This window comes from Ptychodera flava, chromosome 11 (assembly GCF_041260155.1).
Source record: "Ptychodera flava strain L36383 chromosome 11, AS_Pfla_20210202, whole genome shotgun sequence".
In the NCBI taxonomy this organism is placed as follows: Eukaryota; Metazoa; Hemichordata; class Enteropneusta; family Ptychoderidae; genus Ptychodera; species Ptychodera flava.
In genome coordinates, this window is record NC_091938.1 from 30916082 (window position 1) to 31204439 (window position 288358).

At 37.2% G+C, this 288358-nt stretch overlaps 11 protein-coding genes and 3 long non-coding RNA genes across 19 annotated transcripts; 9 read left to right on the forward strand and 5 right to left on the reverse strand.

Annotated features, from left to right (window-relative positions):
- The first annotated feature begins 38149 nt into the window (after nucleotides 1-38149).
- On the forward strand, nucleotides 38150-42150 carry LOC139143112 (perlucin-like protein). The gene is made up of 6 exons (XM_070713268.1): nucleotides 38150-38227; nucleotides 39110-39190; nucleotides 39789-39941; nucleotides 40195-40280; nucleotides 40762-40924; nucleotides 41990-42150. Exons 2-5 carry the CDS (start codon nucleotides 39133-39135, stop codon nucleotides 40921-40923), a joined length of 459 nt encoding a protein of 152 aa, XP_070569369.1. The 5' UTR covers nucleotides 38150-38227; nucleotides 39110-39132; the 3' UTR covers nucleotide 40924; nucleotides 41990-42150.
- A 5901-nt stretch (nucleotides 42151-48051) lies between these two features.
- Nucleotides 48052-53252, forward strand: LOC139144086 (uncharacterized). Of its 3 annotated transcripts, none has more exons than XM_070714756.1 (2): nucleotides 48052-48199; nucleotides 50446-53252. In XM_070714756.1, the coding sequence occupies exons 1-2, from the start codon at nucleotides 48149-48151 to the stop codon at nucleotides 51520-51522; spliced, it is 1128 nt and encodes a 375-aa protein (XP_070570857.1). In that variant the 5' UTR covers nucleotides 48052-48148; the 3' UTR covers nucleotides 51523-53252. The 3 variants fall into 3 exon arrangements, with proteins under 3 accessions (XP_070570857.1, XP_070570858.1, XP_070570859.1); XM_070714757.1 differs by having other exon boundaries at nucleotides 48185-48548; XM_070714758.1 differs by lacking the exon at nucleotides 48052-48199 and adding an exon at nucleotides 48254-48552.
- Nucleotides 53253-56595: 3343 nt separating this feature from the next.
- On the forward strand, nucleotides 56596-62249 carry LOC139144090 (arylsulfatase B-like). The gene is made up of 7 exons (XM_070714761.1): nucleotides 56596-56903; nucleotides 57671-57857; nucleotides 58572-58774; nucleotides 59032-59242; nucleotides 60127-60376; nucleotides 60607-60773; nucleotides 61429-62249. The coding sequence occupies exons 1-7, from the start codon at nucleotides 56646-56648 to the stop codon at nucleotides 61695-61697; spliced, it is 1545 nt and encodes a 514-aa protein (XP_070570862.1). The 5' UTR covers nucleotides 56596-56645; the 3' UTR covers nucleotides 61698-62249.
- Nucleotides 62250-62442: 193 nt separating this feature from the next.
- On the forward strand, nucleotides 62443-78815 carry LOC139144091 (WD repeat-containing protein 87-like). Its single transcript, XM_070714762.1, has 14 exons — nucleotides 62443-62974; nucleotides 63587-63769; nucleotides 65098-65258; nucleotides 66265-66316; nucleotides 66835-66938; nucleotides 68000-68081; nucleotides 68569-68762; nucleotides 69535-69659; nucleotides 69997-70085; nucleotides 70790-70897; nucleotides 71135-71230; nucleotides 71876-71950; nucleotides 72803-73017; nucleotides 78685-78815. The coding sequence occupies exons 2-13, from the start codon at nucleotides 63641-63643 to the stop codon at nucleotides 73001-73003; spliced, it is 1416 nt and encodes a 471-aa protein (XP_070570863.1). The 5' UTR covers nucleotides 62443-62974; nucleotides 63587-63640; the 3' UTR covers nucleotides 73004-73017; nucleotides 78685-78815.
- A 3531-nt stretch (nucleotides 78816-82346) lies between these two features.
- On the forward strand, nucleotides 82347-112848 carry LOC139144087 (uncharacterized). Its single transcript, XM_070714759.1, has 21 exons — nucleotides 82347-82462; nucleotides 84314-84430; nucleotides 85216-85392; nucleotides 85889-86095; nucleotides 86814-86912; nucleotides 87466-87554; nucleotides 88073-88120; nucleotides 88488-88665; nucleotides 90371-90417; nucleotides 94556-94633; nucleotides 95647-95740; nucleotides 98939-99008; nucleotides 99853-100024; nucleotides 100543-100662; nucleotides 101366-101569; nucleotides 102552-103277; nucleotides 107191-107353; nucleotides 109122-109392; nucleotides 110091-110291; nucleotides 110945-111104; nucleotides 111728-112848. Exons 3-21 carry the CDS (start codon nucleotides 85332-85334, stop codon nucleotides 111875-111877), a joined length of 3138 nt encoding a protein of 1045 aa, XP_070570860.1. The 5' UTR covers nucleotides 82347-82462; nucleotides 84314-84430; nucleotides 85216-85331; the 3' UTR covers nucleotides 111878-112848.
- LOC139144092 (dnaJ homolog subfamily C member 22-like) lies at nucleotides 111927-117448 on the reverse strand. The gene is made up of 4 exons (XM_070714763.1): nucleotides 116731-117448; nucleotides 115675-115916; nucleotides 114903-115132; nucleotides 111927-114371 (listed from the first exon to the last, which is right to left on the reverse strand). The coding sequence occupies exons 1-3, from the start codon at nucleotides 117326-117328 to the stop codon at nucleotides 114905-114907; spliced, it is 1068 nt and encodes a 355-aa protein (XP_070570864.1). The 5' UTR covers nucleotides 117329-117448; the 3' UTR covers nucleotides 111927-114371; nucleotides 114903-114904.
- A 252-nt stretch (nucleotides 117449-117700) lies between these two features.
- On the forward strand, nucleotides 117701-132209 carry LOC139144093 (dnaJ homolog subfamily C member 27-like). 2 transcript variants are annotated; one of them, XM_070714765.1, is made up of 7 exons: nucleotides 117701-118046; nucleotides 118923-118995; nucleotides 119904-120100; nucleotides 121128-121198; nucleotides 121634-121731; nucleotides 127232-127339; nucleotides 128106-129239. In XM_070714765.1, exons 1-6 carry the CDS (start codon nucleotides 117912-117914, stop codon nucleotides 127294-127296), a joined length of 639 nt encoding a protein of 212 aa, XP_070570866.1. In that variant the 5' UTR covers nucleotides 117701-117911; the 3' UTR covers nucleotides 127297-127339; nucleotides 128106-129239. The 2 variants fall into 2 exon arrangements, with proteins under 2 accessions (XP_070570866.1, XP_070570867.1); XM_070714766.1 differs by lacking the exon at nucleotides 127232-127339 and adding an exon at nucleotides 130812-132209 and having other exon boundaries at nucleotides 117702-118046; nucleotides 128106-129171.
- Nucleotides 123251-140864, reverse strand: LOC139144094 (protein FAM133-like). The gene is made up of 7 exons (XM_070714767.1): nucleotides 139833-140864; nucleotides 139196-139293; nucleotides 138139-138223; nucleotides 131469-131564; nucleotides 128148-128219; nucleotides 126934-127026; nucleotides 123251-126352 (listed from the first exon to the last, which is right to left on the reverse strand). The coding sequence occupies exons 1-7, from the start codon at nucleotides 139854-139856 to the stop codon at nucleotides 126251-126253; spliced, it is 570 nt and encodes a 189-aa protein (XP_070570868.1). The 5' UTR covers nucleotides 139857-140864; the 3' UTR covers nucleotides 123251-126250.
- LOC139144088 (zinc finger protein 93-like) lies at nucleotides 140619-149534 on the forward strand. The gene is made up of 2 exons (XM_070714760.1): nucleotides 140619-140741; nucleotides 145631-149534. The coding sequence occupies exon 2, from the start codon at nucleotides 146332-146334 to the stop codon at nucleotides 148504-148506; it is 2175 nt and encodes a 724-aa protein (XP_070570861.1). The 5' UTR covers nucleotides 140619-140741; nucleotides 145631-146331; the 3' UTR covers nucleotides 148507-149534.
- Nucleotides 149535-153725: 4191 nt separating this feature from the next.
- Nucleotides 153726-155695, reverse strand: LOC139144095 (uncharacterized). The gene is made up of 3 exons (XR_011554733.1): nucleotides 155408-155695; nucleotides 154434-154574; nucleotides 153726-154030 (listed from the first exon to the last, which is right to left on the reverse strand). It is a non-coding gene; the product is annotated as an uncharacterized lncRNA (long non-coding RNA).
- Nucleotides 155696-160278: 4583 nt separating this feature from the next.
- On the forward strand, nucleotides 160279-187563 carry LOC139144096 (zinc finger protein 493-like). 3 transcript variants are annotated; one of them, XM_070714770.1, is made up of 3 exons: nucleotides 174104-174168; nucleotides 174913-175230; nucleotides 182189-187563. In XM_070714770.1, exon 3 carries the CDS (start codon nucleotides 182259-182261, stop codon nucleotides 185934-185936), a length of 3678 nt encoding a protein of 1225 aa, XP_070570871.1. In that variant the 5' UTR covers nucleotides 174104-174168; nucleotides 174913-175230; nucleotides 182189-182258; the 3' UTR covers nucleotides 185937-187563. The 3 variants fall into 3 exon arrangements, with proteins under 3 accessions (XP_070570870.1, XP_070570869.1, XP_070570871.1); XM_070714769.1 differs by lacking the exons at nucleotides 174104-174168; nucleotides 174913-175230 and adding an exon at nucleotides 160279-160501; XM_070714768.1 differs by lacking the exon at nucleotides 174913-175230 and having other exon boundaries at nucleotides 174085-174168.
- A 14810-nt stretch (nucleotides 187564-202373) lies between these two features.
- On the reverse strand, nucleotides 202374-204196 carry LOC139144477 (uncharacterized). The gene is made up of 4 exons (XM_070715175.1): nucleotides 204045-204196; nucleotides 203639-203731; nucleotides 202809-202875; nucleotides 202374-202463 (listed from the first exon to the last, which is right to left on the reverse strand). Exons 1-4 carry the CDS (start codon nucleotides 204194-204196, stop codon nucleotides 202374-202376), a joined length of 402 nt encoding a protein of 133 aa, XP_070571276.1.
- A 10384-nt stretch (nucleotides 204197-214580) lies between these two features.
- Nucleotides 214581-218127, reverse strand: LOC139143113 (uncharacterized). Its single transcript, XR_011554531.1, has 3 exons — nucleotides 218082-218127; nucleotides 215436-215546; nucleotides 214581-214669 (listed from the first exon to the last, which is right to left on the reverse strand). It is a non-coding gene; the product is annotated as an uncharacterized lncRNA (long non-coding RNA).
- Nucleotides 218128-227354: 9227 nt separating this feature from the next.
- Nucleotides 227355-231672, forward strand: LOC139144097 (uncharacterized). The gene is made up of 4 exons (XR_011554734.1): nucleotides 227355-227908; nucleotides 228524-228733; nucleotides 229286-229396; nucleotides 229829-231672. It is a non-coding gene; the product is annotated as an uncharacterized lncRNA (long non-coding RNA).
- Nucleotides 231673-288358: the final 56686 nt, after the last annotated feature.

Sequence of the window (288358 nt, forward strand, 5' to 3'; positions counted from 1 at the left end):
CAAACAGTCATAAGTTGGAAGATAAAGAAGTGTAAATTTATGCAAATGCATGCAAAGCATCAAATTTCCTGGCTTCCCTTTTTCTTCAAATTTCATTATTTCTAAAGAATTTAACTCCACTCTGGCTGCGTCAAATTTTCTGAAGTTTTCAAATTATGTTCTTTAAATGCTATATAACAAAACGGCCATTTTGTTCGACAATAAAGTTCTTACATTTTGAATGTGAGGCATTTTAATTTTGCTTGTCATGATTTCAATCACTTTTTTAGTGTCAGTCTTTCAACCCCGGCCATTTTAGAATGATGATGGATAATGCAAAATAAAATTTTCGTTTTTCTGCTTGTACGTTTGCTTTAAGTGAAATATTAAATGTCAGAAAATGGTATTAAGTTATTGTCTTAAATTATTTTTTATCATTAATACCAAAATTGAGGTTTTCTAGCCAATTTATATACCTCCTTCATTCTTCGAGTAAACTATTGCTATAATAATAAACATTAGGTTCTATGCTTTTTCAAAATATATAGTATGAGGGGTTTCCTTGTCATTTTTGATGAGAAATATTGCTATGAAAAAAGCTGTGTTGGTGACATGTAGCTCCAACTAATTCACCTAAATTATATTTATCCCGATGAGTTAGAGATTAAAATAACAACAAAAATTATGAACTCAGCTTTATATCTGGATTTTTTGCTCCGTATTGGCGGCACACTAAGCTGTGTGGCAAAAGGGATATTTTTTATTTTGAGAACGTAAATCATCCCTACTCGTTTAATAATATTTTCTCAGCACCAGCGTCATATGATACTGTAGAGCTTGTGATTCATATGAGGATAAGATATCCTTGAAGATGTTTCATGGTAGATCATGTGGAGATATTGTGGACAGGAGAAATATGAATTTTTAAGCACACAAATAATGTTAATAATTGATAAATCGGGCAACACTGCCGGATATTTTGCCGTGAAATCCTCACAAACAGAAAATACATCGATTTTTACATCTTCATGCTTTGTTCTCTCTGACATACGATGAAGACTGAACTCTTCCATATACTGTATATGTAATAGCACTCGCCACAAGGATCAAGTAGAAAGGCTGTCATTCGACAGAAGCAATATGTTGGTTGGAGAACGGTTCGACTTAAACTGTGAATTATTCAGATGCGGAAGGTAACAAAATTGCGAACGTAGACCTAAGTTATATATCAGTTGAAAAAATTCTATGTACAGTGATGATATTTCGGTTATATATGACATACGTATATCAAATATCCACATTAATACAAAAAAGCTATAAAGTTGGGTAGGAACGCACAATTAAAAATACATGCCACAATTAAAGTTTCACACGAAAGAAGCAAACATAGGTAGCTAACATAGCAACGTGAATAAACGAATATACAAAAAATATCGGTACTTGTTAAGATAAGTGGTAGGGTTGTGCGGCCGCTCGTTAAAAACCCATGGCACATTTTAGCCGTAAGATCTCGTTTTTAGGACCCCATTGTAGACCTTTACTACCTTAAAAAAATTGACCCATTTCAAGAGTCATGGTTTCGCGATTTGCAAAATGCGTATGGGATGAAAACAAAATATTTGCATGATCGGGTTACCGGCAAACCCTACCATATTTATATTGTTGCTGACGGAGCCATGATTTGCCAAAACATTTTTGGAAATACTAAACATTCGGATGAAATAACATCTTTCACTCCAATAAAATTTGGTCTAGCTTCTGAAATTTATCAGTTATCTCAGTTATCGTCTGAATGGTGTTCTTTTGTTATTACGAACCACGAGAAGCCTAACGTTCGTCCGTAAAGCACTAGCTAATGGGGCCGTGGCCGGCCAAGCTATCATAAGTACTTGGAGTAGTAGAGCCACTCTGTTTGGATATTTTCTATTGGCCAAATATCTTCCAAATGTGGACGTATAACCAATCAGTGACGGTGTTTTAAAACCAAGTCGACACTTACTTTAGCTAAAGCTAGGGGGTCTCGTTCATAGTTTTCCTATCACACAGTGACAAAAAAGATATCGATGCATCTCAAGAGCGAGTCGTGATGCTAGCAAGACGGGGACAGACAGTTGAAATACGTTTTTGTATTTTACAAATTTGCGCGGAAAAAATCAACCCCATTTTGAACCCTGGTTGACGGCGAACTTGATACCCCCATTTATGACCAATATGCTGAAAAATCCACTCATCGGGCGGCACGTATACATATTGGCAAGTAATGGAAGTGCTCCCCCGGGGAGACGAGGACAGAGATGTTCTCTTTGCATGTGATCAAATGGATGACCCTGTCAACTTGATTATTGCTTCACATTATGTGCTATTACAATTCAAAAAAAGTTGTGATAGAAACGTCTACGCCTGAAAGGAAAGTCCAGTGCCATAAATCAGTTGCACACGAATCGCGATAAACAAAATATCTGTAACGTAGCAACGTGAGTAAACAAACAAAACTAACTCACATCGATTGGATTCAATTTCTTAACTTAAGTTCTAACCAATCACAAAATTTTCACAGTGGAAATGGTGATTTACTCCCTTCGTTATATTGTCCAATCGTTGTTCAACACTTGGTGTTTATGCCTGATTGACAGTGCAAACTATATTCACCAGACGAAGTCTGTCCGTCTGGCCCAGACGACGCTGGAGCCGCAATGTGCGATACGTCCAGATCTTGTTTGAATATATATTGACTACAACATGAAGTAAGTCTCACTTTTTGTTTTGGTTTTGGGTATATAGCATTTTTAAGTTTTAGATACGCAGCCAACAACAATATCTGCAGGTTTTTAATCAATTGAACATTTGCATTTTTACAGGATTTTGAGCAATTTTATCGAAGATGTACACGCAATCGACACAGAGCCGACGCGTTACCAGAGAATGGTTATTTTTTTTATTTCAGTTATGTATTGTTTCCTCGTTTATTGTCAAAAGTATATCATTCATTTCTTGTCGGACTATATGACTCATTATCAGTGTTTTCTCTCGACTGTTCAATAGCGCAAATCGCGCATTTTGAGCCATTGTCTACCCTGAAAAGGTTACTGACAGCGAGGAAAGACAGCAATTGCTTTTGTATCTTACTTTTGTCCTTGGGCATGACTAAGCCCTAGCTTTTGGATGACTGTCCATCGGCCGTTGCGAGTCCGTGTAACCGTTACATGTCTTTCAAACTCTCTCCTTGTAACCCTAAACAATATTTTGATAGATATACACAAGATCATTCTAATGTGGCTAGTATCTGCAATGGCGAAAACACTGAATCCACTGCCCTGACACTGACTATTTAAATTCTTCTGAATGTAGGATATAAAAGTGCCCCTTATACTGCCCCCTTATCATGTGGAGATTCCAAACATGTCTCTTTGACATTGTCATATTATTATTTTTTCTCCGATGAAAGATACTCTAAAAAGGAGAAAATTATTTTGAACATTATTACTTGTAGTTGAATCCTTCAGACATCGAAAGACCACCATTTGTGATGTTACGGTGTGTAAATGTGAAAATTTCCTGTAAGATTGAGATTAATAATTTCAGTGCCTCTAAGGGAACTTTTAGTTATCATGAGTGTGTGGGCTGGAAGACTCGGGGAGGGTAATTTCTGTGCAAGCTTGCCCTACAGGGAGGGTCTTATTTTGCCACCGAAAATTTGGGAAGGGTCCTGTTTATTTTTGCAAATTTTATAATGACTACAAATTTTCAAAGTGTTGTTTATAGAAAGAAAAACTTTAAGAATAATGCTCTTAGAATTGGCTGACATTACTTTGATTACATCACTTACATAAATGTGTTCACTACGAATCGCGCATACGACAACACTGGCAGTGTATGATTACCTACCTACCTAACTACAATCCATGAAAATTCGCGGCTAAACGGTGTATGTTGTGAAAATAGGTACGCCCTAAGTATTTTATCCAGTATATACTGATATGTCGATATACCCGACGCATAGTATCCACGGTGTCACTTTGGCAACAAAAATAAATGACCCTGACGTTATGACTAATCAAATTAAATAATGCGATTGAGACAATTTACACCACGATTTTCAAGGTCGTCGCATATTTCGCTTTTCACGCTCAGTTTTACGTGGTCGACACTTGAAAATGGCTTCCAGTAACACGAACGCAGAAAAGCCAAAACTTTCTTCTTCGTCGATATTTTCACTGCTACCTAAATCAGTCTGCCAGGAGTACTAGTATTTAGCTTGTTTATCTTTAATATTTGTGATACTGTTTTATTGGGATACCTGTCAGCTCAAATGATACAATGCGGGTGGTCGTTGTTCCGTGTAAACCGGTAGATGCCTCACTACATTAGTTTGTGTGTCATCCGAACCGTTCTTCTATCCTGTTTCCTTGACAAGCATTACAATTATTTACGATCTCCCAAATATTTTAACACCAACCTTATTACCAATTACCAACCTGATTTATTTTTTGAAATTAGACAAAATACACTATATACTAAGCTGTATGACACAAGAGACGATTTCAATTTTGAAATAATAAACTTTCCCTTTTTGTCAAGCAATATACCATCATCTCCAGCTTATGGTGTGTATATTTCACAACTCCTTAGATACAGTAGAGCATGCAATTCATATGAAGACTTTCGAGTTAGACACAGCCTATTAGCTCAAAAGTTAGTGAGGCAAGGATTCTCAGAAAGTAGATTAGTGAAATCATTTAAGAAGTTCTACGGTAGATACGGAGATGTTGTATCAAAATATGACCTGTCTGTTTCTCGAATGATGAGTGACAGCATACCCATTTTGACTCACAAAAGTAATTTGGTGAATTCACCAAATAACAATGGATTTGTCGGTTTGGGTCAATCTTGACGAGTGCAGCTAGCTGGCAGGGTACGCTTACCCATTCCGGACACCTGGTACCACCACTATTTCGTGGTTCAAGATGACCCCATTGCCTTTGTCATTTTTGATATATTCCTTGGACCTGGTAAATTTCATAGTTACCTTGAATGATAATGATTATTGGACCTGATTTGATGTCTATTACACTCAAACCCAAAACTTTTGATTCCGTCTAAAAGTAACGCGTCAACTTGCCAGTTTTCGCTTCAAATGTTTCTTTTTATCACGACTGTGACTATAAAATAAATATTCAAACAAATAAACGCCCGAACAACACGACACTTTAGTTAAAATTTCGCGATCAGACGAAGGTTTTTATTGAAGGATTCTTCAAATTTATCTCCGAGGTTCAGTCATCCTACAGAAAACAAAAATTGATTGGTGAATATCTATCTTGTATCTTAACAGAATCTCCTTTATTTTCCTTGTGGTACTGACTGTGTCTGCTGTCATCAAAGGTAATACAACTAACAACAAAATATGTCTGCAAATTAGAGATTTCTTTAAATGCATATCATTGGACATTTTATGAACGCTGGTAGGCCTCACATCCATTGAACATTTTGTTTATTCCCACTGTCAGCTAATTATTTTGTGCTACAGAAATACGTTGGGTTTCAGACTACACTGCAGGTGGCACCCACTGAAGCTAAAATTGCAGCAGACGACTATAAATGTTAGTGAGGGCTACGAATAACATCAAATGCATTTACTTCAATTATGAGAGTTGATCTCATTTTAACATTAGAATCTGAATATTTGCTTCACTTGACTTGCTTGTTTCACGTACCCGGCGGTATTCATGCAAAGTGTCCCGGACAAGACGATATTGATTTAACCGCCAAAAATGGTTAAAAACAAACCATAAGCACCTTTGAAAAAATGTTGCCGGCCAGCCCTGAAAAATGTGGTGTTTTTTATATGCTCGCATTCGCACGGAGTTATATAAAACATCAAATTCTCACTTCAAAATTTGCAGGTACCTGTTTGTAATCTAACATTTGTTTTGAAGATGCGATAGTTCATCTTCTTTTTTAGATTTCAACATGCAACTTGTTTAACATTCTTCCTCTGAGTGAAGATATAAAAAACAAGGGCTGTAAGATCGAGCGCAAGTGCGCAAACAGACGGAAAAATCGTTTAACTGTTGCTACAACTTGTTTTAATATAGTAATCAGAAACTACTTCAATTAAAAACGGAGCTCTGCAAATTTCTCCCCATCTCTCCTCATGTTAATTATCTAAAGAAAGTCTGTTTTGAGTTCGAATTCGATCGAGAATTACCGAATTTCAAACTCGCTACGACACCCGTACCAATCGTATTCACAGTTATGTTTTCTTATCTGTGTCTATGATCATTGATTACGAAAACAAATCTCTTAAAAATATTCTGGACCATGATTTTTTCCTATTTTGATGTATTTGAAAGGTTTTCAAAAAGGCTTATTGACAATACAGTCATAAATCCAGTGATTTCAATTTTAGGTTACGTAAATATTGCTGGTGGTAAAACCACATCGACGAGTTCAACAAAAGCTCTGTCAGATGAAGCTGTCGATGGCGACATTAACACTTGCTTTCTCAATGACGATTTTGAATATCTTAAATGGTGGAGAATTGACTTGGGCAGTAACCCTGTATACGGCATTCATGAAGTGAAGCTGATAAATACCAAACAAACAGGTAAGTTACTGTTGCTGTCTTAGTTCTCATCCGTTTTAAATGTTTTTGTACAGATGACACATTGGCTTAATATTTTATAAATTCGATGCGACAATACAATAAATTAACGTATATAATTGCAAGCAATGGCGTGTTGTAGAGAATACTAAGCTTATATATTATAGCCAGAACATTGGACTATGTGACCATTTGCCCGACGTAAGGAGGCTAATGGTCTCCTGCGCAGAGGGTGCATAGTGACTTGTCTAGGCGATAATTTGTTATTACATGCCTCTCGTACACAGTTTTCACTCAAAATATTAAGGTTTCTAGGCAAATAATAATCAAATGCTTTATTTCCATCTTAGACGAAAATCCGTTAAAAATTGAACGATTTTCATCATTGAATGGGCATTGATATATTTAAACAACTGTTACGCGGTTTATAAATTTTTCATGCAAATTTTCCCTAAAATCGGATTTCCAATGCAAAACATAAATTTTCAACATTTTTTACATCCAAAAGTTGTCAAGTTGAAAAAAGTTTCGGTTCACTTTCAGTCCAGTGATGACTATGCAGCCCGTGACGTCATCAATGAGTTACCGTTGAATCCTATGGAGCGCGCAACGTTCGATATACGAGGCATATAATAAAATACCTCTCCGAGGAAAATAAGCATGTTGTGAAGGCAAAAATTATTGAGTAAAGCAAATTGTAACGTCCAATGGTTAGAAATCGTGGGTGACGTTGTGCATTCGTCACTCGAACAAAACTCATCTATGGTCGGAAAAACACTGCTGCTTGCTTCACTATAAGATAGATACCGTGAAAATATGGTCTTGGTATTATGAAATTTACTGAAGAATGTCTCTGCACAGTATATGTAGGAAAAGGAGACATGGGTAGCAGATTTTAACAACTGCATAATCTGAAGTAAAGTTCTGTTATTCCTGAGCAAGAAACACAAGTGTCAGTTGTGCCTAATAGACACTCATATATGTTACTGTTTTCATCCCACTTGTCAATGATTGCAGTATTTCATTTCTTTTGCAATATTTCAGAACAAGCGAAAATGAATTCTAGACCTGTCATTTACAGTATTGCATTACGATGTGTTTCGGGGCAAATCGTAACTTTTTCACTTTATACACTTGAACTGTTACCAAAATTGCCCTGTAAGCTTATAAAAGATTTTTCTCCTCATGTCTATCGGCGTTTGAAAATCTGCAGTAGTACTTTCACACTTTAGCAGTACAAGTATGAAAGGATGAGGTTCAATCTCGAAGTCGACATTCAAAACTACTAACTTAAACAAGGCTTTGGGATTTTGCAGCGTATAGTGTCAGGCGATACGCTGCGTTAATATCCTCGTCCACCCTTTACGGTATTTTCGTAATAACTTCATAATATCACTAAAATATCACAAAGAATGCACTCGGACATTTGCTCCACGCATCGCTCTCTGCGAACCTCATATTATGATACACCTCAGAAAGATTTTAAAAATTGGGCGTATTAATGCAAAAGAGTATTCAGCATGAGCGTTGCATTCGGTAGCTACGGCTTGGTCGACCCTCGCACTGGTCTGCTCTTGCTTCAGATAAGTACTCGCGTAATTACTGTGTGTTTCGAATATACGGGCGTTAAACTGTTGGATTCGTTGTTTTGATTTTTTATCGTCACAGTCTATAAAATCTTGATGGCAAGGAATGGAAAGCAACTTCTAGCAACGTTCATATCTTAGTTGTTTGCTTTCAGTGATAGTGTGTGTTTTGTAAGTTTATTTTATAGAACTGCTCAGTCTGGTCTTGATCGAACTGCAATATGCGTGTCAATGCACAGTCCCAACGCCAGGGTGGAAAGACTGTATGACGCTACGATCCAATAATTTTATGTTTCGAATATATGCCAAATTGTCATTATCGGTTGCCTAAAATTCGTCTTCAGTCTATCAGTTGTGTGGAATAATTGATCAATTATTTGTATTACCATGCTTCCTTTTTATGTAATTATTAGTGGTAAAATTGTTGTACCAATCGGTTACAAATTGCGGCCGACCTATTTATCGCAATGAGATTTCAATAACGGTATTTGAAAATCGATTTTTTGTTGATATTTCTTTTGTGCTAAACTTAATTGGATATTGAAATATACTTATTGCTATTTTCAAAATCAATGTATGATTATGAAATAAGCATGACGGCACTTCTTGATAGCAGATTACGGCTAAACGCGTCGTCTAATTTATTCATCAGCCTGACGTAAATTGAAATGGGAAATACAGCCTTTTTTCTATTTTCAATTTAGTGCATACATGCGCAGTGACTTGCTGCGCTACCAACGCAGACATCTAAGGCGGTGTACGCACAGTAATTGTTACATTTTAAGTTACATTCATCAAATCGTCAGTCTGCAAATGGACTCGAATTGTTTGGTGCAAGACAAAGGGGTTATCAAACTGCCATATGAGTCGATAAGCACCGCTATGCTTATTTTGTAATGATAATTAAAATTGTTGAGAAACCTTATGCAGAGATAACTACTTCTGAATTCCTTGACAATGAAGACAGATTGCCATCTTGTCAGTTCCTTTCTAATATCCTGTGTGTACACATAATTTTAATTCTTTCTGATGTGATTCATCTCTAACCAATCGAATTCAAACGCACTTCTGTTGCTTCCCGCCAAATCCGGCTATATCACAGCCTGAATTAATCTGAGTCTTTACTTTAGTGTATGTGTATGAGTATATGTATGTATGCAACACGGCGAATGCTTATACTCAGACCACATCGCTCACCATTGGAACCGGTCGTCACTTATCCACCCACTTATAAACTATGTTATTGAAGCAGTAGTTCAACATAGATGTAGTAATAAAGTTTGAAGAAATAGAGCCGCCGTCTCTGTCTCCATTACATTAACTCAAAAGTACATACATCACAAACAATTCCACGTAAAATTTCATTTAAAATATAGAAATCGGCCAATATTTCAATATACAATAGACTTTAGCTTCCAAGAAATATCGACAAAAATATTGTCAAAGTCCTTTATTGAAATATGATTTTAGTAAACGGGTTTGTATTGCTTTCTTAATCGAACAGTTTGATTTGTATCCCACCATTCTCAATGCCATGTCGTCGGCATGAGGAGTATTCTATTCTGCATTTTAGAAGGGGAAATTGACATGAATCTGAGATTGCTCTTTGTATCGATGTTCATTTTGATCTTTTCTTGTGCATTGCGACATGCTTGATGGTATGGTATATTCATTTTGTTCTCCGTTTCTGTGCCATCTTGTTTGCCTCCGATATCAATTTACTGATTTTATATTTTGAATTGTAGATTTTTTAATTTTTTGTTGAGGCTTTAGCACAGTGTTAATAGGTCACTGTCCCGTTTTGATTATGTTTTAGCCTTAAGACGGCCGTTTGGTTTTGATGCCCTTGTTAGGCCTCATGACATCCAGTTATGTAGGTCGTTGAGAACGTTTGCTGTTGCTGGAGTGTTGCACCTTTTTCTTGGCCGTTTTGTTAAATCGACTTGGAAGTTGTCGTCTTTCTGCTTTTCTCTCACCTATGTTTAGGACGCCTTCCACCTCTATTATAGATTTCTTACTGTTCGTCATCCTACAGACTTGCGTTCTGTTCGACATTGGAGGGAGTCGGTTATAGTCAATATCGCTTATTATAAAGATACTATAAAGATAAGATGAAATTGAAAAAGCACAGCTGTAATCTCTCTACGCCAGAGTGGAGGGACTGTAGTTTTACACCTTTGATTTAAGATATTTGGCAATTATTGCGTCCTTCACGTAGAGAGTACGTGATATACCTCACCCGGGACGAACGTACGCCTACGTATATCAAATGCAAGGTAAATTTTAACTTTCATGAGCGTGTTATAATGTCAGTTTAGCAGTGTATACAAGAAAAAAATCAGAGACAAGGGGAGCTAGGACTAGACTTAAACGAGACTTTCTCCAACATTCTGTACATTCCGTTATATCGAAGTACCGACCTAGAGTCACTATTCATTTTGTAATAAAGATCTAAAGTGGTGAGTACCATTGACAGCTTGGTGCCTGCTCAAGATACCAAAAGTATTACGAATCCTGTCCTACCTTTAGACCCCGAAACCAAAGTGTGACAGTATAGCACTACACTCCTTTATTTCTATGATTCGAACAGTTGCTAGACTTTCATCATCAGTCGCCTAAAATTCGGTTTCAGAGAATGAATTGAGTGGAATTATTGTATGCTTTACCATGCAGTTCCACTTGAAGTTTGTTCTTTTTGTCGACAAGCAAGTATGTCATTATTGTTCTACTTCGTTCATGGCAGTGTTTATATAGTGTTCACAAGATTGAAACGTATGATATATAACGGTCGTTGACATATTTTGCATCGTACTTTTCTGTTATAAGGTGTACTTTTACTTTGTTGTTTGTTCTTAGTCGTCTCAGTCGTTGTACCGCTTGTTGAAGAGTTATTTTAACGATTCCTTGTTATGTAATCATTAATTTTAGAATTGCTGTACCACTTTCCTCATCTGACGGTTTTATTTGTAACTTACTCTTTTTCGAGTGTTCTCAATGCCATGCCTTCGATATGAGATACATTCTATTTTACGTTTCGGAAGGGACAATGCACATGAATCCGAGATTGTTCTTTGTATCGATGTTCTATACACAAACTAGCGAAACACAAAATACGAACCACATAATCGACGACTTAACTCAAACGCAAGAATTCAAGGTTTTCGCTTAGTGAATATATTTTTTCAGGCTGTAATAATTATATCGGATTTTCTTAAGACGTTGTTCGTTTACAAGATCATCGAAGATCCAAGCCAAAGAAATGTCCAACCCCCCTAAATTGATGACATAGGCGCAGGTTGTCGTGACGTTGAACGACCAGAGAATAAATACGGCATTTATGTCAAAACGTGACGAACTTAGCGTGAATATGTGAGAATGGTAATTATTCTCTTTCATCCAGAATTTTCCTGTGTCCTCTAAAACGTAACTAACTGTAACTGTAAAAACTGTTAATTTTCGTTATTTTTACTCTCTGCACAGGTTGCATCATACGTCGAGGTATTGATTGTCTCGGATCCCCTCAAACTAGGCCTGCTGCCAACACACGTCAGCTATGCTGTGAAGAATGCAAGAGAACATCAGATTGTGTATACTGGGAACGCCATGTTTCTTGTGTGATATACCGGTCTATATCACTGAATGCAGTAGCAGTGAGAGCTCTCGGTTACAATGAAGGTAAGTATTGATGACCGTCGGATGTGTTGATCTCATTTTTCATTAAAGCGATATGTATGTATGTATGTATGTATGTATGTATGTATGTATGTATGTATGTATGTATGTATGTATGTATGTATGTATGTATGTATGTATGTATGTATGTATGTATGTATGTATGTATGTATGTATGTATGTATGTATGTATGTATGTATGTATGTATGTATGTATGTATGTATGTATGTATGTATGTATGTATGTATGTATGTATGTATGTATGTATGTATGTATGTATGTATGTATGTATGTATGTATGTATGTATGTATGTATGTGTGTGTGTGTGTGTGTGTGTGTGTGTGTGTGTGTGTGTGCACTGTTTATATAGCCTGGAAAAAATGCAAACTGTACACAGTACTAGTGCAATTAACTGAGGCGCCGAGCCTGATATGCGACCCCTTTCAATACGTATCACTCCTAATGTTCTGGCACAGTCTCTATTGACTCCCAACTATCGTATCAGTCCGGTGGATGAACAGATTTACAACTATAGTATTTCAGGCGTTATAACATCGTGCAGTTTATCAAGTAGTAGAGTTTAGGGAGCTATTAAATATGAAAGGCAGTTGAGGTTGAGGCTCATTCATAGAATATCCTGGGTGGGTCGGCTCCATGTCCAGGCATACTATTCCTGTACAGTACACAGTGGTTGACTCGGCGTGGGGTCGGCTGCTGGCATACACAACTCTGCCATGCTCTCATGGAAATATTTCTATATTCCAAATTGATGGCACATATGTAGACTAAAACCATCCAGGTTTGTGTTTTTGCAGTCCAAAACCGCGCATCTATTCATCAGAGCGAACTATCTGAGATCTTCTCGAAGTTGGTACCAATGTGTTGACTATTGCTCTCAGGGGATTGCTCTCACATGTTAGCCACATCTGACGTCACGCCACGTGACCAATACGTCACGGAAATGAACTCGAACGTTTCCAGACAGGGTGGATTTTCCACCACTTTGACAGTGAAATACACTATTTTAGACAAAGTTACCACGAGAACGTTATGGATTTTTCGAAATAACGAATATTGTTTTATTCGATTCGATTAAGATCAAACAAACAAAAAATAGGTGAGATATACACTTTAAAATTAAAGTTTAAAATGACCAAAGTGAGCCAGACTTGGCAGTCCCTATACTACTGTTATACTTGTGTCAGTTGACTTGTGTTGGAATTCAGATAGGACCTGTATTATCGTTTTCACTTGCATCGGGTTCTTGTGATCTAAAGCTTATTTAATTGCAATCATGATAAGGTAATAGGGAAAAGGAACACCATCATGGCACTCAATGTTATCTCCACGCAGACAAACCATCACTGATGACGTATGAAGCAATCGTCCGTGCAGGAAATTCGCCAGAGTATGGCGTAAACTCAGCCTGTGGAAATCCAGTGTCACAAGAGGATACATCACAAGGGGATCTCATATTTCCATGTAACATGACATTTGCCCGATACATCAGCATTGAACAGAACCACCTAGTATATCCACTGAGGCTTTGTGAAGTTGAAGTTTATGTTGGTATGTGTATTAATAGTTATATATTTTTGCTAAATAGCTAAAGATGGCATTCCGCAGTTGCTTTTCTTGTGCTCGTCGCATATATACAATTAGATATTATTCCCTAATATTTTTCTTCGTTCAGCGAAGGAAAATACGAGTGACGTAATGACCGTGTCACCACGAGTCGAAGACGAGTGGTGACACGGTATTTTTTGTTCGGAGACGACAAACTTGGCTTGTGCATGTGATAATAGATAATATAACGCAAAACTCATGAAGTTTCTTAGTGAGAGTGTTTCACATGAGAAAGCATGTGATGCCGCCGATCAAAAGAAATTTACACAAATAAACAAAATCAACCAGCCAGCCAGCCATGGACAGACAGATAGGCAGACGGACGAACAGTGAGACAGACAGTTAGACAGACTGCCTCACTGTGAAAAGTGGTATAAAATCCTTGTTGCTTTTTAAGTGATTCATGGCATGCATAATCAGCAGAGAAAGAGTACATGACAACTAGTTTTGTAAAGGCAGAATATTTTCATAGCGGTCAACTGAACATGAATTTGGTAGAAACATTGACCATGGAATATGTGCCGCGCCAAAATGATATGTCAATAGGAGTTTAGGACATTGTTATTTGGTGTGACAAATATGTTCAAGAAAAAATAGAATGCTCTTTAGTGTTTGCACTTTCTTGCTTGCATACTGAGCACGCAAAAAATAATTACTGATTTTTCGATGTGATTGTTGATACACCCCAAAAATGTTATTGACATTCGCAGATAACATCTTTCGGAAAAACCTCCAACTTAATTCCTTTGTTAAATCATCAACAAAGCATTATTAAGTCGGCGTTACTAAAACGTGATTTAAACATACTGGAAATAAAAGAAGGAACATATTATTTTTATGCAAGAAAATGACAAAAATACTATTAAACAGTTATAGCTATCTTCCTGGTTTAACGTGGAATCAGCGGAGAGATAATTGTATCCTTAAAATATGTTATGGCTCTTCAATTCATGTATCAAAATGCATGGCATATATTATTACGCTTCTCGAAAGACTTGAACTTTGCTCTAACGTGTGCCATTAAATTTTCCACAATTTTTTTTAAATGGTGAATAATAAATTAGGAGACACTGTGCAAAAGTAGGTGCTGGACAATCAAAACGGCATCAACTCTTTGGGGAAAAGTGAACTTTCTGTTTTCGAAAAACTGAGATGGTTAAACTTGTTAGCTTTAAAATGAGCACCGCTATGTGTTAGGTTAGAAGAGAAGTGTAAAATTCTAGGAGTTCGAATATCAGACTCGAAGGCGCATTTTACCTTAAAAGCAAACTTTACATTTCAATATAATCATCGTAAAATCCTTAACCAATACCCATTAAATAGTCAACATTGCTATTATAAATAATTTCTCTTTTGCGATCGGAATCGCTGGCACTTGAAACATCAGAAAGCAGTCGATATATTTATGTAATATTTATAGATTGATCTGTTTGTTGACAGTTTTTTTATCTATATATTTATATTATTTTAACGGTTTCTTTTTCAGACCCAAATGTGACACGCAGTAAGTCTTTCACTTTGACACATTCATCATGTCATTGCTGTATTGACATTAGCATTGATATTATTTATTTATATTTATGTATTTACTTGGACAATCAACAGCAGTAAAATCAAACAACAAAATAACAGGATCCATGGAAAACATAACGTATTTATAATTACATAGAAAAAGATACCAATTACAAAAATTGGAAATATGCTATAAATGTACCGTGAGCAAAGATCATTTAATATACCCTGTCCCTTTTAATTAATCTTTATCTATCGAAATTATCAATACGTGAAGTTTCTATTGTCAAATCCAAATAGCATAACATATCAATTTAATTAATATTGGTGGTATTATAAATCGTTTGGCAAACATTTGTCAACATCATGATCGGATGGAAAAACGACTGAATTGTATGACCCTATCAAAAGTAAAATTGCCTGTCGATAATGAAAACCAATGATCATAACCTCTTCAAACATCGTGTATGAATGTGATATCGTCTAAATTTGACTTGTGAACGATTGTTGAACATTTCTGAGATCTCAATGGCTTGCGTATAGAAAATCAGGCCCACAGCTAACATTTTGATGTTGCTTTTTCAGTCGTCAGTGTGACACAAGGTAAGTTTAACATTACACACACTTACTTTGTCTTCAACTTACGTTAAGAATCTGACCATTGCCGCCAATCTTACCTAGATTAAGAAAAACAAATGTTGCCTCATCAACATAGGTACTAATATTGTACATATTATGGAATAAACATGATCAAAGATGCACTAAGATATGCAGTCTTTCAAAATTTTCTTTTGCTAACATTCCTTGTAGTCATCTGATTGTTTCTTGTTATGCCAGAATAAATCTTTTATCGAAAGTTTGTATAAAGATGAGGAATAACATCCTCCACTTTAGAAGAAATATATTCTAAACCTTCTTGGACTCCCTATGTCAGCTACACATTTTGTCTTATGCTGTGCTACCGCGTGTCTTATGCATGTAGGTCCAACGTACAGTGCCATCTGCTGCTCGATATCCACTGTACGTAGGCATTAGTGTTTCTGTCGTACTGAAGTAAGTCCCTGTTGAATGATCTTGGAATTCGATGCTTGAGATCTTCCTAAGTGTTGCATTGTATGACACCAAAATCAGTAGAAAATGTACATGACAAGAAGTTTCGTAAATACAGAATATTTTATAACAGTTTGCCTGAACATGAACTTGGTAGAAATATTGACTATGAAATAAGTGCAAACTTCCCTGTCAGTCCCATGTCTGTAATCTGCGCACCGGTGATCAAAGAAAAGTTGTTATATTGATATTGAAATGAGAGTTTAGCATATTGTCATAATGTGTGACAAATATATTAAATAGCAAATATAATAGTCTTTAGTGTTTTCCTTTGCCGCTTGCATACTGAGCATGCACAACACATAATTATTGATTTAGACGTGATTGATAATGTACCCAACAAAATGTTGCATTGATAGAGAACATCTTGTAGATCAGGTCTTGGTGTGTCAGGATTTGAAAAATAATTAAAAGAAAATAAACCACTAATTCAAAGATGCCCTTCATTTATGCAATTTCCTATGACATATCTTGCATATTGTTAGGGGCCTTAATTCCCTTGCCAAAATCATAAACAATGAATTAGGTTGGCGTTACTAAAATGTTTATTAAATCACACAGGAAATAAGAACAAGCACATTAGTTTTATGGAAGGAAATGAAAAGAATTACGTGGAATCAAACGACCAGTAATCGTTATTCTGAAAAGGAAATACGAAACTTAAATTCATTTATCGAAATTCACAGAATTCACTATTACGCTCCTCGAAATTGAAAGAATTGAATTTTGCGCAAAGGTTTCCCATACATCTTTCTACCATTATTTTACAAAATCGCAGAATAATAAATTATGGGACTTTGTGCAAAATTAGGTACTAGAGAAACAAATTACCTTTTAACATTTATCACTACTTCAAAACGGCCGCAACTCTTTGGGGGAAAGTGAACTTTCTGTTTTCGAAAAACTAAGATGGTGAAACTTGTTCATTTAAAAATAGCTCTTTGAGGAAAAATGAAGTTTCTGTTTTCTAAAAACTAACATCGGGAAACTTGTTCCTTCAAAAATAACTTTAAAATGAGCACAGCCATTGTTAGGTAAGAGGACAAATGTGAAAATGTCGGAATTCGAATATCCGTTCTGAAGGCGCATTCTACTTTCACAGCAAACTTTATATTTCGCTATAGTAATCCATCCTAAAATTGTTAAACATCACCCATTAAGGTAGAACGCGCCTAAGGGACAGATATTCGGACTCTCAAATTTCTACAATTCTTTTCTGATCTACCACATGCTGGGGCTCATTTTAAAGCTCTTGGAGAAAGAAAAACACTTTCAGCGGCTTAGATTTTTGAAAAATCAAAAATTATGTTTTTCGCGCATAGAGTTAACACAGGGATGTGGGCCATTTTGAATTTGTAATATCGCAAAATGTAGAGTAATTTGATTCACAAGATCTAAACTTTGCACGGTAACTCCTGATTTTCATTGTTGATTTCGTAAGAAAATAGTTAAAAGTCTAATTGAGGAAAGTTTGAGCGAAGGATCAAATATTTCTCTTTCTAAGCGCACACTACCTTAAATAGCCAACATTGCATTATAAATAATGGCTCGAAATAAGCTTGAAATGGGAATCGCTGGCACTGGTAATATAAGGAAACAGTCGATATATTTATGTCATATTTACAGATTTATCTAAACGTAGTCAAGTTTTATCTATATATTTATATTATTTTAATGTTTTCTTTTTCAGAACCTGATGTGACACGCGGTAAGTCTTTCACTTTGATACGCTAATCATGTCATTACTGTATTATCATTAACATCGATATTGTTTATTCATATTTATTTATTCATTGGGATATCAACAGGAGTAAGATCAAATAACAGGGTCCATGGAAAACATAACTCATGTACAATTTCAAAGAAAAAGACGCCATTCACAAAAATAGGAATGAGCCCCTGACTTTAGATTTTGATGTTGCTCTTTCAGACGTCAAAGTGACACGAGTTTTACATTTTTAAACGTTAACTTTGTCTTCAACTAATGTTAAGAATCTGATCACTGTTGTAGCTAATCTTAATGAGACTAAGAAAAACTGCTGTTGTTTTATTGACAAAGGTACCGGTAGTGTACATATTATAGAATAAACATGATCAAAGATGCAGTTAGGTTTGCAGTTTTTCAAATTTTCCTAGGTGCTAGAGAAACAAATTACCTAACATTTGTCACTATTTTAAAACGGCCGCATCTCTTTGGGAAAAAGTGCACTTTCTGTTCTCGAAAAATTAAGATGGTGAAACTTGTTCCTTTACAAATAGCTCTTTGGGTAAAAGTGAATTTTCTGTTTTCTAAAAACTAAGATCGAGAAGCTTGTTCCTTCAAAAATAGCTTTAAAATGAGAACAGCCATATGTTAGATAAGAAGACAAATGTAAAAATGTCGGAGTTCGAATATCCGTTCATTCTACCTTCAGAGCAAAATTTATATTTCACTATAATAATCCATCGTAAAATTGTTAAACATCACCCATTAGGGTAGAACGCTCCTCGGGGACAAATATTCGGACTCTCAAATTTCTACAATTCTTTTCTGATCTACCACGTGATGGGACTCATTTTATAGCGCTTGGAGAAGGAAAAACTTTCAGTGGCTTAGATTTTCGAAAATCAAATTACTTTTTTCGCGCATAGAGTTAACACAGAGATGGCGGCCATTCACAACTTCCACACTATGCACGGTAACTCCTGATTTTTATTGTTGATTTCGTAATAGAATTGTTAAGTCTCATCGAGGAAAGTATGATCAAAATATTAAATCTTTCTCTTTCTAAGCGCACACTACCTTAAATAGCCAACATTGCATTATAAATAATGGCTCGAAATAAATTGAAATGGGAATCGCTGGCATTGGAAATATAAAGAAACAGTCGATATATCTATGTTATATTTATAGATTTATTTTCAGTTTAAATCTGCATAGTTATATTATTTTAACGGTTTCTTTTTCAGAACCTGATGAGACACGCGGTAAGTCTTTCACCTTGACACGCTAATCATATCATTGCTGTATTATCATTAGCATTGATATTGTTTATTCATATTTATTTATTCATTGGGATATCAACAGGAGTAAGATCCAATAACAGGGTCCATGGAAAACATAACTCATGTACAATTTCAAAGAAAAAGATGCCATGAACAAAAATAGGAATGAGCCCCTGACTTTAGATTTTGATGTTGCTCTTTCAGACGTCGATGTGACACGAGGTAAGTTTTACATTTTTACGCGTTAACTTTTACTTCAACTTATGTTAAGAATCTGATCACTGTTGTAAGCCAATCTTATTGAGACTAAGGAAGACTGCTGTTGCCTCATTGACAAGTGTACCGGTAGTGTACATATTATAGAATGAACATGAGAAAACATGCACTTAGGTCTGCAGTTTTTCAAATTTTCCTTGGGTAACATTCCTTGTAGTCATCTGTTTGTTTTTGTTATCGTAAAGTAAATCATTTATCCGAAGTTTGTATAAAAGACAAGGAATAACATTTTCCACTTTAGAAGAAATATATTCTTCACCGTCTTGGACTACATATGTCAGCTACGGGTTGTTTCTTATGCTGTGATGCAGCGTGTCTTATGAATGTGCGTCCATTGTACAGTACCTTCTGTTGCTCAATATCTCGTTGGCAAAAATGTTTCTGTCATACTGAAGTAAGTCCCCGTTAAATGATCTTGATATTCGCCGCTAGAGACCTTTCTTAGTGTTGCATTGCATTGCATGAAAATCAAAGGAAACAAGTACATTCAATGACAAGAAGTTTCGTACAGACAGACTATTTTCATAACAGTTTGCCTGAACATGAACTTGGTAGAAGTACTGACTATGGAATAAGTGCAATATTCCCTGTCAGTCCCATGTCTCTGATATGCCTAACGGTGATCAAAGAAAAGTTGTTATATTGATATTGAAATGAGAGTTGAGCATATTGTCATGATGTGTGACAAATATATTAAATAGCAAATATAATACTCTTTAGTGTTTTCCTTTGCCGCTTGCCATGAAATGTTACAATGTCAGAGAACATCTTTTAGATAATGTCTTCGTGTGCCAGGATTTGCAAAGTAAATAAAAGAAAAGAAACCAATACTTCAAATTTTATATATGCAGTGTCCAATGAGATATCGGGCACATTTGTCAGGGGCATTAATTCCTTTGCCATAAACATGACCAATGCATTAGGTTGGCGTTACTAAAATGTTTATTTCAACATGCCGGAAATAGAAGAAGACGTATATAAGTTTTATGGAAGAAAATGAGAAGAATACTTCAAAACAATTACACTTGCCTTCCTGGTTAAACAAGAAATCAGAGGACCGATAATCATTATTCTGAAAAGAAACTACGAGACTTATGGAGACATTTTGCAAAATTAGGTGCTCGAGAAATAAATAACCTAAGATTAATCATTATCTCAAAATGGCCGCAACTCTTTGGGGAAAGTGAATTTTCTGTTTTAGAAAAACCAAGGTAGTGAAACTTGTTCCTACACCAATACCTTGAAAATAAGCACCACCATGTGTTAGATCAGAATAAAAGTGTACAATTCTCGAAGTTCGAATATCCGTTCTCAGGCGCATTCTACCTTCAGAGCAAACTTTATATTTCCCTTTAATAATCCATCGTAAAATTGTTAAACATCACCCATTAAGGTAGAACGCGCCTTGGAACAGATATTCAGATTCTCAAATTTCTGCAATTCTTTCAATGATCTACCACGTGCTGGGGCTCATTTTACAGCTCTTGGTGAAAGAAAAACTTGCAGTGGCTAAGATTTTCGAAAATCAAAAATTATTTTTTTTCCCGCATAGAGTTTACACACGGATGACGGCCATTTTGAATTTTTAATATCGCAAAATGTAGAGTAATTTGTTTCACAAGTTCTAAATTTTGCACGGTATCTCCTGATCTTTATTGTTGATTTCGTAAGAGAATAGTCGAGAGTCTCATCGAGGAAAGTTTGACCAAAAATTTAAATCTTTCGAGGCGCAAACTACCTTGAATAGCCAACATTGCTATTATAAAAAATAGCTCGGAAAAAAGCTTGAAATCGGAATCACTGGCCCTAGAAATCTAAGGAAGCAGTCGATATCTTTATGTTATGTTTATAGATTTATCTGTACATCGTCAGTTTTTATCTACATATTTATATTATTTCAACTGTTCCTTTTCAGACCCTGATGTGTCACGCGGTAAGTCTTTCATTTTGACACGCTTATCATGTCATTGGTGTATTGACATTAGCATTGACATTATTTATTCATATTTATTTATTCATTCATTCGGATAATTAACAGTAGTAAGATCAAATGGCAGGGTCCATGGAAAACATAACGAATATACAATTACATAGAAAATATGGCATTGACAAAAATAGTAATATGCCCCTGACTTGAAATTTTGATGTTCCCTTTTCAGACTTCAGTGTGACACGAGGTAAGTTTTACATTTTTACACGCTACTTTGTCTTCGTGTAACGTTAGGAATCTGGCCATTGTAGCCAATCTTAATGAGACTAAGAAAAACAACTGTTGCCTCATTGACATAGGTATCGGGATTGTACTTACAATGGAAGAAACATGATCAAAGATGCACTTAGGTCTGCAGTTTTTCATATTTCCTTTGGTAACATTCCTTGTAGTCATCTGTTTTATTTTTTTATGCTAGAGTAAATCTTGTACAAAGATGCCTGTCAGTCCTGTATGTTATGTCTGCACCGGTGATCAAAGAAAAGCTGTCATATTGATATTTAAATGGGAATTTAGGACATTGTCATGATGTGTGACAAATTTGTTAAAAAGCAAATATAATACCCTTTAGCGTTTTTGTTCTGTTGCCTGGACTACAGACAAATAGAAAAACAAAATAGCAACAGGGCACGCTGTTTGATGTCATGGTCTACTCTACACACTATGGCCTTTTCATATCAAAATGAGCTTCACAGGTGTTAGACTTTTTGGAGACTTCGTTCGTGCACGGGACCGTTGTTCTGGTTGATAATTGCACGAAATTATGCGAAAAGTAGGAGAGATGGCATCGTGCTTCCTGTCGCGTAACAATCATGCTTACTTTTGTGCTCTCAGGGCAGAAACACTGCTTCACGCCAATCAAAACATAACACGGCAGCAGTTTCATAAACACGTCCTTCCATGATGAACTTGTAAACCATTGAGTAAAATCTGACAGTATCGATAAAAGACTTTCATATGTGGTACAAACACACTTATTATATAGTCATTAAAATGGGAGAAATTTTTAAAATGGTAAAACACACCTACCGAAGCTCAAACCTCTTCCCGTTTTCACCAGTACGCCAATTCCGCTCAGCACTACACGACAACAACAACACGAACTTTGCCGAACATACTTTCGCTTAAAAATTGGCGAAAATCCGGAAACTACCTAAGAGTGCATGTTCGGCACTCTTCAGAAAGCAGAGTCGAGAGCTTCATGAGGCGAGGCTTACATGGAGGGAATTATGCAACTGCTTCACACCTTGACCGATGCCCGTTTCTGGTCTGTCTTTCTATTTCTCTCTGCCAGCACACTGAACATGCAAAAACAATTATTGAGTTTCGACGTGATTGATGAAACATCCCACTAAATGTTGTCGACATTGTCAGACAGCATCTTTTATATAAGGTCTGGGTGTGCCAAGATTTGCAAAGTAAATAAAAGAAAATAAACCACTATTTCAAAGACTCCTTTTATATAAGCAATTTCGAATGTGATATCTTGCATATTGTTAGGGGCCTTAATTCCTTTGCCAAAAATCATAAACGATGCATTAGGTTGACGTTGCTTAAATGTTTATTTCAACATGCCGGAAACAGAAGAAGAAGCACATTAGTTTTATTGAAGAAAAGAAGAATATTATAAAACAGTTACCGCTATCTTCCTGGTCTAACGTGGAATCAGACGACCAATAATCGTTAATCCTGAAAAGAAACTACGACACTCAATTCATTTATCGAAATGCAAGGAATTTACTATTACGTTCCTCGAAAGTGAAAGACTTGAACTTTGCTCAAAGGTTTACCATAAAACTTTCCACCATTTTTTTTCAAAAATGAAGAGTAACAATCCCGAGTCATTGTGAAAAATTAGGTGCTAGAGAAATAAGTTACCTAACATTAATCATTATTTCAAAACGGCCGCTGTTGCTGTGTTAACTCTTAGGGAAAAAGCGAACTTTCTGTTTTCTAAAAAATAAGATGGTGAAACTTGTTCCTACACCAATAGCTTTAAAATAAGCACCACCATATGGAAGATTAGAAGAAAAGTGTACAATTCCCGTAGTTCGAATTTCCAACCCGAAGGCGCATTCCACCGTCAAACTAAACTTTTCATTTCAATAAAATAATCCATCGTAAAATCGATAAAGATCACCCATTAAGGTAAAACGCGCCTCGGGGACAGATATTGGGACTCTCAAATTTCTACAATTCATTTCTGATCTGTGCTGGAACTCATTTTAAAGCTCTTGAAAAAAGACTTACTTTCAAGGGCTTAGTTTTTCGAAAATATAAAATTTCATTTTGCCGCATAGAGTTAACACAGGGATGGCGGCCATTTTGAATTTGAAATATCGCAAAACGTTGAGTAATTTGTTTCGCTAGTACCAAATTTTGCACGGTGACTCCTGATTTTTATTGTTGATTTCGTAAGAGAATAGTTTAAAGTCTCATTGAGGATATTTTAGAGAAAGTTTAAATCTTTCTCTTTCGAGGCGTACACTACCTTAAATAGCCAACATTACTATAATAAATAATGGCTCAAAAAAGATTGAAATCGAAATCGCTGGCACTGGAAATATAAGGAAGTAGTCGATATCTTTATGTTATGTTTATAGATTTATCTGTCGACAGTTTTATATCTATATATTTATATTATTTTAACAATTTCTTTTTCAGAACCTGATATGACACGCGGTAAGTCTTTCATTTTGACACGCTAACCATGTCATTGCTGTATTTACATTAGCATTGATATCATTTTCATATTTATTTATTCATTCGGATAATCAACAAGGGTAAGATCGAGTAACAGGGTCAATAGAAATTATATTAATATTATTTTAACGATTTCTTTTTCAGACCCTGATGTGACACGCGGTAAGTCTTTCACCTTGACACGCTAGTCATGTAATTGCTGTATTGACATTAGCATTGATATTATTTATTCATATTTATTCATTCATTCCGATAATCAATAGGAGTAAGATCAATTAACAGTGTCGATGGAAACCATAACGAATATACAATTACATAGAAATGGCATGAGTCCCTGACTTTAAATTTTGATTTCCTTTTTTCAGACGTAAATGTGACAAGAGGTAAGTTTTACATTTTTACACGCTAACTTTGTCTTCAACTCATAATAACAATCTGACTATTGTAGCCATCTCATTGAGATTATGAAAAACGACTGTTGCCTCATTTATGTACTTATTATGGAATAAACATGATCAAAGATGCACTGAGGTCAGCAGTTTTTTTAACTTTTCCTCATTAATATTCCTTGTAGTGATCGGTTTGACTTTTGTGTCATCTTGCATCTTGAATAACATCTTCCGAGAATAACATCTTCCACCTAAGAAAAATGTAATTTAATCTTAATTATTTTTAATTCTTCGTTGTTTTGACTCCGTATGTCAGCTCCACATTTTGCCCTATGCTGTGATACTGCCTGTCTTATGCAAGTAGGTCCATTGTGCAGTACCTTCTGTCGCTCAATATCCGCTGTACGTAGGCATAATCGTAACTGTTATACTGAAGTAGGTTCCTGCTAAATGATCCAGTTAAATAAATAACAACAACAACACATTGTGAAATCGGAATCGCTGGCATCCTGAAATAAAAGGAAGCAGTTGACATCTTTGTGTAACATTTATAGATTTATCTATATGTTGATATTTTTAAATGTACGTATTTATACTGATTTAACTGTTTCTTTTTCAAACCTTGATTTAACATGCGGTACGTCTTTCATTTCGAGACGCCAATAATTTCATTGCTGTATTTTAATTAACAATTATATAGTATATTCGTATTAATTTATTCATTTAGATAACCAACAGGAGTAAGAACAAATTACAGGGTCTATGGGAACTATAATTTGTAAACAATTACACAGGATAACGTACTATTTAAAAAATAGGTTGTAGGTTAGATAACTGAAGATAATTGCCATAAATTTGGTTTCCCACAAAGTCTCCAACTGGTAGGATTTAGTCAGTAATTACGTGAAAGTTAATCTCTAATTGAAGTAGTTAAATTGAAATGTTAGGATTTTGTCAAAATTCGCGTCTCACGGATGACAATTTGTGTAAACTGATTTTCGACCTCCCTAGCAAGAAGACAAAAATACAAGTACTCGATATTTAGGACAAGAACAACGAAAATTTTATCATACGATATACTTATCTCTTTTTTGAGTCCATAATTGGAATCTTGAAATGATATATTAGAGCTAATAGGACATTTCCTGTTCATCCGATTGTTTATTTATAAGATAGAAAACCTAAGAAAATGTCTGTCAATAATCTAACTCAACGCTGGGAACCTCTCCCAATATCTTTAGTGATATAGCTAAATTTTAAGTTGCGAATGACTATTAAAGAAATTTGAGATATGAATCGCTTCCGGTTAGAAATTAAATCGTCTCCTAGGAAAAAGTACATTTCTTTTTCATTACCCAGAAAGACAAGTGGTAAGCCTGGCAATTTGACACGTTATGCTTCTCTTAAATAAATAATGAAACAGTGAATCATAAATAGATAACGAAGCATTATGATGGCACGGTAAGAGTTGTTCATCGTCGATGAATTAAAAAAATATGCGGATATTACGAAATACTGTAATTTTGTTCACATTACCTGGATACACCTGGCAAAGTAGTTTTTTAAAGTGGCAGGAAATAGATTCCCTGTAAGGTTTGATTAGGTGAGATTCAAATTAAAAGCCGGTTCACTGAGTGATGTCACTGCGCATGTAATTAACATTTATGACATAGGTAAAACAGTTCAAGACAATAGTTCTTTGTCTTACTCGCTAACGTCGGTGGTATACAACAACAGTCCCACTTCCAATCCGCAAACCATGCAGGCCTGTGTTGGTACCAGAGTGTCTCATCAGAAAATTCACCCACTAGATTACAATTTCAATGGAAAACAAAAAACTTAATACCTCCATAATCATCTTACATACTAGAACAAAGGCGATTCAGGGGGACTTCTAGCGTGAAACAAATTTTGAGATGTGAAATATCGGTGCGGATGGAAATTAAATCAGTTCCACTGTAGAAATTCATGGTTTTTTGCCATGAAAGAGATACGTTGTAAGTCTGACTTTTTGGCACGTAAAACTTTTCTTAAATGTTACGATTGGTGTTGTTTCTTATTGGCAAAGTTTTTTCAACTGCAAAGTGCACAACTTGGCGACAGTCTTACGACTTTTTTAAAAACTAGAAAGCATTTGCAAGCAAAAGCGAAGTTCCAGAGACCAGAGCCGCGGAAGAAACAAGAGAATGTGTGACAAAGATAGGTGCAGAATGAAAGAGTGCTTTAGATTTTAATATTCAAGCACGTACCTGTAGTTAGGGCTGATAGCAGTAAACACCATAATACAACTAAAAGCAAGGCAGTCCGGGGAATTACAGTACACAGATTACAAATGCCTACATGTACGGTAAAAACGCAACAGATACATACGGGGGCGACAACGCACGGAAATGTATATCAGACGACATTCTCGCGAGCCAGAGCAATAATTTTCGCTCGCTGACCTACGCAAAAATCAATCGCTTGACGGGTAGCGCTGAGTTGTTGCCGTAAAGAGGCGCGTGGTTTACGACGATGATCAGACGAGAGGAAACATCGGACCTCGGCTGTTGAAATTGAAAACCGAGGCAAATGCATTTTAAACAATTTCATTGCTATGTCGCTGTTTTCACAAGATACTGACCGTTTGATCTTGGAAAGTTGAGTTGCTTTTACGTGCAGCCAACGCATGCCGGTGCGGTGACAGACAGTTCACTGTGAACAGATGAATGCCTAGCATGGCAGGTTGTGTTACCGGCGTTAAACGGCATCCAACCACAGCCCGCAGACTGATATAGGAAAAACGCTGGTGGCTCCTCAGAAATACGGCGGGCAGTTTCTCCGCCAAACAGCGATTTTGAATCCAAATTTTGCATTGATCTTCGTTTTCGAGCACATCCACTTCGCCTAGGTACACGATGTGCCCAGCCGCGCTTGTAAACTTACGGAAAGCCTACTTTTCTCTCTCTATGCGAGCGAAGCGATCGTACCGCCGCCATTGTTATCTCATTAGCATTCTGGCGAAACAGTATAGCGCCACGTACGGCGAGTATTTAGAGAAAAATAAAATCAAAAAGCAACAAAAAACAAAGCGTAAGAAAGCTAGAATTATTAATAGCTGAACGCAATATGATAGTTGAGCAATGCAAAATAAAAATAAATAAATAAACACACAAGAAATGCCCGTAAAACCCGTCCGAGCTGAGCGATGACGTCATAAGCGTGTCGCAATGCATTCTGGGTAATTAAGGTAAAATTTGTGTATAGCATGTTCTATGATAGTAATACCGGAAATAGAGAAAGAAAGAAAGAAAGAAAGAAAGAAAGAAAGAAAGAAAGAAAGAAAGAAAGAAAGAAGAAAGAAAGAAAGAAAGAAAGAAAGAAAGAAAGAAAGAAAGAAGGAAAGTGAGCAAAAACTAACAGTTCCAGAGCTGGTCTCTGGAACTAATTAACAAAAAAGTCATAAAATTGTATATTAAAGAAGTAATTAGGCTGATATGTCAAGAAGTCGTTCATCAAATTTCATGAAATTTGGTACAGATGTTTACCTCACATTTCTTTAACGGTAAATAAAGACGTTTATCAGTATCATATTAATAAATGTTTAATTTGCATACTTAATAAACTTTCCAAATAAGAGTGACATGTCCACAAATACTGCATCAAATCCGGCGAAACGTTATACATATGTTTATCTCACAGTGGTGTAATACAATTCAATGACACTTAGCGGTATTGTTTAAATTAATTGCTAATTTGCAAAGATAATGAATTTTTGTTGAATATCCAGAAGCACTGCATCACATTTTATGAAATGTGGTACAGGTAATAATCTGCATGTGTTATAATCGGATGATAAAATGTTTTGCAACATCCTGTCGATTAATTACTAATTGACTTATTCAATGACCTTTTGTAATTAGGGTGGCAGCCCAGATTGGTTTTACCTTTTCACCACCATGAAAGTCATTCTCGGCCATCAAACCCCATCTGTATGGCAGTAGTTTTAATCACAGACTCAATTAGTGAACAGGAGTCTATCCTCTCCGAAGACTTGTAATCAAAATACCCATTAACCAGTTGGGGCTGTGCCCTCTACGACGACTTTTTTACCATATGCTTTTCCGTTATTTTTCTGGGTTTTTTTCATTTTTAGCAGCAACCACTGCCGCACCTGGTGGAGACTGTGCAGGTAGAGTAATGTATATCATGTCAGCTAACCTCTTACTCAAAAGCAAGAAAAGGCAGGGTAAAATGTAATAAAAATAAAGAATAATAATACTTATGTAACCAAGAGTATTTTTCTTCGTTTGAAACTAAAAACGTACTACCTTGATTTGACTCTTATAAGAGGCTCATGTGGAAATATTGCAAATATTCTATTGTGCAATGTGGTGAAGTGGGGCAAAAGCTAAGGGATCTCCACCTTTCGGTACACTTTATAATAATATGCATTGCTTCATACACACGTAATTACTTCTAAATTTAAAAATGTAAAGTCTCAGTGATATTCTCCATATTGTATGTTTTACAGAATGTATCTCTGCAAGATCCATGACTAGCTTGATGCTATTTGCATTTGCATTGATTGCGATGACACAGAGAATGGCACAATAGTGGTAAGCTCGATGTTATAACCTTAGTTAGATATGACCATCTGTGAGGCAAAAACGTGACACTAGCTGTTTTTGTTATATAATACACATTCACTAGAACGTTTCAAACTAGGTTTTGTGTTTTCTTAAATTCAGAGTACAGGAAATGACTTGTAGCCTAATCTAACGGCATGGTTTAAAGTTCAACCCTCAACGTCGCACTCAAATGATTAAAAGCTACACTTGGGAATGTGGTTATCAACTATTATATAATATTCTTTCATCGTAAACTAAAATAAATCGCGAGTAAGAAGATATAAAAATAAGATTATTATCTTTATGATCTCGTTATTAACGCATTTCTCTCTTGCATTTCAGTATCCTTCGATTGATGTCAAGACAGTTACTAAAGTGAATATAATGACGACAAACCCTTGGCACAGATCTTTCTGTGACGTTGTGTAATTTTCAGAAATGTAGAATCTTCACTTTGTTTTCGATAAATGTTAAGAATATAGTTGCATAGGTGGAATATGAATATATTGCTAAAAGTGACCTATTTGTCTCTCTAACATTTCCTTGCTTTCAGTGTTATAATGAATTCTCGATCATTGAGTCCTGACAGGCCTGAGAGGGCAGTCGACAACAAAACTGCTGCAAAATTGCAAGTAAATACACAATTGGAACTTGAACACTGTATGGAATTTTAAAGAAATGTAAAAAAGTAGAAAAAAGAATGTACACTCCCTTCTGACCAACTCCCTTTCAGAATAGAGCATTTAGTCCCGAAATATACAGACTTCGTTTGAACGTTAACATAACAGAATGTTCTAGTTAGAGCAAATTAGAAGGTAAAGAGAGTGGCCTTTGTAGAAGTACGAAACTTCCTGTCTAGTTGCAAGAAGTTAGTAAATTGAAATAGTACCTGATGTTGTGTTCGGGTTCATAATGAAAATAGAAACCATTTATTTTCGATATTGGTTCACAAATGTTCACTTAAAAATCAAATTATTTCAGACGGAAGTCGTCATATCTTTACAGTGACCAGTTTGTGCAATGAGGACCTGAATCAAAAAATGGTTTTAATTCATGTAACTTTTTCAGACTCTGAAATGTAACTTCTAGATAAAAAAGCTGCGTTAAATGCTTAGCGTCTATAGTGGCGAAATATAGACAAGACTGCATCATAAGACTTCAGCTCTTCTCATTTGTAGGGACGTGGTCAGTTTTTGTGCATTAAGGTATCAACGCATGGGCGATGCTGATATCAGCGTCACTAATTTATGTCTAATGATTGCGTGTTTCAGTCTCGTTCATTCAAAGTGGGTGTCGTACACGTCATGTGTACCATGTGCCTGAGTGTGTTGGGGGAAATTTTCTTATAAGCTGTAGCATTTAAGTATGACATGTTAATTCGTGATTACGAATTCAATATTTTGTCTCGTGTTTGTTTCACCGGCGTATTGCTTACATGTTGATGATATTTACAATAAGCAATAACACATGTATTACGTTTGGTTTTATGGTGCCTCTATGGTTCGTTTCTATTGTTAGTACTTTGGTTGTGCCGAGGTTCGTTCGGCGGTCCAAGAAATCAAATTCCCCTTGAATCTACAATAATATGAATATCGTGATCAGTCATCTTATCATTTACATTAACACTGTGTGTTTTGAATGTCACAATTAAATGATATAACACAACTGCCCATATCACAGTTCTAGTCTGCTACACGTACGTGAAAACCACTTTACATCATGTTGTGTCCCACAATACAAGAATACTACAGAAGGTAGTGCGCCCTCATATTGGCAGCCTTCAGATTTTGCTACCCTATTTTATTCGATTCTTGCATTGATCCTATTGTTTCACCTCAATGAAACCTACATCTTGCAAGTATACTGTTATCACGATATTTTTACAATTTTTCTGCAAAATTGGACACGGTCTATGCACAATCTATTGTTCTAGCTGTAGTGGTTGTGAATTGTTATGCTAATTTTTACTGATCTACGACGCAGTACAGTATAATTTTTCTGCCCTTCATGAACACTTCATACAACTTAAAACTGTCAAATTCTGTATGGAAAAACATCAAATTATTGAGACTAAACCCAGAGCCCGCTACACACAGGACTTGTTCAAAGAAGAGAAGGTACATCAACACTGACACATCTAGAAAGTTTGATATAACTACTCACAGATATCTAGTAGTACTTCGTCGTAGATCAGTGATTATAAGCATAACAATGCACAACCACTGCAGCTATGCAAGTGGCTGTGCATAGGCCGTATCTAATGATTGCGTGTTTCATGTAACTTCTAGAACTTAGTTCGAATTCCAACACGTCTTGACATCAACACTTCTTATGCAATTCACAGAAAATGTAAATTACTGCTAACTCCATTAAATGTTAGATCCATCAGCAAAAAGTGTCCGATGTGGAGACCATTATCGACTAGGACAATTGCAAGTGTGATAAAGGCGAGCAATACGTCAAGATCCCGTTTTAGTGTGATTAGTCTGATTGTGGTATTTTTCGGCTGTTGCAAGTAATTCAGAACGTTAAACATGACGACTTGATGTATAAATTGTCTCTGATCCAATCTGCACTACCGATGATATCGAAGTAATGAAATGTAGGACTGAAAATAACGAATAAGAAAATAAAATCTATAAACTTACAGAATTAGATGAAGGCATGGAAAGAATGTCAAGCTTGATGGTGAGAGGGAAGGACTCTCTGGTTAAGTGTTAAGGTACAATATGAATGATTGAGAGTGTTAGGGGCATTAAGGAGCGTAAATAATATACAAAAGGGTCGCTAGGCATAGGAAGCAAGTTCACTGGATTGGGAAATATCACATACACGTTGAAACTCCTCAGTCATAACATTCTGACAGATGGTCGGCATACTGTTGGTACCTATGCTAATTTATTTTCATACTCATATGAAGCTGACTTCCTTCGAGTTGTGTACAAGTGTCAGGGTCCATAATCTTTGCTACCCTGGGTTGATAGTTGTTCTGGTTGACGGAAGTGTTCCGGTGGACAACTGAACACCATTGCTTTTATTAAGATTTTGTGCGATGTATGATAGAGAGTGTATATGTGAGAGCGCTCGGTGGACTCTGCAGCATGTGGAGGGATCGAGGTGTGAAAAATTGTAACAACTTAGCTATGTTGTTGAAACCCTTTTAAAGGGTGGGATTAGCCGAGTGGTTTTGACTGTGATGTCTTCGCTAGACGACCAGCTGACGGTAAGTCTTGAGTTCGAATACGCTCGAGAAAGTGCAACCACGAATACATTTATGATCTGTTAAACTTTGATAATCTATAAATATACCTCAATTATATTTATCCCGATGCGTTAGAGATAAACACAGTGATACAAAATACGAATTCAACTGTATGTCTCGACTTGTTGATAGGTATGGCGTGCACACTAAGCTGTGTGGCAAGAGGGGTGGTTTTTTATCGTGAAATCATAAACCATTCTTAGTTGTTGAATAATATGTTTCAGCACGAGCTTATGGTGTGCATTCCTCTCAGCTTCAAGAGATACTGTGGGGCTTAGGCACAGTGCATTAGCACCTAAACCTGAGAGATACGAATATTTGGAAAGCAGACTGCTGAGATATCCTTGAAGACGATCCATGGTTGATACGGGGATATTGTGGACAGCAGAAATATAAAACTCCTGGTACACAAATAATGAACTACAGCATATCTAACTATGACTTGAATGTAAAGCGAAAACAGTAAATTATAAAACTTACAAATTCAGGGCAATTTTGATGGATGTGAATAATCATTCATAAATGCATGTTTCATAAGTACTCGTCTTCCCCAATGTGTTCAAAAATTTTTAGAAGGCAATTGCGTATTGTGTATATAAACCAATAATATTTTGGTTTTACGGTCTTATCGTGAGTTTCTGTTTTGGTTTGTGTGGTTGGTTGGTTGGTTGGTTGTTTGTTTGGCATGTAATTTTGATTGAAATATTGTGTCGTCGTTTATCTCATATACACGAGTTTCGTAAAATAAACACATTAATTTCGCGATCAGTTATCAACTGTAAAAGCAACATTGTGCATAGAGTGCTAGTGTCTCACCCCTAGAAAGAAACAAAACTGGCTATGTCACAGGTCTCCGCGAAAACGTACATCATGCTTCAAAAATAAAAATCAGGCAATTCAGCAAGTCATTTCAAGAGTTTGATTGTCTTGGTTATATCACTTGACCTTTCTTTATAACATAGTTTACGAAAGAAGTAAATAATATTGTTAAATAATAAGTCTTGCTTTTGTCAGTGATTACACTTGATACAATACACATGATAGCGAAATGTCAAATATATCTTGATCGTAAATATCAATGTACAGGAATATTGTATACCTTTGTGTGTGCTCATGTTACTGGAGATGACAGGAAGGATTCGTTCCAAAACATTATGTATACCTGCCTGCAGAGGGATATCATTATATCACAATATGTGTTTCTTGCGTTTTAAATATGTTTTCGTAGTTGTTTTATTAATACATTTAAAGGCGAGAAAACAGACATTAAAATTCAACTTCCATGCGAACGGAATTTGTGCGCTGCAGAGCTAGTACTGCAAACGCATAAGATTGTGACAGTCACACAAATATAGCAGAGGAGAAATTCGATAAAATCATACGTTATTGGTTTGGTACATCTATACTGTGTATACTGTTTTGCAAGACTACCCCTACACTTGCACAGTTTTAATTACTAGTTGTAACCTTGGGTTCGAAAATTTCCTATTTTAAAACGGAAAACATGGTAAGTTATTCTGTTTGCTGGTATGGGTGTACTACGTTCCCTTAAAGCCTGACTCTGCACTGAATTCTAACATTTCATAAATGCAGAATATTTTGCTTCTACCGTATTGCATTGAACGAAAACAGCAAGCAATTTACTAATGTTAGTTAAGGGTCAATGTTAGAGTGTCTATGTAATAACAGAAAACAAGTTAATATTTCCAGCAGTGTTTCGTTTTGAAAGTGTTATTGCAATAAAATGAACATATATTTATTTGGATGCTAAATATAGGGAAAGGCCTTTCTTGTGCTTCTGTTTCTTCATCGACTGCACTAAATAAATGCCCCCGACCAGGTGTTTTAGCAATGCACGCCAAGTGCAGATTTAAATCTAATTTGCTTTTAATTGATTTAAAGCTCGTACTAAAGGCAATTCACATCATTTCGCCGGTGAATACAGCTCGTAAACATTGCCGAGTGAAAAATATTTTGAAGAAGAAACAATCAAGCCCAAGTTAAATATATTATGCGTTGTATGACTAACACTCAAGTATTGTGAGAAAATTTTCATATTGGCCCTACACAACACGATTTCGATTCGGTTCCAAGAATTACATAATATAATACTTCAATCACATGATGATAAACAATTGTAGAATTCGTAGAAACTCACGGCCTTACCTTATCGAGAAACAATATCGATGTGGATGCCAGCGTGTCAAACTGAAATAATCATGAATTTTCTCAGATGTTAGTGCCACGAGATGTTAGTACCAGGAGGGAAAGAAATAGATATTATCACACATTATTATACTCTCCATTAAACCCAAATATGGCAGTACTATCTTGCATCCTTTGTAACTTTGAAGGGATGAGAATTTTATTAAGTGGTTCTTGTGTGACTGACGGTTGAGGTAAGGTGGTCTCGCGTTTGTGTAACGCTTACGCTGACCACTGGACTGTTGCGAAAGTGTAACTTTGATCAGAGTAACAAAAACGTACAAAAGATGTTATTAACTCTACGAGAATATGAAATCTATTATTTTCTCAACGTTACAAAACAAGGACGATTTGTAAAATGAATAAAAGTTCTTGAAGATACTTTAAATAATTATATATTTAATGATTATTTATTCAAAGAACACGACCAGAGTTTCCAGCCTTGTACATTTTGTGGTAAACCCTACATGAAGGGAAGTATTAAATCATCCAAAAATACATTTACCCTCACAATTAATCTCACGGCAATTTTTAGACTAAAAGATAGATAATTTATTCATGACTTTCTATATCTATATGAAGAGAAGTATTAAATGAGTAAGAAATATTGACCCTCACAATTACTCTCACGGCAATTTTTAGACTGAAAAATAACTAATTTATTCATTACTTTCTGTACATACCCTTGAAATCGAAGTGTCATAGTAAATTGATTGTGCATACCAAGATGGCAAAGACAGGTGTATATTTGGTGTTTGTATTACACATATTTATTGCAAGAAAACGCAAACATTTGCTGGCCATTTTGATTTCCTTTTGGCTAAATAATTTTGGGAAAAAACTTTTGTTTGAAAGGCTGCTGTTCTATGTTTACATCGAATATATATATATATATATATATATATATATATATATATATATATATATATATATATATATATATATATATATATATATTATATATATATATATATATATATATATATATATATATATGAGCTAACATATATATGTATATATATAAATATATATAGTTTCAGCAATGCACGCACAATTATTATTTTAATCTTAATTTCCCATTAATTTGATTTTAATCTCGTAATGGCCTGCTACATGATTCTGATGCATTAAGCTCGTAAACAGTGTCCAAATGCCAATTGTTTGATAGGCGAGATATGAAAACAAGCCTCGGTTTTAAATATCATGCTAGCGCAGGGTAAATTAAGGACCCCTTTATGTTAGGTCTACATGAAAACAAATTCGTTTCGGTTCCAAGACACGACAATTAACAGTGGATTTAGTAACAACTTCATCACTTTAAAAGATAAGTTGTAAGTTGATTCATTTAGTGACACAGGTATTAACATTGAAGATGACTTTACTACCTGTAAAACCTGAAAAATCAATATTGATCTGCGTCATTTATACCTTTTTCTGCGATGAGACTTTTAAGCTGTTGTGATAGTCCTTAAAATAGCTTGAGGGAAGGTTTGCGTATGATAACAAAATACACACATGTCTTTTCAAGTCGACATAATGTCGATTCCCGTCTCCAAGTTTCTGATCGCGCTCGACAAGACAAAACAAGAAGGTCCTTTACAATGAGTAGCTGTCTTGGAAGATAATATTGTCGGATAGCGTAACAGAAGATAATATTGTCGGGTAGCGTAGAATTAGCTGGGGTCCCAGATGATAACTTATCTTGAGAACAAAATATATTCTACAGTTTCCAAATAATAAGTTTTAAACGAACTCTTTCTCGTCTATCAAACTTTTGTGTTCGCATATGTGACGGTTTACCTGATACGATCAAAGTAGTATTTAGTAAGTCAAATATTACTGACCCTCACAATTACTATTTCGCCAATTTTTAGACTAACGATATCAAATTTATTCATGACTTTTCAGTGACTCGTTTAGTCGAGGTGCCCTGGCAATAACGGATTAGGAGACAATGACTGAGGTACATGTATTGGTCGTAGTACTTGAGAAGAGATCACAGATGTTTGATATCTGGGTTTCTGGTACACTAACATTTTAGAAACAAGTTGCATTTGTGCTTTCACATACCTAAAACTGGTATCAACAAGAGTAAGTTTTGAGTAATGCACGCAAAAATCATGTTATATCAGTTAGATTTTGTTATCTGCCTTGATATTAAAAATCGAAATGGCTTATCTGCGTCATGCAGATGAGATTATACAGTGCGAAAATGCCTGAATGCAACTATTCAAAAATTATTATTTGTCCTCTTTATTTTTGGTTAATGAATGGATTTCGAGAGACCCTTATTGTAGGGAAGAGAATGTTCGCATTCATTTAATATTCAAACCAAAGATCTAACACAACAATTGAACATTTTAATGGGGAGAAAGGGGGAGTATTTTGACATTTGCCGAAATGAATGCTTTTTATATGTTGAATGTTCATAACGTTCTCCCTACATCCAATTTACATAAGGTAAGATAATACCAGAAACACAACACAGCATAACATGAACCATTTTTAAAGCGTGTGGGATTACTGTCAACAGGAGTACTTCAACGCAGAGTGCATAGTATATACGCACAGTCGTTCACTAGGTCTTAGTAGTATTGTATTTACAAACTATGGATACTAGTAGACATATATCCTTGTCATTAATGTGCGTTCTAAATTTAAAAGTTCGAACATTTACGGGGTAGTCTGAATACAGTGCAAGTATTTAAACGTGATGACATCAAACTGGGGCACCAAATTTTTTTTAAAACTTGGTAAAGTGTGACTTGGCCCTTTTGAAGATAGCAACATTACTTTGAAATTATTGTAAATACTGAATCGTTTTGTGTTAATAACAGAGCAACAACAAAACAAACATTACATCATAGGCATTATTGTTAACAAAGTCATAGGTATTTCCGAGCACAATAAATTGTAACCGATTTTTGTACGTATAAAAATAAATAAATGTTCGCGTTTATTCTTTTTATTTATGCGATAATTCTCGTTTGCTGATAAACGGATTGGAAATATACCTTAAAGGTCATCCAAGATTCTCGTTCACAGTATGATGAGTATTTAAACCCCAGCATACACATCGTAACATTTCGCATGAACACTCCATACCATCTGGAACCGAGAAGACGGATATATATCTGTGAGTGGTCAGTGGAAGTCGAAGTCTGAATATACTGGTAGTATTTTCTTATCAAGGTAAGTTGTAAGGAAAACTTCGCAATAATGTCAATATTGTTGATATTTATGAAGTTACAACCGCAAATAGTAAAGTATTTTAACATATGTAACGGTTATTCTCATCATTAGTTGTCGATTGTAGGCATTTGAATCAAGATTTATAACGATACACTGTAATCGCATTTACAAAGTGTTTTTGAAATAATTTGAAAGCATCTTGGTGATCATTCACTCGAAAATGACTTGTGTTCAAAGATGTGAACTATTCCGTCAGCAATCGGATGGAACGTTATTACACGGTGACAGCAAACATTTCTCGTAAACCAATCAGAAATGTGACAGATCATTTGCATACTCTTTGTCCGTTTGCAAAACTTATGTACCGTCATTTCCGAATGGCATTGAAATGCCATTCTTCTTTGAAAATTATTCAAATGTATAATTATAGTAGCAACGAAATTCAATAAAAGGAAAATTTACCGACCTAGGAAAAGCAAGTTGCGTTGAGCATTCATTATTGATCAACCTTTCTCATAAACCAGGTAAGACATGACGATAATGATATTGTATATGTTTTGAACAGTATGTTTATTTTGCATTCAAGTTATAACATCATATGTATGTTTTTAAAAAATGGTCATAAGTAATTCACAATGAATTCGAAGAAATTAGCGTCAGGAATTTAAGTCATTTTACAATTGAAAATACTATGGCATTTGTTTATACACTCCAATATTTATGAACTATTGATTACAAATATACATATGGCTTGACTGTTTGTTTTCGTAATACCAATAATATGTGATTGTTTATTTGTTTAATTACGAGTAAATTTGAATCACGTCGACCAATCTCCTCGTTTTCACTTAAATGGTCTCTCGGAATATCCCATATTATTTTCAAAATAAAAATTGTAACCATACACGTTATAATACTTAATATATTCCTTGTACGACAGAGTTTATGGAAAGACCAATGGAAAGTCTCAGGGGCAGGCTTAAGTTACAGGGTTCTTTGCACATGTATAACTGCATGTGTGTGTGTATATATATATATGTATATATATATATATATATATATATATATATATATATATATATATATATATATATATATATATATATATATATATAGATAGATAGATAGATAGATAGATAGATAATTTGATAGATAATTTGATATATATTTTATAAATGGAATCACAAAGACACAAAGATGGATATTGAATGGTATAAAATCGTCTTCATAGTCTCCACTTTTCGGCATTTTTCAGTTAAAGGGATGTTTTTCCTTTCATTTACGTCTTTACCCCGTTTATTTGGTTTCTTCTTGCCAAAAGTATCAGAATTCATTTGTACATGTCAATTTAATATATCTTATATACCACTCACCATCTTGTATGCGCACCTTTTTCTATTCATTAGGGAAGATTCCTAGCGTTTACAAAATGTTGAAGATAGTCGCTCTCATTTCCTGTATGATGTTCACAGGTACCTTTGCTGGAAGTAAGTAGATAAATATTAGCTATTTTTTCCGTCTATTGATCGGTCACACAGCCTAGTGTACTGCATCATACCTATACTCCTAGAACGCCTAAAACAGTCACCACTGTACTACACCATCATTTATAATTCCTTATACTCTCTGCAGCAATGTTTAATACAATAAAGCAACCTAATGACGATGTATTATTCAAATTATTTCAGTAATTAAGGCCTACGGGAAAAAAGATACACACAGTGTAACAAAAATAATCAATAGAGATCGCTAATCAAATTTAATCATTACACCGAGAAAAAGAACATATGCAAATAAATGTTAGCAGAATAAATACGTAGACAAAATAGCGATAGATATAGATATCAATTTATTTATTGAGTTATTCATTTATTTATTCATTCATTCATTCGTTTTTTGAATTTATTAAAATGTAAGCAGTGTGTACATTTATGCCTATCAATTACTTTTTAATGTTTCCTTTCAATATTTATTTCTCAGCAACCTGTTTTTTCACGTTCTTGTCTCTTGTGATGCAGTTCAAGCTTTAATAATGACGTCGTCCTCCCTCCTCCTTCTACTTTTTATTGTTTGTTTAATCTTAAGCATGCCAATCGGGATGGATAAAGTTCAAAACTAGCTGTTACTTCGGGTATCCGTATGCCATGTATACCTATGCCGAAGCCCAAACTACCTGTGAAGGTATGCGAGCCAACTTGGCAGTTGTTAACGACGCCGAGGAGAACCTGTTTCTGAAACGTAAGTCTTACTTGAACCCTGGAAAGGAATTTTTACGAATGCTTAGATTTTCCAGCATGTTGATTGGTATGTTTAACCAGCGTACATGGGCGAAAGAGCATTCCAATGATTGATATATAATAAATGAATTCATATGCAGGAAGCAAATGCAATTTTCGTGAAGGGTGGAAGTGGGAAAACAATTGTCAAGAAATATTCAAACGATTTGCTAACAATTTATTTTTTTATTGCCTTTTTGTCTTTATTTCACCAGAATACACTCAGAACATATATCACATCTGGATTGGATATAATGACCTGGATGTAGAAGGAAGCTGGGAGTGGGAAGATGGATCAAAGGTAAGCAAGGATATTACACACGTTGATACCGGGCACGTATAATGTGGCAATTTGTTTGTTTTTAAAGGTATACCTGGAGGAGCTTAGTACCTGACTTATTGTGGCGGTTATGCGTGTACTATTCGTTTCTCAAATATGAACGTACATTACTAGTAATCGTTGGTAATAACAATTATTTGACTTAGTATCTTTATTTTAAGGTGTTCTGTATACAGTCAGGAACCGCTGTAGCATAATTAACTTATGATACGGGCGAGGCAGAATCATTCACTTAGGATTTTTTGTTACCTCCAAACATCAATGTAAAAAGGAAACTAATTATAATAGACTGTGATATCTTCTTACTGATAATGAACACATGAGTATTCTTTCAACAGACTACGAATTCATTTGTTGCATGCAGATTTGCTCGTTGATATTACGTCTGGCTTTACAAAAAAGAATAAATGATATTCAGTTACTGAATAATATTATCGCACAGGCGTCTTACACTAACTGGAATGTTGGAGAGCCAAACAATGCTGGTGCAATCGAGGATTGTGCACACTTTTGGTCTACCCTTGATGGAAAGTGGAATGACTATCCATGTACAACTCGCATGGGATTCGTATGTGAGAGGAAAACACGAGACAGTGATGTCTAAAGTAAGTCGTATATTATAAATATTAACCAATGTGTTAACCATCGAATCATGGTTACGGCCAGTCCTTTGCTTATCTTTCTCTTTTCCTCACATAGTGGTGCACCCATGCAGTAAAATAGCGGCAATGATACTTTGCTTCTATTTGGCCACAATTATGTTAAAAGTTTGATTTTTAAATGATTTTGACCAGCATTTTATCTGATAGGTATATCTTATACACGAAAACTTCTAACGCAAAAAACCGTGTTCACCTTGGAAAGCAATCTTGCATAAAAGCGGACACTTTTTCAGAAGGGGATTTTTTGAACAAAAAGTGACCATCCTAGCAATATGACAGTATTCCAGGACCATAGGATGGGGATTCAGATTAAATACCTACTTAGAGCTCGAGTAAGATGTTTAAGAAAGAATTCAAAAAATGACAAAATGTTTCCAAAAGAAGATAAATGTAACTTCCAATGCAAATTGCAACGGGAATCTACAATATTTTGATATAAGATGTCTTCAAACCAAATGTCAAAGCATCCTGATCTTTTTATTTTAAACAATTTTCAAGTTTTTTACGTTCGCCAATTTTGGACTTGTATGCTTTATATTGAAGATAATGATATCTTAAACCCATGGTGCTTAATTGCATGTGTTAGAATACAAAAACGTTCATATACAGCACATATTGGACTAGCCCCAAGTCCGGGGGCATATAAATATGAACACAGGGTAAATTCAGTAGATTGTCCTGTTAGGTGATCCCAAAATTGAAGCAAAAATATACTCCGGCACGCTGTTACGTAAGTAAATTGAACGCGATAGAAGCAGAGAGCCAGGGGCCTTTCTGAGGACAGATCACCTCGTAAACGATGGTGTGCCATATGTAATTGTGAAATTCTTGTATCGATTTTCCAAATTCAAAAAGGCTTGAATAATTCAATCCCTATCCATGCTCTCATCTTTTATAGAAGATGAAGGGTCACATTTAGACCCTTTCCATTCTACATCAATGACTTCAGACTTTAATGCAAACATTATTCTATGTCTAACAGTTGCGATTTCTTACTTTTCTTTGCAGATTAAAGCTGCAGCACTCCTTTGCTGAGACGGCCGCTGATATGAAGATTAAGCCATAGCTATAATGGTTTGATTCCTACAGTGGCATTGTATTTATGCTTTTATTCACCATGACTGGTCACTATTTAATTATTCTTCCCAATAAATTCATTGTGACTCATGCCCATTCACATTTTTCGTTTCATTCTTGGCTTGCTATGGTTCGATATGAAGAGTCTCCTTCAATCACTCCGGTTCTCATCGCATCTCTGACTGCTCGCGAGATTGTATTGGTGTCACCTATGCCTCGATGCCAAAGTATGAGCAGCGAGGCTTGCAGCATGGTCGATCAACTGCAGTTTCTAAAGCGTTTTAAGAGGAACACTTATGGAACTATGGAACTACGGTGCAACGAGATTGGCCAAAATATGTTTATCACAAGAAAATACCTTTTTCGAATAAGATGTTAAAATGTTTCGTTTAAATATGAGCTCTTACGAAATGTAAAAACTGAGATCAAATGTGAATTTAAAGCCAGCATCTTTGAAAACAATATTAAAAAACAATTAAAGTACACGTAATTTTATTATCGAACTTTGTAAATTTACAACCATTTTCACCATTGCTCCATTATTTCTTCTTCTGATGAAAACGCAACAGGATAATCTGTGAAAACGATACATCAATTTTAACTGAAATATCGGAATGTGAAGTAGAGTTGAACAAAAACAGCTTGACGAGGCACTTTGTGTTCTCTTTGCTTCTCTCTTACCATGGAACAGTGGGTACCTATGCCTGTGCAATTTGCACGACCCCTAAGAAAGCCAAACATTTCGGATTCTATGTGAAATTACTAAAGTGAAAGTGAGCCCAAGTGGCTAATCAATACAGAATTTAATTGAACCTTTTGGATATAACTATAAAAAGGGAGGAAGGGAGAAAAGAAACAACGTGATATACTCACGGAGTAGAGAGAAGCAGGCAGAGGGGAAAATTTTAAATCAGCTTGAAACTGTACGATTCCATGACAATAACCAATCAAAGCGGGAAATATTGCCCTTCAACCTAATACTACAATATCCCTTGGTACCGTAATCAATTAGACTGGCAGCAGCTCAAGTAATGATGAACACCATGAACCTTAGGAAACAAAGAATCTGTGTATACTTTAATTTGAAAAAAATATCTTGGAGCAGAGTCTTCAAAAGAAGCTTTCATTCCAAAATGTATATATGGACTGGCAGTTGCCTTTGTTATTGTTTAAACTAGGATTAAGTATATACAATAGACCATGATACCCGGCAAAGTACTCCCCGTTTAAAGGTTCGGTCCTTCCTTAGGCCACAATTTCAAAGATAAGAGTATGCTTAAGCCTGGACAAGTCCCACGGAACACCAATAACTGGGTACAATCGGGCGCCACCTTGCGGTGATGTAGCAAAAACTCTCGCATTAAATAGCACGAAAAACTGATGTAACACCGAGCAATGAACGATATTGTTACAACTGTTCAAGGCAGTTCAAAGTGATAAAGTCAGCAGGATTATTATGACTGCGATCTCTACAGTCGAAATCATTTCAACCATGTACACAGAAAAATACCGGAGAGTACGACTAACTTTGGCTCCGATTATCCATGTACCATTGAGTTATCCATACAATCAGGCTTATTTTGTCTTGCAGTGACTTGTAAGCTCGTTGGGCTGGTTGACCTCTCACACTAATATATGACTTATAATTAGTTTACTTTGTATTAGTGATGTCATATGTCACTGTAAATAAAACTACTACTACTGCTACATGAGGGACCTAAATTTGTAGTGGTTTTCTAGAATCTTTATCAAAAATGACGTCATATTCAAGGCGTTTTCGAGGCGGACTTTCCAATTCAAGTTATGATTGACATGCATCTCCATAAGAACTCTAAGGGAGAATTCCAAAAATGCAGAAAATGGCTTCAAGAGAAATGTTATGAATATTTGCAGTGTTGAGATACGAAGGGTTTTTCTAATTCTTATCACTGTTGATGTGCTTTCATTGTTAACCTACCATTACGATCATGAAATATGCATGGTGGAGTATAGCAGAACAAAACCTGTAACAGTAAACATAACTATAGGCCTTATGGGGATGTATTTGTACTCAATAGCCGATAAAAATTTATCAGAGCTATCTGATTTGGAAGTAACTTCCATCTGTTGTTATTTAGTGTTTAGTAAATGATATGTGACTGGAAAAGGATCCAACAGAACTGGTTCTTTTCGATCACGACGAGAAAATAAAACGAGGTACGTGTCCTGCAATCGCATTTATGTATCCATTAAACTCACAAAGTTGATTATAACTTTCGAAATAAATACGGATTCTGAAAATAGTTCGGACGGTAAATACAAATAAAGAGAAAAGTGTAGATGCTATTATTCAAAACTGATGATGTTTTGCGACTACGGAATAAAATTAAACTTTCTCACCGTGTAAGCCGTAAATCCCCGTATTTCAGTGACTGCGGTAATGCTGTTGTAATTTACCGCTATATGCGGAAACAGTATAACAGCGCCCCAAACCTCAACGCAGTAGAGTAACATAATATTCGAGAAAATTAAATTCTCGATGGGATTTGAGTTACGTACGGCATCCAGTCACCTAGGTCAAAATCGCTCAGCTAAATTACTGCCTTTTTAAAAAGAGTGGTTCTATAACCGAGTTATAGTTGTTACAATTTTCTGACTGCAACGTCTCTACAGACAGCCTCTACACAGTATAGTGATCGTGAATCACCAGCACGAACACACTCTCTAACACACATCGCTCATAAGGTTTTTTCTTATCAAAGCAATGAACACATCGCTTAACTGGGCAAAACACAACATCGGGGACAATTTCTCAATGGGATTCGAAACTCACATCGTAAGGCACGGTAAAATAACCTACCGAAGGTGAACACATAGTATATAGGAAAATGCATTTACCTGAGGCTGTCGGACTCTTTTCAGATTGCTTACCTCTGAATAAAAAAAGACTCTAAGGTATTTTCATTCCGTGACCGGTTCCTCGCAGTTTTACTCTGTGTGTCGATTTCAATCAATTTTCAATTTCAATCAAGTTCAATAAAACATGCTTCCCCTGGTAATAAGCCTACTCCGCTCCGGTCGGCTAGGCAACTGAAACAAGTGTGGCATGTAATTTTCGGAATATGAAAAGTTTCAACTCTACAAATTGGAATTAGGAGCAAAACTAAAAGGAAACGCAATTATAGATTCTTGGCCGTGCATGACTTATCAACTATGACCCATTGAATATGAATTAACGTGGTATCTGCTGCAGTGCGGACGCCGCAGAGAGTTCAGCATGTTGATGTCGAAATTAATATTTTGAAGTAATTAAGTTTGTAACACATTTGTTTAAAGATAACATTAACATAAAAATCATCCTGTCGTTAAAATATTCGAAATTTACTTATTACGAACATACGCGATAATATATTGAGTGTATTGTGTTTTGCCATCATATACGTAGACAGCAAATTTTAAAGACGTAAATGTTTTATAATTGAATTAGATTCATAATTAAATTAGAAATCTTAGGCGATGGAAGCTTTATTGGTTTCAACCATACAACTGTAAATAAAATTTATCCATAATGTACTGTAATCTGAAATATGTATTCAGTATAAAATCGAAGCTTCGCACTCGTATCGTATCGGTGAACAATTGTAAAATCCAACAAATGTCTGGACACATTTGAAGGACATTACAAACTCAGGAAAACCCTTTGGTCATCATTCTCTGTCGCCTTGATGCATACTTCACATTGTGAAATATCGTAGTTTAATTAAATTCCAGTCTTCGTAAGTCTTTGGTTTGGTTGGCTCAAATATTCTGATGGCTGCATTTCAGAATGTCAGAAATGGAGTCTATGTCTGCTGTACACAGTGGGTTTACTCTGTAAAACATAACATGGTTATAACTGTCTCCATCTGTGCAGTTGGTGACAGTTGATCAAATAAAAACAAATCACTAACTGTACGCATACGACTGTACTCGTGTATTAGTTGCTAATGTAATTTGTGGTTTCATGGCAACGGGTACATTGATTCACTACAGTCTCCAACATATCGAGGCTTTGGCTCTGTGCACAACCTGCATCACGTCGGGACACGAAATCAAAGATTGAAGACTTCAGCTGTAGGTCGTTAAATTTCATCGCAGGTGAGGTTGCCTTTCAACTACAATATTCCTGAAAATTTCTAACTAATACGGTCGTCAGGTTTGTGCCAGGTACATGGCAATAATAGCGATGGTAAAATCTCACATCAAACCTGATAGAATCACTATTGAATTGCTTCTCAGTTTTTGATAAGTAAAGCTCTCTTCTCTCAACAGTCATGCATGTATATGATCGAAAGCAGACATGCCATTACCAGATACTGGTGCTTGCGTATTTTGGAGACTATGTGTGAATATGTGTGCTTATCTATCGGTACATATACAAAGAAATGATGTGCACACACATATACGTACATACACGCATATTTACATGTCCCGTCGTTGTGAATCGATAAATGTGATTGATTAATGCCGCAAGCGATCTCCAAACGACTTCATTAGCATTTGCTAATTCAGCGATAAATCAATAATTTTCTTTAGATCGAGATAGTTAACCTACTTGACTGAAAAAACAAACAACGTACAAACGGAAATGATTATTATTCTATAGAGACCGTGCAGCACAGAATATGATAATCTACAACCACTGTATTATGCTCCAAACTGTGTTAATATTTGCAGAGTAAATGGACAATTTTCCCATTTTCATTGTATGAAATTCTGACAGCTGAACATTGTATATTTCACATGTCATTCAAACCACACGCACGCAGAAGACGAAGACAGACAGACAGACAGACAGACAGACAGACAGATAGACGAGACGACAGACAGACAGACAGACAGACAGACTGACAGACAGACAGACAGACAGACAGACAGACAGGCAGGCAGGCAGGCAGGCATGATGCAGACCAGCCTGAAAGGTAGACAGAGCCTGACTGACTGACTCTCGAAAGGAGGCAGACATAGAAGCCATAAAGCGGATACAGCAAAAAACAGGATGGTTGGACAGTATCATATACATTACGTTTACTTTTTTTGTAAGTGGCACACAAGTTTTGTAGATAACATTGTAGATAAGAAGAACCGACTCATTTGAGTGTCTGGATAGAACACACATGGGAATTGCTAAATTACTAAGCTACTGCAGTGAACTGCAATAAAACTGCTCACACTAATTAGTTTCAGCTGTAGCCAGCTGGCAAAGTAGACAACATTGTATGTCCCAAGCAGACAGTTTGTCTGGGGAAGTTGAAATAAACAAGATTTGTACATGGACCAGTGCATGGTAATGTTACATTGTACACAGGGTGCCAATCGTAACTTATTTAAGCTTACAACCCAGACAGAGCTAGTTTTGCCTTTGGACAAGCAGAATTTTTTGTCTGTATCAAGTAACCTCGGTCAACTCTAAAGTGGCCACGGGTGAAACAGAAACTGCCCAGTTATAACACACTACACGCTAATCTGCCAGCTGGCTACAGCTGAAACTAATTAGTGTAAGCAGTTTTATTGCAATTCACTGCAGTAGCTTAGTAATTTAGCAATTCCCATGTGTGTTCTATCCAGACACTCAAATGAGTCGGTTCTTTTTATCTACAATGTTATCTACAAAATTTGTGTGCCACGTACAAAAAGTAAACGTAATGTATATGAGACTGTCCAACCATCCTGTTTTTTGCTGTAGATAGACAGTCAGACAGGTAAACGCACAGATACAGGTATGCACAGTTTGTTCAAGTCAAATTCGTAAACACGTCGTGATTTCGATATACTTTACATTCTAAAATTAACAATTACAGGTTTGTCATCCATGAGGCTATTAGAAATGTAACATCTCGTTAATTTGTTATCATTAAAAGATACGATCAATTATATGTAAACAGGAGGGGTTTGATTGCTTTACATACAGTTTTATCGACTTTGCAATAACCGAATTCGATTATGTAAGATAGGGAGTATTTGCTAGTCCTTGTGAGGCTGTGCTGCAAGGGTTACCAGAGTTCCTCCCAGGCTTCAAGTCTTCTTTACAGAACTGAGTCGCTGTACCGTGACAGGTGCTATTGTCAGACGATGTCAGTATCAACTCATTATTCGCCCATATACAGGGTCACGAGATCAGCGGTAAGTCCATTGACTTGCAAATATCACGCCCCGCGGGCATCGGACCTTTGTAGCAAAAGTACGGTTTAATTATTGATGATCTTAACAACACATAAACATTCCAAAGCTGCGACCAACAAGGTGGACAACTTACTAAGTTTGAGTTTCTTGGCCAGACTTGCGGCTGTAAGTTTCCCCGCAGGAAAGTATCTAGCTCACGGAATGCGCACAGCGTTCGCCGATTGAAATTATAAGGCCAAAGACCAGTTTTATTTGGGATCCGTGCGGGGCTGCTGAGCAACGCCACGGTTCATGTTCTGACCGCACGCACCCATTATCTGATCGATTGCAACATGCCCGGCGAGCTACTGTAAGTAAGTCGTTTTCGGTTCACAATTTCTTAACATAGTCCTAGTTTTATCCTGCTTTATCGAGTTTTAAAATGCCACCGATTGTTGAGAATTATTCTACGGCAGAGTTGAACAGGTGTCTGCTTTAACTATGTGTGGTTTGGCTACTTGACGCGTACAGCGAGACCACTGTATATACAGTGGTCTTTTAATGGACATACAGAAGTTCTGCCATAGGTCTATGGTTCTAGAACATGGTGACCGTGTACAGATAGTAGAAACTGTCATGCGGGTCTACGAGATCACAACCATGCCTCGTCAGCACTCGCTTAATTAGAATTATTCTTTAAAAACACAGGAGCTCTACAATTCCAAATGACCTTCGTCTGGTCTTTAATGAAGAAAATTGTTGCCCATTTCAGAGGGAATAAGCAGTTCTCATTGAACAAGTGCGTGGTAATGGAAGTGTCTCTCCTGTCACAATAGAGCTCTGCGTACAGTCTTTTGTGACTGTTTAGTAGGCGGCATTATAGAGTCAACAATTACCCTTTACTGAAATGAACCATTATGTTTGATGTTTTGCCAGAGCAAATGGGATATTTAGTCATGCCATTAGTCTGCCAAGATCATTACGACATACTGCCAAGGAATCGCAGTGATCAGGAACGAGTAACGTCTTAACAACCCACATTCGTACAATGATGATGGACCCCAGTAAATCTCTTTGATTTCACGGTCTTCATTGGGACGGGCAGGGGCCCTTGGTTGTCAGCAAGTACAGGAACAGTCACCTGTGTTTCTGTGTGACTTGAGAATTAGTCCCTCGGATTAGTGTTTTTGGTATGCGCTGCTGCAAAAGTCGTTCATCAAGAGTGAACAACGAAAGTAAAATGAACTGCCCCACAGGACAGCTGAGGCTCACTACCTGATCAAAATTACATTCAATATGTTGAATTGCTCATCGTACAATACTTTCGTTAAACATGGCGCAGTTTTAAAATGTGCTAACTTTTCGTTCTAAACGATTCAGACTCGGTGAGGAAATCAATATATCTGTAGGCTGTGCCTGACATTTATTATTTAGTCGACTACTTGCAAAGTCAATATTTATTCATATATATTTCACCGTTGTTTTTAAAAGAGTAGGACATTGCCATGCATGGTCCGTCACCCACGTGCAGATCCGATACAGAAAAGAACTAGTATTTTCGAATAATTTCGATCTATCTAAATACACTCTGTTTGTATTAACAAGGCACACATTTACAGCTGGCCCAGTGATAGGAGTACACACGGTCCCTCCACAAAACCGTTGAGTACATTAATAGCGGAATGGAACAGACCCGTTCATAATTTTAGAGACGACGGTGACGAAACTATTATGGTTACATTGAATGCATAGCAGTCGAATCTGAAATGGGAAAGGGTAAAACGACCTTTGTGTATTTTTGTACGTTGGTATTGATTCTTGTGAAGCTCGTGTACACTGTGTTGACAAAAACCACCTGCTAATGGGTAAATAGTTAGAGTGCTCCCGTTTGTTCATACTAGGACTTACTAGATATCAAAGTTATATACGTTTTATAGTACATACACACAAACACTGATATTAACTCTCCTAGCGCAGTAGTCTATTATTACCTACTCACACTAAGGGTGGCAATCTTGAAATCAACCTACCTGTGTCAATTTCGTTGAAATTTATTGAGTAAGTGATTTAACGTACATTCCGCTATCGATGGGATTGTGTTTGCTGTTTGTCTGAAGTTACCAAGCAGCCAACAAATGTCTTGCTCGATAAACTTGTCAACAAATAACGCGTAGTTTGTATATTGATAAAGGATCTGCCTGCGAACCACCCATGTCACATTTCACGCTCTAATATTCCGGTTTATTTTTATGGTCTGTCCATTTCAGGGTTCGCCTGTGCGTAGGACCCGATATGTGACGTTTTCTGCCGATATTGTGTACTGCAAAATGACGGATTTCGAGCTCAGTTTGCGGGGACGTTCACTGGAGGTGCTGCCTTTGGAAGTGTGTGATAAAACCGCACTCAGGAAACTTGACTGCAAGTACAACAGCTTGAAAAACCTACCTAAGAAATTCAAACAGTTGGGATACTTGCAGAATCTGAATCTCGGCTGTAATAAATTCCTGGAAATTCCAAACGTTGTATGGAAACTTTCCAACCTTGTGGTGTTGGATATCAGCTACAATGACCTGAAATGTTTGCCGCTTTCAATTTACGATTTGAAATTATTGGAAACGCTCGATGCTAGTTACAACAAGATGAAGACACTTCCGCCACAGTTTGGAATGAAAATGGAAAATCTGGAGACGGTTTATTTGTACGGAAATCCGCTTGAAGACCCTCCGATAGATGTTTGCGGGTCAGGTATCGATGCCATACGGGACTATCAACTTCACAAGACAGGGGCGGACGGGGCACTGACGTACATAGTTGGAGATTCTACAGTCAAAGACATAAATAGGGGAACTTTGCTTGGCAATGTGAAAATCACAGCCTTGAACGATGCTAGGATGAAGAAAGTCCACCATTTCTTGAACAGACAAGCTGACTTGGCTGGAGTACGGACGTTGATCATTCACATCGGCACGCATGACGTCTCCATCGGGAAATTTGACGCCATACGATACGCTGTCGTCGAGTTGCGAGACATGATTAAAGATGTCTACTTGATTCACCGCAACGTTCACATCGTCATCTCGGGGATTCTGCCGAGGAACGACTGTTACTATAACGACGCCCGACTCATGAACGACTACCTCCGAGCAGTGGCGAAGGAAGACGACTGCCTGTTCATCGACCACGAGGGAATCTTCAACAAACGCAACGGTGAAGTGGATGGCTCACTATTCAAGGATGACGGCCTCCACCTGAACAGCCGTGGCTCTATCAAAGCTGCTCTGAGCATCCACAAAATTATTCCCATCTTGAAAAATCACCCCGGTATTAACCCATTTTTAACTTGAAAGAGAAAATTGGATTTATAGGTTTAAGTTGAGGTGATCTTTCATCCATACGACCTGTAAAATTTTAAAAGATAAGCATGCAGATTGACTTTCCAGATTCACATTGCGTATATTACGCAGACAAACGGCATTTTCACCGTATGTGACTGTACATTCGCAAACAGGTCGCCGAAACCATGTTTCGGTGTCTTTCCCCCATACATGTTAAGATAGTTCGCGCCTCGAAAATGCAAACCTTAAACTTCTGCTCATATTTTCCTCGTGTAAACTATCAACCATTCTCTTCTAAAATCAAGAATAAAAATCCGCGTGCCACTGTGCAAAATTTTGATACCAGTGAAACAAATTACCCAAAATTCAACGATATTTGAAATTCAAAATAGTCGCAATTCCTGTGTTATCTCTATGGGTAAAATAAGATTACCGATTTTAACAAAACTAGGCCGATGAAAATATTATTTACCCCATAAACTTCAAAATGAGCTCTACCTGTTGTAGGCCAAAAGAGTATCGTAAAAGTTTGAGAGTCTGAATATCGGGCCCTTTTCACATTGAAATTATTCTTTCTGTTGCTAATGTTAACTTTATCGTATTTTCAAGAAGGCGACAATCGTGCAATGGAGTTGTTCTACAAGAAGTACAAGTAAACGGCAATACAGTGTCTCATGACCTTTAGTGTCTCCGTCTTTGCGTTGTAAACATTGCCAGCTTTATAGGTGACTGACACGGTCTACAGGCATATTAACATCAAGCCTACACAGACGTCATTGTGTTTTCAAGGCTTTCAACTCTGCTTTACTACAGCAACGAGCTTTATTGACAGCCTAGCTTACAGGTCAACAAAGCCCTTTCACGAATGGATGTAGTAAGTCACACAAGACTTAAAGTTTAATGCAGAGTAGCCCTCTCTTTATCGAAGAACAAACTATTGTGGACATGCATAGGGATTATCTGTCCGCGTGTTCTGTACATGGCTACGCAGAACCTATCTTAGGCGTTCTAAATAAAATTCTTTGTTTGCCGTCTGCGTGCTGGTAGGTTTTCAGAGAAAATTAAGAAAACAAACACAATGTTAACAATAATACAAATAGAAACATTTTTTCCAAAAGAAACCAAATAAAAGTGAGCTTATGTTAATACACTTGTGTTATTTTTGTTTGTGTTTGTTTTTTCCGTGGCTGGCTGATAGGTTTTTCAAAAATCAAAGGACGGCAAACAAAGATTTATAGCCTTAGGATCATTGTTTTGAATCCATGACACACTAGAATGCATCAAAAATAAGTTTTTATTTCACGTGGTCATTTTAAAGTCACTAGATACCATAATACTCTCATACTATGCCCACAACTTTTTTAAACTCAGAGATCAGCCGAGGAATTAAGAAGATGAGAAGACGTCGCATTTCACCCGAATAATGACGTAGGATATTTTGTCATTGATGATATATTTCAGCAATCACCCAGGCCTGCGAAATAGTGCAAGCTTTGATGTTAGGCATGTTTAATGAGACAAGGATTGCTTGTGACAAGATTTCGATCTTTGCATTTAATTTCAAGTTGGCAAGCAGGTTCGTGACGTAAAATTAAACATCACGTTGTTATGTACAATTTTCTGCACTGCTGTAATTTGAACTTCGTATCCCCAAATGTTTATAGATGAACAACATTCCTTGTTTTCTTTATTTTATGCAGGAAAAAGGATAATCATTAAAATTATTATTACTATGTACAGATGCTGAGATTTGTAGTTTTGTTTACTTTGATATACCGTCAGATGTTTAAGGTAGTACTTGCCTCGAAATTCAAAGACTTGAAAACTTTTTTTTTTGATATTTCAGAATAGAAACTTTAAATCGTTTCCTTCCGAAATCGAAAATAAAAGTCGGAGGTCATCGGACAAATCTGGCCCTCAGCAGACAGAACAAATTACGCATAGTTTATTTCCTACACTTGAAATTCATCCCTATGTTGACTCTGTGGTGGAAATGAAATTTTCGATATTCACAAAAATAAGCCGGTGAACTCCATAAGCTTAAGGTATTATGCGCCTAGAAAGTGAAAGACTTAAACTTTTGCTCTAACTTTCCTCAATGAAACTTTTGACAATTCTCTTACCAAAGCAAGAATCAGGCGTCACCGTGCAAAATTTGGTAGTAGAGAGACACATTACTGAAGATTTCCCGATATTTGAAATTAAAATTTGGACGCTATCCCTGTGTTAACTCTATGGGAAAAAAATGCAATTTTCGATTTGCGAAAAACCAAGCCGATGACAAACTTTTCTTTCACCAAGAGCTTTGAAATAAACCTCCACAAGTAGTGGATGAGAAGAGAATTTGATAAAATTTGAAAGTCTAAATTTCTATCCCCGAGGCGCGTTCTACCTCAAGAATGAACCCTCGAAGTGGCACGCCAAACAGTCCGAATATCATGTTTCTCGAGTCCGAGGCGCATTATACCTAAATTAGGCTTTTTTTATCCTTATGTTTAGTGTATTTCGCTTCATAAATAAATAATTCGGGTTTCGTGACTTTATGCATGGATAGTTTTAAGAATAGGCAGGTAAGTAACGGAAAGAGACAATAGGCCCGTGCAAATGTTACACAGTGTACGTGTCCTATCACTAATCATTCATTCATGTGCTGGCCGCGCATGTATTAATCTTTAATTTGTATGTAAACCCGATCTCCACGGATGTGTGTTAAAATATTCTCCCGAAATCGATCTCCTGAAAAATGTAAACATCCAGGGAGTGATGTAGGCTGGGAACAACTTGCAATGTCAGCAAATAAAGAGCGCAGAGAAAATGGTTCACAAAAGTCAGGAAGCTGCGCATGCGCTGTAAGGTCGGAGAGAACGCTAAGATGTACATATCAACATACTCGACAAGGTGTGGTTGACATCATAAGACAGAACTACCCAATGAAACAAGCTGTCAACCCATGTCACTATTTCCATCATTGCATTTCTAGCTACTTTTAAACACGGACAACTGGGGAGAAACAGACTCATGGAAAAGGATAAAAAACATTTATTGCCTTGTATATAGTGTGTTGTTTACTGTAGGTATGTACACTTTAAAATTACATGGTTATCACAGTACATCATGTCAACGTAAATATTTGAGTATTTCTACCATTGTACCCATATTAGTTTGCGTGTAGTTTACCTTAAATTGTGACTGACATTCATTTTATTGAAGTTATACTGATTTTCAAGCTATCTATCTTGACAAGAATACACAGAGCAACTTCAGACTTGTTTAGAAAGAAAATCTCGGAAACAGAGAAGGGACCTGGAACTTTATGCAGAATTGGATGCATTATTACGTCAAATCCCACAAAGTCAAGGAAACAGACAAAAGTACAATGGCTATTTAGCATTTATTTATTTAATTCTATTTTATTTAATTATTTTACGGAAACCTACTTTCTCCTGTCATTTTGTTAGAACTAATTACTTTGTGCAATAGGAATGAAACTTCGACAATTTATGTTTACCGAAGTAGAAAGTATATTATCTGTTCATTTGGTCTCATTCACCTCTAAAGACGCTGTTTACATCAAATACTGAGCTGGTAAGTGTCGTCGTTCACAAACCACGTGCACTTCACTGAGAATATGTCTCAGAAATAGTGGAACAAATTAAGTACCCTCGAATTTAGTACCATGTTGACATTAAAGACTTTACACCTGACGGAATGGTTGCAGCCTTTCGTCAAGAAATAAGTTAAAATGTAGAAGACTCAGGTGATCTTTATTTGTATACAGTTTACGTTTTCTCCAATTGATGTGTATCTTTGAATCCGCATGTACTGTCATGACAGTGTTGTAATGATGAGCTTTGCCCCTCTCTCTCTCTCTCTCTCTCTCTCTCTCTCTCTCTCTCTCTCTCTCTCTCTCTCCCCACAAAGACATTATTGCATCGAACACTCCCTGCATGTTCACGCTCACATATTGAAGTTTGCTCTTGAAAGCAACATTTCAGCTTTATGCCACTACAGATACAACACCAGCGTTCCTTTTCTTCATCGTGGATATTTCAAAAGATTTAATATCTCCTACACGCAATAAGTCTAGTTTATGTTTGCATGAAAATGCAATGAAATAGTTGCATTATGAAATAGGATAGTGTAAATCGAATGTTCTTGCTGTACTCCTAATTTGTTTACATTTCGCATCATTAAGACTACTTGGTTTTCACATCACTCAATTCTGTCCTTTGTAAGACTCCGTTCGTTATTAAAGAGTAAATTACAAATTTGCACAAGTGTTACAGCCAACTGCATTTAAAATTAGACCTTTCAGAAATAAAAAAGATGAATCTATCGCAAGTCCACCGGATGACGGTTTCGGATCTCTATTTATTCTTCGACTGACCCTATTGTGACTGTGTAATACTTAAAATGGTTTGATCATTCGATATTCTTGACTTTACATTGATTTGCAACAAACTGGCACAGATACTGATGTATATTGTTCGATTTTACAGATTGTATTTTGTAGTATGTACAACTGTACGAAATATTCCGCTAGGCTCATATACTCAAAATTATTTAAATTATGTTAATGACGTCCTGGGGCTCGTTTATATTTACTTCTGTTCTAACGGTGAATAATTTTGTCTCCCATCTTTAATTCAGAGAATGCTCATACTAAAGTCCGAATATTACATTTGGCAAATGGAAATTTATTATTTTAGCGTAAAGAACAATGCGACCTATTCAAATAACACAGAAAGATGACGTCATTTGTCTCGTAGCAGTCCTAGACATGCCAGTCACAGCTGTGACATACCATAATGGTATTATAGGTTGCAACGGAATGTAAACTTTCATTATGTTTTCCTGTTCCATTGAATACTCAGTAAGTTTCTAAAGAGTGTCTTCATTGAAATGTTTGAAACCACTGGATTGATTTTCTACGTAAAATGTGTTTGTAAGGGCACGACAGTAAATGTAATATCACTCTAGGCTTTGGTGTACACAGAGTCTGACATCAGTAAATATATAAAGCCGTGCAAACAGGCTTAGCGATGTCACAGCTGTTATCCGGCAGATGATCAGGCACACTGCGTCATTGTGTGTGCGCGCTGGAAACTTTGAGGTAGCTGAGGGATGGAGCCATGATGGTGGGTTCATACATCATTCAGTGCCTTCTTCTCATCATCCTGGTCCGTTCTGTCGGAGGAAAACCAAGACAGCCGCACATAGTCTTCGTCCTTGCCGATGACTTCGGTTGGAATGACATCGGTTACCATGGTTCCATGGTGAAGTCGCCGTTCCTGGATAAACTAGCGAGTCTGGGCGTGAAGCTTGAAAACTACTATGTACAGCCGTTATGTACTCCAAGTAGAGCGCAACTTATGACTGGAAGATACCAGGTTTGACTGCTCTCCTTAGATCATAGTTTGTTTGTTTTTCATGTATTTATCTATACACAATTGACCTGTACTGCTATTTGCTGCCAATATCGATTACCCGAGTCTTTTTTACAAAAGTCATTTTAATCTGAATATGTCAGGGCAGACATTTCACAATATCACAAAAAAAGATTAAAAGCACACATTACAATCACAACATGGAACAGCAGCACCACATATTCGCTGAATATTATCGTGTGACTAGTCCTTCCCGAGGAATGGAGTTTACACGAACGCTTTCTTATCATTATGTTTAGTTTTATATCATATTTATTTTATAACGTTATAGACGGTAAGGAGGTGGATAGTAGACAGAGAGGTGTACATGTATTAGTAGCAAATTACTAGATCAGGTCAGCGAGGATTTAACGACCTGTTGTCGTCATAGAGAATTTTAGAGTATGAAATGTTATGATTTTAATATGTTTATTTTGTAGCGTGGTGGTTTTGGTAGTGGTATACGTAGTGATGGTTGTGATGATGATGATGATGATGATGATGATGATGATGATGATGATGATGATGATGATGATGATGCAATACGATTCACATTACTATTGCGTTTCAGTGACAGGTCAAATGGCTTTCATTGTTTTTGTTTACTAACTGATGTAGGTAACATAAGATTGGCATCTCTACTTGCTTGAGAAATGGCGCTTTTATACAGTACACTCGTCAGTTGGCATTAGCATCAACACACATTTTCACAGAATTCATTTCATTCACAGATTCGCTACGGTCTGCAACACTTAGTGATCCAACCAGACCAACCGGTCTGCTTACCAACTGACGAAGTCACAATCGCTCAGAAACTCAAAGAAGCCGGTTACGCCACACATATGGTTGGGAAATGGCATCTTGGTTTTTACAAGAAAGAGTGTCTTCCGACCTATCGAGGTTTTGACACCTTCTTTGGTTAGTTTGACCTGTTCTAAATCGTGTATCTACACATACTTGCACCTATTTGCAATGTCTATATTCTTCCCCATTGACTGTAATGAAATGGACATCAACTGATCAAAAGATTACATCTTTCCCTTTCCCTTTCCCACACTACCTTAAATTCATACACCTGATGCATGAGTGAGCGGTAAAAATCTAGAGAATGTGTCAAAAATATAACATATCAATGGATAATTCAATTCAAGCTTTTACGTAAACTTTCCTCGATGAAACTTTCAACCATTCTCTCACCAAATCAATAATAAAAATCTGGAATCACAGTGTATAGTTTGGTACACAAATTACCTAACATTTACGAATATTTGAAATTCAAAATGGCCGCCTTCCCTGTGTTAACTCTACGGGGGAAATAAAATTTTCGATTTTCGTACAACTAAGACGGTAAAAATTTTTCTTATCCCAGAAGCTTTAAAATTAACACCTACAAGTAGTGGATTAGTAAAGAATCGAAAATGTGAGAGTCCCAATATATGTCCCCGAGGCGCATTCTACCTTAATATCACGTTGTTCAGTTATGATGTCACTGCTGTAGCTTCAAAAAAAGCATTGACAAGTACTACATACGACAGTATAACCACTTTCGGTCAATGTTACGCCATGTGTGGTTTGCACTTGCGGTATCACTGTCATCTGTATAAAGGCCTTGATAATTTCACTTTTCGTAAGGTTTCCTGAATTGCTTGGTGTATCACTACACGTACGACTTTGGATATTACAATGTCGACGACGAAGGGAACCAGACTCTATTATTCGGATGGGACTTGTTTCGAGGCGAGGAAAGTGTTGCTAAGCAACACCAAGGCCAGTACTCAACGACGCTGTTCGCCGAGGAAGCTCAAAGGATAATCCGAAACCATGACCCGGATAAGGTACTAGCTTAACTTGCACATCCATAGTTAGGAAACTTCTGTTGCTGAAACTGACTGATCGTTTGTTTTGCCAGCAAAATTTCAAAATATTTTATCACTATCTAGAGCTCGGTAATGTATTAGAATGCACGGCCCTATTTGTTAGGAAAGAAAATTGTTAGGAAAGATAAATATCAGGATAAATGATCAAATGATGTTACACTCTACACAAATGAGAAAACAGATTCATCAACTGATGGTGTTCTCTTTTCCCACAGCCTCTGTTCCTCTATCTTCCATTCGCTGCAGTTCACAATCCCCTTGATGTGCCCAGCCAATACGAAGACCAGTATCTCGGTGAAATCGAAGATGAGAATAGACGTAAAAAGGCGGCAATGGTGACGTGTTTAGATGAAGCCGTATACAACATCACCGAGACGCTAGTCGAAACGGGCTTGTGGGAGGACACGGTTTTGGTTTTTTCAACCGGTATGTATAGAGTTAGAGGGACATTTATGAAACGATGAAAGTTATCTCGGATGTGTACATTTTGTGACATGGATCACAGTCCCTTGGTGGGCTATTCAGCTCTGGGACTATTCGCCCCATAGACAAGTGTACAGAAGCGAGGGTTGTTTCTCGCTTCTGTACACTCGTCTATAGTCCCAGAGCTGAATAGCCCACCAAGGGACTGTGTATGGATCAATCTGATAACTCAGACACGATGACAGTTATCTCGGATGTGTACATTTTGTGACATGGATCACAGTCCCTTGGTGGGCTATTCAGCTCTGGGACTATTCGCCCCACAGACGAGTGTACAGAAGCGAGGGTTGTTTCTCGCTTCTGTACAGTCGTCTATAGTCCCAGAGCTGAATAGCCCACCAAGGGACTGTGTATGGATCAATCTGATAACTCAGACACAATTAAACGGAAATTATAATTAAAAGTGTCCTGTGAGTAGCAAGTTGTTCAGAAGATCGCGACTTTTAACACTTGAGTGTTTTAAACATACGTTAAGACATGTACAACATGACACCGCACTGTACATGATTACGACTAATGAAAGCAGAAAGGGACAAATTACACGTTTTTTTTTTCAAATCGAAAATAAGGTATAGTTGTGCTTACTTATGTACGAGTGTCAATTATATCCAGAGAGTATTGCCTTCATCTGTACACGTGTGCATATCCTCGGCCTTATCATGTACGTGTAACAGGTACACCTAAAATCTCATCATAAGTAAATAATCTCAGCGTTTCAGTATTTTTTCAAAATTATAAGTCGCAAGGAAGTAAAGCTCGTGTGACATCTTTCTTTACCAAACTTTAAAGTTTACCCGCATCCCACGGTTTTCTTTATTGTGCTGCAGACAATGGGGGCGCTACCAGTTATGGTGGCAATAATTGGCCTCTCCGCGGTGGCAAGAGATCAATGTTTGAGGGCGGTATAAGAGGAGTTGGATTTGTCACCAGTCACCTATTGGACAAGTCGGTGAGGGGTTCGGAAAATCATGAACTCATGCACATCACTGATTGGTTCCCCACGTTTGTTCACCTGGCTGGAGGCAACTCTAAAGGAACAAAACCACTCGATGGTATAAATCAATGGGATATGTTAAGGTGGGTTGATCAATATTGGTATTCGTTATTGAACAGATAATCGTATGAATTTTCTCAATATGCAACGCTCATATATGCAGTTTGTTGTTCTACATTACACAGTGTCATCTCTGACTTTCATTGAAGAGACGACTTCATTCGTTTAGGCTTAATTGGATAAAAAAGTTTAAAACTCCACGCCGACGATATTTCCTTGTTTTTGTCACAATGATTTATTCTCTTACATACAGCAAAGGTTCATCGTCACAGAGAACGGAATTTCTCATCAACATTGATCCCCTTGAAAACTGTTCAAATCCTAATGCCGAAAATATGTATCGCAATAATCCATACTTTGATATGTGTGTACGAGCCGGGATACGGAGAGGAAATTGGAAACTACTTACAGGTGTTCCAAGTAAGTGTTATATATCAAGTGTCTCGGATATCGAACAATGATGCTATAAACCAGACTCAGTATACATAGAGTGATATAATAAGCTACAAAAGCTTGTCATATATGACGGGATCATTCTGTTTGTTCAATACGGAACTGAAAGAAAGTTACAGAACGAATATTAAACACCCTTTCATGTGTTTGTTGCTTGGCTCATTTACTTTTCGCTGATGAGTCATCACAGTCAAAATTCAAATATTAGAAGAAAATAATAAAAATTATTGCAGCATGGGTACATCTACCAATAAGCCAACCAATAATTGCTTTTATTTGTTTCTAAAATAAAACTTTAATGTTAAATGGCTTAGCAAAAACTAAATGAGCGAACACCAAAATACATGAGCTTATGTTATTATTAGAAAACAGCCCAATCTAATTTATTTATTTATTTGTTCACTTATTCATTTATCATTACCCTTTTCATCTATTCATTGTTAAAACTATCTTCTGTTTGGTGTAAAACGCCGAGACTGTTGCATGGGATTACCGGGTTTTAAAGACAGTGAGAATTGTCGCCAAACTGAATGCAGGGGATAGCATATAATACTTGTCCTGTCTGGGGAAATCTGACAAATGAGACCAAAAAACTCCATCGTAATTAGGCATTTATTTCCAGGACAACCTTATTGGACAGCGCCTCCAGAGTTAGACCTTGAAAATATACGTCTTCAGGAGAGCAAGGATAAGATGGTTTGGCTGTTCGACGTGGAGGAAGATCCCAATGAGTTGTACGACATATCGGAAGAACATCCGGACATTGTGTTAAGTCTGTTGCAGAGACTGGGGGAATACAACCAGGAAACCGTTCCTGTGAATTATCCTCCGGGTGACATATCAGCCAATCCTCAGGTGAAACCAACCAGAGCCTGGGGACCCTGGCAATAAACCCACCGTTCTCTTACATATTTTAATATCGTTATCAATGACGTTTGAAAGAATACATCATGATATCTGACTCAAAACCGTCAAATATATCTACTGGAGGTTCTTAACACCAGTCAATATTTATTTACAGCTCTGCGGCAAGTATGATGTCGAATGAAACCTTATTGTCAACTCAGGCGTCAACTTGTAAAAATGTAGTCTTCCATATAGGAAATTTCGCTCGGGGAAACTAAAAGGGATATAGTCGTCGGAACTGCGCCTGTGCGAGTTTCTTGTTTACATACAATGTATTTCGTGCACGATATCAAGATGGCCCTCATCATCATAGCTGCAACATTTAAATTATACGATGATAGATTGCGACAGACATGTTTTAATTGTCATCAATCACCATTGTGCCTTGGATACATTATTGCTATGGGTCAAAATGGGTCCCATACGACCTTTGAGCGCAGTTCCGACGACTATATCCCTTTAAATGATTTACATGTATGGGGGTTTAGGTGAATTTTTTACCTCTACACCTTGAATAAAGTCAAAACTTGAACCTTTCGCCTTGATGGAAGTTACTGATTTCCTCCTTGCTGATTTCTCTTGCCATCTGGTGTACAATGTACGCTTCATTCTCACCTACTGTTAATTTACCGAAAGTATCACATTCTTAAAATAAAATTGTATTTAAAAAGACAAGAGCGTATATTCCGTTCACGCTATTCATATTTCACCGTCATAAAATCAATCGACGCACTTAAAAACGATCGAATAGAATTTACCAGAAAGTATTATGACATCTGCAAACAGGAGCAATAATTCCATTGGTGAGTGCGCCCTCTATGACAGCAATGAACATTCCTACAACACCCCCGGACAGCACCATTCGCGTGCTGACCCAGTCCAGGTTCTTTGCTTACATGTGCATGTTTATAATATACTCTTCAGTCACATAAAAGTTGACAAAGCTCATTTCATTTCATATGATTTATTTAAATCAGACAATTTCCGTTTTTACTTGCCCTGCATATCGAAGTTGCAATGCCCATGCCTGCTCCATGCTAACCACCCCTACAATACAATGAGTATAGCCCTCTAGAACTTTGGATGACGTCACGATTGTCACTGGTGCCGAGTAGAAGTTTCTATTAGCGACGACTGGATGGCGGGACTATGTGTGGAAGGAGGGAAGCTTCAAATGATGCTGGTGTCAACTAAATCAACGAGCACCCGTTGTAAAATATGCGTATCTTTACGAATACGGGGGTGTTAATACGTACGGACAGGTAAGTTGTCTTTCAAGAGCGGAAACCCCAAGGCGGTCGGTCGTGTTAATCAGAATGAATGACAGGCATGGCACACAACCTCGTATTCTGTATCTGAACTTGATTGAAGAGATAAAGCGTTTCGCATAATTCAAATATAACCATGTTCACGTGTAACATAGTAACCTGAAGACCGATTTTCTTTATACCTTCACGAATTGTTGAACCATTGTTTGGCCTTGCAAGTAATGTTTGGTCAACCGTGTTTGGCCATCGAGAGGCCCCAGTATTCCAGTAAGGAATTTGGACATCATCAAGACTGCACCCGTGCATGAAAAGCGGTCCTGGTCTACCGCTCCTGTTCACTGTGCATGTTGACGTGCCGCAAACTGTGATGACAGAGAAAGCAAAAAACAAAACAAAACAAAACAAACAACAAACAAACAACAAAACAAACAAGCGAACAAGAAAAGGATAACTAACTAACCAAATATAGGTAAATAAATAAATAAATAAATAAATAAATAAATTAATTAATTAATTTATCAAGGATGACGGTGAACATCTCACTGGGAGTGTAGATGAAATATGTAAATGTCATATTTACGAATACTTATCCTCTGAATTTTGGAGGTCAAACGATCAGGGAAGGTGATGGTACAATTAATTGGCTGAGAATTTGACGATATGCCACCCAAGACTCCCAAGTGCAAACCAAAATTCTTACCGTGGAAACAAGTACAAGACAGGATAATATCACTTTTGAAATCTTGTGATACCGCCGATGTAGCGTTGACAGTCCCGTATGGTCCTCAGGTAAGAAGGTAGTCCTTTAGAAACATCCAACCCAACTCTGCTTCTATGATACAGTCCAAAGTCGCACATAACAAGGTCTTTCTAGTGGGACTATGTGTATTATTATTATTATCAAAACAATTTTGATTGTGATTATGGAAGTTGAAAATCTGATAGAATCATTTCGTATATTTGATTTAATCATTAGAATGATGTTATCTTACAGTGTGTGGCTTTTTTATTTCATTCTCAGTTGTTTTATGCTAGCATTTTTGAACACATATAGCCAGTTTTGGAGACCCGATCTGGTAGCAGTCTTTTTACTCCCAGTTAGAATTGCATATATACCAAGGGGAAGCTGGTTGTGTAACATGGCCAGGGTACCATGTCAGTAAAATCATAGGGGAAAGAAATCAGTCCCCTGGGGTGGGGAGGGAGGGTTTTTTTGTGCAACGGTTTACCTTATTTGATTTTATTAATTTTGACTGTGATATTTCAAATAAAGAGTTCAACTCCACACCCTCTGACTGTTTTCTTTATGGCTACAAGTAATTTTATTAATTTTGACTGTGATATTTCAAATAAAGAGTTCAACTCCACACCGTCTGACAGCTTTATATATTACCGACAAGTCCTTATCTCCTCTCCAACTTGTGTATACACCACTGTAATTGCTCCGAAAACATTGCCAACTTGCTAATCCGCTGTCCGTATCAGCGGATTAAGTGATTGAGTCAACACCACAGCCGTCCCACACGCATTAAAATAAGGCATGTAACAGTTCATCGGTATAGCGATGCTTTTGATAGTCGTTAAATTTCGATTGACTTCTATATCTGCTCAGATTTGCGTTTTCTTGTGATACTGTGTCTGTGATTTTCAACCCTTTCCTTATTTTACTACGTGTGTGACGGCTGTGGTGTTGACTCAATCACTTAATCCGCTGATACGGACAGTGGATTAGCAAGTTGGCAATGTTTTCGGAGCAATTACAGTGGTGTATACACAAGTTGGAGAGGAGATAAGAATTTGTCGGTAATATATAAAGCAGTCAGACGGTGTGGAGTTGAACTCTTTATTTGAAATATCACAGTCAAAATTAATAAAATCAAATAAGGTAAACCGTTGCACAAAACAACCTCCTCCCCATCCCAGGGTCCTTTCATCTGTTCCCTGTGGTAAAATTAACTTTGGCAGTGCCTTCAACAAAAAAGACCAATTTGAATCTGGTTTTCTACAAAAGATAACAGATCAGTGTAAAAACACAATAAGAAGACGACACAAGTATAAAATTTAAGGAATAGATGCATATGTTTTGAAATGTTTACTACGTGTTTGTATCTCCACAGCTTGCTTACAGCCTGCATCATCATCATACAATGAAATGTATGACATTTTATCATTCTACCGCTGGGGACATCTATGTCACACACTATGACGCTGGTGTGTCCAATCAGGTTCAGCTATGGACTGTCAACAGCTTTAATGATATCCAGATACAATACCGAAAGTAAGTCAGTCAAAATAAGTCAGTCAACTCTTCAAAAGTCATGTTTAACATCCCACATGAAAGCTTCATTAGTTGTAATTTTTAATGAATAGTTTTCAGCTTCTTGAAATACATGGATATTTCCAGTACGTAACTAAATGTCAATACAGCCCATATGTGCGCAACGACATTCAATGTTATCGTTGACAACTGAATTTTACTGCACTTTGTAGACTAAAGTTTGTGTCAATGATAACACTCCATACTGTGTAGTGTACGATGAGGTAACTTGTGTTGGCAGGGCTCTGATATGCTTGTATAGATTTCAACATACTTTTGGGAAAAGAGAAAGAAATTGTTCTAGTTTTATTTCACAGAAATAATGAAAATATGATCAGAAGATGCAACTGGTGTAATTTCATGTCCTTTGTTCTTTATAAGTCTGCCATTATTGAAACAGTATCATTCAGTGATGTTGCACTCTTCAAAGGAATTCACAAAGTTAGCGTGATTTGTATTGTTTGTTAGTAAGTTACCAGTTTGAAATGTCAACTCAGAATAAATTTCTAGACATGAATAATAATAATAATATTTTTATTGCTTGCTTGTAAATATAGGATTTACATCACATTTGTGGCAATAAAAGTGTGATACAAAAATAAGTTAAAATTTTCTTCAATAAAGATAAAGTATTACAGTATAATAATTGTAGGTAATAATAAATATAACTAGGAATATGAAAATGCGTGTGGGTAGATGTACATTTACCCAAATTACAATAGGTAATATTAAGAATTGAACAAAAGCTACACAATAACAAAAGCTTGTTAACATTATTTGGCTTGAAAGAAAAAAATCTGACTTTCTACCGAGCAACAATCTGATAGTGATAATGAGTTATTTTATCTTTAATACTATATAGTGTTACTGTTAGTGTAGTACAATTTAGCCTTTTTGTTACTAACTCTACTAAATAGTTGACTAATGTGTCAAGCATAGCAGCTTATACCCATGTATATGTTCACAGGTTTAATGTGCAGCCAACAATTACCACCATGATATTTGTTCCTCAGCACAGGGTGAGATTCAAATTATTTTTATATAGATACATAATAGTGTAATTTCAGATGATATCTTTCAGTCTTAGTTTGTAAAAGACCTTTATAACCAAATTTTCTGCTGAGAACTTGATCAAAACTTTATGAAAGGTTACAGCGTAGATGCAATAAAATGTAGACCACATTATTTTAGGATGAACGTGTTGTGTGTTTTGCTATACAGTAAAATACCTTTTCAAAATCAGCCATGAAGTCAATTATGTCAATCATACATATTGGTATCAACCAAAACTTTGACATTGCTGAGGTTTACAGTTCATTAGACCTGAAGTTAGCTCACTGGCATATGTGTTGCTGGTAGATACCACGTCCAAAACTAAACTTTGTCTGCATTTTCACCATGATTCTGTTGGTAGGGTTGAAGATATCCCTTGCCAATTAACCACTGTCAATATATTTCATTGCAATGTAACTGATTATTCATTATGATTAATGGAAAGGAAAGACAATAATTTGGTCCCTTTGTACAATTCATTCAGGTATTTGCAGGATTCTGTAGTGATCTTTGTCTCAGAATATTCAGTGATGCCAAACACAGAATGGCGGCGTTAACATCAACTCAGTGCCCCACTACAATGCTCTGGTAAGTTACAGCGGTACTGTTAATTTTAACTTTAACCCTTTTCTTGCCAAGTTCATATTTCACCATTGGTTAAGTCGGTTAAAACTAGTAAAGCAAAACATGCCCCATATGGTGGATTTTAACAAAGACTTGGAAGATTTGAAGGTCCCTAAAGACAGAGACACTGTAAACATGATTTTTACAGGCTAAAGCTGTTATTAACATACCAAGCCAAGAGGGTGAAAATATATATGGTTGTGGCTCAATACCGCTTTTTACTGACTTGGCACATGGGGAAGTGATACTGTCTGGCAGGAAAAGGGTTAACTTTGAAAGTTAAAGTTGTAATATTTACCATAACAGCAGGTATTAGATGTTTGGATTTTGATTATTTTTCACTTGATGACTCAGTTTATCCATTGTATGGTCAGCAGAATTTACAATTACAATGTTGAATTAGGGAGTTAGTTACATTACATTTATTGTACAATATACCTTTTCCCGCTTATCCCACAATGCATCACTGTTGCTGTATTAAGCATCGTATACACACTCAAAACAACAAAACATACTGATTTTGTGTTGTACAATGGTTTTTTATACAAGAATGACACAAAATTGCAATGCCAAATACGCCTGGTGTGTTTTGTATCCATTTGTGATGAATATATAGGTCAGTGTATAACCTGCCATATTGTTCTATTAGTACGGTAACATACCCTGCAGAACGTACGCTTTGTATACCCTGGTGCGCACTGCATCATGGAACCGGTAAAAGAACTACTGGTATATGAACACCTGTATTTCCCTGAAATTACATAGAAGTAGAATTAAATTTGTTTCTGTATGTATTGTAATTTTGTTTGCATCCTTTACACAGTCCAAAAGATGTTGTGGCATTAGTAATTTTGTATCTAAGTTTTCAAGATTTTGTTAGTTTACCAAATTTAGCTTTCAATTTACTTCCTTTATTAAGTGTTTGTAAACACTTTTATTTCTTGCCATGAATGAACAAATTGATTTCAAAACTAGTTTGGTTATTTTCTTATATCAAAACGTTTCATTATTATTTTGTTTCTAAGTATGGTGTACAATGATGTAACTGATGAGTTGATTGCTGGTGGATATGGTTCTATTCAAAGCTGGAAAATGAATCATGTTGAGGTGAGAATTATCTCTTTATACATAATTATTGCCTCATTTGTTCTGGTTGAAATTTCATTGGAATGTTCAAAAAAGATGCTTCAAAATGAAAGAGACATCAACTTATCTCCACTAACAACTCATGGCAGTGAGTGACAAGGGGAAGACCTTTAGGATTATGTTGATATGAGGACATTTTGTTTTTCTGTAGTATGATTGTTCTGATCCTTTGTAAAGATGGCTTCGCAACTCAGTAACATTTATCAGCTCTGCCTGTTACTGTTATTGTCAAAAAGCCTTGCTTCACATAGGCATAGGCAGAAACTGTTGTCAGCTTTTGGAAACAATGAAGTTTGTTGTTTATATTTTGCCAAATTTTAATATCAATCTAGAGTTGATGGAAAAAGCTACTGATAACAAATATTATGAAATCCAAAGGTGCCTTGTTCTTTCACTCATACCTCCAGAGCAGGAAACAAAATATGTGTGGTTCATTTCTTGTTCACAGTTACGCGGAGCATTGCAGCCTGGAAGACCATTTGAATGTAATCTGAGTCGATATCAGTGGGTGACAAATCTGAAACTTGACAAGAAGAACCATCAGTTATTGGTACTCTGTGATGACGGTGTCTACATTATTAACTATAAAACTAATAAACAGACCCATTTTATCAGAAATTGGCATTCTACATCGTTGTCTAGGTGAGTTTCAGACAAAAAGAGACCCTAAGACTATAACCAGATGATCACTAAGTTTGTAAGTCTGTTGATTACACAGAAAGTAATCAGGGAAAATGCTAATTTAAAAACTGTGAACCATTTATTACCCTTTCACCACCATGGTTTGGCCCAAATCTTTTGTTTTCAATGGTTAGTGTGGACCTGTTTACTGGGAATTGGGGTGAACAGGTTAATGTTGTCATTCCTTTTTATTGAGCTGTTACTTTCAGTCAAGATTCTACACATGGCACTGTGCTTATTAAAACAGAGATGGGTAATTCTTTCCTCTTGCACATGCTGCAGTTGAATGAACCAGCTAGTTTACCTGAATATTATGATGTCTAGTTCTATCATTATTGATCAGAGAAAGAACTGCTAATGATTTATTAACCAAAGTTTAACTTCCAATTTTTTTGGTACTACATTTTATGATGCATGCCAAATATAGTTTGCTGTTTCAGAATGTTGGTATGATTAAATAAATTCAGAGAGAGGGGCATGTGATTTGTCAATGGTATATTAGAAGAGCGCCCTCTATGTTACATTGCATTGATAAATTACCCTTGCATTTTTATCCAAGACAGTCAACATTTTGCAAGATCCTTGCTGTTTCTCTACATAAAACTGATGACATTTTCAGCTCTTGAAAGGCACCAACATTATTAAACATCCAGGCAAAATACCTGCATTTGAGATATCACACTGGAGTCATTGACTGAAAACCACTTTTGTTTTATAATATTTTGCCTTTCAGCTGTGTATTTTATCGGCCCTTGGAGTATTTTATCACAGCTGCCAAAGATGGCTCAATCAAAGTCTGGAATGCTGTAGTGTTTAGCATCGTACATGAGTTCATAGGTCACTATGATAGAATTACAGGTATTACCTCCCTAATTAGAAATCACACCAACAGTTAGCATCGATCCCAGTTGATACAATTATTGACGGCTCTGAAAAGTAGGTCAAAAGAAATATACGAGACTTTCTGTGTTAACTCAGCTTAAGCTGGGTGAGGCTGCCACACAAGAGAAATTATATAGCTGTGCAAAGTTTCATTATAGGCAGTGTGCTCAACTATTTTACTCTCGTTTACGGGTAATTTTTCATGAGTTTTTTTTTCCTTTTGTGCTGTTGAGCAAAATATTGAACATGTTTGATCATGTTTCTCTCTGTGTCATCTTGGAATTCTTCAGAATTTCTGTTGTTTACTCTTTAGGATTGATCGTACATCCCAGTGATCCATTGTTGTTGTCAAGTTCTAAAGATGGAACCATCAGGATATGGAGATTGGATACATTTGAACAGGTTAATAAGTTTTCACCTTTACCATCAACTGAAAGATAATTTTATCACAGTAACTTGAGTGCTGTTGAACTCAACAGACGTATCTTTGACTATAATCATTCAGGCCCCTGACGATCAAAACAGCGCCCTCTATGGCCAAGTAGGATGTGATCTTTCTCTACGGATACAGACGTGTATTGAGAGGATATTCAATCAATCAATCAGTCGGTCTTTTATTACTCAACACACACTAACAGAGAGTGTGGTATGGTGCATTTCAGATAAACGAAGAACATGTTCATGAAAAAAGGAATTTAAAATTTTACTGATATCCATATCGGTAACCTTGCTAATATATTCCCTAGAAGCTCTTTAATGAGCACTTCCTTCATAGAGCATTTCCAGATTTTGTATCATCAATACAATAATAGCAGGTGATGTTTGAAGTGCCAATATCATAATAGATAGCACCTGCTACAAATTACCTTGATTTTTTCCTATATATCTGTACCACTACAACTATTTTCTAGGTCCTTGCTGAAATCCTGTGACAGATTCTTTCTGTCACTAGGAAAGACATAACATTGATGATCAACACATGCAGTTGTTTCTTGTACATATGTACATTGTATTTGTCTCTTCCTTACATAGCATTTCTTTGTACTTATCAACGCCACAAGTGTTGCTGCTAAGCTATTGCTGCTTATTTTCTCTATTGTATGCAGACTTTCCGTCTTGACATCGGTGAGAAGATATATGGAATGAAAATAGCCAGTACCGAACAGCTTTACTTTCACACTCTTAGAGACATTAAAATATTAAATTTTAATCAGGTAAGTATAGAGTGCTTTCTCCTTCTTAAAATGAATTCAAAATATTTTGTGTAAAAAGTAAAAAATGATTTGAGAAGTAACCACAAGTAAACTTAAATAAAATGAATTAATATCTGTGGATTTCTCGTCAAAGTATTTAAAATATGTAATTTTTAATTTGTAATATCTAATTTGACACTTTATTATGTATGCACTATAATTTCCCTTCAAATCACATGTGTTATTTTGTGATTTCAGTTTCATCACATATTCACTCCAATCCAGTCCTGCATCCATAAACTAACTCGTGTCACCTCTCTGGGCAAGCCATCCAGAATTCTATGTGTGGCAGAGGTCAGTACTTTACGCTTCACTCAAAGTCAATGTATTTATGTCTGATGTGGGTCACCTCAGTATACAAGTCTGTTTAAAAACGAATGTGGTGCAGGTATATTCAGTGAGTTCTTGTCGTCTTTTACTACACACATTTTGATCATATGCTCTGATAAGAACAAAAATATTGCACAAAGGTAAGGGCTCAATGAAAAGTTGATAAAGTAAGAAAACTGTGTGTTGATAATACATACATGTAGTAAGAATAAAGTATCTTTATTGTTGAAAACTGTAGTGATGGTTATAATCTATGTGTACCATACTGTCTGTGACTTTCAAGCAGGTTAATGTGTTAGAAATATATGCTGAATAATCACATAAATTATTCATTGCGTCACATGGCAACAAAGTAGATACTTTCCGCCCAGTCACAAAAACATTTAACTAGAGTGTATATTGAAATTCATTTCTTATCAAGCTTTCTCTTGTAAAGTCTAGCTTGGTGCAGAGTGCACTTTTCGAAATACTGTGTTTTAATACAATTTGGGTGAGTTTGTGAGATACCGTACATTGCAATAAGCTGAATTGGTGTTTTTCAGTGTTTTCTAACCACAGTAATGTTTCAAATTTATGTACCGGTAGTGTTCTCATAATGTCTACTTACAGGATGGAAGTGTGCGACTGTTATCATCAATTTCAGGTTCAGTACTCACTATCATCTACCCTATGGCAACCTATCAGGTAATGCTATTTATCACAATTTCATCTGTAAAAATATTATGTTATCCCTTTGCGTGCCAAGTCAATTTTTTTCACCTTTATAAAATAAAAAGAAAGCAGTCAATTTTTTTCAGAGGTGATAATGAATGATAATAAGAGTGGCAATCAGTGCCGTGTAGAGAATTTATTCTGGAATGCAATGGCAGGCTGTGTGGCCAGTACACGAAGATGTGTATGATATCACGGCGTATTCGTATATACGAGCAAGTAACATAATCCAGAGGATTTGTTTTCAGATTTTCCCGAAAATTTTGATAAAAAACTGTAGCAAAAAGAAAAGTTTGTCCTTTTGGTTCAAAATTATCAAAACAATTACAGAAAAATTTATAAAAATTTGTAAAATGTTGCACTAAAATTTAGGTGGGAAAAATTACAGCACTCAAAGGGTTAATGTAAAAATGTTACTGTCAAAATAACACTAGCAAGCACATGTCTATTTGAATTAAAAAAAAATGATGTAAGCGCAAGTTCAATTTCTGTATGTACAGTACCGTATATACAGCATTGCTGTTGTGTTTATCTGTATTGTGGTGTACTTGTCTCGTTCTCATTTACTATCATGTTCAAGGCCAAGGACAAATTTGGCATCTCTCTTCAAAAAATAATGATGTAAAGAGTTACGGAAAACATTCTCCAGAAGTTTATCTTCAAATTCAAGAACTAGAAAAGAAAAAAAAAGGATATTTTTCTTTATGTTTTATGGTATCATATTTTGGGTGGCTGCATGCATTGTGAGGTTGTAAAGCTCACCTAGGTTAATTTCCTAGTAGTTTAAAGAGTAAATTAATATCATCATATGAAATGTTGTTTCAGGTCTTGACTGACATTGTCTATGATCCTAGAAAATGTCAAATTTACACAGCCCTAGCAACCGGTGAAGTCCTAGTGTTTGATGCGTCTACTAATCCATGCTCTGCGTATCAGTTATGGGTTCCTCATCTCCCTGATGATGCTATACTGTGTCTGACTCTGATCAAATTGGTAAGTACACTGATGATGCTATACTGTGTTTGACTCTGATCAAATTGGTAAGTACACAGATGATGGTATACTGTGTCTGACTCTGATCAAATTGGTAAGTACACTGATGATGGTATACTGTGTCTGACTCTGATCAAATTGGTAAGTACACTGATGATGGTATACTGTGTCTGACTCTGATCAAATTGGTAAGTACACTGATGATGGTATACTGTGTCTGACTCTGATCAAATTGGTAAGTACACTGATAATGCTATACGGTGTCTGACTCTGATCAAATTGGTAAGTACACTGATGATGCTATACTGTGTCTGACTCTGATCAAATTGGTAAGTACACTGATAATGCTATACTGTGTCTGACTCTGATCAAATTGGTAAGTACACTGATAATGCTATACTGTGTCTGACTCTGATCAAATTGGTAAGTACACTAATGATGCTATACTGTCTGACTCTGATCAAACTGGTAAGTACACTGATGATGCTATACTGTGTCTGACTCTGATCAAATTGGTAAGTACAGTGATGATGGTATACTGTGTCTGACTCTGATCAAATTGGTAAGTACACTGATTATGCTATACTGTGTCTGACTCTGATCAAATTGGTAAGTACACTGATGATGGTATACTGTGTCTGACTCTGATCAAATTGGTAAGTACACTGATGATGCTATACTGTGTCTGACTCTGATCAAATTGGTAAGTACACTGATGATGCTATACTGTGTCTGACTCTGATCAAATTGGTAAGTACACTGATGATGCTATACTGTGTCTGACTCTGATCAAATTGGTAAGTACACAGATGATGGTATACTGTGTCTGACTCTGATCAAATTGGTAAGTACACTGATGATGCTATACTGTGTCTGACTCTGATCAAATTGGTAAGTACACTGATGATGCTATACTGTGTCTGACTCTGATCAAATTGTAAGTACACTGATGATGGTATACTGTGTCTGACGACTCTGATCAAATTGGTAAGTACACTGATGATGCTATACGCTGTCTGACTCTGATCAAATTGGTAAGTACACTGATGATGCTATACTGTGTCTGACTCTGATCAAATTGGTAAGTACACCGATGATGGTATACTGTGTCTGACTCTGATCAAATTGGTAAGTACAGTGATGATGGTATACTGTGTCTGACTCTGATCAAATTGGTAAGTACACTGATGATGGTATACTGTGTCTGACGACTCTGATCAAATTGTAAGTACACTGATGATGCTATACGCTGTCTGACTCTGATCAAATTGGTAAGTACACTGATGATGCTATACTGTGTCTGACTCTGATCAAATTGGTAAGTACACTGATGATGTTATACTGTGTCTGACTCTGATCAAATTGGTAAGTACACTGATGATGCTATACCAGTGTTTCTCCCCAGGATTTTGTTAAAAGAGGGCGAAGACATTGGAGCTTTTGAAAAACAGAGATTAAAATAGTGTTATTTGGTGGCACTTGGGGAGTATTTTTTCAGATTTTTTTCACATAAAAAAGCTCAAAGGATAAGAAATCTGAGACAGTGTTCCATAACTTTTATTCCAGTTCACTGATTTCAATGAAGATTATATTTTTTGAAAACGAAAACATAGCGACAGACATACATTTATTCATCGATGTCAAAATTATCACCATAACACTTACGCTTATGTGTTCTCAGCCTGATATGTCCGACCGAGTCTAACAATAGGTCGTTTTGCTTTGGGAAGGAATACACAAGCGAAATTCTAACCTCCTATAAAAACTTCAGAGTACTCTGCTGTCCTTGGTTACCATCAAGCTCCTAGGCATGTTTATGCAGCTAAGTCAGTTACCTAATGCACGGCCCCTATGGAGGGACTGACCTTGGCTAACGTTAAGGCCTGTGCCATGCAAATATGGCTGCCATCAATCACCGTCCCTCCACCCACGAGGGAGGAGGGACGGTGCATCAATGAATGAGTTGCACATGGGCTTATGATCTCGGATGACATCACAAACTCGCGAGATTTGCAAGATCGATGAGAATTACGTTTGCAGCCTGCAGGATCGACGCTCAAGCTTGCATTTTGCTTGTAAATCACTGTCAACTTTTTTCCCCCGTACATTTCATTGTTTTATTTTTCAAAAAAATAAATCTTTTTCATTTCTGGCAAGGGGGCGCTCGGAATTTACAAGAGGGCGCCACGCCCCTGTTACCTTATTCAGGGAGAACACTGCTATACTGTCTGACTCTGATCAAATTGGTAAGTACACTGATGATGCTATACTGTGTCTGACTCTGATCAAATTGGTAAGTACACTGATGATGCTATACTGTGTCTGACTCTGATCAAATTGGTAAGTACAGTGATGATGCTATACTGTGTCTGACTCTGATCAAATTGGTAAGTACACTGATGATGCTATACTGTGTCTGACTCTGATCAAATTGGTAAGTACACTGATGATGCTATACTGTGTCTGACTCTGATCAAATTGGTAAGTACACTGATGATGCTATACTGTGTCTGACTCTGATCAAATTGGTAAGTACACTGATGATGCTATACTGTGTCTGACTCTGATCAAATTGGTAAGTACACTGATGATGCTATACTGTGTCTGACTCTGATCAAATTGGTAAGTACACTGATGATGCTATACTGTGTCTGACTCTGATCAAATTGGTAAGTACACTGATGATGCTATACTGTGTCTGACTCAGATCAAATTGGTAAGTACACTGATGATGCTATACTGTGTCTGACTCTGATCAAATTGGTAAGTACACTGATGATGCTATACTGTCTGACTCTGATCAAATTGGTAAGTACAGTGATGATGGTATACTGTGTCGACTCTGATCAAATTGGTAAGTACACTGATGATGCTATACTGTGTCTGACTCTGATCAAATTGGTAAGTACACTGATTATGCTATACTGTGTCTGACTCTGATCAAATTGGTAAGTACACTGATGATGCTATACTGTGTCTGACTCTGATCAAATTGGTAAGTACACTGATAATGCTATACTGAGTCTGTCTCTGATCAAATTGGTAAGTACACTGATGATGCTATACTGTGTCTGACTCTGATCAAATGGTAAGTACAGTGATGATGGTATACTGTGTCTGACTCTGATCAAATTGGTAAGTACACTGATGATGCTATTCTGTGTCTGACTCTGATCAAATTGGTAAGTACACTGATAATGCTATACTGTGTCTGACTCTGATCAAATTGGTAAGTATATTACACTGATGATGCTATACTGTGTCTGACTGATTGGTAAGTACACTGATAATGCTATACTGTGTCTGACTCTGATCAAATTGGTAAGTACACTGATGATGCTATACTGTGTCTGACTCTGATCAAATTGGTAAGTACACTGATGATGCTATACTGTGTCTGACTCTGATCAAATTGGTAAGTACACTGATGATGTATACTGTGTCTGTCTCTGATCAAATTGGTAAGTACACTGATGATGCTATACTGTGTCTGACTCTGATCAAATTGGTAAGTACACTGATGATGCTACACTGTGTCTGACTGATGAAATTGGTAAGTACACTGATGATGCTATACTGTGTCTGACTGATCAAATTGGTAAGTACACTGATGATGCTATACTGTGTCTGACTCTGATCAAATTGGTAAGTTACACTGATAATGCTATACTGAGTCTGTCTCTGATCAAATTGGTAAGTACACTGATGATGCTATACTGTGTCTGACTCTGATCAAATTGGTAAGTACACTGATGATGCTATACTGTGTCTGACTCTGATCAAATTGGTAAGTACACTGATGATGCTATATCTGTGTCTGACTCTGATCAAATTGGTAAGTACACTGATGATGCTATACTGTGTCTGACTCTGATCAAATTGATAAGTACACTGATAATGCTATACTGTGTCTGACTCTGATCAAATTGGTAAGTACACTGATAATGCTATACTGTGTCTGACTCTGATCAAATTGGTAAGTACACTGATAATGCTATACTGTGTCTGACTCTGATCAATTGGTAAGTACAGTGATGATGCTATACTGTGTCTGACTCTGATCAAATTGGTAAGTACACTGATGATGTTATACTGTGTCTGACTCTGATCAAATTGGTAAGTACACTGATAATGCTATACTGTGTCTGACTCTGATCAAATTGGTAAGTACACTGATAATGCTATACTGTGTCTGACTCTGATCAAATTGGTAAGTACACTGATGATGCTATACTGTGTCTGACTGATCAAATTGGTAAGTACACTGATGATGCTATACTGTGTCTGACTCTGATCAAATTGGTAAGTACACTGATGATGCTATACTGTGTCTGACTCTGATCAAATTGGTAAGTACACTGATGATGCTATACTGTGTCTGACTCTGATCAAATTGGTAAGTACACTGATGATGCTATACTGTGTCTGACTCTGATCAAATTGGTAAGTACACTGATGATGCTATACTGTGTCTGACTCTGATCAAATTGGTAAGTACACTGATAATGCTATACTGTGTCTGACTCTGATCAAATTGGTAAGTACACTGATGATGCTATACTGTGTCTGACTCTGATCAAATTGGTAAGTACACTGATGATGGTATACTGTGTCTGACTCTGATCAAATTGGTAAGTACACTGATGATGCTATACTGTGTCTGACTGATTGGTAAGTACACTGATGATGCTATACTGTGTCTGACTCTGATCAAATTGGTAAGTACACTGATGATGCTATACTGTGTCTGACTCTGATCAAATTGGTAAGTACACTGATGATGCTATACTGTGTCTGACTCTGATCAAATTGGTAAGTACACTGATAATGCTATACTGTGTCTGACTCTGATCAAATTGGTAAGTGCAGTGAATGAACACCTCTCTAATCAGGATATCTGTTACTTAGGACAGACTTTGACATAAACTGTAAGAAGCTTGATGTATAGAATTTGACCTGTCTATTCAGACACTGTGGACACAGCTCCACATAAACTTTGAAAGACACTTTTTAAATTCCAAAGGACGTCTTTAACCCTTTGAGGGCCAAAGTCAATTTTTGTCACCTATATCAAAATATACACCAGTCAACTTTTTTCAAAATTTTGCTAAGATTTTGATAAAAATCTGAAGCTAATAAAATGTGATGTTCATTTGGTCCAAAATTGTCAAAAAATTACAGAAAAAGTCACGAAATTGGTAAAATTTGGCACATCATAATTTTTGATGGGAAAATTGCAGCGCGTAAAGGGTTAAAGATAGTCAGTGTAACATTTTTGTACATTTAACGTTGACATTCTGTCTACATACAGCTCTTTAAATTTTTTTCCCATTCATTGTCGTCAGTTTTCTTACTTTCAAAATGAGACGTCAATGTTTGTACTAGTATTGTGCCTTGAAGTGGCAAAATATTAGTCGCCCATTCTGTTTTGTCCAGTTGATGCTTATAATTAACATGGACTTTGCCAAATATTATGAATTACGTTTCATTCTTTTATCAAAGTTCCAAGACCTATATAGAATTGGTGCTTAGTTTCTCAAGCGTAAGAAATTAATAGTAGAACCAGTGAAAAAATGATCACATAACAGCTGAATGAATTGTTGGTTTAATCATTATATTTTTGTTAAACTCTACCATTCATTTATTAGCCTATGATAAAATGATCACATATATTTTAACATGCATTATACCATACATTGTACGTCTTGTGTCAGGACCCTGCTTTGGGTTATTCAGAGAGCATAGATGGGGAAACATTGATATTTGCTGGACACTGCAACGGTCAGATCAGCTTGATTGAGGCGGACTCTGTGACAATGAAGTTGCCAGTTCAAGCCCACTGTGGTCAAGTTACTACACTGGAACACTCCCATGGTAATCAGGGTCAAGGGCATGCTACAGCCAATGCAGACAGGTTGATGTCTGCTGGAACTGACAAGGTCAGAGTTCAAAGCTTGATGCTATTCTTTGATGTGAAAGTGAGTCTTCTGATTGTGATGATAGGAAAGTTTCTTTGTTCAGCCACAATGAAGCAAATTTAAGAGGCATATGTGATAGTGACTCATAAAGATACAACATAAAAATTAAAATTATGAACCTAAAAATGTATGACAATTATTATCATCATTATTATTATAGCAGTAGTGCTCATAAGATTACTACAATCATGGAAATATAATGTATCGATCTCTCTGTATCACATAAAAGGCTTTAAGATTTGTATATATTACACACACACATACATACTGGTATACTGGTATGTATATATCTGTCAATCTCTAGATACGCATGGAGAATGTATTATTTAATGTGCATTTAATGGATAAAATGTACCTAGAAAAAGTCTTTCCTTGTCACCTAACAGCATCACTTGGTACCAATGTTTTTCAACATTTCATTCCACAGAAAGTGAAGATATGGCAAATTTCTGTTCAAGATGATTACTTGACTTTGTCATTGATGCATAAGGTAAGTGATGATTTTACATTCATAGCAAGTATTCATTTCAACTGGAGCTCCAGTTGGTAATACAATTGTTCATTTACGTGAACCAGTTGTCACGTGACAGCGCACTAAGTTTCCATCAATAGAAATAAGTGAATTAAAGTTACGCTGAAGGAAGATAATTAAATTGACGCACAACTGAATATTTTAATGCGTTGTCAATAAAATCAGTGTGATTTGGCCACACATTCTCTGTACATTACATGCAAAGCTGACACGTTATATTATTGTAATGGTAGATTTACCAGCAGAGCTGTGTAAATACACCCAGCATGACCATTGTAATCAAGTACGCTGCTGAATAAACAAAATAAATGTCTTTAATCTACTCATAAATTTGATCTCTCAACTCAACATCCAGATACTGTATCACAGAGAAAAGGCTCCTTTATTGGCTAAACTGTCTGTCTTCTCAGTTTATTTCACACCCATTTGTGTGTCTTTCCTTCATGAATGTTTCCATCTTGGACTGTTTTTAGATTGATTGTGATCTGTGTCCGACTCATATCTCTATGCTGGGTGATGTCGCTTGTTTAGCAATGCCAAATAAGTAAGTACACGTACACAGCCAGCAAGCTGGTTTTCCATTTTGCTATATTTTATTCATGTTTGTGAGAGAGAGATTCTGACGGAATTCACATTTTGTTTGTAAAGCTATATGTATACCTGCTTGTCATGAGATGTCGTCATCATTATATATTGATTGCATTCATATATTGCTGACATTTACAAGCAAACTGCTCTAATCCTCCCCGGTGAAATTTGGTAGATAATCCATGTTGTTTTCCTTGGGCACAATTCCACTTTACTGCAAATCATTCTGGGGGTTCAAAGGTTAATGGATAGTGTATCACTTTTGTACAAATATCCCAACATGTAAGTTTGTTTGAGATGTCAAATCAGACACATGATATATGCTTGCAAGTATGATATTAAGGAAAAGTTTGGATGTTTATGGCTCTAGGCGGTGAATTTATTGAAATTATTTCCTGACTTCTGATACACATACCCCCTGCTGCATATCAATCTCATTTCCTCTGAATCTGTGCAGTGTGATAGAGACAGCCTGGAGTGTGTACAGTGTTGTTTCCTTAACACTGATTATTTCCTGCCATTAGTATGTAAAGTCTTCCACATACAGCCTAACACTGAATTTTAACATCAATTTGTGACCCTTTGCCAATTTATCAAGATCTGTTCTGTTAAATATTTAATGATATCCCGTAGACAGTTTTTGTACACTGCACATGTATATGGGAGATTTAGAACATTTCCAGGACATGTACTATATGCCAGGGTTATGGAAGCAACAACACTGACTGCTGAACTGCTACAGGACAGGGCGCGGGTGGTGTGATATATTTCAATTTTACTTTGATTGTATGTAAGAAGTCAATGAAAGTTTTTTTGGCTTTGTGGAGAATATCAATATCAAGAGAAATCAAGAAAGACAAAGACTGATGGGTGTGTACTCTATGGTTATGGTGTGTGAATGATGCCGTTAAGATTGCTAATACAACTACTTCTTGTTGCAGCTGTATAGATATGTACAGAATGCCAGACAAGAACCACTGTAATAACAAAGGAGAAGACAGTAGCAATCACTCAGACATCCACAGATTGAAACATCACAAAGATGATAACCATACTCAACAGGTAAGATCGACATAAATTTTATTTCATCTACTTCTTGATTCTAATTGACTCATCTGAGAGAAATTTCTTAACAGGAAAAATTGACAGCCAAAGTTATTAAAAAGTACACTATACAAGTGGTATCAAAATGTTCAGTTTTCACTTACATCAATTTTTTTCACCTATTTCTTGATTCTAATTAACTCATACCAGAGAGAGAAATTTCTCAGCAGGAAAAATTGACAGCCAAAGTTATTAAAAAGCACACTATATAAGTAGTATCAAAATGTTCAGTTTTCACTTACATCAATTTTATTTCATCTACTTCTTGATTCTAATTAACTCATACCAGAGAGAGAAATTTCTCAGCAGGAAAAATTGACAGCCAAAGTTATTAAAAAGCACACTATACAAGTGGTATCAAAATGTTCAGTTTTCACTTAATGTGAAATGTACATGTAAACATGCAAGTACAATACATATGATATGCAGATCATGTCATTTATATACTGCTATTGGCAGAATATGCTAAGTTCTATTTCAATTATTTTTAATTAGTGTCATTTATTTATTTGTTTATTTATTTATTTATTTTTTCTTTATTTACTGTTATTACTATCTATTTGTTTGTATTTATTTATTTATGTAATTTATTTTATCATTAAAATGTTAGAGGACTTAAACGAAGACTTTAACTATCTTGTTTCATTAATACCTGCACAGATAACTGCCATGTGTAGCTGTCAAAGATTAGGATTATTTGCCACAACAAGTGCTGATGGGTCAGTCAAAGTATGTAATCCTTTCTTTAAAATATACAATTTGTTTCCTTTGAAGCAGAAATCAACTAAATACTTTTGAAACAAGCATGAACAATTCTGTCTACATAACTTCTGAAATGATTTTTCATCAATTTTACCTTTTACTGCTTTTTTAGAGCATGCCAAATTTTATCCGAATGGTTGAGTTATAATTATAAGAAACATGTAAGATATATGTTATATTTTACATAAGGCCAATGTTTTTATTGCTCTTGTGTTTTAAATCACATGCTCATCCTGATTTTCTGATTTTAATTGTGAAAATGATCAGTTAAGTTTTTACTCTTTTAATACTAATGCAGTGTTTTTACCAGTTTTTGCAGTTTTTACCAATTTTTATGGTGTTTTTGCTGATTAGAGTAATATATCTGTGTTTAGGGTCTGACCAATAAATGTTTGATATTTATGTCCATCAGATATGGAATACCCAAAACCAGTTGGTACGTGAGTTGTGTCTAGATCACACAGTACGTGGTGTGTGCTTTGCAAATGACAGAGGAGATCTGTTAGTTGGGTTTCAAAATCATGTCAGGTTAGTTACTGTATCATGAGGATTTCTGATCATTTTGTGAAGCGATGTTCACTTTCTACCATTGTGTAATCTACAGCTAGCTTACAAAATTCATTTACTAGAGATTTAGACATGTTCATGTCAAGCAATTACTGAATGAATGAATGAATTGTAAAACAAGTTGTTTTATGAGTAACTTTTCTGAAATTCTGTATTGTCTGTAATTGTGAATGGCTTATGATATCAGTGAAAACTAAATGTAAGAGCTAAACATTGTGAATTGGAAAATCCATGATTCTTCACACCAGTATAAAAGGGTTAACTTTTCTAGCTCTCCACTGAAAATGGTCACTTCAATTGTAAAACAATTTTGTCCCTAACACTCATAAAATGACTAGTTAGTGAACATTTACATGTTTGAATCACTAACAAATCATAATCCTTCACCAAATGTATTTATATAATTTTAATGATACAGAAAAGACAAAATCGCTATGAACCTAGCAAAGAAATATGGGACGGTAAACAACATTTGCAAATTTAATATACAGTTAAAAGAACAGCAAATGCAACATTGCTTCTTAAAACTATCTGTGAGGCAGTATAGGGCTGTTCACAGTTTACGTCACTGTTCTCTCATTAATATGCAAAAATAAATATTTGTCCGCATTTTTAGATTACGCTTTTGATACGCTTTTGAAAATAACGTATGCAAAAACGACGAAAGCACATCTTAGTAGGCGACTGCTAGTGTAACAATGAATACTAAAAGGCATATTCACGACTCAGAAGAGTACAAGCTGCAAAAACGGCCATGTATGCAACATTGATAAAATTTGTCCGCATTTTTAAGCTGCGTGTCCAATGTTGCGCGCATACATCTATATTTAGTAACAAACCTGTAACAGTGAACAGTGCTATTACAGTGTGAAAAACTGAATGCATCGCAGCAGAATCTAACAATATGTATCCCAGATCTACTTTAACTGTTGTCAAACCTGCCATTTGTTGTTCACAGTTAAATAATCTTGCCTTAAGACTAGTTTTCCGTTGTCTAAACTGTTTCAATTTAGAAGACAAAAATAACCTATACTGTATACGGTAAAGTTTATTTTTGTCTTGGACTAAATTGTGCATAATATGTCAAGATCTTGACAATGAAAGTCATGATATCATGATATGTTTTTTCTCCCAGATATTAATTTCCATTGTAACTGTACACTGATCATTCTAGGGGTGGCTATACTGACCACTCTTCCAGTGTCCCATTCAATTTTTATAAATCACGTAGGTTTCCAATGGGATATCACTGGAAGCTAATCAGGGGATTTTCCATTGTCATTTCATGTGAAGACAAATCCAGTATAAGTTGGCCACTCTCTCAAAAATGTTAGTGACCTTTTATGAAGGGATTATTGTGCATAGAAAGTCTGAATACAGCCCCATGGCTAGGATATAGATCCTAATATCTTCACTGTAACAGTCCAGTTACACCATTAGGAATAGTTGGACAAACCCAAAATACCAGAGTTTGGGACTTTGAGGGTTACGCATCAGACTGGGCGGACAACACGCTGTGTAATAGTCAAACTTACAGGTTTTTGTATGGCAGTTGTTTGCAAGATCACATATATGGTTAAAACTATCTTTGACTTTTAATGACTTATAGTGTGTGTTTTCATGATGGAGAAAGTAGAGTACTTTTTGTCACTATAAGTGATAGTAGTAATGTTGAGGAGGCCTGACCAGTATGATCACAAGCTCTAGTGAAAGTAGAATTACGTGATACATATGCTTCAATTCAATTCCACCACTGTCTTGAACAGTGTGCCAACTAACAAGGGAGTTTGTGATTTTGTCTTTACACTTTAGCTACATTCCCATCATGAATTATCTTCCACCGTCAATGCTTGAGGAGATGTCGTCTCAAGATTTCACAGATGAAGCTGTTGAAGAACCCATGGACTTCAATCCAGATTTGCAGCTTTGGTAAGCACAGGGCAATTTCAGTTGCCAGATCTGCCTTACGATGTTGTACACTCATATTTCCAATTGCAACTTGATGATACCATTTGCGTTTTAGTGTATCAGAAAATTGATAAGAACAACAGTAAAATCGATGTGGTACAACAGTAAAACCATGTGTTCAATGATTTTTTCATTACATTTTACGAGGAAAGACTGCACTGAGTCTTGCTAGTCGAGGTTACAACTTTCGCAGACAGAGTTAATTCCTCTATTGCCTAGCTGATAATTGCACCTGACAGTGTAATATGATACAGTCTTTCCTCATAAAATGTAATTAAAAAATCCTTGGCCACATCGATTTTACTGTTGTTCTTATCAATTTTTCGATACACTAAAATGCAAATAATTGTAAACCACAGTGTTGTTAGAGAACTCAATAAGGCCACAGCCTTGTTCACATTTGAAAATCTTTTCAGTAGTATGTAGATCTTTCAATTCACCATCAGAAAATGTTCAATGTCAATTTATATTCCTCACCAGTTTCTTTTGTCTCTGTGAGTAGTTTTCAAGTATTATTGGCATGAAGAAGTTGACAAAAGTTGACCAGGCAGTGAATGTTCATAATGATCAAATCTTATCAAAGAAAGGATAGTTGAATCCACAGTATACCGGTAGTTGACAAATGTCATTTTAGTTGATAGAAAATTGATCTGAATTGATAAGTGTTTATTGATGAAAAACATGTGAATGTGGTTTGTTTTCATGGATGAAAAACATGACTAAACATAGCATACTTTTATTGATAGGTTTGACATTCGCAATCTGCTTGCTCTTCCCGCTGATTTGAATATCCGACATGTAATGACAAAAGTAATGGAGAAACTTCAATCTGAGAGTTCAGCAGGGGAAGGTGGAAAGGTCAATGTCAGTGTCAGATCAAGAAATCCTGAAAAGTTTATCAGAAATTGCTGAAGCTGAACAAGGTAGGTTTTTATTGAAATTTTTTCAAGTTTTCTCATGACAAATTTGGCAGCATCCTCTGCACCAGTCATGAAAATAGCACAAGTCCATGGACTTCTTTATAATCTCATGCAGCTCAACTTTGTGTCAAAAAATTATCATGCTTCAACAGAAACTAAAAGGGAGATTTGGCTTGGCCACCCCAGGATTAAAAAACTGATTTGTGTGTAACATCTTTTTAGTCAAAGTTTGCCATAAAATCACTTCTTCATGAAAAAACCCCATTTTGTTACACTTTTAATGGCTACATTTCAAAAGAGATTTTTTTGTCAAAAACTATTGTCATGATGATGTAAACGAAAATGAAAAAGATAAATCAACCTGCACTTCCCTCACTGACCAAAAGTTAAAGATTACAGCTAAGCTGTCATTGAGCGACTTGATAAAACATCATTTACTTAAAGCAGATCATATCATATAACACACTGGTCGTGTAATTTTCATTCTTACTTCCCACAGAGATATCACTTAGTCCTGAAGAGTTAGAACAGCTGACTGAGCTGGCAGCATATTCACTGGATAAACTCAGCAAAAGCAAATCTCAGCCTGCTGTGTCTGTACCTACTGAACCAATCATGGCAGCTGCAAGCAAAGCTGCCATGTTGAAATCCAGCTCACTGTGTGCTGTAGTCAGTGATGCTAAACAAGTACCTAGTCAGCAGCAAAGTAAGTACATGTAATCTCAGATATTCACCATCATTGAATGGAGACTCAAGATCTCTTAACCCTTGCACCACCATGGTTTGTCCCAAATCCATTGTTTTCTATGGTAAAGTTGGACCTGTATACAGGGAACTGGGGGTGAAAGGGTTAAAAGGCCAATAGCTATCATTTTTTATCACATTTTTACTGTTTTTGTTTTGTATTTCAATCACAAGTTCTTGTTCTTCTCCCCAAAGCATGTTGAAAGACCTTCTATTTAGGCTGTCAACAGAGTGTATACACATGTAAATGGTTTACATTAAGTTCTGGTCCTGACCAGAATTCACCTATGACAATGCAGCTTACGCATGTACTGGCTCGAGTTGTCGGTTGATAAGCTGAACACTGAATTTGAACATGTTTTGGAGTCTCGAGTTGAACAAAAAACTGTTGGTGACACTAAAAACAATAACAGTGAAAAAAGAAATCATCAAAAGATAAAACTTACTGGCGCTGTTAGAAGTGCTTATGAAAAATAGGAAAGAATCATAAACTTGGGCAAAGAATATGCATGAAAGAACAAAGTCCAAAATTGCAGATTTTCTAGTTTTAATAGTGAAATTCAGGCTAGTTTTTTCTCATAATCCACACTAGTACAGTGTTTTTATCAGTTATTATGTCTTTGACCAGTTTGTATGTTGTCTTTATTACATTCTCATCAAATTTCTTGCATCACCAAAAGTTGAAGAAGGCCATGATAAATTGGAGGATGAAGAGAAAGCAGCTGAAGTGACTGAAGATAAAGAAGAGAAAAAGAATCCATGGCCAATTGCACCTGATGGTATTTATAACATCAAAATTCTTACTTTAATGCTGTCAGTCCACTAGTAATGACACTGCAGTCAATCTAACAAATCTGCACGTTTTGCAAACTGCGCTGTACAAGCTTGCTGCATCACAACAAAGAAAAGAAATCACCATGTGTTCTCTGTTCATTTAAGTATGATCTAAAATCAAATTTCTAAAAGTAGGGCAGACAAGATTTATTCACAGGACCAGCACTGTAAGAAATATAATTAAATTAAAGAAATTGTAGAATTCAGTAATAGATTGAAAGTATAGTCAAAAGGCCCAGGGAAATATCCATTTAGGCAAGGTTTTACTGTTGATTTCTGCCTCCTGGCTTGTCTTCTAGTTGAGGGGTGATTTGTCAAATAAGCAGCTTTCTGAGAATCTAGTGTAAGCTTAAATGGTTCAGAGTAATAATTTTGTGGAAATCTGATCAAGTACACAGTAAATATGATAGTTTGAAAAATAATATTAATTTTGGCAAGTTCATGATTTCCCAAATACTATTGTGTTTAATAACATACTGATTATTAATTGAATTTCAGGATACATTCCAAATTCTGTGATTCGTGCATTAATGGGATACAAACCACCGCCAATACAACCATTGCCGATACCATGGAAACTGAAACCAGTAAGTCTGATTTCAAATGCATAAATAACACTGCAAATGTAAATATGTTTTGCACAGGGTCTATTAAGTTCCTGTAAAGCCCTGAAAGTCCTTGAAAAGACCTTGAAAATGACATTGAGTCCTGGAAAGTCCTGGAAAATTGATAAGCCCCGCACCCATGATTTTCAAAAATCATGTTATGATCGGTTATGATGTTGTAAAAATGATATGTAAAATTACAAATATATTGTAACAATGATACCTGGGAAATGGTATACCCCAGAAAGTTCTCTAGAATTGCTAAAAATATCATTGAAAACTTCTGAAATTTTAAGTGACTTTCAGTGTATGACCCTGTTGGCAGTTTATCTCATTGCTGTATCTCTAATACAGATTCTCCTCTTCAGAAACAAGTAACACAAAAAGCATTTTGCAAAATCTGTTTCCTTTCCACATAACTGTGAGTATGCAGATACATTTATGCAAATTTACCATAATTGTATTACTTAAGCTGTTGCTTTATATTTTTCTTACTGAAGGTTCCAACACTTCCATCTCCATTATCTAAGGCATCATCATCACCCTCGGTAAGAAATCAAGGGAGACTTTGTCTAGTTTCAGTACTTGTATTTCTTGGTTTGTTGTAGTGGGGTTGCCAGTTTTCACCCAAAATTCCAGCAGCAGCCTTACAGCGCCCACACAAGGAGAACAAAACTTTCCTCTCAGAAATTTTGCATTTACTTGTTAGAATTTAGGTATAAAATAAAGTTCCCCCTACTTAACACGTGTCTTTCCTCTGTTATGTTCACCACTCTGACACAAATGATATCCTGGCTGTACCTGACTTAAATATTATATTGTATCTTCAAGCAAATTTGTCTTCTTGGTGAAACTCTGTGATTTCTTCATGCACAATGTATCATCTTGAGTGACTCATACATTCTTGAAATACAGTTTTTAGATGAACCAATTATCTGGGAATCTTCGTCAGAAGAGGAAATCTACGAGTTTTCCGACTTTGACTTTGAGGAATTTGATGAAGATGAGGAAGATTCATTGATGCCGCTGGAAGTGAGAAGGAAATCCGTTGCCATGGCAAAGCAGCAGAAACTAAGGAAGCAATCATTGAAATGTGAGTATGTGGTTTATTTCCATTTTTCACTACCACTGATCTGTTTGTCTGGAGTCAGACCATGTCAGTTCAGGGGATAAAGAACATACCGGTACTGGTAGACCATGCAGTGGTCATCCTAGAGACTTACAGTGTATGCAGACTGATAGACCATGCAGTGGTCATTCTAGAGACTTACAGTGTATGCAGACTGGTAGACCATGCAGTGGTCATCCTAGAGACTTACAGTGTATGCAGACTGATAGACCATGCAGTGCCATGGTCATTCTAGAGACTTACAGTGTATGCAGACTGATAGACCATGCAGTGGTCATCCTAGAGACTTACAGTGTATGCAGACTGATAGACCATGCAGTGGTCATCCTAGAGACTTACAGTGTATGCAGACTGATAGACCATGCAGTGGTCATTCTAGAGACTTACAGTGTATGCAGACTGGTAGACCATGCAGTGGTCATCCTAGAGACTTACAGTGTATGCAGACTGGTAGACCATGCAGTGGTCATCCTAGAGACTTACAGTGTATGCAGACTGATAGACCATGCAGTGGTCATCCTAGAGACTTACAGTGTATGCAGACTGATAGACCATGCAGTGGTCATTCTAGAGACTTACAGTGTATGCAGACTGATAGACCATGCAGTGGTCATCCTAGAGACTTACAGTGTATGCAGACTGATAGACCATGCAGTGGTCATTCTAGAGACTTACAGTGTATGCAGACTGATAGACCATGCAGTGGTCATTCTAGAGACTTACAGTGTATGCAGACTGATAGACCATGCAGTGGTCATTCTAGAGACTTACAGTGTATGCAGACTGATAGACCATGCAGTGGTCATCCTAGAGACTTACAGTGTATGCAGACTGATAGACCATGCAGTGGTCATTCTAGAGACTTACAGTGTATGCAGACTGGTAGACCATGCAGTGGTCATCCTAGAGACTTACAGTGTATGCAGACTGGTAGACCATGCAGTGGTCATGCTAGAGACTTACAGTGTATGCAGACTGGTAGACCATGCAGTGGTCATGCTAGAGACTTACAGTGTATGCAGACTGGTAGACCATGCAGTGGTCATGCTAGAGACTTACAGTGTATGCAGACTGGTAGACCATGCAGTAGTCATTCTAGAGACTTACAGTGTATGCAGACTGGTAGACCATGCAGTGGTCATCCTAGAGACTTACAGTGTATGCAGACTGGTAGACCATGCAGTGGTCATCCTAGAGACTAAGCAGTGTATGCAGACTGGTAGACCATGCAGTAGTCATTCTAGAGACTTACTGTATGCAGACTGATAGACCATGCAGTGGTCATTCTTGAGACTTACAGTGTATGCAGACTGATAGACCATGCAGTGGTCATTCTAGAGACTTACAGTGTATGCAGACTGATAGACCATGCAGTGGTCATCCTAGAGACTTACAGTGTATGCAGACTGATAGACCATGCAGTGGTCATTCTAGAGACTTACAGTGTATGCAGACTATTTTTCAATGTTGTCAACAGTGAAGTGCCCAAGGTGTATGCTGTAGATTTTGGAGAAATAATGTTGTTTGCTGTCAACTGAGGTTGCTTCTAATTAGCTTAACTCTAATCTGATACATTTTATGTAATCTGTATGTAACTGTAAGCTATGTAAACATCGCCTATTCAAATTGTAAAGTGTTACTTTCTATTCTATATCCTGTTTGTTTTCAGATCCACCTATTAAACCTATGAAGTTACCAAAACTTAAAAAGTTTGGGGTAAGTCCTTAAACAAAGTCCCCTTCCATTAGGTGAAGAAATTCTATGTTTGTTTTTGTATTTGACTTCAAATAAACGATTCCAGTTACTGACAAGTATGCTTTGAAGGTCATTTTGAAATTAAAGTGACCTGGCTTATAAGAATTTACCCTTTCACCACAATGGTTTTGCCCAAACTAATAATTATCAATGGTAAGTGTGGACCTGCTTTACAGGGAAGTAGGGATGAAAAGGTTAATCAAGGAGCCAATCATTACTGTCCAAACACCGCCCTCTGTGTTACTATATATTTAGTTAATCTATCAAGCATTAGCAATAGTTGGTGATATAGCAACCAAGGATAGGTATATCACTTCCCTGATATGTACTGGTGTAGCAGATATAAGAACATGGCATGATTTGGTGGTATCCTTCTTAAAAACAAGAGGTTTGTTGTATATTTCAACATATTGATCGCTGTTTATTCACCAGCAGAATAGTTGTCACTTTTTTCTCTAAAATTAAAACTGGTTTTACTTATTATTACTATTCTCTCTTGAAGTCTGTGTTATCATTGTCAACTGTGTGTTTGGAATTACATTTATGAAACTTCTATGTGTGGACTACCAACTGGATTTTAGTTGTTCATGTCCAGAGAATGATCAGTATTTGGCAAAATATATATATTGCTGTGTTTCAATATTTTTTCAGCACAATAAGTAGTTTCTATGTTTTATGTGTTTATGGTATTTGGTACATTTCTGTCTATGTGATCACCCATCAAATTCCTTGGTATTGACAAACCTGTCAAAAATGTGACTTCAAAGGCCAGTGTCATTGTTGTTGTTGTATTCTGTCGATATCTCAAATGACATTCAATCCGTTGCTGGTCTTATCTTATCAGCATGTAAAATACCTCATGTACGATACATCTCATTGGAGTCTGTTATGCCGTTCATACACAGGCCATTGAAACGTCTCTGAAACGGTTCTGGGCCAATACTGACACAGAAAGTTATGTGTGGACACTCCGAAATGGTTCTGAAGCGTTTCAGATTTGAGACGGTTTAGTCGGCCCGACCAGAGCCGTTGTAGGGATTAACTCTATCCGCAAATCGCTGTGTGGACAGACTGAGCCGCTTCAGAAGCGTTTCAAACGCCCTCACGCGACAGGTATTTGTAACACAACCAATATACAATATTCACTTTCGCCATCTCGCGGTATACTGGTCCGACGAAGAGATAAGCTTGATACCAAAAACCCTATCAATTCGACCAGAAAAAATTCATTACGATTTGAAAAACGTCGAATTAATAGGAAATTAAAACTGCCGAAATAATTTAGTGGTCGAATTTAATTTGGAACGACGAGGATGAAATTTAAGCGAGACATTTTTGCCATGTTGAGACTGCTTCAAAGCATGGACTGTGAAATTTTGTGAGGTCGACAAATTTCGTAACAAAAAACCTCAAACGCACGTTGGTGTCACATCAAATCAAAGTGGCCGCGATTACAAACGGAACAATCTGTGAGACTGCCACCGGCCGCTCGACGGACGACACGTAAGTTGACATCGTGTGCCAGCCCTTGGAAATATATTGTAACTCCTTGACAGGCAGATGAGATAGTCTTATAGCGTTTGATGCATTGAAAGTTTGTAAAAATAATAAAAAATGACATCACCGATCATAAGAAACGTGGTGTGGAAGATAATAGTTTTTAAAAGAAGACTATGACGACCATATTTCTGTAAGTATTATCTAACTTTAGAAAACCAACATCTGAAGATTTACTTCCACCAACACTTTTGGATTTGTTCCACTCTTTATTATAAGATTAGTCGAATTTCTGGAAAGTAGGTGTACATTTTCGATGTCTGTGTATCGTCTACACCGAAGTCATATCCGAAAGAGTATAATCAGTTTGCGACCCGCGTAAACCTCTCTCTCCCTCTCTCTCTCCGGCATTTCAATGTTTTATATTGTCGACATTTATATATCAGTCTGAAGTTTCAGGTCACTGCTCATTGCAAGTAGTTGATGTCAATTTTTCCGTATCGGGCATGGTCTCTATCGTCACTCTAATTGTTAGTGTTTTCCTGTTATATTCCATATCAAACTCAAAACACAACGTGAACAACGCTGATAATATATTGCATATTTCGTATCGAAAACCGGTAAAGTTCGTAACTGGTGACATGTCACGCCCTGGAGAAAGTTCATCACCATCGATCGAATGTCCGTGGCGCTTTTGCTTCCAAATAGACATATTGAAATGCACAGGGAACTTCGCGGTATGGCAATTATATGAACTTTACCTTGAAGAAAGTCTGTGACTTTAAACTGGCCGTACAACCAACAATAAACATGGCGAAGCAATAGAGACTTCGATTTTTTTTTCATTGCGACCTCGACCGCTGGTGAGAGCGAGTCGTCTATTTTTTTCCCACTGGCTGCTGGTAACGAACAGGGGTTTACACTCTAATGGGCGCAGTAAAACAATGGTCACGTCCATAGATTCAAGGACGTTCACGGGAGACACGATGGCAAATAGTGCAGTGTCGTAAAATTGCTTAGACTAGTTTTAAGAACAGTACAATATCTGGTCATCGGTGTACCGCTACCTGTGAATCGAAACGACAAGTGTAGACCTATAGCTTCGAAATTTTATGGGAGAGACACCACGACTGAGACCGACAGTAGCATAACAAACTATTCCCACAATTGTTCGTCGTGTTTAATACAGACATCTCTGTAGGTGATTCTGGTTTCTCTTGAATCAAAAGTCCGACATTGACAAAATTGACATAAAATAAGTCCGAAAAGTTATGTTTTATTCAACTAACTGATTCACCTCTCTTTGATATCCCCTATTAGCTACATGTAAACAGTCGGGAAAGACTGACATCGATGTCTCCCGAGCCCCCATTTCTTCACCGTTTTGCAAAACATCTCATCAGCCGGACGCATGGGCAATATCTTGTACGTTGGTCAAAACTAATGACAGTATAGGTCAGCTAGGATGTAACATCGGTCAAAGTAATATTGAATATGGAAGACGAAAATGCTTTCATTGATTGACAAAAATGAGAGGGAACGAGTCAGTAAATATCGAACCATAAAGGGGAGATCGAGACTGCCATCCCCCATGATTAATCAACTGGGAACAAAATATATATTTCGATAAACAGACTTACACAACCAGAGACAGCATTTTATTCAGCTTTAAAATAAGTCACCGTCTTTCTTATAATAACACCCCGTTTGCGTTTCGATCTACTCTGCTCTGTCCCCAATCGGTATGGCCGTCTGGGTTTCGCCTGCCGTACCGACTGATACATAGTTATTTCTTCACATATTCTTTCATCGTTTGGCATAAAATACAGCATCTCTTTGGTGCACAAGGCAAATCAACGTTTAGAAGGAAAGTCACAGGAGGTTAGGATATTATATACCGTAGGTGAAATTAGAATGGAATGTTGAAGATGAAAAGACTTTTATCAGTCGACAAAAATTGCCATAAACCGAGAATTGAGATTGTCTATATGATTTATTAATTGGGAACAAAAATATTCGATTGAGTCATTAAGTTTGTGTTTGATTCGTTTTAAAATGTGTTCCTACATTCTTATCCGATTGTTTGTGTTAATAAAAATGTTTGTTTCGCCTCGGATATTTGTAGGGAAGTTTGGATTAGTGTGGACGGTAATGTTTTGTATGTGTGAGGAAAGCTTATGGCGAGGCGAAACAAACATTTTTATTAACACAAACAATCGGATAAGAATGTAGGAACACAATTTAGAAACGAATAAAACACAAACTCGACACAAAAACATTTTGGATAGTTCGGTGGGGAGCCTCTTTCACATTCTTTACAGCCAGTACGACGTCGTTCGTTTCAGCCCTCTTGTTATGCAGTATGCTTGGCCATACACACCTTTTGAACTCGAGAGGGCGCATTAAGACGTCTAAATATCAAAACAATGGCTTAATTTTGTGAGTATGGACACGAGCGGACCCAAACTATTAATCCCCTGTGTTTACAAATCACAAATAAAGTCGCTGAAACGTTTCAATTTTTGCCTGTATGAACGAAGTCTGTATTACAAGTATTGCTACTGTCTGATCTACACAGTGTGGTGCTTTCTTTATACTCTAGAAAAGAGAAATTCCAAAGACTATGATGGAAGAAGGAGAAGAGGAAGAAGAAGAAAAAGAAAAAATGGAGAAAAAAGAAGTAAGTACAGCAATGATCAAAATACCTCACTCCCTCAGAATATTGGAACTGACGTGGTTGTTCAATCCAATTTACACTCTTTTTCTTAGGGGGAGGGGGGAATTCATGATACCAGATACTCATATCATAGGGTAAATAAATTTAGGGGCACTTGAATTAGCACAGTGATTTACTGGCAAAAACGTATGTATTGTTTTTTACAGCTGTGAGCTGTGCATTGCTATACAATATTGTAATTTCTAAGTATTTTATTTTTGACAAGTGAAAATAATCATAATTTTATCTCCAGGATCCAGTATATTTTATCAAATTGATTCTGCAATATTGAAAATGGCATCTTGGCATGTAATGTACAACAAGTCACTTCCTCGGTGGTGTTTATCGTGCGGAGAAACAAGAAGTGTCTGCCTGAGCTTGCTGTGTAACAAATTAGATACATGAACCTGTAACAGTGCTACTGTTATCTGGTAAACTTTAAACAGCTGTAAATAAATTTGCACAGTCCCTTATCAGTTTGAGATTGTGTACAGAACAAATCTCATTGTGTAAGACACCGAAAAACAAATACACTTGTCTGTCTTTGTTCTGTAAAGAAGAAATGGGAATATACCAACTACAAGTCTTGAGATACAACTCAAAGAATTTCAATGTAATTTGTTGAGAAAACTTCATGTTTATTTAATTTTCAAGCTCTCAAGTGAGGTATGGCATGGTATTTTAGTTGCTAAAGCAGCTTTCTGTATAGTGATAATTCATGGTTATAAGCAAGTAGATAGGAACTGATTGGAAATTAATTGAACCTGTAGATTAACATTTTCATTTTAAAGTACAGTAATTAAAGTACAGTAATTACACTTGTACATCTGACAAAAATAGCAAACTCATCATATCATTACTGTTTGTCAGTCATTACTCTTGTCTGGTTAGTCAAGTTGGAAATTTACATTTTGATAAAATGACATGTGAACAAATTAAGCAAACATATCGTCTGTCATTTGTATTACAACATCAAGGTGCCAGTGACATCACTGCTGATAAAAATTTCCAAGATGACATGGTTCCCATCAGATGAAGAAGTCGATAAAGAAAATGTTGTCGATGTCTTGAGTAAGTTTTGTTTTTATTATTTCTTTATGGTTGTATTCTTTTTTAAAATTCCACACAGTACAATTGTCAATCTGTTTTGCCTTTAAATTTACTCACCAAGCAGACATGGTATATGGCACCTACAATGGCATGGCCCTCTCATTTAGTAGGACCAGACCTTCATAACGGATATTTGGTATGAAGATAAATCCATAGACACTTAGAGGCAACAATCTAATAAATGCACTACTGTAAAATACTGAGTACATAAATCTGGCTCCCTGATGACAAGACAATGAAGAAAACAATAATAAACTAATTAACTAGAAAAGTTACAAATCAAAAATGTGTAGACTGATGTACCGGTACTGTTGAAATTTTCACTTTCAGATTTTATGCTGCAAAACATACAAATTATGGATTGCAATACCAGAGTTAATCCTTTATACTTGAATACCACAACATGGCATGGCTGACCACTGCAATTAGATTTATTTACATCTTAGTATTTGTGTGCCAGTCAAAAGGACTGGAAAAGAGTCCTCTGATAGTGTACCATAGAAAAATAGCAATTACTTCATTTCCCATGGTGCTATGTACTTCAGAGTTGTCCTTCAACACCAAAAGTACAAGCATAATACACCGTACAGTGTGCACCTGTTCCATATGAAGCTGTCTATGCCTGTATCTACCGGTATGAGTAGGCTATTTGTGTCACTTTGCTAATTGAACTATTACAGCACAAATGCACCATTATTCTCACCCAGCCCTCAAAATCAACTTATGTACTTTTTATTACACCTATATACATGTACATGTAGTACATGAAGTGGCCCTTACCATTCCTTAAAAACTATCTACTGTTGATTGACCAATCAGAGTGCTCAATTCAGGGTGTTTTATCTACTCGTAAAGCCTTGGTCACCAAATTCCAGAAACGAATGACAGCGCCGTAGTAAAGTACTGTCCAATCAAAAGTGAACATGTCATATTCTGTAGACATCTGGTACGTTTTAATAATCAAATTTGGTAACACAGCGGAAACCAGCTGCAACACAAAATCTGCTGTGCCCTAGGGCATTTATATAATGTGCCCTAGGGCATTTATAGGATGTTCCATTACATTGGAAGGCTATTTCACAAATAAAAGTTTTAATTCATATCCTAAACATGTTACATTGACAAGGGAACGGTTGACGTAAACACATTGAAAACGAAAATATATCTGTTAGGGGCGATAGTTTTTTAAGTCGGATAAAACCCTCGTACTCGGGCTCTTCTGGTATATAAAGTCCAACCCTACGATAAAATGTCTCGGCCTGCGGCCTCGACATTTTATCGTTTGGTTGGACTTTATATACCAGAAGAGCCCTCGTACTCGGGCTTTATCCTATACATAAAGTTTAGTGTACAGAGGACTATTGTAATTCTGACAAATTTTATTTGGGAGAAACAAAACAATTGAAACATCAACACAGTAGTTTCATTAGTCTTGGAATAAAATCTGAATGGAATGCGTATTCATTAGAAACTTAAGTCTACAGTCACATGGAATAAGCTTGCATCCAATCTATTTAGTCCCCACGGACACCGTCCGGGGGACTTATAGGTTTGGTCATGTCCGTGCGTGCGTCCGTGCGTGCGTGCGTGCGTGCGTCCGTCCGTCCGTTCACGCAGATATCTCAGAGATGCAAGGAGCGATTTCATTCAAACTTGGTACAAGGATTACTTCATATGTCATACAGATGCATGTCGATTTGTTTTGTGATACGATCCAATATGGCCGCCAGGCGGCCATTTTATTACGATATTTTCATGTACAGAGCCATAACTCAGACATGTTTCAACCGATTTTATTCAAAGTTGGTACAAGGACTTTGACCAATGTCATAGATGTGCATGTCGATTTGTTTTGTGATATGATCCAATATGGCCGCCAGGCGGCCATTTTATTACAATTTTTTCATGTACAGAGCCATAACTCAGACATGTTTCAACCGATTTTATTCAAAGTTGGTACAAGGACATTACCAATGTCATAGATATGCAAGTTTATTTGTTTTGTGATACTATCCAATATGGCCGCCTGGCAGCCATTTTATTACAATTTTTTCATGTACAGAGCCATAACTCAGACATGTTTCAACCAATTTTATTCAAAGTTGGTACAAGGACATTGACCAATGTCATAGATATACACGTCGATTTGTTTTGTGATACGATCCAATATGGCCGCCAGGCGGCCATTTTATTACAATTTTTTCATGTATAGAGCCAAAACTCAGGCATATCTCAACCGATTTTATTCCAAATTGGTACAAGGACATTGTCCTATGTCATACATATGTACGTCTATTTGTTATGTGATACGATCCAATATGGCCGCTAGGCAGCCATTTTAGTACGATGTTTTCATGTACAGAGCCATAATACTCAGACATGTATCAAGCGAATTTATTTAAAGTTGGTACAAGGAGATTGACTACTGTCATACATATGCATGTCAATTTGTTATGTGATACGATCCAATATGGCTGCCCTGCAGCCATTTTGTTACGATTTTTTCATGTACAGAGCCATAATACTCAGGCATATCTCAACCGATTTTATTCAAAGTTGGTACAAGGACATTAACCTATGTCATACATATGTAGGTCTTTCTTGTATGTAGGTCATTCTTGGCCATTGAGCGCTATCTGTATCAAAGTATTTTTATCATAGACCTAATTAATGAAGAGGACTCTATCCTCTCTGAGGACATGTAATCAAAGTACCCATTAACAAGTGGGGACTGTGTCATCAACGATGACTTGTTTTACATGTTGTTTACATATCAATGCCAATGTTAGTAGTCTGCATTAAATTGAAAAAACGAATCTACCGAAATGTTTGTATTATATGTATGTTACTCTGTGTTGATTTTACTGGTGACAAAAATTTCTGCTATGATTGTACTGACAACAAGTGATCTGCAATACAGATCTGTATCCTTCAAAGATATTAGCTTGAAGATATGATTTTTATACCACCAGTCACCACATTACCTTGAACAACTGAGCATACATGTACCAGTAGTGTGAAAATCAATTGTTAGATAGAGAACCCTGGACAGCCATACACAGGAAAACACCATCAATTATTCATGGATATTTTGTGTGCAAATCTCATTATCGATGGTAACTATTTGTAAGGCACACCTGTCTTGACTTCTAATTATAGTTGACTTGCTGGTGAAAGTAACACCATTCACTCACAGAGCAGTCTGCCAGGCACTTGTAGACATACACAAGTAAGTCACAACACTACTGAGTTCTGTTTAATTTCATTTGATCCTTTTAATTTTCTGTAATTTTTGTCAAATGATGTGTGATAGTTAAGAATGGGCAAGACTTAGTCAGGATGGAAGTTCTTACCAGAAATGAGTTCCTAGGCTTTTTGTACCTATGGATTAATCTAGTTTTTCACAAATTCTATTACTGCACCTGTAAAGTGGGCAATGTTCCTCTGAATTTCTGGGGGAAAGTTATATTTTTTGGGGATGTATGTTATTACCCCATGCATGTGAAGTTGATTTTACCTTGTGTGGAAGATTACTGCGTTTCTTTTACAGTTTCAAGTTTATGATAATGATGCAGTAAATGAGTAAAATCCTCGTCTGGTGTCTCCGTTAAGTAATTGAATATTCATTGTTAGATTGGTGTCAGATAGATTTGCTTTACCCCTTCACTTCTGAAATGATAAACACCCAGCAATTTGTATTCAGAGTATTGGAGCAGTCTATACAATGACACCATGCCATGTTGTCTTTTTTCTCTATGCGTCACAGATTTCATTGATTTTTCTTAGAAAGTGCTTCAACTTCTAGACTAGGCCATTTATAATAAACTTGTCAGTCACATTCGTTCTATAAAGACATTATCTTTCAAAGAAGTTGGGTGTTGTAGGGAACTAAAGTGGAAATGAGAAGAATCTGTAGTGGTATTTTAACTTTGTGTTCCTATTCTCCTTGTGTTTTACAGCTCAAAATGTTCTATACTGAGGCTTTTTAAACGTTAATCCTTTTTTGGGGTCAAACTACTTTCCTTGAGTAAGAACTCCACTGATTCCAGGCTGCAATTATATCCTTGTTACAGAGAATTTGTTATAGATGATCGACAACTGGACATGGCTGTCAACAGACTGAATAAACAGCTGAAACATGAGCATGCTATGATACGTGTCAATGCAGTGAAGACACTAGGTGGGTTTGGTCTTGATAGAAAAGATGTCATCCTGGGACTGCTACCGGTTCTCATTGATAAGGCTGTAAGTCTTAGTTATGTTAAAATTAGTAGTTTATTTCTGCTGAATTAATTTTTGACAATTATCATGAAAAATGTTCATTCAAGCAATGATAGGACACATACTTGCAAAGTTGCATACAGTGAGAATGTTTGGATAATCTGTCGATTTGTAAACATTATCCTTCTAAAGACATATATTTTGCGTAAAAACGGTTCTCACAAGTCAATATATTTATGAAACTGAAGACTTCTATGATTTCAGCTATTGACCAACTTTGCATACCAACCATTCTGGAAGTAACATTAAAGTTTCTTTTGAAACTTGATTCTTTATCTTGATTCTGTATCAGTCATCATAGTTTTGCATTCAATACCCAGTACTATCAAATAACAGTACATTCATAAATGATACAACAAAATAGAAAACATAAAACAACATCACTACAAGATTTTTACTGAGAATATATCATATACCACAGCTTATCTAAATACTTTTAGTTGCACAATGTATCTGACACAAAAATTTTTTCAATTTGACAGGAAAATGTGCGTCAGGAAGCAACAAATACATTGACAAAATTAACTGGTATCAGAGACCGCCAAGGGTTAGCTACACTTTTTGAAAAATATGGAATTCTACAACGGTACACCAACCGGGATGTAAGTCACAGTTATAGAAATCTTTTATTGGGGAAAAACCAGGGAGTTTTATTTCATACTACTGATATTTTCAAAATTTTGCAGAAAAAGCATATAGTCACATTTTTCTCTCTGCTTGATGATCATTTGCCATTGAGCTGAAGGTATTTCAAGGAGCTTGTTTTGCGTAATCATATATTTACTGTATATTTCCTGATCTCTTTGCATCAGCTTGTGTTAACAACAATGCAACTTAGGCAAAAACAAATTAGGTTTTACCGCATTTAGAGTTGAAAGGATGAAATCCCTTTATGTATGGCTACAGTTGTGCTTATAGAAATATGGGTGGATTTTATAGTAATAGTACTTGTTTCACATGACCTGTAGGTGTGAACACTACAACATTCAATTATCAGTCACTATACCTGTGTTTATGTAGAACTTCAAACATATTTGTTGCTCTTGTACAATTCAACGTCTTCACTTTTTGGCATGCTAACAGTCATCTCATAACTAATCATCTGCTTAAAAGATTCTTTACATAAATGTGATAAATTTTGGGAAAATATGAAATAGGGGATACATGTAGGGTATCAGAAACATTAAAAGTGTTCAGATACATGATAACACTCATAAAATGCATGCTCTGAAGACAGCTGAAAAGTTGTAAAATTTGAGTGCTCATAGGAAGTCACTTTCCTTTTTGCCTTTTTCTGATTTTCAGAGAGAAGTGATAAGAGAATTAGCAGAAAGACAACAAAGGAAGTATATGGAAGAAAGTGAGAAAATGATGGCGCCGTACCGTAGCCGGCCAAGTGGCTTTTACGGAAAAGATCTAGGGGAAGATGAGAAAGCGCCCTCAATGTTGGAATTGTGGGTAGCTAGCACCAAGGCTGGACTTAAACCAGATAATGAGGATCTCAGCAAGGTATTTTTTGTGAACAGAAGTCACTTTGATGATGCACTCTGTGCTATGACTTTGGAAGGTTTAGTTTTTTGGTGTTCATTGATTGGCAGTCATCAGTTGGTAAATTTCCAAAGCAAAATTGAACTTGAGCAGTGTACAGCATTTTCCATTTTATGCAAAAATCATTACTAAGTAAAGGTCTTGTAGTTTGATCTCAAGAATTATTTCACGCACCCTGTTTCCAAATGAATAAAGATATACTTCCATCCAAGAAGTTAAAGTCTGTAGGAGTATGGTGTTGCATGAGAAAGCAATTTCATTCCTGAATATTGACAAAGAAGAATCTAAATGAAAAAATTGAAGATCCTTACAGATATGAGGTCAAAGTAAACAGTTCTCCAATGATTCATTTATTAACACTCAACGAGCTGCCAGTAACATGACAGAAGTCTGCTGGGTAGAACTTTTGTAAAGGGTTTGTATTAAGGTAGTACGAGCCTTGAAACTTTTGCTCAAACTTTCCTCAAGGAATCGTTTCAACCATTCTCTTTCAAAACCAAAAATCAAAATCGGGGATCACGCAAATTTTGTTAATGGAGAAACAAAGTACCTGTCATCCCTGTGTTAACTCTACGGGAAAAAAACATAAAAGTAAGACGATGAAAAATTTTCTTACACCAAGAGCTTCAATGAGCCCCCACAAGTGGTAGAACAGAAAAGTAATTCCGAATGTCTGTCCCCCAGACGCATTCCACCTTTAATGTCTTAAAGTGTCTTTGTTGTGGATTTTGTGCCATACTTATTGGTAATTTATTTATTCAATGAAGTATGGTACAGTGTTTAGGTGGCTCAAGATCTCGTTTATAAAGTTCAAATGTGTTTTTGAACAATGGATATGTCTTTTGTAATTAAGTAAGACTTCTCAATGAGAAAGGGTGTGTTTCCCATGTACCAGTAACTCACTGTATAAATACACCAAGTACATATTTTGTTTGCCTTCCAGGAATACTCCACCGAGTCCCTGGCTGATGTCATTGATGCTGATTTCAGTCCCTGGGAACACACCAAACAGAGGGCAACCATGGACGCCAAGCACCCAAAAACCGTTCAGTTTAAGTCAAGTCGCTCATTAAACAAGTTCAAATCCTATGAAGAAATGCCGTACTATGATGACATGAGGTATTTTGCACCCCAGAGGGACAGACGCCAGTCCAGAATACAACATCGGACAGTCTTTCGGGAGGTTACAGATGGCTACATGGAGAGACTAATACGTCAGAAGGAAGAGCTTGCAGCAGCCATGAAGGAACAGCTGCTAAGACACAGAAGCAGATACAGAGCTGCTGTCAAGCGTGGTAAAGCCGCCAAACGCTTTCTCCCAAACCAGCCTGACTTCTACAAGTTCTATGCCCACAAGCGTCCCTCTCATCACCTGAAATCACTGGTCCGACCTCAAGGTGCCGGCGACAGGGTCGGCATAAGTGACCAGTATCGTCCAGTTCACATCAAAGAGGGGAAACTTACGGCGCAACCGGGGACAGACAATGACTTGACCATTGTTCTGGATGACAAGTGGAAACACCACCAGGACACTGAAGGCAGTTCCTTGTTTCCGGACACAGATTCAGGAATTCATTCGGAGCAGGTAACGGCATCGAGCATCAAACAGGAACAACTACAAAGTATCAGCAGTCAGATTGAACCCAGCAAGTCACAGCAAGGTGACAAAGTAAGTTCATAATCAATCAAGTGTTGACTATAATTTTCACTTTCCAATACAGATATCCGTTCATAATTGCACACTTTTATGGAAGCAATTGTCTGTTCCGATTCCCTTTACATTCATTCTTATGAATAATGCAGATGTGTGTTTAATGTTCTGATTTTTTACGCTCCCATATATGCATATGTATATATACAAATGGAGGTATTCGTATAAGGTGGAAAAATGGCGTCTGTGTGTATGTATGTAAGTATGTATGTATGTCTGTTAGTCCGTCCGGATCAAAAACTCCTAAAACGTAGCACCTACTGTCTTAGTATTTGGTGTACAGGTGCATCTAGGGGTGGAGATGTGAATTTGTTCAAATGAACATGTCAGTGCCAAAAATATGCAAATGAGGGGGAAAAAAGGAAAAATCCTACAAATGGCTAAAACTCAGTAAGCATTGGTCAGATTTGGTTGAAACTCGGTATGCAGATTTCTGTAGGTATTCTAAATTATGTGTGCAAAAATTCGGATGAAATTTGCATGTTTGTATTTTTAGGGTATTTTTTCCGTTTTTAGTCAAAAATTCTTGTTCTCTGAAATCGCTCGTCTGAATGCTATGAAAATTAACATTCATGTTCCTCAGAATGACCTCAGTCATGTTTGTACAAATTGTATTGATATTGTCATATTTGTAATTTTGGGGCAATTTTCCCAATTCTAGATAAAAATTTTTTTAATCCAAAAACTGCTGATTTGATAGCTTTGATACATGTATTGGTATACAGGTATTTAAGATTAATCTTAATATAATGTATTGAAGGTATGTTGAAACTGGCAATTTTTTTTTTATTTTTGGGGCAATTTTTGCCTTTTTGGTCAAAAAATTTTTCTCCAAAAACTTCTAATCTGGTAGCTTTGATATCTAGTTTACAGGTTCCTAGGGTTTATGTTTATTAGATATATTTAAAATTAGGATGAAATCTGCAATTTGTATTTTGGGGGCAATTTTTCTCATTTTTGGTCAAAAATTTGTTTCTCTCAAAATTTACCAGTCTGATTGCTTTGATATTTAGTAAACCGGTCCTTAGGGTTTTTGTTAATAAGATATATTGAAATTAAGTTGAAATCCGGAATTTTCAATTTTTTGGACAACTTTGCGAAACTTTCAGTTTTACTTGGATATCTTTCATTTTGTATTTTTAAGATTTTTTTGGTAATTTTTATACCTACTGGAACTACATGTAAGAGTATATAATGTGGTGATTTAGTAAGCATTTGATATAGTAAACTGTATTTGGTGTTGAAATGCGGTAAAAAATTCTGGCAGATTTTGAAAAAATTCCAAACAAATGCCAATAAAAAATTCAGCCAGAGAAGGTTTGACAAAAAGAAAAGGTGAGAGAGTGGGAAAAAAAGAATGTACAATGGATCGGATAAAAAAGATCATGTACCTCATCAATTTTCCAGACACCATCCCTTATCAAATGGTCCATCCCAATGTATTTTTGTACACAATTAACCATGCAGTGTATTTTAGTTTACAATGTAAGATGTCAAGTAAGGATTTGAAAGGAATAGTCAAGTTCACCACAGTTTAACTTTATCTCTTGTGTCATCATCCTTGTGTAATTGGTTTGTAAGTTGTTGCAGATGTGGATGTACCAGCTGTTCTGGAAGAAAACAATGTTTATTTTTTCCTGTAGGGTTTCTGAGTTGATTGTATGTTGAAATTTCTCCATGTATCTGGTGTATGGGCAAAGTGTAAACATTGGTTGCATCTCATGTATTTCAGTCTATGTCAAATATTGCAAATGAAAGATCAAGAACATTTTACTGTGTGCTTGTAAAGATAACATATTTGTCAATACATAAACTGCCTTGCAGATTGATTGTCTTAAAAATTATCACAGAAGTAGAAAAGGAAAAGAAACTAATCAAATTGCTGTAACATATTCACTCTCAGTGCCTGTATAGGCCTATACTTAACTATTTTATCATTACATTCAGCTGTTTGTTATATCTTTATCACTCTCCATGGGCCAAGGCATACCTGGGGTCAATGTCATCACCCTGTGCCAGTCTGTGTATGTCAGTCTGTCTGTATATGTATGTCCATGTTTCATACAATTGTTGACTTGTTTTGATAACTATATTTATAATAACTCGGCAAATTGTAAGTTCAGCTTTTTGAGTTTAATCTACAGCTGCCTTGTGAATATAAATATGACTTGAGATATTGTTAGCGGTCGTATACGGTAATAAAACAATTCACAGAAAGATGAAAACATAAACAGGAGCAGAGACGGTTAGTGACATAAACATGCTCACTCCAATTCCCTGTAAAGAGGTCCACATTCACCACTGACAACAATGGATTTGGGCTAAACCATTATGATGGAAGGGTTGAAAGACGACTACTGATTCGTTTGTCATTTCCAAAAAGTTGGAAGAGAGCAAGTTTGTGAATGGGAGTCTTAAGATATGGTAAATAGTAGCTGGTAGCTCCTCGTGCTGGACTTTGAAACTTTTTTGACTTGAAATTGGTAAGCTTTCGGATGATTTCAAGATGGGTAGACTCCAAAAGTAGCCTGGTTGAAAGTTTGAAAACAAGCTGAACAATTGTTAAGCGACTTTTCATTCCTCAGCACTTGATGTTATTTGCATAGTTGGTACAATTAAGTACCAGTACAATCGTCTTCACAGACTTTTATACAAATACTTTTTGAGATACAATGACTAGTTACTGTTAATGACATGCAGATACTGTGTGTTGATACTTTTTGTCATCTTAAAATTCTCATCCTGCTGATCTTACATGCCAATCCAAACCAATCACATCTCAGCCTTGTCTTGAAAGTTACAGCAGAAATTCAGGATAGAACAGAATTTTTGTACCACCATACTGGAAAATGTTAGATCACAAAATTTCAATGTGACAATTTGTACAAGGCTCATGGGGGAAAAACAACTGGAGGGGATTCCATTGGCCAATCAATGTATCCATTGCTATGCAAAGTAGAGTGTTTATCTCTAGGCAAAGATTTGACACAAAAGGCTACGCAGAGACAAAGTCTAAAAACATGCACCGTGTCACAATGTCTTATTGTGAATTGGCTAATGCGGTGAGCTTGCCAATTGTTGAACGGCTTAGCCTGCTGAGTATAGGTAAAAGTGGGTAGGCATCAGTGTTGCGTTTTGTTCCACTCAATATCAGTCCATCTCAAGTTTCATTTCTGTTGGTGCTCAGCTTCCATCATAAGCTATAATTGAGGTTGTAATATAGAAGCAGATTGACATCAGTTATCTGTGGAGAGTACATAGCAGCAGCTGTATCTTCTAAATGTTGCAGTAAGTTGTGTGTATTGCGTTTTATCCTCAGGTCACGTCATTTTGTTTTTCTTTTCTGATCAATTACCATTGCGCCAGTGTTTGTGTAAGTTCAATTTGGATACAACAGCAATGCAATTATACTTACCCTACTGCTCTCAAGTTTTCTGCCAGCATGCTATTTACATCTTTAGCAACCAAAAGTTGACTACATGTATTTTTTCTTTTTTTTTGAACTGCATACTGTAGTATGCGGTCGTTAGCAAATGGAGACATGAGAAACATAGTGTAGTACTATCATAAAACAAATCTTGTCACTGTGTGAAAAATGTGAAAGTGTGTGTACATTTCCACAACTGAGGTCATGATTCTTTTAATTTGAAGTTTAACCTTGAAAAGTGACTTATACCCAAAGACATTGTTTGTTTCATTGAAAAATCTACTGGACTGTTTATGTTTAGCATATCTTTTGGTTTGTCAGCAACCAACAATCATACTGTTTCATCAGTACATTGTCCAGTCTTTCTGATAACATAAAATCAGTCACACTGTTAAACTACGATGTATCTGGTATTTATAATTTGTCATTATGATCATCTTGTAGGCATTAAAAGATGAAAAATTACTTCAGCAGCTACATGGAATGTACACATCCACTGAAATAAGTCTTGGAGATTCAGGAGTGGGTTGTCCATCAGATATTTCAAGTCTTCGAATTGAAAACATAGATTCTCTTCCCAGTGAGATGTCTTCATTCAGGAAAAAAGGTAAAGCTGTAATTTTCACTTGTCGGAGATTTCAAAAGTTTTGATATTTCAAACAGGATGTAGTGGTAATATAATAAACATACAGGTGGAAGATTGTTTTTCTCAAATTCTTCTTTTGATTGCATAATAACCATTGAATTTGGAGATGATTAAGTTTGACGTCATATGTAAAACTTGACTGACAAACATATTTTCAGTTCTCTTTATCATCCTTTAAACTCTGTTACTGTATTTTCATCAAAAGTTGAAACTCATCAGGAATTATCTATTGTGCCATAGAAGACTTTTCAGTGTGTTATTATCAGTGATAATACATTTTTTAATTTTGGTACCTGGTACTATGTTACTTACAGTTGCAGCATAGTTTGGGTGTACCATATTGTTGATTTAGACAGTAATGTAGGGGGGAGGGTGTAGTACTTCCTATAATCAATATTATAAGTTAAGTTTTTCCTTCTGTTGTGTGAATTAAAAAGTGTTTTAATCTTCTAAAAAATACAGTTGAATTGTCCTTCAAAAGATTGTTCAAGCAATAGAGTCATCCATGACACAGAAAGTGTAGAAGAAGACATACAGTAGTCAGTACCAATTTATCATGTATGCTGTGAAAGTCTGTCACTTTGTTCAATCTAACAGTGGCACAGCTCTGTCTAATTATCTACACAGCAAACAGTAGCAAAATTGAGTTTTTTTGTAATTTGACATGCCAAATTAAAGTGTTGCCAATAACTTGAGCTCACATGAAGGTGACTATTAAATATGTTAAATCAACTGTCTGCATTTCGGCACTTGTCTTCCCTGTTGTCATGACTACCAGGCAAAGATTATTAGCTATGCGAGTTAGCATGTCAATATTGGACTTGATGAGTACCGTGAGAGTATGCACCTGTGTAGAAACCATTGGTAGTTTGAGAATGTTTTGATTTGAATTGTGTGACAACTCTCTCTGTTGATTGTCACTGTGCTGACAAATGCCATGCCAAGTGACAACACACAGGTGTTGTAATAAATAGATCAAAGGGAACTGAACAGATGTTGCTGCATTCTTTCTTGTACCTTTGGACAGCTTAGCAAATAAATTACAGTACAATGGTATCTACAACCAGTGTTCCAGCCATGCCAATTTGATGTATGATTGACTCTGTATATGTGAAAGCTGAATCAGAGAAATGAAATAAATGCCCAAATTGGCTGAAAAGTTGATACCTTAAGGTAGTTCACAACTCAAAATCAAAAGGTTAAACCTTTGCTCAAACTTTCAACTGTTCTCTTTCAAAATCAAGATTAAAAATCTTGGGTCACTATGCAAATTTTGGAACTAGAGTAACAAAGTCACCTATATTTACTGATATTTGAAATTCAAAATGGCCATCATCTCTCTCTCTATTGGGGGAGGTACAAATCCAGATTTTTACAAGACTAAGCTTGAGAAAACTTCATTCACACCATAAGCTTCAAAATATAACCCCCCAAAAGTGGTAGTCCAAAAATATATGGTAACTGGTACCTTTAAAGTAAGACAGCGTACTGCATGTAAGCCCTTACCAGCAACTTCCTATTATCCAAGTCTAGCCACACCATTCAAAACAGGTCATGAACATAAGTAACCCTGATTGAGCAGCAAATCTGGCCAAGACCACAGAGGTGAACAGGCTTGACCAGTATGCAAATACACAGTTAAGATGACTGTCTATGATTTGAAGACATGCACTTGTAACAGCATGTGATGACAAACATGACCAAAGTCAATTTTATGGCATTCCAACAGAAAATTGGAGAGAATTATTCCAGAGACCAACGGCTCAACAAAGGAAACAGTTCTATGAGAAACAGCGCAAAGCAAGAGAATTGAAAGAGATGACTTTGCCTCCAATTGTGTACCTACATGACGACGTTGAAATGACGGATGGTGTGGCTGGACAGAGACTACTCAAGAAGCTGTCTATGATAGATAGAAAGAAACAGCACATTGATGAAGAAATGCACTGGCATGTGATAGAGTCCATGCCAGCCAAGCTGGATGTACACACCAATAGAGAGTATGTATACACCATTTACAATGCTGAGTTGACGTTAAAGGGACAAAGTCGGCCATTTTTCATGAATTTGTTTGATACAAGATATTATTTATATTATTTAACATACTGAAAGATACTGAATGAATGGGTGACCATGCATATATTCGACCCCGGTTTTACACACGATACATGAAACCATCGCGAAAATGAATTAATTTTCATGATAGTTGTCTAAAACTGGGGTCAAATATATGCATGGTCACTCATTCACTCAGTATCTTTCAACATGTCAAACAGTAGTAATCTTGCATGAAACAAAATTCATGAAAAATGGCCGACTTTGTCCCTTTGAAGTCTGTCTAGCAGTAGTAGGCAATTACATGCTGCAAATTCACTAGATCACACTTTGAATTATCTGTTTGCATCAGTCATTGTGAAGCTGACCTTGCGTATTTTCTTAACTCTTTGAACCCCGCTCGGACAGAATTGTCCGATGACGTCATAGCGTACCAGGGGTCAGGGTGCAAAGGGTTAAAGGCAATCTTTACAAGTTCTGAGTACACATGATAAACTTGGGCAGGTGACTACAATGTGACATTACAGGTGTGAGTAGTGAATTGCTCAATGATGTGTGTGTAACAAGTCCCAGTAACAGTAGGTTTATTTACAGATTCAGTGGGTAGAGCACATTGTTCTAAATCAGTGTTTGTTTCCTACAGAACCACTGGAAGTACCAAATTTGGAGTGTTAAACATGACATGGACTACAGCGGTTCCTAGCTATGATAGGATCACACAGCTTTCAAAACAGCACACAATGAAGAGAGCATTAGAGAGAAGGAAAAAAGAAGCCCAGCATTCTAATGTAACATCCCCAGAAGAGATCCTAGATAGACTACACCATCACTGGCAAAGCAGGAGGTAAGGGGAAGCTTTCAGGCTCTCAAGACATCTCATGACATTTTCCAAATGCTGTATTGTTGTTTGAATAAATATCATAGTATGGCTAACCTGTCATGTTACCAAGTGAATAAATATAGTCAATTGAAGTTTAAGTTGAATTAAAATCAAATATCATACCACCCCCCACCCCAACCCCCCAGTCCTTGAATGGTAATCCAATTTCCCAAGCAAAAGCCATAGGCTTATACCAGACTGCTTATTCAATCCATCACTCCACAGGCATTGCTCAATTACAGATCTTAATTGACAGTTGACGTGTAACTTTTACTTGACCCTTCAAATGTGACTGTTCAGTTTCTTTTCATGGTACTTTAAAATGGCCATGGAACTGGGTAATCGTTTGTATATGCAATATTTTGATGAACTGTGAAAATTCAATTGGGTCAACGCCCAAGTGCTTTAGATGAAAACTTTCTCAATAAAGAAATAACATTGGGAATGCCAAGGGATAATAGCATGGTTTTCTGATGCCACTGTTAGAGGTTCGACAAGTATGATATTCATGAGTTTATAAACAGTGTTCATCTGTTGTATAGTTCAATTATTGCTGCTAAATTGCTGATCTGCATCCCATATGTAGGACTTGACTGTATTTCTTATTTTGCAAACAGGAGAAGTAACAATTTGTCGTCTTTGTCCAAACTGGAATCCCACTACGAATGGAGCAGTGCTCCTGCAGTTATCATACCACACATCGGTGAAGAAGAAAGTCTGTCATCACTAGCAAGTCAAGACTCTGACAGTGATCAAAAGGCTGAAAAAATATCGACGGTTAGTTCACATGATCTATTCTTGACATTTAGGAACTGAGGGAGGTCTAATGATCTGATTTCTAAAACAAAAGTAATGCTCTTTATTATACAGTACACCTCCTGTAACTTACAGGGTTTCATTGTATACTGTGTGTTTTGGTAGCAGGTGGTGGGGAGTCCAATAACAGTTGTGAGCAGTCCTCTTTAAACTCTGAACTCTCTCAATTATAATTCAGTCTTGTTTAGGTGTATTTGTAGATCAGTTCAGTATCACCGAGTTGTACATTGTCTGTTGCATGTCAGTACCATGGCTTTATTGTACAGTTGGAACTCTGTGAAACCAAAGGAAATTTTCCATTACATTTTAAAATTTACTGGAAAATAAAATATTTGACTAGATTTGATTTGAAATATGTACAGTGCCAGCTCGAGTACATTCTTGTATCACTACAGTGGGCCAGGTAACTGCTACTGATATTTAAACTCGTTTTACTGAGGGTTAATGAACGTCTATCACATACTGGATTGCTGAGACACATGCAAAGGCAGATATAATAGGGCTTTTCACATTTCTTTCAATTTTGACAATGATGTTTGCTATGACCACCTTGTAATAGTGTGTCTTCATTGTTTGTTCTGCAGTTACCATCAGTCCATGTGCCTCGGGTGAAATCTATAAATAACACAGACACCAGAGGGCGGCATAACACACAAGGTGAAGAAAAACTCCCAGAAATCAACGAGGCACTCAAGTTCTTGACAACAAAAGAAGCAGTTCCCCAAAGCAACTGAAGTATTTTGTCTTCTTTGGACATGAGTGTAGTAATCAAACAATCAAACATTCTGTGCAATAAAAGTAAAAAGTTGTTTTTATATTTATAAATTGTTTCATTTACACAAAAAATACACTCTGAAAAGCATACAAGTAATATCAGGATTAATAAATTTTCATTGCACAATATTAACAGCATCATGCATTCTGTGAAATAGGATGATGGGTTTTACTCCGTTCAATTTTGTGAAAATTATTGGATAACATTACAGAAATCTTTCTAAGACTTGTCATCAAACACTGCCTTGGCAAGTAAAAGCAAGGAAATTCAACAAAGCAAAGTCAACATAAAAACATAGCACTTATGTAGAAAGGTTACACTCGTATCAAATACACTGCATAGCCAGGTAAAGCTGATATATCATGGTGTTGATAAGTTTGGTGCTCAGACTACTACAGCGCTTGTCATTATTTCAGAAAGTATATTCAGTGTGCAAGGTTTTTGTTCATACTCCTGTACAAGCTTCAGCATTTACAAAGTTTTAACTTTAAAATCACAAACATATTATATTAATGACATTTTGAATATGATTTTCAAATCATTTTAGAATTTATATTTGTTTGTGTGATGTCTAATGATGGCTTGTGACAACATTAACGGCTTTTGGCAGTGACTGTCAAACAGCTGATAATTACAGCATATCTACTGCAGACTGCTGGTGTTGTGAAAGTCCTAGTACGTGGAATTTTTGCAAGACTGTCCTAAACCACAAACATGATCATGTTACACTTTATACAAGACTTTATAAAATCAATTCTAATTTTTCAAATTTCAAGTGAAAAGTTTTTGACGATTTCTGAAAAGAACCAAACATGTACAATTAACATGAGATCCCAGATGTTGGAGCATGTTTCTTTGCAAGACTACATCTCAATTTCTATGAGTTACTGTTGGCATTATATTTGACAATAAATGTTCCTGGACACTTCAGGAACAGGTAATGCTGGTATTTCTGAACTAGTAGCAATCATACATGTACCAGGTTCACGCATATACAAAGTACTGTAAAAGCATTAATTATTCACTGGAAATTACAATTTTTTTGCTGATTGATGATATCCATTAAATTAAATCAAAGTGAAAGTGCTACCTAACAATAGCTTCTACTGTTTTACTGACAAATCCTTGAATTTAAATCAGAGTGGAAAAGTTATACATGTACAAACCAAAATAGTGAAATTGTGATGCTATTACAGAACTATTCAACGCTTACACTACAGTCACCAGATTTTGGTACGTGTGTATTCCTCTGAAGGCAAGAGTTCCTTTAGGCCCCATCCCAAAAAAGTCACTTTAATTGTGGACTTTCCTTGGAAGAAGCACATCAAATACAACTTCTGGAGGGGTTTAGGGTTAGGGTTAGTTTTAGCATACTGAATCTATATCCTACCTAAGAAAAAAATTTGAGGGGGGAGCCTGAAGGAACTTGTTTCTCCTCTGAATAGGTTTGTTGGAACACACAGGGTTGAAAGAAAGTAGTCAGTAGCTGTGGATATTTGTCTTATAAACTTTGAGTTTCTGAAGTGATTGTCTTATAGCTACAACTACACTTCAAAGAATGGACACTGAGCATTGATTTAATGCCCTACATCATCACAAATCTATGTTGCAGTGTTGTACAAATGTAGCTATCAAGCTAATAGATTACCCTATTTCTATTCCTGAAGAACTATTTGAAACCAGCAAATCTCTCACTTTGAATCATGATTTTTCCTGTGAAAATTTACAGAATCTCAGACTGCAAAATAGTACTTTGTAAAAGAGAATAAAAGGTTATTGTTTGGAATTTAAAAAAAGCAAGTAGCTTCACATCTACATGTACTGAATAATGCTACAAATGAAGACTTTCAAGTTTATGTTTTGGGTATTTTTGTCTTGAACACATAATAACACATTTTTTTACAAAAATAGACTCATTCCTTGCATATAGTCTAGGATTTGGTTCATGCAGTCATCCTTGCAATTACTTTACACTGCTGAATGGCTTGCTATATAAACCTGGTATGCTGTGTTCCTTTGTTAGATTGGTTCAGTTTACCAATGGTATCATAAACCAGCTTATATTACCTTTTACAAACACACTGCAGCATGCAATGCTTTGTTAAATAAAGGTTACAGCACTATAATAAAATAATTGTGACTACAGCCTCTAACAAAAAGTATAGTTATCCCCATCCTTAACATGTAGGATATACGCACATTGTTTCAAGTCTATGTTCTGGGAAAAAAGTGGTGAAAAGATGCATTATTTAATATATATATTTCAGAAAAGTTTACAATAATTTACAAATGATAGCAAGTCTAAACCTTGATGAATGATGAAGAGGTCATCTGATTATTAATACATTACCACTAATCAGATCACTTTAATTAAGCACCATGATTTGTACATCTTCAGTACTGTGGTCTTCATTAGACATTTCAACACAACCCTGACCCATGGCAGCATTACCCTGAAATGAGAAAAGGTTATCTGTGAACAGATCTGCCACAACATACACAGTGCATGTAGTTAAGAATAATGGCATTCTACAATTATCTTGAACACATTGCTTTATGTTGATGCGAAAACTGTCATTAAGTTTGAGTGATACTTTTAAAAAACCCAGATAACTGCACCTTACAGTCATAAGTACAATAGGTTATTGATATATTCCACTCTTGATTTTTACTCTGGTTTTACAAAAGCACCAAGAAAATGTTGATGTTCAATCAGAAAATAAACAGAGAAGGAAACAAAATGGACATCTTTTCAGAATAAAAATTTGTTGAATCCCTCATCAATTTCTCAAGAAAGAGCAATTCCGACAAAACATGAAGAAGTGAGAAGGTAAACTTTGTGATGTATGTACTGTGTTACGGTGTACATATATTTCAATACATTTAACTTTGATGGTTGCAGTTATGATAGATTTTCACTTTAATATTTGTTTCTCAAGTATAATTTTCAAGATACATGTACTTGCAAATGTTTCTGAGCTTACCCTTATGAGCCCCTGTGGAAATCTCCATATGAATCTTGGCTCCTTCGATTTCTTCTTGCTCTTTTTGCTTTGATATCAGACAAAGTTTCATACGCTTTCTGAATTTCTATAAATTTCTCCTCTGCCTCTCCTTTGTTTTCTTTGTGTCGATCTGGATGCCATTCTTTTGCAAGTTTTCGATAACGTTTAGTTATCTCCTCCTGTGACGCCCCCGGCTCTAGTCCAAGTACCTGCCACATTGGAAGAACAGCAGCAATGTAACTTATAGAGCGCCCTCTACAGTTGAGATAGCATGTCATCCCTTTTTTTTACCTACAGGCTTTGTCTTGCAAAAGAAGACGTGTTAGCAATGAAAAGTTCTGCATTAGAAGTTTTCTTTACCTGAAAAACTCTGATAACCTACTTGTGTGAGGATACAAAGAAACCTTTTTACTCTGGCCTAATTGTATATGTTGTAGATAAACAGAAGAGGCAAATATGACAAATATTGGTGTTCCATCTTACTTCTTTGAGATACATCTCATAGGAGTACATCATAATGTTGATTTTACATACCTCACAGAGCTTTCAATAATTTACTTGTTAAAACAGAAGTAAAGCTAAGCAGTTATTAAGATTGGCTCATTATCATTTCCTATAAGCTGTTCCCCTTCAAAAGGAAGATTGTGAAGACACAAGTGAAAGAGAATACACATTATTTATCAATGAATAAAGAAAAACTGTTGAGTCAATGTTTTCATAGGTTCTTTTGTAGGGAATTAAGATGACCCACCTGATGGGCATTCATTTCTCCAAGGGGATCGAGTGACTGAACAAACTCATCATACAGATGGTCCCATCCTTGTGTACGTCCTCTCTCATAGAGTTTGTATAGTGTCTCCTTGAACTCTTGCCAAGCTGGTGAATTGTAGAAATGCACGAAAGCATCTCGCAGTTTGACATTCTCTCCGTCAGCTGTAGTTACAGATGCATTGTTTGCAAGGAACAGAATCCAGCACATAGTCACCACAGAGCCTGAAACCAAATTTTATTTCTGTGAATTATTGATTCCTTTTTTCTCACTCTCGAACTTTGCTGAACCTGTTTTCTACTTTCAATATGACAGAATGTTGACCTGTGTGACTGTGTTTCAAAAGAGAGCATCAACACTCTGTAAAAACAGACAGCCATTCTTTGGAACACAAGACCAAAATGATGAAGGAAAAACGAGCTGTCAAATATACAAGACCCTATTTTAAATTTTATTGTCAAACGTAGGAAGAAATCTGTGCTCTGATTTACAGCAAAATACTACAGATTTTTCGGTTTTGACATACACGTAATAAAACGTTTGCTTTGGTTCAGTTGATGCAAAATTGGCATTAAAATTCGTCTTTAGATAAGTACTTTGCTAAGCATTTCAAATGTAAAATGCGCTAAGTACATGTACAACTATAAGCTACGTTTAAAATTACTTTGTCGATAAAAATGAAATCTTGTTTCACTTTCACTTTTCAGCAAGGCACACTAGAACAAATGGGGACATTCTTCCTGTGAGATCTAGAGATACTTCCCCTGTCGGGAGACAACATAAATATGTTATATGAGTTTTATAAAGCTCTTCCAAGTACGGTTTTCAACTAGTACTGTTATATGAAAGGTTGCCTCCATATCGCGAGAGAGTCTCCTGTTCGGCGGGGATAGGATGGGGATTTATTTTCTTCTGATCGGGGGATTTCCCCCAATTACTAGGATGCCCCTTTTGGTCCAGTGTGCCTAGCCACGGATGTTGTTCTCGACCAGTAACAAGGTTGACGGAAAAAGCTCAAAAGGACGTAAAACGTCTCACCTGCGCATCCAAGGATGAGTATCCTTGCACAAAAACTCCTCTTCCTCGTTGTACGTCGATAAGATCTGTTGTACTGAGCGGTGATAGCGCAAACAATTGCCAGATACGATATTGAATTAGGATTAGCGAAAATAAGGACCGAAAAGATATACGCTACAATAGCAATAGCTTTAAATGGCGATTGCTCTCTTCCAATGTTAGCAACGATATGAACTCCGATAGCAACGGCAGCGGGGACTAAAATTATACGAATATATTTGAATTTTTCGTCCCACTCTTCTGGGACGGCCAACAGAGCTAAATATCCGAACAGCGAACCGACGAAGAGTTGCCCTGCGAACCTGGCTCCGCTGAACGCCGGTTTGCTGTAAGACCGCATACGCTCCACCAAAACTCTCATATATTCGGCCGTCTCATTGGCCTCCTCAACGTACTCGTACAACCGCCATGCATCTCTAAGCCATCCTAAGCCAAAACCACCGGCAAAAGTTGCCCACCACACGAAGGCATGTCGATCGCGACCAAGGTAGAAATGATGCAGTCCAAACCACCCAAAGAAAAGCCACAGAATGTACGCGATAAGCGTACTCTTGGCCATATTGGCAGCAGTTCAACGTGTGCACAACGACATGTACCTGATCAAGAGAAAACTGAAGGACGCCAGGTAGGTTGTGTTGTATCCGTCATGTAGTACAACGAACAAGGAAGTGACAATGTGTCGAAGTGAGATTGGCTAAGTAGACTCCCTAAGCCAATATTAAAAGAGAGAACCATCTGTGCTACATTTTTACCATACCATTATACACTTCTTCTGAGTTTTTGAGTATATTGTACAAATAATTTATCCTATTGAACTAATACTCGTACTCTATACACTAGGAATTAAAGCTGAACGGACAGTATCATATATCATTGCGATAGTATTACAGCGTGAGGAAATGTTCAATGAACTAACATACGACCCCTTAAACTCATAGAAATATTTAGTTTACTGTTTCCAGGTTTCTAATCAGCTGAGCCGCTAGCCGATATCACTGACTTGCTGTCTGACACTGGCTTGACCTGAAACCAACACTCAAGCGATTTGCCAGTATTTATTTTTCGGAAACATGCGAGAAGAAAACTGTGAGTTCACTTGTGTATGACTGAAATGATATACGGTTCCGAAAGACTGTCGGGAGATGGATCGAGAACCAGGTCATTTGCCAAGAGATGTGAAGAAAGTAGTTGACTCGTTGGTATGGGTGAAAATCGTGGCTCTTGGTAGCGTTGGAGTCGGAAAAACATGTTTAATCAAACACTTTTGCGAGAGTAAGGTAAGTGAGCAATTTCAGTGCACAGAAAAAGCCAAGCTCGACATTGTCCAACAGTAGCTCTCCAGTAAAACAGTAATCAGTACACTGTTATAAAGGGGAGAGCCGTTTTGATTTCGGGGGGGGGGGGGGGGGGAGTAACAATTTTTTCACCAATCATGGCAGCAAAGTTTTTAACGTACGTACTGAAAGGCAATTGATTCTATCAGAACGGAGTGTGTAAAAGAATGTTTTCATCCGTCTATAATGTAACATCTACAGATTTTGTGAATCTATATGCATTATTTTCCATACCGTATGTTATAAATAATACCATACTGTCATCTATTTCAATCATTGCAAAAGCTGGTAGGCTAGGCAAACTCGCAAAGGGATGGATTTGTGAGGGGTGTGTAACTCTCATGGTAGAGAAAATTGAAGTCTTGTTCACAGGATTATACCATTACATTAACACACTCAGTGTTGTTACAAGACTTCAAAATACAAAACAAATGCAATATTTTCCTTGCGTAATAAAATTCAAAGCCACTTCCGATAAATGTACAGTCAGCAAGCCGCTTACAACATGTACAAATAATTTTGTCCGGATCCTACTTCAATTCTGCTGTCAGCCAATGAATTAGCATACTTACAGATAGTTTGTGCTCAGTAAAGAGAAAATGTGAGTACACTCTGCAGGTTTTTTTCATTCACATTCAGTAGATCACACTCACAGGAGAGAGAGTATACGGGTACTGATTCAGAACCCGTATACTCTCCTGTGAATGTGAATCAATATATCATCAGATGTGTTGTACTCGTAAGCCAAGTCTGTTTCACTCTGGATCTACATCTTTCAGTTTTCTGTGATGTTTACATAATCATTTATTCCCCATGCAGTTTACACCAGCATATCAAGCCACTGTTGGAGTGGATTATGGCTTTAAAATACAGAACGTCCTGGGAACTGATTGTAAGTGCCAGATCAATGTGATTAAAATCCGATGTAGAGATGAGTCGGTCTTTTATGTTATTGTATTACGGTCTTTTTTGTGCTGACAAAAAAGACCGTAACGTAATAACGTAAAAGACCGACCCATCTCTACATCGGATGTAAATCAGATTGTAGTAAATACTTTCTATTGAATAATATGGATAATAGAAAAGAACACATCATCTCAAAGAAAAGATTTCCCAATGTTATTGCAGCAAACCAACACTGACTATGAACAAGTCCACTTGAGTACAGTCAAAGACTACAAGTGGAAGTCAAAATCTATTGCCCTGCAGTCCAAGTCATTGGCAATTTTTTACCTTCTTGCAATGTGCTATAATACTCATCATGCAGATAACATGCTGTACATACGGTACCTGCACATCCAATTGTAATATAAATACTGAATATACAGAACTACTAGACTAGACTTTAGGACTGCTAGCCTTACAATTGTTCAAACTTGTGCTTGTAAAACCAAATTCTATTTACATGGATGAGATGGATATTTGCATTCTTTGTACAAGCAAGTGCATGATCATTTTACATTCATAGATTGATTGAGTCAGTAAGATATCATTTTGCAGAAATGATATATCCACCTTTCAAACTTGATAGCTTGAGCACAGCACTATATTGAAGTTTCACAGCAAACTGAACTAACAAGTAAGCTTAAACCAATCATGATTCAAGAAAACTACCAGCAACAATTAAGACATCTGACCTTGTTTGATCCCAAATTTTACATTATTAGAGTGGTTCAATAAACTCTCAGATGGCAAGGTGCATATCAAAACCAACTTTAGGCAGCCCAGCTGTACTTGATGCACGCATTGGTTTACAACAACCTGCAATAAATTACAGACCTGCTGTGATTTCTTTTCCAGTAAGAGTACATCTATGGGATTTATCAGGTCATCCGGACTATGCTGACGTCAGAGCTGAGCTCTACATAGAAACACAGGCGTGTTTTCTAGTTTACGATGTGACCAACCCGTCATCATTTGAACAGCTGGACATATGGTTGAAAGAATTGGTCAGATGTGGCGCTAGCAATTCATACCTGGTTGTGGTAGCCAATAAGGTAACACAGTCATCTACTGTTTGTTCTATCCCATTGACTGTTTGATCAATTTAGCCAAACCTGCACACAAAGCTGACCCAAATAGCAAAGATCAAGGGGTAGGAGTATGTTGTGTTAGTGTAGTGCCACCAATGATAATATAAAATGACATATTTTGTCATATTATTTGTATTAAATCATCCAACAGACAAAAGCCCAGTGAAATGATGATGTATCCACAAACTATTACCCTATGAGGCAATGAGGAGTAAAATGCCTTACTCAAGGGTACAACATCATGCTTCATTGTACCTATCCCCTCACAGTGGGATCCCATATAAATCGTTGTTTGGTTGTTCCATTAATTAAAATTCAGAAAATGTTATGTCCGCTGTTTAATCAGAAGAGGGCAAAGGTCAACTGGGTCAGTTAACCTAGAGACAGCATACAACAAAGGATATTTTAACTGGTAATAGCAATGCTTGTAAATGCGGAGTTCCTGTAATGTGTGGTAGATAAATTACCTGGACTAAGAGAATAGGGTCATACCGAGTGTTTATACCATCGTAATGTTTACCGTGGCAGGTAAAACTGTTTGAAAGTATGCGTCATAGGATAAATGTAAATCTCTGGAAGTCTCCTTCTTGTAGTTTGCAAGTTTTCTTGTTAGAAGGGTCGACTACAGGTAAATAATGGACCAAAAATAACATGGATCTGATTGATACAGATATAATAAAGTTTTTGAATTGTTTTAAACACATGATACTCTTTTCAATAATGTAATTACCGGTATATCTACATAATACATTAATGCAGACAATTTCTGTCAATGATTGAGAGGAGTGCTGTGTTTTTCACTTCATCACTGAAGCATGAACTATTTTCCCCAACGATCAAAGAATAAGATATTTTCATATAACAAATACCCAAGGCTTTGCCATAACTGTACATTAATGACAGTATAAGTGCTGGTCTGTCTACCAAGCGAATACGTTGATGCTCTAAGGTGAAATATCACATTCTCACTTTGATTTTGTCATTGTTTTAGGTTGATCTTGGAGCAAAGCGAGTAGTCAGCTCAGATGATGGCAAGAAGTGGGCTGCAGCACATAAACTGAAGTAAGGATTCCTACTGTGTTTGAGAGAGAGAGAGAGAGAGAGAGAGAGAGAGAGAGAGAGAGAGAGAGAGAGAGAGAGTAAGAGAGAGTGAAGAGAGAGAGAGAGAGAGAGAGAGAGAGAGAGAGAGTTAGTTTGTTTCACAGTATACCAAAAGAGAGTCAGGTCTGTTTCTAAATTATATAATCACAAAAATGATTTCACAAATAACTATTCAAGTTCTGTTCTCAAGTTCAAGTCATTCCATCGTCTAGCTGTGACTGTGTCTATTTACCCGAGCCATTTTTTATTCATACACACAAACGTTCCAGTTCAGTTGCTCTCAAAGCACTGCTTGAAGATAAAACTTCACGATTTTCAACAAGTTCAGTCACAGGCATTGCCTTTGGTCACAGAACAATTGAATGACATATTCAGCATTTTAATCCTGATTTGCAGGTATTATGAGACTTCAGCTCAAAGCGGAGACGGTGTCAACAAAATGTTCACAGACCTACTGACAGCTGTGGTGTCCAGAAAGCCACTCCAGTACCATGGTAATCCATAGACATTAGATGTGGTCTAACATTGGCTATTTCTAGCTTTACTAATCATCGTCTTGTGTGTTTTGTTGATGTGTCCACTGTCTAGCTGTCTTTTTTTTCACAATTGGGCAAAAGGTTCTTTCCATTGTGTTGGTGCCATAAGTAACGGTACAAGGTGCTTTAAATGATTTTGTGAAAAAACTAAATGTGAAAATTCATTGTATAACATGCTCACTTTATAATTTATTGTTTTCCTGTTGTGCTGTTGGTCCATAAATACAAACAAGCACAGAATTTGACAGTTCTGTCATACCGGGGTTTTGATACGATAACGGTTATAGCAATACTTCAGTATTTGTAATGAGTACACCCATCAAAATTGACATTATCTGGTGATAAAGCCACAATGAAACAAACACATGCAATCAACAAAACTCAATGTGTCGTTATAATTGGAGACAAGCATTTTCCTACCAAAGTTTTCTAAGCCATTTGATACTCTAGTCTTGTAATCACTTCAAATTGATGATAAATGTGAAAACAGATTACAATTTCCAGGACATACTGATAATCATGTGGGATGCAAAAATTAAATATATGTATTCAAATGACACTAGTACTCATATACGCAGTATTACTTGTAGGGTGTTCATTTCTTACAAGGTGTTACTTTGATGAGTGTATTACTGTGGGCATGCAATGCAAAATTAGGTTTAGGGAGACTGTATTAAAGCTGCAACCTACAAGAAATAAAGCTTCAAATTAATGCTACTAATGTTGATTTGAAATCATTCAATGGGTAACTTTTTGAGACTTTCAAAGTTATATTTTAATCAGTATATTTTTGTATATTTGTAAATAAGTATTGTATGGACATAATCATATGCACCATATCACAACAAATAAATTTATGCACAACTCATACATATCTGAAGTACAATAATCCCATTTCAGATTTATTTACTTTTCCTTTTGAGTTTTGTATTTTTTGTACATTCTGTAAATTTAAATATTAAAGTATCACTTTAAGAAATAAATGATACGCAATAAAATGTTGTGGTGTGTGTTTACAATACACAGAAGTGGCATGGGGAAATTAGTGTACCAGTAACATTCTATGGAAAGTTTATTGAGTGAAAGACTGGCCAGTCGTGTTTGGATGCTACATGCCATGACACTAAGCTGCAATAGCTTTCAAATGCAGTCAGAAAACTTCCCAACTATCCTCTAGCGTGGCCATGTATCTCTTTACTGGAAAATTCTTTCAAAGAATGTCAAGAAATTGTGTTTGTATTTCCTCAATATCTCTAACAAAGACCCCATTTTAGTCAGTCTTGTAGTCATAATATCCAAATGGTATGTCAAATAATTCCAAATACTGATATTTTAATGTGAATGACAAAAGTGTGACAACATTTTAATTGGCCCGAATAAAGGCAATTTTCATGTTTGTGTCAGCATTATATAACACTGTACAATGTGGTGTAGTTTACCGTGTGGCAAAATTACATAGACAGGAGCTTATATTGAGTATTTTCAAATTTTTAATATTTTTGGCACAAAATACATTTGGTTTAGAAATCTTACCATGAGGTAAATTGAAAAGGAAGTCCTTGAAAGAGAAGAAAGTATTTTACAAAACTATTAGCTTCCAAATGTGTTCAAATCTGCCAAGAAAACTTCAATAAAATTTTGCAAATCTGAACAAGTACTGATAAAATTCAGGTGAATTACCATACTTTCGTAATTGCATCCCAGGTACTTACTCTTTGAGTTAAGTATCAAATTGCATTCATGACAATTATAATAACAAAATGACATTTGTACTCTTTAGCTCAGCTGACCAGTGTATTAATATTTACTGTCCTACATCTCTGATGAACTTGAATCTACAATAAAACAGCAGCAGGGGTGAGCAAATCCATTCAGTACAAGGTAAACCCAGACAGATATTAATGGAAATGAAGGTACTGCAGTCTGATTTGCTAGACCTGCAGTCTCATTCAATGTTTGCCCTGCAGTCTACTTTGCTAGTCCTGCAGTTTAATTTGCTAGTCCTGCAGTCTACTTTGCTAGTCCTGCAGTTTAATTTGCCAGTCCTGCAGTCTAATTTGCCAGTCCTGCAGTCTAATTGGTAGTCCTGTAGTTTACTTTGCTGGTCCTGCAGTCTAATTTGCCAGTCCAGCAGTCTAATTTGCTAGTTTTGCAGTCTAATTGGTAGTCCTGCAGTTTACCTTGCTAGTCCTGCAGTCCAATTTATTTGTCCTCCAAAGTAATTTGTTAGTCCTGCAGTTTACTTTGCCAGTCCTCCATCTAATTTGCTAGTCCTGCAGTCTAATTTGCTAGTCCTGCATCTAATTTGCTAGTCCTGCTGTCTAATTTGTATGTTCTCCAAGTATTTTGCTAGTCCTGCTGTTTAATTTGCTTGTTCTCCAAGTATTTTGCTAGTCCTGCAGTCTAGTTCACTAGTCCTGCATCTACCGGCAATTTGCTAGTCCTGCCGTCAATTTGTTTGTTCTCGAAAGTATTTTGATAGTCCTGCAGTCAAGTTTGCTAGTCCTGCATCTAATTTGCTAGTCCTGCAGTTTACTTTGCTAGTCCCACAGCCTAATTTTGCCAGTCCTTAAGTCTTCTTTGCCAATCTTACACACAAGCGCATTAATTTAGTAATGGTAATCACTGGTCTGCCAATGGAATGGCAAACCCAATAAAGCTGTATGAGCCAAACCTTAGATATTCAGTATCCTGGGCCTTCTACAATAGGATTTGCTCACCTCTGGCCAGTCTTGTTAAAATGACATACATGTAGCTACTTCAAACAATGTCAAGATTTGAACTTACTCTACTTTTGGTCTACCAATCTTCAAATCATCGAAGTTTTACCAATTATCTTATTCATGATTATTCATGATTATTCATGGCAGTTCATAATAATAAATGCAGCAAATAAGGAAGGAAGCAATACTAATAAAACTGAAAACATGTCAATGTCAAATCTATTTCCTTTCTGCAGGTCTTGCTTAGTAATGCTAAAAATGTGTCATTCTTGTTAAGTAATATGTAACCAAGAATCATGTCTGTATCACTGCAAGCTCACGTATGTATCACTGCAAACTTCAAACAGGGTAAAATATCAGAACTATGCTATTTACAAAGTTTTGATCAGCCAATTCTCCTCTCTTGAAATTGTTTTAAAATAGAATTCAGATGAATTTATAGAAACTGTGAGGAAAAACACACTATTTAGGTTTTGGGATATCTACAGATGACAGGCAAGAAAGTTGTTTAAATATTCCTCAAATGAAAAAGAGTGTGTTTCTTATTTCATATGTATTTTCTCCTTGATGGCTAATAAAATCAGTGTCTTAGGGCCATTGTGGCCTACTATGTCCACACAATGAAATTTCACAGTATTCACAGCACACAAAATTTGGATTCACTAAATATTGAACATTTTACAAATTTGCTGATTTTATGTGAGTTATGAGACAAGACACGGCCAAACACTTGCAGTCAATCCAATCAAAATATTGTAGTCAGTCTGTACAATGCAGGATTCAGGGCACATGAATATTCTACACTGATACAGAATCATAAGCACAAACTTTCAATACCTAAACAATGCTCATTAATATAATTTGCATAAATGAATACTAATCTACCCCGTATCTTGCACTGATAGAGTCAGTCGGCCTGTGGAACCCTTCAGTTTCGCATTGCATTGTAATTTTCCTAGCTTTGTAACTGTAGCTGTAAAGTTTTTGCAACTATTATATCAAGTGACAAATATGGGGGAAACTCTACAATCCAATATAACAACATAGTTGATTGTCAAAAAATGAAATCTAAAAGTAATTCATGGTTCACATTCATATCATGAAATATTTGAAATTGAGCATCAACACCAATCAACTTTTCTGAATTATACGAATAGGGGAGATTTTCATTCCTCTTCATATATCTACAAAACTCAACAGATACATGTATGGTGACTCAATGAAAGCACGCACTATTCTGTAAAAATTTACGCAAATTCATTTTCTGTTAAAGAAGGAGAAACAAATAAATTTCTGACACAAAGCATTTTATGGAATTACATCAGAAATAAATCTTCACCACACCATTATTACCGTATCCTTGATATATGCACTAAAGATTTCACTGAGAGATTAGGTTCAGAAAATACTTTGAAAAATGTGCATATACATGTAGTAAAATTGCAGTGAAAAGTATTGTCACACATTCTGTATAATTACACTGATAAGATTTCTCTCTTATGTACAGACTATCTTTTGCATACTTTAGGAATTTATGAGATTTAAATAAACATTAAAAGACACATCACAAGCCGTAACTATACAAATGTACACATCAACTATCTATCAGAGAACTGATTATTTCTCAAACTTGATGAAATCAACTGATGTTAAACTGAGAACATTGCTCACGTCACTACCAGGGTACAGATGGTGATCTTGTAAAAAAATTCCACTCACTTCATATCACACAATATACACACAATATTTTACTATCAATCTATGGAACTATCAGATCTCCTGTCACGCCTTCTCTTGGATTTGTGTTTCTTGTGTTTCTTTCGCTTCTTTCTACTTCTCTTCTCAGAATGTTGTGACTAAAAGTTATACATAATGAAAATTTAGTTATCTTTACTGAATGGTAACACAGCTCCTTCTGCTGTCATTAGAATACTATCCTTTCACCTTGACTGCGTTTCTCACTGAACGTTACTGTTTTTCAGTGGAAACAGTTATTCAATAGCATATGACAGAAAGTATGTGTATCATTTGCTGCTATTACATAATATATAGGATGTGAGCATATTTATAAAATAACATTGATCTCTGTGAAAAGGTGAAAAGCGTTTACTCTTGAAAATGGCAATACATTGTGTGGCCACTGGGTACATATGGTATAACATATCAGTTGGTGAAACTACTTTTCTAAGTACACAAAAGACAGCATACTAATGTAAACAAACTGCATTACAACATTGTTGATCTGAATAAATTGATGCAGTAATGTCAAAATAGCATATTTGTGACAAAAATGACTGCCATATTGCTTGGTCTCCCTAAACATGTACCACTTTGTTGCATTTTGAAAGTTTGAATGAAACAGGTTTGGACACGTCTAAGATATGGACTCAGTATTCTGCAGTTTGTGTTTACTTTGAAAAAGTCAATATTTGTTTACCTCTTCTGATTCTTCATCTGAGCTTTCTCCGTGGAAGTCATCTGAGCTGTCTCTTCTGCGATGTTTCCGTTTTTTCTTTTTCTTTCTTTTTCTCTGAAAATCACAGATCAGAAACGTGAGTAGATGTTTTGAAAGCAAAAGGTTATCAGGTGCATATTTGGTATGCTTGAATCAAAAGCATAGTAGATGTAAGGCATTTGTATACTGCCTTTGTGAGGACACCAAAGTACTAGAAAGACATTACTGAGATGTGCTGTCATAAGATATATTTTTAGGGACTACTGTTCATTTCTTTCAGAAGAGAGAGAAAATGAAGCTGCATGTGTGAAACCATTAGCATTTGGATGGATGCTAAATATTTGAGATATCTGTAATCGTCAAATGCTGTCTTTTGCAGTTCTGACTTGTAGGTAAAATCATTGTTTGTGGAGGGAAAAAAAATCACAGTATGCACTGATAGCCTACATGACTGTGTTTCAACCACATTTGACTGACTGCCTTTGGTTGCCTCATCTGGCATCACATGTTTGTAGCTTATGATGATTTACGATACTGCTTCACATGTGCACATGTCATATTTTTGACTGCCTTGGTTTGAGTAATCTTTTCTGTGCAATGCAAAATATGGTGACGGTGGCAGAAAGGTGTTTTGAGATACAGCGCAGGTGGTGGTTTTACACATAGTCTAATTAAAGTATATCAAGTGTACCGGTACAGTAATCTCTGAAGAATAGTGTCCAGGAATTGTATCAAATCTTGTGAGTCACCCACGTATGATACATGACAGCTTCAGCATGTTCTTGGATCACAGTCAGTGTTTTTGCTAAGGTTGGGGAATATTGGTAAATGATTTGGAAACCCTGGTAACATTTCTGCTGTTCCTAATCTGATTGCATTGATATACCAAGGGGAACCCCGGTAACATTTACCTGCTTACCGCCCTTAGCAAAAACACTGACAGTGAGCACTTTCGATTGTCAATCAGTGGCAGGTCACAGCGGCTTACAGCGCACACCACAAGATGGGGATACATCGTATGTATGAAGGGTAAAACTACACATGCTCCGTCAAAACAAGGTATCACTTTGCACAGAGTGTAGCACATTCTGTCAGCCTGGTGAAAGCAGATATTTCTACAACATCTTAACAACAACTTCTCCCCTCTCCTTCAGATGAACAGAATGTTCACAACATTAGTGGCTTTTAACACTCACCTTCACATACTCTTCATCCGTGTCACTACTGGAGGAAGAAGATCTTGAAGATGAGGAGGAAGATGAAGGCGACTTGAAGAAAAAATAATTTCAGAAAATATTCTATGAAGAGGCAATTCATTGGATGGAAATTACGACAGAAACTGATTATACCAACAGATTGATATACATGCAACTGTATGATGGAAAATGATGCTTCACAAATATTTTCTTAGTTGGCACTCAGTTCAATAGATCAACAGCAGTCTTGTAAGATTCTCTTTTTCTTTTTTTTTCATTTCTTTGACATTTTTTGTCAAACTTATCTTTGACTGTACAGCATGTGCATATGTTGTAACTTGTGAGATCACATTTCTGACAATCCTTGGGTTAACCCATAGACAGTAGAAGCGAGACTTCTACAGTCTATGGTTAGCACACCACATTCACAACATTCTACCACTATATTGTCTGCATAATTGCACTTGAAGAATTATCAACATTGTCACCCTGGTACTTACAGCATTGCTGTGTACAGTGAAACTTATAGAGTTACTGCCTGCAATATATCATACGTCATGTCCCTGTCTCATTGCAATGTATTTATAATCCTTGAAACTTGTTCATATATAAATTTACTTGTAAATATTTTCCACAATTTCAGCAGAAAGGGACGAGGGCAATTCTTCTGCTCAAATTTCTATGTACAGAAGATTGTATAAAATAATTGGAAAATAATAATTTAGTTTCATGAACGTTTGTGAAACGCAAGAGTACATTTTCAGAGTACACTGTAATATATGAAAGTGTAATAGATTTTGAGATATAGAGACTTGGAGAATCAAAGTAACTGAGAATCATTGTAAATGTACCACAAATCATAAAATGTATGTCACAATGAAAAATTCTATTTTGTGGAAGTAACTTTGCAATGTTACAATTTTCTCTCTCACTTCAGAGATAATTAATGTCAATGGTACAGGAATCCAACCCTTGATGAATAGCACTTTTCCCCACACTGCAATGGTTGGGCTAGAAAATCACTGTGCTCTCCCTGGCCTTTCGAAATTGTTAGTAAATTTACGAATTGGGTTCAAAAAATATTAGTAAGCACAAATTTGTTATTCTGAACCACCAACTTTCAACAAGCACTTCTGGTACTCAATAGATGATTTTAAGGGGATAGAAATGATGAATGATTTCATTAAAGACAAAAGAAAATGAAAAATCCCTTTTTAGTTTTTTTGACAATGAAAACTCATATTTTGATATGCATTTTCAAAAGATTTATTGAATAACACAGTACATCATGGGTCATGAATGCTTGTAACATTGAAATTTCTTCCTTGTCTCAATAAAGTGTGTAATTTTAGTCAACGGCCAATGAATGTTATTCAATTACTCTATCTTTATTACACAACATAACATGTTCAAGTATATTGTGACACAAATCATAACTCCCTTTGTGTGTGTAGTCAGTGGTTGATGATTATATATATTAATTTATGAAGCGGTCATTAATATTATCAAATATTATCAGTGTTTGCACAAGTTTTAGATGCTAGAAAATATGTCCCTTGTTTTTCATATTTGGAAAGCTCTGTTACTTTCAAAGTATGCATGTCATCTCATAGGTACTAGGTGGTGCCTCTATAGCTGCAGTCATTATGCCATGTTCATCTCTAAAATTCTTTTTAAACAATCACTGATCAGAACATTTGGCAGTCTGTGGTTTCGCACAAATTTTGTCTCATCTCAATCAAATTTAAGTACGCAAACTGAGACTGGTGATCCTGCTAATGTTTTCTTAGAGACAGTTATACTTTTAAAACGCTGCAGATGATCGTCATTTATTTTTTGTCTGGATAAACTTTTTGTCATGGGACTGTGCACAGCATTTTCTCTGGATCATAGAAAACTATCAGTATTCATAACATTTGCTGAGACAGTTTCTTGTAAAATATTTGAAGGAAACCTATTAAAATTGGCAAGCTGACTGAAAAATTCAATTTGCAGATCGTCAAATGACAAATCTATGACATCTAAGATTTCCGGCTCGCTTCCACCTCCATGCACAGAAAAACACTGTGCAGTACATGTTCAACCATGTGCGGTCCGGACTGCAGTTCTGCTGTAGTTCGACTGTCTTTCAGGCTGACTGTTCTTGATCTCTTCTAGCTCGGCGGTTTCATTGTTTCGTATTTTTTTCATATCAGTTGCCGTTTTTATGCCCAACTTTCTTTCCCAACTGGATACTATCAATCCAAAGTATTTGTAACTGCCCGCTTCCCTCGATCCGCTTCAACAGTCCACTCGGAAAGTTGACAGCATGTGAGTGTTTGGGTGTCTCGAAACTACCGTAATGGGGTGGTAATGCATGACACACCACTATGAGATTACAAGACCCGGGATCTTGAAACCTTTTCGCGCATGCTCATGTTATTACAGGTCAAAGTCCAAAGCCAGCTATCACCATGTGTCGATGCGCTGATGATAGGGCAGCGTAGGTTTTGAAAGACGAGATATGACAGTATTTCCCCGGAATTCACAATCTTGACCGAAAATCAGGCTTCAAAAATAACAAAATCGTTCGTAAATGGCCGATCGGGCTTTCATTTTTTTTCGTAAATTTTCATTTTTGTTCGTAATTTACGAAAGTTACGAGCGACAGCGAGAGCACAGTAGAAAATCACTCCACTCAAATTTCACTTTTCTATGAAACTCAAACAACTGCATGTGTGAGTATATGGTGAAAACATGGCAAAAGATTTTCTAAACTTGTGATACTACCTAGCATAACCAATATTTTACTAACTATCAAATACAAAAAAGATCTGCTGCGTATGAAATCTCAAGATGAGACTCAAAGTGACTATTCTAACTGAACTCAAACTTCAGTTTCTTGCAAACCATGTTGGTACAGTAAGTGGGACACCTTTCATGGTCAGAACTAGAAGTCTGATTGTTGCTGATCTTCAGTCTTGCTTAAGGTCAAAAACATTTATATCACTTAAATCCTCTTTAATCTTAGTATCCCACTTTGTTAGTCATACGTCTTTTGTAATGTATGATGAGAATTGATGCAGCAGATACCAGTGTAAATGTCTGTAGATACTCTATAAATTTATTTCTTAAACACTATTACACATTGCAGAAATCTGTACCAATGTAAAAATCTGAAATACAACAGTTTCTGAGTACCTATACTTAAAAATATATGAACAAAGATACAAGCAACTGCCAAGCTCAAGTGAATTGTATGTCTCTCTGTCTTGATTTAATATTGATTTAGCATTTCCTATCCAGACCCATACACACATTCCTCAAATTAGATGAACTCACCCTTTCACGTTTTCTCCTCTTGGATTTCTTTCTCTTGTCCTTTGAGGATCCTCCTAGGATTTTTTCCCGTTGCTTTCTCAGAACCTCTCTATGTTTCTAGAAAAGTGCAAAATAATACTTTTTATACAATAAAACTGACAGAGCTAATGGAGTAGTATATTTCAACAATTCAGTAAAATTTGAAATTTCTAGGCAAAAGGCAATGGGGAAAACTATTACAGAAACTTCCAGAAAATAAAACAAAGCCTTCAACAACATTTGTATGAAAAACATAATAGATTTGAAGTTCGCCTACATGTTTCATCGTTTGCAAAATATTCTTACTGGAACAGAAATACAGAAATGTAAGGTGTATGATATTCAGTATCAAATATGAAATAGGTGCTTTCAGTCTGTCACAATGAACTTTGAAACTTTCAAGTACATTTTTCAAATGAAATTATTGTTTTTTTATTTTGAAATAAAGGTAACCATAGTATGTAATCCATTTCTGTTCATGGTTTGACATCATGTGTAATTTGGTGAACTTTGTCAATCAGTAATCATGCGTCTCCATATGTCTCCATGGTTGCAGGTTAACTTTCATAGAATTCCTGATAAGGTGCCAAATTTTAAGTGAAATTCAGCATTCATGTCGTTGATCACTCTCGGTGCAAGATACAAAATGGATTAGTATTCATTCATGCAGACTACATCAATGTGCATTTTTTCAATATTAAAATTTTTATGTTAATGACTCTTTATCAATGTGGAATATTCATGAACCTTGAACCACGCATTCGGTGCAAGTGATCCATTGTGTGCCCATTTACAAGTTTTAATATCAGAACAAATTTTTGAAATATTAAGAGTTTGACCTTACAATATTTTGAAGATGAAAAAAGTCTATGAAAGGAAATTTTCAAATCGGTATTATTATTATTAACCCTTTTCCTGCCAAGTCGGTGAAAATCCGCTTGAAATTCGGTGTAGCTAGAAGCTGAGCAGCCACGGCCGTTATTCTCTAAGGCGGTGGAAATCGGGTACTTTTTGGTACCCCCTTTCCTGCCTAGTCGACGGAACTACGTGTAGCAAACCCTTGCTCACGCTAGGGGTCGTTCGAGGACAGGTTTTGGGCGAGGAACGGCGTTTGCTCTGGAAATGGGTTCACAGGGAGTCAGAGGACAGGGAAAGGTGCAGAAGCTACCCAGCCAGTCCCCCACCCGTTGGGGGACTGTTTTTTTTGGGGGGACGAGTAGCGTACTTGGCAGGTTAGCACGGTGACGTATCCTAGCGGAGTTTGGTCTAACTTGGCTCTGAGCCACTACATAGATTGCGGCCGAAATTGACCGTCTCGGCAATGCTAATCTATAAGGCAACCGCCTAAGACCGCCTCAGCTGGCGGTGCAATTTTTGCCAATGGTGCGAGACGAAAATCACGGACTTAGTCCTGATTGACGGGAAGTGCGGACGGATTTGACGGACTCGGCTTGATTAGTCCCTGACATGGAACTGATCCGAACGGACTTGAGCGACATTTGTGAAGGGTAACCACCGCTTTTAACCGACTTGTTACCTTCTCGAAAAGACTACCCAGTCAGATGTCGGACGTTGTCGGCTACACTTGGCTCTAGACGTTCAAGCCGTGCAACGAAACACACCGCCTCAGCCTTGCCATTCACGAACAAGGCCTCGAAATTCGATCCATTGTTCACTGACTTGGCGGCTGCGGTTAGGTGCGTGAACCGTTGTTCACCGACTTGTTACGCCTATGTTGTCCCTGTGAAGTTCGGCTAACGGCCGAGTCTAACGGGAGTTGGCAGACCTGTGTTTGGTTTATACCGTGGTATAACCGACTCAGGTAGAGGTACCTGTCGGTATATTCCGAGTTTTACGCACTCGGGCGTCAATGACGGGTCGTCATCACCGCTGATGACGTAGACGTGCTGGCCATGTTATTTGAAGGAGCCATGATTGCCCAACGGATGAGGCTGAGACAGCTGTTGACAATTTTGGTATCCTTCATCTTTGACCGCCTTAGTTGGGTAAGCCGCTCGGAAGGCAACGGTTATGACCTAAACAAGCCGCTGAAGCACTGTTCGTTGCCGTACAAGAACGAGACGGCCAGTCCATTACTGCTTAATGGGCGATCAGTCGGGTTGGCTTGTCACCGACTTGGATGACAATACGCCTTGCTCGGGCGTACTTAGAAGGGACATGAGGTTAAAGATACGGGTTTCCCACCCGTACTGAGCATGGGCTTGGGCAACGTCCTTGGTGGCAGGTGCGCATGCCACGTACCCAGCTGGACGGAATGTCAAGTTGAGATGCTAATGACATTGACTATGGTATGCTAAGTGCTCGAGGGATTTGCATTGCAAACGAGTATTATTAGCATATCAAATGGTACGGACAGGCAATTTACATGACGGGTAGGAATGTCAGCACCGGTTGGTGGCCTGATTGCGTAGGTTCATTATAATAACAGGTGGCTGCATATATTAACACATGATTGGACGCAGGGGTGTTACACCCCTGCGTCCAATCATGTCCAGGCTTTGTTTCCCTGTGGCTTTAAAAGGGTGGGACCTGCTAGTCTGTCGACACTGTTCCAGACATGAGCTTGACGGACCGCAAAAGTTTTCTGAAGGCGAGCAGACGACTGAAGCTCAAAGATGCAGAGTCTCCGGGCGGTAGTGGTAGCGATCGTTGTGATGTCCCTAGTAAACGTTCGAAAAAGTCGGGCAAGAAACTCGCCCGTAAGGCGAAGCTATCTCCGGCTGGAAAGCCCAGTGGTAAGCGTAAACGTAAGATGATCGTTCTACCGATGATGATGGTGGGTCACCGGTTGCCAGTGGTTCTCACCGGCTGCTCCGGGAGAGACTACTTCACCTGCAGAGACATCTGCTGCTCTTGTGGGAGATACTTCACCTGCACAGACTACGTCTGCTGCTGCTAGTGAGACAGTTAGTAACGAGACGGCTGATGCCATTGGTTCTTCCCCGGCTGCTCCGGGAGGGACACCACCTGTTGCGTGCACCATGAGCCCTCATCCTGCGTCAGGAGAGGTTCCTGTGCCCAGTGTGAAAGAGCTTGGGTCCTCGTCATCAGCAGAGGCTGCCCAGCCCGCTCCTGCCATAGTTTCGTGTGCTGCGATGTCCCCGCCGAAAAAGATAGTGCGGAGGGTTCGTTATCAGGATAGCCCACCTGATTTTGAGCCAGATATGATCCTTGATGCCGCTACGGGCGAGTTCAGGCCCAGACGCCCAGACGATGGTGATATCACCGCTGAGTCCGACTCGGAGGTTGACGAGGATGCGGCAGAGGACGATGACTTTTATGACAGGCAGTATGTAGGTGAGGCAAGCTCTGACGACGATGATGACGTTGCTGCTGTGTTGGCGGAGGATGACACCCCTCCTGTCTGGCGTATGTCGGAAACTACCGATGCTAATATATTTGAGGAGATCGATTTTGACCATGAGAGAGGACCGACTTTCACCTTGCCCAGCCACTCCCGTGAGATCGATTACTTTTTTAAGTTTATTCCAGCTACACTGATCAGATTGGCAAAGGACGAGACTAATAAATACGCCAAGTTCCACCAGCGATATATCGCTAGAAAGATCGATAAATACTGGCGTAACGCTGACTACCGAGAGGTGCAGGCGTTCATTGGCGTCTTAGTCTGTATGGGTATCGACCGTAAATCATCAGTGGAGGATTATTGGTCTAGCGATCCATTTCTGAGAAACCAGGGTATTTCTACTGTGATTACCCGCAGTCGCTTTCAGCAGCTTATGCGATATTTTCATCTGGCAGACCCAGAGAACGATCCACGTCGTGATCCTGATGAGGCACGCCGCCGACGTCGGTGTCAGGAGGATCCCCTTTATAAAATCAATCCATGGATGGAGCCCATAGTTGACAGGTGCGTAAATAATTATAAGATGGGTAAAGAGATCTCCATCGACGAGGGCATGGTGCGATTCAAGGGCCGTTCTAAATTTAAGCAGAGATTACCGCATAAGCCTGACCGAGACGGTTTTAAGATATGGCAGCTTGCGACTCCACCACTGCATACATCGCCAACTTTGCACCGTACCTAGGTGTGAAATTTCGGGATCGGACTGATGGGAGACGGCAGGGGGGGGGTGTGGAAAAAAGAATTACGAGGGGGGTGGCCCAGCCTTTTTGTGGAATATAATCACATCTTTTTTTGTGATAGCTTTTTTAGCACGGTCGTTACTGCTAGAGAGCTGAGGGAGCCCGGGATCTACATGGGGGGGAGTTTTTAACCGCCGTAATCGTCGCACCATGCCCCCTCAATTAATTCCGCCGGGTAAGAGGAAGCGCCTTCCTCTGTCTGTTGGGGATATGAAAGCCACGACCAGAACGGACTCTCGTCTTAACATCACTGCTTATCAGGATAGTAACGCTCAGGTGCTGATCTTGAATACGGTCTATCCACCCTTGGAGTGCGTGCCAGTGGGGGAGGGAGACGAGCAGCGACAAGTGCCTCTGTCGCTGTATAATTATCGCCGGTACATGGGAGGTGTCGACCGAGCCAACCAGAAGCGCAAGTACTTTCACACTGGGCACAAGAATCACAGATGGTGGACATATCTGGCATGTTACCTGATTGATGTTGCCTTGGTAAATGCATACGTATATGCTTCAAGCATGTACACCCTGATAGTAAGCTGACCCATAAGATGTTTCATCTGCGTGTCGGGAAACAACTCATTGGCGGTTATTGTGGGCGATCGCAGCCCAGTGTGAGAGAGGGCGAGGCCACCGTTTTCTTTCCTCGTACATAAATCCACAAAACCAGCCGATGCACGTTGTCAGCCGCTTGGAGGGGGGGCAGAAATGCTGTAAAGTATGCAGCAGAGAGGGGAAGAACACTGCGAGCGGGCGACTGTCTGAGACGGCCAAAGGATGTAGTCTGTGCGGGGTTCATCTTCACGAGGGCGAGTGTTTTGCGGCTTTTCATCATCGCATGATGTACGAGGTAAGAGGAGCGTTGGCGTGCAGACCTCTACTCACACAGCCCCGACGACACCCATCAGCAAGAGAACCCGACGTAAATAACGGACAGGGGATAGCTTCGCCTTACAGTGGCTTGACTGACTATTCTTAACACGGACCATGATCACATTTTGAGCACGGTTGTGCCGTTTGTTTGTGCTTTACGATCCGCTGATTGTAAATTGAAACACGGATTATTTTGTACAATCCCCGATTGTAATCTTTGTAACACGGACCATGCACTCAGACGTCGAGACAGACTCTGAGATTTATTATTCGGCATAATGTAAATTATTCCCGAATAAAATTATATCTATGGATCGCATATTTTCGTTTGTTTTGTTTTGTTTAGACGGATTATTTTGTACAATTCCCCCGATTATAATTTTTGAAACACGGATCTGCCACCCCCTTTTTAATTTTTGAAACACGGACCATGCACTCGGACGTCGAGACAGACTCCGAGATTTATTGTTCGGCATAATGTAAATTATTCCGAATAAAATACTATCTATGGATCGCATATTTTCGTTTCTTTTGTTTTTACCCCCTTTCGTTTTTGGCAGATCCGTAAGGACGCTATAGTAATGGATGAACGTGCGTTGTATCACGTGGGAGGGGCACAGCCCAACGGAGGCTGTGCTCGTGCGACGTAGACGTTGTACCGACCATCTGTCGTTTGGGTTAGTGCATGGAGCAGTTGCACTGTCCAGAGCTAAGGTGGTACAAAACTGCACCTTAGTAACAACTGCAAAACTAACCTGTTAGGAAACGGTAACACTAACGAGCTAAGTGTGCACTGAACTGGCCAAACTACGTACACGCCTTCCTTCAATGGCGGAACTATGTCGTTGACACTACGTCAAAGTGGACTGCACTGTGCGACTCTTCCAAGTCGTTCAAAGTACGTGGCCAAGTGACACAACCCAGGGGAAACAGGACAGGTTTGAGGGTGCTGCCGCACCCATAGCACTAACCCCTGGGTCTTCTACTAACCCACGAGCGAGGTGATGTTTCCCCGGTGTGGCCGTGCGTGCCGGCGAACGAGCTTTACTTCCGCGAAGTAAGCTAGAAAAGGGCATAAAAGTGCACGTCCCCCGGGGCAAACAACGCCCGTGACCTCGTCATTTTCTGGACACAACCTCATCAGCGGTTGCCCCTCTATACGGGCATGCAAAAATTTTTGAAGTCTAACACGTATATGGTCGGTAATCGTACCCCAAAAATGCGGTATTTTCCCGCCAAATGCCTGGCAGGAAAGCGTGCAGGAGAGCCTATCTTCTGTAGACACGGAAAAGGGGGCCGGTTTTGACCGACTTGGCAGGATAACGGACAGGGGCGCTCGGCAGGAAAAGGGTTAAAGGGGTAAGGGTAAAAATGGCTATAAGTCACACAGAGCAACAAAGAGGATGATAATACATGTTTACCCTCTGAGTGCTGTATTTTTTCCCTCTAAAATTTTCCTGCAACATTTTACCAGTTTTTTATGGGTTTTTTGTATTTTTTTTGATAACTTTGGACCAAATGGACAGTTCTTTACATTGGCTACAGTTTTTGATCAAAATTTTTGGGAAAAATTTTAAAGAGATTGGCTGGGTTACATTTTATAAAGGCGACAAAAATTGACTTTGGCACTCAAAGGATTAAATTTGTTACTTACAGTTTCCATGACTTTCTCCCACTCTGCCATTGTACTGGATCCTGATTTCTCCTTCTGTTGTTGCAATTTCTCTTTAACTTCATCCCTGCAACAGTATTTGATAGGTAACTAGTATATTTACATGTAAGTGTGTTAGTCCAAAACTCAATCTGATTAAAATCAGATGTAGAGTAAGGCAACGTCTACTTACGCGTACGTGGTATTTTATTCCTGTCGCAGTGAGAGGGGACAGCAAGAAAATACCACGTACGAGTAAGTAGACGTCGCCGTACTCTACATCTGATTTTCATCAGATTGTCCAAAACTGTACGTACACATACTCATGAAAAAGAAAGGCACCTTTCCTAATGAACATCAACCATAGGTAGACCTGTATGCAATGCTGAAATACTGCAGTGTTTCCAAACAAACATAAGCAAAGAAACAACGCAATGTCATTCTCATTTGCCCTTTGAACCAAAGTAAGTGAAACATCAACAGTGACTGACATAAAAATGATCACAGCCACCACAGATTGAGACGGTGTATCAAAAGTTAATCAAAATGATTAAAAATATTTGCAACGTCTGCAATATCAAAGGCACTTTTCATTTTCTAGTATATGTTTATATGCATAGACAGCGAAAAATGACTGGTTTATTCATACATTTCTTCTGCTTGCAAGTACATTCATTTACTTCTCTGTGTCTTTCTTTATAATCATATTGCCTAACAAACATCGGTGATATTGCTACAAGGGCAGTTTTTGCTAAGGTTTGGGAAGATTGGTAAATGATGCAGGAACCCCAGTACTATTTCCAAGGGTACCTAAGAAAGTGTAGCTTTTGAATGAAATCGATAGCTTTGACACCGTGCAGGATAGCTTGGGTAGGGAAACGATAGTTGCTGGAATGGCATCCGTAAGTTTGGTCATCTAAAGCGATAGCTTTGAACATATTTTGATGTTAATGGCATAAAACAAGATGGCTGACAGCAAAAGCAGTGGAAGCTATAGTGGAAGCTGGAAGATATCATTTACCAGTGTCGCCCAACCTTAGCAAAAACACTGACATCTTACCATGTGGGCCTAGGTCTACTCAGGTAATCCTGTATGGTTGGTCCAGATGATGGCTTTGGACCCCGAGCACGAGCCATGGCTACAGGATTCATAAATGCCTGTCAGGAGAAAGATACAGAGGGCATATCAGGGCCCGGGGGCATGTCATATCAAACCCATTATCAATCACAGTGATACCATTCTAGAAAGTACATGCATCTGATGAAGATAAAAGTCTGACAAACACGAGAAATTCTTATATTAACCTAGCCCTGCGTACAGGTCTGTGTGTTCCCGGTGTTATACGGCCTCCACCACAGCCCTGCAACGGTTCGTGGAGATGACTGGAGACTCTGCGGTCCAGATCCGGACCGCAACGAACGCCGGGAACACACAGACGCAGGGCTAACCCATATTGATTGCCATGATCCACTCTGCATCATTAGACATGAAAAATATTTTATTACAACTGTTCATTTCAATTCAGGGAAGTACAAATAGTTGTGATGTGTTCAGAACATAGTCAAAGCTATCAGAGTTGGGCCGTGGGAAATACACAAAGTGTCAAATGCAGGAACGAGCATCATTGCATCTGCTATGTGTGGCAGATGTAAGATGATGAGCTTTGGTATTTCACTGGGAATTTTGTATGTCTCACCCGTCTCGTGTCTCGCTTTCCCATGACTTTCTGTTCGATCTCGCTTCGGCTCTTCTACTAGTACTGTACTCTCTTCATGCAGGTCTGTGTCAACGCAGCAAAGTACGTTGTGCACTAGGCTTCCTGCACAACTTCCGGTTCTATGCACTTTTCGCTTGAGGGCGTAAAAGCATGCAATGTTTTTTGTAGTGATATAAAAATACTGTCAAATATTCCGCGGAAATCCTTGTGTCATTCCACTCATAAGTGTAAATAAAATCTTACTGTAAGAATTGTCCTTTCATGAGTGCGTTGGTTGTTGACATCGAATGTTGGTCATCACATCAATGATTTACTTCCGGTGTCAGAGGAGAGAGGGCGTGAAGTTGAATCCGGGGTGCCACAACGGTATGACATAATAATATGATTCAGAGGGACCCTGAGCTAGGTTTTGCAAAGTGTCTGCCAATATACATAGCTAGTCTTTACAAATACGAGCAGTGTTGACAGAACTACCGGTAGTTTGAGCATTTCCACATGCTCCAAAAGAAGGCAAACAACTATAAAATTATGCATAACAAAAACCTTCTAAAAGTAAAATTATTGTTGTCAAAGTGAGCTTTAATGTTTGCGCTTTTCCTAACGACACGACTTGGCTAAGGTAGAAGCAGCGATTCCGAGGAATAATTACTGTATCGTTCCGAACACAAAGGGCTAATTGCAATAAAAAGCTACGCGGCACATATATTTTAAAAAAATTACGAACTAATATTGAACCAGTGTGTGATACCCCCGTCAATGAACTCTATCCTTTGTCTCTCATACATTAGGCTTCGCACGCACACATCCCCTCCGTCTCGTAACTGGCGTCGCGTTGCCGTTGCATGACATCCGAAGCGCAACATTATCGCTGAAATTTAAACGTCATCGGTAAGTTACCCGTAATGTCCTCATACTTGTTTCGTTTTCGCCATTACTTGTAACAACATGGTGTTCTTTTGATCCCAATGCAAAGCTTGTGTGAGTCGAAACGCAGCGGTTGTGTGCAGTCCTGCTCAACGTGGGGTCTACGCATGTCCGTACATAATCACTTCATCGCTATTCATAATTCATTGGACCATGGAGGTAGCATGGAGGTACCAAACCATAACCAATTTGGCCGTGTATAATACACACACGGGGCAAAAAGGCCGTAAAAGTATAGTGAAAGTATAAATTATGGGACGACTGAAGCTTAATTGCTATGACACATGGACACCTTTGATTCGAAAACGGATTTCCCTATGTAAGAGATGGTATGAGTTGAATCCGTAGGTTACCCGGCACCCATGGTACTAGCTGCAAAATTGTAGCGCTACGGTGAGGCGGTCGGTGATTTTTGGTTTTTGCGACTTCGCTCACCAGTAGAGCTACAATGCCGAAGGCCTGTAGCATACAAAATAAGCACGCTGCACATGGCACGGCATTTTGATGTAAAATCCCATATATTTACTGCATTTGGTCATATCGATTTATCACTACTGAAGACTAAACAGTAGACTGCTCTAACCTTGTCGTTTATGGGTTTGGTATTTGTTCAAATACGTCGATCGCGTTCCAAAAACATTTCTTGGAGCCGCCATTACCAACTTCCGGTAATGGCGGCTCCCAGAAATACGCTCAATGGATTGAACGCAATCGACGTGTTCGCGCTAATACCAAACCCCATAAACGACAAGGTTAGTGTGTAGTATAGTGTTTAGTCTTCAGTAGTGATAAATCGGTGCGACCAAATGCAGTAAATATGCGGGATTTTACATGAAAATGCCGCGCCATGTGTGGCGCGCTTATTTTGTATGCTACAGGGCCATCGGCCTTGTAGCGCTACTGGTGAGCGAAGTCGCAAAAACCAAAAATCACCGACCGCCTCACCGTAGCGCTACAATTTTGCAGCTAGCCGTACGGCCAGCTACACAGCCAATACGACAGAATAAGCCACGGCCTTTGGGCTACAATTATTGCAGCTACAAGGTTAATAATAATCAAAAACAAAATTTCTTGTGTCCACTAATATTCAGTCTTGCCAAAATGTTTATATATCAAATTAGTAAAGTTTATGATGAACATTGTAAAGGTATCATATTCTGCAATTATTGCATACTTGAATATCACAGTGCTAAATGATGCAAACAAACTGCACTGGAATCCTGAATGACATTTAGAATTTATGCCAAATTCATTTGGTTGTACATGTAACAGGGATCCTCAGAAGTACAATGTAGCATTTTAATTGTTGTACTTGTATTCTACAGTAATGTGCGGTCACAGTAATACCTTGGCATGGCATTCAAAACAGTTAAATACAGGAAAGGGGTCACACTGTATTACTATTAAGCATCACAGCAGTTGTTGTTGTTGATGTTGTTGATTCTTATTCCTCCTCAATAAGAGAAGAGTTACAAGACAATTAAATCAATATAGGTATATACATAGACTGTAATTGACAGCTCTGGAGAAAGTAACTGACTTTGCCCTTCTGGTTAAGTTGTTTGAACACCAAATCTTGGAAAATACTACTACAGATATTGACCACAAATGTCAAAATTTACTTTAACCCTTTTCCTGCCGAGCGCCCTTGTCCGTTATTTTGCCAAGTCAGTAGAAAAACCGCCCATAATATGTGCTTGCAAAAGATTGGCTCTCCTGCATGACATCCTGCCAGCCATTTGGCAGAAATCGCCCATTTTCAGGGTTGTTTTAGCCGTACTTATACGTGTTAGACTTCGATAATTTCTACATGCCCGTAGACAGGGGAAGGAGCTCAAGGGTTACTGCAGAAAAAAATTGAGGTCACCGGCTTTGTTTGCCCCTGGGAGTGCGTCATTTTATTGCCGTTTCATGTTTATTTTTTCTGAAATAAACTCCTTCAGTATTGCGCACGTCCGCTAGGCACAAACATCACCTCACTCGTCTGTTAGTCAGAGACCCTGGGGGTCGTGCTAGGGGTGCGGCAGCACCGGCAAACCTGTCCTGTTTCCCCAGGGTAGGGTCAATTGAATACGTACCTTCAACGACTTGGCAGTGTGGCACAAAAACTACGTTTTTGCCGTTGTATTAACGACATGGCTGAGCCATTGAAGCACAGCTCAACGTAGTTTAGCCAGCTCATTTGGGAGTTGGCTTACGAGTGTTACCGTTCATTACCGACTTAATCGAGTGGTCCTCAGTCAGGTACGGGTTTGTACCTACATGGATTGGGCTGCAGCTAACCAGTGATAACCAGTCACTGCACCCAAGTCGTCAGTCTCACTTTTGCGATGCATGGGTACAACGCAATATGCTTCCATTGTTCTAGCCATCGACGTGTCCACATGCCTGGCAGCCATATTGTACTGCTAGCTGGTTTGCATAACAAAAGCAGTCCCTGCTAAATGCAGGCGGTATCCCCGTACATGTAGCATATTGACCTTATGTCACCTTTTGAATTCTCTGTACGCAAACAGCGTACGTAGTTACCAATGCGTCGGCAAGAGGATACGTTTGCCTGCAAACCAGAGCCAATACTTCGGACGATGGAATAAATAAAAAATCCAAAGCTACGTCCATTGAATGGCACGGCCAAGGCGGTGAAGGACGTTGCCTGGCTTGAACTTGCAGAGCTGAAGCCCAGCTTAGTACGTCGGACACCAGTTTGTAATGGTATTTCCGAGTCGTTCATATCCGTTCCATCGGAGGAACAAGTCGAGCCGTCCCGTCAAAAATACGTTCTCATTTTCAGTCACGCACAACTGAATAAGTGACTTTCGTCTCGCACCATCGGCATATCTGCCAAGTCGTTTGCAAGAGGTAGCCTTCTAGATTAGCATTGCCGAGTTGGTCAAGTTCGGCAGCAATCTCTATAGTGCCAGGCAGCCAAGTACGTCCAACTCCGCCAGAAAACGTCACCATGCTATCCTGCCAAGTCCGCTAAAAAGCGGTAAAAAAAAACCAGCCCCCCTCGGGTGTGGGGGACTGGCGGACAGGTTTCTGCACCTTTCCCTGTCTATCGACTCCCTGCGAACCCATTTCGAGGGAAAAGCCGTTCCTTGTCAGAAAACCTCTCCTCGGATGACCCCTAAATGCACAGGGGATAGCAAAACGTAGTGCCGTCGACTTGGCAGGAAAGGGGGTACCCAAAAGGGCCCGATTTCCACCGGGTTGGGAGAATAACGGTCACCAGTGCTTAGATTCTGGCTACACCGAATTTCAAGCGGATTTTCACCGACTTGGCAGGAAAAGGGTTAAGCATCGGGACACACTTATACAAAATTGAAAGCCAATTCCGATTATTCTTGAAAAATTGCATATTTGTGTGGTTCCTGAAAGTTACGTCCATAACCGTTATCTTGTAAAATATGTTGACAAAGTCTTTATCAAAGTGACAGCAACATTTAGATTAACTTTATCAAAAATTGTTGTCCAAAAAGTATCTCGTTGTTCAACAGTGTAACAACAGGAAGTTAACAAATGGATTAAGCAATCTTCAGCAACAAATTGACATTTTGTATATTCTATCGGTTTAGGAATAGCCAGAATTTTTATAATTCTATAAACAGTTGACATGTAATGTGGGAAGTTTTGTGAAATAGAAAGGTACACCAGTTTCTTGTGTAACTGAGAAAAAATAAACAAATCATCTCTTCTTCCGAGTCTCTGTCTTCAAAAGTCCTTGTTTTATACCCTTGGCTACAAAACATGTAAAGCTTGTGCAGGTGGTCCGGACCATTGAGAAATGATGTACGATGTATTGCTGAGAATTCAGGGTGTGAGGCCGGTCAAAATTAGCATATCTCTTGATCATTAGCTGCTCCGTCAATAAGTCAGAACACCTAATGTATTCTTATTCACTACCTCTCCATATGTCAGACAACTCTTCTCTGAAATCACTTGTTCAGTTGGTTTGAAACATGGAAGTACCTTGGATTAACCTCAGTCGGGTTTGTTTGATATGAAGCCCATGGGGATTATCTACAGTATACCAGTTTTGTACAAATCCGACATAACGTACTGTGCTGTATATTTTTGGCAAGTTTTACTGTTTTTTGATCAAAAAACTCCAAAAATCTTCTCTTTAGAATTCCCTTGTCTGATTGCTTTTGTATGCAGGTTCCAAGAGGTGGCCTGACTCGGATTTGTTGAAATTTTAATATGATAAAACTTGCATACTTATGTTTTTGGGAATCTCCGGGAATTTTTGCTGGGTCTGGTCAATGAAAAATTGAGCTATGGTTAAATGTTAGTACACCGGTAAAATGTGATACATGGATGCATAGAACATCACCAGCAGTCACCATTACTGAGTTTCTGTACCAATGATGTATGCAAATCATCAGCAGTTTGCAAAGTGGTGTCTTACGGTCAGTGAATAACGATTACTGGCTGGTAATCCGTTAATGTCTTTGCCACAGTGGAGGAACTGTGGTCTTTGCCAAAGCTTGGGAATATTAGTAATTGACCGGTACATGTATGTATGATGAACTCATATAGTTTTGTATACTCACCGTATAGTAACTGTAGTTGATTTGTATTGCGATATTTCTGAGGTACTTGTACATGGAATATCCTTTGTGGTGTTTGTATACTCTCTTTAATTGTAGGCATTCAAATCATAAAATGCATTACCTCATTGCTCGATTATACTAATGATTGACAGATACAGAGAATACCGGTAAATATATTTTATGAAACTTAGAGAAATGAAAAGTTTTAGACATACACAAATTCTGCAAAAGTTGTCCAGATATGCAAAACATAATTGCCTGTTTCATTAAGATGTCTTTTTCCTCTCCTTTTACCAATAGACTTTGAAAGTAACAAGCACTCACAGGTGAAGGGCTAGTCACCATGGCAACTCAGGATGAGCAGGTCACCACGGCAGTTCAAGAAGACCAAGTCAACACGGACACATGGGAAGAGCAAGTTGACACGGCAACTGGATCACAGCCAGTCAACAGGGCAACTCTGGAGGTACATCTTGACTGGCAGGAAGACAATAACTATGATAACAGCAATCGCGATTTCTATGTTCGTGTAAACACTGAACATGATGAGTCTGGAAATGCCACAGAGATCCCTGGCTCTGTTGACAGACGTGGTGAGACAGATTTCAGAATGCCAAAAACTGAAATGGAGGCTGCATTTTGTAAATCTGAAGACGCAAGGAAAGAAATTCATCAAGGTACTCTCAGTGTTGAAAAAGGCATCATGCATAATGAAAGCCCAGATGATGGAAGACAGAACACCACCCCAGAAACTGATAACCTTTCAAGTTATCAGAATAATGCCAACATACATGGAGTTGAGCATCATCCAGCAATGACCATGATGAAAATAGCATATCCTATTCCAAACGCTAGTGTACTGTTTCCGCAGAAGACCACTAATTCAGCTGTTTGGCCAGTCAGGGCAAATGAAATGTCCGCCGGTGCACAAAGATCTGAGGGAGATTCGGTGATTCCATCCAGTGAGTATGTAGGTGCATTTGAGGGAACTGTGGGTCAAGATGCTAATGAATCTAGTGGACAGAGGTGAGTCATCAGAGAGAGACAGTACAGAGATGAGTTCCGAACGTATTGAAACAGAAGATGGGTCAGATGTGGATGAACAGGAAACTCCTGTAGTGAAAAGATGGTCAATAGCTGAAGGGGATGAAAAGTCACTCGTTCCAAATGATCATATCGGTGCTGTTGAGAGGTCAGATGTCAACGCTCCAAAAGCGGTGGCACAAGGAAATGAGACCGAAGACATTTGCAATAGAGGATATTACATCGGCCATAGCAGTGACAGTCAAGATACCGGAGAAAGTACACAGGTTTTCCCCATCGCCCTGAAGCAAGTGAGAGTCAACCTCCATGTCACCAAGGAAATTGAACAGCTTCACCGGAAATATCTGCAGGAGCAGAGGGAAAGGAATCAGATGATGAACGAAGGAGAGATGGGAGAAGGGATTGAGATTTCATCACAGCAATACAGTGCAAGGAGACTGACAAGACAGAAAAATAGTGGACGTAGAAGTTCAAACACCAAGAAACAAATGATTGAAGATGAGACTCTTGAACTAGAAGTTGATGAAATAGATGATATTGACATGCGTGGGCATAGGTTTACAAAAAGCTCGAAACCAAAGCGTCTGAAAAAAAAGACTGTTGGCTGCAGTAAGTGCCCAAAGACTTTTAGATTTCGAAGTCGACTGGTTTTGCACATGGAGCGCAGCCATGGTGACGCTAAACCATTCCAATGTAAGACATGCCAAAAGGGCTTTGCTCGTAGTTCATCGCTGAGAAGTCACAGAAGACGCAATTGTTCAAAGCCTGACAAGCAACCACAGGTACGTGTAACACAGTCTACAGAGGACAAGAAGAAGTACTACTACTATTCTAGAGTTGAGCGCGTTACGTGCAATCTGTGTGGCCGAAGTGTCAGAGGTCCCAAAATGCTGAAAAAACACATGCAGAGCCACGAAGTTCATAAATGTGAGCACTGTCCGAAACAGTTCAGTCAACCAACTCGTTTGAAATATCACATGAAGATGGTGCATGGTGATGAAAGACCATTTAAATGTGAAATCTGCGGTAAGGCTTTTGCCGTGCCCTTCTTGCTGAAAAGACATTTGCCAAGTCATCAAGAGCAGAAGGAGCACCGGTGTGAGACTTGCCACAAGATTTACAAATCTGCCGACACTCTCAGAAAACACAGGGTGATGCATTCGGAGAATCGCAAGACCTACGTGTGCGAAGTGTGCGGAAACGTGTACAAGTCACGTGATGGCCTCACCAAACACGCACAGCTGCATATGCAGTTGACATTCACGTGTGATGTCTGCGGAGCAACCTTCAAGAAAAGCGACTACCTGCGAGATCACAAGAACAGAATGCACCCTGCAGAGGGTACAGTCCAATTAAGGGGATGTGAAACATGTGGGAAAATGTTCAGATGCGGGTTGGCACTCAGGCGACATCAGCGGCTGCACAAAGTGCCGGATAATAATGTTATGTGTGAAGAGTGTGGCAAGACGTTCAAGCATAAAAAAAGCTTAAATTACCATATGCTTGAGCACACTGGTGAAAGGCCTCACAAATGCCAGTACTGCGACAGGGACTTCAAAGACCTTTATGCATGCAAAAACCATATCAAATCTGTGCACTGTAATGAAAGGCCCTACTCATGTGAGTATTGTGACAAAACGTTTTCAAATAGAAAAGTTCTGCGTTGCCATGAAGTGAGATTTCATTCCAAGACACCTGTGATCATCTGTGGTAGGTGCGGGAAATTTTTCAAGTCGGAAACTGCCCTGCGACGCCATCAAAAAACGGAACTTGGCCAGGAAGCTGTTATGTGTGAGCTATGCGGAAAGGTTCTTGTACACAAGCAGTCGCTGATGAAGCATCTCAAGACCCACACCACTCAACAGACACATGATTGTGTCTTCTGCGAAGAACAGTTTCCTAGCCGCAGTGACCTTCTCACGCACATCAGTTCTCAACATAGCTCTGAGGAGCCTGTGGCCTGCAACATATGTGACAGAGTCAGCAGGTCTAAAGTTACACATGACCAACATATGCAGCGCGTTCACAGTAGTGACCTTTACCAATGTGCTCTTTGTGGAAAATCTTTTAAATCTAAGAAAAGCCGAAGATTTCACATGAAGGTACACTTGTTCCAAAACCTTAAGTGTTAGCTGACAACATTTCATATTGCAAGCACAACTCATGAGCTGTTTGATCTCAACAGACATTTTTTGCATGATTATTGATATTTGATACCGTACAAGTAGATAACAGCAGTTGTGAAGGTCATGAATTTAGATCATTCATATTAAACAGGTCTGGAAACTGCCAATTTCAAAGCTGCAAATCATCCCATCCAATCAGTAAAACTGTTATGAAACAACAAGACATGTCCACTATACATTGCCACACAGCAGAGGTGTAGCCTACAAGTAGTTTTGAAGGAGTTTTCAGCCACATGTACGTGTAATTCCGACCATTTTCCATTATGAATTTCACTCATCTTCATTATAAAGTCACATGTAGTTCTACCTAGCAGTAACTTCTGTGCCTGTAGGTGCTCAGTATACATGTACATATATCGTAAGTAACAACCTAACACATGTAAAGTGGAACCAGTAACTGATTGCAGTTTGACCAAGCAAACACAATCCGAAGTTACAGTAGTGCATGTATCGTTTCTCTTGCACTGTTCATTGAATACTGATAAACAATACAGTTTCCTGTTGAAATGTGGGCAGTTATTTTTCAGAATGAAAAGGGGCCTGCTTGCATATTACACCCACAGAGACTGTGAAATGAATATTGATGCTATGCACTGAAAAAAGGCACCATGAAATTAATTTGCCTTTGCATATTACACCCACAGAGACTGTGAAATGAATATTGATGCTATGCACTGAAAAAAGGCACCATGAAATTTGCCTTTGCATGATCACTGATAACTATTTCTTCGACTGCAACAACCCCAGATATGACTTGAAATCAAAAAAATCATCCTGAATACTGAATATGCGGAAACTGTTTCAGGGCATCGTTGTCAATGATGACAAAACATTCAATCTGGAGGAATTCCCATTTTTTTTCAGGAACCAAATCACTCCACATGAGAAAGTTCATGTTTTAAAAAAAATTGACTGTATTGTTGAACATCGTTCCCGACATCAAAATGTGAATAATATTCACATTATGTACATAATGCAACTCAATATCATGTGTGCTAAGTCTGTTTACCTGGCTTCTTTTACAATTTAGTCTTATGTAAATTATTTCTGCAATGGCATGTCCTGCTAGAAGTCATTGTGTAATTTTACATGTAAATACACTGGCCATTGGAGAACCAGTGAAATGCTACAAAAATTGAACAAGTTGATCATCTTAGTGAACACATGGTGATATGTGAGATGAAAAAAAAAACCTGGAAAGGCCTTGAACATGAAGATTTGTAATCCATCTATGTCGTGCAGAAATCATGAAATGATCTATCGTGGTATCATCAAAACGACAAGAAAAATAATAAAAAAAGTGATCAATTGTGAAAAAGTAATCTTAAAATTGGTGTGTTGGGCCTCAAGAAGTTTGAAAATTGCTGAAGAAGTCTTTGAAAGTCCTTGAATGTTACCAGCAAGAAACCTTGGTGTAAAGACAGTAATTTCATCAGGCATAAAATTCCAGTTACTGTCTCCTCCATGGTCAAGCTTTCCATGTGTCGTACAGTTTTATTTCCATTCATATACTTTTCACAGTTGCAACAGTGCCTGATGTTTGCATGGTCTGTGAGTATCTGTGCATTTCTGACCACTAAACTAGTGTAGGCTATTTTCAAACTTCCGGGATCACCAGAATTAGCATACTGTACATGGTCTGTGTACCAGCAATGTACATGTACACCATTGAGAGAAATGAAATTGCTCTTGTTTCCGCACATATGAAATGATGAGACTATGTTTGTATTCAGTATCCATCAATCCAGAAACAAAATTGAAACATTTTATTTATCAAAATAGAGGTTAGTGTACTGATATAATAGACGGAACTTCTGCAATAATTTTGAGTGTGTGAAGTTCTATTTGAAACCATCACAAACATGAATGATTACCATTTGGCTTTGCTCATTGTAATACCGGTTATTGCCAAATACCATACTGTATACCAATGGCCAGTTTTTCAGAGCGTTAACTATACAGTGTATGTAGTTATTCAGAAATAATCTGCTTTTGTTTGCTTTGCTGTACACATTCCTTGTGTTCTCTTACATTCAGAATTATACTTCGACCGACTTCATGTTGTATACAAGTACCATTCAGTACGTGTACAACCTGCAGTTAAACTACTTGTGCAGTACTTGGTATAGTTTTCTTATCCAATTTTAATTACTTTAAACTTTTGTTGTAGTAGTACAGTAGTAGATGTTTAGATATTTTCGATGACTTTTATATTTAGTCAGAATATTTTTAAAGAATTTTATAATTGTCAATAGATGAGATTGACCCCTTGTGTGTGCCCTGCGAGTAGTAATTCACTTGAATATGCTTGAACCATCCAACTTAGCACGTTTTGTAAGTTACAGCTGTATTTTGCACTCATATAGTAAGTCACACTATAGCTGACTATAATGGTAAGTAGTCATACTGCCTACTTGTGCAGCCATACAGCCATTACATTTGGTTTTTCATACATCCAGGTCTGCATGCAACTCCTTTCTTGCACAAAATATGCACAAAAACAATCCACCCTTAACATATGCTCACACTGTAATTTAAACCCTGTCATTTTGATTTCCAATGTCACGTAGGCTGCATGGCCATCAGGATTTACTATGGTGCAAATACATGCTTTGTTCTTCCCAGACATCAGTAAATTATCAAATCTTTAGGGTCAAAGGTCGTATCAGTTTGGTACGTGTTGTTGTAATCAGGTTTTCAAGTCAATGATAATTCAGTCATCTTTTTATGATGAAGAGAACACTCATTCTTCATATATATAATAAATAGACATTTTAGTGTACAAACTTTGGATTTTTAGAATGAACAATTTAATCTATGTACATAATGCAACTCCATAGCACAGTAGTACCTGTAGCAAAGTATTTACAAGTTGAAGAAAATACAATGATATAGAGGTAACCACACACTAGGACAGTGCTCTCACAAGTATTCTACACTGCACTGAAAGCTGAAATTTTCCACAAGTTTTCCTGTCGGCATAATGTAAATTCTACATTTTGCACAGATTTTGTTCAGTACCTACTGAACGTCTAATACTCGTTATTAAATCTTAAATCAAAGGTTGCTAATTAGTCATTTACCTGATCATGGATGTAATTGATCATGCCAGTCATGAGTCCTGTTTACAAATTGATAAAGCAGACGGCTACATGTAGCCAGCTAGTTACTCTGCTGTTGATGTGGATAATCAAATGACAGCAATTTAGCATACATACATGTATAGTGCTACCATGTAATATGACAGTACATCCTGTTATGTCTACATCACAATAGAACGGTGCACATGGTGCATTTTTTAGGTGATTTTAAGTAATATTGTACTGACTTTTAAACTCCAATAAAATTGTCATTTGATAGTAACTTTTAAGTAGAGTAAGTTGACGTAGATTTAGTGCAATGTAGTGTTTTTAAATAGGTGTAACCGTGGACTCAAGGGTCCATGGTGTAATGCATTGAAATTTTATCCATCAGCCAATTATTACTATTGTATTTACCCGTTAATTAATGGATAATTAAATACGTTTGTCATTATAACGATTGTGTCAGGTGTGTGTCAATTTTGTGGTCTAACTTACAGTAATGTGGCTTTCTTCAAAAAAGCTAGCCAATAGAATCCAATCTTTTCCGAAAAGTCAGTGTACATTTGAAAGGAATATATTTTGAGATTCAGTATGATTACCGGACTATCTTCATCCCTAACCTCAACTGAAGGCATAATGATGAATATCTGCATTGCCAACAAGATATTGTTTGAAGCAATGGCTTTGTGCTAGAGAGTTTCAATAAATATTGGTGCGACCCACATGGCTTGCGGAATGCATGGTTACATGACTAGTTAATGACTGAATGAGAATAAACCTCAACTGCCATGTTTTAGAGACCTGCTGTGTCAGGTCTTGGCAGTACTATTTCACTTCTTTGGGTTCACTGCATTAACATACACTGCGCCCCCAACTGTAGGAATACGAGTAGGTAGAGTAGCCATACATCAGTGTAAGTCTAGCGCCTATTAGCATGATTAGTGTATTGCCGTGAAGAAGTGGATTCTATGAATTCTTAATGTATGCTAATTATAAATGTCACTGCAATACTTGAAATTCAATTCTCTAGATCTACACCCTCTCCTACGAGTTTCATGGCAATAATTTGAGCCACCAAAGTGCAAAAATACTGGTGGAAAACTGCAACCTCTGGCACTATTTATCTCATCGTTTCTACCCTCTTTGGTCGAATCAAAATTAATGTTGTCAATCTACTGTGACCTAACATGGACTTTGAAAGATGCTGAATGTCAGTGACGAGCCATAATTAGGGATTTGTTCCCTGACAATCAAAAGTAAAAACGCTTTGAGATTCAAATTAGTGTCAAAGTTAAATCATTTGAGGCAATCTCTATTCAAAATACTCATGTCTCCTGTTTTATCGCACAACATTCCAGTTTTATGTTATCAAATTGTGGAAAGGATGTAATACTATGTTACGCTAACTCACTGGAATGCTTATGTTGAATGGCAGAAGAGCCAAGTAAATGGGGTATTTGATTCGTCCCCTTGAATGCACGATTATATAAGGTTCACTTCCGTTCCGCGAATCGTCTATCGCCCAATGAATTTCACAAATCTTCGTTCGTATTTGAAGACCTACATAATTATTAATAGGTGATATTGCAGCATTAAATTGTTGTATACGAATGAAAGATGGCCTTGGATATCATGCATGTAAATTTTATACGTAACACGATTGGAACTAATTTGGGATAATTGGATTTTCACATTTTTCAAATTTCTCAAAACGTTAGGTGCCATATAGCTGAATGTTGCGATATTAAAAATTACTCATAAAAACAAGTGTGTAACTTAAAAAGAAAAGCAGATGAGATTACATTTGCAGATTAAATAGACATTACTTCACCATCCAATTATCCCAAATTAGTTCCAATCGTGTCACGTATAACATGAAGGTAAACGGTGTAGATGCCAGTAAGACTCATTATTCCAGCATCTCATACACTACTCTGCAGCTGGCTGATATTCATGACGAGAATGCAGCATTTCGATATACCTTCAACATAATTAATCATCCGAACGTTTCTCTGCGTAAAAATATCAGAATTTGCTCGCAAAGTATGAATAAGGCTCTTAGATTATTCTTGAATATTAAAACACCACGAGTATTTTTGTTCAATACGGTAATACCCATTTTTCCATATTCTGTATATGCCATAACGTTTTGGATGACTTTTAAGGCTGTTTACATCGTACTCATATAATCTGCCCATCCTTATTAGACGATGGCATATTGTATTGAATACTTGTACAGCACAATAACTGTGAGGCGATCAGCGCAAAGACGACAGACACCCAGGCAATTATGATGGAGTGTCCCAAGGCGAAGCCTGTGTTGCTCTCACGCGCTTGCCTGTATGATCTCGCTGCATACCATCCACTTCCAACTGCTACTGACATGCCTTCGGGGGGGAGAGAGAGAGAGAGAGAGAGAGAGAGAGAGAGAGAGGAGAGAGAGAGAGAGAGAGAGAGAGAGAGAGAGAGAGAGAGGTTATGATGAAAATGATGATAATGGTGGTTTAACTGGAAATTGAATTGCACGCGTTTTACATACACCTATGGATGCAAATGTATAGGATTGTTGTATTTGACACCTTAATCTTCAAATCTTATCAAGGTGATGTCTTTGTAAGATATTGCAATTACTTAACTATCGGTTTCCGACATCATGAATCCAACGAAAGCCGCCTCGCATATGACAACATTTGGGAGACTCATCGTAACTAGTTTTACATTTCCCACGGACACAAAGAGATTATACGTTTCTTTTTTTTTCCTCTGTAAACAATAGCTCACGATGCATACCTGCAAGAAGGACCATTATGCAGGACCGCTTCAACTTCCCGGTACTGAGCCATCCACAGAAGATACAAACCAATACCAGAATGGTGGCTGTGGTAATGACACATGCTAGTACCATGAAGAACTGGGCGACTTTGACATGTGCTGCCAGATACAGTAAATGAACAATAAACACAATAAGGACAAGGTGGCGAAAAAAGAATGTCGCAAACAATACTCCGTCCACCAACTGACACGGCAGACACCCCGGGAGCAGATACACAGGGGGCGTGGTTAGGAATAATGAAGATAAACGGACAGAGAATGACGAAAATGCATAATTCTGCCATGATTGCGGAGAACACGATTGGAACGAATTTGGGACAATTTGATCTTCATATTTTTCAAATTTCTCAAGAGTGTTACTGGTGCCCTAAGTTAATAGCTGAATGTTGCAATATTACAAATTACTCATAAAATCAAGTTTGTAACTTCAAAAGAAAAGCTGATGAGCTTCCATTTCAGTCTTCAATTATCACAAATTAGTCCCAATCGTGTTGGAGAGTTTTAGGGTGACACAAAATGAGGTAATATCTACTAACACACAATTGACATCAACTGGTAACTTGTTTAATTCACTGACTCGCCTTCATCAAAAAGATCTACACAAACCGACTGCAAATGAGGTCTGCCTGACGCTTTTTGGGTCATGGCCAGCCATGGCCATATGCCTCTGCGAGTAAGAAAGTATCGATATCAGTAATTGTTGTGTTATAACAATTAAAAACAATGGTAACAAAGAGAGCTGGAGAATGATAAACAATGACGTAACAATAAACATGGATCGCACTCCTCATTTTGGCAGCAGCTCCTTCATTCCCCATGCTGTGGCCTTCAACACAACCCTCATAGTCATAGGAAACTATAATTCGTCATCTCATTCGATTAAAAATAATATCAGACATCATAGAAATTATATGGTTGCTTAATTTACTTACTTTGGATGACACTCCAATCCATTTCTTCATAACTGCAGGTTTGTCCTCGCTCCAAAAGTGACTGTCCAGTTACGCAATTTTGCCAAAGTCCGTAAGTGTGCAGCAAACCTTGGTCTGTAACTTCATGCCACTGGGAAGTCACGGTACTGACAACCTCGAAAATTAGTGTGAGCACAGTCGTCATCAAACCTAGAATTGGCATTAACGGAACCTTAGCGTGCCCCATGTTACCGATGAGCATTCTTGTTTTGAAGGGGTTACTACTCTCTGTATGGACGCGCTCGTACGGTGAACGATTCCTACTTGCATGTAAGGGACCGTCGTTGAATAGAAGTAAAAAACAGGTTGAATAAGAATGTAATGTTACAGTGCAAATACATGGCGCATAACCGACAATATTAGAGAGAGATTATTTTTGCACGCATCCCTCCACAAATCCCATGGCTCCATCATGTGAAAAAATAAGCATATGAACAAATAAAAGTACATTGTAGATCTTATGTCCTTAATCAGAGGAAATTTTCATTTTTTGAAGACACTAAAAGATTACTGCTTCCACGTTTGCCCTTAACTAGAAGATTGTGTGACATTCTAAGTTAGATGTTATTATAAACATTAGAGATACAGATGTTTATTACGGTGGGATAACTGGGGTCCCACATCATCGAAAATCATCCGTTTATAGTAAAATGTTAATGACATGATTATTCACAGCCCCTAGACGCTGTGGACGATCTAAAGAGGACGATCGATACCTCCTTATAATATAGCAGGGAAGCACTGCCCCACGTTTAGCCACAGTCCCTCCGCATTGCACTGTAGTCTAATCTATACATCGTTAATTATTGATGACTTACCACTCAGTAGTATCAACATGGGAACTTGTCAGTGACGTTTAAACATGCGGGCGGTGATTGCTCGAAAATGACAACAGTTGTCAAACTCATATCTTCACTCTCTCGGATCGAAAATCTGATCACCATGATTAGTTGCCACTCCAATCCATATGAATAGTAACTATTTAAGTATCAAACTCGTGAACGGATTACACTCAAACCTATATGGTACAATGACCAAAAGAAATATGATGCACTCGTGAGACGTGAGACTAAAACTATCTTGACCCGTGAGCTGTACTATGTACAAGTGTGATTCAATGCCGGCTGCCCTTTTGCATTGGCAAGTGAATATCTTGAGGGATACTTTGTTCTAAATTACGCTGAGGATAAAGCGTTGAAGGGCAGCAAAAAGCCGAGTTTGATTTCTTATATGTACAACGTGTTCGTTTGGCTTCAGTTCAATAACATTCAAAGATGGTAGCTCCCCTTTAAACTATTAACTACGTGTATTAAAACGAGTTTTAAACTTGCCTAATTCATTTATTTAAATCCCAGGAGATTATAAAGTCAAAGAATTGAGGAATTATTTCGAGAGATTAAGTACCATATGCTGCAAAGTGAGGCAACTGTAAGCTTATACCATTTTCCGTCTTTCGCTTATCAGCGCATTAAGGTAGTTAACGCTCCTATGGACAGAAATACGGGCTTTCGCTTTCAGATTTTATCAATATTTTTCTGATTTACCTATCACTCAAGGGGGTTCTTTATGAAAGAAAAATTTTCGCCGTCTTAGTTTTAAAAAATCGAAAATTTTATTTTTTCACATAGAGTTAGCACAGGGATGGCGGGCATTTTCGGGAAATTTTAGGTTACCGTAATTAATCTCTCTCGTACCAAAGTTTTCACTGTGTTCCCACATCTTTATTCTTGCTTTGGTAAAAGAATATAATGGTTGGAAGTTTCATTGAGAAAAAGTTTGAGCAGAAGTTTAAGTCCTTCACTTTCGAGGCGCATATTACCTTAATCCGCTCATGTAAAAGTACTATGCAATGGATTTTTCTGAAGAATATGACTTCACATATTTCAAAGGTCAGACTTAATACAAACTCAGCATGCTTTCATACAGGAATACGCTGGGTTAATTCTTGATCATCTGTCGCTGGATTGAATCAAAATGATGATTTTAGGAGCCAGTGTTCAGCTTTTATACAGATCTGATGCGCACAGTTATTGAAAGGACTTTTTTCTTCAGCTTTGTGATCACGAAGGGTTAACATAGCTATGACGCTTATTGGCAACTTTCGATGAGTTCTCATCTTATACACGGAACACGATTGAAACTAATTTGGGATAATTGGACGGTGAAGTAATGTCGTTTCAATCTTCAAATGTATTAAGCTCATCGGCTTTTCTTTTTAAGTTACACACTTGTATTCATGGGTAGTTTGTAATATTGCAACATTCAGCCATAGGGCATCTAAGACTTTGAGAAATTTGAAAAATATGAAGATCCAATTATCCCAAATTAGTTCCAATCGTGTTATGGAAAAATAACAAACAAAAAACTTAAATAATAACCGGCATACTTGAAAAACGTAGTCGGGAGAAACACACTTTCCCCTTATTCAGATATATCAATGAGAATGAAAAGTGCCCTGTCCATACTTTCTAAGTACAAGACGTTACGATATCAATGCTTTGTATGACTAAAAAAAAACCAAACAAAAAACAAAAAAAAAACAAGACCAAAAACCTGAAAGTGTTTATGTTGCTTTCCCGTACGTAGCTCTCGTGAAAAGAGAAAACAGCTGAGGATCAAATTTTCGTCATCCTGTGAATATAAATGGCAGACTTACCGTGATGAGCGTTCTTCGCAAAAGAGAATGTCAAACTATCCAGTTACCTCTGATTAATTTAAGTATTTTGGGAGGGTTGGTCGCAATTCATCACACAGACATTTTGGAAGGATCCTACACTTGCAAGAGGGCCACCATATTATTCTAAAAGAAGGCAAGATGTGGCTAATATAGTGCTTCACCCAAAAATATCAAATCATACATGGGAGTCTATCAGGCAAACTAGTGACAACTTTCCCCTGCAAAACAAGCTATAACTGTACATTTATATATGTGTGAAAATATATGTAAATTTACTTATTTGCTTGAAGTGGGAAGTAAAACGTGCATGTGTGTACAAGAAATTTGATTTTGGAAATGTACATTGAGAGAAGTGGTACTTCAGTCATGTCTTCCAAATTGGCGCAAAGGAATGACACTGCCGTCGCATGTTGAATATGTTGCATGAGCTGTTCAGTCAATCATTTCAATCTTTATATATATATATATATATATATATATATATATATATATATATATATATATATATATATATATATATATATATATATATATATATATATATATATATATATATATATATATATATATATATATATATATTTACACAAATTACCTCAAGTACAAAGTCAGCTTAATAATATCTGTTACTTCAGTTTCATTCATCCTGCAATCATCAGATAGATGAAGTGAAATAATCTTTTGACCCACACTCTCTTTCACATCTTTGGGACGTATCATTCTATTTGAAGGTGGTGTTAAAATTTGATAAATAATATTTGTTTTGGTACGGTGGCGACATTTTGAAAAATCGCGTAGAGTAGCTCGATGCTTTGTCAATAATTGACCACGAAATGTCAAGAGTTGGTCCTTACTTTTTAAGTTCCATACATACTTTTATAACTAGTACTAGTACTGTTCTTATCTTTTTCGTTAGGGAATGATTGCATGTGTTTAGTGAAGCGTGTCTTGAAGGTGTTATCAGTGAGGCTGATGTAAACCTTCTCCGTATTGTCCCCGTTGATACTTGGGCCTTGTAAACCACACCTTTTACTTGACAGTTACCCTTCAAGAGGCATGTAGACTTGTCCCGGCAATTACAATCAGCTGGTTGATCCTTACGCTGATCTCCGGTGATTACCTCTTACTATGCGATTTGATAATACTTGCCATTTTCTTCATACAGCTTTAACTCACTTTAATTGTGTTCCTATTGAAGGTCTTGTGAAGTTTAGACCCCTTTGAAAATGTTGTCGACAAGTTGAATATCTATCTATCTATGTATCTATCTATGTATCTATCTATGTATCTATCTATCTATGTATCTATCTATGTATCTATCTATCTATCTATCTATCTATCTATCTATCTATCTATCTATCTATCTATCTATCTATCTATCTATCTATCTATCTAACTATCTATCTATCTATCTATCTATCTATCTATCTATCCATGCATACACACACATACACACAATTATGATATATACATACATATATGTATATGTGTATATATATATATATATATATATATATATATATATATATATATATATATATATATATATATATATATATATATATATATATAGGCCTATAAACGTGTGTGCGTGCGTGCGTGTGTATGTTTGTTATCTATTTATCTATTCAACGGGCTATGATATTGCATGTTTGTTTGTTTGTTTATTTATTTATTTGTTTATGTTTGTCTGTATGTTTGTTATTATTTATTATGTATTTTATGCTTGTTTGTATGCTTGTTTATTTATGTGTTTATTTGTTTGTATGTTTTTTGTATGCCAGTTTGTTTGTTTTTTCCTGGTTCCCTGTGGTTAAAAGTGACCCTCCCCGCAAGATACAGAGGTTTTAATGACCATCCCCCTTGAACAGTTCCCCCGGCAATCCCCCAACCTGTAATTACTTAAGGCTCCCTAAGAATTTGGCTGATCACCGGTTTTTTAGCATTTGATCCTTTGATTGATCATTGCGATTCTCCTGACCCTCCATCCTTACATAAAGTGCACGACCTGATCTTGAGCGCAGCAAGCCAAGCTTCCTCTGCACCCACGCGAGAGGGCGTCCCATTAGAACAGGGGGACATGAAAGGGATAGGATAAAAAGGCCCAGCCGTGCAACTTTTAAGCCGTTCATCATGCACCAGGCTTATACATTTTGCTCAAAATTTGTTGTATTCTATAATATGCGGAAAGTTTTAGAATTTGTTGGGATAGTGCTTCACACAAAGTGCTACTTCAGATATTTCGGAAATTTCAATGAATGTGTGTAGCGCCCCCGTTATTGACCCGACCTTGTTTGAGTCGACGTACAAAGTTAAAGAAGTAGCGTTGTCAGTTATCCACGTTCCAACGTGATAATAATAGGATTTCAGCGTCAAAGGTAAAGTTGCTTTCTTCCCTTATGCTCATTAGTCATCTGTAAGGCTTTCAAGTTCATCAAAGGACCAATGTCTGTCTAAGCATGTAGCTAAAAATAGGTTTTTGAAGACGCACAACGTGACTGTCGCCCGAGATTTTTCGGCCAGCTGTTCTCGAATACCAGATCGCAGAAGGATGTTGTTTTTTGCCCCTGCGTTCTCTTACAGTGAAGGACATGACTGTGCACAAATTAGACGCTAAAAATTCATAGTTTTACAAAAATATGCTATGGTTTCCGTACTCTCGCGAGATCTCGCAATTTCACACAGTGCTTTCAGTGGTCTAATACAATACAATAGCTCTTTATTATCCCCAAAATGTGGGCAGCGGTCAGGTTAAAAGTTACAAAAGATATATATAAAAACAGAAAAGGCAGCGAAAACTATATACAGTGTAACACTATTAAGAATATCACTAGAAACACCACATACATAAAAACTGGGATATTGACAAGTTATAAAGAAAGATATTAAAACAAAGGGGGCTGAATACCCAAAAAGCACTATAACTGTAAACAGTAATAAAAAACAGTGGTCGATGCAACACATTAAAAAACAAAGATGACGAGTCGTTTCTCTTTTGGTTCAGTAATGAAATTGCAATGGGAATGAATGAATGTTTTGATCTATTTGTTCTGTTTCTTGGACCCTGTAAGGCTGTCGAGATGGTAAAATATTAAATTCCGGGTAAAGTAGGTGGTGATGGTTCTGACTATAGAATTGGCTTTTAAACTTTTTTTTACAGTGTACTGATACTGGTGTGTTGTGCTCCGATCATTTTGCTACAGATGTTTACTATTCTACCAAGTTTATTTTTGCACTATTCAGTGAGGTTGCCAAACCAGCAAATGAGGGAAAAACTTAAGACACTTTCAATACATGATCTGTAAAAAAGCACCAGCATCTTTCTGTCAACTTTGAAAAAATTTAACTTCCTCAAGAAGAACAAGCGCTGTTGGCATTTACTTTAAATCATATTAATTTTATCCTCCCATTGCAACTTATTGTGCTACATAGAACCCAGATATTTGTATTTCTCAACAACTTCCACTTCTTTACTGTTTATAGTTTTACATCAACTTGTGGTGCGTCTCTCCTAAAATCTATACACATATCCTTGGTCTTATCAACAAATGGTGAAAGAACTTTAACACCACTTCACAAAATCATCAACCACTGGCCCATGATTTCTTTCATGATCTAGGAGTAGACTACCTGTATAGCAGAATCATCTGCAAACTTAATTATAAATCTGTCATCATTGAGACTTCTGCAATCATCGGTATACAAAATATACAGAAGTGGTGACAGTACACAACCTTGTGGTGTCAGCCAAAGTGCCATTTACTCAAAAATGTTGTGATCTCCCAGATAAAAATCCAAAACCCAACCAACAACCTTAGGATGAATATTGAAATGAGACAATAATTTGCAACTTAAGATGTGAAGCTTCAGCGGGATGATGGTCATGAGGGACTTAATAAGTGCGCTAAATGGAAGGGTGGGACTAGAAGTAGCTCGCTAGTTGCAGTAGTTGTTGTTTTAACGTTATGTTGCTTCTGGAGGCTTGAAAAAAGGTCATAAGACCTTTTGTTTCTTTTCAATTACTGCAAGAATACCACTATTGCTGAAGGCCAAGAGACCAGTGACCACCTTTTGAAAAATTTGCCATAATATTTCTGAATGTGTGAAAGACATTCTTTCCATGCAAAGTATATCATCTCGTAGTGTCTTTGTTGGGAATCGATATAAAACTGTCATGATATAACAGATACTCGGACAAGTATGCCGTTTTGGCACCCCACTTCACCAGTGCAGGTCATTTCCAAAATTGCAGTATACCTGCATGGTATACTATCTGTATACATGTGTTTTATGATTATTATTGTTCTTATTATTGTTATTATTGTTAGCTCACATTTGGTGTACCAATGTGAGGTTATCGTATAAGCTGAATCAGTCATTTGCATCTGATTTGCATGTCTGTATGTCTGTATATTTGTGGGTATGTGCGGATGTATGTCCGTCACACACAAAGGCTCCCATACCGCCAAAGCTACCATCTCAGTATTTGGTGTATAGGTAGATGCAGGGGTTGAGATGTTAATTTGTTCAAATGAACACATCAGTGTCAAAAATGTGCAAATGAGGTAAGAAAAAGTGAAATCCTGCAAATGTGCAGGAGGCATGGCAGTGAGAAACAGGCAAACTCCACTGATCTTGACTCATTTCCTGTCATTGTTCATGAACTGTTACATATTAACAGACCAGCTGCAACCATAGACAGTAGATGGGGGAAGACCGTTTATACTAAACTAAGTAAGAGGGGCTTGTTTCTGCTATGCATGTTGCTAAAGTTGACCTCCAGTACCTAAAGTTAGACCTTAATTACTTTTGTCATTCTTGTTTTCTGGTTTAAATATTTCGTGTTGTTTTTGGTTGTACTGTGCAGAAATCATTGCCATAACATCAACGTAGAATTTTCCTCCACTGAACAGATAGAAACAACATTTATTGTTGATCATTGGTAACCCATACTGGTATATACCAATTCTGATCAAATTTGAGCGACACCGTATAATTGCGGTCAGAGTTAATTCTAGGACGCGCCATTGCGCAATTTGCGCAAAAAAATCTCAAATACCCCTCATTTCTACCTTTGATGCGCCACCAAGGGCGCAACATTTTATGAATGGGTCGGTCGATCACGCAGAGTTCACTTAGTTCATACATTTACGTAGCTCCCCGAAGGTCATTACCTCAGTCATAGTGTGCCATGTTAAACGATTCAGTTACCCTTCGACCTTTGCCCACTACGGCATATATGCTGGTGCATAGGAAGCTGGGTAAAAAGGACTGATGTAGGGGCAATGGTGTATTGGAGCCGTGCGCGCATGTGGTACGATCGATGAATGTAAACAACGGCTCTGGCCGCCGCGTTATCGTGAAAAGCTAGTCGCCGCTCAGATTTTTAACGCCAGTACTATATAATAGTTGATGAACCCAGGATGATCGGGCAGTCCCTTAAATTGAAGCGTTTGCAACGTCTATCGTCCATACCAGCGAAATGTTGAACACTGCAAGGAAAGCATTCATGCTTGGCCGGCCATATGATCGTTTTGAAATTGAAGAGCAACACAGTTTAGGTCGGACATATCTCGTTATCCAGAGTAGCCAGATCAGAACCAATGATCGTAAATTTGCTAATACATACAAGTTATGTATAAAAGTTGATGTATCGATCACTTTATGTAGGTCGTACGGGTTACACTCTCGTGTTGTATCAGTGTGATAATTGTCGACCAGTGCAAATCGGGGGCCACTCGGAGAAATCCTACCGGTGCGCTAAGCTTTGATCATGATCGTTTCCAGTCAAAATCACAGTCCGTAGTAATTTGTGCAGTTGTTAAAGTCCGACATCAATAATTCATCACATAAGTTACGTAAACAATTGAATCAAACCAAACGGTTAGTTTGCTGCTGCCATTGTTGGGCCTGTTGCGTATACGGAGCACAACTTTGCTGTAGGCTTCGTTGGTTACAGGTGGCCCGATCTCTAGTAATTCTCCTTTTCTTGACTTGATAGACTATGGTACTTTCAGCAGAAAATTCAAGGGTTTTACATGTGTGATCATGACGGCCCCCGATTTTATAAAATGGCCCCCTTGGGACAGGAGTAGGGGCCCAAAGTGGCCCCTTGTTTTTACGTCCTAGAATGAACACTGTGCGGTATTTTTATTATTCTGAAAGATGTAATTCTACTAGGTAAATGATGACTTACTGATAAAAATGAAATGGGAAGTCTATTGTCAATGCCAAGGTCAATTTATATCATCAGGTCTCTTCAGTTATCAACTTCTTTGATTTTCTTGAATCAACAGACTTCACAAGTAGCAAGTCCTCGCTGGTGAAGATTAACTTAGTCAACATTGCAACTCAGGAAGACCACATTAACATGGCAACTCAGGAGCTACGTCTTGACTTACTGGATTCAGATGATCTTGAGAATCCTGCAAATGGTCCTGACATCAAAAACTTTGATGTCCCTGTTTGCACAAAAAGCAATGAGTGCAGTTATCCCAGAGATATTTCAAACTTGAGCGGTAGCAGCAGTCATGATAAATATGGAGTTCCAAGAAATCAAAGTGGAAATCTTTCCATCAAAGTTAAGGAAGAGGTGAATGTAAGAAGTGATATTCAACAAGCTGGTCTTACTCTGGGACAATCTTCCATGAAAAACAAAAGTGATACTGTGGGCAACCCAAATGCAAAAAGTGGTAAAAATTCAGATTTTCAAACAAAAACAGACCAGGTAAATCCAGGACATGCGACCTTGATGAAAGTTGTCTATCCCCTTTGTGAGCACATTTCAACATTTTCCCATCAAAAAGCTTCCGGTTGCAAGTCTGAGTTTCAAATTGAAGGTGAAGAAACATTAGACAATATTCCTATGTGTGTGGATGATGGTTTTGGAATCCAAAATAGAAAATATGTTGATGTGCTCAATGTAAAGGTGAAGGAAGAGGCTGATGTTAAAGACATTCAACAGAATGTAGAATTTCCTGCGCACAACAAAACCAGAGAGGAAAATATTCCATGGACATGTGTGAATGTTAAGCCAGACTTCACTTCTGTGGAAAGGGAGACAGGTGTAAGGCAGAGTGTTCATGGAGATCAATGTGTGATTGCAAATAGTCAAAGCATTGCTGGTCCCAAATCAGATGTCAGTGTTCAGAAACTGGTGATACAGGAAAATCCCTCTGAAGACAAGTACAACACCAGAAAAGATGTTAGTGATGACACTTGCAGCAACGGCACGAATGAAAATCCACAGGCTTTTCCCATCGCTCTTCATCAAGTGCATGTCGACCTGCCTGTAACAGAGGAGATTCAGCAGGTTCACCAGGAATGTTTGCGGGAACAGAAGGAAAGAAATCAGATCCATCAAGGAGAGATGGAAGAAAAGAATGAGATTGAATCACAGTCAAATGGCTTCCAAAGGAGAAGTCTCCGAAAGAGGAATGCATACGGCAAGACTGACATCATTAAAAAGCAAGTGACTGAAGTTCGCAATTTTGAACAAGGCAAGTCCTTTGGAGTCAACTTGTATCAGCCATGGTCTAAAACTGTCTCACAACCAGACCAGGGGAAAGCACGAAATATTTTTCAGTGTAAAAAGTGTCCCAAGACTTTCAAATTTCAAAGTGGACTAGCTAATCACTGGAAGTCTGTTCATGCCAACAGCACAGTCAAATTATTTAAGTGCGGACTCTGTAAAAAAGGTTATTCTTCTTTAGTGAACCTGAGAGGTCATAGACTCACCAAAGGGCACAAAGAAAAAGTGGCTGAAAAGAAGAAATTGTTGCAACAGTGTTTGGAGAGTCATCAAGAAAAAATTGGTTTTGTATGTGGCATTTGCGACAAGAGTTACAAATCCAGATGTACTCTAAGGAGACATAAAGTGCTTCACCAAGAAAAGCCCCCAACACAACAGTATGCATGTGGAGAGTGTGACAAGGTCTTCTCCACATACTGTGGACTTACCAAACATAAAGAACTGCATTTGGCATTGACATACAAGTGTGGCATGTGTACTCTAACCTTTAGGAAGAGGAGCTACTTGAAAGACCACATCAAGAGAATACATCTTCAAAAGGACCAAGAACATCAAGAAAACAAAATATGTGGGAAAGTGCTTAAATGCAAGAAAGCCTTCAAACAGCACATGAGTATACACAAACAACCACATGTTAATGCCCTTTGTGAAAAATGTGGCAAGTCATTCAAACATAAATACAGTTTGCGCTGTCACATGCGTAGTCATTCAGGTGAAAGACCCTACCAATGTCAATATTGTGAAAAGACATACACACGTTCATATCATCGTGATGCACATATTGCAGCTGTGCACAACAATGAAAAGCCCTACCATTGTGAATATTGTTTGCGACATTTCTCTTACAAAGTGTCGCTCCTTTGCCATGTTGAAGCAGTTCATTCCGATAACCCCATTACTATTTGTGCCCACTGTGGAAAGTGTTATAATTCAGAAGTAGCTCTGAAGCGCCATCAAAAAACTATAATGGGTCTGGACTCCACTCAGTGTGAGCAGTGTGGAAAGATAGTGCATAAACGGTCCTTAAATAGACATCTCAAAACCCACAAAAACTCAAATAAAAAAGACACATTCAACACAAACCAGACAGGTCTTTATGTTTGTGCCCTTTGCAGAAAACCATTGAAGAGCAAAAAAGCCAGAAGATATCACATGAGGGTACATTTATTTGAAGATTTTGATGTGTAATGAATGATGATGTATTGCAGGTTGAAAGTTATCATATCTAGTAATGAGTGTGTTATACTGGATACTTAGTGTTTTCATGAATGACAACACTTACCGGTATATCATGATCGACAAGTAGAATTTTCAAATCAGGGTTTTTTGCATGATGACACTCAAAGATTAGTTCATCTTATGTTTAACAATGTAAGACTGGCAGCAAAATTAATTACAAAATCTTTTCAGAGGAAACGCTATGCTCTATTCCTTTGAATGATATTGGAAATTGGAAGGTCGATATCACTCTCTTTGATCAGTATATGGCTTGTAATGCTTTCAGTAAAAATTATTCTTCTCTGAAACCGCCAGCCCAATGGCTCTCAAATTTGAGTTGGATCTTTGCGAGGGTGTTACTCTTCTAATTTGTTGAAATTATGACAAAATTGGGAAAATTACTATTTTGGAGCAATTTTGTCATTTTTGGTCAAAAAATCTTAAACAGTATTTTCTTTTTAAAACCCCTGGACAGACAGCTTTTATATTTGGTACACAGACTTACAGAGATGACAATAGTTAGCTATGTGGAAATTGTCCTGAAATATACAAATTTGTATTTTTAAGACAATATTGTCATTTTTGGTCAAGAAAACTTGTTCTCAAAATTACTTGTTTGATAGCTTTGTAATTTGGTATAAAGTCCCGAGGGATGTTATTAGACAAATTTTCTGTCCAAATTTGTATATTTTAGGTAATTTTCTCAGTTTGTGACCTACACCAACGCAGGATATGTTGTGAGACAGTTTTGAAGGCTGTGAACATAATTGTGTCATATTTGGTATCAATTTGTAGGAAATTTTGATCCAGAAAACAAAGCTAAGGTGAATTTTTTCATTGGGGACCAATTTTTGCAACTTTTCTATCAAAGACATACAAGAACTGATGAGAAATTTGGATCCAGGATAATTCCAGATGTTGTAATCACTGCCCACAGTGGAAGGCATTGTTTACATTAGAATGATAACACCCATGGCATTAATTTAAAACTCCCAAAGGTTGTAAATATATTTCCTGTCATCTGGCGTTATGTAATACCAAGGGATGGAACATTTGATATTCAGGAGGGGGTAGGGTCTAGAAGATTGATGAGGTAGCATTACTTTTTTACCAGATCCCTTGTACATTTTTTTACCCACTCCCACCTTTTCTTTTTATCAAGCCTTCTCTGTCTATTTTTTGTTGTTGACATTTGCTTATGTATTTAGGATCTGCTTGTCTCATTGCTATAGAAGTTGATATGCATGTTCCTAAAGATGACCTCCAGTACCTAAGTTGGAGACCTTATTTGCTTTTGACATTCTTGTTTTTCCTGGTTTAAATATTTCTCGAATGGACCAATTCAAACCGAATGTGAGCACACTGTCCTTGACGGTATTTTGTTATTTTTGGGGCAATATTTGCCATTTTTGGTCAAAAAATATATCCAAAAGTACTCATCTGATGGCTTTGAAATTTTGTATACAGGTTCCTACAGATGAACTAAAAGATATTTGTTGAAATTATGATGAAATCTGCAATTTTGTATTTTTGGGGCAATTCTTTCCATTTTTGGTCAAAAAATGTGTATTTCCAAAAGCACTCATCTGATAGCTTTGCAATTTTGTATACAGGTTCCTACAGATCACCTTAATGATATTTATTGAAATTATGATGAAATCTGCAATTTTGTAATTTTGGGGCTATTTTTGCCATTTTTGGTCAAAAAATGTGTTTCTCAAAAAGTGCTGGTCTGATAGCTTTGAAATTTGGTATACAGGTTTCTACAGATGAGCTAAGTAATATGTATTGAATTTCTGATGAAATCTGTAATTTTCTATTTTTGGGGCAATTTTTGCCATTTTTGGTCAAAAAATGTGTATTTCCAAAAGTACTCATCTGATAGCTTTGAAATTTGGTATGCAGGTTTCTATAGATGAACTAAATGATATTTATTGAAATAATGATGAAATCTGAAATTTTGAATTTTTAGGGCAATTTTTCCCATTTTTGGTCAAAAAATGTGTTTCTCAAAAAGTACTGGTCTAACAGCTTTGAAATTTGGTATACAGGTTTCTATAGATGAACTAAATTTGATCTTTTGAAATTATGATGAAATCTGCAATTTTTTGTTTTTGGGGGCAATTGTTGCCATTTTTGGTCAGAAAATTTTATTCTCAAAAAACTACTCATCAGATAGCTTTGCTTGACATGTTCCTAGGGATGATCTGATGTGATATATTCAAAGTATGATGAAATCTTCAATTGTGTGTATTTTTGCAGCTTATTTTAACCACTTTTTTCTGGCCACTGCATTTAGCTATCAAAGATTTCCACCTTCTTTATCAACATGTGTCAAAAATAGTTATTCTCTACATAAACACAGCGGAGCTATATCGGCCGCTTGTTTACAGGAAAAATACACAATAAATAGTTCCTTTTTAACACTACTACTACCATTGTGCATTTTGTCATTGATAGTAACAAATGTACAAACAATGCCGCATGTATCGGTACGTTTGTATGTATGCGCGGCCACCGTTTTAATGATGAAGTGCCAGTATAGACAATTCAATCTGGGTCATGTTATGAATGACACAGAATAACTATGGAAGTTTTTATCAGTGTGGTAAACACTGCCATAGTCAATTACCTTATGGAACGCAATCTTATTAAAATCAGATGTAGAGTACGGCGACGTCTTCTTATGCGTACGCGGTATTCTCTCGCTGTCGCCTCTCACTAGTGAGAGGCGACAGCGAGAGAATACAGCGTACGCATAAGAAGACGTCGCCGTACTCTACATCTGATTTTAATCAGATTGTATGGAACGGTGTTTTGTCTACAAGTCGAAATAGTTGAGAGATTGAGATACAGTAGTTTTCATTCAATACCCATGTACCCCTACCCTGACGTACAACAACACCACCTGCATCACGGATATATTGACATGAATGAACGGCCTGTACTGTACTGTGGCCACTGAATGGCCATGGTGGGTGCGTATAAACTTCTACACGGTCCGTTTTGATCTATTAAGTAAAGTTTGACCACAAAACAGTTCACAAAAACATGCCAGTAAAGTTACCAAAGGTCATTCACTTGCCTTTTATTGCACAAAATTATGTATCGTACTCGTCCAAGTATACTATAAGCCCCCGGTTCGACAACACAAAACAGCGGTAAAACCATGTGGTTCTCAGTCTCCGATGATGATGATGATGATGATGATGATTAAATATTTAAAAATGAAGAAAAATAAAAGTATATTTGGACTCGGTAAATTTGTTGTTGTAGTTGATAGTATTTGCAGAAAAAAACTATGCGCTGCAAAATTCAATACAGCCTAACTATACACATGCGCTGCAAAATTCAATACAGCCTTTATACTATATACACATGCTGCAAAATTCAATACAGCCTTTATACTATATACACATGCTGCAAAATTCAATACAGCCTTTATACTATATACACATGCACTGCAAAATTCAGTACAGCTTTAAGTTAGGCCGAGATGTCTGATTTTTGGTATATACCAATATCTATATAATATATTGGTATATAGGATAACTACAGGATAGAAATTTTTAACAAAATGTCATGTGACCTCGATGACCTTTTACCTAAAATATACGTTTATGTCAATAAATAAGTTACCACAAGTGCTATGTCCTTTATACCTAGTAGGATGGAAGACCTTATGACAACACATGCTTTACCTCATTAATTATGCACATATCTAATTCTGGGCAAGCGAATAGAGCGAGAGGTCTAATTTTTGGCATATAGGGATTAATTAGCAATACAATTTTTTTTTCAAAATGTCATGTGACCTCAATGACCTTTTACCTTGATTATACATATATATGCATAACTCAGTAACCACAAGTTCTATACCCTTCAATTTTGATAGGATATTAGACCTGAAGATGTCACATCTTGTACCTCATTTATTATGCGCATATGTATTTCTTGGCTGGCCAATACAGCTAGAGGTCTGATGTTTTTCCCGATTTAGACCCATAACTTAGACATGCCTCATGTGTTTCAAATTGGGAACAACGACATAGACCTATGTGCCCATCGATCTCAATATATACATTCCAGTGATACCACATTTCCCTGCCCCATCAAGACTAAATACTCCTATTACAAGTGGGGACTATGTCATTGTCAATGACGAGTTTATGCTAATTTTATGCACGATTTTTTTCAACACCACTTGACCTTCTATCGCTTTCAAAATCGACTTCACACATCCAAAGAAATTGATTGTACAATCTCTGAATACAGAAGTGACATTTTGTGAAATTTGAGCGTCAGAAAAACCCAAAGTTGAAACAAAGACGTCACGCATGCTGCTGATCAACAGTAAGGTAGCGTTCAGTTATTATGGCCGGGGGTGGGCCACCTCAAATTTGAAAACTGCAAGGGAGGGGGAGGGGGGGGGGGTCGGTCATATATTTTTCTAACAGCTCAGAGGGGGGGGGGTCACATAATTTTCATAAGTATCCGTCTTGTCAAAAAGCAGTTTCAGTGTTCAGAAATATTTTGGGAGATAAAAATGATTCGTTACATGATTTCATTCTCTGAAGTCATTTAACTGTAAATCTGAACAAAAGTATAATTATCTGTTACATGAACATCTTGACTTGGCAACTCTGAGGCTTGTCTTATTGTATTAAATCGAGGTCACTGAGGGCAATGAACAATGCCTATAACATACATATTAGAGATATAGCAAGTTTTGTCAGGGAAATTATTTAACAGTTACATGTACCGTAGAACACCATGAAAAGTTAAATAATACTTTTAGCCGCGGCCCACTACAATAAATATACTTTATGTATTACCCATGACCCTCTTAACGGGCAGACGCCTTTGGCGGCCCACTCCAATTAGGTTTACTTCATGCAATGGCCATGATCGACCCTCTTTACCGGCAGGCCACCATTGATGGCCCACTAGAATAAAGTTGACTTTACGTAATGGCCCATGGCCCTCTTAACCAGAGGGCTGCCTTTGGCGAACCACTCCAATAAAGTACACTGTCCACGGACATAAGTTGTCTATGGAAATGAAGTTAAAAATTGCCTTACAGTCGTCCTAATTAACAGACGTTTGCATGGATGTGGTTGAGAAGTTTGTGCACTGGCATCTCTGCTACACGAATAAAGTGCGCCGCGTAACGGAGTTGAAATCCAAACCGTGCGGGTAAATTTGACATATGGGGTTTGGTTATTTTTCAGCGGGCGGGGGGGGGGGGGGGGGGGGGGGAGGGTCATCAAATTTTTTCATCTGACAAAGAGAGGGGGGTCATCGTTTTTTCACGAAAAATGAAGGGGGTCTATTTTTTTTGAACACCGACGACAAGATTTTGCCGGCCCCCCAGGCCGTAAAAACTGAACGGTCCCTTATTTGCATTTATTTATTTAATCCACTCATGACTTCACATCTTTCAAAGGATGGAAGCTCTGATGTTTTCATATGGAAATGACTTCAATCACATTTACATCCACTCTCTTTACGCCGTTTAACAATGGAGTGGAGTGATAGTTCATACATTCCTATAACTATACATTCTTGAAGCTTGTGGTAGATTCGGTGGTTAGTAGTAAAGAGCAACACAAAATATGAGTGGATAGTTTATTATATGTGATTCATCGTTTATGCAAGGATTAACTCAGTATAAACAATAGTTATGTAAATACTCACAGCCTGGTTTGAGCGTGGGTGAGTGAACATATGCCATACCCATCGGAACTGATCTGTTGCATCACATGATGCAAGCTCCAAGCCTGGAGCTTTTTCCCATGATTTTAATTACATGGAGTTGATGAAGCCCTAAAATGCAAATTCCTATACTAGTTTATCGGTTTTTGTAGAAAAATAAAAAAATCGCGCAAGTTATAAATGGCGAAAATAGCTCTTTCGGGGTGAGTGACAACAAAGCTAGCACATATGTAAAAATCATCCTTGGTGAGCTTCCCCTTTAATAAAAAAACAAAATAAGATAAAAAGGCCCAAAAACCGTCCATGTTGCTTTCCCCGCATGCCTAGCTCTCATGAAAGCAGAAAACAGCCGAGGATCAGATTTTCGTCATCCTGTGAATGTAAATGGCAGACTTTACCGTGATATTGCAAAAAGAGATTGTCACATTATAAACATCCAGTTACCTCTGATTATTAAAAGTATTAAAGGCGAATTAAGTGCCACAAAATGCAATTGAGTGAGACAAATCACCAGTATGATGCATTAAATTCAATGGTTTGGTATTTTACAATAAAAAACACACATAACTCCTACTGAGCTTTTCCAATACATGGTGATCCAAATCTCCAATGTGAAAAAAAAGGTTGGTCACCCTGGAAGGGGTAATCCTGATATTTTTTATACGGGGGTGTGCTACTGAAGTTGAAATCATCCATCCATGTATATCCAAAGGTGTGACCCATTGTTAGGGATTTGCTCGACAAATTTGGGGAATTTTCACCTTTATCCTGTTGCATGTGAAGGTCTCCTAGCGCATAGGACAATATTTTGCTTTGTTATAGAACCATACCTATTCGGATGAAAAAATAATCCATGTTTAGGGATATTTTCGTGCACTTTATGATATATTAGTGATATTTTCGTGAAAAAATGACCCATTCGAGCGGCACAGTACCCGTACACCTTTCTATGCAAGTACCTCGGGGTTTTCACCCTCTATAGAATCCAGACGACCTCCCTCAGCTGAAGAAACTCACAATAGCCCTGTGAAATGTGATGCAAAGATGGTTCTGACCTCCGCGAGAAAAAAAAAAGTTTGTCACATTTGCGAACCCCTCTCTTATCCTAAAATTTTGTATGATCATCTTTTTTTAAGCATTTGATTCTTTCTTCGACCGTGTTAAGTTTTCTGAGCCGCACACTTAAATTAATGACACCTCCCTTATGAAGTGTACGAACTGAGTGATTGTGCAGCAAGCCAAGCCTCCGCTGCTCCTCGCGAGAGGGCGTCCCATTAGAACCGGGGGCGCATGTAAGGTATAAGATACAAATGGCAGCCACGCAATTTTTAAGCCCATGAACATGCACCAGGCTTATCAATTTTGCTGAAGATTTGTTTTATTCAACACTGTGCGGACAGTTTTTGAAGTTGTTCAAATAATGCTTCACATAAAGTGCTACTCTACATTATCCTGACATTTCAATGAACGTGTGTAGCGCCCCCGTTATTGACCTGACCTTCGTCGCATAGTAATATTAATTCAGAGAGTAGCGTCGTCAGTTGTCGACGTTCCAACGTGGATCGGATTTCAGCACCAAAGGTAAGTTTGTTTCTTCCCTCATGCTCATCAGTTATCTCTTAGGCTTTCAAGTTCATCAGAAGACCCATGCCTGCCTGACCAATTTATTCTATTCTGTGCATGAGGTTGCGGGATGCAAGATGATGATGTGGTCTATCGCTCGACCATAAAGTTAAACAGCAGGGATGTCTATTGTTAGCACAGGTGCTCAAATCAACCCGTGATCGCGAAGCTCTTTATATACGTTTACAGGTTGCTGCGGATCGGTAGCCCTACCACTCCCTTTGCTGGTTGTGTTAGGGCCCCACTCCCCCAACACAACAAAGCAAAGGGAGTGGTAGGGCTATGGATCCGCAGCAAGTTTACGGGGGCTACGCGATCACTGGTTGATTTGAGCACCTGTGATTGTCGGACATGTTTGATCAGCTGTGCACTGTGCAGCATGCGACGAAGTGCACATGCGATAATGATGCATTATAAGCCGCCCCCCCTTGCAATCGCATGAAGCCAAAATGGGGCGAGTTAGACCTGTGCAGATTTTGGCCTTTTCAAGAATCCTGATGATAATTCTGCCTGCGGAGTGTTCTATTACTTTTTAGGGGTGACCGTCGGATGTGAGGGGCTGAATAAGTGCGCCTTTGGAAGGTTGGGACTTGCATAGCAGTAGCCCACTTGTTGCAGTTGTTGTTTTATTGGTATAATATCTCTGTTTGGAAGATTGAAAAGGGGACATATGACTGTTTGTTTCTTTTCAATTACTGCAAGAATACCACTATCGCTGAAGGCTAAGAGATGAGTGACCACTAACTGTGATATCGCAGCCGTACTTGTGACGTGTATCGAACGCACTCGTGTCATTGGGTTCATCGCTACAGTCCCGCTGTGAGCCAAACTATGGGCTTCTTTGTCAGTTTTCTGCGATATTTGATCGCGCGTACAACGCACTGAATACGTTTGATGTCAAAAGTTCAAGTTCGAGCAGGAACCATCCACGACTTACCGAAAAACGGTCGAAAATACATGTTGTCACAGTTGGGTTCATTAGCAGGAGTAGAAGATGAGTAGTAGAGAGTCAGTGATACAGTAGGTATAATTTGATTTATTCCAAGCTTTATCTATTTTATTATTTTGCGAGCTAAATCTACAACACCTGTCGGTATTGTAGTAAACTGCCAAAAAAGCTCATGCGTTGGCTCGCAGCGGGACTGTGGCGATGACCCGAATGACCTGAGCGCGTTCGATACATACCACAAGTACCACTGCGATATCACAGCTACGTGACTACCTATTTAAAAAATTTGCCACATTTATATCTGAAGGGGTGAAGGACATATTCATATCATCTCGTAATGTCTTTGTTGGGAATTATATGAAAACTGTCATATTACATATATGGGGACAAGTATGCCATTTTGCACCCCACTTCACACATTCTAAAACCTCATTTTAGCGGGTATAAATCTTCGTTTGAGCACCTCTCTTCACACATTCTATTACAATGGCATTTTGAAAGTGTAGTTGAACTTAGTCGAGAAAGTTGAACAAAGTTAAACTCAGGCAAACACGTCTGTACAATGTGCACGAAACACAAGAAAGTTCTTACGGCTGAAAATAACCCATTCCCACGTAGTTGAACTCAGTGGAGACAGGTGAGAAGACAGAAAATAGGATTTATTGAACTAATACGTAGTTGAACTTCGGCCAAACAAAAAAAGTTGTGCTATTCCGATAACCAGACCTACACTATTTTTCACCTGCCGACCCTGTACTGATTTTAAAGAGCTACGTAAACATGGACGTAAAAAAAAGAAAGAAAAAAATCGTAAAATCATGCATTCGTTACTTGGTATTTGATTTTTGCTTGAACGAGGATATCTTTTATGGTTTTTTTCCATTTTTATATATTTGATACATTTTTCTTGAAATGCTGTGGCCAGTGTTTGATCACCCTGAACCCCTGAAAATGCATTTTTAAAAATAAAAATATTTTGGAAAAAAAAAATTCCAGCCAACCTACCTACGCTATTTTTGAAAACCACGTTATCGGAACAGCACAATTTATTTTTTTGCCTTAGGCAATTGGCAAACACATTGTCTAATGGCTATAAATTGACATGGTCTGACAATTTTGGCATTCCTTGTTATATTAATATAGTCTCTAATAATTTTATAGATAGGAAACATAATTTCTTTTTTAGAAATAAGAAATATACATGGAGTTGATCAGCATTTGTTCCAACATTTCCTTATTTTTCAATTGGAAGTCCCCATGTTGACTTTTTTTTGCAACTTTGTGTATAAACGTTGTGGACTCAAAAAAGTAGCTTAACTGTGCCCCTATCATTCAGTGTTTCCCCTGCCCGCTCGACAAATCGCAAATGCGAGAAAAAAGTAACGTTTGGCGAGAAGATTTCAGCAAAAATTAGCCAAACGTTGCGAATCGAACATTGCACTATGACGTCATCACTTTGTCTGTCCGCGTGCTGTCCTGCATTCAACTTGAGATGAAATGCTTTATCTCTGTGCATCCCTGACCTTATGCTTCAGGAGATTGTATTTGTAACATGTACATAACATAACAGTAATGAGTAAAATTGTAACGAAATTTTTTTTTATGTTATATGGGATGTAGTTTACAAATCCTGATTTAAATAAAATAATAATAATAATTAATAATAAAATAGCTCACAAACCAAAAGTAGCGATATGTTTACCATGACCATTTGATTAATGTTGCTAAGTTTTGGGTTGGACTACGCACAAGTGCACTGTGCAGTACAGTGTTGTCGTCAACACTGAAGGATAGTAGTGACGGTGAAACTAAGCAAAAACGGCAAACTTTCCTTTTTTACTTTGGCAGCTCCACCAATATGGGGGAGAAACCACCCCTAACGCAGGTTCTAAGCGCAAGTAAAGCTACGAAATGGAAAGAAAGATTATGATCAGAGTAGGAAAGTCGACTGTGAATTTGAAATGTTAGGTATAAACGGCATGGTCAAAAGCACATGCATGGCTTTGTTTACAATGTAGAGCGAGTAAGGCACTCCTGAACAGCGAAAATGTTCATGGTGTATTGCTGCCAACAAGAAAATATCTTTACTGACCTTAGAAACTTGTGTGAATTGGCTTCCTTAAAAATGAATTCGCAAGAATTTTCAGTGTATTGTGACATGATATCGTAAACAGATTTTCAGAGAAGGTGCTCGCTCGTCCGCCGAGTTGACGTACTTTAGTTCTGCATTCATATCGTGCAAATGCGTCTTGTTGCGATATTTGATCATTTAACTTGATCGTCAGTGAAACAAAAAGATGTTTCTCCATATCAAAACATGATATGTTTTATATTTTAGGGTTCTGTTTACGTAATAGACATGAACATTTGGATTTATGATCCGTGATTTCCGCAATCCGTGGCATAATTCAAGCTGGCCGTGAAGAAGCGTCATCGATATGCTGTGCGCTGACCAAGCATCACTTGCTAAATTCATGGAGCTACCAAAGCTCCATGCTAAATTCAAGCGTAAAGCAAATGTATCGAAAGTCTAAAATGCACACATTTCTCAAGTCTGAGAGTATTTTACTTTTGAACAGCTATGAGAATGGATATTCCGATTTGTTTTAAAACTTGTATGCTGAAGCAGGTTTCAAGCTGTTGTCTATAACGATATTTACAGTACAGCACTGATAGCGATTACAGGTTTGTTACTTAATATAGCTGCATCGCATACGCCAAACTTTGGACAAGTATCAATCAATCAATCTCTTTATTACTGGTACTCAACACATACTGACAGAGAGTGTGGTATGGTACATTTCAGATGAAAGAACAACATGTCCAAAACTGAACACCATCAAATGGATATTAAAATCCAAGTAAATTGAATTGAAGTACACATATAACTCTAACTGTTACCAGCTATCTGTAGGTAGCTACTGGAGGGGTCAGCAAACACCAGAATTCCTTATAAATATAGCAATGTTAAGAAAATTCTGTTCCCTAATCTTTTTCATGTGTTCTACTTTTTCTTCAACACTCATAGTGATAGAAAAATCTGTTCCCTTTTTGGTACAAAATTGATCTCTCAGAAATATGACACTTGCATGTGAATAAAATGTGACACTCATCATCTATTACATTACTATCACATCTCAAGCAAGTTCTTTCATATAAAGGTAAATGAGGTTTACATTTACTACCAATTTCAACACGCAAATTATAATCACTGTCTATATTTTGTTAAACTTCTACGTAACCCGAAATCTGAAATATCTCGTAAATATTTTTTAAAACCAAACTTGGTCTTGAAGATTCTATAAGTGCGCAATTTGTTACCACTTCCATTCTTCCTTGAATCATTGAAAAGTGTTCTCTTCCAAGTTTCTAAGTATTGATTTTCATACTCATGTTTTAACTTCTTATATAACTGAGAATAAGAATTTACTCTTAATGCAGTGAAAACACGACTGTGATTGTAACTTCCCAAAACGTGATGAACAAATTTTGCCCATGGAGAATTGATTTGTATATTATCTCTAAGTGCATTTTTCAAAATATGGTCTCCTGGTATTTAATCTACACCAATATCTTATCACAGACATATTGAGCTTAATTTTACAAGGGAATCTACCTAGCTCAGATCTAATACCCTCAAAAGGGGTGCTTTTACTTACTCCTAAAATAAACCAGAGATATGATATACAAAGACTTTCAAGGCAGTTATCAGCACTTGTAATTTCCGTCCCCCATATTTCAGAACAATATGAAAGAATTGGGACAATCAAACAATCAAAAAGTTTTAAACACAGCTTTGGATTCAGCATTTTTTCACACAATATAGACTTTTTAATGCTGAATAAAGCTTTCATTGCCTTATCGCTTGAAATTCGGACAAATTTCATGTTGTTCCGGTATGTGTGGCTGATGTTGGCACCTTGTAATCTGAACTATAAATTGGTGTGACTTTTAGTGTCCTTAGTAGCGCTAACAGGGTTTATTTCCGTCATTCTCGTGGAAAATGCAGACAAATATGTATTTTTGCATATTAATTAGAGAGAAATGATGTCATTTGCTATCAGTGATATCAGCTTGGCTAATTGAATATCTGGTTTGGAGAATAAATTTTTAGGGCTTCTAGCCAAATTTGCTACAATATTTTGGAACCCAAGGGAAACACTGTCATTCTTAATACCGGTACATGTACAAACCAGAGTTCGATCCAGACAATGCTATAGTGTAGAACGCTAAACATACAAAGGATCAAAGAAAAATATTGGACATGCTTATAATGGGGTAATGTAACATGGATGCCTGCTCCATTTTCATAGCATGTGGCAGTTCAAGTGCCAGTGAAGAGAAAATTTGTAAAAACATATCAATAACTGTTTAACACAGATACATGTACGGTACATGCAAAGCTGCATGGGAAGTTGACAATTTGACTGACTTTTGGCCTTACTGTATGTCAATTGATTGCTGATTTGTATATTTAATGAATTTTCATAATGAGGCTGATATGTCATGAAATACTTTATCGAATTTCAAAAACTCAGAGCAGATTTGAACTCACGTTGCTTTAACAGTAAATAAAGGTGTTTTTTAGTGTCATGTTAGTCTATTTTTAAATTGCATATGCAATGACATTTAGCTGTATTGTTCAAATTACATGTAGTGCTAATTTGCACCCATAATGAATTTTTGCTGTGTAAGGGTGAATGTGTAGAAGCACTGCATCAAATTTCATGAAACGTGGTACAGGTGATAATCTGTCAGTCAAATAGTAGGATTTTTGTTTAGCAACATCCTGTAGATTAATTACTAATTGACATATTTAAAGGACCCTTTGTAATTTGGGTGGCAGGCGAGATTGGCTTACATTTTCACCACCATGGTATGGACCAACCCCATTATTTTTTTAATAAACTCGGGCCTCTATACAGGCAAAGAATGTTTGCAGTTAGTGATCTATATCCTGCATAACTATATGCTGAATACCTGAACTAGTTAATCTGATCAAACTTGATTCAGATGTTTATCATAAAAACATTTACCTATCAAGAAAGGCATTCAGCAGTATCAATAGCCAATTATAGTAAGTCTCTTCTGTACTGAACATAGGGGCACTTTTGGCTCATATCTGGCATTCTGATTTTTTAGCTCATATTTGGTATACCAATGTGAGGCTATCATATAAGCTAAAGTCGAAGGTGTCTGTATGTATGTATGTATGTAGCGGTATATACGTACGTACGAACAGTGTGTCCGTTAACATCAAAAACTCGCAAACCGCTGCACTTTTCAGCTTGGTATTTGGTGTGTTGATGCATCCTGGGCTAGAGATTGGATTTTGTCCAAATGAAGTCTGCATTGCCAAAATTATGCAAATGAGCTTAAAAAATGAGAAAATGGTCAAGAATTAATAACTCAAGAATTGCTCTTTTGATTGCTTTGAAAATTTGTGTGCAAGTACCTCTGGTAAACCTTATACAGTCTTATAAATATCATGAAGATATCTTGAATTTTGTATTTTTGCTGAATTTTTTTGATGATTTTCTCATTTTCAGTAAAAATTAATCTTCTCTGAAACCGCCAGCCCAATCGCTCTCAAATTTGGATTGGATGTTTGCAAGTGTGTTACTCTTCTAATTTGTTGAAATTATGGCAAAATTGGGAAAATTACTATTTTGGGGCAATTTGTGTCATTTTTGGTCAAAAAATCTTAAAAAGTATTTTCTTTTTAAAGCCCCTGGACAGACAGCCTTTATATTTGGTACACAAATGTCCAGAGATGACAATAGTTAGATATGTGGAAATGGTCCCGAAATATACAAATTTGTATTTTCAAGACAATTTTGTCATTTTTGGTCAAGAAAACTTGTTCTCAAAATTACTTGTCTGATAGCTTTGTAATTTGGTATAAAAGTCCCGAGGGATAGATAAATTTTCTGCTCAAAGTGTTTGGAAACCCTAAATTTGTATATTTTAGGTAATTATCTCAGTTTGTGACCTTAAATGACCTACACCAACCCAGTATATGTTGTGAGACAGTTTCGAAGGCTGTGAACATAATTTCGTCATATTTGATATCAATTTGTAGGAAAATATGATCCAGAAAATATATTGTGGACCAATTTTTGCAACTTTTCTATGTAAGACACACAAGAACTGATGAGAAATTTTGATCCAGGATAATTCGAGATGTTGTAATCACCCCCCACAGTGGAAGGCATTTCACTATCTGTAACTAACTCAAGTGCTGTTTACATTGGAATGATAACACTCATAGCATTAATTAAAAAATCCCAAAGGTTGTAAATACATTTCCTGCCATCTGGCCTTATGTAATACCGAGGGGTGGAACATTTGATATTCAGGAGGGGGTAGGGTCTAGAAGATCGATGAGGTAGCATCACTTTTTTACCAGATCCCTTGTACGTTTTTTTCCCCACTCCCACCTTTTCTTACCACCAGTACCTAAGTTGGAGACCTTATTTGCTTTTATCATTCTTGTTTTTCAGGTTTAAATGTTTCTTGAATGGACCAATTCAAACTGAATGTGAGCAAATAGTGTCCTTGACGATATTTTTATGTCAAGAGCCATTACTCATACATGCGTGGACCAGGTTCTTGCAGATTAGTTCAATTTGGACGTTTTAAGATACCTAATTCTGTCAAACTTGGTAAAAGGACATAACCCTTTGCTATTCATAGTAATGTCTACTTGTTTATAATCAAATACAATATGGAAATCAGTCACAGACAGGTCTTTTGCGCCATCTTTTCTTTTTTCATGCACATCATATCGACTTCAATTTAGTGACTTTCACGGACAAATTCCCAATCACAAGCGAGGACTATGTCATTGTCAATGACTCATTATTGTTATTTTTATTATAATGATTCTGAAAGGCGTAATTTCTTCTACCAGGTTGATGATGGTTTACTGATAAAAATGAAATGGGAAGTCTATTGTCAATGTCAAGTTCAATTTATATCATCAGGTCTCTTAAGTTATCAACTTCTTTGATTTTCTTGAATCAACAGACTTCACAAGTAGCAAGTCCTTGCTGGTGAAGATTAAGTCAACATTGCAACTCAGGAAGACCACATTAACATGGCAACTCAGGAACTGCATCTTGACTTGCAGGATTCAGATGATCTTGAGAATCCTGCAAATGGTCCTGATATCAAAAACTTTGGTGTCCGTATTTGCACAGAAAGCAATGAGTGCAGTTATCCCAGAGATATTTCAAACTTGAGTGGCAGAAGCAGTCATGATAAATATGGAGTTCCAAGAAATCAAAGTGGAAATCTTTCCATCAAAGTTAAGGAAGAGGTGAATGTAAGAAGTGATATTCAACAAGCTGGTCTTACTCTTGGACAATCTTCCATGAAAAACAAAAGCGTTACTGTGGGCAACCTGAATGAAAAAAGTGGTGAAAATTCAGATTTCCAAACAGAAACAGACCTTGCTGGAGAAAGTCTAAGACATGCAACCTTGATGAAAGTTGTCTATCCCCTTTATGAGCACATTTCAAAATTTTCCCATCAAAAAGCTTCTGATTTTAAGTCTGAGTTTCAAATTGATGGTGAAGAAACATCAGACAATATTCCTATGTGTGTGGATGATGGTTTTGGAATCCAAAATAGAAAATATGTGGATGTGCTCAATGTCCAGGTAAAGGAAGAGGCTGATGTTAAAGACATTCAACAGAATGTAGAATTTCCTGCGCACAACAAAACCAGAGAGGAAAATATTCCATGCACATGTGTACATGTAAATGTTAAGCCAGACTTCACTTCTGTGGAAAGGGAGACAGGTGTAAGGCAGAGTGTTTATGGAGATCAATGTGTGATTGCAAATAGTCAAAGCATTGCTGGTCCCAAATCAGATGTCAGTGTTCAGAAACTGGTGATACAGGAAAATCCCTCTGAAGACAAGTTCAACACCAGAAAAGATGTTAGCAATGACACTTGCAGCAGCGACACGAATGAAAATCCACAGGCTTTTCCCGTCGCTGTTGATCAAGTTAGAGTCAACCTGCCTGTAACAGAGGAGATTCAGCAGGTTCACCAGAAATGTTTGCAGGAACAGAGGGAAAGAAATCAGATTCATCGAGGGGAGATGAAAGAAGAGAATGAGATTGAATCACAGTCAAATGGCTCCCAAAGGAGAAGTCGTCGAAAGAAGAATGCATACAGCAAGATTGACAACATTGAAAAGCAAGTGACTGAAGTTTTTTATTTTGAACAAGGCAGGACCTATGGAGTCAACTCGTATCAGCCAGGTTGTAAAATTGTCTCACTACCCAGCCATGGGAAAACACATAATCGTTTTCTGTGTATAAAGTGTCCCAAGTCTTTCAAATTTCTAAGTGGACTAGCTAATCACTGGAAGTCTGTTCATGCCAATAGTGTAGTGAAATTATTTAAATGCAAAATCTGTGAAAAGGGTTATACTTCTTTACTGAGGCTGAGAGTTCATAGACTCTCCAAAAGGCACAAAGAACAAGTCGCAAAAAAGAAGAAAGTGAGGCAACAAACTAGACATGATTGTGACATTTGCCACAAGAGGTATAAATCCATGAAAACTCTAAGGGGACACAAAGTGCTTCACCGGGAAGAGCGTCCAACATATGCATGTGGAGAGTGTGACAAGGTCTTCTTGACACGCCATGGACTTGCCAAACATAAAGAACTGCATTTGGCATTGACATACAAGTGTGACATGTGTACTTCATCCTTTAGGAAGCAGAACTACTTGAAAGATCACATCAAGAGAATACATCTTCAAAAGGACCAAGAATGCCAAAAGCGCAAAGAACTAAACGACGGAAAGAAGAAAGTGCGGAAACAGCATTTGGAAAGTCGTCAAGAACAAATGAGTCATGAGTGTGACATCTGCCACAAGAGTTATAAATCCAAGGAAATTCTAGGGAGACACAAAGTGCTTCACCGGGAAGAGCGAACAAAGTACGCATGTGGAGAGTGTGACAAGGTCTTCTTGACACGCCATGGACTTACCAAACATAAAGAACTGCATTTGGCGTTGACATACAAATGTGACATGTGTACTGCTTCCTTTAGGAAGCAGAACTACTTGAAAGATCATATCAAGAGAAGACATCTTCAAGAGGACCAAGAACATCAAGAATGCAAAATATGTGGGAAAGTGCTTAAATGCAAGACAGCCCTCAAACGGCACATGAGTATACACAAACTACAACCTATTAATGCCATATGTGAAGAGTGTGGCAAGACATTCAAATATCAAAAGAGTTTGCGCTATCACATGCTTAGTCATTCAGGTGAAAGACCCTACCAATGTCAATATTGTAAAAAGACATACAAAAATTCAAATTATCATGATGAACATATTGCAACTGTGCACAATAATGTAAAGACTGACGTCATCGAAAAGCAAGTGACTGAAGCTCATAGTTTTGAACAAGGCAAGACCTTTGGGGTCACCGTGCATCAGCCAGGGTCTGAAACTATCTCACTACTAGGCCAGGGAATAACACAAAATCTTGTTCAGTGTAAAATGTGTCCCATGACTTTCAAATGTCAAAGTGGATTAGCTGATCACCATAAATCAGTTCACGCCAACAGTGCAGTGAAATTATTTAAGTGCAGAATCTGTGAAAAGAGTTATCCTTCTTTACTTGATCTGAGAAGTCACAGACTTTCTATAGGACACAAAGAACTTGTGGCTGGAAAGAGGAAAGTGAAAATCAAAGTGAATCCAAAATGTCAGATACATGTATGCCTGACTGAGTGTCGACTGAAAGACCACAGGAAGAGAACCCATGATGTGGAAAGTCTGCAGAAATCCAATGTTTCCAGTGAGTCTTTTCCACTGGGATTGGTGCCGGAACAGCATGTGGAGAGTCATCAAGAACAAACTGGTCCTGAGTGTGACATTTCCCACAAGAGTAATAAATCCCTGAATGCTCTAAGAATACACAAAGTGCTTCACCAGGAAAGGCACCAAATGTACACATGTAGAGAGTGTGGCAAGGTCTTCTCGACACACTATGGACTTATCAAACATAAAAAAGGGCACTTGACGTCGATATACAAGTGTGGCATGTCCACTTCAACATTTAGGAAGCAGAACTACTTGAAAGACCGCATTAAGAGAAGACATCTTCAAAAGGACCAAGAACATCAAGAATGCAAAATATGTGGGAAAGTGCTTAAATGCAAGACAGCCCTCAAACGGCACATGAGTATACACAAACTACAACCTGTTAATGCCATATGTGAAGAGTGTGGCAAGACATTCAAATATCAAAAGAGTTTGCGCTATCACATGCTTAGTCATTCAGGTGAAAGACCCTACCAATGTCAATATTGTAAAAAGACATACAAAAGTTCTTATCATCGTGATGAACATATTGCAACTGTGCACAACAATCTAAAGCCCTACCATTGTGAATATTGTTTGCACCTTTTCTCACGGAAAGACGTGCTTCTTCGCCATGTTGAAGCAGTTCATTCTGATACCCCTATTATTATTTGTGCCCAATGTGGAAAGTGTTACAATTCCGAAGTAGCTCTGAAGCGGCATCAAAGAACTGAAATGGGACTAGACTCCACTCAATGTGAGCAGTGTGGAAAGATAGTGCAGAAACAGTCCATGAAGAAACATCTCAAGCTCCACGAAAATCAAGATAAAAAAGACACATTCAACACAAACCAGATATGTCTTTATTTTTGTGACCTTTGCAGAAAAACCATTGAAGAGCAAAATCGCCAGAAGACATCACATGAGGGTCCATTTACTTGAAGATTTTAATGTGTAAAGAATGATGATATTTTGCAGGTTGAAAGTTAGTTTATATCACATCATAGACCCTCGAGAAAAAACAAAGGTTTATGGTCTTCCTTTGCATTTGGTGTTCAGTAGTTCACTGCTGCCACCATGTCATGAAATACGGCGAGGCTACGTCAACTAATTACTAATGTGCCGCTGTCTCATGCATATAGTCTTATGTAAATTACTTCAACCTACTACTGATACCGATTAGCATTGTTGTCGTAGCAACTCTAGGTAACTCAATACATCAGCTAAACCCTCTCAATTAAACTATGTAATTGCTGGTCAGCCGGGAGGTCAATGGAAATGTAACAAAGTTCAAACAAGGGGAGAGAATCGGGCAGCCATTTCAAACAAAAACCCCTGTTATAGTAACTGTAGAAACGAAGTGTTTGAAGATAACCCCTGGAAATTATACTTTCATATTTTTTCACAGAAGCCGTCGAAATTCCCTTTAAAGAACGAAGTAACTACCGTAAGTTTTTTCGTGAGTCGTGTGAAAGCTGTCGTAAATTCTGCTCCTTGCATGTGGAAAGAGAGGTGGTTACATACCAGTATAGTTTTGTGTACATCAGAAACATTCACAATCAGATGGACGTTCAACCACAACTCTACTCGTTGATCAGTGTTACTGAAGAATAGAGAAGACTTCCTGTGTTTAGATTTTGTGAATAAAGTACCCAGTAGGGATGAAATTTTTCAGTACCCAAGATTTCGATAAAATTTCGACGGTAGTAAGTACCGTACACAAGAGAATGGTCTTAATTTCAGGGAATGGACCACGACCTACAAGATAGAAGTCCAGTTGGTTCTAACGCTATACCCATTTGAGAAAACAGCTGTAGTTTTTCATGTGATTTGTCTTTTCAATATACTTCAATGTCAGAATGCAGGTGTTAGTACCATAGTTGATTTCTGCGTAATTTGTCATGATTCTCAACTTTTATTCCATAGTTTTTGTTTGCAAAAATTAAACTTAATTCTATTTTTTCTAGCGTGTAGCTTCAACTAATTTGTTCCCTATTGATTGTTTTGACAGCACCGTCTGGACATGCAAGCTGATATTATCAGTTACAAAGGGGTTCTTGTGTTGACTTTTATTTAACCCCCTGACAGTGAAAACTGATAAGTGCAGCCATTTTATTTAAATGACATTATCAATCGCTCAATGATTCAATGCCAATAAAGGTTGTCAAGCTTTGATAATATTCAGACTTTGACCTACGAATGTGTCGAATTGGATGACAATCTAAATTACATAGATACTTCATTGACTGTAATTTTTATTGCATTCACATGAACTGAATGTTTTCAGTGTCTAAGATCATCTGAAGAGACTCTGAATGAATTGAAAGGTTGAAATCACTTGATCAGTGTATGGCTTGAAATGCTTTTGGATTTATCCATTTTGTGTTTCAGTCTCTGCTGTTATATTTGCACTGCATATCAGTAGTTTTACTAATATAATTTTATAATTCTTGGTACTTTAAATAAAATTTTGATGCTCAAGTCAGTCATAAAAGTTTCAGATGTTCGGCCACACTTTTAGCTCACATTTTTGTTATATGTAAATATACCAAAGAGACCTTATCTTATAAGATAATCAGTTCATTTGCATCTCATTTGCATGTCTATGTGTATGTATGTGTCTGTATGTCTGTACATGGTAGGTATGTATGTATGTATGTATGCATGTATGGATGGATGTCCGTCCGTATCAAAAACTCCAAAACCACAGCACCGGCCATCTTAGTATTTGGTGCACAGGTGCATGCAGGGTTGGAGATGTGACTTCGTCCTAATGAACATGCCAGTGTCAAAAATATGCAAATGAGGGGAAAAAAGGAAGAATTCTGCAAATTGCTAAATTCTAATGTTGATCACATTAGGTTGAAACTTGGAATGCAGGTTCCTTTAGGTAACCGAAATTAGGTGTGTACAAATTTAGGTGAAATTTACATGTTTGTACATTTTGGGTAATTAAGTCCCCGCAAGCGGGGACTTTATGGGTTAGGTCATGTCCGTCCCGGCGTCCTTCCGTCCGTGCACCTGTCATCAACGATTTCTGTGGCATCTGTGAAGCGATCGTTTTGTAACTGGGCATAAATGTAGTACCATATGGTCTCTTGATGCACAGTCCTTATTATCTCAAAATAATTCAATTTAGTCACCAAAATTACTCTTGATGTCTTTTATTCAGACTTTTTCTCTGAATCCGAATCTGAAGCCAATGTTTGGATCATGTAAATACACTGATGACGTAAATCACCGGACTGTACGATTATTTATGGGGAGACGCTAGCAAAGGTTGTAGTCGATTCCAAAAGGTATTTCGCAGGACTGGTGACGGTTTCGGTTGGTCAGTTTTAGGAGTTTTAGGCGTCAAGCGTGTCTGAACGAGAGCCACAGAAAGCTTTAGTAATTTGCAAAAAATGTCATCTCGTCAGTTTTAAACGTCATCGTTGACAAGCACTACGGTTGTTTATGCGGGCTCCCGTAAAATAATGGTATGGTCAGATGATTTGAATCGCTGGTGATCACATGCAGTGGAAACGTGCTCTGAAATGTGGCTGTTTGACAAAGTTATCTATTGGGATCAGACGGTCCGTCATGACGGGACGAAAAAATGAAGGCGGCGTTCGACGTCGACTGCATTGGCCACGAATGATGCCGTCCGCAAAGTAATGCAGTACCGAAAAACCGTCATTAATATTCAACTTTTTTCGCTACTCGGAAGTTGAAAGAACAGCTAGTACGGGATCGAAATAAAATACTCGAGAAAGAACGTTGACTTTCAAAGTCTGAAGGAGCCATGCTCTGCCTGATGGCTATCCCTTGGTGGAGCGTAACGGTGCGAAGGCCCGCGCTGTTTTTGGAGTTTGGTGATGAATGCCGCAAATAACAACGTTGCAGACGGCTTGTTGAAGCAAACAATATTCGTTCGTATAGCCATGACATGCATGTTGATGATGCCGATCATTGACCAATGTAATTTTGTCTTTCATAGTCAGGATGCAAACCTTTCGATAATACAACCAATGATAAAGTCGACCATCGCAGAATTACGGATAGTGTTAGATGTAAAGGAATCATGAATGCAACCTTTCGTTAATACAACCAATGATACAGTCGACCATCGCAGAATTACGGACAGTGTTTAAATAGATGTAAAGGAATCATGAACGCGAGTTCAGAGAAGAAATCGAAGCCAACCACACGATCTGACATATGCTAATGAGAGCTGCGTCATCCGCTTTGCCTGTGCAAACTCGCGTCGACGCTTCATCGCGCCGAACATTTGATACAGCGAACGGAGGAGCGATTTCCTGCCAACTGTACTACATGTACTAATATCCTATTGTGTCTTGACAAAGTCATAAATGCAAGTAAATACCCAGAGATTGACAATGAACTCCGTGACTACGGTATCGAGGCACTTGAAACTTCATCGATCATCTTGGATCAGACTACGTAAACTGTGAGCACTCACGGCAACGTGTTTAGAAACGACTTCAGACAAGCGAAGTTTACTGAGAACTCGGAGTCATGTCGTTTGCTAATTCAAGAATATGTGGAAAGGTTTCCTGCAGTTCGACAATTGACATGTATTGCAGTAGTAATTCCTGTATCCTTGGTTGCATGCGAAAAGGGCTTCAGCTGCTAAAACAGGAGCCCCGTAGTAGATTTTCCGACGGCAATGTAGATTATTAGGGGACAAAGCCCTATGGGGCTTGTCCCCTATTGTATTTACTCTGGATCACTTCTTCTTCTTCTTCTTCTTCTTCTTCTTTTTCCTCTTCTTCCGACAATTCTTTGCAAAGCTAGATCTCCAAAACCGTTGCGCGCAGCCTTTTCAAATTTGCAGGGCATATTAAGCATACTGAGTACTGGTGCACCTGACCCTTCATATTTTGATTGGATACATGACCTGGCTGTTATTAATTATTAAAAATTTTAATTTCACCTAATTTGCATAAAAATTGAAAAATCGAAAATCTGTTAAGAAACTTTTTAGACCATACTACCTAGATGCTACATACCAAATTTCAGGAATTTTCACCTTGCCGTTTATGAGAAGAAGATTTTTAAAGTATTATTTTTCTGATTTTTCAATAACCTTTGACCTCCCCTATACCTCTGCAGCTAAGCTATACCAATGGCTTATTCTGGCCTATGTGAGAGTCGTGGGGGGCCGGGGGCTAGTGACTACTGAACAATGACCTACAGGGGATCAAACTGCAAATCAATATTTTGAGGATGAACTTGACCTATGACCCTGGCATGTTTCTCTACCACATTGATTATGCACATATGTAATTCCAGCCTTCAAACTAGAGCTGGAGTTCTGATTTTTGGTATACAAGGACATGTATCAGTGTTACGGTTTTTTAACAAAATGTCACATGACCAGCTCATCCTATACCTCATTGATTATGCACATATCTAATTCTGGGCAAGCCAATAGAGCTGGAGGTCTGATTTTTGGTATATAGTGATAACCATTGAAAACAATTTTTTTCACAAAATGTCACATGACCTTGATGACCCTTGACCCCAAATATACATATCTGTCCATAACTCAGTAACCACAAGGGCTACAGCCTTCATATTTGGTATGATGGGAGACCTTATGGTACCATAGGTCATGCCTAATTAAATATGCACATATCTAATTTTGGGCAAGCCAACAGAGCTGGAGGTCTGATTTTTGGTATATAGGATAACTATGGGATACAATTTTTTTGACAAAAAGTCACGTGACCTCGATGACCTTTGACCTCAATTATACATATCTGTCCATAACTCAGTAACCACAAGGGCTACACCCTTCATATTTAGTATGATGGGAGACCTTATGGTACCATAGGTCATGCCTCATTAAATATGCACATATCTAATTTTGGGCAAGCCAACAGAGCTAGAGGTCTGATTTTTGGTATATAGGGATAACTATGGGATACAATTTTTTTGACAAAATGTCACGTGACCTCGATGACCTTTGACCTCAAATACACATATCTGTCCATAACTCAGTAACCACAAGGGCTACACCCTTCATATTTGGTATGATGGGAGACCTTATGGTACCATAGGTCATGCCTCATTAAATATGCACATATCTAATTTTGGGCAAGTCAACAGAGCTAGAGGTCTGATTTTTGGTATATAGGGATAACTATGGGATACAATTTTTTGACAAAATGTCACGTGACCTCGATGACCTTTGACCTCAAATATACATACCTGTCCATAACTCAGTAACATCAAGGACTACACCCTTCATATTTGGTAAGATGGGATACCTTATGGTAAGATATGCTGTACCTCATTAAATATGCACATATCTAATTTTGGGCAAGCCAATAGAGCTAGAGGTCTGATTTTTGGTATATAGGAATAACTAGGTGATACAATTTTTTTGACAAAATGTCACGTGACCTCGATGACCTTTGACCTCAAATATACATATCTGTCCATAACTCAGTAACCACAAGGGCTTCACCCTTCATATTAGTATGATGGGAGACCTTACGGTACCATATGTCATGCCTAATTAAATATGCACATGTCTAATTTTGAGCAAGCCAACAGAGCTAGAGGTCTGATTTTTGGTATATAGGGATAACTATGGGATACAATTTTTTTGACAAAATATCACGTGACCTCGATGACCTTTTTTCCATAAATATACATATTTGTCCATAACTCAGTAACCAAGAGTCTTATACCCTTCATATTTGGCACGATCTTAGACCTTATGATGCCACATGCAGTACCTCATAATTGTGCACATTTCTAATTTTGAGCTAGCAATAAACCTAGTGTTCTGATTTTTTGTTGACAGATGTAACATAAGGAAAGAAAGTTTTGTTGCAAAAAAGACATGTAACGGTAATGACCTTTGCCCTCTCTGAATACATTTGCCTTCTTTTTCCCACTTAAGATTGCTTTGGCCCCGGCATTGCTGCTTGCAGCTATATTTTGATGTTGCTCTCAATGGAAGGGCCGTGTGTTGCCGATTTCCCGTACGGCAGAGCAAGGGAGATATTTGCCTCGAGGGCTCGCAGAAACCCTAGGAATTCTTAGATGTTGAATGTTATTGACATGATACTCAGAATTCAACATTAACACAACTATCAGTAGTTTACAGCTACTAAACATTCCAAACATGTAAACAGCGGGGACTGTGTCATCTTTCGATGACTTGTTTTTTCAGTTTTAAGTAAAAAAATTTTCTTCTCTGAAACCGCTTGTCCGATTGCTTCAAAAGTTGGTATCCATGTTCATCGGGATGACCTAAGTCAAGTATGTACATATTGTAGTGAATTTTCATATTTGTAATTTTGGGGCCATTTTCCAAATTTTTGGTCAATTGTTTCTCCACAAACTGCTGACATGATAGCTTTGATTTTTAGCTCCGCTGTCAGTGACGCGGAGCTTATTAAATAGGTTGATTTTCCGTCGTCGTCCGTCCGTTGTCCGTCAACAATTGCCTTCTCCTCTGAAACCGCAAGTCCAATTGCTTTGAAATTTTATATGCAGCTCACTTGTGGTGACCTCACTTAAGTTTGTTCAAATCGTGGTGAAATTTGCATATTTGTATTTTTGGGGTATTTTTTGGTGTTTTTGGTAAAAAAATCTTCTCTGAAACCGCTTGTCCCACTGCTTTGAAATTTGATATGCAGTTTACTTAGGGTGACTTCAGTCAGATTTGTTCAAATCGTGGTGAAATTTGCATATTTGTATTTTTAAGGCAATTTTTGTCATTTTTGCTAAAAAAATCTTTAAAAATCTTCTTCTTCAAAAGTACCCGTCGGATAGCTTTGATATTTGGTACATAAGTCTCTAGGGATGATCTATTTCAGATTTCTTCAAATTGTGCAGAAATATGCAAATTTGCATTTTTAAGGCAATTTTTGCCATTTTGGTCAAAAAATGTATTTCTCTAAAAGTACTGGTCTGATAGTTTTGAAATTGATATACAGGTTTCTATAGATGAACTAAGTAATATATATTGAATTGCTGATGAAATCTGTAATTTTGTATTTTTGGGGCAATTTTTGCCATTTTTGGTCAAAAAATGTGTATTTCCAAAAGTACTGATCTGATAGCTTTGAAACTTGGTATACAGGTTTCTACAGATGAAAAAAATAATATTTATTGAAATTATGCTGAAATCTGCAATTTTGTATTTTTGGGGCAATTTTTGCCACTTTTGGTCAAAAAATGTGTATAACCAAAACTACTCATCTGATAGCTTTGCAATTTGGTATACAGGTTCCTACAGATCACCTTAATGATATTTATTGAAATTATGATGAAATCAGCAATTTTGAATTTTTGGTTCATTTTTTTCCATTTTTGGTTAAAAATGTGTTTCTCAAAAAGTACTGGTCCAGCAGCTTTGAAATTTGGTATACAGGCTTCTATAGATGAACTAAATTTGATCTTTTGAAATTATGATGAAATCTGCAATTTTTACGCTCCCATATATGCATATGTATATATGCAAATGGGAGGTATTCGTATAAGGTGGCAAAATGGCGTCTGTGTGTATGTATGTAAGTATGTATGTATGTCTGTTAGTCCGTCCACATCAAAAACTCCTAAACCGTAGCACCTACTGTCTTAGTATTTGGTGTACAGGTGCACCTAGGGGTGGAGATGTGAACTTGTTCAAATGACCATGTCAGTGCCAAAATATGCAAATGAGGGGGAAAAAGGAAAAATCCTGCAAATGGCTAAAACTCAGTAAGCATTGGTCAGATTTGGTTGAAACTTGGTATGCAGATTTCTTTAGGTATTCTAAATTATATGTGCAAAAATTGGGATGAAATTTGCATGTTTGTATTTTTAGGGTATTTTTTTCCGTTTTTAGTCAAAAAATCTTGTTCTCTGAAATCGCTCGTCTGATTGCTATGAAACTTAATATTCATGTTCCTCAGAATGACCTCAGTCATGTTTGTACAAATTGTATTGATATTGTCATATTTGTAATTTTTGGGCAATTTTCCCAATTTAATCCAAAAACTACTGATTTGATAGCTTTGATATTTGGTATACAGGTATTTAAGATTAATCTCAATATAATGTATTGAAGGTATGTTGAAACTGGCATTTTTTTTTAATTTATGGGGCAATTTTTGCCTTTTTGGTCAAAAAATTGTTCTCCTAAAACTACTGATCTGGTAGCTTTGATATCTAGTGTACAGGTTCCTAGGGTTTATGTTGATTAGATATATTTAAAAATAGGATGAAATCTGCAATTTTGTATTTTGGGGGGCAATTTTTCTCATTTTTGGTCAAAATATTTGTTTCTCAAAATTTACCAGTCTGATTGCTTTGATATTTAGTAAACCGGTTCTTATGGTTTTTGTTAATCATAAGATATATTGAAATTAAGTTGAAATCCGGAATTTTGAATTTTGGGGGCAACTTTGCGAAACTTTCAGTTTTACTTGGATATCTTTCATTTGTATTTTTAAGTTTTTTTGGTAATTTTATACCTACTGGAACTAAGAATATATAATGTGGTGATTTAGTAAGCATTTGATGTGGTAAACTGTATTTTGTGTTGAAATGCGGTAAAAAAGTCCTGGCAGATTTTGAAAAAATTCCAAACAAATGCCAATAAAAAATTCAGCCAGAGAAGGTTTGACAAAAAGAAAAGGTGGGAGAGTGGGGAAAAAAAGAATGTACAATGGATCGGATAAAAAAGATAATGTACCTCATCAATTTTCCAGACACCATCCCTTATCAAATGGTCCACCCCGATGTATTTTTGTGCACAATTAACCAATTAACCATGCAGTGTATTTTAGTTTAAGATGTCAAGTTAGGTAAGGATTTGAAAGGAATAGTCAAGTTCACCACAGTTTAACTTTATCTCTTGTGTCATCATCCTTGTGTAATTGGTTAAGTTTGTAAGTTGTTCCAGATGTGGATGCACCAGCTGTTCTGGAAGAAAACAATGTTTACTTTTGCCTGTAGGGTTTCTGAGTTGATGATTGTATGTTGCAATTTCTCCATGTATCTGGTGTATGGGCAAAGTGTAAACATTAGTTGCATGTTATGTATTTCAGTCAATGTCAAATATTGTAAATGAAAAATCAAGAACAGTTTACTGTGTGCTTGTAAAAGATAACATATTTGTCAATACATAAACTGCCTTGCAGATTGATTGTTTTAAAGATTATCACAGAAGTAGAAAAGGAAAAGAAAGTAATCAAATCGCTGTAACATATTCACTCTCAGTGCCTGTATAGGCCTATACTTAACTATTTTATCATTACATTCAGCTGTTTGTTATGTCTTTATCACTCTCCATGGGCCAAGGCACACTTGGGGTCAATGTCATCACTCTGTGCCAGTCCGTGTATGTCAGTCTGTCTGTATATGTATGTCCGTGTTTCATACAATTGTTGACTTGTTTTGATAACTATATGGGAGCGAACAGTGATGTTGTCACTATTTTTATTTTTGGGGGCAATTGTTGCTATTTTTGGTCAGAAAATTTTATTCTCAAAAAACTATTCATCAGATAGCTTTGGTTGACATGTTCTTAGGGATGATCCGATGTGATATATGCAAAGTATGATGAAATCTTCAATTGTTTATTTTTGCTGCTATTTTAACCACTTTTTTCTGGCCACTGCATTGAGCTATCAAAGATTTAATTTCCACCTTCTTCATCAACATGTGTCAAAAATAGTTATTCTCTACATAAACACAGCGGAGCTATATCGGCTGCTAGGTCGCTTGTTATGTTAATATGCTATATTGAAAGTAGGATGAAATCTGCAAGTTTGTATATTTAGGGCCGTTTTTGCTATTTTTGGTCGAAAAATTTAAGGCGCACACTGAGACAGAACATTATTACCTGTGAAGCGTATAGAGTTTCATCAAAATCACTTAGAAAATATGAAGAGTCAAAACTTATTCTCTGGTTTATATTGTACAGAAGGGAATACTTTTTCGATACATTCTCCACATGATTCTCAGTCCTTCTCTTTTGAAAAATGTTTGAAGAAATTGACAATATGGCAGGGATTTTTCTTGCACCTCCGGATGCAAGACAATGGGCTGACACTGCACTACCCACAATACATGGATAGTCTCCACGTTAATGTCAATGTATTGGATTTCCTGCCAGGAAAAGCAGGCCGTGGGAAAAGTTACAAGGGAAATTTTATAGCCAGTTAGGGTACAAAGCAAAGAACTACTTGTTTGAAATTTTCAATATTTGTTCTGTGATTATCTCGTGTTGCAGCAATGTTACAGAAGACAGCAAAAGCTTGTCCTGGAAAAATTTTCCCATTTCTGTCCTTCATGAGTTATGTCCAGCGGTAAAACAAATGTTACAGGATAAATTCTGAGCTGACAACCATTCGCCTATTTGTTAGCGTTGTACTGTAATCGTAGGATTCAGAGAGGCCGTTTTTTTTAAAAACGACATACAATAAGGTCTCTTATCAAGAATTTATATTTATTTGCGCATAAATTCGTGGAAACACGATTGATCATAGAATGTGCAATCATTGTTTAATGGTAACAGTAACCCAGTTAGCGAAACTTATCTCAAGCTTGCAGTAATATTCACTCTATCGAACTTTTCTTAAGATTGATACTCATGATACGGTGATGTTAACATGAAAAGGGCCAGACGTAATTTTTGATGATTTTCCGTCGTCGTTGCTAGTGTCATCAACAGTTTCTTGTTCTACTGCCCAATGCAAAGGAAACCTTGATTTTAACTCGTCAACAAAATGGACCGTCATATATTTGCGTTTGAATTCCAACCCGGACTTGAATTAAATGGTCAATAACTAAAAGCAATGCAGTCTGTATAGGCTTAGTTGACAAGCTGAATACTGCGGATTCAAATACCTGTTGGCTAGTAGGAGAAGAAACAAAATTATCAAATATTAGAGCGAATAGCCCTTAAATGGTAAACTTTTAGTTCGTTTCAGACTTTCTTCATCGGATTGTCATAGTGTTGAAAGTGTTTAAATGCTCTGTCACTTCTATCGAGTACAACAAACATACCGGTACATATAAGTGATAACGATGATGTTTTGAGAACTCTGTGTGAATGTTTTAAAAACAAATTAAAGGGAGGCGGTCGTCGGAACTGCGGGTGTGCGACTTTCTTGTTTACAAAAATGTATTATGCAATATATTTGAATGCACATCAAAATAGCTGCAACATTTAAATTTTACAATATTCATTGTACGATATTCATTATTCTTTGTTCATTTTTTAACCTTCATCTATCGCCATCGTACCCTAGATAGTGTTTACATCGGTCGCAGGGACCCTGGCTGAGTTCCGACGACCCCTCCCTGTAAAGGCAATGTATCGCCTTCTGTATCAAACAGTACAGGTCAACGGCTGGAGATTTTCCTCGTCTAAATTATCTAGGACGAAAATACTCACCTCAGTAGCTACAACGACCATTGAATGCTATACGTTATCACTCTATTTTGACTGTTAACAATCAACACATTATAATAAAGAACTGACAAAAGGTGAATATCCAGAGATAAAAGCTTTACAAATAATACTCAATAAATACTCACGTAAAACCAATCTGAGAACAGAATCAAATATGAATTGTTATCTATATGTTAAATATTAATATTCATGCTGAATTTATTAGTAATCTCGATTATAACGTGGTTTAGATTCATCGCATAAAGGATGTAATTAAATGTTTATTCGTCGGTATAATTCATGAAACATTATAAAAAATGTCAATAGAAAATGGTGGTTTGAATATTTCAAAAACGCATTGTTTCATATTAACATTATTTAGAAAACCTAAGCTTGAGGATTTCAATTCATCGACAGGGTGTGTGTTTTGTATACAATCGAGACTTACTTGAATTGAAAGTCCAATTGTTGATACAAAAATCGAAAGCGTCATGGGGACAATAGCTGTAACTATCAGCCTTAACACTATTTTGAGTTTCGTTTATTTAGTTTTTGCTGATTAATTTACGTTAAAGTTTGATTAAAAAAGAAAAGAAATAATGTATGTTTTAATGGTATATTTGCGGTATAGTCTGACATTTCACATACACGTGTTATATTGCAAGTTGAACTTTACTGCTATACGCATTTCGACGAATTGGACAAATAGTATGGTTTAGGAACAGAAGGTAAACACAATAAAATAAATCAAAAGTTACTGCTCAGTGAACGGAAACTAGTCCTTTGACAACAATTATTGATCTAAAGGATCCCACATTTTAGTTTGTTCCCATACTATCGGTTGGAGCAAAGGACATACAATGATATTTTACAGAGATAATCTTTTCTGTAGCGCTGTAACAAAGCATGAATACCAAACGGATACATATTCTCCTTTTACTTTTCAATAACAACAATGTTTAAAGTAGACATAAACTTTGACCCAGTAGTTCTGCCTATCAAAGAACATATTGATGTCTATTTTTCCGAGGCAGAAAGGTTATTCTGGCCACCTTCAAGTATATTAGAATACGATACAGATAGATATTCGGATTCCCACGTTGAATACTTTTCTGCTAATACTCTCATGTGGGCTTATTTTGCTATTTGTACATTACTGTGTTATACACTTTAAATTGGTACCTTGATGCATACCCCAAAATTGCTCTATGAAGTAATAAATATGACAACACTGAAATCTAAGAATGTCTCAAAGCTATCCGAAAATTTTTGAATTGTAATTATTTTGTGCCGTAAACGTCGCGAAAATGGTGTTGAAGCCATTGTCGGTCGCACAGTACTGAAGATTTCCCACAATTCATCGTGATTTGTACACACGGAAACTCCTCAGTGTAATCTACTGTGTCTCCCATGTGTAGACAAATTCACAGGCTAGTTTTCTAAATTCTGAAATCGTACTTTTCAGGACACCATTCTTCTTTTTAAATGATTTAGAAAAGTATGCTTGATTAAGAGAGGAGATAGCATTTTTGTAAAAATTTTCACTAATTGTGTCTTCAGCCATACAGAATAATGTGATGGAAAGTAGGGAGACTAGTTGCACCTGTTTTATGAAACAAAAGGATATTGATTTTTTCCAAACAGAAAGACAAAAGAAATTTGCATGCTAAGTTTCCTCAGAGAATGACCCCTTCAGTTTGTCATAACTTGCTGCCTAAAAGTATGGCATTTGTAGTACCTGCAGAATGTGACTTTTACTGATATTTAATGGTTTCTTAGAAATTTATACTGAAATATCTAATCGTACTTTCAATAGATATAATTAATCAAGTATCTAGAGGTTTTATATTATTGCTTTCTGGCAGTACTGAAAAAGTTATAAAAATTTTAATGTCGTGTGTACAAATCAAACTGAATAATGGGTAATTTATTGTACTGTGGGTCGTCTGACATTAGCTGAATAAAATGCGACTCAAAAATATTTTGATTGCATATTATATTTTGTATATTGACCGAATGGACAATTTAATCAACAGTTAACTGATGTGCTTAAAAGGGTATCCTAATTTAATGATGTTTTCCTAATATCTATTCAATCGGGTTATTTGAATTTGCATTATTTCACCAGAATTAGGTATGACATAAATTCGATAGTGTTTTCACTTTTAAAAATGTCAAAGGTTTACATAATATATTACCTTTGATGAAAGTATACTGCAACATCATTAAAAAATTTGTAGACAATATCAGGGTCTATTTTTTATATTAGATTTCATGCTATTCTATGAAGAATCGGAAATTTATTAAAATAAAACAGAACAGTTTAATATAAACAGGATGATTTAGGGTTTGGTTCAAATATCGTGAAGTTTTGATAGAGAGTGGCGATCCGTGGACAATGAGCTGGTTTTAAAACCATACGTTGGCTGGCGTTTCCTAGATGGAAAAGTCTTCGTCATATACACTAGGTGCTACTTTATTCTGCCCGTGCTTGTTTGCCTAGAACGAAACCATAACAACTGTATTATGAGTTGTCAAGTCTAAAGCCTGTCACACATGACAGAACTTAGCTGGTCAAAATCTTATTCGAGGCTGTTTGCTTAGCCATTTTACCCTAGTGTACAGGCGATTTTCGTAAATATTTCCCTTTTGTGCCGTTGAGCAAAATACGTAACATGTTTGATAATTTATACCTCGGAAGAAAGATTCCTCACCGTGTGCGCTGGAGAAAGTGATTTTCCTCACGTCTTTTTTAATACTGAAGCACACGTATTAAGATCACATGACAGTACACAATGACTGCCCATATCCTGGCCCGTTGCATTTAAAACACAATAGCCTGTGGTCCGACACACGGTGAAGGTCGTCAGGATACATGGTAGACAAGACAGATCGACTTTATTTCTGATGCGCACAGCGACAGGCAAAAAATACCTCACATGTTGAATGTTTACCACAACGGCATAAAAGGAAAAATAAACTCGCGATAAAACGCCCGCACACGGCTTAGCAAACAGCCGCGAATGAAATTTTGCTCAGCTAAGTTTTCTCGCGTGCTATGATATTGAAGACATTTGAAGTGATTCGGATCGAAGGAACTGCAAACGATTTGCAAAGTCTAGTGTTGTCTAAATCGAATAGACTTGAAGAGATTTGCAGTCTCGTGTTGTTGTTGGATTATGACCTCACAGTCCCCTTTTCGTTCATTTTCATATAAATTATGTTTTGTGACGTAGTTTAATGTTTTTAATCCCGATTTATGCTCTTCCCGAAAATTGATATGATGTACAAGTAACGAAATTTCAGTAATTGTTCAAAAGCAAGTATGTCAGCAAGCAAGCATGTGTGAAGGAGGTGAGTGGGCAAGTAACTTAACAAGTGAATAAAAAATAAAGTGAGTATGTATGTATACAAGTGAGTGAGTAAGTCAGTTTGGTCGGTCAGTAAGGTCAGTCAACCAACCAACAAAACAACCAACCAGCAGGCAAGCCAGCCAATCAATCAATCAATCAATCAGTGAAAACAAATTCTATTCCATACCAGAGCAAACATTGTCATGATGCCATCTGATTTTAATTTCTTCTTCTTTTTCTCAGCTTTTTCCAACTGGTTCATCTCTGCCTTTTGTTTCTGCACCCGACTTCTGATGCGTCTACGGGCATCAAATCGCGCATGCTCTGTTTTCTTCACTTCAATCAGGGCAGCTTTATAATCATCATCTCCTTCAAAATGTATGCCAATAGCACGTACCATCTGTTGCAAATACAAAAAACCTTGATATTTATCCCCGACTTCTTGATAGCGGTTGAAGATTATCTTAGCTATGAATATGATTCAGTGAATAGTGTTTGATATCCAGTGAATGCTGTCATAATACAAGAAGGGAGGGTCATCTCATCTGCGGACTGTTGGATTTGTGTAGCCCCACATGTCTGAATGTTATACTAAGAGAGGTTGCCCGAATAAATATAGTGCACGACTAATATTTCATTCACAAGTGTTTTATACGTACCTCAGCATTAGTTGCACATGCTGACAGAAACACATCCGAAGCCTGTGTGAAAGAGAGAATTATATGATTAAAATGAACAGTGAGTTCGTAGAAACAAACTCTATTCGCATGATGAAAGTAATCTCATGAATAAAGTTGACGGCAACTTCATGGATTCAAAAGTGTCCATATTTTATTTTGTATCCTCTGGTTTCATAGTTTACATGTAGTTGCTCCGCTGCATTTCATTGTAGGTGGTAGACATCTTGACATCACGTTCTGACGTTGATAGCGTGTACCATCGCTCAATAAAGAATGCTTTTTGAGGTGAGTGAACGTACTAAATCGTCGGTAACATGGTCTATATTCAGATGCTACCTTAGCGAACAAAGCGGAGGTATCGATTGCCATATACTGCAACTCATTCAGCCAACTCAACTCTTCGATTTCAGCTGCATTCGGAAGAAAAAGTGTTATACATTCATAGACAGTAGTACAGCGCTGTGCTCTAGTACAATCTTTCATTCTGTTATTGCATTCCCCACAGCGCCCCCTGCTTCGTCATATGCAAAGATCAATAAGTTAGACTCACTAAGGATATCCATCATATAATCACTTTACTTACAAACACAAACGACGCTAAGGCGAATATATATCCAGCGATGAGATCATCTGTTACAATGGTATATGAACCAGCAATCCAATACGTGACGTCTGCCAACAGAACTGCATTACAGAACGTAGTTCCTCCCTAAGATAAAAAAAAATTGAAGTAGTAATAAGTCAAGATAAATATTTACATGGACGCTACATCGTTGATGCGTTCATGAAGTGGCAGTACATGCCTATATTATATATGCAAACTTGACTTTTGAAGCACCATTGCTGTATTTGACAGAGAAAAATAATATAACACTTTTTCGATCCGATGTTATCGTTCCGTTTAAAACAAAGTGCATTTTTGGAATTCTATATCGTTGACTTACCAGAATTTCTGCCATTCGTATGGCTCATACTTTTTCTTCTCCCTGTTGTACAGAATGTGAGTGTATCCAAGGCAGTAGATGCTTACCTGACGTTAAAGAGAGGAATTTCAATAATCAAGAACCATTGAAACTATTTAGTATTCAAAGGACACCTTAAATACTCGAAACTCAGAATGTGAGCAGCGCTAAATCTTGGATGGATTTTCGCGACACAAACGTTTTTCATTTCATCGTTTACGACGGAAAACGTAAAAGCATGACGACCTTTTTAACTGGCTTTTCCAGAATACACTCTATCCATGCAACTTCATACTATTTTAAACGTAAAATCCCCGATTTTATAGTAATCATCTATTTGCATGACTATCACAATGATATAAAATGATGCCAAACGTAATCTAATGTATATTCAACTTATAAGCAATACATACCAGAATCATCACAATGTTGAGTGTACCAACAGCCTTGAAAACCAAGTGTTCGACTCGTTTCCAGCAACTGTGAATTAAATATTTAACTATCATAAGTTTATACCTGAAGATGGTACGTCAACAACATCAGTAATATAATAACGAAAATCTTGGCTATTGAAAAAAATGTGTGACAACAGCCCCCCCCCCCTCCACGTACAACTTTTCTTCAGAGGTTCTTGAGATTCTCATTCTACTTTGGTGTTTCAAAAACAATTTTGTTGACACATGCCTCGGAAATATGAAGTAGGTCGATCAAACACTTTTGGTGATGTGAAATTTCTCATTGTCCTTGCGGTGACCGTGGAAAATTGCGAGGTGGTGTACTAATGTCATCCAGCATTGTTGAAAACGTGAACACGACTTACAGTTGAATTTGGATGGATGAAGTTATGGGAAAGCTAACAATTGAACATGGCAACGAGCAAGGAAACAGTCTTACAGCAAGGAAACAGTCTTACAGCTAGGAAACAGTCTTATAGTTAAAAACATACTTTAAAATTGCATTCCTTATATAAAATATACATAGAGTGTACATAGCATATTTCATATTCGCTTGCACGTATTGCCAGTCTTCGCGTTTTTTCCCTTCAGATATGATGAAGACACAGTGCGCGAAGAGTTCTTGGCATTAGAAAAAAAAATTATACGAGACCGTATTTCCGAAAACCTTAGTCTTTAATTCACTAATCGCTGATTAATATCTGCTTTATGTTGTCAGTTAAGGTCATCTGAAAACTAATTCGTCATTCCTCGACAGCAGTATGTCACTATTCATGATAGATAATTACCTTATCTCATCATCATAGGATTCACCGATACTAAAAGCCAAGCAGCCTGGGATCATCGCCGGTAGGATCCATCCAAAACATGCATATGCAAACCTTGATAGAAATGAACCGAAATTCGATTCAATATGTATTCAAATGTTTGTGTACCCATTGTAATGTACATTTGTGGGTCGAATGCGACACAGTAACGTGTCACAGAGTTGCTTTGTCACTGCTCTTGAGCACAGTTTTCGCCTTTATTGGTGTAAAATATTTATAGTGTGTTTGTACCTTCCCCATGTTAGTGGCTTAACTGATAATGAACCGGATTTACTTGTTGCTGCGGAGAACGATGAAGTTTGTGACTAAACTAGGCTTAGCGGCGACAACTTCGAATTCTTTCCTTATGATGTAATTATACACTTACTTTGCAGAACTACTGGTATGGATGTACTTTGACAGTCTGAGGAAAACCTCAATGGATAGATTCATAATCCATGCGATATTGACGACATGTGCTACTTGGAGTATCACTGCAATGGTTGGGCATGATTGCTGAACAGAGATCAAATATTTCATGTTAGTAAGAATGATAACAGTACAAGCATACTTTCGAAATGTTCACCTACTGTCCATTTTTTAGGTATAGTTCCCGATATGGCTAGACGGCAAAGGATTATAGAACACTCACATAATCACTTTCCCGCCTTAATGATAATCACTGCCAGGGGAGTACAGTCACGGGAAACATTTTGCAATTACATTATTACAAATACCAATTGGTTAAGAAATTGTGGAACGTGTATGGGCGAGAATCATTCTTTCCTAACATGTTGTTAATGGACAAAATCAAGCTGCAGCTGAACACGACCGTAACTGGGATCTTCCAGGGGTAATTTTCATATGTAAGAAAGAACCCCCGTGACATTAAACGCCGATTATTAGCACATTCAAGCAATTTGTAAGACTATCTTCGCAATTTGTAAGACTATCTTCCCTAGGAACTTCGTACTTTAATCAATAAAGTACTGTCTTTTGAGCTGAACTCGGCCAAATATTGATATCAAAATAACAGATTGCTGACAAAATGACTCCATCCATATCGTGAAGCATGTGAGCCCAACTGGAAGATAAGTAGCCTAAGCGAGACAAAGCAAAGATTGGACTGAGAACTCGACTCACCGATTTATCGTCAAGGACCTGGCTTACAATGGTGAGTACAGGCAAGGGAATGAACGAAATTATGGAAACTCTCAGCAAATTATATCTGTCCGTACTTATCCTGAAAGACGAAGTTTAGAGTGCAGTTAAATTTGGCGCCAAATATTTTAAAGTGGCCATGTAGTTGCATCCTCCCCTTGTACACGCAAGTTTGTCATATATCCCATCTATCTCTCCAAAATCATGCAGATGCCTTTCCGTCTCGCTTTTCCTTCTCCCTGTCTGAATTCATGCATAGGCAATACTAGAAGGATAAGGAGACCTATCAGACGAAACTGCGACATATATGCTGACCCAAGAAAGGCGATACCATCATAATCTGATGTACCAAAGGTCTTGACAGGCAAGACGTACCGGCAGTCTCTTCGCTTGTGCAAAATCCCTTTGCACGATATATAGAAATATAAGATATATTCGTTTAATTACATCAACATGTAATCATGTTTAAATAATTCAGGTGGTATTTACCTTGATAGGGTTACAAAGGTGAACGATAGCACCAACAGCAAAACCGAGAGTCCGTTGAAAATAATGGTAATTATCCTTCGAGCGACGATGAGGAACGGCTGAAAATAAACGGATGGATGAATGAACGAAAGCAGGGCAAAAATTTTTATGCATTGATACTGAATTCAATACATGAACGATTGATATATTACGATTGACATCTTACTGAAAAAAGAAAGAAAGTATGAATAAATGAGGCGCAGTTTCTTGCCATGTTTGGTCAAAACGTATTTTTTTTCACTCAAAGCTCTGAAAGCAATGTTAAACGGTTTTCAAATTAATGTAAACTTACCAGCTGTAGGAACACTCCATTTACATTATTCAAACGATGAAGAAATTTTCACATTTATATTTTGATGTCAATTTTCTTATTTTGGCAAACAAATTTTCTATAAAACCCAACTGTCCGATGCATAGTAACATACTCAGTCCATGTCTTGTTCACTGTCAACTTTGCGAATTTCAAAGCTCTCTCTTCATATTGAAAGTCATGCTAATTCTCTCTCGCAACAACAATATTTGTCGAAGTTAGAATTGTCATACAACAACGTAGATATTCGGACACTAAGACTAAATGCAACTTACCAAGGGCTTCTCGCCAATTGTCATCAACACTGCGTAATTTCCCAACTCTTTGCATTCACATGTTGTGAATCCTTTGCCAGACTGCGACGGAACCAGGCTGCAGGGTTCTGTCTCCCATATGCTGCGAACAGATAAAAACCTCCAAGATTAGCATAATCATGAGAGGCCACTCTGCAACAAACAACTACCTAGGGAGCCTCAATGTAACACTTTGACAGAGAATAAAGAAGGCAGGAATGTGCTAACGGGGAAAGTGTTTAGATTTCAAACAATCTTTTGAGAGTCGCATAATTCCATGTATAAGAGAGACGACCTTTAATACCAGAAGTTTAATATGGAGACAGAAAGGTCCACATTTTTGAGCACCTTTCTTGAAATGGTTTCAAGAAGTGTCGACTATTCATCGGTTATTCCTATGATGAAATATTTAAACAAAGTTGTTGTCCACTTACATCAAATTGTCTATTATTATATTCAGTAAGTAGAATATCAATTCTTACAAATATTAAAGACCACTGTCAGATTTTGAATGCTGACCTTTTTCTTCAAAAGGTTTTAAAAAAGCTGAAGATGATAATTTGACTGTAAATCTATTAAAACGTACCCTCTCCAGTTTCCATATGTCATAATAACACACTCCGAATCATAACCGACCTGCGATGAAAAAAAATTGAAGATGACAACATCTATTATGAAGCTGAACAGTCAACTTGGTAATTGTGAAAATCAATGGCTGTAATTATATGTTCTCATCAAGTCAATAAATTAAAAAAGAAAATAGCTCTCGTAAATGAATAAATGCAAATGAACACATACATACATACATACATACATACATACATACATACATACATACATACATACATACACACATACATAGATACATACATAGATACATACATAGATACATAGATACATAGATACATAGATACATACATACACACACATACATACATACATACATACATACATACATACATACATACATACATACATACATACATACATACATACATACATACATACATACATACATACATACATACATACATACATACATACATACATACATACACTATATGCATTTAACTATAAGCAATCAAGCAACATAGCTGAATTATTGTTCTTGATAAGGTGAATGCTGAAGTACATGACGGAAGGTATTACTGGAAGACACTGAGTTTAAAACGTATCGAATCTTTCGAATTATATTATCTTCTTCTCGCTGTGATAAAATGTGAGGTTTCTTTTGTCGTGGTATTCATCTGTAAAATATTTAACCCTTTAAGCGCCAAAGTGAATTTTTGTCACCTTTATAAATTTTTTTACCCCAGATAATATTTTCAGATTTTTACCGAAATTTTGATAAAAACTGGAACCAATAAAATCTGATGTCCATTTTGTCCAAAATTATTAAAAGGCTCACTGAAAAATTCATGAAAATAGGTAAAATGATGCAAGAAAATTTTGATGGGAAAATTACAGTACTCAAGGGGTTAATGCCGAAAAGGTAAGCCTATTGCTCTTGCAAGGTCGTGCAGCTTGCAAACGATATTATTATTTGTGTGATTCCAAACGAAATTCAAATTACAATTGGCGTTTACAAACAAAGTGGTTCAGATGAGAAAGTATGGAGTAACATAAAGTTATTGCGTAACGTTTTCGGTATTTGCTCAAAGTCAGTGCAGATTTGACTTGTAGTCACGCGTTCTGGTGTAAGTGAACTGTGGAACACAATAGACGAGTTGACAGAAAATTCAATCTCAACCGCTTAAAGTAAACGGAATCATTTCACCAAACTTATGTTTTATGACATTATCTGATCTAATTTCCCTGAATGAATGAATGAATGAATGAATGAACAAATAAAGTATATTTGTGTTTGTTTTTAGTAAACTTTGTTTATGCGTATGCATGTTGTGTCTGTCGGCCGGTCGGTCGGTATGTATGTATGTATGTATGTATGTATGTATGTATGTATGTATGTATGTATGTATGTACGCACCATACCTCTTTGTGGTGCAGTTTTGTTGTAGAGTCGATGGATCCATTTTCTTAATAGAACCAGAGTCTGAATATAGCATAACTGATACAACAGGAGAGTTCACTTTCCTCACTCGTTTCCACGCAGTGATCGATGTTACCCATTGTCTTTGTTCGTATCTGATTACACAGATTATTAAAATATTCAGAAAGAATGATAACTTTTCACAAAAACTATAGACACCATGTTTGCCAGGATTCTGTCAGCGTGTGGCATCGCCTATGATCACTTCAGCACATAAACGTTAATGGGATCATGACAATGAAAGCGTCTGTTGTGCCAGAGACGCGTTTGTTTTCAGAAAGCACGATGCGCATTGATATAGACAAAGATATCTCGTAATCTACCAGAATGACTAATTTTCGCTATTTTCTTCAATTTTTTTCTGAAAAAGATCCACCCAAAGTCGAATTTGCGACGAATGACCAAAGTATCAATGCCCCAAAAAGCCGAAAAAATATGCATTTCTTCTCATTCAACAATATCTAAAATGCATATTGGTACAATTGAATGATACTACAATAGTACATTCAGGATATAGAAAATCCTATCATGAACTGAAGATTGAAGACACGCTCTGATGAGTGACAATACTACATTCAAATACTTACTGTTGGGCATCATCAACTGGCAACAGTTCTCCAAGATTTTCATAAACGTACACGATTGCTACATTTATTCCTGGGGACACAAGAAAAGAAGACTTAAACTATGAATGTAGAAGAATTTTTTGATTCGACAATATCCAGCCTTCTTCGCAAACTAGCAGATTTGTGATGTTACAGCATCTTTGAGACCGTCTTGGAGTCACGCCTTTTCAAATGACAATCCGCCGTTTAGGTTAAACCGTCATAGCACCTATCTATCCCAAAATTCATTGTTGTTCATTAACAGTCACGTGAATGATAAAAAAGTTTTCCAGACACCTCTGAATCAATATAGGAACTCATGGACTATATCCGTCCAACATTTAAGCATTAGGGCTTTTTTCAAAAAGTATGGTCTAAAATTATTGTTTCCTTAAAATAGCGACATTTCAATCCATCTAATGTGCTCAGTACAGTAACAACAAACCGGAGTACTATTCCCATCACGACAACTTAATAATCGAGAATGATATGGAAAAGTTCATTGCATGGCGCACTCTAATAGCAGGTATCTAGACTTCTATATGGACTTCAATAACTGAATAAACACTCGACCAGGGCTCACTATGATTTTTTGAACACAGAAGTTAAAAGACAAACAACTACAGTCAATAAATTCTCGATCGAAGTTCCAAAGTACTGTATCAAACCACCGAGAGAAGACATCAAAGTCCTATTGTTAATCAGCACTTTTGTTGATCATACGAATTGAATTTTCTTGATATACTCCCCAAAGTCCGTTAGAACTTTTAGCAGTCTGCTTTCCGAAACAACACCCGGAATCTTGTTATCCCAGTAAATTGATTTCAAATCCTGCAACGAATGAAGTTACAAATGGCGCGAATATATCTAATCGAAGCACAGGTTAAGTCTAATACCGAGTATTTCCAGATTATACGGGCTGGCTTCTGTATATATTTAGATCCTAAGGGACCGTTCAGGTTTTTTTTTTTTTTGGGGGGGGGCAGCAAAATCCAGGGGGGTCATCGTAATTTAGGAATCCCCGAAGGGGGGGGTCATCGCTTTTTCACTGGTAGGAAAGGGGGGGGGGGGTCACCACATTTTCAAAACATAATACCTACAATAAAGTTCACTTTATGCCATGGCCATGATCGACCCTCTTTACTATCGGGCCGCCTTCGGCGGCCCACTATTATAAAGATACTTTATGTATTACCCATGACCTTCTTAACTGGCAGACGCCTTTGGCGGCCCACTCCAATTAGGTTTACTTCATGCAATGGCCATGATCGACCCTCTTTACAGGAATAAAGTGCGCCGCGTACCGGAGTTCAAACCATGCGGGTAAATTTGACATCTGGGTTTTGGTTATTTTTCGGGGGGGGGGGGTCATCAAATTTTTTTCGTCTGACAGGGGGGGGGGTTCATCTTTTTTTTTCACGAAATATGCAGGGGGGGGGTCTTATTTTTTTTGAACACCGGCGACAAGATTTTGCCGCCCCCCCCCCCAGGCCGTAAAAACTGAACGGTCCCTAATTATTAGAAAATTTTGAATTGTTGCAGTCGATTGGGAACAATCATCGATAGTCGTACATGTACCAAATATTGGACTCTCATGTTGGACTATAGAATTACTCACCTCCATCGTTTAATAATTTCAACGATGGCAGAACAGCGTAGCTCACAGGTGTCGAGTCAACACTCCCAGCTACTCTTGAACCATGTCCATGCTGGACTTGCAATGTCGCCATTCTTTTGTATCCGGTAGATAACAAGTATGCTTGATATTCTGGAAAATAATTTGTAGCTGCAGTATTCCAATAGGATGACAACAAATTTTAGATGTTTTGCAAACGAAAAGACTCCAAATAAATGAATTGCTTGTGATTTTTATTAAAATTAGAGAAAATATATCCGATTTGGTTATAGTGTTTCTGTTGTAAGTACGCTTACATATTATATCTGCAACTCTAATCACCTCAAGTTATAGCATTAGACAGTTCAATTTTTATTCCTCTGGACTACTTGACATAACACGTTATATAAACAGCACATACTCATCACGGCAGTCCAGTCACTAGCGTGCTAAACATGAATCATTGTACCGACCCTTTTTCAATGAAATTTTGTCGACCATGCTTTACTTATTGATAATGGTTCCTCAAGGATCCCCCACTCAAAATTAAGGCCATGATAATGGAACATGGACGAAGTCGGACGCATTTCCGTTTATCCCACCATATAATATTCAATGGTTTTTTGTCATGTGATATAGGCCTGTTGTCTTCTTTTCGGGAAAGCAAGAAAGGGAGATGAAAATGTATTTCAATCGAATACACTCTCAAGCCTCGGGACTAGAATTATATTATTTTGCTAAGTAAAATTTAGAGTACCATAAATTCTCGGCCGTAGCGTACTTTATCTTTAAAAAGTTCAAGTAGATATCTTAAACAGGACTGGTGTAAATGCCCTCTGTTGCCAACGTCTGTAGCCATTTTAGAATCTATGAAAGTAATCGCATTCCTGAAGATGCTTTTCCCGTATCATTGTACTGTTGAGATTGGCGCTAAATATTACCCATCCGAGTTCAAATGCCTCGAGGGGGTTTTTGTTGACTGTCGACGAATACATCATCGAAGCTGCGTGATGTCTTTGATGACGCCACCCGCGCCAACAAAACAGCGTGTCTCGATAGCGCGGGCTGCATGACATGCAAAACAATGATGACAGACTGGATTGGCTCAAAGTTCGTCACCTAATTAATATCGAAACAAAGTTGATTGAAGAAATACACCTAAGCACACTGTCGCGTTGGTGGTGAGGTGGTCGCGAAAGCAATATACTCCGTCAGGCTGTTGCCAAGATCGTAGAGTTAACGCGATGGACTACACAGTTACTGCCGAGAAAAGTCCGCGACTACGATCAGTTTTTGAATGAATGATTTTCTACTTCTCATTTAAGATCTAGGTTCTACTGACGGTAATCAGTCCGGCTTATGTCCATAGAGATGATAGTTGGGAAGACAAATCAGTGAACGTGAGTCGCCAACGTCATGAATAATTAACCGTGTAAGCCTAGGCTTATAGATTGCAAAGATTTCGGAATTTTTCGGCTAGATTTCACTCTTTATTTTTTTAACATTCGGTAGTTTTTAGATGTAAACATTACACAAGCAGTTCAGTACGGTCGAGATGGTGACCGACACAAGTGGTTAGAACATCGAAATTACTTCTTTGGATTGTTTTTCTGGCCAGGTACCGCCCCTAGGAATAAGGATTTGACCTTTTTAAATTTACAGTTATTTATATGTCGTCAAATATCGCCTATTTTCGGCCAAATTTTATTTAACCATCTGTAGTATGGAGAATTTTTCAAGCTTTGCAACGATGGGCAAACTGTTCTCGTCGGTCATAGGGGCACGATGGGGCACGATTTTTCCTATCAGTATATATTTCCTGGAGTGATTGACCCTTCGCTCAAAAAACACACGCCGCATTAAATCGCCGAAAAGTTAACCAAAAGTAGAAAAAAGAGAGCGAAAAACGTCCAATAATTCTTTGTTGAACATGGTCAAGGGGAAAGAAACTCAGAAAATTAAGACTTTTAGTACTGCCTTCAAGAGTTTGTATACTACATCAACATAAATTTCTGAAATGACGTGCGAAGTTTGTGTTTTGTGTTGCCTAAACAACATATTTTTACGAGACAGCAGAGTTACAACATTTAACGCTCGAACTCTGTCCAAAATGGCCTTTATACCACATTGTTAGAAAGACATATGTGTTGCAAAATAAGCTCAAGTGACAATGTCCCGTTTGTCAGTCAATTATGAACTGCATGGTGGAAAACTTGCAATTTAGACATTGTCTTTGAAATGAATAATACTCACTAATATTTGTATATGACAGGTTGATCGTACGATTGTGTTTACGGATGAAACGGCTTACTTCTGCATTAAACTTTTCGAACACCTCAAACATCATGGCCGTACCCTGTGGACACCTTTATTCTGAAAGAACAATTACAAAAAATAAACGGCCAGTACGAGAAGCTGTAATCTTAATTTGATGACCTTATTACAAAGTTTGTGCGTATGTCTGTTACAAGTTCTCTTTACCCTATCGATGGCCAATTGAATACCTCCTATTTTGAATTGTCATAACAACGTCCCCATGTACTATGTATAAGGGACACAGTAGCTCTTTGTGAGCTTTTATCATGATTTTTTATATCGACTGTCTTTTGGCTGTCTTGTTTGACATCTTGAAACATGCTGGAATACTGGTCAGCTGTGCACAATATTATACATTTTGTGAAACATATTGCGGCCTGTATCAAAAAAAGTTCCGTGCACAACTGTTACCATGCATGGCTGAACATACTATTGTTTATGCGTAAAGTTTGGACCTCATGCAAGCTTATTTAATGTGATCGTGTATATTGCATTAGCAAATGCTATTATACTCACCCAGTGAATATGTCGCCATCTATCCTCGTTTTCTTTATCGAGCAAGTAGTTGATAATTTTCACGAATTCCTATAGATAAGAATTTTATATTTTCATTTTTACTTGCTCTACTTAAATGTATATAAATGTATACCGGATAGTACAAATATCTGATAAAATATATGGGGGTCTAGAAGAGAGAATTACTTTGTCATCCATAAATAACAAAAACATAGCACAAACGTATACAGCAGGTAAAAACGCAAAGCATTAATTCAGCAGTGTTGACGACGTTTTTGCTACGTGTCATCGCATATTGCCTGGTGCCGTTGGCCTGAATTGATGACCAGAGCTTTTAAAGTCCCAATAGCTGCAAATGAGTAATAAATCGATCTCAAATGTCCTCAGTTTTCCCAAAAGTTTTCTTTGAATAAGACCCTTTAGAGACTTAAAAAGTGTATAACACTGTCATAAGTACCGAAAGTGGCATGTCAATGCAAATGTTTTAACATCATCTTAGATTTCCGCCATTAAATCATATGACTAAGAAAATAAAGATTACAACAGCAAAGTGTTGGCCATCGTGTGTTGTGCATTCAAGTAAATGGCATCATGCTTGTTTCTGGTATGATCATGATGTGTATGTGCAGAAATACAGTGTTTTTGTACTTTTCCGCGGGGTTGCCATTTTATGAGTTCTGCACCCGTTATTATTCACCATTTTAAGACATGTGCATATTGTCCAAATCATCGAGAAAAGATACTACTATACATATCCTTCACTTAGCACATTAATACGAACCTACTTTGCCTTGAAAATAAAATCATGATAATAATACATAAAATTCGCAGCTTTTGCGGCTTTAAATGTAATTTGCTATTAGGTTAAGAACTTCCTCCAGGGTATCAATTGTCAGAAACTTATTTGCACTGATCTACTCATAAAAGGCTAGGTACAATGATCCTATTTATGAGCTTCCACGATGACTAATGGAGGGATAGCAGACTTTTAGTCTAGCTACACCCTGTGAGTTCAAGGTCATGTGGCAATGTATACTCACAAAAGAGAAATCGATCTTGCTCTTGAGACTTCCGTGCAACGTGAGTGGGGTTTTCAGAAGAATCTTGTCAAGAATACTGGTCACTTTCAGAAGATCTCCTCCTTTTAAAGTCGTGTTGTCAATGGAAATGGCATTTGCAGTTTTGTTGACAATTTTTTCTGCTTGTTCACTGGTATTTATATTGTTGATCTATGAAGCATATTAAAAACATAACCTAATTTAAAAGAGATTTCCATCTTTTATTCCTTTAATGTCAGTAGTTGAACTAACAGATATTTTTGCGGTATTTTGTACTAAAAATCAGTGTTTACACCTAGCGAATCAAGTAATTGGCGCAAAAGGGCTAATTCCATAATTGTGGTCGTGTTTTCATGGTAGCATTTTCTAATAGACAATGATTAAAGTTTCAAACCTAAGAATTTAGCATTTTTTTTAAATTGAAGATAATTTATCAGTCAACTTTTGTCTTAAAAGTCTATCGTACCTCTTTCTCGATGTCATAATATGTCTTGTGGGTACAAAATGTGGTATCTGGGGCCATCCATTGTCCAAGTACACTGCAATTACGCATGGCGATTCCTGTGTCAAAGGAGTTAAGTGTCATTCAATCACACAAAGTAAAATATTGTTCATACCTTGGACAGGAACAAACAAACAAACGAAAGTTAAGAAATTATCAAAATGATGCCAAGGTACGAAAAACGAAACAGTATTATGTAATTACTCTCTCAGCACCCTATTCTTCGAATCTTTTATTTACTAAAAAAGCAAATTCTTACATCATTTACGTTTCAGCAGCATCAGTATTCTTTGTAAATAAACACATGATTTAAATCTTGTTCTTTATGACAGTAGACATGGTGAACTACTTCGCTTCATATGATCAGAAAATAAATGTTTGCAGAGGGAAAGCATCAAGCTAAATGCACTGAGATGAACAGCTTCCGCTTTACAGGCATAAAGGTAAGTTTAAACAATTAACCTTTTGTGAACTAAGCAAAGGTCAAGAGTACATTGTATTCTTTAAACCTAATACTGATGTGCTGCTTTGTAATTTATGTGTCAACAATATGAAGACATTGTCATACATAACAAAACCAAGCTAAAGATGACCAATCCAAGCCCTTCTCGGCAGAATACTAATCACTCTACTAAACAGATCTATTTTATTTACCTACGTGTGTAAAACCTCTATCACATGAGCAGTCCTAAAGACAACTGAACAAGCCAACAACAAGTGACTGCTTGTGAAAACTATCTTATTTAAAATACTGACTCTGCTATTTAGCGTTCTGCCTTCGGATTCTCTTGGTTGAATCAAAATAAAGTATAATCTTAAACGTACCGTGCGAGTCAGGGCGACAAGTATGCTGCGCCGTACAAGCTGCATCCGTCTTAGGCCAAGTCACGCCGTTATCAGGATCATACTCCGAAGAGCAATATGAATTCTCTGCACCTTATAAAGAAAGGTCTTTTTCAATATCCGAAAAAGTAATCATTGACGTCACTGCAGTGACGAGTAAATTATTTTTAATATGCGCTCGCACATTTATTATCTGAACGGCTTTCGTTACCTACGGCACGTCGATTATTTCAAAATTATTTTACATGTTTGTGAAGATCCAGGAAAAAAATCGCTGGGGTTAAAACTCAACGAAGATAAAAAATCGCCAGGGGTAAATAAAAACGGAGAGGGTACTGTGGTAGATAGAGAAAAATCGCCGGGGTAATAACAAAGGGGATACATCTAGAAAAAAATCTGGTATTGAAAAAACGAAAGGAGTGGGGGGTAACATCCAGAAATAAATCATTGGTGTAAAAACGGGGGGGGGGGGGGAGTTGTATTGTAGTGGTAGATCAAAGTCAGAAAAGTAGTTTTTCGTGTGCGGTCCCCATTGGGACCGCAAGTCGCCTGTTTGGCTACCGAGATTAGTAGGGCTGTTGTGGTGGGAGCCGTATAACGCCGGAAACACACAGCGTCGTACGCAGGGCTATACTCACACGCTCAATTTCGGAGAACTTCGAATGGCTGTAACTTTATCAAATCGAGTTCGATTTGCATGCGACTTGCATCGATCGAATTGCACTTATATCAACTTTCAAAAAACATTGTTCGGTACGAAATCTGATTTAACTGTAGTTGTTGAGGTACATTAAATAGGTCATAGGTCATTCAGAGTCATGCAAAAATATGCAAAAACATTGGGCGATAACTAGTGATATCTAACCGAAACGAAACCATGTAGCCTCTAGAGTCCCTGAGATACATTGAAATAGGTCAAATCTGTTCCAAGGTCACCAAAAATCTGTGGAAAAATTTATTTCATATTCCCACATATCTAACAGAACGAAACCTTTGGCTCTGTAGTTGCAAAGATATGTTGAAGTAGGTCAAAGGTCATCAAACATCATCAAAAAACTTTTTAAGTAATTATATATAACATCATCAATATCCAACAGAAACAAAACCTCCAAAAACTAGCTGAGATACATTGAAATAGGTCAAGGTAAAAGGTCATCTAAAGTCGTCCAAAAACTTTGGATAAATGTTTTGCCCTATGCTAACGTATAACTATTGGAACAAAACCCCTTGCTTGTAGTTGCTGAGAATCGTTGAAGTAGGTCAAAAGTCATGCAAGGTCTAACAAAAATATTTTGTTCGATAGACACCAATATTTAACAGGAATGAAACCTCATGCCCTGTACTTTCTGGGACACATTGAGATTGTATAAAAGTCGTCTAAGGCTATAAAAAGTGTAGAACATGTGTTATTGCATAAACACCAATATTTAACAGAAACGGAATTTTTAGCCCATGTAGTTGCTCAGATATATTTAAGTAGGCCAGAGGTCATCTAAGGCCATCAAAACAGTTTGGAAAACACTTGGTCCTACACTTACCAATACCTTACAATAGTTGAAAAGTATGGCCTCTGCATTTGCTTAAAATCGCTGAAGTGGGTAAAAGGTCATCCCAGCTCATCCAAAACCAAAACCTCTAGCTTTATTGATTAGACTACAATTACAATATACGTATGTTATGAATATAGTGCAACTTACATACGTCAGTTGTCATGAAAATACAGATTAAATACCTTTAAATTTTCCTCTCAAAAGTGACGTTTGATGACCTTGAAGTTATGTATTAAACGACACGGTAATGTGGTTCAAAAACCCTCTTAAAAGTCTTTTTCACACTAGTTTAGTTTCGTGCAAGTAAGGTGAATTTTGCATGATCGATTCGGTATAGAAATGAAAACAGTCACTTATAAATCTTCTTTCTTAAAAGAAGTAGATAAAGTGCCTTGGAATTTTGAGTTTGTAATCAAGTAGTATGGCCTATAAGTTTAAAAGTTTGTTATTGGTCAAGTTTTATGCAAATTAGGCAGAATAGACTACCTTGCTACAGATAATAGCCAGGTCACATTACCTACAACCTTTGTAGGGCAAGGTGCACGAGTTGTCATGAGACCCATAAGCCCAGCAAATCAAAAAGGTTGAATCCAGCTGTTTCAGAGAGTTAGCTTAACAGGCACGTCCCGCAGAAGAAAAGACAAAAGAAGAACACTAGAAAGTACAAAAGAGGGTGGAAGCCCGCACAGTGCTTTTAAATGAGGTCATTGATGTGAATAATGAAACATGACGGTTTTTATCGTATTATCCAACTCGAAAATTTACTTGTATTTGCAAATATGGAAAAGTCTGTAATTGGCGTGCATGAATTGGTATGAAAATGAAAAATGACACGAACATCTATTACTGACACACATCTTATATATCTTGTATTTTAGGTACTAGATCTAAGGAAAGGCTACTATTATAGAGGCTGCAGTGACAATTTTCGAATCATCCACTACTGTGCTTATAAATCAACAGAACACTTATTCAATGTTCCTCCGAACATAAAGTGCTATGTTGCATTATAAGTGAAGGATGGGGATTTTTGTCCTGGGTAAGGTGAATTTTAGAGAAATTAGAAAAATGTACTTACCACTACATTCCGTTGTTAAAACTTCTGGAATGCAGGATGCAGAAGCCATGTTTACCATCCCTTTTATAATCCGGTATACATCTGCATTCGTATCCGCCATCGTGTTTATTGAAGCAAACTTCATTTCTGTTCTCAAAGTCACAGTTATCAGTTTCCTCTGCGCAGTCGTCGATATCTAAGGCAGAGAAAATTATTAACTGACCAGGCTTTGTGCATATATCTTGTGTGTCATAAAACGGAGTCTAGCATACCAATTAATATTGAGCATCAGACACCTTTTACACTTTCAATAATTTGTAATAACAGTAAAAAAGTTATTGCCATATTTAAGGTAGAACGCACCTCGGGGACAGACATTCGGACTCTCAAACTTTTACAATTCTCTTCTGATATACCACATGTTGGGGTTCATTTTAAAGCTCTTGGTGAAAGAAAACTTTTTACCGGCTCAGTTTTTCGAAATTCGAAAATTTTTATTTTTCTCCATAGAGTTAACACAAGGATGGCGGCCATTTTGAATTTCTAATATCGGTAAATCTTGGGTAATTTGTTTCTCTAGTACCAAAATTTGCACGGTGACCCCAATTTTTATTTTTGATTTTGAAAGAGAATGATTGAAAGATTGCTTGAGGAAAGTTAGAGCAAAAGTTTAAGTCTTTCACTTTCGAGGTGCATACTACCTTAAGTCCAGTTGTATTTGATTTGTGGAGAAAATAGAAAATGTTTGAAGATGCTCAACAAACCATTTGTCTGGCTAAATGTTTTTTATTATATTAATACAATCAGACAAATCTGTGAACGAACATTCAACGAATTTATATCTTGACTATCCGACTGACAAATTCACCATTTCTACAACTTCTAACCCTATAATTTTAGACATGGGGCTAAATGTTACACAACAGGTCGCAATTAATCTTATAATACAATTTTAAGGAAGAATGCACTTTTGGGACAGATGTTTGGACTCTCAAACGTCTTTATCTGCTACTTGTGGGGTGGGGTTCATTCTAAAGCTCTTGGTGTGATTAAAACATTTACCGTTTTTGGTTTTTTGAAAATTTTATTCGTGTCCATAGAGTTAACACAGGGATAGCGGCCATTTTGAATTTCAAATATTGGTAAATCTTTGGTAATTGGTTTCTCCAGTTTCACTAGAGTGAATATGAAGTAAAAAACCTCTGCAATAGGTACAGCTAAATCAAGCCCATTGCGTCACCGAACCGTGTTCAAATTTTCAAAGATCATTGCCTACATCCCATTCACTATTCATTTTAGCCTCATAAACATGCGTTCTCAATTCCACATCTACTATTACGGCATAATACTCTACGCGAAACAGTTTCCATTTTTGTCTAACCATGCTCCAGTCATACAAGACCAGTTGAACCGCATTCCCATCCTTCTTTTAATTTGCAAGGGTTTTTGTTCACTCCCTTTTTGTACTACAACAATACTGTAGACGTTCAACGAAATCGTGGATTCAAGATCAATACTGCAAATCGAATATAATAGCAGAGAGTATGCGGGATCCTGTCCAAGTTTATTAAGGTAGAACGCGCCTCGGGGACAGATATTCGGACTCTAAAAACCTTTCAAATTCTTTTCTGATCTTCTGCTGGGGGGTCATTTTAAAGCTCTTGATGTAAGAAATCTTTTCACCGTCTAAGTTTTTCGAAATTCGATTTTTTTTCCTCAACAGAGTTAACAAGGGATGGTGGCCATTTTGAATTTCAAATATCGGTACATCTTGGATTATTTGTTTCTCTAGTATCAAAATTTGCATGGTGAACCCCGATTTTTATTATTGATTTTGAAAGAGAGTGGTTTAAAGATTGCTTAAGGAAAGTTTGAGCAAAGTTTAAGTCTTTCACTTTCGAGGCGCGAACTACCTTAAATCAGACGCGTATCTTAGGGAAGTGAAATATTGCATGTAGATTCTACTGTAATGCTACCCTAAAACACTGCAGTAGTTGTATCTGACCAACCTATGCAATCGGGGATTTCGTGGTTAAATGTTCCATCTTTGCAGATCAATGTAACATTGGCTGTAGGTCTGAATCCGTCCTCACAAGTAATGAAACCAGAATCGTTGTGTAACATGTACAGGACTGGTTCAGTATACTCCTCGATAGGTGGTTCAAACACAAGGCAAGGACCTGTAATGAAGTTAACTTTCTTGTTATTTTTCTAACTTGATATTTTCGGTGACGAACATGTCATTTTACATGGAACTATGATCTTTGTCTCATTTCATTCTGAAGCACGACAATAGCCTGTTGATAATCTGAGAAGGCAGACTTTGGTAACATCCGTAAAAATGTGTTTTTTTTCACATGCACTTAGTTATGTTAGATTTTCAGTAGGAATAGGAAATAATGATATGCTTTTTAATATCCTAGGAACCAGAATCCGGGACACACTTAAACAACAGTGGAGAGTAACTTTTCAGGGAAATCAAAATCAACATTATGCACATATTGACAATATAAGAATTTATTAGAACCACAACTTATGAAATGCAACGACAAGTTTATATTCGCATTTGCATGTTTTCGGCGTTAAACTATGCCGCTGACCATTAAAGGAGGGCGACACGTCATCGACTCCACACAGACAATTACACGATTTGTGAGCAAGGTGTTAATGATGAATACCATTTCCTTCTAATATGCTCATATTTTGATTTTATAAAAACTCTGTTACCACAGGAAGTTATTGTGGAACCGAACTTTCATAAGTTTGAGACACTGTGTACAGAAAATCCAACAATCCTGCTGCATCTTGGTCACTTTGTTTATTAAGCGTTTACACTTAGAGCAACAGTCATTAATGTGACAAGGCATCTACCTGCCATTGACCGTAAGAATATCTTTGTCTTCCAAACTTCTTTCACAGAGGTTGATTTTTCTCTCTGTTATCCCTTTTTGAGTTTTTATCTCTGCATAAGCTTATGTAACACTTTGTCTCACTATAATCAGTCCAGGTCATTTCCAAAATTGGCAGCGCTATACCATAATATGTTTTGCCTATCATTAGCCAATCAGGGCCAGCGCGCCATCAGTAAAAATTGTATTTCCTGGCAACCTCCACAAGCATCCATGGTTACGTACGCCAGAGTGTGTTGAACTCTACCTTGCTATAAACTCCTCCGCTGCACCATTCACATAACTTTTTCGTGTAGTGTCGTAGATCCGTATCAAAAATGTTGTCAGTTGTGAAAAGGGGGTTTTGCCAAGACACTTTGCATTGCACATTTCATTGGAATACGGATGTCGTTTGTGAAATAACAATTAATCGCGCCCTATTTTGTCATAATCGTACCCTTTTAGTCTGCGTCGGACAACCACAGCTTAGGTATCATTTTAAAGCTCTGAACTCGCTCTTCTGGCAAAATGTCATACGCGTACCTACACTAATAACCTTGAAAATGACGAACATTTACAAAATGATTCACGCACGGCACTTTAGAGATATCCGTAAACTGCCGGTAGAAATGATTCGTAAATATCTCGACTATTTTTTCCATTACCGGACTCGTTGGTGGCTATGATCTTGTGCAGAACACATGGATCATGTTGACAGTCGAAACTTATCGAACTTCATAAGGCAAAAACCGAAAACTGCCGATCGCGATCGCTGTTGACGGGTGATTTGTGACCCTGTCGTGACCTCTACTTTATTAATGCCGTAATCTGGTCGATGATTGGCTTGTAGTCGGAATATATATCATCATAACGAATCGCCAATTTTGGAAATGACCCGGGCTGATAATTATCCGTACTCACGCTTGCACGTATATTCTCATATCACATGGATATTATTTATACCACTTGTATATTGTATATTAAAAGAAGGAGAATTTTGCACAGTCTGACTTCACAAAGTCTGCAATATTTGCTGTTTGCTCTCTGTAACACATAAGGGCCAATATTCGAAAGCTTGAGATCATTTCAATCGTGCTAAGTGATATAAAAGAGCGCTCTCTATTCTCCTTTATACGATAGATTTAATTATTTTGGGTGATTTCAACTCACTGCAGAGACTTGACAGGGAAAATTATAATTTGGTTTAGTGTCTTTTGAAAAATGCAAACGAGTACCAAACACATGATGCCATCCAGAGTAATACTAAATCGAAAAAAGTATGCATGATTTTATATATTGTTTTCTTTTTTTTTATATCTGTCATAGTCAGTTACAGGATGAACTAGATAGTTTTATGCTCATTAAAAAAAATACCTGCACGACCTTTCAAGATCACTGTTGATGCCAAATTAAGAAAGATCCTGTACAGGCTAATAATAAAGATTTTAAAGTTCCTGCGTTTGGTGTCAAAAGAGCTGTGTCTAATGCTTTAAAGGTTTCATATCTCATGCGCTGGATATCAAAGGCCCAATAGCTGTATTAGTCAGAGTTTGCGTTTACGCAAAAATCGTGCGTATTTACGCATTGAAATTGACTCTCTACGCATTTTTTTCATTGTTATGCGTTTTCTATACGCAAAGGATAACACCGAAAGCACTCCCCACGACTGAGCTTAGGCGACAACCAGACGAAATTTGTTGCAACACATTTCTGTCAATCACTCATTTTGTGTGGAAAGTTTCGGATTCTCTGGGCGTTGTCTGAAAAATCGGCATCGTAGTTCACACGTTATCACGTTAGGCACGTTATCATGTCAGCTGTGCCTATGAATTACGTTGCTAATTTTCAGGCGAGCGATAGTTTCTGAAACTTATGACACAAAGTGAGTGATTGACAGAAATGTTGCGACAAATTATATAAATGCCAACCGTGCACGATCATCGCGTCTCGCTGTTCCCAAATTTTGATCAAGCACACATGCAGCATGGCGTCGAAGCAGACAAATCTGTTTTCTTTCAACTTTGCTCTAAGAGTCCGTGAAAAAAATGATTCATCGGTAGAGCTCGTCGGAATCCCGATAAATTTTGAACACTGCAGAAGTGTCTGGATAAGCTGCCATAACTCTAACTTTTGGGTTGCCCGATGTGTTTTGACGGTCGCATGTATACCCTTCGCTGTTACGTTTCAACATTGTTCAAGTTGTTCGATAAACTGTTTTCATTAAAATAATGTTACATCGTACAATCCGAATATGTAGTGTAGGTTTATTCAACGGCACATTGTATTTTGCAGTCAGTTTTTTCATCAATCGAGTGCGGAAGTGAAATTACGCACTCAAATCCAGCCATACGCAATTTTAGCAGGCTAATGCGTATGCCGTACGCGAGGAGAAAAAGTCACCGCGAACACTGTGTATCTTTTAGCATTATTTTAGTGATTTTACTTCCAAACTAAAACAAGTTCACGGAATGTACTCATTGAGGGGTGTTTATACAAGTAAACTGTCCACTGGGACTGCATTTGCAATTTTGAGCAAGATAAATAATAAACGTTTGCCCAAACATAAAATTCCGCCCTCTTGGAATAAAGCAAAAACATGGTACGTCGTGCACATATTCTTTGGAATCTTCACAGAAACAACAGAGTAGTCCAATATAATGCATAGTGCTGAATGTTTTCCACTGGGACATCATCTGCTTTGTTTTCTTTGTAATATTACAAGTTATTAAAAATAGCGGGAAATCAAAGTAACGGTTACATTTTAAATTTACTTGTGCAATTTTTTAGTAGTAGAAGACTATATTCTTTAAATTTGTAGAATTTAAAGAAGACAAGATAAAATAGAAAACCTTTACAAGGTCAACAAATTTCAAAAGTTACAGCTACAGGGGCTTTAAGGTTGTTTTCACTTGTGGTGGAACTGTATGCATGCAGCATATCTTCGACGTTCTGTAGAAGTGTGGATATTTAGTGTCAGACAGGCAAGTAAATGGCTTGCCTTGTATAATTGAAGAAATCTTTAAATTATTTTGATATTCTTTTTGGCCTTGAATATATCTTTAGATGTAAGAGTTGGGATACTTTCCGTCACATTCCGTAGTTTAAAATATACCTTAAAACAAAAGTTTATTCAACGGTAACTTAACAAAGCATATTTGCAAGTAAAAGTCTTTGTTAACATTTTTACCCCTTGTATGCAATGGTTGATGCGCTCGTTAAAATTCAGAAGAGAAGTTACAGAAACTCACGGTAAATACGGACATCAAAGGAACAGTGGTGGATTTCATTGTCATCTTTATCCCTGAATACGTAGTTGACGGATGTTGAACGACTGAAGCTGTCTCCTGGCTCAGACGATGAAATCACACTTATGCCATCAAGCATTGACATATTCGGGGCTGTCCAAAATACGGGCATTTGGTGGTCGGGAGGAATTAAACTTGTCTCTATGCTCTCAGGACACAGGTCTCCCAGCGGTTTCTCTGAATATATTAAGGAAAAACTTTATCTGGAAAATGTGATTCAAATTGTAAATGTCAGAATGCGTATTATTCCTTTCATTGCATCGGCAAAAGTTCTATACGTTATCTGCTGCTATCGTGTCATAAGAATTTTCGATCAAACACATTCAACAGGTGTACTATGTATACTTTAGACAACTATGTTCGTAACTTCTAACTGAATGATGGCGAAATCTGACAGTAAACACGAAGCATACTCGCGGAACACAACAAAAACTTAATCACTTCTTCACGTTGTTGCGGAGAATGTTATTACTGATTCGTACATTCTGCAGTAAAGGTGAACAATATATAAACCACGAGCTTTTAACGATACTGTCAATGTCCTAATTACATTAATTATGTCACAGTTATACATTAAGTGTTTAATCAATGGTGCTCAGCAAACATTATATAATAAACACACATTAACATCACCACCTACCTTCCACTATGATGTCAAAGCTACAAGTAGCGATATTATTTGATGTATCCGCGAATGTACATTCTACCCTTGTATTACCTATTCCACCGCTGTACTCTGATGGTGTACATTTTCCCAGTATATCATCTTGCCTGTCCACATTATCCATTACAGTGATAGTGTTGTAATCGCTAATCGTAATCAATGTCCCCGGCAAAGCTGATGTTGTTATATTTCCGCAAGTGACATTAGGTGCTTCAGCGTCTGCAAACCATAATAACTGAGTGTTATTAAATTCCCTTCTTGCGTGAATGCCAATGTTAAGTACGTATTGTCAGATTTATCCCAGACCGTCCATTATCAATTTTAGGTCACAAATACACATTGTGGTATTATACAAACGACAAAGTCTCCTGATTTCTGTGCCTCACCGTGTTTATTACCATGGTCGATTTTTTTCTTTTTGTGTAATTAATTGTTTACACCAAATAGCAGAACAAGGAATCACAAAAAAACCAACAGTGAGTAAAACGCAATAGCATAAAAATGATGAAATTATTTCATCTTTATGCAAGTTTTACTTACAGCCAGTTCTGTTCTTCCCGCTTTTTATTCGGCACTCGGGCAGATGTGTTACCTTTTACGTTAAGATTTTTACTATTTTAACCCATCGTTAGAAGCTTGTCTATGAGCTATGAGTGAATTGTAACTTTTATTTGGCGCTTTGTACATCACGACACATTTGAAATCCTGTATAAGCTGTATAATTATTTTCAGATGGGAAGTAACACTATAATGCATGTAAGAAGTTTACGATCATGTTTCGTACTGAAGAGACATGTTGCTCTTTCTGCTATGTGTTCTTTAGATGATTTTAGGGAGAGAATTGTAAATGGTGTCAAAGGACGATCAATTCTTCCCTCAGCTACAACAGCTCAACGGCTTTGAAAGTTTAGCTTTTCGAAGACTTTTACAACATAGACTTGGGGTAGGTTTGAATTTCGATGATTATAGTTCTCCGCAAGACCACAATGATTTTGTATTGGACGCAATTATTTTCTAAGTATCATATCATATATTTACGTTATATTGTATACTATGAAGATTTAGGGATGCTGGTCATCTTTTGTATGGATGGCCATGCTACGAACTAAAATTAATTCTCAACGTAATTATTTGTTACAGCTCTTCAACTAGTGTGCTTACACTGGTTAAAGGAAAATGATACAGCTGTTCTGTTACTGTAAGATAGAATGAACAACGTATCAGTATTCGAAAAAGAGACTCTTGGAATGGTCTTAATATATGTCAACTAAATAAATACAGATTTCGATTGTAAAATATGAACTAAGTTGCAAATGAAATATCATTGCCATTTCGAACGAAGTGCATTGCCCATCTGACTCCTGGCATAATCAAACCATGTTGTTAATTGGCCTTTAATGCTCACGGAAAAACACTTTAACCAATACATGCATGTTTTCTTTAGCATAGTGCTTAATCACTCGTGAATTACAAGTATTACTAGTTGACTGACTAAAATCCGTGACAAATATGAAGTCCAGAACAAGCATCGTCAATTCCCAATGAGAAGTTTGTAAAATGATCTGTTCCGGGCTTTTCTTTGTGACGTGAGAACTCGATGGCTATCACATGCATTTTAAATTACTCAGCTTAGTACTTTACCGATTACCAAGTAGCTATCAACTATCTAAACTGCAGCGTACCTCTATGCAGAGGATTGTTATTAACTTATGTCTCCAAATAAGATCACCATGCCAGGTTCGTACTTCTTTTTTGTAACTGACTTTTCGACGGAAAATCTGTCATCTTTCTCAATTTGAGACACTGACAACAGAAATTTCGCTCACAAATATCTACGGTAAACGACTACTAAATCGGCGACAAATGTTTTTAATCATCTAACCTCCTAAATGTTTTGATGACAGGCATGAAGATCGTATATTGAACTGTGATTTAACATATTCGTTACATAGAGGAATCTAAAATATCCAAGGAAATAGCAACACAGGCAGCTATCAACGATTCTACGCCAGACTACATTCTATCTTGTAACCTGTTGGACATGTTCCTGACTCTGAGTTCAAGCTGAAAAAAACAGCCAAGCATGCAACATTGATAAAAATTGTCCGCTTTGTTAAGGACGGGGACTATGTACGAAAATCGACGTCTGCGCAGGTGTTGCGCAATATTTATGTCGTAACAGAGTGAGCTAAATATCGCAAAAAGAGATTATTTGCGACATCTTAAATTTAGGCTGTGTTACGCATAAATGAAGGTAAACGTATTAACTTGATGATGGTTTGTTATGAATGATCAAATTAATTATGTGACGATAAAATATTGTAAATTTCCACGATATTGGCATCGATGTGATCGATTTAAGAAGGTACCGTAAATGGACTGGACCCTGCGTATCATACCGCCATTAGCCATCAAACTACGTCGCGCTATCAGTGAAACCATGGTGAAACTATGTCGTTTGGTCGTGCCAGTCAGCTGAAAGTCACAGGTAGATTCACTACCAAAGGAACACAAAACAGAGCCAGAAGAGTTTGTGAGGCCTCAAGGATAAATGGCAATCCTCTAGTCATGAAAATTTAAAATCTGATACTCTTGTCGAGTCGACTGCGGCCACAACGGCTGACGACCATTGCTATGTTTGCTCGTGCAACTCGGTTCCGGAACCCATATGAAGTAGTCATATGTGAATATGATGAAGTCTACGATCCTTGGCGGCCAACAACCTACAGTGCCACGAGGAGAGATGGTAGGCGAATTGTTGATCTTGGTATCCTTGCAGATGGTTTATCTGGCTGCAAGCAATGCAGCCTGGCGTTACGGATGACCGACACTATGAGCGAGACTCGTCATGGTCTGGGCATGGAAAAACTGGGTAGCTGGCTGCTTGTCAGGTGTTGCAACCCCATTTGTAATTTTGTCAACGTTATTCCCTTGGCCTGAGACACGGACCAAATAAAACGATTTTGGATGTAAATACCAAACTTGCAATTGGTAAGTACGAATTTTTTACTTTTTTTGTTTCATGCACGCGCGCGAGTGCCAAGTCTCACGTTTACCTCAAAGCGAACAGATGGCTTGATAATATAGTCAGTGCACAGAAACGCTAGTTTTCCATAAGCTGACAGTAATACTGGACTGGTCATAATGCGACTCAAGTGTTATATTTATGCCAGAATTACAAACATTGTTTCAAACCAGCCCAGTGATCATGTGATGTGGATCGAGTTAGCATCAATCTACACATTGCTTATGGTCATGGCACATATTTATAGAATTTTTCAGGACAATGAAACTACCGTTACTTCCTTTCATAGTGTCATCAATTTGGATCTGTCTAGCCACTCTAGGAAGCTATTTATGTAGTTCTTCTTATCGCAAATGTACCCTGAAGTGTTGGCTTTTGAAGTTGTATTCTCACACTTTCCCTGGACATGAAGTATAATTACTTCTATTCTGTGAGATTTTGGTAAATACAAGAAATTGTATCTTATGACCATAAATAATTTCAAACTGGAGTCGAGACAGCCCATTCAGTTAACAATACAACAAAAATATTTCAAAAATTTATACTGATGTCATTGTAAGCTTGTCATTGTTTTGCCATAGGTAAATGAACGGATTGTCATGTCTCCAGGGAAGTATTGTGTGTCACGTGCGTCCTATCTGGATAATCAAGAAAGAAAGAGACGGATGAAGAGCCAGACCCGGTGTGCCAAAAAACATCGTATCAAGCTGAAGGCAACAAGTGTTTACAACGGAGTGTCCAAGAACTCCGTGAAGGTGACACATACACAACAGGAATTGACCTTGTTCAAAGTAATTACTTGTTTAATCTTGTTTATAATTGATTTGAATGAAAGTTTGGATTCAGATAGATGTACATGTAGATGAATGATTTTAGAATCAATGTAAAATGACTCTAAATTGCTAATAGTTGAATGCTTGTATTGATATGGCTCCCTGCATATACTGACTTACCTTTCAACTCAATGTCATAAAACTGATGAAACATGTGCATGAAGTTTGTAGTAAGTTTGACATTTACTGATGTGGTAATATTGTAAATGAACACACAAAAACCTAATGCTTACATTATGACATGTACCATTTCATCTACAAGTGTGCACATAGTCATTGAGTGACCTGATGTACTCTATCATTTGCTGGATGGCAATTTTTTTATTTGCATAATTGTAGAACTAGTTACTCAGTTCATGTCTGCTTAAAGTTTGTGATTTGCCAAATACCTAAAACATTTAGCCATGGACCATAGGCTGTACTATTTTGTGAATATTCTGTTTCATTAGAAGTAAAAATGAATCATTCATTCTCATATATTTTATCTGTATGTTTCTATTTTTTATTCAGAAACCCAAGATATACAGGAGATACCTTCCCTCTCTACAGAACCTGTTCCACAACCAATAGAATTGACTGATCAACCTGTAGTGTATTTTGACCTGGAGACTGCTGGATCAGGTAGGTGTTGTTGTTATCAATGTGATAATACGTGTTGTTTAATCTGATATTGCAATCATTTCACTACTTCATCGCAATACCTTTAGAGGCTACAAAGGCTATTGAACTGTACACACACTGATCAATCATTAAACTGAAGCAATTTTTACTGGAAACAGAACAAGTTCATCCATGATTCAAATTTCTGACAGCATTATTTTAATGATCATGACTTGCTTATCAAAATCAGCAATGGTTTACAGACAATAGTTAGATGACATTATTTTCATACCAACAAGACAATCAATGCCTCAAGTGTCAGTTTCAGTTTATTACTCATCTCCCAGGGCAAAGTCTGACTCAGCAAATGAAATTTTCATTGAAATTTACTGTAATCCAAAATAACATAAACAAATTATCTTGCCATTTGTCATGAGTTTTTTTCTTTTTCAGCAAGAACATCACACATAACACAGCTTGCAGCTGTTGGACCAAAGGGTGTCTGAATGTGTATGTGATACCTAGGATTCCAATAAGTGAACCAGCATCAAGAGTGACCGGTCTGGCAATGAAAAATGGAATCCTAACACAGAATGGAAAACCTGTCAGTGCAGTACCTGTAAAACAAGCATTGTTGACATTGTGTGACTTTCTTGGACCAGAACCGTGTATTCTGGTTGGACATAACATCAAGTCATTTGATTGTAGAGTTTTATATAATGCTGCTGTAGCACAGATATGGTTGATCAATTGTCTTCACACATTACTGGCTTTGTTGATTGGTATAAAGTCTTTAAGACCTCATATCCTGATTGTGAAAAGTACTCACAAGTTGAGCTTGTTCAAATTTGTAGGAGAAAGTTACAGTGCACATGATGCTTTAGCAGATGTGAAAGGTTTCAAAAACTTATTGAAAAGGTACAGCCATCTTTTGATGAGTTTACATTTACATGGGAGTTTGTGAGGGAGTCTGTAGAGCATGCAAAGGCAACAAGCCTAAACATGCAAACCTTGCATACTCTTGTACTCAAAGGGTGTATAAGTAAATGTATGTGTAAGAAAATTGCAAGCAGTGGCCTTGCTATGGGCCATTTAGAGCTTGCATTCCACAGGAAAGGTGAAGAAGGCATTGAATTGTTGTTGAAAGTGAAAAATCAAAATAGAAAAGAAAGGGTGACAAAATCAAAACAAGTTATCAATAATATTTGTAAATTTTTCTCTCACAGAATCAATACTGTATGTCTAGCATCATAACTTTGAAATTTATGGAAAACTCCATGCTGACTTGTGTTAGATATTTGATACTTTAACTGTTAAAGTTCTCCTGACATGACAAACCCATCTCAATTGCATTAGCAAACTTAAGTATAAATAATAGGTGAAATAATTCATTACTGTTGAAAACTGTATCGTTGACCCTAGAATAAACACTTTTTCTCCCAATCACAGCGATTTGAAAGAACACACCTAAAGACCTGAAGTGCTCTTTTGGTGATCTTACAATACGGAAGTGACGCAAATACAAACACAGTACCGCTGAGCCTAGCCAAGACTGTAGACGTCCCTAGAATTTGGAAGATTACCATGTTCAAAAAGTTCTGACATGCCAAATTGCTGTATATGTATCGCAGCAGAGTGCTCAATGTTTCCAAGTGATATCATCCTTCTCCATCCATACATGTGTCACAAAAAGTTATTCTCTACAGAACTCACCAGAGCTGTGTCAACCGCTGGTATAAATATTCGTTTAACAGGTCCCTAGGATGACCTTAGTGAGATAATTTCATACAGTCAGGAAATACTAAATTTTGTATCAATGTCTATAGTAGCTTCAGAGACTTTGGTCCTATGTTATCCTCAGCTGGTTTGGAAATGTCACTCATGTCAACACTCTGTTCACTAACGTAGTCATTCCGGTATTCAAATTACTAATTTTTCTTATAACTTCAAATCATTTTACACATTGGAATATCTATTTGCATATAAACCAGTCATTTTGAGGTCATTTACAGGTCATGCAGAGCTGTTGAGACAATACTGAAAGACTTTGTAGAATATTTATTGTACATACTATACTTGGTATTATGGCATCTAACTATGCCTTACTTAACAATCTATTGTATCTTGAAATACTTTTAGTGTGTATGCACAGTTGGCTTGGTGATTCATTCTCCATCTTTTAATCACTCCAGAGCAAATAAGTAAATACAGCATAATATTTATAAAATATTGATATAAAATATTTATCATATAATATAGATTATACAAGAAGATATCATACTATGATGTAAGTATATATGAAGTAAGCAATAAAGCAACATTATCAATCAGTCAAACCCTGCTTATGCTCTTTTTTCTACACTTGTGTAGAGGACTCCCTGTAACTCAAAAAATAACACTTGAAACTTCCTCAATATTTATTGACATATAACCAATGCAACAACATAAGCAAAAATCAGAAAAATGACAATATTCTCTGATAATTTTTGAGCATGTACTTTGCTAAACCCTTTTCCCTCTTGTTTTTGTTGACATAATTGATCAAAGAAACTATATATTCAAAAATCAGAAAAATGACAATATTCCATGACAGGTTTTGAGCATGTTCCTTTGCTGAAAGTGTCAAAATGTGAGAAAAGGCCCTTTTTGTTAAAAAAAACCCATGGGGTAGGGGTACTTTAGGGACCCTCAAACTTCAAAAGTAGCATGGGAACTCCACTTTTTCTGTTGATATTTATTGACATAATTGATCAGAGCATATTACATTCAAAAATAAGAAAAATGACGATATTCCTGACAGGTTTTGAGCATTTTTCTTGCTGAAATTATCAAAATGTGAAAAAAGGCCCCTATTCAGCTGTGGGAAAAAACATGGAGTAGGGGTATTTTAGGGACCCTCTAACTTCAAAAGTAGCACGGGGACCACCCTTTTTCTGTTTATTTTTGTTGACATAATTGTTCAGAGCACAATATATCAAAAACCAGAAAAATGACAATATTCCCTGACAGGTTTTGAGCATGATCCTTGCTGAAATTATCAAAATGGGAGAAAAAGGCCCCTTTGTAGTTGAAATAGCATGGGTTAGGGTAATATAGGACCCCCTAACTCAAAAAGTAGCATGGGGACCCCCCTTTTTCTGTTTATTTTTGTTGACATAATTGTTCAGAGCACAATATATTCAAAAACCAGAAAAATGACAATATTCCCTGATAGGTTTTGAGCCAGATCTTTAGTGAAACCAGCAAAATATACGAACAACAGGCCTGTCAGTAGTTGAAAAAGCATGGGGTTAGGGTGCCTTACGAGCCCCTAACTCAAAAAGTAGCATGGGAACCCCCCTTTTTCTGTTAATATTTGTTGATATAACTGATCAGAGCACAATGTATGAAAAAATCAGAAAAATGACAATATTCCCTGACAAGATTTGCGCATGTTCTTTGCTGAAAGTATCAAAATGTGAGAAAAGGTCCCTTAACACTTAAAATAGCATAGGTTGGGGTACTTTAGGACCCCCTAACTCAGAAGTAGCACGGAACCCCCCTTTTTCTGTTTATTTTTGTTAATATAATTGATCAGGCCACAACATATGCAAAAATCAGGAAATTGACAATACTTTTAATTTTGAGTAGACCTCCACCTTAAGCAGTCGCGTCCACGTCCAATGTCGCGCGCGTACAGCTATATTTAGTAACAAACCTGCAACCGTAGCAAAGGGCACGAAATTATTGACTCTATGAAAAGATTTGATCCAAAAATGTAGGTCTGACGTACCTTTAAAAGTGATGTCAAACTCGCAGGCAGCATTGTTGCCAGATTGGTCTTTGAATACACATCTAACATCTGTCGTTCCAGCGTAGAAAGTACCATTTAATGTCGGTGTACACTCACGACTGATGAGATTATCTTCATCTACGTTGTCTGTGACGACGATCGAAATAAATCTATGTACGTGTAGTTGACACCAGGCAGTGTTATTCTTGTGACGTCATCACATGTTGGAGTTGGCGGTTCCACATCTAATTACGAAAATGTAAAAAATATATATTTCGTGCAATTACTTATTGGTACCTTGACAAACGAAGGCAATTTTAATATGACCAAATGTAGCTCTTTACTGTATTGTAAGAACAGTCCCTGCCACAAATAATAATAGCAGTATTCCGTCAGTCGAGCTAGAAATGACATTTTTAAGATAGTCTAAAACAGCACTTTGTGAAATAAATAAAAGTACAGGAGCGACAACAATTTTATCGTTAGAATTGCAAATAACCACCCATTTTTTATTAGGAAATCGAATCATTGATAAAAGGACACCTTCTGTAATGCAAGTACAGTTATGCGTTTGTTGTTAGAGTAGCATAATATAATCCGATGTAACGCACAAGTACTTTGCCTCATCCTTTGGAGGATCATTATTACCATAGCATTTAACAATGTCTTGTTCAAGATGCTTTTCAAATGGTTTTAGCAGAAAAAGATGAATGTAATAGCGAAGAAACCTGTATTGACACCTTCCTCAGTTTCTACATAATCATATTTTAACTCAGGAACAAATGATTTACGACGAGAGCTTCACCCATCAAAAATTTAAAACCAACCTTTCTATTTCTTTTCAATAACAAGCAATGGATCCTATATTAAACTGTGACTTTTTACATAAATTACAAAACACATATAAAAGACAAAAGAGACTACAACAAAAATGTATAGGCGAGTAAAAGTTGCCACATCCTATCTTGCGACCTGATATCGATGGAAGCGATATGGAATTGATTTGAAGAAGAATCCGACTGAAAAATATGGACGTACCATCAACAGTGACGACAAACTCGCAGGTGGCGTCGTTGTCAGATCTGTCTTTGAATATACATCTAACATCTGTCGTTCCAGCGTAGAAAGTACCATGTAATGTCGGCGTACACTCACGACTGATAAGATTTTCTTCATCTACATTGTCTGTGACGACGATCGGAAATGAATCTATGTACGCGTAGTTGATACCAGGCAGCGTTATTCTTGTGACGTTATCACACGTTGGAGTTGGCGATTCCACATCTAATTAATACAATACAGAATATATTGCATTTTCAGCCGACGATTCGTAGTTCCTCGGCCAACAGAAACCATTTTGATTTTGATGTAATATGAAATTAGTTAATTCATTTTGTCACAATTATGATATTATTATTATTTGAAAAAATCGAACAACCAGAATTATATAAAAATATCTTCTCATTTTTTCCTTCAACGTCTCGTCACAATGAAAATGTATACGAAACTAAAGGTGTAGGGATCAAATCTTGACACTGGTGGGTTCGTTATTGTCTTATTTACGTTTTATTCAAAGGGAAACCTAATTCCAGCTAATTTCGCCATCTATACACGATCTTGTGTACACCTTAATAATACACAGACCAGAATCGCCTTTTATTTTTTCTTTCGTTTTGATTTCTCATTGTATGATCTGTTATATGCAAAATTGTTACCGTTGTGCGGTAGGGTGAGAAAATGATTCGAGAAAAAACAAACACGATGTTCGATTTTACCATTTTCCCATGAAATAGCAAGTTTAAAGGAGCGAGACAAAGTGGTTGTTGCAATTTCTTAAAACCTAAAACTTATGCATAGAAGGCAGCTGACCTCTCCCCTACCGAGACCATATATTTTCAGAAAGCTGGGTATTTAAAATTTGTCTCTTTATACCCACTTTCTTTGAACAATGGAAATAAGTGCTTATTTTTCATAAAATGCGATTTTCAGCATTACGTTGTTTACATGAAGATAACTTTGCGAGGCGATTTCCGATTGTCAAAGTCTTACACGAAACCAATTAATTTTGTATTTCGTACCTCCTCTCGTTTTCGATTAAGGTGGTTGGAGAGGCTATTTTGCACCAATTCTTTTCTCAGAGTTAATGTCAAGTTTCAAGTGTTAGAATCAAGATATTTAGTTCCAATTTTCAGGATAACTCCCTTAGTTAATATTTTCTGCAAAGAATATAAAAATTGTATATTTGCAGCCATGATTTTGAAATATGACACCAGTAAATACTAAAATTTAATTTTTCATATTTTTTTACATATTTGAATTTAATAATAATTGGATAGTATTAATATTACCAAATTAGTTATAAATATGTAGACACTATTTATTGTAAGATTTGTACGGCAGGATTTGTAAATAAAATTTGTTTTTATGATTTTACATGGGTTTATATATCAAAAAATTATTAAAATTCTTTCAAATTTCAAAATGTGATTTTTTCAAAAAGTACTTCAAATACAGGAAAATTGTGCCGTACAAATCTTATCTGTAACCTTGTTAATAGGCTGTAAAAATTCCATGTCCATATCTCATTTCAAAGTTGGATTAAATTGGTATACAATTATGTAGGAAAACTGTTATTCTGTCAAAAATGTTGAAAACAAGCCATATTTGCACCCCTCTTTTGAAGTCATAGAGCTGTTTCTTTTTGGTTAATCTCACTTTTGACACCTCTTTGACACTCAAAGAATCTAAAAATGCATTTATAATAGCAGTCACTCACTCTGAATGCAAGCACCGCCTTGCCAAACTTTCCTGAAAAACAGCAAATAATTACTTTCCCTTTTTAAACATTTTATCAAAAGCTAGGGGACCTCTACCATAGTAAATACACTAAGGACTCCCCAACTTCTTCTAATTTGGTCAGTTTTTCAGATGTTTCAACAGGCTATAACTCTGCAATGCCTTTGTGCCCAATGTCTATTTTTTTATTCCACAGAGAATGTTGACTACTTTAAAATTTTAATAGTTTTGTTGAAGTTTATAACTGACGCTCTAGCCTTTCCAACCACCTTAATAGGCTTCTAAAACTTGGCTTTTAATAGCTAACTGAATGCTCTAGATTGAATCATACCTCGTTGCTGATCTGGGCGGTAAATCAAAAAGGCTGTTTTTGAGGGAAGGTAATAGGAAAATACGTGTGAAACTTTAACACAATTCTTTCGGAGCGTCTCAAGATTAAAGTATTCGGAAGTTTGTAAAATGCGTTCGTTATAAAGCCGAAAAATAAACAGATTGAAATAAATAGCCTGTAAATGAAATTCCACAAAAACAGTGCCATATATTATGAAGCAATGCAAAAATGGTTGCGTCAAACTTTGCCTACAGTTTGTTTTCTAGATTTTTCTGGCGATCCGAAACACATTTTGAAAGAAAAGAGAAGCTTTTGCCATTCGTGAGATAAGTATAAAAGCCGTCAAATTTCGTGAAAAAATAAATTTGACAGAATATATCGCCACTTTGGTACCTCTCAACCTGAAGGTGACTAACAAAAAAGTCGGGCGAGGTGATCACCTGTTGAAAATTGTAAAAGGTGCAAAGTTGTGGTTTACACATATCAAGGATAATTTTTTTATCATGTTTCCTATAAAATGCGAGAATGTCAAAGAACTGTAAGAAATCAAACTTCATCCAATGGATGTGCTATTACATTCAATATGTACTTTGTAGTGGATAAAAGAGAGAATATAATTTATATTGTCGGCAGCTGAAATGAGTGATATTTTAATGACAGAATGTTTCAGTAATTTCGTTTGAGTCTAATAAATATGACTTCACGTATTTACGGTATTTCATGTGCCGTGCAACGCGCTTTTGACTTAGTATAGAGTATACTAGTAGTCGTTTGACAATTAGCCTTCTTGAACAAGATCTTTTCTGCAAACGTTTTCTTCCGCATATTATACACAAAGGTAATCGAAGCTTTAATTTAGTGCAAAATGAATGACTGCTAGTATTTTGAAAGACATGTTTTATATTGTGCATATAAACTAAACTTGATTAGGTTGAAAAGATTTTTATTTTCGTAAAAAATAACGCTGTGTGTATTGACAGGCGCATGTCAAGGGGCAAATCGAGGCTACACGACTAGTGAGACATTTTTCGATAAATAGTCATCGATTTTTGTAAAACAACAAGCTTATAATCGCCACTTATGTTCAAATCATTGTTAACAGCATAACCAGATATGAACTGTAAATGCTCACGTGTTTCATTATATATTGCAGTTATGTGTAAATTTGAACCTTTGCCACATGTTTGCAACTTCATTGAAAGTATTATGATCAACATAATGAACAACATTCACCGCCGATTAACTCTATAGGTCATTAAGTATTCAAATATACTATTAGCTGAAATAAAAATAATTAATTTCTTTGACTGCTGTCATTGTATCACCACTTTACATAGCAAGTGTAATTGCCTTTGGTCAAGTCCTTCAAACTATATATTCCAAACTTTGACAGCTCATTAGATATGCAAACTATAAATTAGCTGAAATGAAAACGTAAGTGCAAAATGACTTCCAATATTGGTATAATCTTGTATAATCATCAATGTACATAGCATGTTATGCCAACTTTGATTAAATAAATCCAAGTATATATCCCTAATTAGGAAAGTTCATTAAATACACAAATTAGGAATTGGCTGAAGCAAAAATGCTTAATGCCTTTCAATAATGTTAGCCTACATAATAGTATATTTAATGTACATAGCAAGTTTCATCAATTTTGGTCATGTAAATTCAAATACATATCCCTAATTTCAAAAATTCATTAAATATGCAAATTAGGAGCTGGATGAAGTAAAAATGCTTAATGACTTTCAATAATGTCGTATCCTAGTATCTTTAATGTACATAGCAAGTTTCGTCAACTTTGGTCTGGTCAATACAGATGAATATCCCAGATTATGAAAGTTCATTAAATATGCAAATAAGGAATTGGCTAAAGTTCAAATGCTTAATGACTTTCAATAATGTTCTATCATAGTATCTTTAATGTACATAGCCAGTTTCATCAACTTTGGTCTCGTCAATTCAGATCAATACCCCTAATTAGGAAAGTTCATAAAATATGCAAATTAGGAATTGGCAGATGTAAAAATGCTTAATGACATTTAATAATGTTCTATCATAGTATCTTTAATGTACATAGCAAGTTTCATCAATTTTGGTCTTGTAACTTCAAATAAATATCTTTAATTTCAAAAGGCCATTAAATATGCAAATTAGGATTTGGATGAAGTAAAAATGCTTAATGACTTTCAATAATGTAACATCATAGTATCTTCAATATGCATACCAAGTTTCGTCAATTTTGATCAAGTAAATTCAGATATATACTCCTAATTAGGAAATTTCATTAAACATGCAAATTAGTAATTATCTTTCACGTCACCCCTTAATGTCTTTCAAAGCTGATATATCTTGGTGTGATCAACATTTGTAGCGAATCTCATCAAATTATGTGCAGTCGTTGTCAATATATATCAGTTTTTTCTAAAATCATTAATTATGCAAATGAGCAAAAAGTAAGCAAGCCACACCCACCAAAAACTAATCAGTTCTTGCCATTTGCAAACTGAATCTATGTACCAGATTTGATTCTGATCTGATGAGCCATTTTTGAGATATCGAGCACACAGACAGACAGACAGACAGACAGACAGACAGACAGACAGACAGACAGACAGACAGACAGACATCGCTGCGACATATGCTCACGTGTGTTAACACGTGAACAAAAAACACAGCAAATAAGACGCGCTTTCAACAATTTCAAGTTTTGCTTTGGAGTACATTGGTCTATGTGTAAAGCTAGATGCTGACTTTGGCAATATGCTATATACAGCATTGAAAAAAGCACATAGGTTTTTGGAAATTGAAGAGTATTATCCGTAACCATTAATACTCTCCGAAAAACCTATATGCTTTTTCTTCGAATGCTCTATACATCGTTTCGAAGCAATAATTCATGACAATCGATAATGAGAAATGTATTTCAGAGTACAAAATCCAGACAGCAATATAAAGATTATCGCACGAGACACTGTTATGCACTGTCTCGGCGTATGTGTTGTCGATAGTCATCGCCCGTCACTTCGTGACATTAGGTTCCACACACTATTTTCAATGGTCTGCTGGAAGGTACCATTTGGTAAAAAATCAGGATTTAAATGGGTATCAACGTGAAAATTCATTTAAGATGAGTACGATCAGTGAACATTTTGATTAGCCTTTGTATCTGTGATCGTATGATGACAACGCGTCTTGGGACACACGCTTATCCGTTGTGATAATAGACGTCCAAAGATTCTTTGAAATTTAGTTTTCTTATCGCAGTATTACAACTAATCCATGATTGACATTAAAGTGATGTTGTACAACACAACATCCGGCATAACGAATGTATGATCGACTCCCGCTTGTCCCGTCATGGAAGGAAGGAGTCCAAAGGCAAAATCCTTGATATTTGTACACATCGCGGTATATTATCCTGGTTTTCTACTATAAACAATGAATCGGATGGAAGCACAGTTAAAACTTTATAGGTTTTTAAAAATCGGCGGGTATTTTGTTTAAAAAGTCTCGACGGTCTTCAACATTCGATGCTGCTGACAGGTGCTCGTGAGTAGTTTCGATTTGTCACAGGCACCAGTGCCCTAGGTAGTCTAGTAGGATCGATCGATTTTCTGCTCAATCTATCCATCCTGTTCTCGATCTGCCTGCCACTGTAACCTAATTACTCCCAAGGTGTGAAAGAGAATCACTCAATATACACAATATCCAGGTTTTAACTGGACGTGCGCTCACACAAAACATTCAAAACTACACTTCCATATACCTTGTTGGATCAGAAATTTAACCCTATTCTCGAAATCACGCCGATGAACGTGTTACTCGCATCTTGTTAAAGGAATCGGCCGTGTTTTGAGGCTAAACGCATAAGCGAAGTGAAACACGGTAACTCTGCAGAACGATTCTACCATATGACGTACTTTATTCTACTGCTGATTGCTAATCAACGACTAAAACTAAGGTAATTGCAATACGTCACTGGTAGTGTATAATGGAACCAATCAGTAGTAGATTAAACTGCTCAAACTTTCGGCAGTTGCCTGACCTTAGCTCTCGCTAATCAATTGCCCCTCTTTCAACTCCGCACTTTCTTGACTGAAGGGCTCTCGCCAAATTTTTATAATGTTAGTTTATATACTTTATTTACTTTGTTTTATACATAGTTTTGAGAAAAGCTTTGAAGTGTTTTCTGTGTACATGCAATTTTCCTTTGGTTTCCTTTCATTTTCAATGAATACTGTTAGTTTATCACAATGTAGTTGTGGTGTGTTCACAAACCAAAAAGCTTTATTTGGTGCCATCACAGAAAATTACCATTGAGACAAAACAGAGTATCGTCTATCACATTATGCGCACGAAAGAAAATATATTTATTTGCATCAAATCCTCCAAGGTGCTGAGAAAAAAAGATAGTGGAAAAGGTAATGATATTTTTCAAAACACTTTACAGCAGCCCTTGATAATCTTTGAAATACAAACAACATGCAAAGGCCCAAACTTGCTCCAGTTCTTAGCTTTTTTCCGGCAGCAATTACTGGCTGGCCTATAGCGGGTGGACCATCGTGTATACCCTAGGTCTACATAACAGCCTGCTGAAGTTCATTCCTTCAGTTTACTCTGCTTTGATATTTATATGCCAACAGAGCTTTGAAATCTATCCATAAATCAACAAAACTTCTGGTCAAATTTGAGTCAATTTTGTCACCATAAATATCGGATGACTTTACTTGGTAGCACAACATGATTCTGCTTTATTTTCTCTCCGAGAGGAATTCGGTAAATACCAAACCAAAAACAGGTATACAAATTAAATCGAGAGACGATGAAGAGATGAGGAGACCAACCTGTGGTTTCCAAACACACGTAAAGGAGAATCACAAGATGATCCCTTGCAGGTTATCATGGTAATATAGGCAAGGTCAAGACACAGTACAATTCAATGACGTATTGCAATGTAGCCCTCTATCATACAAACAGAAGCTCCACTATCTTGTATCAATAGCAAAAGTAGGCCGATGCGTGCAACTGCCTTCGTTTTATTTGTACATCACCAAAATATGAACAAAATTAACCTTATTTTCCTCACATTCTTAATAAGGGAAATATTTCATTGGCCTAAACAAAGCTCTCTTGGTAGCAAAATGAAAAATAGACATGCAGATGAGAAATATAAATATCTTGTGAAGTTCATTTGCCAATCCATGTCACAAGGAACTGGAAATATTTACATTAACAAAGTTGTGAAAAATGTTTGTGTAGTAATGATAGACTGATAGAAACAGAAGTTATGTAAATGTTTATACCTTTAATAAAAAGATATAAGAACAGATTATTCAATGGCAATAATGATGTAGATTGTGTTAAATTTTATTGTTGATTAGTACCACGTAATATGTATTTTTGTCATTGCGTTTCTGGGTATTGTGTTATTACAATTGTGTGACGTTTTAAATACAGTTATGGTTGATTTTTAGTACAATTATGGACGACATTACGTCAAGGGATGCATTTGATTACGATTATGGTTGGCGTTACATCTTTAGATGTTAAATACATATGCCTATCTAGCTGTCTGTGTAATATTACGTTGTTGTATCGCTCTTTCTCTCATTTTGGGAGCGTTACAAACAATTTGAAAGTATATTACTTGTCACTGTTACATAATAGTTTCTGTATTAATTGGCTTTCACGCTCGAAGTGAAAGACGGTCAGACATTAAAACTTTAAGTACAGCAAATTGGTGACGACCAGAGGGTCACAAATACCCAATAAATGAAGAACGAGTCATCGGAATTCGGGTCTTAAACGAAAAGGTAACACTATTTCTAACATACCTGCATACACTTCAACTTCACAAAATCTCAATGGATATAATTCTTGTTCCTGCTCGATGCTGATGTATCGGGCAAACTTTGGAATACAAGGAAATACGAGTACGTCTTGTGATGTATCGTTTAGTGATACTTGGTCTCCACATGCCGGGTTTACTCCAAACTCCGTCGAATTTCCTGCACGTACGGTTGCATTATACGTCTTCAGTGACGGTTTATCTGCATAGAGATAATATATCGTATCAATTAAACTAATCGTCCTGGCAAAGGTAGTTTTGCAATCGTCTGGAAACGTTTTGTCGACATATCCTGTTATAGATTATTAACACAGAAAATGACCGAGTTAAATTTATGAGATACTGACCAGGTTGGAGTGGGTAAAGCCCTGGAAGCTCACGATTGTAGAGAAAGGAAGAAATAACAATGTCCCTTCAACCCTTTTATCTGAACATGATTATCATCAAACGAGCTTTGATTCACAAAGCCGAAACAAATGTCAGTGAAATTGTTTACATTAATTGCAATAGGGGTGCCGATACCAAGCTCGAACTCAAACAGCAGAATTTCTACATTCGTGATGCCATGTTTTAGAAACCATGTATTTCCTAACAAAGCGCGTTTTAGCAAACTTGCCAACTGTCACTGTCTTGGTAACTTGTCTGTTTGAATATGACAGTGACATTGGGAGTACTAGTGTTGTGTAACTCTCTTAAATTACCCAAATGAACAAAACGAGTCATCCTTTTTTACCGAAAAGATAGAGTAGGAAATAACGTGTTCCTTTGAAGCCTCTCTTCAGTTATTACACTAGTAACATTTTACGACTGTTATAATTACAATATCACAGAATAAACTTCGGAAAGAACTGCTTTATGACCAGGTTTCAGTCCTTAAGTCATCCAAACGTTATATCCTTCATCATGTAAGCAATAAGCCCCACCACAGAAGGGTATAAACTGAATTTGAGCACTATGTGCGACAAAAAGCACGAGCCACTTAGCGAGTGCTACATGATGCGAATTGTACGTATACCCAAATCAATTAAGCAATAAACCAGCAAGGTTTATATGGCCCCAATATCCAAAAACCAGTGTTTTGCTTTGTGACGCCCAATGGCTTACCACACTGAGCGTTTTAGTTTTCTTTTGAAAATTTCGAAGTTAGGGGATTCTCACGTATCGAGTGGTAGTGCGTTCTATAGTTTAGGTGCAGCGTATGAACATGCACGCCATTAGCCACCATAGGTGATGGTTTTGTAGGCTGTACATGTTAAAAGTTTCTAGGCGGAAGAATTGTTTTCTCTTAAGTTTCAGCACAAAAAAACCCCGAGAAAGCAGACTCTCATCTTGAACGATCGAAGAGAAATTCAGCGCTCGGGAACGAGTTTTCTTGACAACATAAAACTCGTACTCGCAATGGAAAAGCATGAAGTAGCAATGATGCAGATTAGAAAAAGTGACAACGCTGATTTGATGGAACGCGAGCCGAATGCGCCGATACTGCACATCTAAAAGCAACATTCGTACGGTTAAACTATTCTTGCATTCATCTCAATATATTTTATAATTTAACTACATCTAACGCCGATTTTCCTGCTATCTTAATGATACCTATGCCATAATGTTTCCTTGCTAGTTGATGGGCTCGTTATACTACCTTTAAAATCTGTCTTTTGAGCTTTCGTCCAATCAGAACGACTCATTGGCGTGACTGAAAGGTTGTTATAAGAATATCTTGTTTTCGGCATGACCAACTAGTTTCACCTTTGCTGAACAAGCTTTTCAGTGGACTTGTTTGAGACAGTGTGTGGTAATATGACAAGTATTCGATTCACACCCTTGTAAGGAGTTGTCGAAGATTTTGATTTTTCACTGCTTGTGGATGGGTTTGTAGACTTGATTCCAACCACTTTACCCCTCAAATTTAACTCGAAGCTTTGCTTTTGCTTAGTCTAATGGCCGCTAGTTCTAGATTGACTAGGTGCGACTATTTTAAGATGTCAATATTTTGATTCTTTTAGGCATATCGCACATTTACTATTTCAAAAGAGAGCTCAGTATGACTCTTTCGTAAGCCTTTTGCATGGCTAAGATAACAGCTTACTGTGTCTGTTTGCCAACAAATAAAAATATAGAAAGTCTAACACCGTTCTTGGTAAGCTTAACTGGCAGCTTACCGATTGATCATTGTTACAGTTAATTGCTTTGAAGCATTGGCATTAGACGAACTACACATATTGTCTAAATCGAGGTGCTGCAAACACCATCAGGTGCAATTTACAGCTTAGCGGTAACATGAGTCGATCATAAAAAATCTGCTCTGCAAAAGTTGAAACATTGTCTAGCAGGAGGTCAGTCGTAGTCAAAACAACAACATCCGAACCACACGCATTACGTCTGCTTAGAACGCAGTCTATGGCGCGTAATCAATGCCCATATTCGAACTCTCCATTTTGAATTCGTACTCCCCATTTTGGGTTCATAAACGCAATTTTTAACTTTCGAACTCAACATTTTGGATTCGTACTCGCAATGTTCAACTTTCGAACTCTACTTTTTTATTCGTATGTCCCATTTTCATCTTTCGAACTCCCGATTTTGGACTCGTACTCCCGACTTTGGATTCCTAAACGCAATATTCAACTTTCGAATCCCCATTTTGGATTCGTATATCCCATTTTCATCTTTCGAAATCTCATTTTTGACTAACTCCCATTTTTGACTAACTCATAGAGGTCCCCTAGAACACTAGCAAGCGAACACAAGTTTACGAATAGTCAAATGCGTTTACGAATAGTCAAATGCCACTTTCAAAAATCGACAGCCGGATAGATGAGGAGATGTGTTACATAGGCGTGAGAGTTTTGCTGGATGTTTATCACAGTTTAATGCTATCGGAATGTGTGGTGAGCGTGTCGTTCAGCTCGTGCAAGTGTTTCCGGTGCAGTGCCGTTTTTATGCCTTGCCGATCTTATCCCCGCGCATGTGCGAACGATCCAACTTGATACGGAACCTGAAACCACTTTCTGTCTGAGAGCTGTTTTTCATTCTCTTTGGTGGTATATGATTCGCTTTTTTTATTTTACGGTCAGTTAGAATGCATCTGTATGCTACTACCTGAAAGATTTTTCGATGCGGCCCTTCAATAACTTTTTTCATAACGGAATATCTATTTTGAGCAATTCAAAGTGTCTTAAACACTTACATATGCGCTTAACTTTAAAACAAAAACCAGATATGAACTGAAGGTGCTCACGTGTTTCACAACAGGTTCATTAATAGTAGTTCGCTTCACGAATGTTCGATATCCAGTAAAAAGATTCAACAGTACTCAACAGAACAACTTGACCTACTACTGTGACCCCCGAATGGAAGAAATGACTTTGAGTTTGACAAAATTACAAACTTAGTTATCAAGCATTGAAATTGACCGCTGATGACTCGACATGCATTGCCATTTATCAGACACTAATGGACGCATGAAATAATACAGTATGACATGAATTACTGCATACTTTTTGACTGTTATGAAGTTGTGTAAAACAATTGTACCTTTGACCTGTCTCATATTAAAGTGACTGACAAACAACGAGCAAGGAGATATTACGCAACAATTGCACACCTCAGGATAATCACTAACCAAAACACAAGAACAAAGACAGACATTCTGACAGCAGATCAATTGAGCACATGACGCGGAGTAGAAGACAGACTTCTGATAAGACTAGACGTGTATACGGTCTACTGCCAGAGTAAGCATCTCTGACGAGGATTTATTGTATTATGTTTTTCAATATTCCTGTCAATAAACCAAATTCATACCAATATAATCGACACTCGTGTGAGGCGTGTAATAAGAACAATCAGATATCTGTTATAACATTATATGTAGCAGGTTTCATCAACTTTCGCACAGTACTTTCAGAGTTAAATCACTAATTACAAAACTTTATTGAATATGTAAATGAGCTAATTATTAACTTGACACGCCCAATGCTTCTCAGTACAATTAAATATTTATCAGATCAATATCTGTAGCAAGTTTCATCAAATGTAATGCTGTAATTTTTGAGTAATATCACTAATTACAAAGTTCATTAAATATGCAAATGAGCCCTTAATTAACCTCAATACATCTAAATGCTTTATACCACAATTAGATATCTGTCGGATCAGTATCTGCAGCAGATTTCATCACATTTGGTGCAGTTATTTTGGAGTTATATGACTAATTACGTAACTTCATAAAATATGCAAATGAGCTATTTGTTAACTTGACACTGCCAAATGCTTGTCAGTACAATTAGATATTTATCAGATCAATATCTGTACCAGATTACACTGACTTGGGTGCCGTAATTTCAGAGTTATATACCTAATTACAAAGTTCATTAAATATGCAAATGAACCCTTAATTAACTTGACACTACTAAGTGCTTTACACCACAGTTAGATGTCAGTCAGATCAGTATCTGCAGCAGAATTCATCAAATTTGGTGCAGTTATATCGGAGTTATATGACTAATTATAAAACATCATAAAATATGCAAATGAGCTATTAATTAACTTGAAACTGCCCAATGCTTCTAAGTATAATTAGATATATATCAGATCAATATTTGTTGCACGTATCATCAAGTTTGGTGCAGGAATTTCAGAGTTATGTCACTAATAACAAAAGTTCATTAAATATGCAAATGAGCAGATAATTGACATGACACTCACAGTATCATTATAATGTTCTGAGATTGTCATCTGTGAAAAGTTTCATGAAATTTGGTGCAGTATTTCTTGATATATGTCTACACTGTTATTACCATCTCCATAGGAAAACCATTGGAAGGAAAAAAAATGATATTGCATAACTTCGTTAATATGCAAGCCACACTAACCAAAATCTAATCAGTTCTTGCAAGTAGCATATGGTACCTGTGTACCAAATCTGACTTGAATCTGTTCAGGCGTTTTTGAGTTATCGTGTAAACAGACAGATAGACAGACAGACAGACACACTAACACACACACGGACAGACAGACAGACATCGCTATGACATTAGCCCACGTGTGAACACGTGAGCTAATAAATAGAAATCGCACACACACTTTTTGAGAAGGTGCAAATTTCGATCGGAAATATCGCAACGTTGTCAAAGAAAGTACTGAGAACTGATTTCTGAAAGGGTTCTTAAATTTCCTATCATATATCCTTCTTTATAAAATGACAACGAAGTGACTCCAGATGGGTTGCTAATTAGATAGGTTTTCCACTTGTCAAGCGTAAAGCTACTGGATGGTAATGGATACAATGTTGCACAATTTTATTAGTTCGAAAAATTGCTAATGGTTGCACGACCACCGCGAACCTGTCGGCGAAAAGATCATATTCCCGTTCCTTTAATTAAAACATTTGCGGTAAGAATTATACCTATGAGGTGCGCTGAAATGCAGTCACTGTAACATAGTTTATAGAGTGTTTCGTCAGAGATGTCTTATTAGAGGCTACCTCTCATCCTTAAACCTAAAACGGAGCAAAAGAGACATTTTCAGTGTTCAAATTAAGTTTATTCAACTCAAGTTCCAGATACATGTATCATGATATCATGGAGTAAGTAAATTCTTTCTAGGAATGGGTAAGAAGTTCCGCTCTGTTCAAATCTTGAAATTGATTACTGAGATTAAGTATAATCGCCAATTTGAGATGTAATGTAAATTCTGCATGATATTTTTCGCATGGTTTACATTACATTTACTAAGGTTCATGTTTTCTTCTGAAAAGGCCTTGTTCCAAATCACATAAAAGTTTTCTAAACACTATGCTTTGCGCATGATTTTGAAACGACGGCTCTAATATTTTTTGAATATTTTTATGTACATTAATGTTTTTATAATAGGACTGAAATTACTTCAATTTAGTAGAAATGTACACCGTCTCTCTAAACATGGACGTTTCAAATAGGATTTTACATATTCAAATATTTTGACATATAGTTTGTTTCTGACATAGTGGCCTCCGATAGGGTTGGAATACTGAAAATGAATCACTCATTAAATCTATAGTCATCATGGCCTCATTTAATGGACCGACTTTTATATTTTTAAAACCTTTCATCGCTTCTTAAAACTATAACAGATTATAACACAAAGTAAAAATTCATCAGTATATACCACTGGATATACATTAGCAACAGAACGTAACCGGATCGGCAGCTGCCGATCTATTCCCGGCGAAGAATGTGCGGGAGAAGATCGGCAGGGAATAAAAACTGCCCTGCACCGTTCACATTCTCGTGGACCCTCTAGAGCATCACACGAGGAATAACCCGAGAAATCCGATACCGATACCGTCATGTGACGTATTTATGACGCGTTCTAACGTAGATGGCCAAGAAGGAAAAACGTGGCTAACTATGCTGAAGCAGCATATCGATGCCTGCACAAAAACTGCACTAAGAACGCTAAGAAAAAACGTCGATGGTGGGACCTCCAATGGTAGTTCGAACATTGTGGATACGAAAGTTGAAAGGGCGATGTACGAATCCAAAATGAAAGTTCGAAAGTTGAAAATTGCAAGTTCAAAAGTTGAACATTGCGTTTACGAATCCAAAATGTTGAGTTCGAAGGTTGAAAATCGCGTTTATGAATCCAAACTGTTGAGTACGAATCCAAAATGGAGAGTTCGAATATTAGCCTTGATTACGCGCCTTACGCGGTCACTTGTTGTTGCTTAGTTCAGCAAAATATAAAACTTCAACGATTACAATTACATGAAAGCATTGCGGGCTTGCATGTGTGGATATGTGTGGCGTGGTGTTGTTTTGACTAAGTCTGACCTCCCGCTAGACCATGTTTCAACTTTTGCAGAGTTGAATTTTTTTATAATCGATTCATGTTACCGGCTTAGCTGTTAATTGCACCTGAGAGTGTTGGCAACACCTCGATTTAGACAATATGTCTACTTCGTATGATGCCAATGCTTCAAAGCAATTCACCGTAAGAATTAGTATGTATGTATGTATGTATGTATGTATGTATGTATGTATGTATGTATGTATGTATGTATGTATGTATGTATGTATGTATGTATGTATGTATGTATGTATGTATGTATGTATGTACGTACGTACGTACGTATGTATGTATGTATGTATGTACGTACGTACGTACGTACGTACGTACGTACGTATGTATGTATGTATGGCATGCATGCATGCATGCATGCATGCATGCATGCATGCATGTATGTATGTATGTATCTATGTACGCACGTATGTATGTATGTTGTCTCGGAATCTCCATGATATTACTTTGTGGACATTTACAGTGTGGATAATATTGTGAAAACTCATTAAGTTGGCTCTGAGTAGCTTAATTCTTATATTTTCATGAACTCTGTGTAACTTCTATGCGCCTGAACTTTGACTCTTTTCTAATGACATGCACAAACTTTGAATGCTCATCTAAATCATTTAGGACTGAGGACTAGGTATAAAGATCTACTAGAACGAGAACTATTGAAAGTAGATGTCATTTTGAAAAGCTCACAAGATGAAGATGAGAATATTCAAGTATGGAAAATTAATGTGGCAAAACTGAACTGAAAGACTATGTTGAGAAGTTTGGAAATGTCCCTGATAGATTATCCTTATTGGTTGAAGAAAGTAAAAATTTAGAAGAACAAAAAAAACGTAACGATGAAGAGGTTAAAATAACTAATCTTATGGCTGCTGTTGTATACTGTGTCGGTGAATTAATGACATTAGAGAACAGTCTTAAAGGAAAGCAAATGACTGTACAATCTAGTCTAGCAAAACAGATGGAAAGACTGGTCGAAATTCAAATGCAGACATAGTTTCATACTCAGAAACTACTGGAAGCCCAAGAACAACAACTTGAGCGGCACTCGCATCCATCTAGTGAATTGCAATCTGAATCTGCTTTTCCATCTGCAGCCTCCGTGAAACTGCCTAAACTTGATTTGGTATCATTTAGTGGTGATGTACTCGAATGGAAAGAATTCTGGGACTCTTTTGAGTGTACTATACATCATAACTCTCACCTGTCACGAATAGAGAAGTTCAACTACCTGAGGAGTACACTTCATGGTGATGCACTGAACGCTATATTAGGTATGACCCCTTTAAATGAGAACTATGATGTAGCAGTGAGATTACTTTGTGAGAGATTTGGAGATAATCAAACTGCAATTAATGCACACTACTCGAAATTGATCAGTCTGCCAGTATCTGCAAATCAATCAGGAAGTCTACGAACACTATATGATGGTATTGAGAAATACTTAAGAAGTTTAGAGGCCATGGACAGGATGTTAATCAGGACATTTTTGTTTCCATCATCACGTCCAAACATCCCAAAGAGGTGCTGTTCCAACTCCAGCTGCAAAAATGGAGAAATGGACAGTACGCAAACTCAGAGAACTTCTTGAAAGGTATGTCACAGCTGCCGAAGCAACTGATAGACAGGCATCACACAACTTTCCTTCCACAAAGGACAAATCATCCCCTAAGAAGTCACCATCAGCATCCAAGTTGTATGTAGAATCATCGGTATCATCTGCTCAAGCCTTTGTTATTGGTGAGAGGGCACCAACTCATCAAGCCAGTGAAAAAGGTAAATCCTAAGAGACGTTGTCATTTCTGTGAACAACACCACTGGAGTGATGAATGCAAGAAGTATTCAACTGTTGAAGCTAGAAAAGAGAAGCTCAAAGGTCAGAGTTATATCTCTCTAAAGAAAGGACATCGGTTGAAAGACTGTGTTCTCAATAAGCCTCACCAAAGTAAGAATCACCATAACAGTATTTGTCCTAAAAGTTCCAATCTACTATGAAAGAAAACAATCTTCTCACTCAAGGACTACCTAAGATGCTGAACCCAACACAGTAAAGGTTCTAATGGCTTCAGGATAAATTGTTCGCATGCAAACTGCCACTAATATGATAAAAAATCCAGACTGTTCATTGAAACAGTCTTTTCGTATCCTGTTCGATTCCTGAAGTCACAGATCATACATCACAGACGATCTTGCAAGAAAATTAGGACTGAAAACTGGAATTGTTGAAGATATGTCTATTGTCACATTTGGAACTCAAAACTCAAAAGTGATCAAATCTCCAGTGGCTACATTGGACATTTGTCTTCAAGAAGGGTCTGTTATGACTCTCACTGTAAACATTGTGCCATGAATCACCGTAACTTTACAACGAATGCCAATTAACACTAAGACATTTCAGAACTGGGACATTTGTGGAAAGATATCCCTTCGGCTGATTCAATACCTCAGGAAACTGAAACTTCCACTATTGAACTACTTATTGGTAACAACTACTATTTGGAACTGATCCTGCCACAGAGAGTTTAAGTCCAGCCTGGCCTTCATTTACTTGGTTCCAAACTTGGATGGATACCTACTGGAAGAACACGAGGTGATCCTGAACCAGCAAATACGCCGAGTATGTTTATACTCACACTTGGTATTAACTTGGCACTACAACTCCTATCTATACCAGTCCTGATTCTTCACTTCATGTAACGCCAAATCTTGCAGACTTCTGGAGAATGGAAACAATCAGAATAAGAGACTCTTATAAATGAAGAATGGATGATGACAGAGCACTCTAACGCTTCAATGAACCTGTGTAATTTGAAAATGGAAGTACCATGTCAAGTGGCCTTGGAAAGGAGAACAGCCTGACTTGCCTGAAAATCGTGAACTTGCCTATGAGCGTTTAAAGACATTGGTCCAGAAACTATCCAAGAATCCAGATCTTCTGGAAAAATACAATGCCATTATTGAAGAGCGGAGAAGAAGAGAGATAATTGAGCAATTGACAGACGCATCTGAAGTAGGACATAAAAACATCTATATACCTCATCATGCTGTGATTATTAATTCCAATAAGACAAGCATAAAAGTAAGGATCGTGTATGATGCCTCTGCCAAAGTAACGAAGGACTCTATGAATCTCAATGAATGTCTCTACCGAGTACCTGTCATGTTGAAAGGTTTATTTGGACTGATACTTTGTTTCAGACTAAACAAAGTTGCCATGGTAGAGAACATTGAGAAAGCCTTTGCACAAGTGGGACGTCAAGCCCCTGATAAAGATGTTACTAGATTTTTCTGGTTAAAGAATTGTAAAATTCCACTGGTAGATGACAACCGTCAAACCTACAGATTCTGCCGCATTCTGTTTGGTGTGATTTCAAGTCCTTTTCTTCTGGCCGCCACAGTGGACCATCACTTAAAGAAAGATGGAAGTCAGACATCACAAAAGATAAGAGACAATATCTATGTGGATAATGTAATTACCGGAACTGATGCTCCACAATCTGCTTACAATTTCTACACTGAATCAAAGAAGATCTTCGCAAATGCTTCTATGGAAATGCGTGAGTGGACGTTCAACTCAGAGTTACTATTGAGGTGTATACCAGAGCATGACCAAGCGAGAGGTGACAAGATTAAAGTCCTAGGATCGAACTGGCATGTGAAAGAAGACATAATTACTGTACCTGGTTCTGAAAATAGAGAAGCTGTTAGTAGTGTCTACAAAGCGAGAAGCACTTCAGTATATTTCCTCAACCTTCGACCCCCTTGGATTCTTTATTTCAGCAAAAATGAATGCAAAGCTTTTTCTACAATCACTGTAGAAGGCAGAACTGAACTGGCATCTAAGACTTGACGAAGAAAGTTTACGCCGGTGGAAGTATATTCCTGAACAACTGCAACTCATTCCTTCTCATAGTTTCCAAGATTCATAGGGACTGGCGAAGAGACTACACAAGAAAAATATCAACTGATGTGCTTCAGTGATGCCTCTACTCGTGCATATTCAACGGCTGTTTATCATGTCAAGTCAATCTACTGTTCTCTAAGACCCGTTTTGCACCTCTGAAGAAAATTAGTGTACCAAGACTTGAATGACTTGCTGTACTCATCGGTTTACGATCCCTCAACTTTGTACATAAGGAACTGCATGTATGAATGTATGTATGTATGTATGTATGTATGTATGTATGTATGTATGTATGTATGTATGTATGTATGTATGTATGTATGTATGGTATGTATGTATGTATAGCAGGACATATATGCATGCACGTGCACGCGCGCGCACTCACGGACATATCATACATACATACATACATACACAGTGTTCGCGGTGACTTTTTTCTCCTCGCGTACGGCATACGCATTAGCCTGCTAAAATTGCGTAATGGCTGGATTTGAGTGCGTAATTTCACTTCCGCACTCGATTGATGTAAAAACTGACTGCAAAATACAATGTGCCGTTGAATAAACCTACACTACATATTCGGATTGTACGATGTAACATTATTTTAATGAAAACAGTTTAACGAACAACTTGAACAATGTTGAAACGTAACAGCGAAGGGTATACATGCGACCGTCAAAACACATCGGGCAACCCAAAAGTTAGAGTTATGGCAGCTTATCCAGACACTTCTGCAGTGTTCAAAATTTATCGGGATTCCGACGAGCTCTACCGATGAATCATTTTTTTCACGGACTCGTAGAGCAAAGTTGAAAGAAAACAGATTTGTCTGCTTCGACGCCATGCTGCATGTGTGCTTGATCAAAATTTGGGAACAGCGAGACGCGATGATCGTGCACGGTTGGCATTTATATAATTTGTCGCAACATTTCTGTCAATCACTCACTTTGTGTCATAAGTTTCAGAAACTATCGCTCGCCTGAAAATTAGCAACGTAATTCATAGGCACAGCTGACATGATAACGTGCCTAACGTGATAACGTGTGAACTACGATGCCGATTTTTCAGACAACGCCCAGAGAATCCGAAACTTTCCACACAAAATGAGTGATTGACAGAAATGTGTTGCAACAAATTTAGTCTGGTTGTCGCCTAAGCTCAGTCGTGGGGAGTGCTTTCGGTGTTATCCTTTGCGTATAGAAAACGCATAACAATGAAAAAAATGCGTAGAGAGTCAATTTCAATGCGTAAATACGCACGATTTTTGCGTAAACGCGAACTCTGCATACATACATACATACATACATACATACATACATACATACATACATACATACATACATACATACATACATACATACATACATACATACATACATACATACATGCATGCATGCATGCATGCATGCAAGCATGCATACATACATACATACATACATACATACATACATACATACATACATACATACATACATACAAACCTTGTTCATTTATTCCATTTGATTTCATTTTAACGAAAAATGGGAACATCCGACAGTAATTAATACTTACTTTCATTGTAACCGAGAGATCTAATTGATGATGCATCCAATGATATAGACAGGTACATCACGCATATTGCATTGAAGTCCCAGTATACACATTCTGATGTGTTCTTGCATTTATCACAACATTGCTGGTCTGTGGTTTGAGATACTTGTTTCAAGTTTTCGCTACCTTCAATCCCCTGACGTTTGTTGCAACCTGTGAAGTTAAAACAAAATGAATCAAAATGAATCAAATATTACGAAAGTGTGGTCAAGCATAAACAATTCGTGAAAAATAATGCGTTTGGAGGAGATAAAATTACACTTTAGCTATATCAATATTAACACTTTTAACACCGAACTATATCTATCTATCTATATGTACTTGTATAACTCCCATATCAACCTACCTGTTTATACGTGCATCAATTTGGCTCATATGAAAAGAATGATTTGGAACCCTCTGATTCGCTCTTTGCAATTCTACGAAAGTAATTTGTTTATTTCACAAGTAACTGTTAAATAACGTTTTTGATTACATGCATTTTCACCTACTAACAACAGAGACAACACACACCCATTCGCCCGCCTCTCCGTAGATAGATAGATAGATAGATACATTGTAAAGTTAAGTGTTCAAGGATAGAACACCAATAAACGCCTTTTTGTAACACTTTTTGAACGCGTCTAGACGTTCAGAAATGTAACACTATGCATTCAACCAACGTTCATTTTTAACATACGTGTCCAGATTTTGAACACTCCCTGTTCATCTGACATTATATTGAACACCATGGTGTTCAATAACTGAACACACGTTGCACATGAAATGTGTTCAAAAAAAGGGCTGTAACACTTTTTGAACGCATGGACGCCGTTCAACGATAAGTGTGTTGAAGGCTAGAACACATGATGCGCACTTGTTGAACACCTTTAATTTCGGGCGTTCAGGGGGTGTTCAAGCCTTGAAATAACAATACAGACCACTGATATTCAGTAAAATTATTTTATTCTAAAAATACACAAAAAATTTCTTGAGTAAAATACAATCATTTACTGTAAAATGGGCAAATAAACATGGCCACTTTGTAAAGTTTGTCAGAGGAAAATACCAACGGTGTTAACACCTTCCTATCAAAAACATAAACAAAAGAAAATCCTCATAAACACTGTAGACCGTTTTAAAAAATATGAACAAAGTAATGACAAAACAGGTTTTACTTATATATTGTGGATTACGTTTTATCTTCATGCTTGTTAAAAACGTACAAAAAATATTTGGAAAAGCTCAAAATTTGGCTTATTTATTGTGTTGAAACACGTATATGTATGAAATGCATAATCCATTGTTGTAAGATATTTTCCTAAAGACATTTCCTCTTGTATAGACAACTGTAAATTTTTGAAAAAAGTTAGTCAAGGCTTCTCTGATGCACATGGTACATAGTTGTCGACACTAAAGTAAACACAACAAGTCAAGTTGGTGACGTTGACGACGTGAGCAAAACTCTCTACAGACACTTCAATGTCAGTAAGGGAGAACCATTTGATTTCTGGGGAGGGGTATGGAGGAAGTGGGTATGGGAGCAATTTTTTTCCAGTCAGAGTGACAGCAATTTTTTTCTACTGTCAGACCTGCATCATTTTTTTTTTCAAATGGAGTAGCAGTGCAATTTTTTAAGTGGTCATAAAGTTTGCAATGCGTTGTATATAGAGGGAACCGTCATTACTTAAGGTTTGGGGAGTCGGAGGAGTTTCATCGGAAACTCCTAAATTTCGAGTGAACCCCCCCCCCCCTCGCCAACCATGATGAATTTGAGTAATCTCCCTCTCTAACTCTGAAATGTTGACTGAACTCCCCCTCTTAGAAAAAATAAATGCCAATACATGTAATTGTAAAATTTACAAAATACAGCGACAGTAAAGACCTTTCAAATTCTGATGTACCCTGCTAGATTGTCATCAGTTATCTCATGACGGTTCAAAAAAGGTGCACCTATCAAAATGAATTTAAAAGTCACAACAAAATAAAGATATAAAAGCTCACGCTATAGCCAGTATCTAACCATATAGTATATTGTTTAATTTGGATTTGTATTGTGACAGGGTTTTCACTAGGATATCTGACTGGGCAGAATGTGAAAGTACAGGGGGAGAACACGCCAGAGGCTGAGGGGAAAAGTGTTACAGGGGCTTTTCCCTATCTTGCATGGAAAATTTTGAGAAATTGATGTATGCAAAGGTGCAGCCTGGTGCAATATGAGAGGTGTTTTTAATGTTTTTACTAAGTAAAACTGTTAGAACACCCCAAGGGGGAGAGCACGAGAGGGGGGTGTCCCCTCTTGTATTGGAAATTTTGAGAAATTGATGTGTTTAATGGTGCAATCTGAGAGGAGTTTCAGTTTATTTTCCACTCGGTAAAACTGTTTGAAAATGACATTTAACACTGATATTTTTATTACATTTTTGCATGATCAGTGTTTAAGTCACAATATTCAACAACCAAACAATGACAATACATTTTGTGAAAAACAGTTCTGTTTGCCAGAGACTGAAGACAAATGAATATACAGGAATGGACCCTCTTGTGTCATTTCTCCGACTGCCAGCTTCTAATGAAAAGCCTGAATATAGTATGTTTAACTGTCAAATGGTCATTGAACTGAGGTCAATTAAAACATATGTTTCTGTGATAATAAAAGATGAATTCACAACAGTTCAGTTTTGTCCTAGATCCTTTGAAATTTTGAGAAATTGATGTGTGCAATGGTGCAGTGTAGTGCAATCTGATGTATTTTCAATTTGTCTTCTACCATTAAAACTGTTAGAAGACCCAAATGGGAGATCACGAGAGGGGGGTGCCCCCTCTCGCATCGAAAATTTGAGAAATGGATGTGTGCAATGATGTAATCTGAGAGGTGTAACCCCGGCCCCCCTTCTTCCTCTCCACATTTTGAGTAACGACCCCTGAAGTTTTCATTTTTTTGAGTGACTCCCCCACATTCCTCCGAATATATGGCGAGACACCGGTGAATCGATAGTACTTTGACCCTTGTCATGTGATCTGTTTTCTCGTCTAAAAAAATTTCAGATTGTCTTTATCATATAAACATGTACAACACAACGTATAAACTTTATGATTGTTACGATTATGAATATACTTCCCATATTTGACTTATGACATGGCGAGCTTTGGGTGATTTGTTTCCATCCAACGGTAGCAGATATTGTTGCGATCTGCGGGCCTCAGGACTCAACAGTCAACAGGTCTATCTCCTACGGTCAATGTCAAAATATCTGATAATTTACCGGTATGAATGTGTAAAGTATAGTTTTGCCATATGACGATTCATTTCTTGACTTTGTAGAAAACGATTGTGTTTACTATACGTACACCTAGTTTCGGTTATACGTTATGATTAGCATTAATCTTAATGAGAGAACTACTTTATGCATTGACTATAGTTTCGATGGTTAAAATTATACGGAGACAGCTCACCAAACAAAACCAGATGTTGTAAATATCTTCAAGAACAAATACAAGACATTAGCTGTTGTACAAACATATTTGGCATAGATTGCAATATATTGTAGAATATCTTGTATGCAAAAATTGAAAAATGAAAGAAATCGTCTATTTTCCTGATGGTATAATAGTTGAATCTGATCAGCTTTTGTTTACAGCGCTAAGGCAAACTGTAAGATCAATTATATTAAGATCACAACCTTTGCCCACAACCTTAATATGATTGACAATGTTTATACTGCAGTAAATTTGTTTATTGAAAGATAGTTTCAGTAATATTAATTTTACTTTGTCTGTCCAAATATCGATAAACTGGAATGTGACGGTTCGTCCTGTCACTATAATTAGATTATATATTTGTTTTAGACATCGTTGTATTGCTAATGCTACTGTGTATGTGAAAACATACATTGATATGGACAGTCCGATAACACAGCCCCCAGTCTACATTATTGCAGCTGGCATCGTGGTAAGCAGAACAACTGTGGTCTGTCATCCGATTTTCTCGAAAACGAGTTGTTACTCGGACAGTACAATTACATTCAGCACAACACAGTCAACCGGCAAAATCCGACGAAATTATACTACAAAGTAGATGCAATACATTCCTGATTCCTACAGTAATTCTCGGTGTGTGCGGTATTGTTCTCTATGAGTTATAGCATTACATTTACCGAGCATAACATATTCCGACGCAAGGCAGACAAGCTATTGTTTTTGAGTAACTGTTATTTAGAATTGTTTAAAGGCCAGCAGTTTGGTTAGAAACAAAAATATAAAACCAGTCTGTATAAATACTTTAAAAATATTATTTAGTAACACACAAAATGTACATCTTCATTGAATTTGGAAATTCAAGTACTGTGCTCACTTCACTCGTTGTCCACTTCCTACTGCACCGTTAACATATGATGTTTGGCAGGAAAACATCAACGATCAAGCGGAAATAAAGCTTGTCTCGATTGCTAGACCTCTGACCAGCGTCTGCGCTCAGTGCCCGAAGCTGCGATCAGCGAGTAGAGGCAGGTTATCGTGGCGCAAATCAAGCTCAAACGCTGGTTCGAGGTCTGGCATGCGAGACTAGTAACAAGCGGGTAATTGCGAAGTCCAACCACATAACTGTCGTGAAGGGTGGGAATATATTTCAAAGAGAGAGAGAGAGAGAGAGAGAGAGAGAGAGAGAGAGAGAGAGAGAGAGAGAGAGACACACACCAATCATTTCCTCTGCAATGTATATTTTACTGTTATTTATCCTCTAAAACGCTGTGTTGACTATGAATTGGTTCCTCATGAAAGTTTACAACAACCCTTTCTTTTTTCGCCGCCTCTGCAATCGTAGCACTGGGGAATTTTTTACAGTAGTTACATTGCCTCCTCTGTCACTGTATAATATTTTGGAATTGAACCATTTAAAATTTCATGGTTTAAGGTAGTATGCGCCTCGAAAGTGAAAGACAAACTTTTGCTCAAACTTTCCTCCAGGAATATTTCAACCATTGTCTTTCAAAATCAAAAAATAGAAATTAAGGGTCACCGTGCAATTTTTTGGTACTAGAGAAACAAATGTGGACAAAGATTAATAGATATTTGAAATCCAAAATGGCCACTATCCTTATGTTAACTCTATGGAGAAATACAAAATTTTCAATTTTCGAACAACTGACAAGGTGAAAAGTTTTCTTACTGTACACCAGGAGCTGTCTAATAAACCCCACAAGTGGTATATCCGAAAAAGAATTGAAAAAATTTGAAAGTCCGAATATCTGTCCCCGAGGAACATTCTACCTTAAAGGCAGCATTCGAATTAATAAAACTCGACGGCGCTATTACTACATATATCTTGTCTGATTTTACTCATACCTCTGGTGTCATCTTTTATTGTATTGAAATACAAATTAATATTCAAATTTCTATGTTTAGTTTCGTAAATTTGTTTGAAAGTCTATTAGATAAAAATAACATTCACATACTATAACCTAGTCGTCTTGTTTAAGTGATAAGTAATTCATCAGAAGGTCCCCGTAAACTTCATAATCAATTGACATTATCTCTTCGCTAAATATTTAAAAAAATCTAAAATTAAAAAAAAACAATGACTACTTACCTGTAGGTTTGATATTTATCAATTTCACTTCAATAATGCGGTACATAGGGTTAGTTCCAAGGTCAATCCTCCACAACTTAGAATGTTCCACATCATCAATGAGAAAACAAGTGTTAACATCACCGTCGATAGCGTCTGCTGACAGTGCTGTTGTTGAACTTGTCCGTGTGGTTTTACCAGTAACAATATTTGTGAGATCTGAAAAGGAAAACGGATATTTCCATTAATATTATTTCAAATAGCTTAATACGCTAGTAATTGTTTTGCTTTGCTATTACGCTTGACGAAATGAGAGTGGGTATATTAACTGACACGAACATAAGAAGAACCCAAAAACTTGCTTAATAATCAAAGATCAATTCAAATAATTCAAAATCGCCTGGCCAAGATGGGCTTGCGAATGAAATGTTTGAAAATAGTAATAAGGTCTTTCCCAGTGTCTTTCTGATTTGTTTAATGTAATCTTAAAAACAGCTGTGTTTCCTTGTAATTGAGGGAAAGGAATAATCTCTGTACATCATACATACTAACAATTATGTATTGAAATGTGCTGCTGTATTGTTTCGATATTTTTATGTTTGTAATGATTTACTTTTGTAATAATTTTCTCTCTCTTCAAAAATGTTACTCTCTTTGTGTGATGGCCTGTGGCCCTACCACCTATCACTTTATACATTAATTAAAAAATTGGCATTAATTGTCTGTAAACATTTGCATAGATTTATCAAACCAGGCAGATACACGTCTTGTTTCCATCGGCAAAATACCATTATGCTTACTGTTTCTAAACTTCAGTCTTTCTGAGATCTTTAAAGATATTTTTTCTGTCCAACAGCTGGACATTTTTTTAAAAAAGCCATCACTTATGTAAAACGTCATGCAGAAATGATACCAATGACGTCATTGTATATTCTAGTTCCACCATGCCGAGTATCTATTGAACCTTCCCCTAATAAGCGAGATTTCAATTGCGAAAAATGACCAGTCCTTCATTTCAGCTTCATTCTCAACATCTATTCATCATAGCTTCGTTTATTTTATTAGCCTACATAATCACTGACTCTGTATTTATTACCTATTTGATTCACACTACTTTACGACCCCATCTTTCGAAACAATTTTAGACGACGGAACTTGGCGACCATTCACTCAAGCGCTCATTGATATTGGTTGATGAAGAGACTGACGTCATACTGTCAAAAGTAGAGCAACCCAACAACACATGACCTGTTGCTTTGCAAAGGCAAATCGATTTCATTACACCATTTTTAAACGTAAAGGAACTAAAGCTGACGTAATGCACGGACGTCGCTCACGATATCATGAACGATCTCCATAAGGGAAGGGCTCTGAAGCAATGTGGAATATGGTTTCGATTAGTAAAACGCATGTGGTGTAGATATATCACACTTTAATCGAACTGAAAGTGGCATGGTCAGCACCTCAGACGTTGCAAAATTACTACAGTGTCGACAAGTTTTCTACGATGTAATAGGCTGATATCTATAAGGATTGTTTATCGAGATATTCTTTACGAAGAATCCAAAGTCGCAAAGGCGCAAGCCACGGCTAAATGATTCTTCAACTTTTGAAAGATTTCGTCTACATCACTTTATTATTGTTAATGAAGATGTTGACGTAGAAATGAATGCTCTTTATTGCCGTTTTTGAAGCGATCGCTGCATGCCGTTGCGTATTGATATACATAATGACGTGATGTAAAAAGGACAACTGAATGATGTTAATGGCCGTTCATCGTCTTGAACAGAAAGCGAGATTCGATGATTTGAATACAAGTTCGATTAAAAGAATATTATACCTTGGGTAAAGTTTGTCATTATTCGTAATTAAATGACCGTGCACTTAAGCTGAGCGACGGGCGACGGATGACGGCATTGTTCACGTAGCATCGCATGATCGAACTCGATTTGATATATTTTCTTTCGGTTCACTTTCACATTTTTTAAAAACGCAAAGCTCACCAGCAAAGTGCTTTGTTAAAACTGGACTTCACAAGTAATGGCACCCGATTTCCCTAACTTCACTGTCGCCTCTACGATCAGAACAAGAAGACGCGGGAATCTCGCACAGGTCCAGTAGGCATAATTTGTGATGATTTTTTCCTATTATTATCATAACAAATGATTATGAATATTAATAAATTATTAATATGAATGTTACAGCATATTAAAACTTTTTTTTTTACAAACAATGTCGTCTACTTTGTGTAAATACCGTCTGGAAACCCCATTGTTGTGATAATTATGATTATTAATAAATTACGATTATGATTATTAAAATCATATTTTACACATTGTAATCTGCATATGTGAACAACCCTCTGGAAACCCTTATATAGTTTCACAATCTATGCCAAAATATACAAGTGACACCATTGCCCAGGTTCAGTCTACGGCGAGAGTTACCATTGCCCGGGTTCAGTCTACGGCGAGAGTTACTACAAGGTGTATACTGCAGAGTACAATGTGTAAAATATGATTTTAATTATCATAATCGTAATTTATTAATAATCATAATTATCACAACAATGGGTTTCCAGACGGTATTTACACAAAGTAGACGACATTGTTTGTAAAAAAAAGTTGTAATATGCCGTAACATTCATATTAATAATTTATTTATATTCATAATCACTTGTTATGATAATAATAGGAAAAAATCATCGCAAATTATGCCTACTGGACCTGTGAATCTCGCACTGGCTATGATGTTTACAAATGGAATGTTTGAAGATAGTAAAGCATGTACTAACCAGCATGAAGGTCGTTCCGAAATCCATGCGCTTGCCCGTATTTTGATAAATTGTGCCTAGGCATGATACGGGGAAATTTTACACGAACGCGAGGGCGTTCTCTTCCATAGCGTTACACAGGAACCGTGACTCGGGGTATATAATAATCAAATGTGAATACCAAGAAACATTTAAGATTTGCTGATACAGCTTATGCACCTGAGATATATCGAAATTGAATCTTGATGTTGGATAAAATCTTGAAACAAATTTTGATGAGTCTTACAGGTTGAGGTGTTATTAATCATAATACTTTATAAATGCAGAAGTTCAGCATTATTACATATGAAACCTGCCAAACATGGTATAAATTTCTATATAGGATCTCGTCAATGGATCTACAAATTGTCCATGCTGGATGATACTTGTACATATATCAATACCTAAGTACGCATTAAATGACATTGAATGATATTTCTACAAATTGAAATTATGCCACATATTGTTTTCATGACTTCAAACAATTGTTATTTAATATGCATTTTAAATGCCGATGCAAATTTTAGACAAACTCGAGGGCGTTCTCTTAAAGGTATTCGGTCACCTGTTTTTTCATAGCCAATCACAGATTTTACGCGGGTGGTCGCTTTTTAAAAAAGGGCGCCTCACACGACCAGCCATGGCATCCTTTGCAGCGTACACCACTACCATGTTCTTTGACGTATAAATATGGAGGACCGACAGCTACAGGTGTTACGGGCTGGTACGCTAAGCCTCGCCCCTTTACCATATATGGAATGTGCACATTGACGGTGACCGTGTACCTTTAAGCAGAATCGGAATCTTTAGAAATAGTATTGGTCCGTCTGCAGAGGCACACTGGCGCGTTTAGTTAAATTTGCTAGAAATCAAATCAAAATACTTCGAGCAAATTTGTGTGTGTACTAATCTGGGTTAAGGTTCCAAGACAAGACACTGACCTTTTTAAGCTAACAATTTTCTAGTTATTAATAAGCTCAGAACCCGAGTAAATTATATATTTTCGGAAATCCTTGATAAGAGGAACATTTTGGTTACCATAGTGTCACCATTTACATAACTATCACGTGACAGGTATGTTTTGTTTCAATGCTTTGAGATATGTGGCTGAAATTTGTATGAGTGCAAGCTCTCCTACGTGTCCTCTAAACAGTGTCTCAGAATTTTTTTAAACCTTCTAAAACAATTTTTGTGCCAGAAAGACTTCCACAGCAGTGTATTTAACCCTTAGTGATTTCTCTAAAATTGTGCTCCAAAACACTTAGGAAGATATAAAAAATCTGAAACACACTTTGGAAGTGTTGTGACAGCTTGCATTCCAGCAAGTTTGAGTCAGATATTTTGAAGTTTAGACTAGAAATAAATCCGCTCAACCGGCGCTTGCATATGATTTAGGAGTTATCTGGACCTCAGACCAACGGAGATCTCGCTTATACCTACCTAGAACGTGATTGGAACTAATTTGGGAGCATTGGATATTCATATTTTTCAAATTTCTCGAAAGTGTTAGGTGCCGTATAGCTGAATGTTGCAATATTACAAATTACTCATAAAAACAAGTGTTTAATGTAAAAAGAAAAGCAGATAAGCTTATACTTGCACATAAATTGACATAACTTCACCATGCAGTTATCCCAAATTAGTTCCAGTCGTGTTCTAGGCCTCCACAATGCTAATTGGCACATCATCAAACGCCCAGATACCCCTTGAGTCGACGTTTAAAGTGCTTGTGAACGCTTTGTCAGTCACCAGTATTCTCCGTGTAAATTTTTTATCATTTAATGAATTTACTAACAGGCATTATATTTTTATCTCGTATTACATTTCATATTAGATAAATATGATAGTAAGTTGGGGCCACTAGAGAAACCGTTAGTAAAGAGAGCAACGCGACAGTGACGCTGATGATTAAAAACGTTTCTGTCCGGGCCGGACAACACGACGAAAACCCCCTTTTAGATATTCGTATATGTCGACAAAGTAACGAGATCGACGTTCGATCATCGCGCTTGCCTTTGAAACTATTAAGTTATATTTCAACGAATGCCGGAATGGTCAGGCGAGAAGCGACTGCTACAAATTTTAAAATCGTTGTAAATTAAACGGTTCTGCAAACGGTAGCGTAATCTCCAATTGCGTATTATTATAACCATTAATGTTGAGGTGAACAGATTCAAACAATGTTTTGTACAATCGAGGCGAGTCGCTTAATTGTAACCTCAGCAGTATACTCTGACAGCGGCTACGGCTGAAAATATTGTGCAATAAGGAAATATCCTTTATACAATTTCGCTCCGCGTTGCTGCATATCAGCAAGTGGTTTACGTCAAGATGGGAGTCACAGTCGTTTGTAATTCGATACACGGCGACGCTAGCTGTGGTATGCATTCAGAAAGGTGCTAAACGGCGCGGTGTGAACAAATTGATGTAGACAGTAATAACGCAAACGCGTGCTTGATTATCCTCAGTATAAACACCAATATGGAAAAAAATGTTTCCTGGACTACCGCTCAGTAGACTCGACATAAAATTTGCACGTCTATTTTATGTCTAAACAAATTATTAAATTGACACAAAATTCAAAGGAGAACAAAACACTTAAGTCATGTATACAATCAACGTAATAAACGTTCGGCGAGACAAGACTTTTAAGCTGTTTTAGCGCGTCTGAATATTTGAACATTACAACTTCGCCTTTCACGTCATTGGAACGGGAAACTCAAAAAATATGTCAATTCTAAATTTCTTTGCTGATCTCGAGTAAAGAAAGAAATATTACATACCTGCTGTGCCAGTGGCTCCGTTGACCACCGTTAATATTGTCCATAGTCCAACTAACAATCTGTCCATTATGTCTTCATGCTGTTGGATTCCAAACTGACTGTAGAGTTGCTGTCTTATGATTATATCCAATGACGATATTGGATCATACGTTTAATTGGTGAACGGTCACATGACAACCGTGTCAGGACATAACCATGGTTACAAATAATGAGAACAAACGTTTAGCACTGCGTCGTGACTGGCTGCTCACATTGTGTTCTTAATGAAGTATAGGCAAACATTCGGGCAGTTTTTCAATTCCTTTCCATTCGTCAACGTGTAAATTGATTTACAACTACAGCGTGAAAACTAAAATGAAACTCTTTCTGAGAAGGTAAAGACATCAATCTCATCCAGACAGCAAAGTTGTACGATTTTTTGACAAGAGGTATGTTTAAATCCCCTTGTCGATAGGACTATCAGTGTAAACAGGCACAACAAGGAGTACAATCTGTGCGAGAAAAGTAGGCAGTGTATTCTTAACTTTAATTTCAAGAAGGTGGAATAACGCGGATTAAAGAAATGCATACAATAATTCAAGGCACTTATATGCACACCAGCTTTTTAAATTATTTTTACTAGATAGTGGATAGACTTAGAATGGTAATGTTGATTTTCATAGCAAAGAATTCCTTTTACCTCTAACATTGTTTATCTTTCTCACATCTCCCGTATAGCAATTAGCATCGATTGAAAATGTCTACAACTGTGAAATGATATGTACTGTTTTGTTCGATAATTGCCCAAATATCAAAATGTATCAAGATTATTGATATCTTTACCACAGACAAACATAGACAGACTCGCAACGGGTATTGTTTAAGGCGTGAAGCGGTTACGTAACCCATCCATGTTCGCCTCGTCTCAGGTTGCTCTCGCCTCTCTTTTCCGAAGAGTGCCGACCATGCATCCTTCGGTAATTTTCGGATTTTCGCCAATTGCTAAGCGAAAGTATGTTCGGCAAAGTTTGTGTTGTTTTTGTCGTGTGGTGCTGAGCGGAATGACGTGCTGGCGAAAACGGGAGTGTTTTGAGCTTCAGGAAAGTGACTTTTACCGTTTTAAAAATTCCTCTCATATTTTTATGAATATATAATGAGTGTGTTTGAACCAAATTTGAAAGTCTTTTATCAATACTGTCTGGTTTTACTTAATGGTTTACGGTCAGTCATACCGTCTTTTACACGTGCGTCAAGGAAGGACATGTTTATTAAACTGCTGGCGTGTTATGTTTTGATTTGCGTGAAGCAGTGTTTCTGGCCTGAGAGCTCACAAAGTAACTATGGTTGCTACGCGACTGGCAGTACGATGCCATCTCGTGGTATTTTTCGCATAAATAATCTCGTGCAATTATCAACCACAAACAAAGCCTCCAAAACGTTTAACACCTTTGGAGCTCACTTTAATATGAAAGGCCAATAGTCTACCAAGACGACCATGGAACAAAAGGCATGCCGCGTCTCCAGTCTGTCCATATTTGTCTGTGTCTTTACCAATTATGAACCAAGAAAGGGCTGGGAAAGATAATTCGCCTTTATTCTAGATATGTATGACCTATTTATGTTTGAAAGAAAATGCATGTGTCCGTTACTACATGATGACGATGTACTACCTGTACATGAATAGACTTAAAAATCAATCTTATGATAAATGTTTTAGCTTTAACAGAACAAACAATAGATAACATGGCTATTCGTACTGTAGGAGATTTGGGCGAAACTGTTTACAATGACCTCTTCCACAAACACAATATTTCTGTTTGTGGTAAATCATGTGATGGCATTCTGGAGTGAAATTTGTGTGAAAATATATCTTTGACAGTGCTGTGGCAATGTATGAGACAAACAGAAAGCCAATATTTACGATGGACGATGGATGAACTCTAAAACATAATAATGAAACAAGTTTTTACGAATTATCAACATTGCTTTAAGTCAGTCAAAAAGTAGAGTACAAAAAGCTGGAAAGAGGCCATCAAAGATAGATTATGTTTGATGTTGAAGAGTTAAATCCAGAAAAGTCAACTGATTTATGGAGTCATACCGATATTCCTTGGAAAGTAATCGGGGAAAATAATTGTTAACTGATAATGTTTTGCAGGAATGCAAATGTGACATGTCTGTTACACATTTGATACATGACAACATTCCTAACTTTGACTTAAACAGTGATTCAGTATCTTCACTGGATAACTATTGAATTTGACACGTTTGGACAATTATTGATTGATGTAGCGTGCTAAAAGGGTAAGCTTCCTTACACCTTGTAACCACTAACTATTTATATTCGTGATTCAAGATGGCCCTTCCTGAAATTGTAAATATTTTTGTTTATGCGACCTGGTAATTTTATTACCTTGTGTCATTTGGATTATTGTGATTGTTTTAGCGTCATATAAATCGAAGTAAATACCATAGCAGGGCAAGTCTAGCGTCAGAGGTACATGGTTTGTAATCATAAAAAATATCGCGAATCTATATTGCTTTGAATATTACAGCACACATGATTTGGAGACAGAAGAGGATTTGTTGTTTCGTCTGAGTATACTTAATTTAACTTATGTAGACTTGTTACTTTCAATGTCACTTTCATTGTTAAATTTTCCATCACAGTCGATACTTTTGCAAGAACGACAGCGCGAATCATTCTAAGAAGCCATCGTGTTATATGCAGTTTTCAGAATCATATTGTCTTTAATCTTCAGAAAAAAAATCATCAACATTAATGGCAATTTTAAAATTCGTGACAGACAGGAACGAAGATGAGCGAGTTAATATCGTTCTTACTTTTCATAGCCCAGCGTAATAAATTATTCATGTTTTGACAGACTTAGCTGCTGGCATCGCGTGACATATAGACAATGTTCTTGTGAGGAACACCTTTCATTGTTGGCCTAAAATAACATGTATCGTGATACTCAAAAACACGACGCCTAAATTGATACTTGCATATCTATTCCGAGCAATAACATACACACTAGGTACACGATATGGCAATTAAAAGACGAGAGCTATTAGAAGACCAATTATTTCAACCAGAACGACATACATGAGTACACAGCCATTGAATAAAAAGAGCAGATATCAACTGTATTTAAAATAACGAGTGATAGATAAGTTTTCATGTCGGCTAAAATACAGTGACAAATAGTCATGCATACAGCGAATATTCCATCTCTCCGGATGATAGAAAGGTTGGCTCAGCATTCTCATATTAGTACTTATGCACTGTCAATTTAAATAGCTTACCCAATGTATATTTGATCTGCAATACAAACACTAAAACCAGTGTGTCCTGGAAAACTAATGGATGTTTTACAGAGTAGAAAATGACAGCCTTTATTTTCTGTGTTTGTTTCCTACAGCAGAATGTGCTATGATAGTAGTGAAGATCAGGCAACAGAAACGTGGCATGTCAAATATATCTGCATTGGTTTGGTGTATCGAGAAACATAATTGAATCTTGGTTCCCAAATATTCCCATGTAAGGGATGGTACAGACAAATTACGGCGCGTCATCTGTTTCGAAATTATGTCATGTAGTATGTCATGTTATGGGCTGATTTTCAACATCTAAAAACTCAACTCAATTTAACACCCTGGAGTATTCTCGGCTCTGCTGATACCATTGATGAATGCACTGAACTTTTCTACGACATCTTGTTTGTGGCTATAAATGACAGTGTTCCTAAGGTACGAGTGAAGAAAAGAAAATTCCCAACGTGGTATACGCAGGACTTGATTTGTTTACTCAAGGAAAAAGAGCAAGCTCGCAAAAAATACCGGGCTTCATTGAATCCTGCAAACTATTCTCGTTCCTCGCGTAAGCGTGCTGAATTTAAATTACTACGTAAATTAACGGAGGGAAATCATGAACAGTAGAAACAGCGCGCCATTATTCAAATCAGGACTTTGACAGGTCATAGGTCACAAAGACGGTAAATTTACGTCGGCCCAAATTCAGGTACAGGTAAGGGACCGTCTCAGATTGTCGTTTACATAAAAAATCCCCCTTCCCCTGAACGAAACTTCAAAAGTGCGAAATGTTGATGTTGCTACCTGAGAGCACAATGTAGCATTTTGCTATAGCTATATAATGGAGAATTTTTATCCCCTAGCCACATTACATGTACATCATAAAGTAATCGATCAAATTTGAGTATTATTGACCATAGCATGACATGAACGAGTTGGAAACAGTAACAGCAAAATTTGTAAGTAGAAGTATGCAGTTTTTTGTGTATTTTCACACGCAATGTAAATAGAACATGATCGAAAAATAAAAGTGCGAAAGTGAACAAGTTCACAAATTGAATGAAGGTCAAACCTCCGCCACCCGTAAACGAATGGATCTCGCTTTTTGAACTTATGCGACAATCTGAGACCGTCCGTAAGTGTGGGTAAGTGCGGACACGGCCAAAATCTATTCCCACAAGGACTATTATTTTACCTTGCCCCAAATTTCAGTTGGATTGCAAATGTGAACAACGTATAGGTATTAACGATTTGATTCGAACATACAACGTTAGGCATCTATTCAACTACCGAAGACACTAGGTCAAAACCTTTCGGCAAAATTCCCACCTTCAGAAAGAGGGGTTGAATAACCTAACAAAGTTTGTTTTCTTACTTAATTGTTTTCTTACTAATGTGAGCAAACCATTTGGTGATTAAACAATAAAATTTAGATATCAATGTTGGTGCTATTTCATATTGCGAGAAAGACGTTTGACAAGGTCGGGATTAAGGAGTATGATGTGGAGGTAAATCGCATTGAGATTGCTGTATTACTTTGGTGACCTAAATGGTTCCTGTCGATAAACTTATATTTTCGTTTTCTGCATTTATATAATTTTTTTTCTACATTGCTTATAGCCGCGTCTTGCAACATGAGTTTCAAAGCTGTTCAAGGTTGATAAAAGATTACACCGAGCATCAAGATACCGCTCAGCACTGATTCTAAACATTTCACCTCGTAGAGAGGTTAGCATAGTGCAGAGCAGGTGTCTCAAGAAACTTCTTATAGAACTGAACACTCAATGGTTCTCCCTTAATAAATCAATAAATAAATAAATAAATAAATAAATAAATAAATAAATAAATAAATAAATAAATAAATAAATAACCTACGTTAATTTTGTAAATACCAATGCAGCCGTTTGGTGTCCGTGAAAAACTATGACATAAGTGGAAGCAACGACTTTGACTATAACCATAACCTCTGACATTTAAACCTATATCAGGTTAAACCAGCAAAATATGCCTTTTGACCGACCTTAGGGTGTATCCTATCTAATGGTGAATAATATTCCAAGTTTTTATTCAGAATCGAAGGCATGTTGAAGATCTGTCATTAAGCTTGTCAACGAAATGTGTGCATATTGTGATTGTTTACAGTTGAATTCCCGTCCGGACCGGACTTCACTTGTCAACAAATCTGCACACATGGGGGCATGAAATACTTGTTATTTGTATTTCAATGTGCTTCGAGGGGTAGAACAACAAACATATTTACTCTATAAACGAAACCAGTGAACATTATTATTAAACGTTCAAGCGACTGGCCCTTTAATGGTAAACTTGTAGTTTGTTTCACACTTTCTTAAGTAAGTTGTTATAGTTTGCAAAGTTTATAATGTTCTATCACTTTTATCAAGAATAAAAATCACAAACAAGTGATTAGACGATGAGGTGGTGCATGTTTGAATGACAAATCAAAAGCAGTACATTGCCTTCTGTATCAAACAGGTTAATGATATCGATTATCCCAATATACGTTAGTTAGCAAGAAAATGCTAACAATTCATAGCAATAGTCATTCAGTTAGCATTGAATGCTGTACGCTACAGCTTTCTTTTAACTGATAATAATCGGTGCGCTATGATGAACGGACAAAACATAGTGAATGATGATATATTTCAAGTGATAAAACCTTCATAAATAATACTCAAACAAAATTTAACAATTATGATAAACATAACAGTGGAATGAAAAATGCACCCATACAGATTACACTGGTATATGTACCTTTCCGCGTTCTCCAAATATGTTATATAAAATATAAAAAAACTATGTACAGTTTGAAAGTTTTCAAAATAATCTTGTATGGCACATTTTGAATGCAAACCGTACACGTGATACCTATATATATATATATGTAACCCAGGTAGCTGAACTGTCAGTCAACTAAACCTGGACCCAAGTTCATATTATCCAATTAACAACAAAGGAAAGAATGATTATCGTACAATTTGAGTTGCAGTTGATGTTGAGGTTTATTTCACTACACACATATGATAAAAAATAGTGACAACATCACTGTTCGCTCCCATATTGTTATCAAAACAAGCCAACAATTGTATGAAACATGGACATACATATACAGACAGACTGACATACACGGACTGGCACAGAGTGATGACATTGACCCCAAGTGTGCCTTTGCCCATGGAGAGTGATAAAGATATAACAAACAGCTGAATGTAATGATAAAATAGTTAAGTATAGGCCTATACAGGCTCTCAGGGTGAATATGTTACAGCAATTTGATTAGTTTCTTTTCCCTTTCTACTTCTGTGATAATATCTAAGACAATCAATCTGCAAGGCAGTTTATGTATTGACAAATATGTTACCTTTTACAAGCACACAGTAAACTGTTCTTGATTTTTCATTTACAATATTTGACATAGACTGAAATACATAACATGCAACCAATGTTTACACTTTACCCATACACCAGATACATGGAGAAATTTCAACATACAATCATCAACTCAGAAACCCTACAGGAAAAAGTAAACATTGTTTTCTTCCAGAACAGCTGGTACATCCACATCTGGAACAACTTACAAACTTAACCAATTACACAAGGATGATGACACAAGAGATAAAGCTAAACTGTGATGAATTTGACTATTCCTTTCAAATCCTTACCTAACTTGACATCTTAAACTAAAATACACTGCATGGTTAATTGTGCACAAAAATACATCGGGGTGGACCATTTGATGAGGGATGGTGTCTGAAAGATCGAATAGGTACATTATCTTTTTTATCCGATCCATTGTACATTCTTTTTCCCCACTCTCCACCTTTTATTTTTGTCAAACCTTCTCTGGCTGAATTTTTTATTGGCATTTGTTTGGAATTTTTTCAAAATCTGCCAGGATTTTTTTACTGCATTTCAACACCAAAATCACCACATTATATACTCTTAGTTCCAGTAGGTATAAAATTACCAAAAAAAAATCTTAAAAATACATAATGAAAGATATCCCAGTAAAACTGAAAGTTTCGCAAAGTTGCCCAAAAAATTCAAAATTCCGGATTTCAACTTAATTTCAATATATCTTATTAACAAAAACCCTAAGGACCGGTTTACTAAATATCAAAGCAATCAGACTGGTAAATTTTGAGAAACAAATTTTTCGACCAAGAATGAGAAAAATTGCCCCAAAAAATACAAAATTGCAGATTTCATCCTAATTTTAAATATATCTAATTAACATAAACCCTAGGAACCTGTACACTAGATACCAAAGCTACCAGATCAGAAGTTTTAGGAGAAAAATGTTTTGACCAAAAAAGGCAAAAATTGCCCAAAAAATAAAAAAAGTGCCAGTTTCAACATACCTTCAATACATTTATTGAGATTAATCTTAGATACCTGTATACCAAATACATGTATCATAGCTATTAAATCAGCAGTTTTTGGATTAAAAATTTTTTATCAAAAATTGGGAAAATTGCCCCAAAATTACAAATATGACAATATCAATACAATTTGTACAAGCATGACTGAGGTCATTCTGAGGAACATGAATATTAAGTTTCATAGCAATCAGACGAGCGATTTCAGAGAACAAGATTTTTTGACTAAAAACTGAAAAAAATACGCTAAAAATACAAACATGCAAATTTCATCCCCATTTTTGCACACATAATTTAGAATACCTAAAGAACTCTGCATACCAAGTTTCAACCAAATCTGACCAATGCTTACTGTGTTTTAGCCACTTGCAGGATTTTTCCTTTTTCCCCCTCATTTGCATATTTTTGGCACTGACATGTTCATTTGAACAAATTCACATCTCCACCCCTAGGTGCACCTGTACACCAAATACTAAGACAGTAGGTGCTACGGTTTAGGAGTTTCTGATCCGGACGGACTAACAGACATACATACATACTTACATACATACACACAGACGCCATTTTGCCACCTTATACGAATACTTCCCATTTGCATATATACATATGCATATATGGGAGCGTAAAAAGTCTACAATGATTAGCCGGCAATACTGTTTAAACAGACAGAAACTCTAGACACGCCCCTATCCAAGTTCATATCAATTACACGTGTTCACTCAATAGACACTCTCCAGAATTGTTCAGGGTTCAGAGTCCACGTCGATCCTGTTGCTACGGTTACGAATTCCTTGACGTTACCTCTTCCAGTTCGGGTTGGCAACTGATTCACACAAAACGTCTTCCAGACAGTTCTCCTTTGGGATTAAGTCAACAGCAGTCCAAACGCTTCCGTCAATGGGTTGGTATGTTGGGAAACTAGAAGTTCATAAGCCATGCTAAAAGAGAAGAGCACTTACAAGTTACATAAGCTCTTTGAGTCAGCAGATCGTGATATCAACTGGATCTTAATCCATGGCATGGCAATGCCATTCTAGTCACTTTATGTCAATTAAGGTGAACAAGTTCAATTTCTGTCGAACTATTGGTATTCAAAAATCAAAACAAAAAGTACAAAACTACTAAACAAATCAATCTATTACTATGGAAGCTTGGGATTCCGAATGGCTCACAGTCCAATTGGGAAAGCACATGGCCTCTTCAATCTGCCTCACAATGGGTGTGGTCTCAAACTTCAAAAAAATACACCATGAAAACACGTTACAAATCCAGTATTGCAACAAATGTGAAAACCTACCTAGAAGTAAATAAGCCATGCAAAAAGACCAACCACGTCGTCTTGGTTACTGGCAAGAAGAACTAATTCCCTTCGACCGAGTCTCTGCCCGCACAACCACACCACTCCACGCAGTATCTGTCTGCTTGATTACTTAACTGTCAGATGGGATGGAAGATCAAATCACATGACTTACTTCGTAACCGGGGTTACACACACGCACACACACACACCTACACACACACACACACACCACAGCAAGTGTATGTGTCAAAGTGTGACACGCTTGTTCACATGGTACAAAGTGAAAATCAAAAGTACAAAGTGAAACAATGGGTAAGGAATGGTTATTTCTAAATAAAAATTGCAGAATCTGACATAAAAGAGGTTGCTGAACAACGTGGGCTACTTCTTTTCCTTGAAAACGGCTTTTTTAAGGTTCCCACTTTGTACGTACAAAGTGATGTAGAGGCAGGTTTACGTATCAAAGTGAAACATCTTACACACACTCACGTATACAGCACATAGTGACATCATTTTACACACGCACAGTTTACGTGTCAAAGTGAGGAGGGACCACCCACGATGCGAACTGAATCGCCACTGTGTTGCAATGTTACGTGTAATTGTGCATCAGTATTGCTAAATATAAATACTCACTGTACTTAAATTGATATATTTCGACAAGACATTCTTAAATGTCTATAAAGACAGTTGCATTGGCAAAATTAGTATATCTTGGCAGTTTATGTGATGCAGTCAATGGATTTACAACGCCAATGATAACACCACTTTGTTAGTATATAATTTACAAATGTAGCAAGCATTTCAACCGATAATGTTAAGAGTGTCATGCTATAATCAGATCATTGTTAGATCAATATCTGCAGTAGGTTTCGTCTAATTTAGCACTGTAAATTTGGACAAATGTCACTTATCATAAAAGTTTAATACAGAGCCAGGGCCAGGGTAAGTGCCTAAATTTTATTGGTGCCATCCACACCATGAATTGAAATCGTAACATTTTTGAAGGGAAAATAGCTTGAAGAAAAAATATCTACAAAGATTTAAACCTTGAGAAATGTTATCTGAATTAACCTTACTCCAATACAGAATGTGAAGGATGTAGGCATCGTTCTTAGTCCAAACCTGTTTTAAATTTCTAGCCATGCTAGTACTTCCACCATCAAATGAAACACAAGATTCTACTCATCAAAACGTACAATTCTATGAAATACAAAAGTACCTTGAATACTCTTGTTTAGGATAGTCCTACTTTTATTTGAAAATCACAAATGTCTGGTAATGTATAACCTTGAATGGAAATAATTGTTGGACCAGTTTAATGTCGTATTGTCCATTGGAATTTGTCACAGAAATCACAAATAAATCTGTATTTACTTACTTCAAAATTTTAAAACTTACAGCTCTAACAATACCTCTCAGTATGATACCCTCTGAGTGTTTTAAACCTTACAACGTTGATGCAACGAAGGTATGTAGACATTGCCCCTTGATATCTAAATTCTACTTACTTGTGCCCCTTTCAGAACTCCTTGTAGTAAGTGAATTAAAATGTTATTCTCTGATCAATTGATGCATGAATACTTAAAATTATTTTGTTTGTTCCTTTCCTGATATCGACCTTTGTAGTAACATAAGTTATAGTCTGACATCTGTCATGTAGTTTAATATTCTGTATTGTATAGACTTTTAGTACATTTCTGTCGGTTTCAATTTTTGCAGAATTGTTTTTGAATCTGTCTATTCTATTGTATATTGATGATACAAAGTGACATCAAGTCACACACCATGATGTGTTTACCTTTAAAGTGAGAGACCATACACACTCTGATCGATGATACAAAGTGACATCAAGTCACACACCACGATGTGTTAAACTGGCAAAGTGAGGGACAATACACATTCTAATTTGACGATACAAAGTGACATAAAGTCACACACAAAGTTGTTTACCTGGCTAAGTGAGGGACAATGCACATTCTGATTGATGATACAAAGTGACATCAAATCACACACCATGATGTGTTTACCTGGCAAAGTGAGGGACCACACACACTCTGATTGATGATACAAAGTGACATCAGGTCACACACCATGATGTGTTTACCTAGCAAAGTGAAGGACCATACACACTCTGATTGATGATACAAAGTGATATCAGGTCGTACACCATGATGTGTTTACCTAGCAAAGTGAAGGACCATACACACTCTGATTGATGATACAAAGTGACATAAAGTCACACACCATGATGTGTTTACCTGGCAAAGTGAGGGACCATACACATTCTGATTGACGATACAAAGTGACATCAAATCACACACCATGATGTGTTTACCTATTAAAGTGAGGGACCACACACACTCTGATCGATGATACAAAGTGACATCAGGTCACACACCATGATGTGTTTACCTAGCAAAGTGAGGGACAATACACACTCTGATTGATGATACAAAGTGACATCAAATCACACACCATGATGTCTTTACTTAGCAAAGTGAGGACCTTACACACTCTGACTGATGATACAAAGTGATATCAGGTCATACACCATGATGTGTTTACCTAGCAAAGTGAAGGACTATACACACCCTGAATGATGATACAAAGTGACATAAAGTCACACACCATGATGTGTTTAACTGGCAAAGTGAGGGACCATACACATTCTGATTGACGATACAAAGTGACATCAAATCACACACCATGATGTGTTTACCTATTAAAGTGAGGGACCATACACACTCTGATCGATGATACAAAGTGACATCAGGTCACACACCATGATGTGTTTACCTAGCAAAGTGAGGGACAATACACACTCTGATTGATGATACAAAGTGACATCAAATCACACACCATGATGTCTTTACTTCCCTTACGAAAGATCACAAGTTTGCATTCCTTATTTGTTACAAACTTGATACAAATTCTGACATCCAAACAAGCACCAATCTTGCTAGTCAGTTATATACACTTTGATTCAAACATAGGCTAAGTTTGCAGCAAGTATGTATGGAGAGTGTGATGAACATTGCACCAAGTTTGTACAGAGAATGTAGAGGTCATTTTGTTTTTGTTTGTATTGAGTGTGCACCAAGCTTGGAGATGTGGGGGGGGGGGGGGTGGAATTCAATATCATGGGCATGGTATCTGTTGCCTTAGCAACAGCAGACCTACTGTTGCCCTGGTAACATTTCAGGGGATTTAGATGATTGTAATTCCTGACAGCGTCTTTTTCAAAGTAATGCTCACACAACATGTGGTACATGACATCATCGTGCTGCTACTCCCCATTGTATTGTATACAAATGATAATTTCTAAACTGGCTTATAAATGTACACTCTTTAGATATGTTTACCTTGTGAGCAGCAGATTCTAAAATTCACCTTAGAGTCATGTATCCAGATGTTAGGTTGAACATCTATGAAAAAGTTGAGAGGATATTACTACATCCAACACGCACTCACAATACGACACATTCAACTATACTACACTGTAAAAAGAAAAAACTTCTCACACAATAAATTTTGTTAACTAAAAAACACAATATATTACTGCAGAATAAAACAGTATCTCTACTGTAATAAACATACAATCTTTGTACTTTATACATAAAATGAGCTGTAAAATATATTCTTTTTGGCATATATGTACAGTACACTCTAATTCAAAACATTCCCTGACAATGGAATTTAGATTGAAAAATGGTAAATTCTGTCTCTTTAAAGAAGATCATACAGATCACAATTTTTTTTTACTGTGTACCAAATAGAAACTGAGTGGTGAAAAAATATTAAAGTCTCATAGATAGTTAACTATGAAAAACTTATTCAAAAAATTTTGTAATTTTTGTGACATATACTTTTGTTGACGAATAAAATTCACTTTAAACATTTCAAAATACCTTTCCGATTGAATGTACATGGAAAACATAAGAGTTTTAACTTAATGTTGTATTATTACATGTTCAAATCAAAACGCAAAATCATCAAAAAACATTGTCCAGAACTACAAAAAAAAAACTTCATGGGATAACCTTGACTTAACAGCGATATTTGAACAGACACTTAGTGTTCAGTCCAACTTCAAAAGCAAACAACTAAACACAACCACATTCCGCATCACTTGGATGATAGATTAGTTCCGCCGAGTCCAAAATATTGCTTCCACCGTAAGATACTGACAACTGTGACGAAAATAACTCTGCCATGTCCGATTTGTCCAATGCACAGCATGCAGTGGAGTTTCTATCATAAGAACCAATGCAATAATCGATAGGGACAGTCTCACTTCTGGTAACTGGTCGTTTCGGCACCAAGTCGTTTCGGCCCAAGTCGTTTCGGCCTCTCAATTTCCGGCCCCAAGTCACTTCGGCACCGCAACCCAAGACGTTTCGGCATCCGTGTTTCGATTTTTTTCAAACTATTTAGTAATTGACTGATCTGTCATATTCGTAAGCGTGACCTTTGCGTTCTGACCAGTACTTTTATGTACATTTTCTCTGACTTTTACAGTGCTGTTTCGTCTCCGCTTTCAAACTTTTGCCGTGTCGATACACGGTCCCTCCACAAAAGGTCGATATCGATAAACTTGTATCACAGATTTGAAAATGATATGAAATTTTTTCTTACGGTACGGTCTCTTCCCATGTTCTCACAAAGATTAAAGCATGTGCGTGAATGTTAGTCGACACCATACTAAATTTTAGTGCTTTGATTTGCAACATTACGCTCCTGCACTAGTTCCCACAGGTAGCCTTCAGTGGTGCCGAAACGTCTTGGTTGCGGTGCCGAAACGACTTGGGGCCTGAAATTGGGGGGCCGAAACGTCTTGGGCCGAAACGACTTGGTGCCGAAACGTCCAGAAACCTCACTTCTTGTCATCATGATGTTCTCAATGAACAGTGGTTGGTTTGAAATGGTCCTCTGTGGCATGGAAAGTGTCAAAGCAGCAAACTCTAGCTTGAAACTTAACTGAAATCCCGCGGAATTGTCCAAGGTCATTTGAGTGTATAACGGACATCCATGATCCACTGAATGTGTTTAACTTACATAAACTCTCGGTGTCGAACGGAGGCAATGTGTCCTTCATCAAACAACAATTGTACTCCCAAATCTCTTCTGTGTTCCTTTAATCGTCCGATGACAGAAATAGTCTACAATTTCTCCCCAAAACGGCACGTAAAAACGTTGTAAATTTGACTGCTGAAGCAGTGCATGATCTATGACTTGCTATGGTGCAGTGGAATTCAAATGCTGGTGTTGGCCAAATTAGCCAATCAAGTGTCTCTCTTCACGACATGTGATCTTGTAAGGTCGAAGTTCAAATACATAATAGGCTGTGTGACCTGTGACCTCGATGCTCTCATTTATCTGAAACGTCAGTTTCTCGAGAAATGGGAGAGTATATTACTTTTTTACCAACTTTTATGCACTTGAAATCAATCATTTGAAGACATTTGGTGTCAGCTGGGATCCATGGTCTTTGGACATGTGTAATAATGCAAGTATCATTTATAGCCGTGGCAATGACTTTTCTCTGCTCTGAGCGTACTGGTATGACAGTGTGAATGTGTTTTGGCGGACACATGACAGGTACTTTCTGTGGTTACGACTAGTGAACGGAACAAAAAAGTCTTTAAATGGAATTCGAGTACCATTTTTGGATCCTTATCATTTAAAATATGTCCAAGGAAATTGTTTGAAAAATGGCAGCTTAGTTGACTTTTGATGTTTTTCATTCATGATGTTGCAATGGTTTGATATGGAGGTAGCTACCTCAATGGTTTTTATAAATTGTGCATTCCACGCGTAACCTAATTCATATGTGTTTAACAACCGAGAGTATTTAAAAATTTTTGAATAAAAAGAATTAATTTGTCATTTTGTACACTGAACACAGGGTACGTAGTTCGATCATTGTTTCAATTCTGTGACAAAACAGTGCCACGTGGGACAGCTAAAAAAATCTGAAGTTTGTACCAAACTTGATTTGTGTTTCACATATATCTACAAGCTTGGTACAAATGTCACAACTACCATGGTGAAAATCCCATAGTGTGTACCAAACTAGTACAAACTTGGTGCATATTTCACATGTTCAATTAAAGTGTGTATCAAATTTGTAACATATATGTACTAATATGTAGCAAGTTTTGATCTTTCGTACGGGTAATAGCAAAGTGAGGGACCTTACACACTCTGACTGATGATACAAAGTGACTTCAAGTCACAGAATATGATGTGTTTACCTGGCAATGTGAGGGACCAGACATTCTCACGTCCCCAGTGCGCTGGAAATGTGAGAACACCAGTGTGAGATCAATTTGTTCTCACACTCTGAACTGTTGCGCGAACGAACACCTCATATGTGAAACGTAAGTTGATTGGTCAATTCTGCTCAGGGCCTAGTTCTCTGTACGAATTATTTGACAAATAGAACATTGTGTAATGTACAACTGGCACCATAGCAGACAGATGACTGAACTGCAGAGTGAACAGGTTGTTCTAGATTTGAGTAAGGTCAGCATCGGCAAGGAATACACGGAGGATGACCGCTTTTTTATGTTGTAACGGGAGAATTCAGGCCACTACAAACCTATGGGCTGTTTACGCTCGTCGTCATATTTTATGGGGAAGAACTGACTTGACAGCAATACAGTTAGCGAAAGACTTCGATGAGCGAGCCACAAGGCTGTAGCAGACGACAGCGTCCATGCAATGTCATCAACAGATGGCCACAAGAGCTGTTTTGCAATATTTTCCTCAGATTACCTGGAGAATTTCGTGGCTGACCAACAAAACAAAATTGCCATATTGGTAATATACATGTGAACGTGTTTGATGTGCGCATCAATGAAAGGAACTTCATTTTTCTGTGTGGAATGATACAAATGAAACAAGAACAATTGAGTGCTGGTTTTTGATAATATAAACCTACCACAATAAATTGCAATTTTCTAAAGATATTGGAGGACGTGAGAAAAATAATCCCACACCCCAAATGGGTTGGGATGAAATGTCTCACACTAGTTTGGGAATTCTGTCTCACAGGCGCCTTCGGCTGGTGTGAGACAGAATTCCCAAACTCGTGTGAGACATTCCATCCAAACCCGTTTTGGTGTGGGATTCTATTACACTCTGATTGATGATACAAAGTGACATCAAATCACACACCATGATGTCTTTACTTAGCAAAGTGAGGGACCTTACACACTCTGACTGATGATACAAAGCGACTTCAAGTCACACCATATGATGTGTTTACCTGGCAATGTGAGGGACCATACATTCTCACGTCCCTAGTGCACTGGCAGTGTGAGAACACCAGTGTGAGATCAATTTGTTTCTCACACTCTGAACTGTTGTGGGAACGAACACCTCGTATGTGAAACGTAAGTTGATTGGTCAATTCTGCTCAGCGCCTAGTTCTCTGTACGAATTGTTTGACAAATAGAACATTGCGTAATGTACAACTGGCACCATAGCAGACAGACGACTGAACTGCAGAGTGAACAGGTTGTTCTAGATTTGAATATGGTCAGCGTCGGCAACAAATACACGGAGGATGACCGCTTTTATGTTGTAACGGGAGAATTCAGGCCATTACAAACCTATGGGCTGTTTACGCTCGTCGTCATATTTTCTGGAGAAGAACTGACTTGACAGCGATACAGTTAGCGAAAGACTTCGATGAGCGAGCCACAAGGCTGTAGCAGACGACAGCGTCCATGCAATGTCATCAACAGATGGCCACAAGAGCTGTTTTGCAATATTTTCCTCAGATGACCTGGAGAATTTCGTGGCTTACCAACAAAACAAAATTGCCATATCGGTAATATACATGTGAACGTGTTTGATGTGCGCATCAATGAAAGGAACTTCATTTTTCTGTGCGGAATGATACAAATGAAACAAGAGCAATTGAGTGCTGGTTTTTGATAATATAAACCTACCACAATAAAATGCAATTTTCTAAAGATATTGGAGGGACATGAGAAAAATAATCCCACACCCCAAATGGGTTGGGATGAAATGTCTCACACTAGTTTGGGAATTCTGTCTCACAGGCGCCTTTGGCTGGTGTGAGACAGAATTCCCAAACTCATGTGAGACATTCCATCCAAACCCGTTTGGATGTGGGATTCTATTACACTCTGATTGATGATACAAAGTGACATCAAATCACACACCATGATGTCTTTACTTAGCAATGTGAGGGACCTTACACACTCTGACTGATGATACAAAGCGACTTCAAGTCACACCATATGATGTGTTTACCTGGCAATGTGAGGGACCATACATTCTCACGTCCCTAGTGCACTGGCAGTGTGAAAAGGCCCGTGTAAGATAAATTTGTTCTCACACTCTGAACTGTTGTGGGAACGAACACCTCGTATGTGAAACGTAAGTTGATTGGTCAATTCTGCTCAGCGCCTAGTTCTCTGTACGAATTGTTTGACAAATAGAACATCGCGTAATGTACAACTGGCACCATAGCAGACAGACGACTGAACTGCAGAGTGAACAGGTTGTTCTAGATTTGAGTATGGTCAGCGTCGGCAACAAATACACGGAGGATGACCGCTTTTATGTTGTAACGGGAGAATTCAGGCCATTACAAACCTATGGGCTGTTTACGCTCGTCGTCATATTTTCTGGAGAAGAACTGACTTGACAGCGATACAGTTAGCGAAAGACTTCGATGAGCGAGCCACAAGGCTGTAGCAGACGACAGCGTCCATGCAATGTCATCAACAGATGGCCACAAGAGCTGTTTTGCAATATTTTCCTCAGATTACCTGGAGAATTTCGTGGCTTACCAACAAAACAAATTGCCATATTGGTAATATACATGTGAACATGTTTGATGTGCGCATCAATGAAAGGAACTTCATTTTTCTGTGCGGAATGATACAAATGAAACAAGAGCAATTGAGTGCTGGTTTTTGATAATATAAACCTACCACAATAAAATGCAATTTTCTAAAGATATTGGAGGGACATGAGAAAAATAATCCCACACCCCAAATGGGTTGGGATGAAATGTCTCACACTAGTTTGGGAATTCTGTCTCACAGGCGCCTTTGGCTGGTGTGAGACAGAATTCCCAAACTCATGTGAGACATTCCATCCAAACTTGTTTGGGTGTGGGATTCTATTACACTCTGATTGATGATACAAAGTGAAATCAGGTCATACACCATGATGTGTTTACCTAGCAATGTAAGGGGCCATACACGCTCTGATTAATGAGACAAAGTGACATCAAATCACACACAATGTGTTTACCTGGCAAAGTAAGGGACCATACACACTCTGACTGATGATACAAAGTGACATCAGTTCACACACCATGATGTGTTTACCTGGCAAAGTGAGGTACCATACACACTCTGACTGATGATACAAAGTGACATCAAGTCACAACCATAATGTGTTTACCTGGCAAAGTGAGGGACCCTACACATTCTGATTGACGATACAAAGTGACATCAAGTCACAACCATGATGTGTTTACCTGGCAAAGTGAGGGACCATACACACTCTGACTGATAATACAAAGTGAAATCAGGTCATACACCAGGATGTGTTTACCTGGAAAAGTGTGGGACCATACACACTCTGACTGATGATACAAAGTGACATCACGTCACACACAATGATGTGTTTACTTGGCAAAGTGAGGGACCATACACATTCTGACTGACGATACAAAGTGACATCAAGTCACAACCATGATGTGTTTACGTGGCAAAGTGAGGGACCATACACACTCTGATTATGTGTTTACCTGGAAAAGTTATGGAGCTTACTCACAATCCTGTTGTTATCACACAGTGAAACCCAGTTACATAGTAACATGTATATCTGGCAAAATTAAAGCACACATTCAGATTGGTGCTTATAATTAACATCAGGTCATCACACAGCATATATCAAGCAAAGGGAGGGACAGGTACAAAATCAATTCCCTGGTGTTGAATAAGAAGGCTCTTGAAGCAAAACATTCTATTAACATGCATAGTAGTAATTGTACCAAGCCTCTCTAGTTAGACAAGCCATATTCCCACACAAATACAATGTAAAATTGATGTTTGCATGTGTTGTTTCATCTAGCTGATGCATGTTTGGATTCTACAAGTATTACCTTTAATGCACTGCACTTCTGTCATCTTGAAAGTAGGGTTATACCATTTATGCATACTGTCAACTACCAAGTTCCCATATGGAAGCAAATCAGGGAGCTCTACAATCGCATGCGTTAACAAAAGTTTGGCCTACATGACTGTAAAAATCATTGAAATACTTCCTGACACTGTATTCAGAGACTGTTGAGTTATTCACAAAGTGAAACCCAGTCAAATAATAACATGTATATCTGGCAAAATTAAAGCACACATTCAGATTGGTGCTTATAATTAACATCAGGTCATCACACAGCATATATCAAGCAAAGGGAGGGACAGGTACAAAATCAATTCCCTGGTGTTGAATAAGAAGGCTCTTGAAGCAAAACATTCTATTAACATGCATAGTAGTAATTGTACCAAGCCTCTCTAGTTAGACAAGCCATATTCCCACACAAATACAATGTAAAATTGATGTTTGCATGTTGTTTCATCTAGCTGATGCATGTTTGGATTCTACAAGTATTACCTTTAATGCACTGCACTCCTGTCATCTTGAAAGTAGGGTTATACCATTTATGCATACTGTCAACTACCAAGTTCCCATATGGAAGCAAATCAGGGAGCTTTACAATCGCATGCGTTAACAAAAGTTTGGCCTGCATGACTGTAAATATCATTGAAATACTTCCTGACACTGTATTCAGAGACTGTTGAGTTATTCAATTTATTGTTGAATACTGTTTTCATTATTATAGAAAGTTGGCTTGTGTTGCCTAGTTACATAAAAGAAATCGACCCTGTAAAATGAAGCATGTTTGATCTTTGCTTTTTTTAGTGTACTGAACAATGCAAAGGAGTTTTTCAAACTGTAATTTAGTACATACACAGGTAGCCCACACACTACTAACAAGCTTATTATTGAGTTTTCTCAGTTTTCTCTATCAGTTCCTCTCCCTTTCTTCATGCTCTGACTGATCGTAGTCAATAAAATAAATGACTATATAGCCTAACCTAGCCTCTTGACTCTTTATTTATTTTACACCCTATTACAAGGACGTTAATCTCATATACACACATCTTGTAATTAATTAGTCAACACAACTAATTATGCTAATCCGTGGATTTATCAGAGATTTTAATGCTTGGACAACATCGCGAAAGATAGGAAAAGTTACTAAAACGGAAGGTAAGAAGTTCCCCTTGATAAGTCAACGGATTAGCATAATTAGTTGTGTTGACTTATTAATTACAAGATGTGTATGAGAGATAAGCGTCCTTGCAATGTGTTGTTCAATGAATAAAGAGTCAAGAGGCTTGGTTAGGTTATATAACAATTTATTTTAATTACTCCGATCAGTCAGACCATGAAGACACAGTCCCTATATCCATAGAGGGACTGTACGTAGAAAAGTAGAGGAACTGATAGAGAAAACAGCCAGAAAACTAAATAATAAGCATTATTAATAGTGTCTGGGTCGCCTGTGGTACTTATGATGTCTCAGTGGCTTCTACAAAGTCCCGATGTGCCTGATGGCATTTGTCTTGTGCGTTTGCAACGAAAACTCCCTTCTTGAGGAAGATAATCTGACAGTCATAAAGCTATGACAAATAAAGCCCACTTTTTGAACAGCATAATCTACTTTTATTCCATTTGCTACACGGTCATCGCATACGTGAAAGCAACACACCTAACACATGAAATATGCTGACTTGCATCATTCCTCTGTAAAGCTTATTTGGCTAACTTAAATATTATGTAATAATTTTCAACGTGAAATGCTATCAGTTACTTTGCTATATGGTCATCACATTAGTGAAAGCAATACACCTAACCCATGAAATATGCTGACTTGCATTGCTATTGGCTATTACGGGAAAAAACTCATTCCTCTGAAAAGGTTATTTGGCTGACTTAAGTATTATGTAATAATTTTCAACGTGAAATGCTATAAGTTTAATCCGTAAAATCACATAAATTGCTTTCGAGGGGCGAAGAAAGTTTCTTGTTGGGGGTGTCAGTAAGGGTAGGTTGGGTTAAGCGGAAACACACTTTTTCTAGGTCTCAGTACATGACGATACAAATATCAACATCATCGCTTTGTAGTATGTACAGGTTGACATTGTGAGATGTGTTTTGCAAGAATCACCAAGCACTAAGGTAGACATTTAGTAAATTATTTATTTGGCGTTCGAGCGTGTGGGATTCTAAGGTGTTCGAGCAGAAAAAAACACTTGTCAAGCTTTTTTCTATAAAATCCTTTAATGGAAGTATTCTGTCGCAAAAACTGGGCCATGGCATTTACATTTCGAAATAATACTTTTTGTGTTAGTCATATCGCAATCACTGAACCGTGAGCAGTGAAACCGAAATGTCAATGCCATCACTTTGTAATATATACAAGTAATATATACATTGTAAGGATTGTGTTTTTGCAAGAACCCCTAGTTTGTAAAGCTAGAAAACTTAAAAGTCTTTCACTTTGTACCGTGCGTGTAATCACTTTCATACCTTCCCCCTGATATATATGTTGAATATATCAATGAACGAAAAAGTCAAAGACAGCTCCTGTGTCATGACTTTTGATTTTTGACATGTGTCGTCTCATTTTGTCCTTGTTTATTACTTACCATGCATATTTATTTATTTTGCTTTATGCCTGTATGTACTTTGTAAGATTCAATATTTACAATAAAAAGTTTCAAAATCTTCCTTTCTTAAAGCCGCAGTTCTCAATCCCAGGATCGCGCATTAGTGGGTACTCCACCCTATCAACATAGTATCGTTTTCATTGTTTTGCGTCAAACACCGCTATATTAGTAGATTTACAAACATAAATTAACGTCGAACGTCGATGAGCACGTCGGAGAACGTACATTTTGGCATAAGGTGTTTTCACCATACTTGGTGCGTTCGAGTTACAGATTTCACCTATTCCAGAAGTGTGTCGCTTGGCGCCGGATGGGGACAGTGTCCTCGACCACCTTCCCACCATACTGTCTATACCTCGATCCACAAAATTACAAGTCAATATACTGGTATGCAAAAACCACGATCTGCATCGTTCGAATCTCTCAAATTCTTAGAAGTAGTGTTTTATTAAATTTGGAAACATCGGTGTCAAAATAATACAAAATGAGTATTTCCTGAAGATTGACGTACTCAACCATTAACCAGCCCAACGTAAAACTTTTATGAGGCCAAGATGGCGGTCAGGAGTCAGAAAACAAGTCCAGATCATCTCGTATTACATTATTTGCCAATTTGTGTTGCGAGACTTCGTTTGAATTGTAACCTAAAAAGTACAAAAATCAGATGCATTTCGAAAACTCGGACATGAAATCTCGTAAATTTCTCAGACGTAATGAACTTTGATGGATATGCAGCGGAACTGCATGATGTCGGTCATCTATAAGATGGCACTTGCTCACGAGGCTACGTACACTCGAAGTGACGGCAGAACGAAACAGCGGAAGTCAAATCATCCTTTTTTAGCTCCATGGTCAAATAAACATTTCGTTTATTAGTAGAGTCACAGAGGTACAAACGACACCATACATACACTGGGAAACTATACACGGATACCGTACCGCTTCACACCTCTGTGCCGGGGTATTGAACATTTCTTGAT

Bases quoted from the DNA above. Each gene is read 5' to 3' on its own strand.
- LOC139144093 (XM_070714765.1), top strand. From the start codon at position 117,912: ATGGATCGAGAACCAGGTCATTTGCCAAGAGATGTGAAGAAAGTAGTT. The intron at 120,101-121,127 runs GTAACACAGTCA...TCATTGTTTTAG, and splicing joins TGGTTGTGGTAGCCAATAAG to GTTGATCTTGGAGCAAAGCG. The intron at 121,732-127,231 runs GTAATCCATAGA...CATTTCTTTCAG, and splicing joins AAAGCCACTCCAGTACCATG to AAGAGAGAGAAAATGAAGCT.
- LOC139144091 (XM_070714762.1), top strand. From the start codon at position 63,641: ATGCCACCCAAGACTCCCAAGTGCAAACCAAAATTCTTACCGTGGAAA. The intron at 68,763-69,534 runs GTGAGTTTCAGA...TTTGCCTTTCAG, and splicing joins CATTCTACATCGTTGTCTAG to CTGTGTATTTTATCGGCCCT. The intron at 69,660-69,996 runs GTATTACCTCCC...TTTACTCTTTAG, and splicing joins TCACTATGATAGAATTACAG to GATTGATCGTACATCCCAGT.
- LOC139144092 (XM_070714763.1), bottom strand. From the start codon at position 117,328: ATGGCCAAGAGTACGCTTATCGCGTACATTCTGTGGCTTTTCTTTGGG. The intron at 115,917-116,730 runs GTGAGACGTTTT...ATTTGGTTTCAG, and splicing joins ACTCATCCTTGGATGCGCAG to GCTCTGTGGTGACTATGTGC. The intron at 115,133-115,674 runs GTGGGTCATCTT...CCAATGTGGCAG, and splicing joins GAGAAATGAATGCCCATCAG to GTACTTGGACTAGAGCCGGG.
- LOC139144088 (XM_070714760.1), top strand. From the start codon at position 146,332: ATGCTAATGAATCTAGTGGACAGAGGTGAGTCATCAGAGAGAGACAGT.
- LOC139143112 (XM_070713268.1), top strand. From the start codon at position 39,133: ATGTTGAAGATAGTCGCTCTCATTTCCTGTATGATGTTCACAGGTACC. The intron at 39,191-39,788 runs GTAAGTAGATAA...TTTAATCTTAAG, and splicing joins CACAGGTACCTTTGCTGGAA to CATGCCAATCGGGATGGATA. The intron at 39,942-40,194 runs GTAAGTCTTACT...TTATTTCACCAG, and splicing joins GGAGAACCTGTTTCTGAAAC to AATACACTCAGAACATATAT.
- LOC139144096 (XM_070714769.1), top strand. From the start codon at position 182,259: ATGGCAACTCAGGAACTGCATCTTGACTTGCAGGATTCAGATGATCTT.
- LOC139144477 (XM_070715175.1), bottom strand. From the start codon at position 204,196: ATGAAATATTTGATCTCTGTTCAGCAATCATGCCCAACCATTGCAGTG. The intron at 203,732-204,044 runs GTAAGTGTATAA...ATTTCTATCAAG, and splicing joins CATACCAGTAGTTCTGCAAA to GTTTGCATATGCATGTTTTG. The intron at 202,876-203,638 runs GTAATTATCTAT...TTTAATTCACAG, and splicing joins TCCTATGATGATGAGATAAG to TTGCTGGAAACGAGTCGAAC.
- LOC139144087 (XM_070714759.1), top strand. From the start codon at position 85,332: ATGTCAGTGTCAGATCAAGAAATCCTGAAAAGTTTATCAGAAATTGCT. The intron at 95,741-98,938 runs GTAAGTTTTGTT...TTCTAATTATAG, and splicing joins AAATGTTGTCGATGTCTTGA to TTGACTTGCTGGTGAAAGTA. The intron at 100,025-100,542 runs GTAAGTCTTAGT...TCAATTTGACAG, and splicing joins CGGTTCTCATTGATAAGGCT to GAAAATGTGCGTCAGGAAGC.
- LOC139144086 (XM_070714756.1), top strand. From the start codon at position 48,149: ATGTCAGTATCAACTCATTATTCGCCCATATACAGGGTCACGAGATCA. The intron at 48,200-50,445 runs GTAAGTCCATTG...TGTCCATTTCAG, and splicing joins ACAGGGTCACGAGATCAGCG to GGTTCGCCTGTGCGTAGGAC.
- LOC139144094 (XM_070714767.1), bottom strand. From the start codon at position 139,856: ATGGGAAAGCGAGACACGAGACGG. The intron at 131,565-138,138 runs GTAAGTAACAAA...GCACTTTTCTAG, and splicing joins GGGAGAAAGTCATGGAAACT to AAACATAGAGAGGTTCTGAG. The intron at 126,353-126,933 runs GTAAACAAATAT...TATAACTTTTAG, and splicing joins CAGATGAAGAATCAGAAGAG to TCACAACATTCTGAGAAGAG.
- LOC139144090 (XM_070714761.1), top strand. From the start codon at position 56,646: ATGATGGTGGGTTCATACATCATTCAGTGCCTTCTTCTCATCATCCTG. The intron at 56,904-57,670 runs GTTTGACTGCTC...TTTCATTCACAG, and splicing joins TTATGACTGGAAGATACCAG to ATTCGCTACGGTCTGCAACA. The intron at 58,775-59,031 runs GTACTAGCTTAA...CTTTTCCCACAG, and splicing joins GAAACCATGACCCGGATAAG to CCTCTGTTCCTCTATCTTCC.